The sequence below is a fragment of the Mobula hypostoma genome, chromosome 11 (genome assembly GCF_963921235.1).
Source record: "Mobula hypostoma chromosome 11, sMobHyp1.1, whole genome shotgun sequence".
Taxonomy (NCBI): domain Eukaryota; kingdom Metazoa; phylum Chordata; class Chondrichthyes; order Myliobatiformes; family Myliobatidae; genus Mobula; species Mobula hypostoma.
In genome coordinates, this window is record NC_086107.1 from 351,562 (window position 1) to 639,919 (window position 288,358).

At 45.6% G+C, this 288,358-nt stretch overlaps 5 protein-coding genes across 9 annotated transcripts; 2 read left to right on the forward strand and 3 right to left on the reverse strand.

Annotated features, from left to right (window-relative positions):
• The first annotated feature begins 303 nt into the window (after positions 1-303).
• Positions 304-41,898, forward strand: bet1l (Bet1 golgi vesicular membrane trafficking protein-like). The gene is made up of 4 exons (XM_063061540.1): positions 304-337; positions 25,668-25,756; positions 32,179-32,235; positions 41,126-41,898. The coding sequence occupies exons 1-4, from the start codon at positions 319-321 to the stop codon at positions 41,291-41,293; spliced, it is 333 nt and encodes a 110-aa protein (XP_062917610.1). The 5' UTR covers positions 304-318; the 3' UTR covers positions 41,294-41,898.
• On the reverse strand, positions 15,949-20,766 carry LOC134353530 (maestro heat-like repeat-containing protein family member 1). Its single transcript, XM_063061529.1, has one exon. It carries the CDS (start codon positions 20,764-20,766, stop codon positions 15,949-15,951), a length of 4,818 nt encoding a protein of 1,605 aa, XP_062917599.1.
• Positions 41,899-59,228: 17,330 nt separating the features above from the next.
• LOC134354209 (ciliary microtubule associated protein 1A-like) lies at positions 59,229-85,427 on the reverse strand. 2 transcript variants are annotated; one of them, XM_063063103.1, is made up of 7 exons: positions 84,981-85,427; positions 84,279-84,410; positions 81,534-81,737; positions 80,051-80,152; positions 79,023-79,144; positions 71,687-71,827; positions 59,264-59,938 (listed from the first exon to the last, which is right to left on the reverse strand). In XM_063063103.1, exons 2-7 carry the CDS (start codon positions 84,385-84,387, stop codon positions 59,849-59,851), a joined length of 768 nt encoding a protein of 255 aa, XP_062919173.1. In that variant the 5' UTR covers positions 84,388-84,410; positions 84,981-85,427; the 3' UTR covers positions 59,264-59,848. The 2 variants fall into 2 exon arrangements, with proteins under 2 accessions (XP_062919172.1, XP_062919173.1); XM_063063102.1 differs by lacking the exon at positions 84,981-85,427 and having other exon boundaries at positions 59,229-59,938; positions 84,279-84,650.
• Positions 85,428-94,049: 8,622 nt separating this feature from the next.
• On the forward strand, positions 94,050-207,471 carry LOC134353538 (deformed epidermal autoregulatory factor 1 homolog). Of its 2 annotated transcripts, XR_010019635.1 has the most exons (15): positions 94,050-94,292; positions 103,043-103,137; positions 127,205-127,334; positions 130,294-130,440; positions 142,781-142,920; positions 152,066-152,131; positions 158,993-159,119; positions 161,034-161,162; positions 181,294-181,446; positions 181,648-181,794; positions 184,053-184,306; positions 185,368-185,445; positions 200,252-200,341; positions 204,372-204,489; positions 204,869-204,908. XR_010019635.1 is itself a non-coding variant. In XM_063061541.1 (14 exons), the coding sequence occupies exons 1-14, from the start codon at positions 94,175-94,177 to the stop codon at positions 204,950-204,952; spliced, it is 1,758 nt and encodes a 585-aa protein (XP_062917611.1). In that variant the 5' UTR covers positions 94,050-94,174; the 3' UTR covers positions 204,953-207,471. The 2 variants fall into 2 exon arrangements, 1 of the variants encoding a protein (XP_062917611.1); XM_063061541.1 differs by lacking the exon at positions 204,372-204,489 and having other exon boundaries at positions 204,869-207,471.
• On the reverse strand, positions 171,230-239,949 carry LOC134353539 (D(4) dopamine receptor-like). 3 transcript variants are annotated; one of them, XM_063061544.1, is made up of 5 exons: positions 239,671-239,948; positions 234,335-234,581; positions 232,040-232,152; positions 222,437-222,981; positions 171,230-172,023 (listed from the first exon to the last, which is right to left on the reverse strand). In XM_063061544.1, exons 2-5 carry the CDS (start codon positions 234,572-234,574, stop codon positions 172,004-172,006), a joined length of 918 nt encoding a protein of 305 aa, XP_062917614.1. In that variant the 5' UTR covers positions 234,575-234,581; positions 239,671-239,948; the 3' UTR covers positions 171,230-172,003. The 3 variants fall into 3 exon arrangements, with proteins under 3 accessions (XP_062917614.1, XP_062917613.1, XP_062917612.1); XM_063061543.1 differs by lacking the exon at positions 171,230-172,023 and adding an exon at positions 214,619-214,893 and having other exon boundaries at positions 239,890-239,949; XM_063061542.1 differs by lacking the exon at positions 171,230-172,023 and adding an exon at positions 214,619-214,893.
• Between the last annotated feature and the right edge of the window lie 48,409 nt (positions 239,950-288,358).

Consider the following 288,358-nt stretch of genomic DNA (forward strand, 5'->3'; position numbering starts at 1 on the left):
TTTAAGGCAGAAGTTGATCATTTTCTGATCGGTCAGGGCGTCAAAGGTGAGAAGGCAGGTGTATGGGGTTGAGTGGGATCCGGGATCAGCCATGATGGAATGACGGAGCAGATTCAATGGGCTGAATGGCCTTATTCTGCTCCTATTTTTTGTATAATTGCGTTCCCCCCCCACCGCCCTCCGCTTTCAGCTTTGACTGACTGCTGCCTGACACGTCATTCTGATTGACAGATGTCCCGCCCCTCCCGCACTTTGATTGACAACTTCCCCGCCCCTGGCCTGCGCCGCATCTACTCTCCCAGAAGGCAGCGCGCAGCAATGGCGGAAAGGAACCGAGGTGAGGCGCCTGGGGAACTAATCCAGCCCCGGGATTGGGAGCAGCAGCAGGTCTCGACGGGAGGGACAGGGGGAGGGGAAGCGCCGTGCCACCACATTACTCCGGCCCGGGGAGGAAAATCGGCATCCTTCCTACTAAAGCCCGGAGATGGAGGGTGCCGCGGCGGACCTGGAACCGGACACCTCACTACGCTCCCCTGTCCATTCCCGGTACTGTCCTTCATCACCGGTCCGGGATGATCCTCAGTATCCCCGTACTACCTCTGCCTCCTGGCCTCCCCCGTGCGGTTCCCAGTTTCCCCACCCAGAGGAGGGAATGGGGGTATAGGTCCTAACTGTTGAGAATCCCCTGTGTGCTAGCACAGGTTCAGTGGGCCGAATCGTCGTACCCTGTGACATAATACTTATCTTGTAGCGTGATACGGATCCAGGGAGTGTTAACCTTCAGTCAGAGAGGGTTCCTAATCATCAACTTGATTCTCCCTCAGTATCGTCCCTTTTTTGTACAAAACTACAAAAGTTCATTTATACAAAAATACACAACATACAAACATCAAGATAGTGAGCAAATTCAAATTAAAATATGATCATTACTGTCTGTAAAACAATAATAGGGAACCCACCACTCCCAAAAATACACCCACTGTACCCATTGTGACCGCATGCTCTCTCTCCAAGGATACCAGGGCATGAACATATCCCCAGAAGAGAGACTGTCATTTGGCCCTGGCAGGGTCTTTGTCTGTTGCTGGACCTGTGAATGGCCATCTTGTGCGGTGGTAGGATCACCAGTAAATCCTCTGCTGACCCGTCCCCTTTCTGTACTGGCTACCCATATGTGAGGAGTGCGGGGCTGAAGTGGAAGCAGTACCTTGTTAAAGTCGAATCTGAATAAAACGCGGGAGACCAAATTCTTATTGTTACCACAGCTTATTGTGCACCTTCCTGCAGGAGTTTGAGACCCAATTGTCAAAGCGAAGGCACATAAGTACTGCCACCATCCGACAAGTGGACCTTCTCCCTCAGGTTACAGCCATATATTTATACATAGTAAGCCCCATACATTACTGTTGCAAGATGTTATTTGAACTGGTACGCCCACCAAGTCTGTTTGTGCAGAACTTAGTTACAGATAAGGGAGTCTGCTAAATCAAGGCTTAATTACAGATGGATGTGCTGTCCAGTCCTTATTGGTGAGCCCTGCCCCTACTCAAATGAGGGTACAATGTACAATGTTAGCAATCTCTCAAGGTCTCTCTGTAAGCCAAGGAGAACTGGTATGAGCCTGTCTTAGCTGACTGCTGAAGGCAGAGTTTACTTCAGTTCAAAAATCGCTATCCAATCCCAATTATTCTTTTAGCCAGAGGTTACATAGGTTCAAAATAATTTTTATATCCCAATTCCTCAACCTGAGGAGCAGCCCCTTCAGATATTCAAACGGGCTGCAATCTCTCACACTCGATATAAGTGTAATACACTGACTCCTGTCGTCCACAGAATGGACAGGTGGACGGGATGCCAGTGAACCTACTTAAAAGCTTGTTGCAGCTACTGCCTATGCAACACCTTCCAACCCAGGTCCCAGATGTACATGAGAATGACCCTTACATAAAGGGATTTCCCCTGGGGACCTCCCCCACCACCGGGTGGTGAAACAGATTGCCACAGTGTATGGTCATCAGACGAAGCAAAGGAAGTAAATTGTGTGCAGGAACCTCCGTGGTACATCATGGAAGAGTACATTAGGCATCCCTGCAAGACGGCTCACATGTAGGACCCTCTCCTGAGAGGTGTCTTGTCTTGGGCCAAGGGTCCAATCAGCAGTCCTGCTCCAGCATTTTGTGTTTGTTGTTCGGATTTCCAGCATCTGCAGGTTTTCTCTTATTTGTGAGCAATTCCAGCTGACCAGAGATTAGGACAGCTGGAACACCTCCACGCCCACAAGTCTCAATGAAACCCACCATGATGGCATGGGGACCAGTCCTCCTCACAGCCAGAGCACCACCTCTGGCCCTCTCTCAGTACCCCCCCCCCACCACAGTGTGACTGTCTCTTAGGACCTCCTCTCCCTCGGTACCTGCCCTTCCCACAGTTTGACTATCCCTCAGTACCACCCTTCCCACAGTGCGACACTCCCTTGTCACTGTCTGTCCTGTGGTTCAGCACTCCCTCGAAGTGGTCAACCTTGTTGGCAGCTCCTGATACTGCCCAATATTTATTGAACGAGAACATTGACCAGTTGAGGTGTCTAGTAGTTTATTTGAGCAAACACAGGAAACGTTTAACATGCTATAATCATGGACATTAGGTCAGAGTAATCAAGCCGGTTACCTGTCAGATTGACACTTCCACAATTTTTCCATTAAACACAATTGGCAACCCTTTACCCTAAACTGTTTAAATCTTTCACCATCTAATTATACAAGAGCACATTCACCCAACCTCCTGTCCTGACATGTAACCTCATTCCTATTTACCAGGTGTTGTGCAGTTAATTTTTTATGTATCTAATTGAATGAAACATGGTTCTGTATTGCCGACACACATAAAAGTTACTGGTGAATGCAGCAGGCCAGGCAGCATCTATAGGAAGAGGTACAGTTGACGTTTTGGGCCGAGACCCTTCGTCAGGACTAACTGAAAGAAGAGATAGTAAGAGATTTGAGAGGGGGAGGGGGAGATCCAAAATGATAGGAGAAGATAGGAGGGGAGGGATGGAGCCAAGAGCTGGACAGGTGATTGGCAAAGGGGATATGAGAGGATCATGGGACAGGAGGTCTAGGGAGAAAGAAAGGGGGAGGCCAGAGGATGGGCAAGGAGTATAGTGAGAGGGACAGAGGGAGAAAAAGGAGGGAGAGAGAAAAAAAATTAATGATAATTAATAATAAGGGACACTGCTTTCTCTAGCGGACAGAGCGTAGGTGTTTAGCGAAACAGTCTCCCAGGCTGCGTCGGGTCTCACCAATATATAGAAGGCCGCATCGGGAGCACCAGACGCAGTATATCACCCCAGCCGACTCACAGGTGAAGTGTCGCCTCACCTGGAAGGACTGTCTGGGGCCCTGAATGGTGGTAAGGGAGGAAGTGTAAGGGCATGTGTAGCACTTGTTCTGCTTATAAGGATAAGTGCCAGGGGGGAGATCAGTGGGGAGGGATCGGGGGGATGAATGGACAAGGGAGTCATGTAGTGTGCGATCCCATTGGAGGTGGTGGAAGTTATGGAGAATAATGTGTTGGACCCGGAGGCTGGTGGCGTGGTAGGTGAGGACAAGGGGAACCCTATTCCTAGTGGGGCGGCGGGAAGATGGGCTGAGAGCAAATGTGCAAGAAATGGGAGAGATCCCCCTCCCACTTTCAAATCTCATACTCCCCATCTGTTATTTATTTATTTATTATTATTTTTAATTTTTTCTCTCTCTCTCTCCTTTTTCTCCCTCTGTCCCTCTCACTATACCCCTTGCCCATCCTCTGGCCTTCGCCCCCCCCTCCCCCTTTCTCCCTAGGCCTCCTGTCCCATGATCCTCTCGTATCCCTTTTGCCAATCTACTGTCCAGCTCTTGGCTCCATCCCTTCTCCATTCTGTCTTCTCCTATCATTTCGGATCTCCCCCTCCCCCTCCCACTTCCAAATCTCTTACTATCTCTTCTTTCAGTTAGTCCTGACGAAGGGTCTCGGCCCGAAACGTCGACTGTACCTCTTCCTATAGATGCTGCCTGGCCTGCTGTGTTCACCAGCAATTTTTATGTGTATTGCTCGAAATTCCAGCATCTGCAGATTTCCTCGTGACTGTATTGCCAACGTTGGCTTTGTTTTTTTTAAGTGATTTATTTGAGGAAACATCTGTCTGACCTTGTTTACCATTCACCAGCAGACTCACAAAACAAGTACCCAGGCAAGAACTCATATTAGCTGTTATTCCACAGAGGGGAACAGAATTTCTGGTTCTTTGATATGAAGTTACTGCACAGCTGGGGTATCACACTGATCATAAGACATAGGAGCAAAATTAGGCTACTTGGCCCATCAAGTCTGTTCCACCATTCCATCATTATTCCCCTCAACTCCATTCTCCTGCCTTCTTTCTCCCTGTACTCTTTGATACACTAACTAATCAAGAAACCATCAACCTCCACTCTAAATATACTCAGTAACTTTGGCCTCCACAATCGTCAGTGGCAATAAATTCTACAGATTCACCACATGTGGCTGAAGAAATTCCTCTTCATCTCTGTTTTAAATGGATATCCCTCTATCCTGAGTGTGTACCTTCTGGTCCTGGACTCTCCCTCTATAGGAAACAGCCTCTCTACATCTGCTCTTCCTAGGCATTTCAATATTCAATGAGATCCCCCCCTCATTCTTCTGAACTCCAGGGAGTAACAGGCCCAGAGCCATCAAATGCTGTTCATATGACAGCACTTTCATTCATATAATCATTCTCTGACACGGGTTTTCCATTCTTGATTCTGGGGAGATTTGGCATGACATCGAAAACTTTGACAAACTTCTATAGATGTGAATTGGAGATTGTATAGACAGGCTGCTTATCAGCCTAGTATTGAAATACCAATGCCTTTGAATGGAAAATCCTACGAAAGGTAGTGGATTCGGTAAAACCCTCCCAACCATTGAGCACATCTACATGGAAAGCATGTAGAGCAGCATCCATCATCAGAGATCGTCACCACTCTTTTCTTGCTGCTGCCACAAGGTACAGGAGCTTCAGAACCTGGACCACCAGGTTCAAGAACAGTTACTACCTCAACCATCAGGCTCTTGCACAAGAGGGGATAACGACACTCACTTGCCCATCCATTGAGATGTTCCCACAACCAATGATCTCACTTTAAGGACTCTTTATCTTGTTATGTTCTTGTTATTTATTGCTATTTATTTATATTTGTATTTGCAGTTTGTTGTCTTCTGCAGTCTGGTTGAATTTTCCTTGATCCTGTTGTAGTTACTGTTCTATAGATTTGCTGAGTATGCCCACAGGAAAATTAATCTCAGGGTTTTATGTGATGACATATAATAAAATTTACTTTAAACTCTAATTCTGGCAACATACTGATAAATCTCCTCTGCACCCTCTCTAAAGTTTCCAAATCCTTCCTATGATGAGGAGATTAGAAATACTCCAGCTGTGATCTGACTAGACTTTTACAGAGCCACAGCATTACCTCGCGGCTCTTGAACTCAGTCTCCCAACTAATGAAGGCCAACACACCATATGCCTCTAAACAACCCTATCAACTTGCGCAGCAACTTTGAAGGATCAATGGACATTGATCCCGAGATCCTTCTGTTCCTCCACAGTGCTAAAAATCCTGTCATTAACTTTGTACTCTGCCTTTCCAAAATTAATCACTTCACTTCTTTCCAGGTTGAACTCCATCTGCCATTTCTCAGTTCAGCTCTACATCCTGTCAATGTCCCATTGGAACCTACAACAACCTTCTACACTATCCACAACACCACCAACCTTCTTGTCACTTGCAAACTTACTAACCCACATACAGTGGCATGCAGAAGTTTGGGCACCCCGGTCAAAATTTCTGTTACTGTGAATAGCTAAGTGAGTAAAAGATGACCTGATTTCCAAAAGGCATAAAGTTAAAGATGACACATTTCTTTAATATTTTAAGCAAGATTACTTTTTTTATTTGCATCTTTTACAGTTTCAAAATAACAAAAAAGGAAAAGGGCCCGAAGCAAAAGTTTGGGCACCCTGCGTGGTCAGTACTTAGTAACACCCCCTTTGGCAAGTATCATAGCTTGTAAACGCTTTCTGTAGCCAGCTAAGAGTCTTTTAATTTTGTTTGGGGGATTTTTGCCCATTCTTCCTTGCAAAAGGCTTCTAGTTCTGTGAGATTCTTGGGCTGTCTTGCATGCACTGCTCTTTTGAGGTCTATCTACAGATTCTCGATGATGTTTAGGTCGGGGGACTGTGAGGGCCATGGCAGAACCTTCAGCTTGCGCCTCTTGAGGTAGTCCATTGTGGATTTTGAGGTGTGTTTAGGATCATTATCCTGTTGTAGAAGCCATCCTCTTTTCATCGTCAGCTTTTTTACAGACGGTGTGATGTTTGCTTCCAGAATTTGCTGGTATTTAATTGAATTCATTCTTCCCTCTACCAGTGAAATGTTCCCTGTGCTACTCGCTGCAACACAAACCCAAAGCATAATCGATCCACCCCTATGCTTAACAGTTGGACAGGTGTTCTTTTCGTGAAATTCTGCACCCTTTTTTCTCCAAACATACCTTTGCTCATTGCGGCCAAAAAGTTCCATTTTAACTTCATCAGTCCATTGGGCTTGTTTCCAAAATGCATCAGGCTTGTTTAGATGTTCCTTTGCAAACTTCTGACGCTGAATTTTGTGGTGAGGATGCAGGAAAGGTTTCCTTCTGATGACTCTTCCATGAAGGTCATACTTGTGCAGGTGTTGCTGCCCAGTAGAACAGTGCACCACCACTCCAGAGTCTGCTAAATCTTCCTGAAGGTCTTTTGCAGTCAAACAGGGGTTTTGATTTGCCTTTCTAGCAATCCTACGAGCAGTTCTCTCGGAAAGTTTTCTTGATCTTCCAGACCTCAACTTGACTTCCACAGTTCCTGTTAACTGCCATTTCTTAATTACATTACCAACTGAGGAAACGGCTACCTGAAAGCGCTTTGCTATCTTCTTATAGCCTTCTCCTGCTTTGTGGGCATAATTTATTTTAATTTTCAGAGTGCTAGACAGCTGCTTAGAGGAGCCCATGGCTGCTGATTGTTGGGACAAGGTTTGAGGAGTCAGGGTATTTATAAAGCTTTGAAATTTGCATCACCTGGCCTTTCCTAACGCTGACTGTAAACAAGCCATAGCCCTAACAAGCTAATTAAGGTTTGAGACCTTGGTAAAGGTTATCTGAGAGCACAAATCTTTTGGGGTGCCCAAACTTTTGCATAGTGCTCCTTTTTTTTTCACTCTAAAATTGTAGAAAACAAAAATTATACACTAATCTTGCTTAAAATGTTGAAAAGAATGTTTCATCTTTAACTTTATGACTTTTGGAGATCAGTTCATCTTCTACTCACTTAATTATTCACAGTAACAGAAATTTTGACTGGGGCCCAAACTTTTGCATGCCACTGTATAATACTTCTTCATCTAAGTTATTTATAAAAATCACAAAGAGTAGAGATCTCTGTGGAAAACCACTGGTTACTGATTTCTAGGCAGAATTTGTTACATCTACCACCACTCTCTTCTGCCACGATGAGGCCACTCTCAGGATGGACGAACAACACCTCATATTTCATCTATGTAGCCTCCAACCTGATGGCATAAGCATTGGTTTCTCCAACTGGCTGATATACTTGTCAACCCTATTCCCCTGCCTTTTTCCCGTAAATTTGACACCCCAACTAACCTGATTAAAGGGGTGCCTTTGTATTCTGAAGCTGTGGCCTCTGGAATAGACTCTTAGATAGGCACATGAATGTAAAAGAAGAAGGTTGTGAGCTTGGGTGGGAAAAGTTAGATTAATTATGGAATAGGTTTATATGGGTCAACATGAGGTGATGGGCCGAAGGGCTCACACTGTGGTGTACTGTTCTGTGTAAATGTGATAGTATAGTGACTCCTTTATGAGCAGCTTTACTTCTCATCCGGTGCCTAGGAATACGTCCTGAGTGTAAAGTGAGCTGCCAGTGTACTGAATTCACCATGGGGATAGATGCAAAAATACCTCTGACATTCCCCACTGATATTAAAGATCCATTTTATTGTCAAAGTATGCATGTACAATACAACTCTGATACTTGTCTTCTCCAGATAGCCATGAAATACAAAAAGCCATGGGATTTATTGAAAGAAAAGACATCAACTCCCCACCCTGGCACGAAAAAGAAACAAAACACACAAGCCCCAAAACCTCCAACCTCCCTCTCACAAAACAATAACAGATAGCTTGCATGGAAAATGGCAGCTGGAACATCAGAAACACCAACCCCCCCTCCACCCCATCCTTCGCAAAAACAAAACATCAACGATAACATCAAGGCCCCAACCCCCTCCCTTGCAAAAAAACAGCTATGATAATATTAACCCCAACTCGTTCCTTGCAAAAAACACAGCAACTATAACATGAAGCCCCCACCTCCTTCCTCACAGAAAAAAGCAGCAACAATAGCATCAAATCCCCAACCTCCTCCCTCGCAAAATCAGTGACAGTAACATCAAATCCCCAATGCCCTTCCTCGCATAGCATAAGTTCTTATATCTCAGTCTTGAAAGGGGGACTTTTCTTTATTAACTCTCCTTTTTGCTTTATCTATTTTTATATTTCTTACTAGTCTATTATAAGACCATAAGATATAGGAGCAGAAGTAGGCTACTCAACCCATCGAGTCTGCTGCACCATTCATTCATGGGCTGATCCAATTCTTCCAGTCATCCCCACTCCCCTGCCTTCCCTTTGATGCCCTGGCTAATCAAGAACCTATCTGTCTCTGCCTTAAATGCACCCAATGACTTGGTCTCCACAGCCATTCGTGGCAACAAATTCCACAGATTTACCACCTTCTGACTAAAGTAATTCCTCCTCATCTCAGTTCTAAAAGGACGTCCTTCAATCCTGAAATCGTGCCATCTTGTCCTTGAATCTCCTACCATGTGAAATAACTTTGCCATATTTAATCTGTCCAGGCCTTTTAACATTCTGAATGTTTCTATGAGATTCCCCCTTCATTCTACTGAACTCCAGGGAATACAGCCCAAGAGCTGCCAGATGTTCCTCATACAGTAACCCTTTCATTCCTGGAATCATTCTCGTGAATCTTCTCTAAACCCTCTCCAATGTCAGTATGTCCTTTCTAAAATAAGGAGCCTAAAACTGCACACAACACTCCAAGCGTGGTCTCACGACCACGTCAACATCACATCCCTGCTCTTTTAACCTCTAGAAATGAATGCCAACATTGCATTTGCCTTATTCACCACTGACTCAACCTGGAGGTTAACCTTTAGGGTATCTTGCACAAGGACTCCCAAGTCCCTTTGCATCTCTGCATTTTGAATTCTCTCCTCTTCTAAATAATAGTCTGCCCATGTTTTTTTGGATAGGTACATGGAGCTTAGAAAAACAGAGGTCTATAGGTAACCCTAGTAATTTCTAAGGTAGGGACATGTTTGGCACAACTTTGTGGGCAGAAGGACCTGTAGGTTTTCTATGTTTCTAAAAGTGTGCCCATTTATTTCTTCCACCAAAGTGCATGACCATACACTTTCCAACATTGTATTTTATTTGCCCATTCCCCTAAACTATCCAAGTCTCTCTGCAGGCTCTCTGTTTCCTCAACACAGTTCCTTCACCTATCTTTGTATCTTCAGCAATTTAGCCAGAAAACCATTAATACCATAGTCCAAATCATTTACATTCATCGTAAAAAGCAGAGGTCCCAACACTGAACCCTGTGGAACTCCACTGGTAACCAGCAGTCAGCCAGAATAGGATCCCTTCCCACTCTCTGTTTTCTGTCGACCAGCCAATGCTCCACCCATGCTAGTAACTTCTCTGTTATTCCATGGACTCTTATCTTGCTAAGCAGCCTCATGTATGGCACCTTGTCAAAGGCCTTCTGAAAGTCCAAGTACACCACGTCTACTACATCTCCTTTGTCTACCCTGTTTGTAATTTCCTCAAAGAATTGCAGTAGGTTTGTCAGGCAAGATTTTCCTTTCAGGAAACCATGCTGGCTTTGGCCTATCTTGTCATGTGCCTCCAGGTACTCCATAATCTCATCCCTAACAATCGATTCCAACAACTTCCCAACCATTGATGTCAGGCTAACAGGTCTATAGTTTCCTTTCTGCTGCCTCCCACCCTTTAATAGCGACATAACTTTTGCAATTTTCCAGTCATCCGGTACAATGCCAGAATCTATCGATTACTGAAAGATCATCGTTAATGCCTCTGCGATCTCTCCAGCTACTTCCTTTAGAACCCGAGGGTGCGTTCCATCAGGTCCAGGAGATTTATCCACCCTCAGACCATTAAGCTTCCTGAGCACCTTCTCAGTCGTAATTTTCACTGCACAAACTTCACTTCCCTGACACTCTTGAATGTCCAGTATACTGGAAAATTCTTCCACTGCCATCTCTGCATCTCTCATTACAACATCTCCAGCATCATTTTGTATTGGTCCTATATCTACCTTCGACTCTGTTTTATCCTTTATATACTTAAAAAAGCTTTTAGTATTTTCTTTGATATTAGTCGCCAGCTTCCTCTCATAATTCATCTTTTCATTCTGAATGACTTCTGCAAGTTTTTAAAAACTCCCCAATCCTCTATCTTCCCACTAGCTCTGGCTTCCTTGTATGCCCTCTCTTTTGCTTTTACTTTGGCTCTGACTTCACTTGTCAGCCACGGTAATGTCCTTCTTCCCCTTGAAGATTTCTTCTTATTTGGAAAATATCTGTCTTGCACTTCCCTCATTTTTCACAGAAACCCCGTTGCTGCTCTGCTGGCTTTCCTGCAAATGCTCCTTTCCAGTCAACTTCGGCCAATTCCCCTCTCATGCCATTGTAATTTCCTTTATTCCACTGAAATACCGACACATTGGATTTTATTTTTTCCCTCTCAAATTTCAATGTGAACTCGATCATATTGTGATCACTGTTTCCTGAGGGTTCCTTAACGTTAAGCTCTCTTATCACCTCCGGATCATTGCACAACACACAATCCAGCACAGCCGTTCCCCTAGTGGGCTCAACAACAAGCTGTTCTAAAAAGCCATCCCTTAGACATTCCACAAATTCTCTCTCTTGAGGTCCAGTACTGACCTGGTTTTCCCAATCCACTTTCATGTTAAAATCCCTAATTATCATTGTTTATGACATTATCTCATTGTTTTCATTACAAACAAAATTTTTGGACATTAAAAAAAATCTTAATGCTCTTATTTCCCAGCGTATTCCCATAGTATCTAGTTAGGTGTTGTTTTAGTCTAGTACTAACCTCATTCCTCAGTAGAACAGAGGGGTCTGGAAATACATGTCCTTAATTCATTGAAAGTGGCATTACAGGTAGTTAGGGTAATAAAAAAGAAACTTTTGGCACTTAGGCCCTTATAAATCAAAACATTTAGTACAAGAGTTGGGATGTTATGTTGAAGTTGTGAAAGATGTTGGTGAAGCCTAATTTTGAGTATTGTGTGCACTTCTGGTCACCTAAGTACAGGAAAGATACTGATAAGCTTGAAAGAGTGCAGAGAAAATTTACAAGGATGTTACGGAGACTCGAGGACCCAGGTTATAAGGAAGGATTGAATAGCTTTGGACTTTATTTTTATTTATTTAGCGACATAGCACAGAATAGACTCTTCTGGCCCTTTGAGCCATGCCACTCCAGCAACCCCACAACCTTGAAAAACGAGACAATTTACAATGACCCAGTGCATCATTGAACTGTGGGAGGAAACCAGAGCACCCTTACAGAATGGCATCAGAATTAAATTTTGAATTCTGAACTCTGGAACCCCCTTAGCTGGTATACTACTGTGGCACTCTGGAGTGCAGGAGATTGAGGGGAGAATTGATACAAGTATACAAAATTATGAAGATTTTAGATAGGATAAATGTAAGACAGTTTTTTCCACTGATTTGGTGAATCTAGAACTGGAGGTTATGAGTTAAGGATGAAAGGTGATATATTTAAGAGGAACCTAAGGAGGAATTCCTTCATCAGAGAGTGGTGAGAGTGTGGAATGAGCTTCAAGTGGTGGATATGGTTCGATTGCAATGGAAGACTGGCCCCAAATCTAATACTTAATAAAAAAAATTGACGCATGCACATTTTGCATGCCACATTTCCCGAGGAGACATTAGAGTTTGTAAAGGGAGAGAAAGTTTAAAAGAAGCAAGTGGGTTAGTCAGCATATTTTGTGTGCCACAGTCCTGAGGAGACACTGGATTATGTAAAGAAAGAAAGAGCTTAAAAGAAGTGAGCAGGGGTAGTCAGTTTATTTTACATGCCACAGTTCCTGAGGAGGCATTGGATTACACATAATTAAGGACTTGGCAAAGACAAAAAAAGAAGAGAGCTTAAGTGGAGCGGCCATGGTGTGAGTGGGTCAATGTTAGAGTAGAGAGTTGAGGTTTCCATGAGGCATACGCCATAAGTAGAGTTTTTTGTTATTTAATTCTTTTTTCTTATTGTAGAATTAGAGCACTGGTGTACTTGGTAAGTGAGATGCCTTCAAAAGTGAAATTTTGAGAGTACAGAGTTTATATGTCCCTGTCAGAATGAAAGGCAAGGATAATAGTTTGAGGGAATCTTAGTTTTTGAGAGGTATTGAGGCCCTGGTTAAGCAAAAAAGAAGGTGGTGCATAGCATGTAAGAACAAATGAAGTATTTGAGGAGCACAGGAAATGCAAGAGAACACTTAAAAAGGAAATCAGGAGGGGTAAAAGAAAGCATGAGGTTGCTTTAGCAGACAAGGTGAAGGAGAAACCAAAGGACTTCTACAGATATATTAAGAGGAAAAGGACAAAACAAAGAAAAAGCAAAAGAGCAAAGGACAAAATTAACCTTCTGGAAGATCAGAATGGTATTCTATGCATGGAGCCAAAAAAGATAAGGGAGATCGTAAATGGATTTTTTGCACCTGTATTTACGTGGGAGATGGACACAGAGTCTACAGAAGTAAGGCAAAGCAGCAGCGAAGTCATGGTGCTTGTACAGATTGCAGAGGAGGAGGTGTGTGCTGTCTTGATTCAAATTAGCCACAGGGTGAGGTGGTAGAAAATTGGAGCTAAAGTTGTTCCATTATTTAAGAAAGGCTCTAAGAATAAGCCAGAAAATTATAAGTCGATAAGCTTGGTATCACTGGTGGGATAGTTATTAGAAGATATTCTAAGGAACATGGAATTTAGAAAAATAGATGGCTATGGGTAAATCTAGGTAATTTCTGAAGTAAATACATGTTCAGCTCAGCATCGTGGGCTGGAGGGCCTGTATTGTGCTATAGGTTTTCTATGTTTCTATGAACAGATATATAAGTATTTGGATAGACAGGGACTGATTAGGGATAGTTAACAGACTTTGTGTATAGTAGGTTGTGACTAGCCAATCTTGAAGAGTTTTTCGAGGAAGTTACCAGGAAAGGTGATAAAGGCGGTGTACTTGCTTTACACTTACGAATGTGGCTTAAGTACAGCTCCAGCACCACATACAATTTGCTGATGACACCACTGTTGTTGGCTGTAGCAAGGATGGTGATGAATTAGCATACAGGATTGTTGAATAACAACAACATCTCACTCAATGTCAGTAAGACCAAGGAACTGATTGTGGACTTCAGGAGAGGGAAACCAGAGGTCCATGAGCCAATAATCATCAGACGGTCAGAGGTGGAGAGAGTCAGTAATTTTAAATCCTGGGTGTCACTATCTTAGAGGATCTATTGTAAACAAAGCACGACAACACCTCTACTTCCCCAGGAATCTGTGGAGATTGGGCATGTCATCAAAAACCTTGGCAAACTTCTATAGATGTGTGGTGGAAGGTGTGCTGATTAGCTGCATTACAGCCTGGTATGGGAACACCAATGCCTTTGAGCAGAAAATCCTACAAAAGGTAGTGGATTCGGCCCAGTACCTCACGGGTAAAACCCTCCAACCATTGAACACATTTAAAAATGTTGCTGTAGAAAAGCTGCATTCATCATCAATGATCCTCACCAGCCAGGCCATGATCTTTTCTCGCTGCTGCCATCAGGTAGAAGGTACAGGAGCCTCAGGACTTGCACCAACAGGTTTAAGAACAGTTACTACCCCTCAACCATCAGGCTCTTGAACAAGAGGGGATAACTACATTCATTCTATTTCTGGTGTTCCCACAACCGATGATCTCACTTTAAGGACTCTTTATCTTGTTATTTCATATTTGTTATTTATTGCTATTTATTTACATTTGCATTTGCATAGTTTGTTGTTCATTGATCCTGTTTATAGTTACTGTTCTATAGATTTGCTAAATATGCCCACAGAAAAGGAATCTCAGGGTTGTATGTGGTGACATGTATGTACTCTGATACTAAATTTTTACTTTGAACTTTGGATGATGTCTACATAGACTTCAGCAAAGCCCTTAATATGGTCCCACATGGGAGATTAGGAAAATGGATTAGACATCGGCTTCACGAGCGAAGGCAGAATAGTAGTAGATAGTTGCCTTTCTGACTGGAAGCCTGTGACTAGTGGAGTGCTGTGGGATCAGTGCTGGGTCTTTCATTATTTGTCATCTATATCAACGATCTGGATGATAATGTGGTAAACAGGGTTGGCAAATTTGCGGATGACACCAAGTTTGGGGGTGTACTGGACAATGAGGAAGACTATCAGAGCTTGCAGTGGGATCTGGAGCAGCTGGAAAAATGGACTGAAAATTGACAGATAGAATTTAATGCAGACAAGTGTGAGGTGTTGCATTTTGGGAGGACTAACCAGGATAGGCCTTATGGTGAGCGGTGGGGCACTGAGGAGTGAGGTAGAACAGAGCGATCTGGTAATACAGATCCATTATTCTTTGAAAGTAGAGTAGATAGGGTCGCAAAGAAAGCTTTTAGCACATTGACCGTCATGAATCAATGTAATGAGTACAGAAGTTGGGATGTTATGCTAAAATTCTATAATACATTGGTGAGACCTAAAATAAACACAAGAAAGTCTGCAGATGCTGGAAATCCAAAGCAATGCACACAAAATGTTGAAGAAACTCAGCAGGTCTGGCGGCATCTTTGGAAATGAATAAATAGTTGATGTTTCAGGTTTAATTTGGAGTATTGTATGCAGTTTAGGTCACCCTCCTACAGGAAAGATGTAAATAAGATTAAAGGAGTACAGAAAAAATTTACAAGAATGTTGCTGACTCTTGAGGACACGAGTTACAGGGAAAAATTGAATAGGTTAGAACCCTTTTCCCTAGAACGTAAAAGATTAAGGGGAGATTTGATAGAGGTGTACAAAATGATGAGAGGTACAGAAAGGATAAATGCAAGCAGGGTTTTTTCACTGAGACCAGAACTAGAGGTCATGGGTTAAGGGTGAAAGGTGAAATGTTTATGGGAGCATGAGGGTGGTGAGTGTGTGGAAGGAGCTCCCAGCACCAGTGGTGGATACGGGTTTGAATTCAATATTTGAGAGAAATTTGGATAGGTACATGGCTGGGAAGAATGCAGAGGGCTACGGTCTGGGTGCAGGTTGATGGGACTAGTTAGATTAATGATTGAGCACAGACTAGGTGGGCCAAAATGCCTGTTTCTGTGCTGTAGTGTTCTATGATGGTATAGTTGCACAACCCTCACCAACACTTCTCAATGCTTCCTCCAAAATTCAGTTTCTTCACTCATAACTTTGTGCTAATTCCATGCTGCTACATTGAAAAGCCGTGCCTTTCTAAACCCTGAGCTCCGTCCTCCCTCAGAGCCTCCTCAACAACATATCCTGTAAGTAAGTAATGTAGCAGTGTTACAATGAAGTAATTTATTCAGAAATACTTGAATTATGTGAACAGGATGAATGAGGCTGATGTGCGTCTTGGAGGAGGGCAGAAGTAAAATTTGTTACATTAGGTAATTTTGCGGGCAGATTGGGTATGTTTTTCTGGGCGTTGGAAAAACAGTCCTGAAAGGGTTATGGCATTTGCTCGGAGTTGCTCCTCCGGCCTGTTGAAGAAGGATATGCAGTCTGTAATGTAAGAGTGGATCTTTTCAGGGAAGTCCTTCATCAGTTGCTGTGAAATAGCTCTGAGGAACTCAATGTAGTTCATTGTAGGCTCTCCCACATAGTTCTCAATCAGTGAGAATGCCTTGGCCGAGACCACAAGGGGTGCAACCAAATGTAGAGTCATGTTACACGAAGAGGAGAGCTCCTCACTCCTGGCATCCAGCTGCAGTAACAGACGGACCAAGTTCCCATGGATCTGTCGGCACAAGAAGGATTTTGGGTCCCTCGTTCCGCATTTGGCCAGGTTTCCAAACACGTTAAATGCTTCAGCCCGGACTCTCTCGTTTGAAGCGTCAAAGAATGTTTGGGTGGCGGTGAAAATTTTAATGATAGAGGGTTTAATAGCGCTTGCTTTCAGCAGGTTCAAGTGCTTCCCCAGGCAGGAAAGCACCTCAAACATTAGCACCTCATTGTCCCGCTGTTCGGATCCCATTAAGTAAATCATCGCACACAGCACTTGCTGAGAATATTTCTCAGTGTTTGGAGGGTCTCCGACTACGATGTTGCGCAGAGCCCTGACGCACACTGCTTGGAGAGCAGTGGAGGAGTTGGCCAGGCACTGAAGCAGCTTGCTCACCAGGGCGTCTGTAAGGTCCAGTCTGGCCATCAGTGGTGATTTTAATATCCCACCGAGGAAGGAAGCTGCGGTAACTTTCTGACATTCCTGAAGAGTGGGGATGAGTGCTATTACCTGTTCTACAATCCCACTCAAACTGGAACCTGCATACCTAGCCATTTCTTTGGCGAGGAGGGCAACCCCTGCTTGGGATTGGTAGAGATCAATCATCTGGCTCCAGCCACCATTCTCCTCCATACATTTTACCAGCTTCTGCTGGTTCGTTTGACCCATCAGGGCCTTTAAAGCCTGCACACAAGTCACACAGATATCCTTGCTCCGAAGTGTCAGAAGCTTCACTAAGAATTCCTTCTGCTTTGTTGGACAATTAGGAACAAAAACAGTGGGTGAAGAAATTTCGACAAAGGAGCTAAGGTGGACAAGGAGAACACTGAAGAGCTCCGGGAATAATTCTGTTACAGCCTCTGCTGACTCCGGTGTGCTGATCATCTTGTGCAGGGCACAGACGGTAGCCAGGCACTCGTGAGAGGGGTGTGGTGTTTTGTTCTCGTGAATGCTATGGATCTGTTTCTCCCAGTGTAGTAACTGCTGTTTCAGTGTGTCCACCAGTTCTTTCATTATGGTTGGGCTCCCCTGTGTGTACTCTGCCAGGGATTGCCACAGCTGGCTGGTGTAGCTGTCCAAGGGAGCAGGGTAGCTAAGGAGATGGTCCACTACTGCTGTTGGGTTGTACGAGGCTAGAATGGCAATACTGCGCAGAGCTGAGAGTTTCACCTCCACTCTTAGAGTGGCTGACTGGAGCTCAATCCTCAGGGCTTCAAGTATCTCAGAGACCTGACCTTTCAGTTCCCTGCCCTGTGTTGCAATGATGGTTCCAGTGAGCATGGCCGCTGCACTGGCACAGCTGGGCTGCTGGTCAGACAGCCCAGTGAACACCGCAAGGAGTAGCTTTCCCAGCTGGTCCTGAGGCAAACTCTTGGAGATGATCTCTGCAATCTGCCTGCAAGCTTGAAGAAGAAGTGAAGGGCTGGGATTCACCAGCTCCTCTCTGACTGCTTTCAGCACCTCAAGCTGTGCACTTTGCTGATCTAGATAGGTGTCCTGGTATGGCACCTGAATGGCCAGCATCACGTGCAACGAATCTACCGACATCTGTCGGACAACAAGTGATGGGTCAGCACATCGTGGCATCAAGCGTCCAATCACAGCACCCAGATCAGGCAACAGCATTACATCGTTGACAGGCACTTCTTCTAAGTAATACCTCAGCAACTCCAGCGTTGTGTCCATAGCTCTCTCTCGCTCATGCTCCTTGGCGGAGATAATCCACACTTCTACTTGTTTAAACATAGCCTGGAAACATTCTGGGGTGGGGTCCTGAATCAGTACCTGCTTCAGAAACTCTTTCAAGGCCTTCACAATTTCTGCATACAGTGTGTCTTCATTACCTCCAGTGTTGCCCCTGTGCATTTCTGCCGGCAGCAGGCCAAAAGTACTTGCCAAGCAAGTACGTATCACAGGCAGGATGTCAGAGTGGCTGGACTCGCTGCGCAGTTTAATGAGGTGTGTACAGGCGGTGATGGCCTGCTGTCGCACAGGGCTGTGCAGTAGCTGTGTCGGCTCTGCCTCCATAAAGTCCTGCATACAGTGCAGCAGCTCCCTCTTCCTGCTCAGCTGGACTCTCTGGCCGTTTCCTTCTAGGGATTTGGCTATCAGAGTGATGGTGTGTATGAGGCTGAGCTGCAATGAGCCGCTGCCATATTCCGCTGTCATTCCCTGCCTGTCTGGAATGAATTCGATAACAGCAGGTAGAATGTGGCTCTCTATTCTGGGCAGTACCTGCTCCTCAGGGGCATAGAGTGCCATGTTGCCGTAGCACAGAACAAGGGTGCTGTCCACATCAACCCTGTCCCCATGAACACTGGAGGAACATTTGCTATTCTTGCTTCTCTCAGCATGAGCAAACTCCTGCAGACAGTCGAGGGCATCATCAAAGTGACTCATAGAAGCAAGACCAAAAGCGACGGCCACACCTTCCCTTTCGACCCTCTCGCTGGGCTGTACACTCAGCAGCATTTGGAAAAGGTCCTCCTTTACATTGGTGCTGTGAAGCTGGCTGAGCACAACCCCGAGAGCTTTGTAGAGGAATGCCTTCTGTGCTGAATGACAGACAATCTCAATATGCCTGTAGATTTCCTCACTCAGTGGACGCATCCATTCCTCATCGTTAATGCTGGCCAGGGTTTTGGACAGCAGCAGTAATAATTTTTCTTCCCATTCCTCTTCGGGTAGAGTTTCCTTGGAATGCTCCTGTAATTGACCAACTAATGCCGACAGGTCCCTGTCCCACTCTGATGCAATTGCTGGGTGAAAACTGGAACCCAGGACTTGCAGTAATCTCAGGGCTGCTGCTCCCCGGCTTCCGCCCTCATATGGGCAGCAAGACAGCAGCAGGAGTCGAGCCAACAGTTCCTGGGCTTTTTGGGGACTACTATCCGTCTTGTACTTTAACATAAGCCTTCCCATGCCAGACTGCAGCTTCTTTTTCCCGAGGTGTGCTAAGCAATTGCAAATGGTTGTGAGAGCCTTGGTGTACTGGGTCATGGTGACGTAGTCCAGGAGGACAGCCCAGAGAACGTTCTCCATCTTTGCTGTATTTGTGATCATAAACATCACTGTCTCACACACTGTGACCAGGTCCTCATCTGTAACCTGTTCTAACTGATGGCTGGCTCCTGCTGGCGTGCCTGAATTGAGAGCGGCGGCACACTGTCGGACGAGAAACTCCACCATTACCTTTCCGTCCTCCGCCTGGATGTAACTGTGTTGGGCCATGGCACAGATGAGCTGAGCAGCCAGCTTCTTTTCCTGGTTGCTGCATTTATCCACAAGCACTGGCTTCATGGCGGCCACAATGGCAGCCTTCTTCTGGGCTAGGTGTGAGGAGGCTGAACTTATCAGATGCCTCAGGATACTAAGTGTTCCCAGTCTGGTTTGCTGCTCCACATTATCTAACCTGGGCAGGAGGAAGTCAACCAAAGTGTCTGCATAAACTGGGGCAAGAAGCGTAAAACAGCGCAAAATCTCACCGTGGTTCTTCCTGCCAAGGGAGTTCTTTGACCCTACAGAAAAGCAGATTTGCTGGTGGAGATTTTTAAGCAGATTGCCCATTTGTGTCTTCAGTTCTAAACTGTTTATTTTGATAGCAATGTCCAACACCTGGTACAGGCATCCTGTGACAGAAGAATGTGCAGGATGCTTCTTGTAGAGAGACACAATGGTTGGAATTAGCTTGGGGAGTTCCTTTTCTAGCCTCTCCCTTGGCAAGAGTGAAGTGACATAGCCCAGAGCTTCCACAATGGTTAGCGTCAGTTTAGGGGGCTCCTTTTCCAGCCACACCTTAAACAACAGACTATAAACGGTGTTAATCTCAGTGGAGAAAGTCTCTGCGGTTATTAGAGGGTCTGAGGTTTTCTCCACACTGGACAGATACATCAGGATGCTCTTGCTGAAATTTCCCAGTGCTGTGGCAAATGCAGCTTTCATCTCCTCCTGCTTAGTCCTAAAGAGGGTTGGAAACATAGCCCCTAAGATCTGCTTCAGAAATGGCACCATGTTGTAAGGGTTTTCTGTTGACATTTTGCTCAGGGTTTTCACAACATATACTTGAGGGTGGTGACCCTGTTTGAAACTCTCCATCAACAAGTGGATGACCTGATCAGTAAATCTGCTGCTCATGGTAACCAGCAGGTTACTTGCGGCTTGCTGACTCCCAGCATCTGGCCCTGTTGGCTTAGTCATCCACACTGCAGACAGAGAGAGAATTTTCTGGGCCAGTCTCTGACTAATCTGATCAAGGGTGTCCTTGATAATATTCCCCATGCTTACCAGTAACAAAGCCCCTTGTGAAGCTGTCAGTTTGGTGTGCTGGGCTAGATGATCATAATAGATCAGTAACACCCTTTCAGGGTGATGCAGACCCAACACATAGATAGTCTCCAGTATTTCGTCCAGAGAACCTTCCTCTTCCCCCATGGTCATTTTCACAAGTGCATCTGTGAATATTTCCACGTTGTGAGGCATTTTATGAATGGACTGAAATGTGAAGATAAAATTGATGTAAACTGTCTCAATAAAGATGCAAGGTTCTGAGGCTTTGAGCTGCGTGGTGTATTTATAAAACCAGTGTTGGTTTTACTTAACCACTGCTCTTCAACTTGACAAAGCGCTTAACTACAAACTTTGTGCCTAATTGTCAATTGGAGATTGTAATATAAACAGCAGATCTCAGCAGAGAAAGTCTAATATCTCTCTTGTTCCAAGGATGATACCTTCTTACTGATGATTAATGCTGGTCCTTGGCACAGCTTTGCCAATCCTACCTCCAGTGGTCTACATTAGGCTTGATTCGATGAACACATTTAATGTTAAGCTCTCACCTCATGGCCAGCATCTGCAAATACTTATTCTGTACTGCTTTGTGTGCATTGTTCACCAGTCTCTGTTGCCATGGTTTTCATTATGAAACCACGTGACAATAGTTCCCTCCCCCCCCCCCACCCCTGGTTATGACCTGGGTCTATGCAGTGCATCCATATTGTGGAGGTTTCAGGTGGGTGGGGCAAAGGTCTGGTTGGGGAAATACAGCATGGACACAGGTCCTTCGGCCCACTGATTGGCAACTATCAGCCACACTTTCACGGACCTTTCCGATAAGGCTGTGGTTTTCACTTATGTTCCCAGTATGGACCTGGCCTGCCAAACTTTACAGAGAGGTGGGAATATGAATTCAGGAAGGGTGTTGGTAATAAAATGGTCCAATTATAGATCTGACCCCAGCCTTTCAAAGTTAGGATGTCATTCCAGCTCTGGGTAACAATGTAGAACCAAATATCAGTGGTCAAATCAATGAGATATTGACCTTCTTAAACACAGCCATTAAGTATAAAAGCAAGGACTTTCTCCCAATCCTTTCTAAAGTTGTTTCAGTGTCTGGTGGCCTGTTGCACGTTAGGGAGAATGTGAATGACTTTGAGGGGATGCAGAGAAGGTTCTTCAGTGTCCCCATTCTCATTCAACCTGTTGGTCCCTCTTGTTCTGCCATGATGAGTCCAGTCTCAGGCTGGAGGAGAAACACCTCATATTCCATCTGTGTGCCTTCAACCTAATGGCATCAACATCTATTTTTCCTTACAATAATTTCTTCCCTCCCTTGGTGCCCCTCCTCCTTCCCTTTCTCCCATGTTCCACTCTCCTCTCCTCTTAGATTCCTTCTTCTCCAGCCCTTTGCCTTTCCCACATACCACCTCCCAGCTTCTCACATCTTCCCCCCCCCCACTCCATCTGCTGGCTTCACCTACAACCTTTTAGCTATCCTCATTCCCCTCCCTCTACCTTCTTAGTCTGGCATCTTCCCCTTCCTTTCTAGTCCTGATTAAGAATCTTGGCCCAAAATGTTATCTGTTTATTCCCCTCCATTGATGCTGCCTGACCTGCTAGGTTCCTCTGACATTTTGTGTGTGAGGTTTTTCACTTGTTCTTGTTGGAAGAAATTTTAGCTGTGCTGATCAGAGATTTGTTAGAGTGGGGAATGGGACTGACTGGCAGACCTACCCTGTCTTTGTTTTTTTGACTCGAGTAATTTGTGGTGAATTAACAGTGATTCAGTGTAATACAACAGTTTCTACCCCATGGAGTGGAGAACTCTAAAGGAAAGAGTTATCGGCTTTGCCCAATCAGAACACCTTAGAAGCTCAGATTTCTGAATGCGGTCACCCTCATTTCCGCTTGTCCGTGTGGGGCAGTTTATACACTGCGGACACCAATCCCATGAACCTTGGTTGCAGATGAGTAGTTTCTGAGATTTCGTGATCAAAGTCACTGAGATCACAATTCTTCCCCATTCTGATGTTTAGTCTAAAGAACAACTGAACTTCTTGACCATATCTGCTTGTTTTTAAGCATTAAGTTGCTGCCATGTTTGGCTGATTAGATATTTGCATTAATAAGCAGGTTTACCTAATAAAGTAGCCACAGAGTGTCCACATTCCTGGATGTGAGGAGTTCCTTGTGGCTGAGAAGATCATGATTCTAGGGGAAGGGTCGGGCCATTTGGACTGAGGTGGGGGCTGGTGACTCTGCAACTCCACCCTGAAATGTCAGGATTCAGTCACTGAGTCCATTCAAAACAGACATCTGCAGATTCTTCAATATAATGGTGGAAATGGGAAAAACTTGGGGTTTCAAAAGCAAGAGAGTGGGGGCTTGAGGTGAGAGGAAGAAATTTTAAAGAAGATCTGAGAAGGAAGCGTTTTTACACAGAGAGGCACTGTTATCTGGATCATGTTGCCAGAGTAGATGGTGGTATCAGATACAGTCACTGCATTGAAGAGATATAGTTAGACACTTGAAAAGATACATGAGTAGAATAGAATAGTACAGCACAGTACAGGCCCTTCGGCCCACAATGTTGTGCAGACCCTCAAACCCTGCCTCCCATATAACCCCCCACCTTAAATTCCTCCATGTACCTGTCTAGTAGTCTCTTAAACTTCACTAGTGTATCTGCCTCCACCACTGACTCAGGCAGTGCATTCCACGCACCAACCACTCTCTGAGTAAAAAATCTTCCTCTAATATCCCCCTTGAACTTCCCACCCCTTACCTTAAAGCCATGTCCTTTTGTATTGAGCAGTGGTGCCCTGGGGAAGAGGCGCTGGCTGTCCACTCTATCTATTCCTCTTAATATCTTGTACATCTCTATCATGTCTCCTTTCCTTGTCCTTCTCTCCAAAGAGTAAAGCCCTAGCTCCCTTAATCTCTGGTCATAATCTATACTCTCTAAACCAGGCGGCATCCTGGTAAATCTCCTCTGTACCCTTTCCAATGCTTCCACATCCTTCCTATAGTGAGGCGACCAGAACTGGACACAGAACTCCAAGTGTGGCCTAACCGGAGTTTTATAGAGCTGCATCATTACATCGCGACTCTTAAACTCTATCCCTCGACTTATGAAAGCTAACACCCCATAAGCTTTCTTAACTACCCTATCCACCTGTGAGGCAACTTTCAGGGATCTATGGACATGTACCCCCAGATCCCTCTGCTCCTCCACACTTCCAAGTATCCTGCCATTTACGGTCATAATATGAGCAAATGGGATAAATGGGATGAGGGTAGGTGGTTAAAGGTGTTAGGATGACATTGTGGGCCGAAGGGCTGTTCCTGTACAGCACGTCAACTTTATGACATGAACAGTTACTGAGACTGAAGATCGGTCCTGGTGGTGTAAGATGATGGACCGGGCCGGATGAGCTAATTCCTCCTGTTTCTCATGTTCTTTCCACAAGACCAAAGTTATACACAACAAACATCATTAAATGGCGGAATTCTGAAATAAAACTATACAAAACAATCTAATTGTGGAGTCTCTGAGGCCCTATCCAGTCCTGCCTTCTCTACTGTACCCCTTGCAATGAAATGCTTTCAATGCCAGAGTGGCACATTTACCTCCGATTTACTCCGCAGGTTTTTATTCTCCAATAACTGGTTTTCCCCTTACTTCTCTCTGCTAGGTCCACAAGACATAGATGCAAAATCAGGCCATTCAACCCATCGAGTCTGTTCCACATTCCATCATGACTAATTTATTATCCGTCTCAACCCCATTCTCTTGCCTTCCCTCTGTAACTTTTGATGTCCTGACTAATCAAGAACTATCAATCTCTGCTTTGAATATACCCAATGACGTGGCCTCCACGGCTGTCGGTGGCAATAAGTTCCACAGATTCACCACCGTCTGGCTGAAGAAATTCCTCCTCGTCTTTGTTCTAAATAGATGTCCCTCTATCCTGAGGCTGTGCCCTCTGGTCTTAGACTCCCCCACAATAGGAAACATCCTCTCCATACCCACTCCATCTGAGCCTTTCAATGTGTAATAGGTTTCAATGAGATCTCCCTTATTCCAAAGAGTTTAATTTGCGAGTTCATCCTGTAGAAAAATGATTGGGTTTGTGGGACACATTGAACCAGACTGAAATCACTAAACCACATTGACAATGACAAACCCTGTGACATCCTAAGGTTACATGCCTTTAATGATGAATTCCAGCATTTTGCAAACAATGCCAGGTCAACAAATAATTCTGACTAAATTTTAAATTTTGTCTCTTTTCTTTAAACAGCAGCATTACCCTTACTGGAGCTGATCCCAATCCATTTATTTATTCATTTATTGAGATGCAGCATGAAACAGGCCCCTCTGGCATTTCAAGTGTGCTACCCAGCAATCCTAAAACCATAAAACACAGGAGCAGAATTAGGCCATTCAATTCATCAAGTCTGTTCCGCTATTTCATCATGGCTGATCGCAGATCCCACTCAACCCCATTCACCTACCTTCTCGCCATATCCTTTGATACCCTGACTGAACAGGAAACGATCAACTTCTGCTTCAAGTATATCCACGGACTTGGCCTCCACCGCAGTCTGTGGCAAAGCATTCACCACTCTGGCTAAAATTTAACCCAAGCTTAATCACCGGACAATTTACAATGACTAATTAACCTGCCAACCAGTACATCTTTGGACTGTGAGAGGAAGCCGGATCATCTGAAGGAAATGCATGCGGTCACAGGGACAACATACAAATTCCTTACAGGCAGCAGCAGGAACGTAACCCAGTCACCTGTAAGTGCAAAGCATGCTAACCGTGCCACACCCAGTGTGAGGGGAAGGTAGAGGGGGCTTTTATCCAGCAAGTTTAGTTTATCATTTACCTTCTCCTCCTGAAGCCTCGGCTCTAGTGCAGTTGTTAACCATTTTCCTCCTCCTCATCATCATTACCCAGTGTTTAACAGTCAAACATCATTGTTGCCCAGTCTTGTCCCCGTGAAACATCATCGCTACACAGCCTTGTTCTGTTAAATTTCATGACATATGCCAATGGTGTTAATTCTGATTCTGATTCTAATTCTCCTCCTCAGGCGGCTCTAGTGCAGTGGACCAAATGCTCGATGCAGAAAACAAGCGGATGGCAGAGAACCTGTCCAGCAAAGTGTCCCGACTCAAAGCGGTTTGTCACATTTTAATTTTCAAGCCCTGTCCCACAGTAATTAGCAACGTTTCCTCTAATTTGTTTTTACAGCTGCCTAGACCAGCCAATGCTCTGAGCAGGAAATGTTATATTCTTGTCCTCTTGAAATAAACGCTAACATTGCATTTGCCTTCCTCAGCACAGACTCAACCTGCAAGTTAACCTTTAGAGAATCCTGCACAAGGACTCCCAAGTCCCTTCTGTCTCAGTTTTTTGTATATTCTTTCCATTTAGAAAATAGTCATTTCTTCTACCAAAGTGCATGACCATACACTTCCCGACACTTTATTCCATCTGTCACTTCTTTGTCCATTCTCTTAATCTGTCCTAGTCCTTCTGTAGCCTCTCTACTTCCTTAAATCTGCCTGCCCCTCCACTTAACTTCATGTCATCTGCAAACTTTGCAACAAAGCCAACAATTCCATCATCCAAATCATTGACATCTAACATAAGAAGAATCATTCCCAACACAGACCCCTGTGGAACACCACTAGTCACTGGCAGCCAACCATAAAAGACTCCCTTTATTCCCACTCTACCTCCTACTAGTCAGCCACTGCTTTATTGATGCTAGAATCTTCCCTGCAATACCATGGGCTCATAGCTTGTTAAGCAGTCTCATGTGTGGCACCTTGTCAAAGACCTTCTGAAAATCCAAATACATAATATCAACCAATTTTCCTTTGTCTATCCTGTTCGTTACTTCTTCCAAGAATTCCAACAGATCTGTCAGCCAAGATTTTCCCTTGAGGAAACCATGCTGACTATGGTATATTATATCATGTTCCTCCAAGTACCTGAGACCTCATCCTTAGTGATCGACACCAACATCTTCCCAGACAATAAGGTCAGACTAACTGGCTGATAATTTCCTTTCTTCTGCGTCTCTCCCTTCTTGAAGAGTGGAGTGACATTTGCAATTTTCTAGTCTTCCGGAACCATTCCAGAATCTAGTGCTTCTTGAGAGATCATTACTAACACCTGCACAATTTCTTCAGCTGCCTCTTTCAGAACCCTGGGCTGTACACTATTTGCTCCAGATGACATATCTACTTTCAGATCTTTCAGTTTCCCAAGAACCTTCTCACTAACAATGGTAACTTCACACATTTCATGAAGCCAGATACCTGGAACTTTTACTATACTGCTAGTGTCTTCTACAGTGAAGACTGATGCAAAATATTTATTCAGTTCCTCTGCCATTTCCTTGCCCCTATTACTATCTTTCCAGCAGTCCAATATCCACTGTCGCCTCTCTTTTACACTTTATCTATCTGAAGAAACTGTTGGTATCCTCTTTAATATTATTGGCTTAGTTTTGTATTCCCTCTTAATGACTTTGTATTACCTTCTTAATGACTTTTTAGTTGCCTTCCGTTTTTGAAAGCTTCCCAATCCTCTTAACTTCCTACTAATTTTTGCTCTATTATATGCCCTCTCTTTGGGTTTTATGTTGGCTTTGACTTTTTAGCCATGATTGTATCAACTTGCCTTGAGAATACTACTTCCTCTTTGGGATGTTTATATCCTGTGCCTTCTGAATTGCTTCTAGAAATTCCAGCCATTGCTGCCCTGCCATCATTCCTGCCAGTGTTCAATCGGTTCTGGCCAACTTCTCTCTCATTCCTCTGTAATTTTGTTTACTGCACTGTAATACTGATAGATCTGACTTTTGCTTCTCCTTCTCAAATTTCAGACATAATCACTTGATCTTAAGGATTATTTTACTTTAAGCTCTCAATTCTGGTTCATTGTACAATCCTCCAGTGGGCTCAACCACAAGCTAATCGAAAAAGCCATCTCATAGGCACTCCAGAAATTCCCCCTCCTGAAATCTAGCGCTAACCTGTTTTCTAATCTACTTGCATAATGAAGTCCCCCATGACTATTGTAACATTGCCCTTTTGGTATTCATTTTCTATCTCCCATTGTAATTTGTAGGCCACATCCTTACTACTACCATTTGGAGATCTGTATACAACACCTATCAAGGACTTTTTACCCTTGTAGTTCCTTTGCTTGATCCACAATGATTCAACACCTTCTGACCCTCTTCCACCTCTTTATATTGATTTCATTTCATTTTTTACCAATAGAGCAATGCCCCCCCCCCCCCGCCTGCCTGCCTGTCCTTTCGATTCAATGTGCATCCTTGGACCTTAAGCTCCCAGCTGTAATCTTCTTTCAGCCATGATTTAGTGATGCCTACAACATCATACGTGCCAGTCTATAAAAGTGCTACAATTTCATCTACCTTAATGTGTGTACCTCAATGCAAGAAGCATCAGGAACAAAGGTGATGAACTGAGAGCTTGGATACATACATGGAATTATGATGTAGTGGCCATTACAGGGACTTGACTGGCACCAGGGCAGGAATGGATTCTCAATATTCCTGGATTTCAGTGCTTTAAAAGGGATAGAGAAGGTGGAAAAAGGGGAGGAGGGGTGGCATTACTGGTCAGGGATACTATTACAGCTACAGAAAGGGTGGGTAATGTAGCAGGATCCTCTTTTGAGTCAATATGGGTGGAAGTCAGGAACAGAAAGGGAGCAGTTACGCTACTGGGGGTATTCTATAGGCCCCCTGGTAGCAGCAGAGATACAGAGGAGCAGATTGGGAGGCAGATTTTGGAAAGGTGCAAAAATAACAGGGTTGTTATCATGGGTGACTTTAACTTCCTTAATATTGATTGGCACCTGATTAGTTCCAAGGGTTTAGATGGGGCAGAAGTTGTTAAGTGTGTCCAGGATGGATTCCTGTCACAGTATGTGGACAGGCCAACCAGGGGGAATGCCATACTAGATCTAGTACTAGGTAATGAACCGAGTCAGGTCACAGATCTGTCAGTGGGTGAGCATCTGGGGGACAGTGACCACCGCTCCCTGGCCTTTATAATTGTCATGGAAAAGGATAGGATCAAAGAGGACAGGAAAATTTTTAATTGGGGAAAGGCAAATTATGAGGCTATAAGGCTAGAACTTGCGGGTGTGAATTGGGATGATGTTTTTGCAGGGAAATGTACTATGGACATGTGGTCGATGTTTAGAGATCTCTTGCGGGATGTAAGGGATAAATTTGTCCCGGTGAGGAAGATTAAGAATGGTAGGGTGAAGGAACCATGGGTGACAAGTGAGGTGGAAAATCTAGTCAGGAGGAAGAAGGCAGCATACATGAGGTTTAGGAAGCAAGGATCAGATGGGTCTATTGAGGAATATAGGGAAGCAAGAAAGGAGCTTAAGAAGGGGCTGAGAAGAGCAAGAAGGGAGCATGAGAAGGCCTTGGCGAGTAGGGTAAAGGAAAACCCCAAGGCATTCTTCAATTATGTGAAGAAAAAAAGGATGACAGGAGTGAAGGTAGGACTGATTAGAGATAAAGGTGGGAAGATGTGCCTGGAGGCTGTGGAAGTGAGCGAGGTCCTCAATGAATACTTCTCTTCGGTATTCACCAATGAGAAGGAACTTGATGATGGTGAGGACAATATGAGTGAGGTTGATGTTCTGGAGCATGCTGATATTAAGGGAGAGGAGGTGTTGGAGTTGTTAAAATACATTAGGACAGATAAGACCCCAGGGCCTGACGGAATATTCCCCAGGCTGCTCCACGAGGCGAGAAAAGAGATTGCTGAGCCTCTGGCTAGGATCTTTATGTCCTCGTTGTCCACGGGAATGGTACCGGAGGATTGGAGGGAGGCGAATGTTGTTCCCTTGTTCAAAAAAGGTAGTAGGGATAGTCCGGGTAATTATAGACCAGTGAGCCTTACATCTGTGGTGGGAGAGCTGTTGGAAAAGATTCTTAGAGCTAGGATCTAAGGGCATTTAGAGAATCATGGTCTGATCAGGGACAGTCAGCCTGACTTTGTGAAGGGCAGATCGTGTCTAACAAGCTTGATAGAGTTCTTTGAGGAGGTGACCAGGCATATAGATGAGGGTAGTGCAGTGGATGTGATCTATATGGATTTTAGTCAGGCATTTGACAAGGTTCCACACGGTAGGCTTATTTAGAAAGTTAGAAGGCATGGGATCCTGGGAAGTTTGGCCAGGTGGATTCAGAATTGGCTTGCCTGCAGAAGGCAGAGGGTCATGGTGGAGGGAGTACATTCAGATTGGAGGATTGTGACTAGTGGTGTCCCACAAGGATCTGTTCTGGGACCTCTACTTTTCATGATTTTTATTAACGACCTGGATGTGGGGGTAGAAGGGTGGGTTGGCAAGTTTGCAGACGACACAAAGGTTGGTGGTGTTGTAGATAGTGTGGAGGATTGTCAAAGATTGCAGAGAGACATTGATAAGATGCAGAAGTGGGCTGAGGAGTGGCAGATGGAGTTCAACCCGGAGAAGTGTGAGGTGGTACACTTTGGAAGGACAAACTCCAAGGCAGAGTACAAAGTAAATGGCAGGATACTTGGTGGTGTGGAGGAGCAGAGGGATCTCGGGGGACATGTCCACAGATCCCTGAAAGTTGCCTCACAGGTGGATAGGGTAGTTAAGAAAGCTTATGGGGTGTTAGCTTTCATAAGTCGAGGGATAGAGTTTAAGAGTCGCGATGTAATGATGCAGCTCTATAAAACTCTGGTTAGGCCACACTTGGAGTATTCTGTCCAGTTCTGGTCACCTCACTATAGGAAGGATGTGGAAGCATTGGAAAGGGTACAGAGGAGATTTACCAGGATGCTGCCTGGTTTAGAGAGTATGCATTATGATCAGAGATTAAGGGAGCTAGGGCTTTACTCTTTGGAGAGAAGGAGGATGAGAGGAGACATGATAGAGGTGTACAAGATAATAAGAGGAATAGATAGAATGGATAGCCAGCGCCTCTTCCCCAGGGCACCACTGCTCAATACAAGAGGACATGGCTTTAAGGTAAGGAGTGGGAAGTTCAAGGGGGATATTAGAGGACGGTTTTTTACTCGGAGAGTGGTTGGTGCGTGGAATGCACTGCCTGAGTCAGTGGTGGAGGCTGATACACTAGTGAAGTTTAAGAGACTACTAGACAGGTATATGGAGGAATCGAAGGTGGTGGCTTATATGGGAGGCAGGGTTTGAGGGTCGGCACAACATTGTGGGCCGAAGAGCCTGTACTGTGCTGTACTATTCTATGTTCTATGTTCTATTTACTACTACGCACATTCAATTATAATGCCTTCAGTTCTGTATGCTGGTGGGGTGGTAGGTGAGGACCAGGGGAACCTTATTCCTAGTGGGGTGGCGGGAGGATGGAGTGAGAGCAGATATGCGTAAAATGGGGGAGATGCGTTTGAGAGCAGTGTTGATTGTGGAGGAAGGGAAGCCCCTTTCTTTAAAAAAGGAGGACATCTCCCTCGTCCTGGAATGAAAAGCCTCATCCTGAGAGCAGATGCGGCAGAGACGGAGGAATTGCGAGAAGGGGATGGCATTTTTGCAAGAGACAGGGTGAGAAGAGGAATAGTCCAGATAGCTGTGAGAGTCATCAGTGGATAAGCTGTCTCCAGAGATAGAGACAGAAAGATCTAGAAAGGGGAGGGAGGTGTTGGAAATGGATCAGGTAAACTTGAGGGCAGGGTGAAAGTTGGATACAAAGTTAATGAAGTCAACGAGCTCAGCATGTGTGCAGGAAGCAGTGCCAGTGCAGTCGTTGATGAATTGAAAGACTCTTAGCTGGTTACAAAAAGCGTTTACAAACTGTGATACTTGCCAAAGGGGGTGTTACTAAGTACTGCCATGCAGGGTGCCCAAACTTTTGCTTCGGGCCCTTTTCCTTTTTTGTTATTTTGAAACTGTAAAAGATGGAAATAAAAAAAGTTTTCTTGCTTAAAATGTTAAAGGAATGCATCATCTTTAACTTTATACCTTTTGGAAATCAGTTCCATTTTTTACTCGCTTAGCTATTCACAGTAAAAGAATTTTTGACCAGGGTGCCCAAACTTTTGCATGCCACTGCATGTACTGTGATAATACAATTTTACTTCGAACTTCGAACCTTATTATTTGTTAATCTATTTGTGGTTATATCTCTTTGTGTCATGTGTGTGAGTTAAATGAACTGTGTTGTGCACCTTGGTTTGGAAGAACGTTGTTTTGTTTGGCGAGGCAGTATCTATGTGTACCTGTATACATGACAAATGGGTGACCATGGTAGCATAGCAGTCAGCTTGGGGCATTCCGGAGGCTGGAGTTCAGAGTTCAGTTCCAGCGCCATTCTATAAGGAGTCCCTGTATGTCCTTCCTGTGCACTTTGTGGGTGTTCCCTGGGTGACCAGTCCAAAGACGTACACTATAGGTTGATTAGTCATTGTAAGTTGTGCCGTGATAGGGTTAAGCGGGTTGTGGGTTGCTGGGGCAGCGCGGCAGGGAGGGCCTACTCCACGCAGTAGCACTAAATCAATAAATAAACTGACATTGAACTTGACTTGTTCATGCAGATTGCTCTGGACATTGACCAGGAGACAGCTGACCAGAACAGATACTTGGATGGCATGGTGAGTAGGTGGACTTCCTGGGTATTTTCACGGCACAAAATTTGTCTTGGATTTATTTAGTGTTACGTACCCCGTAACTGGGTTGCCAAACCAGCAGAAATGGATCAGTCAGTTGGAGTCTGGATTACTAGAACTAAGAAAGTTTTATTAAAGAAACAAGCAACACAGTACTCTAATCAAAAGGATAATAAATGCAGCAGTTCAGCAATGATAAACACACATGTACACAGAATTAAGATAACAGGATTAATCAAGCTCTATCGTTGTCTAGGGGTAAATGACCAGTTTCAAAGTGACTCAAAGTTCAGTTCAATTTAGTTCAGTTCAGTTCGCAGTTATTGCTGCCGTGGTGATGGACAGTGGGGGGAAGGAGAGAGAGAGCAAAACGAATGAATATTCAAGGCTTCCACACAGACCTTCGCAGTCAGCTTTCGGGCGAGTGAGTCCTTTGTGATGTCATCTGAGGTCACCGACCGTGACCCCTCCGTTTCCAGATACGATCGTTTCCCTGCGGTGAACCCGGCACCCAGGCAAGGGTGGACACACACCAGGTTCCCGCCGATCGTGCCTTTCCACCCTAAGCGTCTATGGCTTGATCCCGCGATCAGCCATCCAAGAACTTCCCACCGACTTGTGAGAGACGCACCGCTTCCAGGGTCTCGTTACCTCGGGTGTCGTGTGTGTGTTGCCTTAGCAAACCTGTCCCTTTTTATCCCCCTGCTGGGGTATCGCCTGTCCATCACTTCAAACAGTTCAGGGTTCAAAGGGGGAGCCAATCTTGACAGCTCTCCTTCCTTCATTAACATCTCCAAATGCTGTGCCATTGTTTTCCTTATCGCTCTCTCTCTTGAAGACAGGTGGCAGACCAACTGCTGATCCCACTGGTGCCAGCCCAGGACAGCTACATCTTAATCTATGTGTATTCTTGTCACACTTCCCCCCTTTAAGGATTTTTACCGGGGGGTAAAAATTACAAACATGAATACATTATTTGATACACACAAATATACATCTTTATCAGCTAACAACAGGAATTCTGCAGATGCTGGAAATTCAAACATCAAAGTTGCTGGTGAACGCAGCAGGCCAAGCAGCATCTATAGGAAGAGGCGCAGTCGACGTTTCAGGCCGAGACAGTCAGCCATCACATTTCCTGTTCCTTCTATATGTTATTACTAATCCCTTAGACCAGGCTCCAACTTAGCAAACTTCATAGTGGCCAAAAACACCGATGAATTGCGATCAATGTAACCTCTCATTTGGTTTCGTCCCGGACCACAATAACAAGGGTCGTCCCATTCCGACTTAGTTTTCTCTCGCAAGGGCTTGGTAGGAGGGGGAGGGGTAGTGACCGCAGAGTTATTGCAAAACTTCCTACAGTACCCCACCATCTCCAAGAGCCTTCTGAGGGCCCTCTTGTCTGTCGGGGTTGGGATGTCCGAGATAGCCCGCACTTTAGCTTGCATCGCTGCCAGCTGCCCCTGTGTCACCACAATTCCCAGGTAAGTGACCTTCGTGTGGCCGAACTCATTTTTTTCAAGGTTCACTATCAAGCTGGCTTCAGACAGCCGTATTACATCGCCAATACACACCCCTGTGTTCGTCAGCCCTTTAGTCACTGAATTACTCATAGGGATGATGCTTGCTAGGCTACCTAGTGTAAGAAAAACCACCCAACGTCCCAGTTCTTTGCATCGCCTCGGGACAATCAAACACACGTGTGCAAGTCGTTTAATTACTTCTCCTAAAGAGTCGCTTTGTTCGGGGATTAAGGGAGAGACCTTATCAGCAGAGCTGGCCAAAACAATAGCCTTCTCCCATCTGGTCGATACCATACTCATCTTTTCAAAATGGTTTTTTTCCTTATCGGGGGCCCCGAGCTTCATTGATTTCCGCGCTAACACCGACTAGGTTTGTTAGCATATCAAAAGCCTGTGACCGTCCCAGTTCGCGTCGGCCCTAATCAATAACATCCTTCCCCCGGGGCAGCCGGTAAACCTCTTTCATGATTCCACCAACTGTTTCCTCCAGCACTGCAAAATGTCCACCGGGGGGTACCTTGTGGGCCAGGTTAAAAATCTCATCCTCATAACTCTTTTGCACCACCCCCCATTCCTCATCTGCGGGTATGGTACTTGGTCTCCCTTTCTTCCTTAGCACTTCCTCCTCCACACAATAGCCTACTAGTTCCCTTGTTAATTCTGTGTCAGAGAGAGCTGTCTCTGCCAAAACCATCAGCCCCTCGTCTCGTTCCTGCGCCTGCACAAATTCCTTCCTGGTTAATGCTAAGTCTGTCTCAGCTCCCTCACTACCTCTTGTCTCACTACACTCCTTCTTTTCACTTTCTACCCCCTTCTCGTACAAGGCTGGCAGAAACGTCTCAGCTAAATTTACTACCGCAGTCCCGTGATGAACCTGTGAGTCCATGGGCGGGGCCTCAATGCTGGCAGGCTGACCTGTCAATCTCACGGCTGGGAACACGATTCCCCTGGCGAGGTCATTACCGAGCAAGACTTCCACGCCTTTCATCGGTAATTCGGGCCTCACCCCGATCGTGACTAGTCCAGAGACCAGCTTGCTTTGTAAGTGTATCTGGTGCAAAGGCACGGCTTCCGTCCCTTCCCCAATACCTTTGACCTTGACCTCCCCAGTCAAGGGTCTCTGAGCTAAACTCTAATACACTCTTCAGTATTAGTGACTGACACGCTCCCGTGTCTCTCCAGATCCGCACTGGAACTGGTTTTAACCCCTCCTTCACCGACACCAATCCGGCCGAGATAAACTTCTCGAGCCCTTCCTGAACTTTGGCAGACCTGTCCTATCCTAGCGGTTCGTTTACCAGCTCGATACAGCCAGTCAAAATCGCCGTTTTTCCTTTTCCCGTCTCCTTCTTTGGGGCAAAGCACCTGGACGCAAAGTGTCCGACTTTCCCGCAATTATAACAGACGACCCCAGGAGACTTCCTACCAGACTGCTCCCGGTCTACCTTATCCTTCTCGCTAGTCCCCGGCTTACTTTCTGACTTTTCTCGCGGACTCTCCCCGCCGTCCTGACTTGTAGCAACTTTTTCAAAATGGAGAAAGTACCGATCCACGTCGGTATCGTCAAATGGGGGAACCAGCCTAACCTCCTGGGTCGCCTGGAACCCTCCACCTTGGTTCGGCATGGGCCCCTGCTCTGCCCTTATCTTTAACTTCTCCAGCTCGAATTCCCTTTCCCTCTGTTTCTCCTTTCGCTCCAGCTGTCTCTCTCTCTCTCTCTCTCTCCTGCCTTTCTAACTGTCTCTCTTTCTCCCGCCTTTCTAACTCTCTCTCTTTCTCCTGCCTTTCTAACTCTCTCTTTTTCTCCCGCCTTTCTAACTGCTTCTCTTCGTGTTCTAACTGCCGTACCTGGAACTCGTGCTCGAGTCTCAGTTTTTCAAGCTGCACCTGTACTGCGTCTCCAGCAGGTTTTTCAATAGACACCAACCCCAGCTCGCCTTGGGGAAACACACCTTTAGATACATAGTGCTCTACGATAGCTCTGTGTATCTCCTCTCTCCTCATTGTCGACTTCCCGTTAACAAGATTCAACCGTTTGGCCACAGCTACCAATTCCGTTTCCCTGGCATCCTCTAATGCCTCCAAGGTCGGTGCCTTTATAATTTCCTCAGCCTCCATTTCTGCTGTTTGTCTTTTCTTTCTTTCGGGAATTTTGACCCAATCAATTTACTCCGTCCCAAATTCAGCGTTCAAAATCGCGGACGAGAACCCCACTTATGTTACGTACCCCGTAACTGGGTTGCCAAACCAGCAGAAATGGATCAGTTAGTTGGAGTCTGGATTACTAGAACTAAGAAAGTTTTATTAAAGAAACAAGCAACACAGTACTCTAATCAAAAGGATAATAAATGCAGCAGTTCTGCAATGATAAACACACATGTGCACAGAATTAAGATAACAGGATTAATCAAGCTCTATCGTTGTCTAGGGGTAAATGACCAGTTTCAAAGTGACTCAAAGTTCAGTTCAATTTAGTTCAGTTCGCAGTAATTGCTGCCGTGGTGATGGACAGTGGGGGGAAGGAGAGAGAGAGCAAAACGAATGAATATTCAAGGCTTCCACACAGACCTTCGCAGTCAGCTTTCGGGCGAGTCCTTTGTGATGTCATCTGAGGTCACCGACCGTGACCCCTCCGTTTCCAGATACGATCGTTTCCCTGCGGTGAACCCGGCACCCAGGCAAGGGTGGACACACACCAGGTTCCCGCCGATCGTGCCTTTCCACCCTAAGCGTCTATGGCTTGATCCCGCGATCAGCCATCCAAGAACTTCCCACCGACTTGTGAGAGACGCACCGTTTCCAGGGTCTCGTTACCTCGGGTGTCGTGTGTGTGTTGCCTTAGCAAACCTGTCCCTTTTTATCCCCCTTCTGGGGTATCGCCTGTCCATCACTTCAAACAGTTCAGGGTTCAAAGGGGGAGCCAATCTTGACAGCTCTCCTTCCTTCATTAACATCTCCAAATGCTGTGCCATTGTTTTCCTTATCGCTCTCTCTCTTGAAGACAGGTGGCAGACCAACTGCTGATCCCACTGGTGCCAGCCCAAGACAGCTACATCTTAATCTATGTGTATTCTTGTCACACTTCCCCCCTTTAAGGATTTTTACCGGGGGGTAAAAATTACAAACATGAATACATTATTTGATACACACAAATATACATCTTTATCAGCTAACAACAGGAATTCTGCAGATGCTGGAAATTCAAACATCAAAGTTGCTGGTGAACGCAGCAGGCCAAGCAGCATCTATAGGAAGAGGCGCAGTCGACGTTTCAGGCCGAGACAGTCAGCCATCACATTTCCTGTTCCTTCTATATGTTATTACTAATCCCTTAGACCAGGCTCCAACTTAGCAAACTTCATAGTGGCCAAAAACACCGATGAATTGCGATCAATGTAACCTCTCATTTGGTTTCGTCCCGGACCACAATAACAAGGGTCGTCCCATTCCGACTTAGTTTTCTCTCGCAAGGGCTTGGTAGGAGGGGGAGGGGTAGTGACCGCAGAGTTATTGCAAAACTTCCTACAGTACCCCACCATCTCCAAGAGCCTTCTGAGGGCCCTCTTGTCTGTCGGGGTTGGGATGTCCGAGATAGCCCGCACTTTAGCTTGCATCGCTGCCAGCTGCCCCTGTGTCACCACAATTCCCAGGTAAGTGACCTTCGTGTGGCCGAACTCATTTTTTTCAAGGTTCACTATCAAGCTGGCTTCAGACAGCCGTATTACATCGCCAATACACACCCCTGTGTTCGTCAGCCCTTTAGTCACTGAATTACTCATAGGGATGATGCTTGCTAGGCTACCTAGTGTAAGAAAAACCACCCAACGTCCCAGTTCTTTGCATCGCCTCGGGACAATCAAACACACGTGTGCAAGTCGTTTAATTACTTCTCCTAAAGAGTCGCTTTGTTCGGGGATTAAGGGAGAGACCTTATCAGCAGAGCTGGCCAAAACAATAGCCTTCTCCCATCTGGTCGATACCATACTCATCTTTTCAAAATGGTTTTTTTCCTTATCAGGGGGCCCCTAGCTTCATTGATTTCCGCGCTAACACCGACTAGGTTTGTTAGCATATCAAAAGCCTGTGACCGTCCCAGTTCGCGTCGGCCCTAATCAATAACATCCTTCCCCCGGGGCAGCCGGTAAACCTCTTTCATGATTCCACCAACTGTTTCCTCCAGCACTGCAAAATGTCCACCGGGGGGTACCTTGTGGGCCAGGTTAAAAATCTCATCCTCATAACTCTTTTGCACCACCCCCCATTCCTCATCTGCGGGTATGGTACTTGGTCTCCCTTTCTTCCTTAGCACTTCCTCCTCCACACAATAGCCTACTAGTTCCCTTGTTAATTCTGTGTCAGAGAGAGCTGTCTCTGCCAAAACCATCAGCCCCTCGTCTCGTTCCTGCGCCTGCACAAATTCCTTCCTGGTTAATGCTAAGTCTGTCTCAGCTCCCTCACTACCTCTTGTCTCACTACACTCCTTCTTTTCACTTTCTACCCCCTTCTCGTACAAGGCTGGCAGAAACGTCTCAGCTAAATTTACTACCGCAGTCCCGTGATGAACCTGTGAGTCCATGGGCGGGGCCTCAATGCTGGCAGGCTGACCTGTCAATCTCACGGCTGGGAACACGATTCCCCTGGCGAGGTCATTACCGAGCAAGACTTCCACGCCTTTCATCGGTAATTCGGGCCTCACCCCGATCGTGACTAGTCCAGAGACCAGCTTGCTTTGTAAGTGTATCTGGTGCAAAGGCACGGCTTCCGTCCCTTCCCCAATACCTTTGACCTTGACCTCCCCAGTCAAGGGTCTCTGAGCTAAACTCTAATACACTCTTCAGTATTAGTGACTGACACGCTCCCGTGTCTCTCCAGATCCGCACTGGAACTGGTTTTAACCCCTCCTTCACCGACACCAATCCGGCCGAGATAAACTTCTCGAGCCCTTCCTGAACTTTGGCAGACCTGTCCTATCCTAGCGGTTCGTTTACCAGCTCGATACAGCCAGTCAAAATCGCCGTTTTTCCTTTTCCCGTCTCCTTCTTTGGGGCAAAGCACCTGGACGCAAAGTGTCCGACTTTCCCGCAATTATAACAGACGACCCCAGGAGACTTCCTACCAGACTGCTCCCGGTCTACCTTATCCTTCTCGCTAGTCCCCGGCTTACTTTCTGACTTTTCTCGCGGACTCTCCCCGCCGTCCTGACTTGTAGCAACTTTTTCAAAATGGAGAAAGTACCGATCCACGTCGGTATCGTCAAATGGGGGAACCAGCCTAACCTCCTGGGTCGCCTGGAACCCTCCACCTTGGTTCGGCATGGGCCCCTGCTCTGCCCTTATCTTTAACTTCTCCAGCTCGAATTCCCTTTCCCTCTGTTTCTCCTTTCGCTCCAGCTGTCTCTCTCTCTCTCTCTCTCTCCTGCCTTTCTAACTGTCTCTCTTTCTCCCGCCTTTCTAACTCTCTCTCTTTCTCCTGCCTTTCTAACTCTCTCTTTTTCTCCCGCCTTTCTAACTGCTTCTCTTCGTGTTCTAACTGCCGTACCTGGAACTCGTGCTCGAGTCTCAGTTTTTCAAGCTGCACCTGTACTGCGTCTCCAGCAGGTTTTTCAATAGACACCAACCCCAGCTCGCCTTGGGGAAACACACCTTTAGATACATAGTGCTCTACGATAGCTCTGTGTATCTCCTCTCTCCTCATTGTCGACTTCCCGTTAACAAGATTCAACCGTTTGGCCACAGCTACCAATTCCGTTTCCCTGGCATCCTCTAATGCCTCCAAGGTCGGTGCCTTTATAATTTCCTCAGCCTCCATTTCTGCTGTTTGTCTTTTCTTTCTTTCGGGAATTTTGACCCAATCAATTTACTCCGTCCCAAATTCAGCGTTCAAAATCGCGGACGAGAACCCCACTTATGTTACGTACCCCGTAACTGGGTTGCCAAACCAGCAGAAATGGATCAGTTAGTTGGAGTCTGGATTACTAGAACTAAGAAAGTTTTATTAAAGAAACAAGCAACACAGTACTCTAATCAAAAGGATAATAAATGCAGCAGTTCTGCAATGATAAACACACATGTGCACAGAATTAAGATAACAGGATTAATCAAGCTCTATCGTTGTCTAGGGGTAAATGACCAGTTTCAAAGTGACTCAAAGTTCAGTTCAATTTAGTTCAGTTCGCAGTAATTGCTGCCGTGGTGATGGACAGTGGGGGGAAGGAGAGAGAGAGCAAAACGAATGAATATTCAAGGCTTCCACACAGACCTTCACAGTCAGCTTTCGGGCGAGTGAGTCCTTTGTGATGTCATCTGAGGTCACCGACCGTGACCCCTCCGTTTCCAGATACGATCGTTTCCCTGCGGTGAACCCGGCACCCAGGCAAGGGTGGACACACACCAGGTTCCCGCCGATCGTGCCTTTCCACCCTAAGCGTCTATGGCTTGATCCCGCGATCAGCCATCCAAGAACTTCCCACCAACTTGTGAGAGACGCACCGTTTCCAGGGTCTCGTTACCTCGGGTGTCGTGTGTGCGTTGCCTTAGCAAACCTGTCCCTTTTTATCCCCCTGCTGGGGTATCGCCTGTCCATCACTTCAAACAGTTCAGGGTTCAAAGGGGGAGCCAATCTTGACAGCTCTCCTTCCTTCATTAACATCTCCAAATGCTGTGCCATTGTTTTCCTTATCGCTCTCTCTCTTGAAGACAGGTGGCAGACCAACTGCTGATCCCACTGGTGCCAGCCCAGGACAGCTACATTTTAATCTATGTGTATTCTTGTCACATTAGAAATAAATAGATAAAGCATGAATTTAATAGTGCCTATCAGTGGGAAATCTTCTCAAAACATTAGTCAGGGACAGCATTAATGTCTGTTTAGTCGGGTGTTTATTGTTTAGAAAAACCCAGTGTGGATTGGCATGACAAACCATGTCTGACTAATGATGAGGCAGAGGGAACATGTCCACAGTATGTTACACTCCACCTCCATCAACCTGATTCTGTGTCGAGCTCCTGTGCAACATTCAGTCAATTCTTTGGAAGTGTAATTGTGCTAAATTTATATTTCCTCCTTTTCCATCTGTTCTTCACTTTCTACACCTACCCACTCACACACCCAGACAGGACAGTTATCACTAAGTCATCTTTCAGCCCTTGATCAATATCCTTCACTCCCTACTGTTGGAAGGTAAATGTCTCCCTCTCCCTCCACCCTCCCCCACCCCCCCACCGGTCACCCTCCTGTCCCCCCTCTCTCCCTCACAGTGGAAATGTGAAAACTGTGTCCAGAGTGGAACACAACTCTAACTGCAGAGTATTTTTCCAATCTAGACTTGATGTATTCTGTGTTTGGTTCAGGACTCTGATTTCTTGAGTGCCACTGGCCTTCTGACGGGGAGTGTAAAGCGGTTTTCCACGATGGTGAGATCAGGACGGGACAATAAGAAGTTGCTGTGCTACATGTCTGTCGGTCTGGTCCTCCTCTTCTTCATCCTGTACTTCCTGGTCACCAGGATGCAGACCTGAGCTGGTTATGAAGCACAATGTTATAACGAACAGATTTCCTATGGACACAGTTGAGAAGAGTGACTGCTCCTTCCTTTATCAGGGATTTTACGTGGACATCATTCTCATGATCAGCCTGGGAATCGGGAAGGTGCACTTTATGTCTGGTGAGGGATGTGATCTTTTACCCAACAATGATTGTACTATGCCCCCCACACACACTGTTGTATCGTGCAACCAGTGGACCAGTTGCAGTCTTCAGTGAGGATTGTGTTTTTACAAAAGCTGCTGTGCTTTTGAGCTCCAATCAAATCCCAGAACTATATAACAGGAGAACTGAAAACTTCCATACAGGGCAAGAACAGCACTTTTATAATGATGTAGTTAGTGATCATTTAATTTAATAATAATCATTCAATTAGTTATTTCATTCTAATATTTCATATATATGTACAGATAATTTTTCTACAGAAATTCTCTGATTTAACAATTCTCTTCACTTAATGGAATCTTTTCTGAAACTTACTGCCGCTGAGCTGCATTCAGCTGGACTTCGTTGGTGTGTGCTCTCTCTATATTTTCACTCTGAATAAATATTAATTGCCTAAACAACTGTCTATGTGAATTTTGCACATGGTTCATTTTCATTTTATCTTCCCTTTGTGCACACTGAACCTTCAAGTCCATTTTGCCAGAGTCAGGCTTATTATCAATGACGTATGTTGTGAAATTTGTCGTTTTGCAGCAGCAGTACAGTGAAATACAATAATAATATATATTGAAATAAATTAAATATATGGGGCAAAAAAAGTGAGGTACTGTTCATGGGTTCAATGCCCATTCAGAAATCTGATGGCAGAGGGGAAGAAGCTGTTCCTGAAATGTTCAGAGTGTGTCTTTAGGCTCCTGTAGTGATGGTAGCGATGAGAAGAGTGCATGTCCTAGGTGAAGAAGGTCCTTCGTGTTGGATGCCACCTCTTTGAGGCATCAACTGTTGAAGATGTCCTTGATGATGGGGAGCCTAGTGTTCCAGATTGAGCTGGCTAGTTTACAATCTGCTGCAGCTTTTTCTGATCCTGTGCATTGGTCCCTTCATACCAGATGGTGATGCAACCAGTTAGAAAACTCTCCACGGTACAGCTGTAGAAATTTGCCATTCAAGACCCTGGCTCATCCAATATTGGTTTCCTCCAATTCCCTGAACGCTCAAGGATTTCACTCTTCCGTATACTCTGCTGAGCATCACAGCCCTGGGAACTGGAGAATCCCAACACTTGCAAGTCTGTGTCGAACCCTCTTGCTGTAGACTCATAATGAGTTAGCTTTTACTGTGAATTCAACCTAACAGCAACATAACTCTACAATGCATGGGGAATAACAATGAAAATGCTATTACCAGGAAATGAACACGTCTACGGTAAGTATGATCTGGGTAAACACAACACATAAAAGTTTGAACGGGAATATGAGGTTACCACACGTATGTACACTGATATACCCATGCAAATTTACCATTCACCAGTATAAACTTAGATTAAAATTGTATTGACAGAATAATATATTTTGTAAAAAACACAATAAAGAAAAGGGCCCATTACATAATGTGCACATAATCACTGGAACTCATTGTTGTGTAGTCAGTTCGGTTTTGTTTCACTACGTTTACTCATGGTATCAAATAATTCTGCCTGAACACCCAGTATGAGTGAAACATAAATAAACACCTCATATACCGTCTAGGTAGTCTCCAGCCCCTTGGTATGAACATAGAATTCTCCAACTGCTGGTAACTCCCTTCCCCTATCCCAGTTTCACTCTGCCCCCTCCCCCAGCTGCCTAACACCTCCCTCCTGGTTCCGCCTCTTTCTACTACCCATTGTGTTTTCCCCTATTCTTTCTTCACCTTTCCTGCCTATCACCTCCCTGCTTCCCCTCCCCCACCCCTTTATCTTTCCCCTTACTGGTTTTTCACCTGGAACCTACCAGCCTTCTCCTTCCCACCCTCCCCCCACCTTCTTTATAGGGCCTCTGCCCATTCCCCCTACAGTCCTGACGAAGGGTTCCGGCCCGAAACGTCGACCGATCTTTTCCACGGATGCTGCCCGACCTGCTGAGTTCCTCCAGCGTGTTGTGAGTGTTGCTTTGACCCCAGCATCTGCAGAGTATTTTGTGTTAAACATAAATAAATATCCACACAACATCCGAAGACATGGTGTTGAACTTTCTCCAAAGTCATGTGCTATCTAGCTAACTAAAAGTTATGTTTACATTCTCCATGAAACCAAAGTTTGCATGAGGATTTTCTGACGGCGGTATCTGTCCCTCCAGATGGGTTCTATGGGTGTTTCAACATGTCCTTCTGTGATGTTCGTTGTCCATTTCCAGTTTTCTTCTTTCTCCTTCGAACCCTATGTGCTCTCTTGAAAATGGCTATCCCTCCCCTATTCCTCCTAGAATGTTCCGGGGCATCTTATTGACCAGAATGTTAGCAAGACAAATCCTATTGGCTAAGCCTAACTTAATCAACTGAATTATTATTTTAAACAGCAAAAAAAGTATTATCTGATTGTACAATGTAATTAAAGGAACACATTGCATTTTGAAAAAAATCTGCAGAAAATAAAATCCCCAACAGCATAACTGTATTCATAAAATAAAGCATGGTCATAAACCAGGGTGTAACATCTGTTTAAAGCAGTTTCTGCTCAGCTCAGTCCTAAATAGTAAGTTTTTCTTGAAGACAGTTGCCCCTGGGTGTAGACTATCCAATCAGGGGTAACTTCTCTCAATATCCATCTGATGCTATTAATCTCTCTCTCTCTCTCTCTCAGAACCTTATTTTTATCATTCTTCTATGACCAGCTTTACTCAGTGTTCCTTCCTCACCTCATCACCCCACCATGATGCCAGAAGTCAGTGTGGCCAAATGGAAGTGAACATCTCACTGACTCTGAGGCAAGTTGAGCAATCCAATTTGTGCTCTATACTTCAAGTAAGAACAAGAGAAGTAGGAGCAGGAGGAGACCATGCGGCCCGTCGAGTCTGCTCCACCATTCAATAAGATCATGGCTGATCTGACCATGGACTCATCTCTACCTACCTGCCTTTTCCCCGTAACCCTTAATTCCCCTACTTTGCAAAAACCTATCCAACCTTGTCTTAAATATATTTACTGAGGTAGCCTCCACTGCTTCACTGGGCAGAGAATTCCACAGATTCACCACTCTTGGAAAAGCAGTTCCTCCCCATCTCCATCTTAAATTTACTCCCCTGAATCTTGAGGCTAAGTCCCCTAGTTCTAGTCTCATCTACCAGTGAAAAAAACTTTCCTGCCTCTACCTTAACTATCCCTTTTATAATTTTATATGTTTCTATAAGATCTCCTCTCATTCTTCTGAATTCCAGCAAGTACAGTCCCAGGCGACTCAATCTCTCCTCGGAGTCCAGCTCCCTCATCTCTGGAATCAAGCTGGTGAACCTCCTTTGCACCGCCTCCAAAGCCAGTATATCCTTCCTAAAGTTAGGATACCTGAAATGCACGCAGTACTCCAGGTGCAGCCTCACCAGTACCCTGTACAGTTGCAGCATAACCTCCATCCTCTTAAATTCAATCCCTCTAGCAATGAAGGCCAGCATTCCATTTGCCTTCTTGACAGCCTGCTGCACCTGCAAACCAACCTGTTATTATTCATGCACAAGCACTCCCAGGTCCCTCTGCATAGCAGCATGCTGCATTTTTATACCATTTAAATAATAAACTGGTCTTCCATTTTTTTCTTCCAAAGTAGATGACCTCAATTTACCAACATCTGCCAGACCCTTGCCCACTCAGTTAACTTATCTATATCTCTGTGCAGACTCTCCATATCTTCTGTGAATTTCCCTTTCCACTCAATTTGGTGTCAAATTAATCTGAACTTTGTCACAATAAATCCCTGAGCACCACCTCCTTGCCTATCTTCTCATTTCAACCCCAACCATCTCTTTCACCTGCTCACATTAGAAAGAGAGATTGGGATGGCTGAATTATCATGTAGGTGGGTAATGGGTAAACTTGTGGAGGTTTATGGATGTATGAGAGCCATTTGTCAGATGGATCAAGCCTTCCCAGTGCAAATGAGTCTGGAACTAGAAGCGAGAAATCTGCAGGATAGTTTATTCTCACAGAGTGTGGTGGGTAGTTAGGATGAGCTACCTGTCAATTTGGTAGAGACTGATTCAATTACAGGGTTTAAAAGGCATTCGGATAGGTAGTGGGATAGGAAGGGCATAGACATTGTATGCGGGACAATGGGATTAGTTTAGGCATCATCGTCAGCATAAGACAGGGTGGGTCATTAGGGTTTGGTGAAATAGAGTCAAGTAACAGCCTGGATTCAGAGTCACCATCGTCATTGGCCCTTGCCTCACCACTACCCTCCCCATTGTACATCCCCATCTCCACTGTCTCGCCATCTCTACCATATACCCTTTTCCCTCCCCACTGTACACCCCCATCTCCAGTGTATACCCGACTCACCATCTCTACCATACACCCTTTCCCCTTCCACCCTCTCCACTGTACTTCTCCATCTCTACCATATACCTGACTCCCCTCCCTAACATATACCCTGTCCCCCTCCACCCTCCCCACTGTACATCCCCATCACCGTCCACCCATCTCTCTACCCCACCATATACACCTGTCTCCCTACCCCACCATATACCCTCTCCCCTTCCACCCTCCCTACTGTACATCCCATCTCTACCATATACCCTCTCCCCTCCCTACTGTACATCCCCATCTCCACCGTATACACCTGTCTCCCCTTCCCAACATATACCCTCCCTTCTCCATCCTCCCTACTGTACATCCCCACCACTCTGTCTACCCCTCCCTAACATATACCCCATCTCACTCCCCACTGCATATACTCTGTCCCTCCACCCTCCTTACTGTACATCCCCATCACCACCACATTACCCGCCTCCCCTCCCCAACATATACAGTGCCTATGAAAAGTATTCATTCCCTCTTGGAAGTTTTCATGGTTTATTGTTTTACAACACTGAATCTCAGTGGATTTAATTTGGCTTTTTTGACATTGATCAACAGAAAAACATTCTTTCATGTCAAAGTGAAAACAGATCTCTACAAAGTGATCTAAATTAATTACAAATATAAAATACAAACTCATTGATTGCACAAGTATCCCCCCCCCCTTAATATGACACACCAGATCATCACTAGTGCAGCCAATTGGTTTCAAAAGTCACATAATTAGTTTTTGGAGACCTGTGTGCAGTCAAGGTGTTTCAAATGATTGTTGCAAAAGTACACCTGTATCTGGAAGGTCCAACTGCTGGTAAATAAGAACATAAGAAATAGGAGCAGGAGTAGGCCATCTGGCCCATCGAGCCTGCCCCGCCATTCAATAAGATCATGGCTAATCTGACCATGGACTCCACCTACCTGCCTTTTCCCCATAGCCCTGAATTCCCCTACTATGCAAAAATCTATCCAACCTTGTCTTAAATGACAAATGACTTGGTGAGTCAGTGTCATGGCAAAACTACACCATGAAGGTATAAAAGAACACTCCAAGCAACTCTGTGAAAAAGTTATTGAAAAGCAGAAGTCAGGAGATGAATACAAGAACGAGAACATTTTCCAGTCACTGAATATCCCTTGGAGTACAGTTAAGTCAATCATCAAGAAATGGAAAGAATACGGCACAGCTGTAAACCTGCCCAAATGCAGGCCGTCCTCAAAAACTGAGTGACTGTGCAAGAAGGGGACTAGTGAGGAAGGCCACCAAGAGACCTATGACGACTCTGGAGGAGTTACAAGCTTCAGAGGCTAAGATGGGAGAGACTGTCCATACAACAACTGTTGCCCGGGTGTTTCACCAGTCACAGCTTTATGGGAGAGTGGCAAAGAGAAAGCCACTGTTGAAAACTACTCACGTGAATCTTGGCTGGAGTTTGTCAGAAGGCATGTGGGAGATTCTGAAATTAGCTGGAAGAAGGTTCTATGGTCTGATGAAACCAAAATTGAGCTTTTTGACCACCCAGGCCTGTACCAGAAAACCAAGTATGATTTGCAGAGGGCTATTTCAAGGGTGAAGAGACAATTTCGAATGAGGATGGAGGCGACATCGGATGCATGACAACTCTGGCAGGGTCTGCAAGACATTACTTCCTACAAAGCAAAACCCAATAGCATGAATGGCAGCGATGCTTCACTACCAGATAAATTCAATACCTTCTATGCCCACTTTGAAAGGGAGAACACAACTACAGCTGTGAAGATCCCTGCTGCACCTGGTGACTCTGTGATCTCTGTCTCAGAGGCTGATGTTAGACTGTCTGTAAAGAAAGGGAACACTTGCAAGGCGGATGGTCCCGATGGAATACCTGGCAAGGCTCTGAAAACCTGTGCCAACCAACTAGCAGAAGTATTCAAGGACATTTTCAACCTCTCACTGCTATGGGCTGATGTTCCCACTTGCTTCAAAAAGGCAACAATTATACCAGTGCCTAAGAAGAATAATGTGGGCTGCCTTAATGACCATCACCCGGTAGCACATCGACAGTGATGAAATGCTTTGAGAGGTTGGCCATGACTAGACTGAACTCCTGCCTCAGCAAGGACCTGGACCCACTGTGATTTGCCTATTGCTACAATAGGTCAATGGCAGACGCAATCTTAATGGCTCTCCATATGGCTTTAGACCACCTGGACAACACAAATACCTACGTCAGGATGCTGTGATTCAACTATAGCTCAGCAGTTAATACCATCATTCCCACAATCCTGATTGAGAAGTTACAGAACCTGGGCCTCTGTACTTCCCTCTCCAATTGGATCCTCGACTTCCTAACCGGAAGACCACAAATAGTGCAGATTGGTGATAACGTCTCCTACTCACTGACAATCAACACTGGCACACCTCAGGGATGTGTGCTTAGCCCACTGCTCTACTCTATATATACATGACTATGGCTAGGCATAGCACAAATCCATCTATAAATTTGCTGACGATACAACCATTGTTGGTGGAATCTCAGATGGTGACGAGCAGGCATACAGGAGTGAGAAATGCTAACTAGTGGAGTGGTGTCGCAGCAACTGGCACTTAACAGAAGAGCTGATTGTGGACATCAGGAAGGGAAGACGAAAGAACACATACCAATCCTCATAGAGTTATCAGAAGTGGAGAGAGTGAGCAGCTTCAAGTTCCTGGGTGTCAATATCTCTGAGGATCTAACCTGGTCCCAACATATCGATGCAGTTATAAAGAAGGCAAGACAGCGGCTATACTTTATTAGGAGTTTGAAGAGATTTGGCATGTCAACAGATACACTCAAAAACTTCTATAGTTGTACCATGGAGAGCATTCTGACAGGCTGCATCACTGTCTGGTATGGAGGGGCTACTGCACAGGACCGAAAGAAGCTGCAGAGGGTTGTAAATCTAGTCAGCTCCATCTTGGGTACTGGCCTACGAAGTACCCAGGATATCTTCAAGGAGTGGTGTCTCAGAAAGGCAGCGTCCATTATTGAGCACCCAGGGCATGCCCTTTTCTCACTGTTACCATCAGGTAGGAGGTACAGAACGCTGAAGGCACACACTCAGCGATTCAGGAACAGCTTCTTCCCCTCTGCCATCCGATTCCTAAATGAACATTGAATCTTTGGACACTACCTCACATTTTTCAATATACAGTATTTCTGTTTTTCAATAATATTCCTGAGAATATAAGTGGCGTTTGATGTTCCCTTGCCTTTGACAAAGCCGCACTGTTCTTCACTGATCTCTGGTTTAATTTTGTTTCTTATTCGAGCATGATGATTCTAAGTAGATTTTTTGTGAGGTGGCTCATTAAACTAATTGTTCTGTGTTGTCCACACTCTGTTGCACCTGGTTTCTTTGGCAGTGTAATAAATACTGTCTTTAAAAGATCTTCTGGTACTTTGCCACTGTTGTATATTCTATTCAATAAGATTGTTAATTTCTCTACACCAAAATCTTCTAGCGCTTCATACAGTTCAACTGGAATGTTATCTGGTCCTGATGATTTCTCCTTTCATATTTTCTTCATAGCATGTTCCACTTCTTCTTTCAGTATTGCTGGGCCCTCGTTCTTGCCAATATCAAAGTTGTCCTCTTGGTCTTTGTCGTCGTATAGGTCTTTGATTAATTCTGACCATCTTTGCATTATTTTTCCTTTTTCCATAATTGTAGAGCCGTCTTTTGCTTTTGCCTTTTGTCAAAGGCAAGGGAACATGAAACACCACTTATATTCTCAGGAATATTATCGAAAGATCAATGAAGTACAACAAGACCTATACTTCTGTTTTCATTGACTACACAAAAGCCTTTGACACAGTGAAACACCAAGTCATCATGAAAATGCTTAAAGGTATCAATATCGACGGAAAAGATAGAAGAATAATCAGGAATCTCTACTGGCAACAAAGTGCAGCCATATGGATAGACGAGATTAGTGAATATCAGCCAATAAAGTGAGGAGACAGACAGGGTTGTGTTCTATCACCAGACCTGTTCTCCCTGTACAGTGAAAACATCATGAGAACCATACAAGACCTACCTGGAATAAGTATAGGAGGATACAATATCAACAACCTCCGCTATGCGGATGATACAGTACTGATAGCAAACAATGAAGTAAATTTACAGAAACTAGTATCTACCATCAACACAGAGAGCGAAAGACTTGGCCTAACCGTAAACAAAAAGAAAACTGAAGTAATGGTAATATCAAAGAAACCTGATATCCCAAACTGTAGGATCGTATTGGGAAATGAAATCCTGAAACAAGTTCACAACTTCAAGTACCTTGGATCATGGGTAATATCTGATGGTAAATGCGAAACAGACATAAAAGCAAGAATAGCAGTGACAAGAACAGCATTCACAGAAATGAGAACCATCCTAACGAACAAGAGAATAGCAATTGACATCTGCCTTAGAACTCTCAGCTGCTACATTCTTCCTATATTGATGTACGGCTGCGAGTCATGGACCATCACAAATACAATGGGAAAACGAATCAATGCAGCAGAGATGTGGTTCTTCAGAAGAATGCTATGCAAATCATATATGGACAGGATAACCAATGAAGAAGTTCTACAGAGAACGAAAACAAAATGTACAGTTCTTAAAAAAATCAGAAAACAGCAATCAAAATTCTTTGGACACATCATGTGAAGAGAGGCATTAGAACATTTAGTTACAACTGGAAAGCTGGAAGGAAAAAGAAGCAGAGGGAGACAGAGTGAAAATGACAGATGGAATAACATCATGGGTAGAAACAGGGGAGGCAACAACTACAATTCAGAGGGTCAGGGACTGTTGAGGGATGGAGAGACATGATCGCCCACGCCAAACAGCAAGGCACCTAAATGATGATGATTTCTGTTTTTGCACATTTTAAAAAATCTGTTCAATCTACGTAATTGATTTACTTGTTTATTTATTATTACTTTAAATTTTATTTATTATTTTTCTCTCTGCTAGATTATGTATTGCATTGAACTGCTTCTGCTACGTTAACAAATTTCACGTCACATGCCGGTGATAATAAACCTGATTCTGATTCAGACTAAATGCTATATTTGTGTAAGCCAAACACGGCACATCATCAAAAACACACCATCCCTACCATGAAGTATGGTGGTGGCTGCATCATGCTGTGTGTAGCAGGCCCTAGAAGGCTTGTGAAGGTAGAGGGTAAAATGAATGCAGCAAAGTACAGGGAAATCCTGGAGGAAAACCTGATGCAGTATGCCAGAGAACTGCGACTTGGGAGAAGATTTGTTTTCCAGCAAGACAGTGACCCCAAGCATAAAGCCAAAGCCACACAGGAATGGCTTAAAGTCAACAAAGTTAACATCTTGGAGTGGCCAAATCAGAGTCCAGACCTCAAACCAATTGAAAATTTGTGGCTGGACTTGAAAAGGGCTGCTCACTCGTGATCCCTATGCAATCTGACAGAGCTTGAGAAGCATAAAGAAAAATGGGGAAAAATTGCAGTGTCCAGATGTGCAAAGCTGACAGAGATCTATCCACACAGACTCAAGGCTGTAATTGCTGCCCAGGGTGCATCTACTAAATACTGACTTGAAGGGGGTGAATACTTATACAATCAATTTTCTTATGTTTTATATTTATAATTAATTTTGATCACTTTGTAGAGATCTGTTTTCACTTTAACTTTTTCTGTCGATCAGTGTCAAAAAAGCCAAATTAAATCCACTGTGATTCAATGTTGTAAAACAATAAAACATGAAAACTTCAAAGGGTTTTAAATACTTTTAATAGGTACTGTACCCCGTCTCCCCTCCCCAATGTATACCCTATCCCCATCTGCACCCTCCCCCTCTGCTCTCCCCACTATATATCCCCATCACTGTATACCCATCTCCCTTCCCAACATATACCCATCTCCCTTCCCAACATATACCCGATTCCCATCCCCAGCACGTACACTCTCCCCCTCCACCCTCCCTATTGTACATTCCCATCTCCACCGTATACCCTTCACTCCTCCACATTGTATACCCCCATCTCCCCTCAACATATAACCCTATTTCCCATCCCCACCATATATCACCACCTCCCCTCCCCAACATGTGGCAGGTGGTAAGAGTGGGCTCCCTCATCTCTGCCCTTCAACACAGGTGCCCCTCAGGACTGTGTCCTAAGCCCCCTCCTTTATTCTCTGTATACCCATGACTGTGTTGCCACCCACAGCTCCAATCTGCTAATTAAATTTGCTGATTATACTACATTGATTGGTCTTTTCTCAAATAATAAGACAGGCTACAGAGAAAAGTCATCACCTTGACACAATGGAGTCAAGAAAACAACCTCTCCCTCAATGTCACAAAAACGAAGGAGTTGGTTGTGGACTACAGGAGGAATGGAGACAGGCTGACCCCTATATACATCAATGGATCTGGGTTTGAGAGGGTGAACAGCTTTAAGTTCCTCAGCATACACATCACCAAGGATCTCACGTAGTCTGTACACACCAGCTGTGTGGCGAAAAAGGCACAACAGCACCTCTTTCACCTCAGACGGTTGAAGACATTTGGTATGGGCCCCCAAATCCTAAGAACTTTCTACAGGGGCACAATTCAGAGCATCCTGACTGGCTGCATCACTGCCTGGTATGGAAACTGTACTTCCCTCAATCACAGGACTCAGCAGAGAGTGGTGCAGACAGCCTAGCCCATCTGTAGATGTGAACTTCCCACTATTCAGGACATTTACAAGAGAGGTGTGTAAAAAGGGCCTGAAGGCTCACTGGGGACCCGAGTCACCCCAACCACAAACTGTTCCAGCTGCTACCATCCGAGAAACAGTACCACAGCATAAAAAGCCAAGACCAACAGGCTCCAAGACAGCTTCTTCCACCGGGCCATCAGACTGATTAATTCATGCTGATACAATTGTATTTCTATGCTATATTGACTGTCTTGTTGTACATACTATTTAATACAAATTAATATAAATTACACATTTAGACAGAGAAGTAACATGAAGATTTTTACTTATGTATGTGAAGGATGTAAGAAATAAAGTCAATTCAATCCCCATCTCCCCTCCCCAGCATATACCCTCTCCTCCTCCACCCTCCCTACTGTACATCCCCTCCCCAATGTATACCCTCTCCCCACTGTGCATCCCCATCACTGTATACCCTCTCCCCTCCTCCCCCATCACTGTATACCCTCTCCCCTCCTCCCTCCCCATCACTGTATACCCTCCCCCTCCTCCCTCCCCATCACTGTATACCCCTCTCCCCTCATCACTGTATACCCTCTCCCCTCCTCCCTCCCATCACTGTATACCCCTCTCCCCTCCTATCAGTGTATACCCTCTCCCCTCCTCCCTCCCCATCACTGTATACCTCTCTCCCCTCCTCCCTCCCATCACTGTATACCCCTCTCCCCTCCTATCAGTGTATACCCTCTCCCCTCCTCCCTCCCCATCACTGTATAACCCCTCCCCTCCTCCCTCCCCATCACTGTATACCCCTCTCCCCTCCTCCCTCCCCATCACTGTATACCCTCTCCCCTCCTCTATACCCTCTCCCCACTGTGCATCCCCATCACTGTATACCCCTCTCCCCCCGAACTCCCCACTGTGCATCCCCATCACCACCCTGTCTCCCCTCTCCCATGTATACCCTTTCTCCCTTCACCTGCCCTTCTGTGCATCCTTATCGCCACCATACACCGTCTCCTCTTCCTGCCCATGTAGCCCCATTCCCCGTCTCCTCCCCACCCACAGTTCTGATGATGGTTTGACTCTAACCGGTGACAATTTCCTTCCCTCACAGATGCTACTCAACCGCTAGGTTCCTCTGGGAGATTGTATGTCATGAAATGTTTTTGTTTTGCAGTCGCAAAATAGTGCCAAGGCACAATTCCAATCTCATGCCAATCACTCCTCTGAATTCACCCGCTTTACCGCTGAGGTTGAGTTGCAATCTTTTAAATCCTTCACACCCACTTGGTAATTAATAAACAAGGGAATAAGATGGAAGATGGTTTAATGAACAGTTTGAGAAATTGCACTGACAATGTTCCCGCACAACTAATTGTTGAATTCCCAGTAACAGTGTTACTGGTGTGTGATCTACAACGGCAGGTTACCTGTGAACTTGAAGTTTACCAGAGTGCTGGATGCAATAGATGATAATTTTCAGGTACAGCTCAATATACCCTAGAGCTGACTGTGCTTGATAGCCTTTCCAATTCCACAGAATGTGCAGACTCTGGGGACAGATGCCGAGAAATGGTGCCTGGAGATGGACATTAGCATATGCAAAATTTGGACCCTGAGGAACCAATGCCAGGTGATAGACCTGGGAACAGTCATGGGGGAAAAGAAGATACAGACACTGAGGAACAGGAGGTGTAGAGCCTCAGAAAAAAAACCCTGCTTAGTGCATTGTGGGGAAAGGAGGGAGCAGACCCTGGGGAATGGAAGTTGCAGATCCTGGGGAATGTACCCTGAAGAATGGAAGGTAGAAACCCTGAGGAACTGACCATGGGGAATGGAAGGTGTAGACCCTGAGGAACTGACTATGGGGAATGGAAGGTAGAACCCCTGAGGAACTGACCATTGGGAATAGGGTGCAGACCCTGAGGAACTGACCATGGGGAATGGAAAGTGTAGACCCTGAGGAACTGACCATGGGGAATGGAAGGTGCAGACCCTGAGGAACTGACCATGGGGAATGGAAGGTGCAGACCATGGGGAATGGAAGGTAGAAACCCCGAGGAACTGACCATGGGGAATGGAAGGTAGAAACCCTGAGGAACTGACCATGGGGAATGGAAAGTGCAGACCCTGAGGATCTGACCATGGGGAATGGAAGGTGCAGACCCTGAGGAACTGACCATGGGGAATGGAAGGTGCAGACCCTGAGGAATTGACTATGGGGAATGGAAGGTAGAAACCCTGAGGAACTGACCATGGAGAATGGAAGGTAGAAACCCTGAGGAACTAACCATGGGTAATGGAGGGTGCAGACCCTGAGGAACTGACGATGGGGAATGGAAAGTGTAGACCCTGAGGAACTGACCATGGGGAATGGAAGGTGCAGACCCTGAGGAACTGACCATGGGGAATGGAAGGTAGAAACCCTGAGGAACTGACCATGGAGAATGGAAGGTGCAGACCCTGAGGAACTGACCATGGGGAATGGAAGGTAGAAACCCTGAGGAACTGACCATGGGAATGGAGGGTGCAGACCCTGAGGAACTGACGATGGGGAATGGAAGGTAGAAACCCTGAGGAACTGACCACGGGGAATGGAAGGTAGAAACCCTGAGGAACTGACCATGGGGAATGGAAAGTGCAGACCCTGAGGGACTGACCATGGGGAATGGAAGGTGCAGACCCTGAGGAACTGACCATGGGGAATGGAAGGTGCAGACCCTGAGGAACTGACGATGGGGGATGGAAGGTAGAAACCCTAAGGAACTGACCATGGGGAATGGAGGGTGCAGGCCCTGAGGAACTGACCATGGGGAATCGAAAGTGCAGACCCTGAGGATCTGACCATGGGTAATGGAAGGTGCAGACCCTGAGGAACTGACTATGGGGAATGGAAGGTGCAGACCCTGAGGAACTGACCATGGGGAATGCAAGGTGCAGACCCTGAGGAACTGACCATGGGGAATGCAAGGTGCAGACCCTGAGGAACTGACCATGGGGAATGCAAGGTACAGACCCTGAGGAACTGACCATGGGGAATGGAGGGTGCAGACCCTGAGGAACTGACGATGGGGAATGGAAGGTAGAAATCCTGAGGAACTGACGATGGGGAATGGAAGGTAGAACCCCTGAGGAACTGACCATGGGGAATGGAAGGTAGAAACCCTGAGGAACTGACCATGGGGAATGGAAGGTAGAAACCCTGAGGAACTGACTATGGGGAATGGAAGGTGGAACCCCTGAGGAACTGACCATGGGGAATGGAAGGTGCAGACCCTGAGGAACTGACCATGGGGAATGGAAGGTGCAGACCCTGAGGAATTGACTATGGGGAATGGAAGGTAGAAACCCTGAGGGACTGACCATGGAGAATGGAAGGTAGAAACCCTGAGGAACTAACCATGGGTAATGGAGGGTGCAGACCCTGAGGAACTGACGATGGGGAATGGAAAGTGTAGACCCTGAGGAACTGACCATGGGGAATGGAAGGCGCAGACCCTGAGGAACTGACCATGGGGAATGGAAGGTAGAAACCCTGAGGAACTGACCATGGGGAATGGAAGGTGCAGACCCTGAGGAACTGACCATGGGGAATGGAAGGTGCAGACCCTGAGGAACTGACCATGGGAATGGAGGGTGCAGACCCTGAGGAACTGACGATGGGGAATGGAAGGTAGAAACCCTGAGGAACTGACCACGGGGAATGGAAGGTAGAAACCCTGAGGAACTGACCATGGGGAATGGAAAGTGCAGACCCTGAGGGACTGACCATGGGGAATGGAGGGTGCAGACCCTGAGGAACTGACGATGGGGAATGGAAGGTAGAAACCCTGAGGAACTGACCACGGGGAATGGAAGGTAGAAACCCTGAGGAACTGACCATGGGGAATGGAAAGTGCAGACCCTGAGGGACTGACCATGGGGAATGGAAGGTGCAGACCCTGAGGAACTGACCATGGGGAATGGAAGGTGCAGACCCTGAGGAACTGACGATGGGGGATGGAAGGTAGAAACCCTAAGGAACTGACCATGGGGAATGGAGGGTGCAGGCCCTGAGGAACTGACCATGGGGAATGGAAGGTAGAAACCCCGAGGAACTGACCATGGGGAATCGAAAGTGCAGACCCTGAGGATCTGACCATGGGGAATGGAAGGTGCAGACCCTGAGGAACTGACTATGGGGAATGGAAGGTGCAGACCCTGAGGAACTGACCATGGGGAATGCAAGGTGCAGACCCTGAGGAACTGACCATGGGGAATGCAAGGTGCAGACCCTGAGGAACTGACCATGGGGAATGCAAGGTACAGACCCTGAGGAACTGACCATGGGGAATGGAGGGTGCAGACCCTGAGGAACTGACGATGGGGAATGGAAGGTAGAAATCCTGAGGAACTGACCATGGGGAATGGAAGGTAGAACCCCTGAGGAACTGACCATGGGGAATGGAAGGTAGAAACCCTGAGGAACTGACCATGGGGAATGGAAGGTAGAAACCCTGAGGAACTGACTATGGGGAATGGAAGGTGGAACCCCTGAGGAACTGACCATGGGGAATGGAAGGTGCAGACCCTGAGGAACTGACCATGGGGAATGGGAGGTAGAAACCCTGAGGAACTGACCATGGGGAATGGAAGATGCAGACCCTGAGGAACTGACCATGGGGAATGGGAGGTAGAAACTCTGAGGAACTGACCATGGGGAATGGAAGGTGCAGACCCTGAGGAACTGACCATGGGGAATGGTAGGTAGAATCCCTGAGGAACTGACCATGGGGAATGGAAGGTAGAAACCCTGGGAAACTGACCATGGGGAATGGAGGGTACAGACCCTGAGGATCTGACCATGGGGAATGGAAGGTAGAAACCCTGAGGAACTGACCATGGGGAATGGAAGGTGCAGACCCTGAGGAACTGACCATGGGGAATGGAAGGTAGAAACCCTGAAGAACTGACCATGGAGACTGGAAGGTAGAAACCCTGAGGAACTGACCATGGGGAATGGAAGGTAGAAACCCTGAGGAACTGACCATGGGGAATGGAGGGTGCAGACCCTGAGGAACTGACCATGGGGAATGGAAGGTGGAACCCTGAGGAACTGACCATGGGGAATGGAAGGTGCAGACTCTGAGGAACTGACCATGGGGAATGGAAGGTAGAACCCCTGAGGAACTGACCATGGGGAATGGAAGGTGCAGACCCTGAGGAACTGACCATGGGGAATGGAAGGTAGAAACCCTGAGGAACTGACCATGGGGAATGGAGGGTGCAGACCCTGAGGTTCTGACCATGGGGAATGGAAGGTAGAAACCCTGAGGAACTGACCATGGAGAATGGAAGGTAGAAACCCTGAGGAACTGACCATGGGGAATGGAAGGTGTAGACCCTGAGGAACTGACTATGGGGAATGGAAGGTAGAATCCCTGAGGAACTGACAATGGGGAATGGAAGTTGCAGACCCTGAGGAACTGACCATGGGTAATGGAAGGTGCAGACCCTGAGGAACTGACGATGGGGAATGGAAGGTAGAAACCCTGAGGAACTGACCATGGGGAATGGAAAGTGTAGACCCTGAGGAACTGACCATGGGGAATGGAAGGTGCAGACCCTGAGGAACTGACCATGGGGAATGGAAGGTAGAAACCCTGAGGAACTGACCATGGGGAATGGAAGGTGCAGACCCTGAGGAACTGACCATGGGGAATGGAAGGTAGAAACCCTGAGGAACTGACCATGGGAATGGAGGGTGCAGACCCTGAGGAACTGACGATGGGGAATGGAAGGAAGAAACCCTGAGGAACTGACCACGGGGAATGGAAGGTAGAAACCCTGAGGAACTGACCATGGGGAATGGAAAGTGCAGACCCTGAGGGACTGACCATGGGGAATGGAGGGTGCAGGCCCTGAGGAACTGACCATGGGGAATGGAAGGTAGAAACCCCGAGGAACTGACCATGGGGAATCGAAAGTGCAATCCCTGAGGATCTGACCATGGGGAATGGAAGGTGCAGACCCTGAGGAACTGACTATGGGGAATGGAAGGTGCAGACCCTGAGGAACTGACCATGGGGAATGCAAGGTGCAGACCCTGAGGAACTGACCATGGGGAATGCAAGGTGCAGACCCTGAGGAACTGACCATGGGGAATGCAAGGTACAGACCCTGAGGAACTGACCATGGGGAATGGAAGGTGCAGACCCTGAGGAACTGACGATGGGGAATGGAAGGTAGAAATCCTGAGGAACTGACCATGGGGAATGGAAGGTGGAACCCCTGAGGAACTGACCATGGGGAATGGAAGGTGCAGACCCTGAGGAACTGACCATGGGGAATGGGAGGTAGAAACCTTGAGGAACTGACCATGGGGAATGGAAGGTGCAGACCCTGAGGAACTGACGATGGGGAATGGAAGGTAGAAACCCTGAGGAACTGACCATGGGGAATGGAGGGTGCAGACCCTGAGGAACTGACCATGGGGAATGGAAGGTGCAGACCCTGAGGAACTGACCATGGGGAATGGAAGGTAGAAACCCTGAGGAACTGACCATGGGAATGGAGGGTGCAGACCCTGAGGAACTGACCATGGGGAATGGAGGGTGCAGACCCTGAGGAACTGACCATGGGGAATGGAAGTTCAGACCCTGAGGAACTGACCATGGGGAATGGAAGGTTCAGACCCTGAGGAACTGACCATGGGGAATGGAAGGTGCAGACCCTGAGGAACTGACTATGAGGAATGGAAGGTGCAGACCCTGAGGAACTGACCATGGGGAATGGAAGGTAGAAACCCTGAGGAACTGACCATGGGGAATGGAAGGTAGAAACCCTGAGGAACTGACTATGGGGAATGGAAGGTGCAGACCCTGAGGAACTGACGTAGAGACCCTGACCCAACATTGAATGTTGCCCTGAAACTGATTCTTATCCAAGAATGACCACCTACTGCAGTTGGAGTCTAGATTTTTTGAGATTAAGACTTCGAACATGCAAAGTGACCAGTACAAAATGTAAAGTATTGATGATTGCAGTATGTAAGGACTGGATAAAAAGAGATTTCTAATTGCTGTTCGTTTCACTCTTGCGACCTTTGTTTCTGAGCCAGTGATGTTTTGATGATGTTTATCCAAGCTGGACCTTAACTAAAACCATCAAAAATAGAGTGAAAGTTTTGATCTCTTCAGGAACTTGTACTGTGATTCATTCCCGTGCAATGCCTGACTGCTTTTTTGACCACCTGCCAGGCTTCACACATGCACTGATTTCAAAACTGATTCAGAGTATTTCCAAGGGAAGGAGTCCGGAGTAGCTGGAAGTGTTTCCTTCAATATGAGCTGGTGACATTACACACCATCAACGATTACTGGTGCCACATATTCTGAATGTTTGACACCAAAGGAGAAAGCAGGAGCTATGTTGCGGTTGACTACAACCTGTATGGAGACAGAAGGAGACCGTGATCAATTTAATTTCATCCAGGTAAATGTGACCAAACAGGAAAATTAGTTCAAAAAATAGCTTTCCTCTTCAATCCATCCTCACATTGAAGAGCAATTTCAGAATTAGAATTATGTTTAATATCTCGGCCTGAAACATCATCTATTAATTCCCCTCCATAGATACTGCCTGGCCTACCAAGTTCCTCCAGCACTTTGTGTTTCTGTGCTTTCAGAATCAGGTTTCATCTCACTGGCATATGTCGTGATCCTAATATTTCCTCCCAGAACAGTCACAGTGTCAGAATTGATCATCAGCCCAGCCGGACTGATGGGCCTGAGACACATGCAACAAAGTGTGCATGTTACAACACAGACCTCGCTCTCAGAGCACGCCGCCACACAGCAGCACATCAGAGCCAGTTCAGTAAGCGGGGTGGCTGAAGCAATGAGGTAACAGGGCACTGGGTGTAAGGATGTCCAGGAGAGCGGGAGTTCTGCTCCCATCACTCCAGGGCTTAATTTCTGGTTGATTTCATTTCTGCACGTGTCATTTCTCCCCTAGTTGTCCTCGGGTCCACACCTGAAACCTGAGATCAAGGAACCAAGACTCAACATTATTAACATCCTTAAGAGGTGGAAATGGCTGATACATAGTTCCTGCCTCTCAGTGATGTGCATTTTCCTTTTGACTGCTGTAGATTACAATGTTGGGCTCATGTTTTGATGAACTGACTTCGACCTTGCAGGGGCTGAGTGGTAGCTCTTTGACACCACCTTATACTAGGGCCCATCCCCAAATATCAGGTGACTGTCTCCAAAGAGTCTCTGACCTATCCCTCCAGTGCCATTATCTCTGACGTCACAGCTTGTATCTACCTCCTATTCCTCAAATCACTAGCCAGATGGTAGTCACGTCATTTCACACTGTTTGTCCAACAATTAACGTTCCTTCTACCTTCACCCAACAAACAGCCTCCACCACACTAACAATTTCTTCTTCTATGGTCCCGGCCGGCTGGTTTCACCATGAATTCCCAGTTCCTCCACTACACAGCAGGAAGGCTTGTGTCCCTTGAGGACATGACCCACCAGTCACCATCTAACTTGTTCCCACATTCACCAACTTCCCTCCGACTCAGAGGTGCGTTGATAAGAATGCCGGTAGACCCCACTTGGTTTTCTCAGCACCAATCTGATTGTACTGATGCTGCTTTCTGTACTGGAAAGGCTCCTTACCACTGCTGCCAACTCTCCTCTTCCTGTCACTAAAGCGTAGTTTACCTCTGTCTCCATCTCAGGAGAGATGTTAGTGCCTCCACCCGTCAAAAGATTACACATCCCACAGAGTCATAGATCATCACGGCACAGAAAAGGGCCATTCAGCCCATCTAGTCTGTGCCAAACTGTTTTTTTACCTAGTTCTATTGACTCAAGCTGGTCCATAGTCCAACATACCCCTCCCATGCGTGTACCTACCTAAACCTCTTAAATGTTGAAATCAAACCAGCATCCAGCACTTCCACTGGCAGTTCATTCCACACATCTGACTACAGCTCCTCTCACCCTGATTCATGAGGATCAGACTCTATTTCTTTGTTTCCCTGACTTGATGATGTCCTGTTAACAATACCTTCCACACAAATGCTTTCCAGATTTCTTCCTGCTTCCCCGGCTATGGATCCCTCTCCACTATAGTTGACAGGGATATCATCCCTGTGTGCTCAATTTCAGGCAGGTCTTCCCTTTCTCACACAGAACAACGATGTGCAAAAAGAGGGTCCCCTGGTCCTCACTTTCCACCCCACCAGTCCTTGCCCTCCTCTCCTATCAGTTTCACTGTTCTACCTCCAATACCGCTCATGGCAACACACGTGTCGTCGTCATATGCAGTGTTACACCAGTCCCTGCAGCTGCAGGAGATACACCTGCCCCTCTTATCTCTTCCCTTTTCATTGCTCATAGAGCAAAGGTTCCCCAGTAAAGCAGTGTTTTCCGGGCAGATGGGGTTCGTCAAATGTGGCTGGCAGCTCATCTTGGAGAAGGAAAACTCTGATCTCAAACCAACGCAGCTATACTCACTCATGGGGCAGGCTTCAGGAGTAAATCCCGAGGGAAAAATCCAGAGCTGGAATCCCTAAGGCAGTCCTACATTGAGTTCAATGCTGACTGGCAACTCCTGTGATGCTGCTGGAACCAAACTGTATTGGTCTCTGCCATTCCTTTGGATTATCAGCTGCATGGAGAGGGGAGGGCCTGCTGCATGGGCAACAACTTGTTCTCCTTATCGTTCTGCCTCGGCTTGCATATATGTAGACAGCTAGGACGTAACATCCATGGTCGACCTCAACCAACAAAGGCTTCAGAAAGCAGTGTTTACACCTCAGCCAGTTCTGTCTGCTGCTCTCTGTGCTCACAGTGTGGTCTCTTCTGCACTGCAAAACCCTAACACCAACCAGGTGACCTCTTTGCAGAACATTTCTGTTATGGCCAACGGTTATCTTCAGCTTCCAGTTGCGTCTCATCGTAATTCTCCATCCCAATCCCACACAAACCTTCTAGCCTCTGGCTCCCTGCACTTCTCCCACAAACCTTTTGGAGTTTGGCTTCCTACACTTGCCACCACCGTAAGAACATAAGAAATAGGAGCAGGAGTAGGCCATCCGGCCCATCGAGCCTGCCCCACCATTTAATAAGATCATGGCTGATCTGTCCCTAACTCAGCTCCATCTACCTGCCTTTACCCCATAACCCTTAATTCCCCTACTATGTAAAAACCTATCTAACTGTATCTTAAATATATTGAGTGAAGAAGCCTCACTAAATGCCAATACACTCCTCCAAATCCATGCATCCGTATCTTATTTATAAGTCTCTTGTGCGGCACCTTATCGAACGCCTTCTGGAAATCCAAGTATACGACATCCATCTGTTCCCCTCTATCCACTGCACTCATGTCCATAAGACCATAAGGCCATAAGACAAAGGAGCAGAATTAGGCCATTTGGCCCATTGAGTCTGCTCCGCCATTTTATCATGAGCTGATCCATTTTCTCCTATTTAGTCCCACTGCCCCACCTTCTCACCATAACCTTTGATGCCCTGGCTACTCAGATACCTATCAATCTCTGCCTTAAATACACCCAATGACTTGGCCTCCACTGCTGCCCGTGGCAACAAATTCCATAGATTCACCACCCTCTGACTAAAAAAATTTCTTCGCATTTCTGTTCTGAAAGGGCGCCCTTCAATCCTGAAGTCATGCCCTCTTGTACTAGACTCCCCCATCATGGGAAACAACTTTGCCACATCCACTCTGTCCATGCCTTTTAACATTCAAAATGTTTCTATGACGTCTCCCCTCATTCTTCTAAACTCCAAGGAATACAGTCCAAGAGCGGACAAACGTTCCTCATATGTTAACGCTCTCATTCCCGGAATCATTCTAGTGAATCTTCTCTGTACCCTCTCCAACGTCAGCACATCCTTTCTTAAATAAGGAGACCAAAACTGCCCACAGTACTCCAAGTGAGGTCTCACCAGCGCCTTATAGAGCCTCAACATCACATCCCTGCTCCTATACTCTATTCCTCTAGAAATGAATGCCAATATTGCATTCGCCTTCTTCACTACTGACTCAACCTGGAGGTTAACTTTAAGGGAATACTGTACGAGGACTCCCAAGTCCCGTTGCATCTCAGAACTTTGAATTCTTTCCCTATTTAAATAATAGTCTGCCCATTTATTTTTTCTGCCAAAGTGCATAACCATACACTTTCCAACATTGTACTTCATTTGCCACTTCTCTGCCCATTCTTCCAATCTATCCAAGTCTCTCTGCAGACTCTCCGTTTCTTCAGCACTACCGGCCCCTCCACCTATCTTCGTATCATCAGCAAACTTAGCCACAAAGCCATCTATTCCATAATCCAAATCGTTGATGTACAATGTAAAAAGAAGCGGCCCCAACACTGATCCCTGCGGAACACCACTGGTAACCGGCAGCCAACCAGAATAGGATCCCTTTATTCCCACTCTCTGTTTCCTGCCAATCAGCCAACGCTCTATCCACATATGTAACTCTCCCGTAATTCCATGGGCTCTTATCTTGTTAAGTAGCCTCATGTGTGGCACTATGTCAAAGGCCTTCTGAAAATCCAAATATACAACATCCACGGCATCTCCCTTGTCTAGCCTGCTGGTAATTTCCTCAAAAAATTGTAATAGGTTTGTCAGGCAGGATTTTCCTTTAAGGAACCCATGTTGAGTTCTGCCTATCTTGTCATATGCCTCCAGGTACTCTGTAACCTCATCCTTGACAATCGACTCCAACAACTTCCCAATCACCGACGTCAAGCTAACAGATCTGTAATTTCCTTTTTGCTTCCTTGCCCCCTTCTTAAATAGCGGAGTGACATTTGCAATCTTCCAGTCTTCCGGAACCATGCCAGAATCTATCGACTTTTGAAAGATCATTGCTAATGCCTCCGCAATCTCCACAGCTACTTCCTTCAGAACACGAGGGTGCATTCCATCTGGTCCAGGAGATTTATCGACCTTTAGCCTATTCAGCTTCCTGAGTACTTTCTCTGTCGTAATTGTGACTGTGCACACTTCTCTTCCCTGCCATCCTTGAGTGTCCGGTATCCTGCTGTCTTCCTCAGTGAAGACTGATGCAAAATACTTGTTCAGTTCCTCTGCCATCTCCTCATCTCCCATTACAATTTCTCCAGTATCATTTTCTATCAGTTCTATATCTACTCTCACCTGTCTTGTACTCTTTATATACTTGAAAAAGCTTTTAGTATCCTCTTTGATATTATTTGCTAGTTTCCTTTCATAGTTAATCTTTTCTCTCTTAATGACCTTCTTGGTTTCCTTTTGTAAGGTTTTAAAAACTTCCCAATCCTCTGTCTTCCCACTAATTTTTGCTTCCTTGTATGCCCTCTCCTTTGCTTTAACTTTGGCTTTGACTTCTCTTGTCAACCACGGTTGCATCCTTTTTCCACTCGAAAATTTCTTCTTTTTTGGAATATACCTGTCTTGCACATTCCTCATTTCTCGCATAAACTCCAGCCACTGCTGCTCTGCCGTCTTTCCCGCCAGTGTCTCTTTCCAGTCAACTTTGGCCAGTTCCTCTCTCATGCCACTGTAATTTCCTTTACTCCACTGAAATACCGACACATCAGATTTTGGCTTCTCTTTTTCTAATTTCACAGTGAACTCAATCATGTTATGATCACTGCCTCCTAAGGGTTCCTTCACCTCAATCTCTCCAATCACCTCCAGTTCATTACACAATACCCAATCCAGTACAGCCGATCCCCTAGTGGGCTCAACAACAAGCTGTTCTAAAAAGCCATCTCGCAGACATTCTACAAATTCTCTCTCTTGAGATCCAGTGCCGACCTGATTTTTCCAATCTACTCCCATGTTAAAATCCCCCACAATTATCATAACACTGCCCTTCTGACAAGCCTTTTCTATTTCCAGTTGTAATTTGTAGTCCACATCCCTGCAGCTGTTTGGAGGCCTATAAATAACTGCCATCAGGGTCCTTTTACCCCTGCTATTCCTTAGCTCAGCCCATAAAGATTCTGCACCTTCCGATCCTATATCACCTCTTTCTAATGATTTAATATCATTTCTTACCAATAAAGCCACGCCTCCCCCCTGCCTACCTTCCTATCCTTCCGATACACCGTGTATCCTTGGACGTTCAGCTCCCAGAGACATGCATCCTTTAGCCAGGTCTCAGTGATGGCCACAATATCATACCTGCCAATCTGTAGCTGTACAACAAGATCATCCACCTTATTCCTTATGCTGCGTGCATTTAAGTACAACACCTTAAGACCAGTATTTGATACTTTTTGCTTTGATTTCACTGCAACCTTATTGCACTGCAACTCATCCCAATGGCTACACATTTGCCCCATCACCTGCCTGTCTTTCCTGACATCTTTACTGCTCATAATCTTAGATTTATTTCTGTTTTCCCCTTCCTCTGCTCTATCATTCTGGTTCCCATCCCCCTGCCAAATTAGTTTAAACCCTCCCTAACAGCTCTATTAAACTTTCCTACCAGGATATTGGTCCCCTTCGGGTTCAGGTGTAAACTGTCCTTTTTGAACACGTCACACTTCCCCCAGAAGAAATCCCAATTATCCAAGAATCTGAAGCCCTGCCCCTTACACCAGTCTCTCAGTCCTCAAAGAACTCCAGGAAGTTTGTCAAACAGAACCTGCCCTTCTGAATTGATACTGCGTGAAACATTGTTATGGAACACTGAACTGAATACTCTCAGTTTGTATCACAATTGGAATTGATCCTGGAAGATAGAGAGGATGGCATAGTAATTCAGCAGTTACTGTAATGTGCTACAGTGCCATGATTGGAAAATCAAGATCCAATTGCTGCTAATGAAAGTCGTTTGTACATTTTCCCCGTGACCGGGTGCTCCAGTCTTCTCCCACATTCCAAAGACATACGGGTCAAGGCTAGTAAGTTGTGCGCATGTGATGTTGATGCCGTAAGTGTAGCAACACTTGCAGACTGCCCCCAGCAAATCCTTGGACTTTACTGGTCATTGATGCAAACACAGCATTTCACTGTATGTTTCAATGGACATGTGATAATTAAAACTAATCTTTAAGACCATAAGACAAATGAGCAGAATTAAGCCATTGCAGCCCATTGAGTCTGCTCCACCATTTAATCACGGCTGAGTCACTTCCCAATTATCCCCATTCTCCTGCCTTCTCCCCAGAACCTTTCACATCCTGACATCAAGAATCTATCAACCTCCACCTTAAATACACCCAATCACGTGGCCTCAACTGCCACCCGTAGCAACATATTCCACAGATTCATCACCCTCTGGCTAAATAAATCCTTTTTAACTCCGTTCTAACTGGATGTCTTCCTAATCTGAGGTTGTGCCCTCTGGCCCTAGTCTGCCCAACTATAGGAAGCATCTAGGCCTTTCAACATTTGATGGTTTCAATGAAATCCTCCTCAATATTCTTTTAAATTCCAGTGAGTACAAGCCCAGAGCCATCATACACTGCTTATATGATCAGCCTTTCCATCCTGGAATAATTTCCATGAACCTCCTTTGAAACCTCTCCAGTTTCAGCACATCCTTTTTAAGATAAGGGGCCCAAAACTGCTCACAACACTCCAAATGAAGCTTCACCAGTGCTTTATACCTCAATATTACATCCCTGCTTTTACATTCTAGTCCTGTTGTAATGAATGCTATCATTGCATTTGCCTTCCTCACCAGTGACTCAGCCTGAAAATTAACCTTCAGAAAATCCTGCATGAAGATTCCCAAGTCCCTTTGCACCTCAGATTTTTAAATTTTCTCTCCGTTTAGAAAATAGTCTGCACTTTTTTTTCCATCTACCAGAGTGCATGACCATACATTTCCCAACACTGTATTCCATTTGCTACTTCTTTGCCCATTCTCCTCATCTGTCCTAGTCCTCTCTGCTTCCTCAACATGACCTACCCCTCCACCGATCTTCATATCATCCACAAACTTGGCCACAAATCCATAAATTTTGTCATCCGCATCATTGACGTACAGCGTGAAAAAAAAGAGCCCAACACTGACCACTGCAGAACACCACTAGTTACTGGCAGACAATCACAAAAGGCTCTCTTTACTCTGACTCTTTGTCACCTGCCAATCAGCCAAAGCTTTATCCATGCTCGTATCTTTCCTGTAATACCACGGCTCTTATCACCCTCGTGTGTGACACCTTGTCAAAGGCCTTCTGAAAATCCAAGTACACAACATCCACTGATTCTCCTTTGTCTATCCTGCTTGTTACTTCTTCAAAGAATTTAAGAGATTTGTCAGGAAAGATTTTCCCTTAAAAAACCGTGCTGAAGTCATTTGACAAGGTGCCACAATGAGGCTGCTTACCAGGTTAAGAGCCCATGGTATTACAGGAAAGTTACTGACCTTGTAAGAGCCTTGGCTGGTTGGTAGGAGGCAGTGAGTGGGAATAAGAGGATCATTTTCTGTATGGCTATCAGTGACTAATGGTGTCCCGCAGGGTTGGTGTTAGGACCGCTTCTTTTTATGCTGTATATCAAAGATTTAGATGATGGAATAGATTGCTTTGTTGCCAAGTTTGCAGATGATACGAAGATTGGTGGAGGGGTAGGTAGTGTTGAGGAAACAGGCTGGCTGCAGAAAGACTTAGACAGATGAGGAGAATGGGCAAGAAAGTGGCAAATGAAATACCATGTTGGCAAATGCATGGTCATGCACTTTGGTAGAAATAAATGTGCAGGGTACTTTTTAAATGGGGAGAAAATCCAAAAATCTGAGATGCAAAGCCCTTGTGCAGGAAACCTAAAGGTTAACTTCCAGGTAGAGTCAGTGGTGAGGAAGGCAAACACAATGTTAGCATTCATTTCAAGAGGTCTAGAATACAAGAGCAGGGATGTGATGCTGAGGCTTTATAAGGCACTGGTGAGGCCTCACCTTGAGTATTGTGAACAGTTTTGGGCTCCTCATCTCAGAAAAGATGTGCTGGCTTTGGAGAGGGTCCAGAGGAGGTTCACAAGGATGATTCCAGGAATGAAAGGGTTATCATACGAGGAATATTTGATAGTTCTGGGTCTGTACTCACTGGAATTTAAAAGGATGAGGGGGGATCTCATTGAAACTTTTCAAATGTAAGCAGGCCTAGTCAGAGTAGATGTGGAAAGGATGTTTCCCATGGTGGAGGAGTCTAGGACAAGAGGGCACAGCCTCAGGATAGAGGGGTGTCCATTTAAAACAGAAATGCAGAGAAATTTTTTTAGCCAGAGGGTAGTGAATTTACGGAATTCATTACCATGGGCATCTGTGAAGACCAGGTCGTTGGATGTATTTAAGACAGAGCTTGATAGGTTTTTGATTGGGCATGGCATCAAAGATTTTGGGGCAAAAGCTGGGGAGTGGGACTGAGGCAGGGGGGGCGGTGGGGAAGGACCAGTCATGATTGAATGGTGGAACAGACTCAATGGCTCAAATGGCATAATTCAGCTCCAATGTCTTATGCTCTTATAGTCTTATATATCTATCCTCTGCCTTCCGCACAGATCCCAGAAACTCCAGCCATTGATGATCTGTTGTCATCCCTGCTAGTGTCCCCCTTTAATCAAATTTGGCCAGCTCCTCTCCCATGCCTCTGTAATTTCCTTTACAGATACATCCAAATTTGGCTTCTCCCTCTCAAATTGACAGGTGAATTCTTCGGATTCTGTATCATCCCTTTCTAAGGATTTGATTTCATTTTTTGCCAACAGAGCCATGCCATCCCCTCAGCCTACCTGCCTGTCCTTTCGATACAATGTGCACCCTTGGATGTTGAGCTCCCAACTCTAACCAATTTTCATCCATGACTCTGTGATGCCCACAACATCATATTGGGCTGTACTAGCGTGTGATGATCAGACTGCCGTGGGCTTGCTTTTGCCACCCTCATCCCATGCACCATAAACCTGCAGAATATTGACAATCAGAGACTTGAGCTATATTAATAACTCATTTTTGTGTGATTATATATTTACTCTATCTTATATATGTCTTGTGCTCTATGTGGTCATTGATGCTGTGATTTGCACCTTGGCTCCAGAGGAAAGTTGTTTCATTTAGACCATGAGATATAGGAGCATAATTAGGCCATTTGGCCCATCGAGTCTGCTCCACCATTTCATCATGGCTGATCCAACTTTCCTCTCAGCCCCAATTTCTTACTTTCTCCCCATATTCCTTCATGCCCTGACCAATCAAGAATCTATCAACCTCTGCCTTAAAGGTACATGGACTTGGCATCCACAGCTGCCTGTGGCAAAGAATTCCACAGATTCACCACCCCTGGCTAGAAAATAATTCTTCCTCATCTCTGTTCTAACATGATGCCCCTCTATTCTGAGGCTGTGTCCTCTGGTCTTAGACTCTGCCACCATAGGAAACATCCTCTCCACATCCACTCTACCGAGGTCTTTCACAATGCGATAGATTTCAATGAAATCACCCCTTATCTTTCCGAATTTTAGTGAAAAAATGCCCAAAGCCATCAGACGCTCTTCATATGACAATCCTGGAATTATTTTCATGAACCTCCTTTAAACCCTTTCCAATTTCAGCACATCCTATAGAAGAAAAGGGGCCCAAACCTGCTCACAATACTCCAAGTGAGGCCTCAGCAGTGCTTTATAGTTTCAACATTACATCCTTGCATTATATTCTCGTCCTCTTGAAATGAATGCTAATGTTGCATTTGCCTTCCTCACCACCAACTCAGCCTGCAAACTAACCTTTAGGGAATCCTGCACAATGACTCCCAAGTCCCTTTGCATCACATTTTTTTCTCTCCATTTAGAAAATAGTCAACTCTTTCATTCCTTCTACCAAAGTGCATGATCATAACACTTCACGTCACTGTATTCTATGTCACTTCTTTGCCCATTCTTCAAATCTGTCGAAGTCCTTCTGTAGTCTATCTACTTCCTCAAAACAACCTGTCCCTCCACCTGTCTTCATATTGTCTGAAAACTTTGCAACAAAGCCATCAATTCCATCATCCAAATCATTGACATATAACATAAAAAAGAATCGGTCCCAACATAGACCCCTGTGGAATACCACTAGTCACTGGCAACCAACCAGAATATGCTCCCTTTATTCTCACTCTTTGTCTCCTGCCAATCAGCCACTGCTTTATCCACGCTACAATCTTTCTTGTAATACCATGGGCTCATAGCTTGTTAAGCAGCCTCTTATGTGGCACCTTGTCAAAGGCCTTCTGAAAATCCAAGTACACAACATCAACCGGTTGTCCTTTGTCTATCCTGCTGGTTATTTCTTCAAAGAATTCCAATAGATTTGTCAGACAAGATTTTCCCTTGAGGAAACCACGTTGACTATGGCCAACTTTATCATATGCCTCCAAGTACCCCAAGACCTCATCCTTAATGATCGACTCCAACATCTTCCCAACCACTGAGGTCAGACTAACTGGCCTACAGTCTCCTTCCTCCTGCCACACAAGAGCATAAGAATATAAGAAATAGGAGCAGGAGTAGGCCATCTAGCCTGTCAAGCCAGCTTTATCATTCAATAAGATCGTGGCTGATCTGATCGTGGACTCATCTCCACCTTCCTGCCTTTTCCCTATAACCCTTAATTACCCACAATGAAAAAATCTATCAACCTTATCTTAAATATATTTACCGAGATAGCCTCCACTGCTTCATTGGGCAGAGTATTCCACAGATTCACTACTCTTTGGGAAAATCAATTCCTCCTCATCTCCATTCTAAATTTGAAATTTTCCAGTCTTCCAGAACCATTTCAGAATCTGGTGATTCTTGGAAGATCATTACTAATACCTCCACAATCTCTTCAGCATGTCCTTCAGGATTCTGGAGGGTACACCATCTGGTCCAGGTGACTAATCTACCTTCAGACCTTTCACTTTCCCAAGAGCCTTCTCTCCAGTTATGGTAACTACAAACACGTCATGCCCCCTGACATCTGGAACTGTGTTTGTCTGTATTCATGTATAGTTGAACGACAGCGAAATGTCAACTTGAGTCAAGAATATTGGCCAAGGGGAGATAGTTAGTGAGGGAGCATTGGAGCTGGAGGTGAACAGGACATGTAGTTTCTGATTTGGGTAGCATGGCACTGGTGAAGGTGCGAACACCACTCAGCTCCTGTGAGTTTTCCATTACCTTTTCCGGACTGTGACTGCCAGGTCCCGGTTTTCTTGTCGAATCACCGGGCAGCTGGTTCCGACCGAAGATACTGAACTGGGGAGGTTTCTGCTTGTACACACTGGTGTCCGTGACTCTGTATGCTCCTGGTCCTGGGGTCTGAGGGAACAAAACCACATGGTAATGCAAAAAGCTGCCGGCAGTCAAACTCCCAGCGTCAGCCCTGTTCAAACCCCTCCTGAGGGCTTGCCCATGACGACCTCCAACAAGAGACGCTCTCACTAGCTACCCTAAAGACTCAGTGGCACCTCGGTCACCTGCCTGGATCAGCACCCCTCCCCGTCCCCACACCGGCACACAGTGTACACTGCAATTACTTACCCAGCTTAGTCTCCCAGCACCTTCCAGACCCACTTCCTCAGCCATCAGGACAAGGCAGCGGAATCAGTGGTATATCCTTGGCACACTATCTCTCAGCAAGTGACAAATTCGTGAGTATATGCAGTTACATAATCCATAACACCACAGGACACAGGGGCAGAATTAGGCCATTCACACCATCGCGTCTGCTCCGCCATTCCATCATGGCTGATTTACTTCCATTCCCTTAGTGGGTCCCCGTAATCTTGACACCTTGACTGATCAAGAATCTATCAATCTCTACTTTAAATTTACCCAGTAACTTGGTCTCCACAGCGATGTGATAATAAATTCCACAGATTCACCAGTCTCTGGCTAAAGAAATTCCTCCTCATCCCTGTTCTAAATGGAAGCCCCTCTGCTCTGAGGCTGCATCCTCTGGTCCTAAACTCGCCCGCTATAGGAAACATCCTCTCCACATCCACCCTATTTAAGCCTTTCAATATTCAATAGGTTTCAATGAAATTCCCCCATCATTCTTCTAAACTCCAGTGAGTACAGGCATAGAGCCATCAAATGCTACTCATATGTTAACCCTTTCGTTCCCAGAATAATTCTTGTGAACCTCCTCTGGACCGTCTGATGGCTTAACGGCCTTGTGGCCAAGTTTGCAAATAATACAAAGATAGTTGGAGAGACAAGTAGTTTTGAGGAAGCAAAGAGGCTAAAGAAGGTCTTAGACAGATTAGGAGAATGGGCAAAGAGGTGGCAGATGGAATAGTGTCGGGAAGTGTATGGCCATGCACTTTGGTTTAAGGAATAAAAGCATAGACAATTTGCTAAATGAAGAAAATTCAAAAATCTGAGGTGCAAAGGGACTTGAGAGTCATGCAGGATTTGATAAAGGTTAATTTGCAGATTGAGTCGGTGGTGAGGAAGGCAAATGCAATATTAGCATTCTTTTCATAAGGATTAGAATATAATTACCAAAGAGAGGGCATATAATAGGGCAAAAATTAGTAGAAAGTTAGAGGATTGGTAAGCCTTTAAGAACGAACATAGGCAACTAAAAAAGTCATTAAGAAGGTAAAGATGGAATATGAATGTTCAAAGGTTCATTTCATTGTCAAAGTATGCATGTATAAATTAAATTAAATACAGAAAGACCCTGGGTGTTGATGAAAGAAAAGACATCACCACCCCCCCCCACTGGCATGTAAAAGAAAAGAAACAAAACTTGCAAACCCCAAACCACCCCCCCAGCAAAAAACAGCCCAAAAACAATCAACGATCCTCTACACATAACAATCCCAGGCCCCCTCACTCACAGAGAAGAACAGCACCAAATCCCCAACCACCCCCCCCACAACCCACCACACACACAAAAAATTAACAAATCACCCACCCTACCACACACAAAAAATTAACAAATCACCCACCCCCACCAAACAAAAAATTAACAAATCACCCACCCCCCACCACACACACACAAAATTAATAAATCACCCACCCCCACACACACAAAATTAACAAATCACCCACCCACCCACCACACGCACAAAAAATTAACAAAGCACCCACCCCCCACCACACACACAAAAAATTAACAAATCACCCACCCACCACACACAAAAAATTAACAAATCACCCACCCCCCACACACACAAAAAATTAACAAATCACCCACCCACCACACACACAAAAAATTAACAAATCACGCACCCCCCCACCACACACACAAAATTAACAAATCACCCACCCCCCCAACACACACAAAATTAACGAATCACCCACCCACCCACCAACCAACCACAAGAAAGAAAACACTGAAAACGGAGGGAAACCAATATAAATAATCACATAAATCTCAGAACAGGAGAAAAATCTTTTCACTGCCTATGAGGAGAGCAGCTACATAAACTCAGTCCTTCCAGAAAGAGTGACCGTCAACCCAGGGCCTAATGCCACCAATCCAGGGCCGAATGCCATAAATATTAAAGAGGATGCAAAAGTTTCTTCAGCTACGTAAAGTGTAAAAGAGAGGCAAGAGTGGATATTGGACCGTTGAAAAACGATGCTGCAAAGCTAGTAATGGGGTCAAGAAAATGGTGGATGAACTGAAATATTATTTTGCATCAGTCATCACTGTGGAAGACACTAGCAGCATGGTAGAAGTTCCAGGTGTTGGGGGGATGAAGTATGTGAAGTTGCCATTACCAGGAAAAAAGTTCTTGGGAAACTGAAAGGCCTGAAGGTAGATTAGTCACCTGGACCAGATGGTGTACATCCCAGGGCTCTGAAAGAGGTGGCTGAAGAGATTGTGGAGGCATTAGTAATGACTTTTCAAGAATGACTAGTTTCTGGAATGGTTCCAGAAGACTGGAAAATTGCAAATGTCACTCCACTCTTAAGGAAGGGAGAGAGGCAGAAGAAAGGAAACTATATGTAGGGTTCTCAGTAATATTAGACGGACTGTTAATTGTTAATCGCTTATTACCAAAATGGCTTCTCTGAAGTGTTATATTAAAATGGCTTCTTGTACTGTTAACTGCTGAGCAAGGGGTTCTCTGTAACGGCAATGTTTGGGTTATACTATGTGATAATGGAAATTGTATTCATTTTGCTAGCCAATGGAAGTCACGTTATGTTATCTTGTATATGTGCGCTGAGTTGAGGAGCACGGGCTTTTTCGGGAGGCGAGCAGAGAGGACGGACGTATGGAGAACGGACAGTGGTTCCAAGGCAGCAGATACCGGACTTCGGGGGTTCGGCGGGTGGCCGGAGTCTCGGAAAGACGTTGTGGATGGAACCGTAGGCGTCAGCTCCAATGTATTAAAATATTATGTGCACAAGACTGAGAAGTTACTTATGTGGCACCTTTTCTTTTGTTTGTTGCTTCTAACCCATCACCAAAATTTGCTATAAAGTATAATTCGTTACGTGCACTTGGTATATTGTTCGATATTTGTGTTGTGGCTGATCACTGGGTGCCTCACACCATGTCCGCACCAAAGCATTTGCACTGTTTGGCGGGGTCGACGGCTATTCACCCTAGGCAACGGGGGTTTTTTGGCAAAGGCCGTTACATATAGGCCAGTTAGTCTGACCTCAGTGGTTGGGAAGATGTTGGAATCAATTGTTAAGGATGTGGTTTCAGAGTACTTGAAGGCACATGATAAAATAGGCCATAGTCAGTATGGTTTCCTGAAGGGAAAATCTTGCCTGACAAATCTCTTGGAATTCTTTGAAGAAATAACAAGAAGGACAGACAAAAGAACAACAAACAGAAAATGCTGGAGGAACTCAGCAGGCCAGGCAGCATCGATGGAAAAGAGTACAGTCGATGTTTTTGGGCTGAGGCCCTTCTTCAGGACTGGAAAACAAGTCCTGAAGGCCTTTGACAAGGTGCCGGATGAGAGGCTGCTTAACAAGCTACGAGCCCATGGTATTACAAGAAAGATTCTGGCCTGGATAAAGCAGTGGCTGATTGGTAGGTGGCAAAGAGTGAGAATAAAGTGAACCTTTTCTGGTTGGCTGCTGGTGACTAGTGGTGTTGCACAGGGGTCTGTGTTGGGACCGATTCTTTTTTATGTTATATGTCAATGATTTGGATGATGGAATTGATGGCTTTGTTGCAAAGTTGGCAGGTGATATGAAGATAGGTGGAGGGGCAGGTAGTTTTGAGGAAGTACAGATGGATTTAAACAGATTAGGAGAATGCGTAAAGAAATGACAGATGGAATAAGTTTTGGGAAGTGTATGGTCACGTATTTTGGTAGAAGAAATGAAAGAGTTGACAATTTTTTAAATGGAGAGAAAATACAAAGAACTGAGGAGCAAAGGGACTTGGAAGTCCTTGTGCAGGATTCTCTAAAGGTTAATTTGCAGGTTGGGTCTGTGGTGAGGAAGCCAAATGCAACGTTAGCATCCATTTCAAGAAGACAAGAATATAAAAGCACAGATATAATGTTGAGACTTTATAAAGCACTGGTGAGGCCTCACTTGGAGTATTGTGAGAAGATTTAGGCCCCTTAGAAAGGATGTGCTGAAACTGTTCACAAAAATGGTTCCAGGATTGAATGGCTTGTCGTATGAAGAGCGTTTGATGGCTCTGGGCTTGTACTCATTGAAATTCAGATCCAAGTGACTTACCTACTTTAAGACCTTCCAGTTTCCCCAAGAACCTTCTCTCTAGTAATGGTAACTTCTTTATGACCCCTGACATCTGGAACTTCCACCATACTGCTAGTGTCTTCCATAGAAAAGGGGAGGAATTTCTTTAGCCAGAGAGTTGTGAATCTGTGGAATTCTTTGCCACGGGCATCTTTGGAGGCCGACTTTATGTATATTTAAGGCAGTGGATGATAGATTCTTCACTGGACACAGCATGAAGGGATATGGGGAGAAGGCAGGAGATTGGGCTAAGAGGAGAATTGGATCAGCCATGATGAAATGGTGGAGCAGACTCACTGGACCAAATGGCCTAGTTCTGCTCCTATATCTTACAGTCTTATAGTCTTATAAAAGCACGATATCATGCCAAGGCTTTATAAAGCACTGGTGAGGACTCGAAGTATTATTTAAGAAAGGATGTGCTGGCATTGGAGAGGGTTTGGAGGAGGTTCATGAGAGTGATTCCAGGATTTAAAGACTTATTGTATGAGGAGCAATTGATGGCTTGGGGCCTGTATACACTGGAGTTCAGAAGAATGAGGTGGGATCTCAGTGAAACTTATCGAATATTGAAATGCCTAGATAAAGTGGATATGGAGAAAATGTTTCTTGTGGTGGGGAAGTTTTGGGTCAGAGGGCACAGCCTCAGAATAGAGGGTCGTCCGTTTAGAACGGAGATGAGGAGGAACTTCTTTAGCTAACTGGTGGTGAATTTGTGGATTTCGTTGGAATATTTAAGGCAGAGGTGTCAAAGGTTACGAGGAGATGGCAGAAGAATGGGGTTGAGAGGGATAGTAAATCAGTCAAGATGGAAGGTGGTGCAGACTCGATGGATTGAACGGCTTAATTCTGCTCCTGTGTCTTACATAAATGGCCCAAAACTACTCACAATATTCCAAGTGTGGTCTGACCACACTTATAAATCCTCAGGTCTTTATAAGTCTCACTGGGTGAAAGCAGCTGAAGTCTCTCCGTGGATAACAGCATCTACCCTCTCCTCCTGCAGGCAATGCCAGTGTCCCCCAGCCCTAGCGTCCGTATGTTGTGGCTGAATTTATCCTGGTGCCCACACTCCTGCTAGAAATCACTGTCACAGGGCGGTGCAGTGAGTGGTGCTGCTCTCCCCAGCTCCTGCAACCTTTGCTGCTGTCTGTGACTGGCTTTCTGCTTGAGCATCAGGACACAGAACTACGAGCAAAGGTGGCCTACTCCACCACTCAATCGGCTGATCTGGCCGTGGACTCAGCTCTATCCACCCGCCTTTTCCCCACAACCCTTCATTCTTCTGTGATGCAAATATCTAACTAATTGTACTTTAATATATTTAATGAGGGAGCCTCTACTGCTTCCCTGGGCAGGGTATTCCACAGCAACACACATCAAAGTAGCTGGTGAACGCAGCAGGCCAGGCAGCATCTCTAGGAAGAGGTGCAGTCAACGTTTCAGGCCGAGACCCTTCGTCAGGACTAACTGAAGGAAGAGTTAGTAAGAGATTTGTAAGTGGGGTGGGGGGGGGGAGATCCGAAATGATAGGAGAAGACAGGAGTGGGAGGGATGGAGCCAAGAGCTGGACGGGTGATTGGCAAAAGGGATATGAGAAGATCATGGGACAGGAGGCCCAGGGAGAAAGAAAGGGGGAGGGGGGGGAAAACCCAGTGGATGGGCAAGGGGTATAGTCAGAGGGACAGAGGGAGAAAAAGGAGAGAGAGAAAAAGAAAATATAATAATAAATAAATAAATAAATAACGGATGGGGTACGGGGGGAGGTGGGGTGGTAGTGGAAGTTTGAGAAGTCAATGTTCATGCCATCAGGTTGGAGGCTATCCAGACGGAATATAAGGTGTTGTTCCTCCAACCTGAGTGTGGCTTCATCTTTACAGCAGAGGAGGCCGTGGATGGACATATCAGAATGGGAATGGGATGTGGAATTAAAATGTGTGGCCACTGGGAGATCCTGCTTTCTCTGGCGGACAGAGCGTAGGTGTTTAGCAAAACGATCTCCCAGTCTGCGTCGGGTCTCACATTAGGATCATTTTGGATCTCCCCCTCCCCGTCCCACTTTCAAATCTCTTACTAGCTCTTCCCTCAGTTAGTCCTGACGAAGGGTCTCGGCCCGAAACGTCAACTGTACCTCTTCCTAGAGATGCTGCCTGGCCTGCTGCGTTCACCAGCAACTTTTATGTGTGTTGCTTGAAATTCCAGCATCTGCAGATTTCTTCGTGTTAGGGTATTCCACAGATTCACTACTCTCTGGGAAATCAGTTTCTCCTCATCATCGTCCTGAATCTATTCCCCTAAATCTTGAGGCCATGCCCCCTAGTTCTAGACTCACCTACCAGTGCAAACACTGTTCCTGCCTCGATCTATCCCTTTCCTAAATTTCACATGTCTGTAAGAACCCGTCTCATTCTATTAAATTCCACTGAGTATAGTCCCAGGTGTCTCAATCTCTCCTGGTGAGCTAACTCTCTGGTCTCTGGAATCGACCATAGGATTTGGGGAATTGCTGGGAATGTGGGGAGAATCAGTGGTTAGCATAGGCTCAGTGGGCCGACTGGCCTATTTCCCCACTGCCCAACTTAATCCGTGGAGACAATTAACGAGGTGACCATAGGGGTCTGGAGCCAGACAGAGGGATCTGTGAACTGGGAAAGTGTCTACAGGGATCTGCACTGAAAAGCAGCTTGCTGGCTTTATAAATTATGTAAGATTAAATTCTCTAGCCATGTGGTGGGGTTGGAAGCCACGTCTCTGTACCAGTAACAATCACGACACTCCCAGCTGTTGGAACTGCTACCCAAGTGTGAGTGAGAGATGTTACCTTCTGTAAGTCTTCGTGGAAGCTGCCGGTCTTGTTTCGTCCACTCAGAGAAAAGTTGGCAGAAGAGGCTTTAGTGACAATGTGTGGGCCCAGCACAGAAGGCAGGAGGTAAGCTGCAGGGCCTGCAAGGAGCCCAAAGGACCATAAGAATAATAGCAGAATTAGGCCATTCAGCCCATCGAGTCTGCTTGCTATTCTCCAGCACCCCCCCCCCCAACCTCTGATGCCCTTTCTAACCACTGCACAGAATCGATTGAAGATAGTGGGAAACTCCCGGGAGTTAAAATGCAAAGTGAGAGAGAAGATTCCCCAGATTCTAGAGACCAGCCTTGTCATTGTTGGCAAGTGAGTGTGAAAGGATCAGGAGGATCTTACGAAGCGGAGAGATCGGATTGGAACATTGATCAAAGGATAAGTAGAATATGAGTGAGAGCAAGAAGGTTGCAAGAGGCAAATGTTGCATCTTCAAACCCTCGAACAGAGAACAGGATGAGGAAGTGGCAAAATGTTTGAACAAGCTCTTTGTACTTATGTTCACAGTAACAGCAAGAAGTAAACAAGGTGAAAGACAATGAGAAAATCTGTGAAAACCCCTGTCACAGAAGTAAAAAGTTCCAGAACCAATTAGACCACGACTGACAAGTCTCTGGCACCTACTGAATAAGGATTCAAAACCTGCGGCAATAACAGGCTGGTGGCCACGGAGGCAGCGTACACAGCGGCTGTTCCTTCAGACGGCTGAATAGAAAACCACAGGTGAAACGTCCCCATTCACGTTTGGGCTAATTAACGCAACCTGCGTTCCATTGTGTGTGCCGTCCGTCACCGGAGAAGTGGAACAGGACATTTAAACAATGTGGTCATGTTGAGTAAACATTGGTCCCTGACTAGGGAGCAGGTTCGACTAGTTCTTTAGTTTTTGACAAAGTACCAAGCCAGTGTGTGAATGGTGTCCAGGAGATGTATTTGGATTTTCAGAAGACATCTGAAAAGATTATTGCACAAGTGAAGAGGAAATGAGCACCTACCCGGTGACTGGTCAGTCCTGAAGCCTCTGGTTCTCCCGGCGATGGAGAATGCGGGGGCTGCAGAGTAGGCCAAACGCCCCGAGCTCTCGGGGGCATAGGCTCCTGCACAGGAACACACATGTGGGGTGAAGACGTGGTCAGAGCTGGGGGAATGGAGCGAGTGCGAGGTGAGGGGACTGTCTGTGAGGGTGAGCAGTTGTGTCCTGAACGTGGGTGAGTTTTGGGGAAACAAAGTGGGTAGTGGGGCTGACCCAGTGGTACCCAGTGACAGCCAGTAACCCCACTGACCCAGTGGTACCCAGTAACCCCACTGGTACCCAGTAACCCCACTGACCCAGTGACAGCCAGTAACCCCACTGACCCAGTGACACCCAGTAACCCTACTGGTACCCAGTGACACCCAGTAATCCCACTGGGACCCAGTGACACCCAGTGACCCCACTGGGATCCAGTGACACCCAGGAACCCCACTGGGACCCAGTGACACCCAGTAACCCTACTGGTACCCAGTGACACCCAGTAACCCCACTGGGATCCAGTGACACCCAGGAACCCCACTGGGACCCAGTGACACCCGGTAACCCCACTGACCCAGTGACACCCAGTAACCCCACTGGGACCCAGTGACACCCAGTAATCTCCACTGATCCAGTGACACCCAGTAACCCCCACTGACCCGGTGGTACCCAGTGAAACCCAGTAACCCCCACTGACCCGGTGGTACCCAGTAACCCCACTGGGACCCAATGACACCCAGTAACCCCCACTGACCCAGTGGTACCCAGTGAAACCCAGTAACCCCCACTGACCCAGTGACACCCAGTAACCCCACTGGGACCCAGTGACACCCAGAAACCCCCACTGACCCAGTGGTACCCAGTAACCCCCACTGACCCAGTGACACCCAGTAACCCCACTGGGACCCAGTGACACTCAGTAACCCCCACTGACTCAGTGACACCCAGTAACCCCCACTGACCCAGTGACACCCAGTAACCCCACTGGGACCCAGTGACACTCAGTAACCCCCACTGACTCAGTGACACCCAGTAACCCCCACTGACCCAGTGGTACCCAGTGACACCCAGTAACCCCACTGGGACCCAGTGACACCCAGTAACCCCCAGTGACCCAGTGAAACCCAGTAATCCCCACTGACCCTGTGGTACCCAGTGACACCCAGTAGCCCCCACTGACCCAGTGACACCTAGGGACAAAGTGACCCCTACTGATGCAACAGTACCCAATGACACTCTGTAATCCCCACTGGGACCCAGTGGTACCCAGTAAAACCCTGACCCGGGTGATAAAGTGACCCCCCCATTGACCCCATAGTACCCAGTGACACCAAGTGACCCTCACTGTCCCAGTGACACCCAGTGAACCCCCACTGACCCAGTGTCATCAGCTGACCAAGTGAATCCCAGTGGTACCAGTGACAGCCAGTAAGCCAGCGCTCCCCCTTTCCCTGCAGTCTGGTTACCTGGTCCCGGCGTCTGGAAGGAGCGGATCTCCTTGGGGCGGCTGTAGAGGGAGTAGGCGGGGGTGCCGTCCCTGCCCCTCCTGGTGAGCAAGGAGGGGATGAGGTACGCTGGCCCCGGGGAGCTGTCCTCCGTTAGGTGGGCATGAGGAACGCCAAAACTGTATGCTGGAGATCGGAACTTGGTCGTGTCGTGCTGTTCGAAACCTGGAACGTAACAGGAAGTCACACTGACTGTGGGGTTGGTGGGGGGCTTCCAGAACTGGAGAGTGCGGGAAGGGGAGAGAGGTGAGCAGGAGTGGAGGATAGAAGGAGGAGAAGGGAGAATCAGGAGCAATGGTGGGTAGAGAGAAGGGGAGTGGAGGAGAGGAGGGTAAGGATGGTGAAAGAAGGAGTGGGGGAGTGGGAGGGGAGGAGTCTACTTGATAGGTGTTGAGAAGGGAGCCACAGTCACAGACACAGGCCCTTCAGCCCATTGTGCTGTTTTTGCCCATCTATGTTCATCCCATCTGCCCGCATGCAGTTCAGGAGCATCTGCTACACCAAGTGATCTGTCCCAGCTCTCCTTCTGACTGGGAGTTCAAGGCATCCACCCTCTCCTTTCCCTCAACAAATATGAAGGGAAGCATTCATTCTTTCACGGAATGGAGGAAATTAGAGGGCTGTAGGCCAAACATGGACAAATGGGATCCTTCACTGTGTAACACAGTCACATGGAGATGGTGGTGTTGGGACTGTTTTCTGGGGATTCCTCACTGTGTAACACAGTCACATGGAGATGGTGGTGCTGGGACAGTTATCATGATTTTGCCTACTCAGCTACTATTCTTGCCAGCTCATTCCTACTATGCTCCATGCTTTATGTGAAAAAGCTGTCCCTGATCGTCCTTTTAAATCTCTCACCTTGGATCTTAAACATAAGCCCTCTTGTTTGTAGTTTTAGCAACCACCCTGGTAATCAGACTATGTGCTTTCACCCTGTCTATGCCTCTTCTGTCAAGCCTGCACAGGCAGGCTCCTCCCAGTCTCCACCAGCAACAAGATTCATCTACCACTCGTTTCCAACTCATCACCTGCAACCTATTTAAACCCAGTTCTCATCCACAATTCTTGCTCACTCATTAAACCTGCTGGCCTCAACCAGTTGTCCACACTGCATCCAATCTGCCACTTCTTTGCCCATTCTCCTAATATGTCAAAGTCCTTCTTAACCTCTTTGCCTCTGCAGAACTTCCTGCCCTTTCACCCCTTAGTATCATCTGCAAACTTGACCACAAAGCCACCAATTTCATCAAATTGTTGACATATAACATGAAAAGAAGTGGTTCCAATATTGACCCCTATGGAACACCACTAGTCACCAGCACCCAATCCAAAATGTCCTTTCCCCTTGTGGGGTCAATTACAAGCTGTTTTAAAAAGTCATCTCACAGGCATTCTACAAATTCACTCTCTTTAGATCTAGTACCAATCTGATTTTCTCAATCTGCCAGCATTTTGAAATTTCCCCCATGACTATCCTAACATTGCCCTTTTAACATGCCTTTTCTATCTCTTGTTATAATCTAGAAACATAGAAAACCTATAGCAGAATACAGGCCCTTCGGCCCACAATGCTGTGCTGAACATGTACTTACTTTAGAAATTACCTAGGGTTACCCATCGCCCTCTATTTTTCTAAGCTCCATATACCTGTCCAGGAGTCCCTTAAAAGACCCTATTGTATCCACCTCCAGCACCATCGCCCACATTCTGGCTACTGTTTGTTGGCCTACATATAACTCCCATCAGGGTCTTTTTACCCTTGCAGTTTCTTAATTCTACCCATAAGGACTAAACATTTTCAGATACTGTCACCCCTTTCCAAGGATTGGATTTCTTTTTTTTAATCAACAGACCCACCCCTCTGCCTACCTGCCTGTACTTTCCATACTAGGTGTATCCTTGGATGTTAAGCTCCCAACTATAATTTTCTTTCAGCAACGACTCAGTGATGCCTACGACATCATATCTGTCTCTAACTGCGTTAGAAAAACACCTGCCTTATTCGGTATTCAAATCTAACACTGTTTTCACTACCCTTTTCGATGTTACCCTTTTCGATGTTGCCCCTTTCCTGTAACCGGGTGACCAAATCTGTACACAGTGCTCCAAGGGCAGCTTCACCAACGTCTTATAAAACTAGAGCCTCACTTCCCCACTCCTGCACACAATGGCCTTACTGATGAAGGCCTGCGTGCCGAACGCTTCTCTAGCCGAGGCCCTCCGTTCGTCAGGGTCGACATGGGCGTTGCGTCCGAGCTGTCTATGTAACACACAAGCCGCGGCAGTACGACATGGAGAGCAAGCTGATGTCCACACAGCAGGCTCCCTCTTCAAACAGCTGATGAACAACAGACACCGATACAGTTTGGAACCAGCGGCATCACAGGAGTCGTCAGTCAGCTCTGAAGACACTGTAGGGCCGCCTTAGGGACTCCAGCTCCGGATTTTTCCTCAGGATTTACCCCCGAAGCCTTCCCCATGAGAAGGTATACCCGTAGCCGCAAGGCAGTGGAGGTTCGCCTTCGAGATGAGCTGCCAAACACAGCTGACAATCCCTACCTCCCCTGACCACCTCCACCCTGGCGTCTATCCATGTACCTGTCCAAGCGCCTTGCACACGCTCCCACACTGTCTCTGGGTCTCAGCTGAACACTCCGTGCCGAGCTCCCCAGCTCACCGAGCGCACTGACACTGCCCACGTACCCGTGGATCCCGGCAGCCTGTACTTGGGTCCGGGGCTGCTGTAATAGGCTGCGATCGGCCCTCTGGGTCGGTGCGGCCTCCAGGGTCCCACCCAGGTGCCTGTGCTCATGGCCGGAGCGTCGGCGTTCGGAGCTGTGGAGAAGCCACACAATTTGAACCGATTCGCCAACCGGACAGCGACAGCGGACACAGGACGTTCAAAAATACAGGGGATCACACACACGGGACCCCCACACTCACACCAGACCGCGCACAAACACAGGTCATCGCTCACACAGGACTGCGCAAAAACACATCGCGCAAAACAGGACCGCGCAGAAACATAGGTCATCGCTCACACGGGACTGTGCAACACTGGATCTCGCACACAGGTCATCGGTCACACGGGACTGTGCAACACTGGATCTCGCACACAGGTCATCGGTCACACGGGACTGTGCAACATAGGTTCTCGCACAAACACAGGTCATCGCTCACACGGGACTGTGCAACACTGGATCTCGCACACAGGTCATCGGTCACACGGGACTGTGCAACATAGGTTCTCGCACAAACACAGGTCATCGCTCACACGGGACTGTGCAAAACAGGACCGCGCACAAACAGGAGCCCCCCACACTCGCAGGCACCCGGATCCCCGCTTAAACAGGACTGTGCACACTCAGGGCCCCCACGGACTAACTGGTCAGGCACACGGTTCACCTGTGGACTGAACAACCCCCAGAGGAACAGGCTGGGGGACAGAGTGAGACAGACAGACGACAGCAGCCTGCCGGGTGGGACACACAGGTGGAGGGCAGCGGACGACGCAGGGAATCACAGGCCGGTGACGGAACAGACACGAAGCCGGTGTCCCGTCTGGAATCCAACACAAACTCTCAGCAGCCGCAACTTCGCGTCTCCATGGAGATTGTACACAGTCTTCGTCCAACTCCGCCCCCTCTGGGTCAGGGCAGATCCCCGGGAGTTACTCCGGATTCCAGATTCTCTCCGGATCTGCTTCGGTCATTCCGGATTTCCGCCGGTCTCAAGGGTTAAGTCAGCATCCACTCCGGCTACCCGGGAGTCTTTCCGGATGCCTGCCGGACCCCAAGAATTACTTCCAGTCCGCTCCGGATTTCCGCCGGTCAGGGAGTAACTTCGGATCCACCCCGGATCCCCGCCTTTCCCGGGAGTAGCCGGGAATTCAAAATAAAAACTGAAATTGCTGGAAATCCTCAGCTGGTCGGGCAACGTCAATGGAGGGAGACACAGGATCAACGTTTGGGTTAAAGGCCATGGGTCAGGCCACTGTTCACATGCGAACTAACCCAAATTCCCACCTCTCTGGTTAACGTTCCCTTTCATCTCTCCCTTGGAAAGGTCATAACAACAAGAAGACAATTAGGTTCTCAATTCTGTTCCGTCTTTCCATACAATCATTGCTGAACTATTCTGTTTTTTTTATATATCACCAGAGGGTGATGGGTATATGGAGAGAGCTACCAGAGAATTTGATGCATTAACATTTCACCTGGACAGGTACATAAAAAGGAAAGGTTTAGAACAAAGGTTTCCAACCTTCTTTATGCCTTGTAACCCTCCCATTAACCATAAGTCCATAAGACTATAAGACAAAGGAGCAGAAGTCGGCCATTCGGCCCATCGAGTCTGCTCTGCCATTTTATCACGAGCTGATCCATTTTCTCCCATTTAGTCCCACTCCCCCGCCTTCTCACCATAACCTTTGATGCCCTGGCTACTCAGATACCTATCAATCTCTGCCTTAAATACACCCAATGACTTGGCCTCCACTGCTGCCTGTGGCAACAAATTCCATAGATTCACCACCCTCTGGCTAAAAAAATTTGCCGTGGACACATCAGCTGTGTGAAGAGGGATGGACCCCATGCATCTTAATCTTCTGGATTAGCCTCCCATGAGGACTTAGATGAACGCCTTACTAAATTGAAGCAGGCAACATCCACTGCTCTATCTTCATCAATCTCTCGTCATTTTGTCAAAAAACTCAATTGAGGTGGTAAGACACTACCTGCCCCACACAAAGCTATGCTGACTCTCCCTAATTAGGCCATGGGTTTCCAAATGCTCATATATCCCATCCTGAAGAATGTTTTCCACAATTGACCTGAGACTCACTGGTTTATAGTCTCCAGGATGTTCCCTTCTCAAACAGAGGTACAATATTAGCCACTCGCCAGTCCGCCAGGACCTCGCCTGTGCCTAGAAAAGACATGAAAATACTGGTCAAGGCCCCAGCAACTTCATCTCTGTCTCCTTCAATAGTCTGGGGTAAATCACATTGGGCCCTAGGGACTTATACTCATTAGGAGGCCAAACACTTCCTCCTCCTCCCTGGACTTCTAAGTGTCTGTGTTGGGGGTCCTGAGGCTCCTGTACCTTCTTCCCTATGGCAGCAGTGAGAAGAGAGCATGGCCTGGGTGGTGGGCTCCCTGATGATGGATGCTGCTTTCCCGTGTCAGGACTCCGTGTAGCTGTGCTCAGTGGTGGGGGTTTAACGGCAATGGACTGGACCACATCCACTACTTTTTGTAGGATTTTCCATTCAAAGGTATTGGTGTTTCCATACCAGGCTGTTATGCAACCAGTTGATATACTCTCTACCACACAGCTACAGAAGTTTGTCAGGGTTTTGGATGTCATGTCAAATCTACACAAACTACCGAGGAAGTAGAGGCACTGTGGTGCTTTCTTTGTAATTGCAGATACACGCTGGGCCCAGGACAGGTCCACCAGAGAATTTAAAGTTTATGATCCCCTCCATATATAAGTAGTACAGAAAGAGAGAGAAAAATACTGAGGTCATTGTCCATTCAGAATTGTGATGGCAGAAGGAAAGAAGCTATTCCTAAAATGTTGAGTGTGCATCTTCAGAAGACACGGTGAATCCCCTCCGGACTGACTTCAGTAATACTCTATTCTTTAGGTAATGGGACACAGCTGTGAGCAGTATCCCAGACGTACAACTTCCCTGTTGTTAAACTTCCCTCCTTGAGTAATAAACACCAAAGTGGAATTTGCCTTCTCAACTCCCTGTATTTTATGTATTTCTTGGACTAGAACGTCAAGCGTAATCCTCACTGCTGTCAGATTCTGAACGACTTACCTCTGTAACACACCCTCCCCAGTAGTGCCACCACATTCTACAGAAGCACCATTAAGAAAATCCTGACCAGCATCTCTGACTGGTACGAAAATTGCAAGGCGTCTGACTGCAGGTGGCGAAATGGCCTAATTCTACTCCTACATTTTTGAAGGACTGAGAGAACTGCTGAGATCATCGGGGTTTCTCTTCCAGCCTTCAGAGATACCCATCAGGAGCGCTGGGTACGCAAGGCCCTTGGCATTGTTAATAATCCCGCCCATCCGTCCAACAATTTCTTTGACCCCCCCCCCCCCCACCATCAGTCAGGATGTACCGTAGCATTCAGACAAGAACTGTTAGGATGACAAACAACTTCTTCCCCCAGGCTGTGAGGCTGCTGAACTCCTGGCCACCACCCCGGTCTCATCACGTATGAAGCATCAGTACCATTTTACTGTTTACTATTGATCTTGTGTTGTAAATGCACCTTATTATTTGTTAATTTGTTTGTGGAAATATGACTTTGTGTGTTGTGTGTGTGAGTTATATTCTACTGTGTTGTGCACCTTGATCCAGAGGAACATTGTTTCATTTGACGATATACATGTATGCAGTTGAATGACAATAATCTGAACTTGAACTCTATCTCTCTCTGTTTTGTCTATAAGAAATCAGAGCAGAAGTAGGCCATTCAGCCCATCGAAACTGCTCTGCTATTTGTCAAAGCTGATTTATTTTTCCTTTCAATCCCATTCTCTTGCCTTCTCCCTATAACCTTTGTCTCTTCGGATTTCCTGTTAAATGACTTCAGACTGCACTACATTCTGCTGTTTTACACTGGTTGTTGTATTCACTACCACGTGTTGCGACCACACTGTCCGCAACACAAGCTGAATCAGAATCACTGACGTTGTGAAAATTGTCGTTCTGAAGCAGCAGTACAGCACAGAGACTTTAAATTACACAGATAAATAAACAGGGCAATGCTGGGCTATGTCCATGGGTTCACGAACCGTTCAAAACTCTGCTGGTACCGTTTCTTCCCCAGACGGCATTTTGGCCAGTCGGATCATTTGGTTGTACTCCTGCGACCTGCATACAGACAGCGCCTACAGAGCAAGGCTCCAGAGATCAAGACAACCAAGTGATGGTCGTAGGAGGCTGAGAACCGGTTACAGGATTGCCTTGAGTCAGTGGACTGGGCCGTGTTCAAGAACTCATCTGAGGACCTGAGTGACTACATCAGGGTTTTTACAGACTTTATTTAAACAGCTGTGGCTGAGTGTATCCCCACAAAATCCTTCAGGTCTTTCCCCAATCAGAAGCCCTGCATGAACAATGAAATCCAGCATCTGCTGAGAGCCAGATCAGAGGCATTCAAGTCTGGAGGTGCAGATATGATCTCCAGAAAGCCATCTCACGGGCGAAGTGGAGATTCTGCACAAGACTGGAATCAACGAGGGATGCTTGACAGCTATGGCAGGGTTTGAATGCCATAACCGCCTACAAAGCTAAATCTTGTGACTTAGGGAACAGAGAGCTTCACTTCCAGATGAGCTCAATGCCTTCTATGCTTGCTTTGACCACCAGGACAGGGAGGAACCATCGTGCACCCCCATGTTTCCTGATGATCCTTTGGTCTCAGTATCTGAAGTTGATGTGCAGGCTGCCTTCAAGAGTGAATCCAAGGAAAGCATTCGGTCCAGACGGAGTATCTGGCTGAGTACTGAAGACTTGTGCTGACCAACTGGAAGATGTGTTCACAGAAATCTTCAAAATTTTGCTCCAGCAGTGTATAGTAACCATCTGCTTCAAGCAGGCTTCAATCGTACCAGTGCCCAAGAAGAGCATGGTAACCTGTCTAAATGACTATCACCTAGTGGCACTTACATCCAGAGTGATGTGTTTTGAGAGGCTGGTGTTGAAGCCTATCAGCTCCTGTCTGAGCGGTGACTTGGATCCACTCCAATTCACCTCCCAAAGCAACAGAGCTACAGGAGGTGCTATCTCATTGGCTCTTCACACAACACTGGAACCTCAGGACAGCAAAGATGTATCATGATGCTCTTTATTGATTACAGCTCAGCATTTAACACCATCATCCCCTCAAAACTAATCAGTAAACTCCTAGACCTGGGCCTCAATACCCCTTTGTGCAATTGGCTCCTGGATTTCCTCACTTGTAGACCCCAGTCAGTTAGATTGGCAAAAACATCTCCTCCACAATCTTCATCAGCACAGGAGGACGGCAAGGATGTGGGCTAAGCCCCTGCTCTACTGGAATAGACTAAATAGATGACATTTCCAGCCAAGACCCTTCTTCAAGATGTGCCTGAAGAATTGAAAGAGAATGTTCAGGCTCCTGTATCATCCCTGATGGTAGTAATGAGAAGAGATTCTAGTGATTCTTTCTGATGACCGGTGGATGCAGTCATCTCTCTGAACTGAATCAAATTGAATTTATTTAAATCTTATACCAATCCCATGATGTGAGGGAGTAAAAATCTTTGCATTATAACTCTGTCACAATATACAGATGTGAGTTGTAGAAAGAAGCTGTCCCGTAGCCTGTTGGTCCTGGCTTTGATGCTGTGGTACTGTTTGCCAGACAGAAGCAGCTATAACAGTTTATGGTTGGGGTGACTGGTGTCCCTGCTGATCTTCCAGGCCTTCTTTCTGCACCTGCTGCTGTAAATGTCCTCAATGGAGGGAAGTTCACATCCACAGATGCACTGAGCTGTCCGTACCACTCTCTGCAGTGCCCAGCGATCAAGGTTGGTGCAGTTCCCGTACCAGGCAGTGATACAGCCAGTCAGGATGCTCTCAATGGTGCTCCTGGAGAAGGTCTTGAGCATCTGGGGGCCCATGCCGAAAATCTTCAGTCACCTAAGGTGGAAGAGACACTGTGGTGTTTTTCTTGCCACAAAGCCGGTGTGTACAGTCCAGGTGAGATCACTGGTGATGTGTGTCCTGAGGAACTTGAACCTACTCTCCCTCTCAACTGCAGTCCCGTTGATGTTGATCGGGCCGAGCCTGTCTCCATTCTTCCTGTGATTCACGATCAGCTCTTTTGTTTTTGGACATTGAGGGAGAGGTTGTTATCTTGGCAACACTGTGTCAGGGTGTTAACCTCTCCTCTGTGGGCTGTCTCATCACTGCTAGAAATAAGGCCGATGAAAGTCGTGTCATTTGTGAATTTGATCGGCAGATGGAGCTGTGTGTGGCAGCACAGTCGTGGGTGTAAAGGGAGTGGGGGGGGGGACTCAGGGCACAACCCTAGGGGCACCTGTGTTGAAGGTCAGAGGAGCAGAGGTGAGGGAGCCCATCCTTACCACCTGTCAGCGATCTGATAGGAAGTCTAGGATCCAGCTGCACAAGGTGGGGTGCAGGCCGAGGTCTCTGAGCTTCCTGGGAAGTCTGGAGGGAATTATGGTGTTGAATGCTGAACTGTAGTCCAGGGACAGCATTCTAACGTATGCATCCCTCGTCTCCAGGTGAGTGAGGACGGTGTATAGTGCTGTGGAAAACTGGTTCTGTTGGTAGGTGAATTGTAGGGGTCCAGTGTGGGTGGTAGCAAGCTGCAGATGTAATCTTTAACCAGCCTCTCGAAGCATCTGCTTATTATTGAGGTGAGTGCGACAGGGCGCCAGCCGTTCAGACATGTTACCTTGGTTTTCTTCGGTACAGGGACAATGATGGATGATTTGAAACAGGACGGCACTACACACAGAACATAGAAATCTACAGAGCATTACAGGCCCTTCAGCCCATAATGATGTGCCAACCATCATTACTCTAGAAACTGCCTAGAATTTCCCCACGGCATAGCCCTCTATTTTTCAAAGCTCCATGTACCTAAGAGTCTCTTAAAAGGCCCTATTGTATCTACCTCCACCACCGTCACTGGCAGTGCATTCCACATACCAACCATTCTCTGTGGAAAAAACTTACTCCTGACATCTCCTCTATACCTACTTCCAAGCACCTTAAAACTGTGCCCTCCCATTCTAGCCATTTCAGCCCTGGGAAAAAGCCTCTGACTATCCACATGATCAATGCCTCTCATCATCTTATACACCTCTACCAGGTCACCTCTCATCCTCCGTCGCTCCAAGGAGAAAAGGCCGAGTTCACTCAACCTATTCTCATAAGGCATGCTCCCCAATCCAGGCAACATCTTTGTAAATCTCCTCTGCACCCTTTCTATGGTTTCCACGTCCTTCCTATAGTGAGGCAACCAGAACTGAGCACAGTACTCCAAGTGGGGTCTGACCAGGGTCCTATATAGCTGCAACATTACCTCTCGACTCTTAAACTCAATCCCACGATTGATGAAGGCCAATACACCGTATGCTTTCCTAACCACAGAGTCAACCTGTGCAGCAGCTTTGAGTGTCCTATGGACTCGGACCCCAAGATCCCTCTGATCTTCCACACTGCCAAGAGTCTTACCATTAATACTATATTCTGCCATCATATTTGACCTACCAAAATGAACCACTTCACACTTATCTGGGTTGAACTCCATCTGTCACTTCTCAGCTCAGTTTTGCATCCTATCAATGTCCCGCTGTAACTTCTGACAGCCCTCCATACTATCCACAACACCTCCAATCTTTGTGTCATCAGCAAATTTACTAACCCATCCCTCCACTTCTTCATCCAGGTCATTTATAAATATCACAGAGAGAAAGGGTCCCAGAACAGATCCCTGAGACACACCACTGGTCACCGACCTCCATGCAGAATATGAACCTGCTACAACCACTCTTTGCCTTCTGTGAGCAAGCCAGTTCTGGATCCAAAAAGCAAGGTCTCCTTGGATCCCATGCCTCCTTACTTTCTGAATGAGCCTTACATGGGGAACCATATCAAATCCATATGTACTACATCCAGTGCTCTACCTTCTGTAATCTACGTGGGAGAGGGGGAGATTAAAAATGTCCGTAAACAGCTGAGGACTCTTCCTGGGATGCTGCCTGGAGGCTGTTGACACGTTGGAATGTATGTCAGCATCAGAGATGACCGAGGAGCAGGTCTGGTCCGTTGGCAAGGTATATTGTATCCTGGACACAATGCCACAGAGTAATACAACACAGAAACAGGCTCGTCAGCCCAGTGATCCATCCCAACCTATTTCCTTGCCCTGCTTGTCTGTATTTCACCCTTAACCTTTCCTATCCATGCACCTGTCTTTAATGGTGTGCTTTCAGGCTTCTGTATCTCCTCCCCGGTGGTAGTAATGAGAAGAGGGCACGTCAGTGTACATCAGCGACATTCTGTCCTGGGAGACTCCCTGTTTCACCCACTTTCAGATTCCTAATTTAGATAATCTCCACCTTTTGATTTCTCTTACTGAAACGTACCGTCACATATCTCCCACATTCACCGGGCTTTGCCCACTCAGCCTCTCTGTAGCTCATTACAGATTTACAGTTTCCTCACAACATGCCTTTCCATCTTATTTTCACCACTGATAGATAAATCTGGAAACCTTGCAAGACTCGTACAGCCAGATTTGGGTACAGCTTCTTTCCAACTGTGATAAGACTGGTGAACAGATCCTGACCCGGATCTGGGCCGTACCCTCCAAATATCCGGACCTGCCTCTCGGTTTTTATGCACTACCTTACTTCCCATTTTTCTATTTTCTATTTATGTTCATAATTTAAATTTTTAATATTTACTGTCGATTTGTAATTCAGGGAGTGGGAAGCGCAGAATCAAATATCGCTATGATGACTGTACATTCTAGTATCAATTGTTTGGCGACAATAAAGTATAAAGTACACCTGTTCCTTCCTCTCAGCAAATAGAGCACGGAAAGCGAAGCCAATCTGATCCAGCACGAGTTTCCTTCCTCCATTCTGGAGAATCAATCGATTCCTGCCTTTTGTGAGATGCTGGAGCAGAATCATTGTCTCCGTTTCTCCTTCCGCAGAGCTGAGTGTTTCTGTGCTCATCCTCAATCGGTTCCACGCAATGTACCCGCTGAATTTTTTTTAACACACCTGCGCGTAAAATTTCTTCTGAGCAGGAAATTTTTACATGGTCTGAAAACTGAGCAGCCCTTCCATAAAACATTTGTATAAAAGAGCATTCCCGCCGCGCGCGGAACTTTGGCTCCTGGGTGAAAGATTCCGTGTGTTGCTCTAAATAGCGGGCTCGCTGATCACAGGACCCATCAGGCGGGCGCTTTAAATGGCACGATTTCAAAGGAAATGCTGGTACTTCTGTCAGTAAATACCAAATGTGATTTTTTGCAACAACTGTTGACATAACATGGTGCAGTTTATCTAAAAAAACTAGGCGAATAAAATCCCACCGAAACACGAAGCCTCCCGATTGCTCCCAAATCACCCTGCGCCATGCACAAACCCCCCGTGATTGCTGAATCAAAGGTAATACAGTAGTTCTAAAAGTTGAACAAAAGTTTGCGGAACACGGGAATTAAGCTCCGCCCAGCGTTTTGTGTGTTTTGCTAGGATTTCATACATCTGCAGATTTTCTCTTCTTTGCCTTCGGCGCTGCTCGGGTCGGCCGGAGGACTCGGCAGCGCTCAGGTCGACGGGAGGACTGGACAATGCTCGGGTCGGTGGGAGGACTCGGCTGAATTCGGCAGCGCTCGGGTATGCGAGAGGACTCGGTAGTGTTCGGCTCGGCTGTGGGACTTGGCCGCGCTCGGGTGTGCGGGAGGATTCGCAGCACTCGAGTGAATTCGGTGGAGCTCGGGTCGGCGGGAGGATTCGGCAGCACTCGAGTGAATTCGGCGGCGCTCGCCGAAGGGACGATGGAAGCGAAGGGGCTCGGCATGGAGTCGCCTGAAGTGACGGAGGTTTCGGTGATGGGGGAAGAGCAGATCGACATGGCCGAGCAGCTGCCGAGCTCCGACGAGGCTGGCTTCGCAGGCGAGTGTGTCCGGGAGGTGTTGGGAGCAGTGCCAGAGGCTGCTTAAAATCACGCAGCGGCCGGGATGTTAGGCCCACGCCTCACAAAACAATAAATAAAAATATGTTGAGATTGTCCGGCGCCGCCAGCGGGAGCCGAGCCGAGCCGAGCCGGCCCGAAGCGCTTCGGCCGAAGCTCCCGGCACTCGGGCCGTTACTCGCCGAGCGATGGCGGGAGTCGGGTGGATGGCGGCCCGGTCGGCGAGGGAGGTGGTTGGCGATGAGACAGGGGGAGGGCGATTGGAAAATAGGACACCCCCTTCCTTTTCCTCCCCTACTTCCTTTATCATTAGCACACAACCCCCTTGCTCCCCGTTTCCCCACCTGATTCCAGTCTTCCATCTGCCTACCATCTGTCTCTGGTTCCACTCATAACCTAGTTATAGAGTTGTACTGCATGGAAACAGGCCTTTTGGCCCAACTCGTCAATGCTGACTACTTGAGCTAATCCCTTTTCCCCACATTTGTAAATATCCCTTTACCTTGCCAATCCATAAATGTGTAATTTGTGCCTGTCTCTACTGCTTTTTTTGACAACTTGTGCCATATGCCCACCACTCGCTGGATCTCATTTAAATCGTACCCCACTCACATTAGATTAATGAGTCAGAATTGGGTTTGTTATCACTGACTTAATGGTCATGAAATTTCTTTTACAGCCACAGTACAGTGTGAAAACATAAAATGATTTTCTTGAACCCTCTCCAGTTTCAGCACATCCTTTCTAAGATAAGGGGCCCAAAACTGCTCACAATATCCAAGTGAGGCATCTCTAGTGCTTTATAAAGTCTCACCATTACATCCTAGTTTTTATATTCTAGTCATCTTAGATAAACGCTAACGTTGCATTTACCTTCCTCACCACAGACCCAACCTGAAAATTAACCTTTAGAGAATCCTGTAAGAAGATTCCAGTTGCTTTGCACCTCAGATTTTTGAATTTACTCTTCATTCAGAAAGTAGTTTACCTTTTTATTTTTTCTACCAAAGTACGACTGTACACTTCCTGACACTATTCCACCTACCACTTCTTTGCCCATTCTCCCAATCTGTCTGAGTCCTTCAGGAGCCTCTCTATTTCCTTAAAATTACCTTAAAAAGAATCAGTCCCAACACAGACCCTTGTGGAACGCCACTCGTCACCAGCAGCCAATCAAGATAGGCTCCCTTGATTCCCACTCTTTGTTTCCTGCCAGTCAATCACTGCTTTATCCATGCTACACACATCAAATTTGCTGGTGAACGCAGCAGGCCAGGCAGCATCTCTACAGTGGACGTTTCGGGCTGAGACCCTTCGTCAGGACTCTCTATGCTAGTATCTTTCCTGTAATACCATGGGCTCTTAACTTGTTAAGCAGCCTCATGTGTGGCACCTTGTCAGATGCCTTCTGAAAATCCAAGTACACAACATCAACTAATTCTCCTTTATCTTTCTTGCTTGTTATTTCTTCAAAGAATTCCAACAGAATTGTCGTGCAAGAATTTCCCTTAAAGAATCTATGCTGACTATGGCCTACTTTATCTTGTGCCTCCAAGTACTATGAAAACACATCCTTAATAAGCAAATCCACTGTCGTCCCAATCACTGAGGTCAGACTAACTGGCCTATGGCTTCCTTCTTCTGCTCCTCTCCCTTGAAGACTGGAGTGGCATTTGCAATTTCCATTCCTCCAGAACAATGCCAGATTCAAATGATTCATGAACAATCATTACTAATGCTCCCACAATCTCTTGAGTCACCTCTTTCAGAACCCTGGGTTGTATATCGTCTTGTCCAGGTGATTTATCTACCTTCAGACCTTTCAGTTTCCCAAGAACCTTCTCTCAAGTAATGGCAAATTCACTCGCTGACACTCTTGATCTTCTGACATGCTGCTTGTGTCTTCCACAGTGAAGATTAATGCAAAATACTTATTCAGTTTGTTTGCCATTTCCTTGTCCCCCATTGCTACCTCTCCTGCATCATTTTCCAGTCATCCAATATTCACCCTCACCTCTCTTTTTACACTTCATGTATCTGAAGAAACCTTTGGTATCCTCTAATATTGTATTCATTACCTTTGTATTCCAACTTTTTGTTTTTAATGCCTTTTTAGTTGCCTTCTGTTTAAAAGCTTCCCGTTCCTCTAACTTCCCACTATTTTTTTCTCTTACTATATGCTCTTTCTTTGGTGTTTATTTTGGCTTTGACTTCTCTTGTTAGCCACAATTGTGTTATCTTGCCTTTAGAATACTTCCACTTTGGGATATATATATCCTGCGTCTTCCAAATTGCTTCCAGAAATTCCAGTCATTGTTGCTGTGTTGTCATCCCTGCCAGTGTTCTTTTACTTTTGGCCAGCTCTTCCGTAATTATCTTTATTTCACTAGAATAGTGATACATCTGACTTTAGCTTCTCCTTCTCAAATTTCAGGGCAAATTGTATCATATTATAACCATATAACAATTACAGCATGGAAACAGGCCAACTCAGCCCTTCTGGTCCGTGCCAAACGCTTACTCTCACCTAGAACCACCGACCTGCACTCAGTCCATAACCCTCCATTCCTTTCCTGTCCGTAGAGCTATCCAATTTAACCTTAAATGACAACATCGAACCTGCCTCATCCACTTCTGCTGGAAGCTCGTTCCACATAGCTACCACTCTCTGAGTAAAGAAGTTCCCCCTCATGTTACCCCTAAACTTTTGCCCTTTAACTCTCAACTCATGTCCTCTTCTTTGAATCTCCCCTACTCTCAATGGAAAAAGCTTATCCACGTCAACTCTATCTATCCCCCTCATAATTTTAAATACCTCTATCAAGTCCCCCCTCAACCTTCTACGTTCCAGAGAATAAAGACCCAACTTGTTCAACCTTTCTTTGTAACTTAGGTGATGAAACCCAGGTAACATTCTGGTAAATCTTCTCTGTACTCTCTCTATTTTGTTGACATCTTTCCTATGATTCGGTGACCAGAACTGTACACAATACTCCAAATTTGGCCTTATCAATGCCTTGTACAATTTCAATATTACATCCCAACTCGTATACTCAATGCTCTGATTTATAAAGGCCAGCATACCAAAAGCTTTCTTCACCACCCTATGCACATGAGATTCCACCTTCAGGGAACTATGCACCATTATTCCTAGATCCCTCTGTTCTACTGCATTCTTCAATGCCCTGCCATTTACCATGTATGTCCTATTTTGATTAGTCCTACCAAAATGTAGTACCTCACATTCATCAGCATTAAACTCCATCTGCCATCTTTCAGCCCACTCTTCTAACTGGCCTAAATCTCTCTGCAAACTTTGAAAACCTGCTTCATTGTCCACAAGGCCACCTATTTTAGTATCATCTGCATACTTTCTAATCCAATTTACCACCCTATCATCCAGATCATTAATGTATATGACAAACAGCATTGGACCCAGTATAGATCCCTGAGGCACACCACTAGTCACCGGCCTCCAATCTGACAAACATTTATCCACCTCTACTCTCTGGCGTCTCCCATCCAGCTACTGCTGAATCCATTTTACTACTTCAATATTAATACTTAATGATTGAACCTTCCTAACTAACCTAACGTGTGGAACCTTGTTAAAGGCCTTACTGAAGTCCATATAGACAACATCCACTGCTTTACCCTCGTCAACTTTTCTAGTAACCTCTTCAAAAAATTCAATAAAATTTGTCAAACATGACCTTCCACACTCAGATCCATGTTGACTGTTCCTAATCAGACCCTGTCTATCCAGATAATTATATATACCATCTCTAAGAATACTTTCTATCAATTTACCCACCACTGACGTCAAACTCACAAGCCAATAATTGCTAGGTTTACTCTTAGAACCCTTTTTAAACAATGGAACCACATGATCAATACGTCAACCCGACAGCACTATCCCCGTTTCTAATGACATTTGAAATATTTCTTTCAGAGCCTCTGCTATTTCTACACTAATTTCCCTCAAGGTCCCAGGGAATATCCTGTCAGGACCCAGATACTTATCCACTTTTATATTCCTTAAAAGCGCCAGTTCTTCCTCTTCTTTAATCATCATAGTTTCCATAACTTCCCTACCTGTTTCCCTTACCTTACACAATTCAATATCCTTCTCCTTAGTGAATACCGAAGAAAAGAAATTGTTCAAAATCTCCCCCATCTCTTTTGGCTCCACACATAGCTGGCCACTCTGATTCTCTAAGGGACCAATTTTATCCCTCACTATCCTTTTGCTATTAATATAACTGTAGAAACCCTTTGGATTTATTTTCACCTTACTTGCCAAAGCAACCTCATATCTTTCAGCTTTTCTAATTTCTTTTTACATTCTTTATATTCCTCAAGTACCTCATTTACTCCATGCTGCCTATATTTATTGCAGATATCTCTCTTTTTCCGAACCAAGTTTCCAATATCCCTTGAAAACCATAGCTCTCTCAAACTTTTAACATTTCCTTTCAACCTAACAGGAACATAAGATTCTGTACCCTCAAAATTTCACCTTTAAATGACCTCCATTTCTTTATTACATCCTTCCCATAAAACGAATTGTCCCAATCCACTCCTTCTAAATCCTTTCACTTCTCCTTAAAGTTAGCTTTTCTCCAGTAAAAAATCTCAAGCCTGGGTCCATACCTATCCTCCATAATTATATTGAAACTAATGGCATTGCGATCACTGGACCCAAAGTGCTCCCCAAAACATACCTCTGTCACCTGACCTATCTCATTCCCCAACAGGAGATCCAACGCTGCCCCTTCTCTAGTTGGTACCTCTATGTATTGCTGCAAAAAACTATCCTGCACACATTTTACAAACTCCAAACCATCCAGCCCTTTTATAGTATGGGCTTCCCAGTCTATGTGTGGAAAATTAAAATCTCCCACAATCACAACCTTGTGCTTACTACAAATATCTGCGATCTCCTTACAAATTTGCTCCTCCACTTCTCACTCCCCATTAGGTGGTCTATAATATGCCCCTATAAGTGTTACTACACCTTTCCCATTCCTCAATTCCACCCAAGTAGCCTCCCTAGACGAGCCCTCTAATCTATCCTGCCAGAGCACCAGTGTAATATTTTCTCTAACAAGCAATGCAACACCTCCCCCTCTTGTCCCTCCGATTCTATCACACCTGAAGCAATGAAATCCAGGAATATTTAGTTGCCAATCACACCCCTCCTGCAACCATGTTTCACAAATAGCTACCACATCATACTTCCAGGTTATCAATCCATGCTTTAAGCTCATCCACCTTTCTTATAATGCTTGTAGCATTAAAATAAATGCATTTAAGAAATTTTTCACCTCTTACTCTCTGTTTCTTACTAACGGTGCAAACAACTTTACTATTTTCTTTTTCTTCCTTCTCCCCTACATCTGTTCTTACACTCTGGTTCCCCTCCCTCCTTGTATCTAGTTTAAATCCACTAGAGCCTCTCTAGCAAACCTACCTGCAAGAATATTTGTCCCCTTCCAGTTCAGATGTAAACTGTCCCGCTGGAACAGGTCCCACCTTCTCTGGAAAACTGCCCAATTATCTATAAATCTGATGATATTAGGATAACTTTCCCATAAAGGTTCCTTTACCTTAATCAATTCTGGTTCATTGCACAACACTAAATCCAGAATGGCTGATCCCCCCACCACTGGGCTCAACCGCAAGCTGCTCTAAAAAGCCATCTCATAGATATTATAGAAACTCCCCCTCTTGGGATCCTGCACCAACCTGATTTTCCCAATCTACCTGCATACTGAACTACCCCATGACTATTGTAATGTTGCCCTTTTGGCATGCATTGTCTATCTCCCAGTGTAATTTGCAGATCTCATCCTTACTACTGTTTGGGGGTCTGTATATAACTCCCTTCAGAGTCTTTTTACCCTTGCAGTTCCTTAGCTCTACCCACAATGATTCAACATCTTCTAACCATACATTTTTTAACCCTCTTTTTAATGATTTAATTTTTTTTTAACAAAAGTGCTACTCCACCCCCTCTGCCTGCCTGTCTGTTCTTTTGATAGAATGTGTATCCTTGGACACTAAGCTCCCAGTTGTAAACTTCTTTCAGCAATGATTCAGTGATGTCCTCAACATCATACATGCCAATCTGTAACCGTGCTGTGCTAAGGCTACTTTATTCTGTATACTGTGTGTAATCAAATATTAGATTAGATTATGAGAACACTCAGTCCTCGTTTATTGTCATTTAGAAATGCATACATTAAAAATGATACAATGTTCCTCCAGAGTGATATCACAAGAAAACACAGGACAAACCAAGACTAAAACTGACAAAACCACATAATTATAACATATAGTTACAACAGTGCAAAGCAATACCGTAATTTGATAAAGAGCAGACCATGGGCACGGTAAAAAAAAGTCTCAAAGTCCCGATACCCATCATCTCATGCAGACGGTAGGAGGGAGAAACTCTCCCTGCCATGAACCTCTAAGCACCGCAAACTTGCCGATGCAGCACCATTGGAAGCACCTGACCGCAGCAGACTCTGAGTCCGTCCGAAAACTTCGAGCCTCCGACCAGCCCCCCCAATACAGCCTCTCCAAGCACCATCCTCTGCTCTGCGCTTCGACCCCGCCCCGGCCGCCCAGCAACAAGCAAAGCCTAGGACTCGGGGCCTTTCCCTCCAGAGATTCTGGACCACACAGTAGCAGTAGCAGCGAAGCAGGCATTTCAGAAGTTTCACCAGATGTTCCTCTGTGCTCTCACGTCTGTCTCCATCAAATCAGGATTGTGCACGGCACCCTACTTGACAGATGACAGATATCACCACCGGAGTGGCTGCTGTGAGCTGCATCGCGCCGCCATCTTCTCCTCCCTCTTATAACACCTTCAGTCCTGTATTCACCCTTTTTAATTTTGCCTGACTTTTACATTACAACTTATCCTGTTGACTGCAGTTTTGCCCTCTCATCAGCCTCACCTTGCTAGGAGTCTCACTGCACATTGCCTCTGTTTGTAAACCAGTTGCCTCAGCCTCAGCACTCTCTCTCTTCAGCTCTCATCCCCCTGCCAAGTTAGTTTAAACACTGTTGAACCGGCCCCAAGGATACTGGTCCCCTTTGGGCTCAGGTTATGCCTTTCTCTGAAGAGATCCCAATGATCCATAAAGTTCATACAGATCAGATCATCACGAGTGCATTGAGATTCTTGTTGTTCATCCATCATTGACGTCGATGAGGACCTCGACACCATTATGATGGTGTTGAGACTAGCATGTGATTTGGATTGAAGTGAGGGAGAGTTGCGCAGTGTCAGCCTCACTCTCTCTTCCCAATTCCCATCTGGATCCAGTGGCAAGACAGAGTTTAGACGGCTGGAGATGGGACTAGGCGCAGTGGATGACCAGGACGTCTTCTGTGTCTTGTCCTGCTCTACACGTTCCATGACGCTTGCAGAGACGGCCTTCTTGACCATTGGACCTTCCATTGGTCTCGTCCGCTCAATCCGCCGGAGTCTGTCTTCACATGCTGGGATAGACAACTCCCTATCTCACCGAGGGTTTGAGACCCATCGGCTACCCTCACCTGGTTTAGCCGACTTGTCGAAGCCATTGCCCGGGATGTGGCCGCTGTCGCATACGGGGAGCCACAGGTGAGAGCTGAGTGCCAGGTGGGGACCAAAGGTGGACTAACCGCCCTGAAAAGGACGCGACATGTTCCCCCACCAGAGGTGCTACCCCTCCCTGACACCCCATACAAGGTAAACCAATGACTAAGTGCAGAATAGAGTGTTACAGAGAGGGTGCAGTGCAGGCAGACCATATGGTGACAGGTCATAATGAGGTAGATTACGAGGCCAGAAGTCCATCTTATTGCACCAGGGGACCATGTAAGAGTCTGATAACAGTGGAGTAGAAGCTATTCTTGACCTTAGTGACACGTGGTATCAGGCTTTTGTATCGTCTGGCCAATGGGAGGGAGGAGAAGAGAGTATGTGGAGGGTCAGGGTTTGGATTATGTTGGCTACTCTACTGAGGTAGTAAGAAGTGTAGGCAGAGTCCATGGAGGGACTCTGTCCCCATCCACTTGGTCTCACCTATCACCTTCTAGTGTGTCCTCCTTCCCCTTCCTCCCCACCACCTTATTCTGGCCTCTTTCCCTTCCTTTCCAGTCCTGATGAAGGATCCTGGCCAGAAATGTTGATTGTATCACAAACAAGAGAAAATCTGCAGATGCTGACAATCTAAGCAACACACACAAAATGTTGGAGGAACCCAGCAGGCCAAGCAGCATCTATGGACAAGAGTACAGTCAACATTTTGGGCTGAGACGTCAACTGTACTTTTTTCTGTACATGTTGCCTGGCCTGCTGAGTTCCTCCAACATTGATTGTACACTTCTTTCCATGATATTGCCCGACCTGCTGAGTTCCTCCAGCATTTACTGTGTATTCATCAGGATTTCCAGTATCTGCAGAATCCCTTGTGCCCATAGAGGGTTTTCATGATGTGTTGAGGTGTGTCCACAACTCTCCGTAGTTGTAGACACAGTTCAGTAATTCAGCACAAGTTTCTTGCAGTCAAGTGCAGAGCAGTTCCTGTGTCATGCTGAGATGCATCTTTATAGATCATTTCTATAGAGTAATGAGAATAATTGATAAGAGTCAATGGAGACACCTGCACAGTCTGCTATGTTTAATCAAGCACATCTCTAGTTTTTGACACCCTTGGTTCCTGTGTTGCAGAGGTGACAACGGTGACAGTGGCGAGTATGACTGGAACTGCTGATAATGTTTTCACAACGTCTGTTGCAAATGCTTCCATATCAGAGCATGTACTGGTAAGTCAGTTCATTCAGCACAGTCCATACATCCCAGGTTCTTTGTCATTTTCTGCTTATAGGCTGTCCTCGGCCATGTGTGATATGTTCAGTTCTAGGCACATAATAATATTTGTGATACCATCAGTTTTGTTCTGTCCAGTGTGTTTCAGCAGGCAACATTCTCTTTTTGGACAATAGGTTTAGAGAAAGAAAGATTTGTCACATGAGCATTGAAATATCGAAGTATACAGTACAATGCATCATTTGCATCAAATAAAAGTGAGAATTGCGCTGAGTGCCTGCAGTTGTCGCCATGCTTCCAACACCAGTGTAGCATGTCCACAACTCACTAACCCTAATCCATACCTGCTACATCTTTGGAATGTGAGAGGCAATTGGAGCACCCCGAGGAAACCCATGAGATCACGGGGAGAACATACAAACCCCTTACAGACAGTGGTGAGAATCAAACCCCGCTCTTACAGCTGACACTGTAAAGAGTTGCTTTAGCGGCTGTGCTACTGTACTGCCCTTCTGATTTTGTGTTCAACTCTGGACATTATAGCCCCATACTCTAAAGCCGCCCGCTGTACTGGTGAAAGGGCTGAGTTCCAGGGGAGACAAAACGTATTCCTGTCTGCTCTGTCAGTTGGTGTGAAACATTGCAAGGGACAGTGTCTGGAGGCACAATATCTGGATCTTCAAAAGGCAGTTGTTAGACTGAAAAAGGATTCACAGAATACCCCGCAGGAACTGGCCCTTCAGCCCATGATTTTGTTCCAAATTAATTAAACTAGTAATTAAATGTTGAACTAAACTAATCTCTTCTGCCTACATTAGTTTACATTCACAGTAATAGCTAATTGATTAGAAGCCTATGGTGAGAGGGTTACAATTGCACAGGGAATGGATGTACATGAACATTTGGTAACTTAATTCTACAGTGCATTGGGAATAACAATGAGATGACTATTACCAATGAATAAACATGTCTAGGATGAATATGATTTGGGTGATCACAAAACATAAAAGTCTGAATGTTCCTTTAAGGAAAAGTAGGATTGTTGCTTGTGTGAATACTGATACACACATGCAAATTTACTGTTCGCCAGGAAGCAATAATTTAACTCACACCAGTATAAACTTAGATTAAAATTATATAGACAAAATATTTTAAACCATAACAAACAGAATTAAGAAAAAGGCCCATATACAATACACATTTTAGCCTATAGTCTGCACATAATCATTGGAACTCATTGTTGCATAATCAGTTTGCTTCACTTCATTTACCCACGGTACCAAACGATTCTGCCTGAAAACACAGTCTAGGCAAAACAAAAATAAATATCCACGTAACAACCAAGGACAAAGCATCAAACTGTCTCCAAGGTTGAACGGCTGATTTTCAGAGCCAAGGCAGTTTTTACTACTTGGGGTAAAAGAGAGGCAAGACTGTGCAAGCGCGTGACGTCAACTAGTAGAGCGCGAAAGGTTTAAAAAGAAGACTGCCATATCCAGTGGGCAGCGGAGTGAGAGGCAGCAGAATGATAGGGCTTTGGTTCAACGGGCTTAGGCGATAACGGGACGAGGTGAGGTAGGTTTACCGGTGTCACTTGCGGAAAGGAGGAAGTATGTGTGTGAGGCCAGTTTTCTGTGCACAGAGTACCCCTGTGGCTGTCCCCCTTGACAATAAGTACTCTTGTTTGGGTACTGTTGGGGGGAACAGCCTACCTGGGGTGGGCGACAGTGGCCGTGCCTCTGGCACAGAGTCTGGCTCTGTGGCTCAGAAGGGTAGGGATAGGAAGAGGAAGGCAGTAGTGATAGGGGATTCTATATTTAGGGGGTCAGACAGGCAATTCTGTGGATGCAGGAAAGAAACACAGCTGGTAGTTTACCTCCCAGGTGCCAGGGTCCAGGATGTTTCAGATCGCGTTCAAGATATCCTGCAGTGGGAGTGAGAACTTCCAGAGGTCGTGGTACATATTGGTACCAATGACATAGGTAGGAAAAGGGAAGAGGTCCTGAAAAAAGTGTACTGGGTGTTAGGAAGGAAGTTGAGAAGCAGGACCGCAAAGGTAGTAATCTCGGGATTACTGCCTGTGCCACATGACAGTGAGAATAGGAATAGAATGAGGTGGAGGATAAATGCGTGGCTGAGGAATTAGAGCAGGGGGCAGGGATTCAGATTTCTGGATCTTTGGGACCTCTTTTGGGGCAGGTGTGACCTGTACAAAAAGGACGGATTGCACTTGAATCCCAGGGGGACCAATATCCTGGCAGGGAGGTTTGCTAAGGCTATTGAGGAGAGTTTCAACTAGAATTTTTGGGGGAGTGGGAACCGAATTGAAGAGACTGGGGAAAAGGCCGTTGGCTCACAAATAGAGAAAGCTTGCAGACAGTGCGAAAGGGAGGATAGGCAGGTGATAGAGAAGGGACGCGCTCAGACTGAAGGTTTGAGATGCATCTATTTTAACGCAAGGAGTGTTGTGAACAAAGCGGATGAGTTTAGAGCGTGGATCAGCACTTGGAGATGTGATATGGTGCCATTACAGAGACTTGGATGGCTGAGGGACAGGAATGGTTACTCCAAGTGCCGGGTTTTAGATGTTTCAGAAAGGACAGGGAGGGAGGCAAAAGAGGTGGGGGCGTGGCACTGTTGATCAGAGATAGTGTCACGGCTGCAGGAAAGGTGGACGCTATAAAGGGATTGTCTACAGAGTGTCTGTGGGTGGAGGTTAGGAACAGGAAGGGGTCAATAACTTTACTGGGTGTTTTTTATAGGCCGCCCAATAGTAACAGGTATATCAAGGAACTGATAGGGAAACAGATCCTGGAAAGGTGTAATAATAACAGAGTTGTCATGATGGGAGATTTTAATTTCCCAAATATCGATTGGCATCTCCCTAGAGCAAGGAGTTTAGATGGGGTGGAGTTTATTAGGTGTGTTCAGGAAGATTTCCTGACACAATATGCAGATAAGCCTACAAGAGGAGAGGCTGTACTTCATCTGGTATTGGGAAATGAACCTGGTCAGGTGTCAGATCTCTCATTGGGAAAGCATTTTGGAGGTAGTGATAATAATTCTATCTCCTTTACAATAGCATTGGAGAGAGATAGGAACAGACAAGTTAGAAAGCATTTAATTGGAGTAAGGGGAAATATGAGGCTATCAGGCAGGAATTTGGAAGATTAAATTGGAGACAGATGTTCTCAGGGAAAAGTACGGAAGAAATGTGGCAAATGTTCAGGGGATATTTGTGTGGAGTTTTGCATAGGTACGTTCCAATGAGACAGGGAAGTTATGGCAGGGTACAGGAACCGTGGTGTACAAAGACTGTAATAAATCTAGAGAAGAAGAAAAGAAAAGCTTACAAAAAGTTCAGAGAGCTAGGTAATGTTAGAGATCTAGAAGATTATAAGGCTAATAGGAAGGAGCATAAGAAGGAAATTAGGAGAGTCAGAAGGGGCCATGAGAAGGCCTTGGTGAGCAGGATTAAGGAAAACCCCAAGGCATTCTATAAATATGTGAAGAGCAAGAGGATAAGATGTGAGAGAATAGAACTAATCAAGTGTGACAGTGGAAAAGTGTGTATGGTACTGGGGGAGAGAGCAGAGGTACTTAAATGAGTACTTTACGTCAGTATTCACTGTGGAAAAGGATCTTGGTGATTGTAGTGATGACTTGCAGCAGACTGAAAAGCTTGAGCATGTAGATATTAAGGAAGAGGATGTGCTGGGGTTTTTGGAAAGCACCAAGTTGGATAAGTCGCCGGGACCAGATGAGATGTACCCCAGGCTATTATGGGAGATAAGGGAGGAGATTGCTGAGCCTCTGGCGATGATCTTTGCATCATCAATGAGGACGGGAGAGGTTCCGGAGGATTGGAGGGTTGCAGATGTTGTTCCTTTATTCAAGAAAGGGAGTAGAGATAGCTCAGGAAATTATAGACCAGTGAGTCTTACCTCAGTGTTTGGTAAGTTGACGGAAAAGATCCTGAGAGGCAGGATTTATGAACATTTGTAGACGTATAATATCATTAGCAATAGTCAGCATGGCTTTGTCAAGGGCAGGTCATGTCTTATGAGCCTCATTGAATTTTTTGAGGATGTGACTAAACATATTGATGAAGGAAGAGCAGTAGATGTAGTGTATATGGATTTCAGCAAGGCATTTGATAAGGTACCCCATGCAAGGCTTAGTGAGAAAGTTAGGGGGCATGGGATCCATGGGAACATTGCTTTGTAGATTCAGATCTGGCTTGCCCACAGAAGGCAAAGAGTGGTTGCAGACGGGTCATATTCTGCATGGAGGTCGGTGACCAGTGGTGTGTCTCAGGGATCTGTTCTGGGACCCTTAATCTTTGTGATTTTTATAAATGACCTGAATGAGGAAGTGGAGGGATGGGTTAGTAAGTTTGCTGGTGACACAAAGGTTGGAGGTGTTGTGGATAGTGTGGAGGGCTGTCAGAGGTTATAGCGGGACATCGATAACATGCAAAACTGGGCTGAGAAGTGGCAGATGGAGTTCAACCCAGATAAGCGTGAGGTGGTTCATTTTGGTAGATCAAATATGATGGCAGAATATAGTATTAATGGTAAGACTCTTGGCAGTGTGGAGGATCTTGGGGTCACTCAAAGCAGCTGCGCAGGTTTACTCTGTGGTTAAGAAGGCATACGGTGTATTGGCCCTCATCAATCGTGGAACTGAACTTAGGAGCCGAGAAGTAATGTTGCAGCTATATAGGACCCTGGTCAGACCCCACTTGGAGTACTGTGCTCAGTTCTGGTCGCCTCACTACAGGAAGGACGTGGAAACCATAGAAAGGGTGCAGAGGAGATTTACAAGGATGTTGCTTGGATTGGGGAGCATGCCTTATGAGAATAGGTTGAGTGAACTTGGCCTATTCTCCTTGGAGCGATGGAGGATGAGAGATAACCTGATAGAGGTGTATAAGATGATGAGAGGCATTGATCGTGTGGATAGTCAGAGGTTTTTTCCCAGGGCTGAAATGGTTGCCACAAGAGGACACAGGTTTAGGGTGCTGGGAAGTAGGTACAGAGGAGATGTCAGGGGTAAGTTTTTTACTCAGAGAGTGGTGAGTGCGTGGAATGGGCTGCCGGCAATGGTGATGGAGGCAGATACGATAGGGTGTTTTAAGAGAGTTTTGGATAGGTATATGGAGCTTAGAAAAATAGAGGGCTATAGGTAAGCCTCGTAATTTCTAAGGTAGGGACATGTTCGGCACATCTTTGTGGGCCGAAGGGCCTGTATTGTGCTGTTAGTTTTCTATGTTTTTCTATGTTTCTAAGGTTGTGTTATAACGAGCTGATTAAAAGTTATTTGCACATTCTCTGTGAGACCATTGTCTGCATGAGGATTTTCCAACAGCAGTCTCTGTCCTTTTGCTATGCTTGTTTTCTGTGTCCGTGTCTATTTCCATTTCCGTTTCCATTCTTCCTCCAAAACTCCTGCACTCTCCCCAAAAAATGGCCACCGCCTGATCCCTCTGGAATATTCTGAGGCATTTTATGTTACAAAATATTAACAAGACAAATCCTATTGGCTATTATAACGTGCCTGACCTAATCAACGGAATTATTATTTTAAGCAGCAAAAAAAAGGAATACTCAGTTGTATAATGTAATTAATTTGAGAAAATCTGCGTAAAATAAAATACCCAACAGCAGAACTGTACTAAAACATTAAAGCAATGTCTTAAACCAGTGTACTACTACACATCCATGTGTCTATTTAAGAATCTCTTAATTATCTCTGTTGTATTAGCCTCCACCATCGTATACGTCAGTGTATTCCAGCCATCATTATTCTGTGTAAAAAAAAAGAACTCGCCTCACACATCTACTTTGAAAAATCAGAGATACAAAGGGACCTTGAGAGTCCTTGTACAGGATTCCGTAAAGTTTAACTTGCAGGTTAAGTCGGTGATAAAGAAGGCAAATAGAATGCTAGCGTTTATTTTGAGAGGACTAGAATATAAAGGGAATGATATAATACTGGGGCTTTATAAGGCAGTGGTTAGATTGCTCTTGGTGTATTGTGAGCAGTTTTGAGCCCTTTGTTTAAGAAAAGATGTACTGGTATTGGAGAGGGTCCACTGGAGGATCATGAGAATGATTCTGTGAATGAAAGGGTTAACATATGAGGAGCATTTGATGGTTCTGGGGCCATAATCGCTGGTGTTTAGAATGAGTGTGGATCTCATTGAAACCTATCAAATATTGAAAGGCCTAGATAGAGTGGATGTGGAATCTTTGTTTCCTATAATGGGTAAGTCTAGGACTAGAGGCCACAGTCTCAGAATAGAGGGATGTCCATCTAGAACTGAGATCAGAAGGAATTTCTTTAGCCAGAGGGTGATAAATTCTACTGTGGAGTTCAAGTGATTGGGTATATTTAATGTGCAGGTTAACAGGTTCTTGATTAATCAGGTTATCAGAGGTTGTGGAGAAGAGGCAGGAGAATGGGGTTGAAGGGGAAAATAAATCAGCCATGATGGAATGGCAGAGTAGATGGGCTCAACAGCCTATTTCTGCTTGTATGTCTTATAAAACTCTATCAGATGTCCCCCATTCTCTGCCACTCCAGAGAAAACAAGCCCAGTTTGTCCATCATCTCAATGTAGTTCATGCCCTCTAATCCAGTCAGCATCCTGGTGAATCTCTTCTGGATTGTGGGAGTGATTGTGCAGAGAAAGGTTTAGTTAAAGGATAGAGAACAAGAGCAGGGTAACTGGTTAATTTTCATGTTGTCAGCCTTTTGTTGATGGGGTGCCACAAGCATCAGTACTTGGCCTGCACCAATTCATGATTACAGTACTGAGGACTGGACATTCACGTGTGGGAATGCAGTAAGGTTTGTGAGCAAACAAGCTGAGCAAGTGATGTGCCGGGGGGGATAAGGAGGGTAAGTGAATGATTGGGAAGATGGGAACTGCTTTGTAATGTGAGAGAATGTTGAGGAAAATCACTTGATAGCAAGAAAAGGTTTATGGAGATGTTGCTAAGATTCAGGGGTCTGAGTTACAGGGAAATATTGGCCAGGCTGGACCACAGGAAATAGACTAAGTTGCTGGTGGTAGACCTGAGGAGAGCGAATGTACCGGTGACCCCTGTTTCCATCCAGGGGGTCAGTGTGGACATGGTGGAGGATTACAAATACCTGGGGATACGAATTGACAATAACCTGGACTGGTCTAAGAACACTGAGGCTGTCTACAAGAAGGGTCAGAGCCGTCTCTATTTCCTGAGGAGACTGAGGTCCTTTAACATCTGCCGGACGATGCTGAGGATGTTCTACGAGTCTGTGGTGGCCAGTGCTGTCATGTTTGCTGTTGTGTGCTGGGGCAGCAGGCTGAGGGTAGCAGACACCAACAGAATCAACAAACTCATTCGTAAGGCCAGTGATGTTGTGGGGATGGAACTGGACTCTCTCACGGTGGTGTCTGAAAAGAGGATGCTGTCTAAGTTGCATGCCATCTTAGTCAATGTTTCCCATCCACTACATAATGTACTGGGTGGGCACAGGAGCACATTCAGCCAGAGACTCATTCCACCGAGATGCAGCACAGAGCGTCATAGGAAGTCACTCCTGCCTGTGGCCATCAAACTTTACAACTCCTCCCTTGGAGGGTCAGACACCCTGAGCCAATAGGCTGGTCCTGGACTTATTTCATAATTTACTGGCATAATTTACATATTACTATTTAATTATTTATGGTGCAACGAAAACCAATTTCCCCCTGAATCGATAAAGTATGACTATGACTATGAATGAGGCGCGACTTCCTAATGAAGGGTCTGGGCCCAAAATGTCGACTCTTTATTAATCTCCATTGATGCTGCCTCACCCGCTGAGTTCCTGTAGCATTTTGTGTGTGCTTCTCTGGATTTCTAGCATCTACAGAACCTCCTGTGTTTATGACTTAGTAGAAGTGTGTACAATTATGAGATGCACAGATATGGTGGATGGCTTTTCCCCAGGGTAGGGGAGTCCAAGACTAGTGGACATAAATATGGTGAATGGTAACTGCCTTTTCTCCAGGGTAGGGGAGTCCAAGACTAGTGGAAATAGATATGTGGATGGTGCCAGCCCTTTCCCCAGGGTAGGGGAGTCCAAGACTAGTGGAAATAAGTTTAGGGTGAGGAGGAAAGATTTAAAAGGAACCTGAGAGAATAAGGAACAAGCTGCCAGAGGAATACTGTTCCTTCTAAGCTGCATGGGTTCACATCTGCACAGTGCCTGAAATACTCATACATCATAACCTTTGTTGAGCACAGCTGGTGTTTTCTTTTATAAGCTCATATAATTTTGAAATCTATGTTAATATGACTGTGAAGTACCCTGCAATTAATTATGTGTTAATGCATATAATCCATAAGTTTTCTAAATAGTAAACATACCACAACCTTTACTTTGAAACATTTTAGAACTTAAATGATTTTACATCAATAGTGTTTCAAGTTACAACAATGTTACAAATTGTAACAATAAACAGAATGGCATTCAGTAGCTCATTCTTAATAAACCTCCAGCCCGCTGAACACCAATGCCATCTAGTCAAAACATTTTACTTTTGCTGTTGTGCCTGTCTGTTATTTTGACTACCTGACATCATTTACTTGTGTTCGATGTGCATATTACAAAAAAATCATTCAAAGTACCGTGCAGTTTTCACGCTGTGTAATAATTTCTTGCTCAGCAATGGATGGTCCATGCAGTTGTAAAAACAATTGGAGGGAGTGTTGCAGAGGAAGTGGTTGAAGCAGGTACAACAGTAGCATTTAAGCAGCCCTTGGACGGGTACAGGGATGGGAGGGATATGAGCCAATGCAGGAAATTGGGACTAGCTGGGTGGGCACTGTGCTTGGCACGGACCAGTTGGGCCAAAGGGCCTGTCTGTATCTGAGTTTCTGTAACTCTAAGAGGTAAATGTGGTTTTAAAATAATGAGCAATGTGTAGTGTTGGTGTACGGAGGTATTTTAATGTTTTACATCTGCATGATTAGTAATTTATTAGGAAGGAATGTGACATGGTGGCCTTCACGACACTGGCAAGACCACACCTGGAGTACCATGTTCATATTTGATCTTATCCCTAAGGAGGGATTTATTGCCTTGGAGACAGTGAAACATAGTTACACGAGATTGATTGCTAGGTTAAGATATGACTTAAGCAAGAATAAGTAGGATTAACACATAAAATGCTGGAGGAACTCAGCAAGTCAGACAGCATCTATGGAAATGAATGAGCAGTTTGATATTTCAGCCCAAGACCTCTATTTGGGACTCAAACATTCAAAGCACAATTTATAATCAGAGTACATACATGCAAGCCTGAGACTCTTTTGCTGTGGGCATACATAGCAAATCTATAGAACAGTAACTGTAAATAGGATCAATGAACAACAAACTGTACAAATGCAGATAGAAATAAATAACAATAAATAACAAACATGAAATAACAAGATAAAGAGTCCTTAAAGTGAGACTCCGCTTCTTTTCGGATTCCAGACCTAATCAGTTCCCCTCTACCACCATTTTGCTCCGTCTAGCGGAATTAGTCCTTACTCTTAATAATTTCTCCTTTGGCTCCTCCCACTTTCTCCAAACTAAAGGTGTAGCCATGGGCATCAGTATGGGTCCCAGCTATGCCTGCCTTTTTGTTGGCTTTCTGGAACAATCCATGTTCCAAGCCTATACTGGTATCTATCCCTACTTTTCCTTCGCTACATCAACGACTGCGCTGGTGCTGCTTCCTGCACGCATGCTGAGCTCGTTGACTTCATTAACTTTGCCTCCAACTTTCACCCTGCCCTCAAGTTTACCTGGTCCATTTCTGACACTTCCCTTCCCTTTCTAGATCTTTCTGTCTCTATATCTGGAGACAGCTTATGTACTGATGTCTACTATAAGCCTACGGACTCTCACAGCTACCTGGACAATTCCTCTTCTCACCCTGTCTCTTGCAAAAATGCCATCCCCTTCTCGCAATTCTTCCGTCTCCACCGCATCAGCTCTCAGGATGAGGCTTTTCATTCCAGGACGAGGGAGATGTCCTCCTTTTTTAAAGAAAGAGGCTTCCCTTCCTCCACCATCAACTCTGCTCTCAAACGCACCTCTCCTATTTCACGCAAATCTGCTCTCACCCCATCCTCCCGCCACCCCACTAGGAATAGGGTTCCCCTTGTCCTCACCTACCACCCCACCAGCCTCCGGGTCCAACATATAATCCTCCGTAACTTCTGCCACCTCCAACCAGATCCCACCACTAAGCACATCTTTCCCTTCCCCCGCACCCCCGCTTTCCACAGGAATCACTTCCTACGCGACTCCCTTGTCCATTCGTTCCCCCCCCATCCCTTCCCACCGATCTCCCTCCCAGCACTTATCCTTGTAAGCAGAACAAGGGCTACACACCATTCTGCTTACCACTATTCCTCCCTCACCACCATTCAGGGCCCCAGACAGTCCTTCTAGGTGAGGTGACACTTCACCTGTGAGTCGGCTGGGGTGATATACTGCGTCCGGTGCTCCTGATGCGGCCTTCTATATATTGGCGAGACCCGTTGCAGACTGGGAGACCGTTTCGCTGAACACCTACGCTCTGTCCGCCAGAGGAAGCAGGATCTCCCAGTGGCCACACATTTTAATTCCACGTCTCATTCCCATTCTGATATGTCTATCCATGGCCTCCTCTACTGTCAAGATGAAGCCACACTCAGGTTGGAGGAACAACACCTTATATTCCGTCTGGGTAGCCTCCAACCTGATGGCATGAACATTGACTTCTCTAACTTCCGTTAATGCCCCACCTCCCCTTCGTACCCCATCTGTTATTTATTTATTTATTTATTATTAATTTTTTCTTTCTTTCTTTCTCTCTCTCCTTTTTCTCCCTCTGTCCCTCTCACTATACTCCTTGCCCATCCTCTGGGCTTCCCCCTCCCCCTTTCCTTCTCCCTGGGCCTCCTGTCCCATGATCCTCTCATATCCCTCTTGCCAATCATCTGTCCAGCTCTTGGCTCCATCCCTCCCCCTCCTGTCTTCTCCTATCATTTCGGATCTCCCCCCCCACCCCACTTTCAAATCTCTTACTTTCTCTTCCTTCAGTTAGTCCTGACGAAGGGTCTTGGCCCAAAACGTCAACTGTACCTCTTTCTATAGATGCTGCCTGGCCTGCTGCGTTCACAGGAGATTCTGTAGATGCTAGAAATCCAGAGAAGCACACATAAAATGCTAGAGGGACTCAGCGGGTGAGGCAGCATCAATGGAGATTAATAAAGAGTCGACGTTTTGGGCCCAGACCCTTCATTAGGAAGTCGCCCCTCATTCATAGTCATAGTCATAGTCATACTTTATTGATTCCGGGGGAAATTGGTTTTCGTTGCACCATAAATAATTAAATAGTAATATGTAAATTATGCCAGTAAATTATGAAATAAGTCCAGGACCAGCCTATTGGCTCAGGGTGTCTGACCCTCCAAGGGAGGAGTTGTAAAGTTTGATGGCCACAGGCAGGAATGACTTCCTATGACGCTCTGTGCTGCATCTCGGTGGAATGAGTCTCTGGCTGAATGTACTCCTGTGCCCACCCAGTACATTATGTAGTGGATGGGAGACATCGACCAAGATAGCATGCAACTTAGACAGCATCCTCTTTTCAGACACCACCGTGAGAGAGTCCAGTTCCATCACCACAACATCACTGGCCTTACGAATGAGTTTGTTGATTCTGTTGGTGTCTGCTACACTCAGCCTGCTGCCCCAGCACACAACAGCAAACATGATAGCACTGGCCACCACAGACTCATAGAACATCCTCAGCATCGTCCGGCAGATGTTAAGGGACCTCAGTCTCCTCAGGAAATAGAGACGGCTCTGATCCTTCTTGTAGACAGCCTCAGTGTTCTTAGACCAGTCCAGTTTATTGTCAATTCGTATCTCCAGGTATTTGTAATCCTCCACCATGTCCACACTGACCCCCTGGATGGAAACAGGGGTCACCGGTACATTCGCTCTCCTCAGGTCTACCACCAGCTCCTTAGTCTACTTCAAGGCCTTTCTCTCATGGGCCTCTTCCCATCCCTCCTCCTACGGCACAGTCAGCTCAACCAGAATTATTTTCCTGTCTTTGGCTGACCACAGTACAACGTCTGGGCGTAGGGTTGTGTACACCACATCCGGGAACTGCAACCTCCTTCCCACATCAACCCTCATTTCCCAGTACCTGGCCATTAGTAGCAGATTGGGCTTTGGTTGTTTGGTTACAAAAGACCTGGTTCCCTCTTTGATGAAGGTGATGGCCTTCCTCAAATCTGTGCCAGCCGTCCTCTTCTTGCATCTCTCCCGCTGTCGTGTGTCAGCAAGAGCCAGAAGCACCTTATCATGGCGCCACCTACACCGTCCTTGAGTTAGAGCTGTTTTACACCCGGACGGTATATAAGCCAGTGTCCCCTTTTGACCACAGAGCTTACAGTTCGAGTTCTCTCTCATCCTCCATGTGTACAGATGTAATGGTGAAGGAAGGGTGTCATACACAGATCGCAAGAGGAAGGAAATACGGAAGGGCTCCAGTCTCCATAACTCTGCCCATGAGATCTTGTGCTTAGGCAGATCCCATTTTGTCCAGGCACCCTGGGACCCTTGTTCCACTGCCTTTGAAATCCGCTTCTCTTCCTCACGGATCCGTACTTCTGCCTTTGTCATGTCTCGCCTGTTCCTTATGCTTGCGTTGCCCCACTTCTGAAAGTGAACTGAGCCGAGGCCTTGCCGCCCGACGCAGGGGTTGCCGATGATATCTCGGAGCTTCAGAGAACACACTGCCTCCTCCACAGCTGCGTTGGCTACCCACTTAGGCCCAGCTCTGGTTGTAATGTCTGCTTGCTCTACCAAAACGTCATTGGAATCTCTCAAGGTTAATAAGGTTCTGCATTTTGCCACCTTAAATTCCTCCACAACAGATGACAGGGGAAGCTGCAGTTGCCCAGAATGAATGTAGAGGCCCACTGAAGAGAAGCTTGGGGGAACTCCCAACCATCTCCACAGGTGCTTGTCGGTTTTCCTCTCGATGGCCTCTACGGCAGTCATGGGGAACTCAAAGTGTGAAGAGCCAGAGAAGCCTGGGCAGAATCCCATATTGGTACAGCCAGGTCTTGAATTTACCCGGAAGTCCGGATTTGTCGATCTTCTTCAGCCATTCGTCTGTCTGCTTCACAGCATTGGTGACATTGGCCCCATCTGTCAGTGACACATTAAACCACTTCCCCAAGCATTTTATCGGGTTATCTTCGATGGAAGGGATGACCTCTCCCTGAACCTGGAGGCTAAACTTGCTAGTAACTTTGCCCTTCCTGATCACCATGCACCTGGACCTCTTGGCCTTAAAGGACATCCTCGCCCAAGTGGCTACATTACCCAGGGTTTCCAATACCCATCTTGCTTGGACATGTGACACAGTTATTATAGTGATGTCGTCCATGAACCCTCGTAGAGCCGGCTGAACAATGCCTGACTCCAGCATTGGGCCACGGGTTACATCTTCTGCTGCTGATAATAGGAGGTTCATTCCCATAATAAATAGGATGGGGGAGATGGTGCACCCTGTTGGAATCCTCTTCTGGAGGTCCTGCCAACTAGTTGTGAAATGGGCTGGTGATCATGTCTCGAATAACCACTGGGATATAGAAGTGGTCAAGTCCTTCTGGGATAAGGTCATGTGGAATAGACCCATAGGCGTTCACGAGGTCTAACCAGACAACTGTTAGGTCACCTTTTTCCTGCTTCGCCTCACGGATCAAATGGCTAATCATTGAGGTGTGTTCCAGACACTCTGAAAAGCCTGGAATATCGCCTTTCTGGATGAATGTGTTGATATAGTGTCTCTGCGTCACGTAAGAAGTCAGCCTTCTTCCGAGCACAGAAAAGAGAATCTTACATTCCACATCCAGGAGAGAAATTGTCCTAAACTGGGCAATTGTGGAAGAAACCTCTTCCTTTGGAATAAAGCATCCCTCTGCCAATTTCCAACTTGATGGAATAGTACCTTTGGCCCAGATCTATTTCATGACCTTCCACAGCCTCTGAAGAAGTTGTGGGCATTTCTTATACACCTTATCAGGTATGCCGCTTGGGCCTGGGGCAGCTGATGCTTTAGCTTTCCGGATGATGTCCTGGATTTCCTGCCATGTAGGCTTCTTCACGTTCAGCTCAATTGATGGATTTTCCGGTCTACGCACAGCCCGATTGGTTCCTAGTCCCTGACCCCTCCGTGGGTCGCTGTGTGCCTCCTGCAGGAACTCCTCTACCTCTGGCTTCGAGCTGGAGAAGGCTCAGGAGCTTGAAGACTCGTATGGCCAGATTTGGGAACAGCTTCTTTCCAACTGTGATAAGGCTGGGTGAACAGATCCTGACCTGGATCTGGGCCGTACCCTCCAAATATCCGGACCTGCCTCTCTGGTTTTTTGCACTACCTTACTTTCCATTTTTCTATTTTCTGTTTATGATTTATAATTTAAATTTTTAATATTTACTGATTTTTACTATTTTTAATATTTAATATTTGTAATCCAGGGAGCGGGAAGCGCAGAATCAAAAATCGCTGTGATGATTGTACGTTCTAGTATCAATTGTTTGGCGACAATAAAATATTAAATATAAGTATACCAGATTTTTGTTGGCCGAGAAGAGTCCTGGTGAAGCTGACTGGATCTCTCACAACCTGCGCTCACCTTTTCTCTTTCTTCCTTCTTTGCTGTCGCAGATGTTCCACCCTCCGGAGTCTGCACAGCTTTTCCCACAGCATACTGGTTAAGTCCTTGATACCTTCTTTTTCAGCGGGTGAGCTGGTTTTAAACCTCTTGTTGAGCGCCTTTAATTCGCCTCTCAAGCGACGAATCTCTGTTTCCCTCCTATTTGGTTGCTGCGGTAACTCCGGCTGGCTTTTCTGCTCCATTGGGCCAAATTGTTCCTTAGCTAGTTTGTACGCTATGGCCGTGAGTGAGTTGATCTTTCTGTGTACTGGACCTGCTAAGGCAACTTCCAGGATGCCGCCTAGATCTTCATCGAACTGCATCCAGGCGAGGTTGTCTGACGATCTGGGCCATTTGATCCTGTCTTTCCTTGACGAATGGATTGGGGTAGCCGAAGAGGAACTCACTTGGTCTGTTGTTCGGTGCTGAGGCGACTCAAGTGTGGAGAGATCTTCAGCTCTGTGGGGTGATTCCTGGCCGGAATTCTCCTTCGTCTCACCAGGCACTAAGTCCGTGCACTGCACTTGGGTCACCATTGATCCACATCTAGACCTGCTCTGGTGTATCTTGAGCCCTCTGATGTTTTTGCAGACTTTCCCGCAATGACATCTTACCGTGCATTCCTCTCCGGTCAGTGTAGTTTGCTTTAGCTTCCTCGTAGTTGTGTTTCCTGTCCTGGCCGTTGCCGGTATGACCGTCCTGTTGAGTCTCTCATCCTCCCCCCCTCTTGGGAGACTCTGGGGGTATTGCTCAGTTTAGTGCCATCAGCAAATTTTGCTACGCTACACTCAATCCCCTCTTCCAAATCATCAATGTAAATGGTAAACAGCTGCGGGCCCAGCACCAACCCCTGCGGCACCCCACTCACCACTGACTGCCAACTGGAGAAACACCCTTTTGTACCAACTCTCTGCCTTCTATTGGTTAACTAATCCACTCTCCATGCCAATACACTTCCTCCGACTCCATGCATCTGTATCTTATTTATAAGTCTCTTGTGTGGCACGTTTTTTGGAAATCCAAGTATATGACATCCACCTGTTCCCCACTATCCACTGCACTTATTATGTCCTCAAAGAACTCCATTAAGTTTGTCAAACAGGACCTTCCCTTTCTGAATCCATGCTGCGTCTGTTTAATTGAACCACTCCTTTCTAAATGTTTCGCTATTTCTTCCTTAATGACAGCTTCAAGCATTTTCCTGACTACAGATGTTAAGGTAACTGGCCTTCAGTTGCCTGCCTTTTGCCAACATCCTTTTTTAAAAAATAGCGTGGCATTTGCTGTCTTCCAGTCCACCGGGACCTGCCCAGAGTCTAGAGAGTTTTGGTAAATGATTACCAATGCGTCTGCTATAACCTCTGCCAATTCCCCCAGCACCCTGGGATGCATCCCATCAGGACCAGGGAACTTATCTACCTTCAGGCCCTCTAGTTTGCTCATCGCTATCTCTTTAGTGACAGTGATTTTATCGAGGTCTTCACCTCCCATTTCGTCCATAACATCATTCTTTGGCATATTAGACATGTCCTCCACCGTGAAGACCGACACAAAATAGTCATTCAATGCCTCAGCCATTTCCTTATCACCCAGTATCAATTTCCCCTTCTTGTCTTCCAAGGGACCTACGTTGACTTTAGCCACCCTCTTCCGCTTTATATTTTTATAAAAACTTTTGCTATCTGTTTTTATATCTTGTGCTAACTTACTTTCATACTCTGTCTTCCTTTTCCTTATTTTTTGTTTAGTTGTTCTTTGTTGCTTTTTAAAGTTTTCCCAATCCTCCAGTCTCCCACTACTCTTTGCGACTTTGTACACGAGCTTTTAATTTGCTACTATATTTTATTTCCTTAGTTATTCAAGGCTGGCTCTCCCCACACTTACTGTCCTTACTTTTGACTGGAATATACTTTCGTTGAGCACTGTGAAAACTCTCTTTGAAAGTATTCCACTGTTCCTCAACTGTCCTACCAAATAGCCTGTGCTCCCAATCCACATTAGCCAACTCCTCCCTCATCCTGTTGTAATACACTAGTTTCAGATCTAACTATTTCATCCTCCCATCTGTGTATGAAATTCAATCATACTATGTCCACTCTTTCTAAGCGGATCCCTGACTACAAGATCGTTAATCTTACCTGCCTCATTGCACAGGACTAGATCTAAGATACCATTTTCCCTTGTAAGTTCACTAACATGCTGCTCAAGAAAGCCATCGTGGATGCATTCTATGAAATCCTCCTCAAGACTTCCTTGACCAACCAGATTCACCCAATCTATGTAGAAGTTAAAATCCCCCATGACAACTGTCGTTCTGTTCTTTCAGTTACTTCTTGGTTAATCGCCTCTGCCACTGCTATACTGTTAATAGATGGCCTATAGACAACTCCCACCAGTGACTTTTTAAAATTCTAAATCTCTACCCAGATGGACTCGACATTCTGGTCCGTAGATCTTATATCGTCTCTCACAATCACCTCTCACAATTGTCTCCTTCTAAGCTCCTCCTCCTGTCCCGTTTTGTGCAGGAGGAGGGATTTTTTGGGGAGGGGTGTTAATGATCGGGATGCCGTTTATTTTTGTACAGGTGTAGGGGTTAATGATCGGGATGCTGTTTATTTTTGTACAGGTGTAGGGGTTAATGATCGGAATGCTGTTTATTTTTGTACCGGTGTAGGGGTTAATGATCGGGATGCTGTTTATTTTTGTACAGGTGTACGAGTTAATGATCGGGATGCTGTTTGTTTTTGTACAGGTGTAGGGGTTAATGATCGGGATGCTGTTTGTTTTTGTACAGGTGTAGGGGTTAATGATCGGGATGCTGTTTATTTTTGTACCGGTGTAGGGGTTAATGATCGGGATGCCGTTTATTTTTGTACAGGTGTAGGGGTTAATGATTGGGATGCCGTTTATTTTTGTACTGGTGTAGGGGTTAATGATCGGGATGCTGTTTATTTTTGTACCAGTGTAGGGGTTAATGATCGGGATGCTGTTTATTTTTGTACAGGTGTAGGGGTTAATGATCGGGATGCTGTTTATTTTTGTACAGGTGTAGGGGTTAATGATTGGGATGCCGTTTATTTTTGTACAGGTGTAGGGGTTAATGATCGGGATGCTGTTTATTTTTGTACCGGTGTAGGGGTTAATGATCGGGATGCTGTTTATTTTTGTACAGGTGTAGGGGTTAATGATCGGGATGCTGTTTATTTTTGTACCAGTGTAGGGGTTAATGATCGGGATGCCGTTTATTTTTGTACAGGTGTAGGGGTTAATGATTGGGATGCCGTTTATTTTTGTACAGGTGTGGGGGTTAATGATCGGGATGCTGTTTATTTTTGTACCGGTGTAGGGGTTAATGATCGGGATGCCGTTTATTTTTGTACAGGTGTAGGGGTTAATGATTGGGATGCCGTTTATTTTTGTACAGGTGTAGGGGTTAATGATCGGGATGCTGTTTATTTTTGTACCGGTGTAGGGGTTAATGATCGGGATGCTGTTTATTTTTGTACAGGTGTAGGGGTTAATGATCGGGATGCTGTTTATTTTTGTACAGGTGTAGGGGTTAATGATCGGGATGCTGTTTATTTTTGTACAGGTGTAGGGGTTAATGATCGGGATGCTGTTTATTTTTGTACAGGTGTAGGGGTTAATGATCAGGATGCTGTTTATTTTTGTACAGGTGTAGGGGTTAATGATCGGGATGCCGATTATTTTTGTACAGGTGTAGGGGTTAATGATCGGGATGCTGTTTATTTTTGCACCGGTGTAGGGGTTAATGATCGGGATGCTGTTTATTTTTGTACAGGTGTAGGGGTTAATGATCGGGATGCTGTTTATTTTTGTACAGGTGTGGGGGTTAATGATCGGGATGCTGTTTATTTTTGTACAGGTGTGGGGGTTAATGATCGGGATGCTGTTTATTTTTGTACAGGTGTAGGGGTTAATGATCGGGATGCTGTTTATTTTTGTACCGGTGTAGGGGTTAATGATCGGGATGCTGTTTATTTTTGTACAGGTGTAGGGGTTAATGATCGGGATGCTGTTTATTTTTGCACCGGTGTAGAGGTTAATGATCGGGATGCTGTTTATTTTTGTACAGGTGTAGGGGTTAATGATCGGGATGCTGTTTATTTTTGCACAGGTGTAGGGGTTAATGATCGGGATGCTGTTTGTTTTTGTACAGGTGTAGGGGTTAATGATCGGGATGCTGTTTATTTTTGTACCGGTGTAGGGGTTAATGATCGGGATGCTGTTTATTTTTGTACAGGTGTAGAGGTTAATGATCGGGATGCTGTTTATTTTTGTACCGGTGTAGGGGTTAATGATCGGGATGCTGTTTATTTTTGTACAGGTGTAGGGGTTAATGATCGGGATGCTGTTTATTTTTGTACAGGTGTAGGGGTTAATGATCGGGATGCTGTTTATTTTTGTACAGGTGTAGGGGTTAATGATCGGGATGCTGTTTATTTTTGTACAGGTGTAGGGGTTAATGATCAGGATGCTGTTTATTTTTGTACAGGTGTAGGGGTTAATGATCGGGATGCCGATTATTTTTGTACAGGTGTAGGGGTTAATGATCGGGATGCTGTTTATTTTTGCACCGGTGTAGGGGTTAATGATCGGGATGCTGTTTATTTTTGTACAGGTGTAGGGGTTAATGATCGGGATGCTGTTTATTTTTGTACAGGTGTGGGGGTTAATGATCGGGATGCTGTTTATTTTTGTACAGGTGTGGGGGTTAATGATCGGGATGCTGTTTATTTTTGTACAGGTGTAGGGGTTAATGATCGGGATGCTGTTTATTTTTGTACCGGTGTAGGGGTTAATGATCGGGATGCTGTTTATTTTTGTACAGGTGTAGGGGTTAATGATCGGGATGCTGTTTATTTTTGCACCGGTGTAGAGGTTAATGATCGGGATGCTGTTTATTTTTGTACGGGTGTAGGGGTTAATGATCGGGATGCTGTTTATTTTTGCACAGGTGTAGGGGTTAATGATCGGGATGCTGTTTGTTTTTGTACAGGTGTAGGGGTTAATGATCGGGATGCTGTTTATTTTTGTACCGGTGTAGGGGTTAATGATCGGGATGCTGTTTATTTTTGTACAGGTGTAGCGGTTAATGATCGGGATGCTGTTTATTTTTGTACAGGTGTAGGGGTTAATGATCGGGATGCTGTTTCTTTTTGTACCGGTGTAGGGGTTAATGATCGGGATGCTGTTTATTTTTGCACCGGTGTAGGGGTTAATGATCGGGATGCTGTTTATTTTTGTACCGGTGTAGAGGTTAATGATCGGGATGCTGTTTATTTTTGTACAGGTGTAGGGGTTAATGATCGGGATGCTGTTTATTTTTGTACAGGTGTAGGGGTTAATGATCGGGATGCTGTTTATTTTTGTACCGGTGTAGGGGTTAATGATCGGGATGCTGTTTATTTTTGTACCGGTGTAGGGATTAATGATCGGGATGCTGTTTATTTTTGTACAGGTGTAGGGGTTAATGATCGGGATGCTGTTTATTTTTGTACAGGTGTAGGGGTTAATGATCGGGATGCTGTTTATTTTTGTACCGGTGTAGGGGTTAATGATCGGGATACTGTTTATTTTTGTACAGGTGTAGGGGTTAATGATCGGGATGCTGTTTATTTTTGTACCGGTGTAGGGGTTAATGATCGGGATGCTGTTTATTTTTGTACCGGTGTAGGGGTTAATGATCGGGATGCTGTTTATTTTTGTACAGGTGTAGGGGTTAATGATCGGGATGCTGTTTATTTTTGTACCAGTGTAGGGGTTAATGATCGGGATGCTGTTTATTTTTGTACAGGTGTAGGGGTTAATGATCGGGATGCTGTTTGTTTTTGTACAGGTGTAGAGGTTAATGATCGGGATGCCGTTTATTTTTGTATAGGTGTAGGGGTTAATGATCGGGATGCTGTTTATTTTTGTACAGGTGTAGGGGTTAATGATCGGGATGCTGTTTGTTTTTGTACAGGTGTAGGGGTTAATGATCGGGATGCTGTTTGTTTTTGTACAGGTGTAGCGGTTAATGATCGGGATGCTGTTTATTTTTGTACAGGTGTAGGGGTTAATGATCGGGATGCCGATTATTTTTGTACAGGTGTAGGGGTTAATGATCGGGATGCCGTTTATTTTTGTACAGGTGTAGGGGTTAATGATCGGGATGCTGTTTATTTTTGTATAGGTGTAGGGGTTAATGATCGGGATGCTGTTTATTTTTGTACAGGTGTAGGGGTTAATGATCGGGATGCCGTTTATTTTTGTACAGGTGTAGGGGTTAATGATCGGGATGCTGTTTATTTTTGTACAGGTGTAGGGGTTAATGATCGGGATGCTGTTTGTTTTTGTACAGGTGTAGGGGTTTGATGTTTCTCTCTGAACAACTTTCATATCCGTTCTTGTTTTCCTGGCTATCCAGGGAACACAAATTTCAGGTTGTATATGGATACATGCATTGATAGTAAATGGACCTTTGAACCTCCCACATGGCCTTCCAATTTTCCTTCATCCATGAATAGTTGTCAAGTGTGTCTTTCGTATACCAGTTGAGTTTAGAATCAGGACTACTCTCTCCAGATGAGTTTGACCAAATTACAAATGTAGAAACACAGAATCTCAGAGGAGAACTTTGTTCTACCTTGAGAGTGCCTGATGTTGCTGCTCGAGGCCAGAAATTAAATCAATTAATGCCTATTTTTCATGGGCAACTTGTGTTTAAGAATGAAGTTACCATGGTAGACCAGGCCAATGAGCTTCTCCTGAAGTTGGAGCTTTTCAGTGTGACCCTTGACTTCCATAGCTGGGAGGGGCTTTGAGGTTCTAACATTTAACTGTTATTCATTCTTTGGGGCACTCCTCTGTTTTTTGTGGATGGTTGTGAAGACAAAGTATTTCAGGATGTATATTGTATACAAATTTCTGACATTAAATGTACCTTTGAAACCTTTGACCCCAAAAACAACGCCTCCCCTCAGAAAAAATCTAACAGAACACAACAGAACATCAACCCCCAAGCCCTCTTCTCTGTTTTGAAGCAGGTGGGCACCTTACACTGGGAGAGGGCGAGATTAAACACACCAGCCAGTTGTGCCGCACATACTCTTGAGTACCCATCCTGGGATGCCATTCGGATGGCAGCCCTGTGGCTGTTCACTCAGTGGAAACACCTGAGTACTTCAGCCTCAGGGAGATTGGTGGGAAGGGGTGGAGGAGGGAGTGGACAAGGGAGTCGCGTAGGGAGCGATCATCTCCAACGGGATCCCACCACCATACACATCTTTCTCTCCCCCCCACTTTCTGCTTACTGCAGGAATCGCTCCCTACGCGACTCCCTTGTCCATTTGTCCCCCCCCCCACCCATCCCTTCCCACCGAGCTCCCTCCTAGCACTTATCCTTGTAAGCGGAACAAGTGCTACACCTGCCCTTACACTTCCTCCCTCACCACCATTCAGGGCCCCAGACTGTCCTTCCAGGTGAGGCAACACTTCACCTGTGAGTCTGCTGGGGTGATATATTGTGTCTGGTACTCACGGTGTGGCCATCTATATATTGGTGAGACCTGACGCAGATTGGGAGACCGCTTTGCTGAACACCTACGCTCTGTCCGCCAGAGAAAGCAGGATCTCCCAGTGGCCACACATTTTAATTCCACGTCCCATTCCCATTCCGAAATGTCAATCCATGGCCTCCTCTACTATCAAGATGAAGTCACACTTAGGTTCGAGGAACAACACCTTATATTCCGTCTGGCTAGCTTCCAACCTGATGGCATGAACATTGATTTCTCTAACTTCCATTAATGCCCCTCCTCCCCTTCTTACCCCATCCCTAATTTTTATTTTTATTATATATTTTTTTCTCTCTTTCCCTCTCACTATAACTCCTTGCCTGTTCTCCATCTTTCTCTGGTGCTCCCATCCCCCTTTCTTTCTTCCAAGGCCTCCCATCCCATGATCCTCCCCCTTCTCCAGCCTTGCATCCCTTTTGCCAATCACCTGTCCAGCTCTTAGCTTCATCCCTCCCCCTCCTGTCTTCTCCTATCATTCTGGGTCTCTCCCCTGCCCTTCCCACTTTCAAATCTCTTACTATCTCTTCTTTCAGTTAGTCGGGACGAAGGGTCTCGACCTGAAACGTCAACTGTACCACTTCCTAGAGATGCTGCCTGGCCTGCTGCGTTCACCAGCATTTTGTGTGTGTTGCCAGCCTATCTAATCCTTCTTCTTAATGTCCCCCAGTGAGGAGAGTTGTTAAATATACCAGAGTTTCACTTGTATTAAATCCATTGGGGTTTAGTGATATGGAGCAAAGACCCTAGAACTACAAAGGGGTTATATTTACAAAGTTAGAAATATTTTAGAGCTAAGGAGTAAGATAGGTCTACAGTCTGAAAATGATGTGGTTTATACTCTGGAAACCAGGTGACAGGGTGGCATTTCATAACTGTATGAAAGTTGTAAAAAGCTGGGGAAAGAATTTTCAACATAAAACCATCCAAACTTAGGAGCAGAATTAGGCCATTCAGCCAAGCAGGGTGGCTGATTTATTCTCTTGCCTTTTCCCTGTAATCTTTGACACGCTGACTAATCAAGAACCCATCAACCCCCACTTTAAATATACCCAGTGACATGGCCACCACTGCTGTCTGTGGGAATGAATTCCACAGATTCATTACTCTCTGGCTAGGAAACTCCTCCTCATCTTTGTAAGGTAAAGCCCTGTCAGTTCTGAGCAGGGAATACAACCGGTAAAGAGAGTGATGCACACGTTAAACCCAGTAAAGAAAGTGATCCATATTAACCCCGGTAAAGAGAGTGATCCACATTAACCCCGGTAAAGAGAGTGATCCACATTAAACCCGGTAAAGAGAGTGATCGATATTAACCCCGGTAAAGAGAGTGATCCACATTAACCCCGGTAAAGAGAGTGATACAGATTAACCCTGGTAAAGAGAGTGATCCACATTAACCCCGGTAACGAGAGTGATCCACATTAACCCTGGTAAAGAGAGTGATACAGATTAACCCCTGTGAAGGGAGTGATCCACACGTTAACCCTGGTAAAGAGAATGATGCACACGTTAACTCTGGTTAAGAAAGTGATCCACATATCACTGTCCACACATGGATAGCTGTACAGTGTAATTGACATTACTGTCCACGCAGTGATCAGTTTGTTGTGTATCCCAGCATTTTCTTTGTTTCCATCTGTGATTGTGTGTAGTTGAACTGTGTATTTTAGGTATTGCTGTTGCTGACTGCTTGATGCAGACAGTATTGAGGATCTCTTGGTCTTTTGTAGTCAGGAAGAACCACACTGCAGATCGGAGAAGGACTGCCCACGGACAAAGCCACACTGATAGTGGTTCACACCGACGGCAGTATTGTCGAAACAACAGGATTGAAGTCGTCTAGTACACCTATAACCCAAGGTACTGACCCATACTCAACCTGTGTTACAGGCTCCTCGTGGATCCTGTGACAAGACAGCTCTGTGATTGTGGTGGTGGTGTGGGACTGTGGGGAGAGGTTTGAGTCAGCTTTCGGTGGTGAGATTCAGTAGGTGAGGGATTGAGTGAATTGTACTCTGCTTTCTGTATTGTGAGATCGGGGGTGGGGGTGGGGTTGGTTGCTGTGTCAGTGACCATATCGTGCTCTCTGTACTGTGAAGTCAGGGGGTTGATTGACTGAGATTGGGAAGGGGGTGGTGAGTGAGTGACCACACTGTGCTCTCTCTGTCACTTTCTACTGTGGAGCTGGGTGAAAGTGCTGCCTGTCTTTGCATGAAGGTTCAGAATTCAATCTGTGTTTAGGAAACTCGGGCTTAAGATAGTGGCTTTTGTGGTGCAATGTGTTGCTGGTGAGATAAGTGGAAAACCAATAAGGACAATAATTTCTCTTTGGTGCTAAGAACGCAGAGGTATTATAGAGAAAGATAAAAATCTACAGCACACTACAGTCCCTTCGGCCCACAATGTTGTGCCGACCTTGTAACCTTCTCTAGAAACTGCCTAGAATTTCCCTACCGCATAGCCCTCTGTTTTTCTAAGCTCCATGTACCTATCTAAGAGTCTCTTAAAAGACTATTGCATCTGCCTCTACCACCTTTGCTGGCAGCCCATTCCACGCCCCCACCAGTCTCTGTGTGAAAAACTTAGCTTTGACATCCCCTCTGTACCTACTTCTAAGCACCTTAAAACTATGCCCCCTGGTGTTAGCCATTTTAGCCCTGGGATAAAGCCTCTGACTATCCACACGATCAATGTTTCTCATCATCTTGTACACCTCTATCAGGTCACCTCTGATCATCTGTCGCTCCAAGGAGAAAAGGCCAAGTTCACTCAACCTATTCTCATAAGACACACTCTACAATCCAGGCAACATCCTTGAAAATCTGCTCTGCACTCTCTCTGTAGAATCCACATGCTTCCTGTAGTGATGTGATCAGAACTGAACACAGTACTCCAAGTGGGGTCTAATTAATTACCTCCCGGCTCTTGAACTTATTACATAAGACAAAGAGTACATTGCTGCTGGGACAGAGTTCTGTAACTGCTTTATCACACGGGCTGCCATGTTTACCAGTGAAATTCCCCTCCTACAGTTAGAGAATCACACGACTACACAGCATGTGCACAGGTCCTTCGGCCCAACTCATCCATGCCAACCAAGTTTCTTATAGAGCAAGTTGTATTTGTCTGTATTTGGTTCATATCCGTCTCTAAACCTCTACCCCCTACATGCCTGTTTGAGTGCTGTCTACACCCATCCTTACCACTTCCTCCAGCAGTTCATTCCACATATCCACCAGCCTCTGTGTGAAAAATATGCCTGCATTAATACATGAAGCTATGATGCAGTAGCCATTACAGAGATTGAGAGAAGGGGAGAAGGGCAGTGTGGGCACCTCATCAGTCCAGGATTCAGATATGATTGACCCCAAAAGAGAGGAGTGTAAAGGGGGGGGGAGGGTTGCGCTACTGATCGGGGAGAGCATCACAGTGTTGATTGCTGAGAATAGGGCAGTGGGTTTTAGTGAAGCATTTGACATGATCCCTCACTGACTAATCTAAAAGATTAAGGCACATGGGATCCAAACTAACCTGGTAGATTGGATTCAAAATCAGCTTGGCCTTAGAAGATGGAGGGTACTCGTGGAGGAATGTTATTTTGCAGGGGGAGATAGTGGAAACAGATAAGATAGTGTATTTAAAAGGCATTTAAACCGATGCATGAACAGATGGGTCATGTTTAAAATGACATCATGATTGACACAGACATGGTCCCTATGCTGAAACTTTCTGAACACAGAACATAGAAAAGTACGGCCCTTTGACCCACAACGTTGTGCCAAATCAAATAAATTAGTAATTAAATGGTCAACAAAGAACTAATCCTCTCTGCCTACACAATTTCAATATCCTTCCATTTTTCTCACCTTCTCACGCCTATTTATACTCATCTGTAAAGCCCCTCATGTATCTGGCTCCTACCATCACCGCAGGTAGTGCATTCCCATTCCCATTCCGACTTGTCAGTCCATGGTCTCCTCTACTGTCACAATGAGGCCTCTCTCAGGATGGAGAGCAACACCTCGTATTCCATCTGGGTAGCCTCCAACCTGAAGGTGTGAACATCGATTTCTCGAACTTCCGGTAATGCCCACCCACCTTCACCATTTCCCATTCCCATTTCTCTCTCTCACCATATCTCACCTGCCTTTCACCTCCCTCTTTTCTTTCTTCGATGGCCTTCTGTCCTCTCCTGTCACACTCCCCCTTCTGACCTGTATCTCTTTCACCAATAAACCTCACAGCTCTCTACTTCACCCCTACCTCCCAGTTTCACCTCTCACCTTGTGTTTCTTCCTCCCCTCCCTCACCTTCTAACTCAGACACCTCATCTTTTTTCCTGCCCTGCTGAAGTGTCTTGGCCCGAAATGTTGACTATACTCTTTTCCATAGATGCTGCCTGACCTGCTGAGTTCCTCCAGCACCGTGTGTGTGTTGAGCACATTCCAGGCACCCATCACTCTCTGTGTAAAAAAAACTTGCCCCTCACGTCTCCTTTGAAATTACCCCTCTCACATTAAACGCTTGCCCTCTTGTATTAGACATTTTCACCCTGGGAAAAAGACAGTCTGTCTACTCTATCTCTGCCTCTTGTAATCTTATAAACCTCTATCAGATCTCCCTCTGCCGCTCCAAAGAAAACAACGGAAGTTTGTTCAACCTCTCATTATAGCACATGCCCTCTAATCCAGGGAGCATCCTAGTGAACCTCTCCAAATCCTCGATCCACGATAGCTGACCTACAAAGTTGCACCTTGTGTAAACTGGAGGAAAGAGTATACTTGTGATCTTAACATTCCTTCTCTTGGTTTGACACTAGGTCCACAGACTCCATCCACTCCTCTGGCATCAGGCCCTGAAAAAGATGGGACAAAATACAACTGGGATCCTTCTGTGTATGAGAATGAACTACCAGTCCGATGCCGAAATACAAGTGGCATTTTGTTCAAAAACAAGTTGGGTTCTGGTAAGTTGCATTTCTTCTTTCTGCTTCTCATCCAAGGCTTTTGCAGATGAGTTGAAATTGTTTTCTGTGATAGATAAATCACGACATAATAGGTGCAGCTTTCCGCTCTTGGGATGGTGTAGGTGAACTCAGGTGGCTTGGATGTTTCAGGTCCAGCATCTCCTTTGTTGTTTGGGATCCTGTCTGAGGCTCCTGATGATGTTGTGTGTTGTCCAAGGTGAAAGAAAGTGTGATGTTTCACATTGATGTAAGTCCTCATAGCATCTGCTACACCCCTACACCCACTATATTCTTCAGTAGTTCTCTGTTCCTTAAAGGTGTCATAGCTGGTAGGGTGTGGTGGTGGGGATGATGTCCCTCTGCCTATTAAGTGCTCCCAATGGTGCACATCCCAAATAGCCTCTGACAACCAAGTCCAGCCTTCATGAGTGGCTTAGCTGCTAAGCCTAGTGGAACCGTTTCTACTGACAGGAGAAGGGGCAAATTACTGCTGCCTTAAAACTATTCGCTTCGGGTGGATGGGGCTCATCAGCTGTGGTTGGCAGCTCATCGAAGAGAAGGAAAACTCTGATCTCAAACCTTCACTGCCGCGTGGTTATACCCCCTCATGGGCTTTGGGAGTAATCTCCAAGGAAAAAATCCGGAGCTGGAGACCCTAAGACCCTACGTTGAGTTCAGTGCTGGCTGGCAACTCCTGCTGCTGGTGCCCAACTGTATCGGTCACTGCCATTCCTTTGGATTCATCAGCTCCTTGGAGAGGGTAAGCCTGCTATATGGGCAACAACTTGCTCTGCATATTGTACTGTCCTTGGCTTGTGTATCATGTAGACAGCTAAGAGGCAACGTCCATGGTTGACCCCGACCAGCAGAGAGCCTCAGGACAACTTTCTTCACTGTCCACTATACAATTATTGTATCATTTATACACTTGCTAATCATGCCATCTGTTTTCTATTCCAAACTGTCAATAGAAACGACATAAACTAAAGGATCACACATCAAAGTTGCTGGTGAACGCAGCAGGCCAAGCAGCATCTATAGGAAGAGGCGCAGTCGACGTTTCAGGCCGAGACCCTTCGTTAGTCCTGACGAAGGGTCTCGGCCTGAAACATCGACTGCGCCTCTTCCTATAGATGCTGCTTGGCCTGCTGCGTTCACCAGCAACTTTGATGTATGTTGCTTGAATTTCCAGCATCTGCAGAATTCCTGTTGTTTACGTTTAAATAAACTAAAGGATTTTTTTTTATCGATCCCTGTAGCACACCACTGTGCACTGGCATCCAACCTGAAAACAATCCTCTCCTACCAGTCTCTGACTCCTTTCACCAAGACAACAGTGTATTTAATTTGCTGTCACACCTAGATCCCATGTATTCTGCCCTTCCAAATGGAAATAAATCCCTTCCGGTACCCTTCCACCACTGATGACGCCACAGTGTGCTGTAGTTTCTTGGCTTGTCCTTTTAAACATTTCATAAGACAAAGGAGCAAAATTAGAGCATTCGGCCTATCGAGTCTGCTCCACCATTCCATCATGGTTGATTTATTATCTCTCTTAACCCCATTCTCCATAACCTTTGATGCCCCAACTAGTCAAGAACCTATCAACCTCCACTGACTTGACATCCACAGCAGACCGTGGCAATGGATTCCACAGATTCACCACCCTCTGGCTAGTCCCTCCTCATCTCTGTTCTAAGTGGACGTCCCTCTATTCTGAGGCTATGCCCTCTGGTTCTAGATTCCCTCATGAAAGGAAACATCTTTTCCATATCCATTCTATCTAGTCCTTTCAGTATTCGACAAGTTTCAATGAGGTCTCCCCCTCATTCTTATAAACTCCAGCAAGTACAAGCCCAGAGCCATCAAACACTCGTATGTTAATCCTTTCATTTCTGGGATCATTTTTGTGAATTTCCTCTGGACCTTTCTTAAAAAAAAGCACATTAACCATGATTTTCAAAGAAATAAATCTCTCAGCCGGGGCTTCAGGAATATCCAACCTTGCTTCTTTTGTTGTCTTGGGGTACACCTGGTCAGGCCCCAGTATTTGTACACTTCTGGAAACTTCCACCAGGGGAATGAAAATTGCAAATATCGCTCAGCTCTTTAAAAATGGAGGGAGGCAGAAGAAACGAAAGTAAAGGTCAGTTAGCCTGAGTTCAGTGGTTGGGAATATGTTGGAGTCCCTTATCAAGGATGAGATTTTGGGGTACACGGAGGCACGTAGTAAAATAGGCTGTAGTCAGCATGGTTTCCTTAAGGGAAAATCTTGCCTGACAAATCTCTTGGAATTCTTTGAAGAAATAACAGGCAGGACAGACAAAGGAGAGTCAGTGGATGTTGTTTTCTTGAATTTTCAGAAGTCTCACAAGAGATTGCTTAACACAAAATACCCCATGGTATTATAGGAAAGATGGTAGCATGGATAGAAGACTTGCTGATTGGCAGGAGGCAAAAGAATAGGAATAAAGGGGGCCTTTTCTGGAGTTTAGAAGAATGAGGGTGAACTTCATTGAAACCTATCGAATATTGGAAGGCCTAGATAAAGTGGATGTGGAGAGGATGTTTCTAATAGTGAAGGTGTCTAGGACCAGATGGCAGAGGCTCAGAACGGCTGTGGAGGTCAAGACATTGAGTACATTTAAAGTGGAGGTTCTTGATTAGACAGGGTGTCAAAGGTTATGGAAGAATGGGGTTGAGAGGGTTAAAAAATCAACCAGGATGGAATGCCAGAGCAGACTTGATGGGCTACTGGCCTAATTCTGCTCCTATGTCTTATGGACTCTATGCACTTCATGAGCTCCCACACCTCTTTCTCCGTAATATTAATATATTTCAGGATATCGCTGTTCTCTGCCCTGAACTCACTCATTCCCAGGTGCTTCTCCACTATAAATACTAATGAGAAACCTGCTCATCTGCTGCGGCTCCACATATAGTTTCCACACTGATCCCTTAGGGGCTACCCTCTCCACCCTATTGGCCTTTTACTCTTTATGAACTTTCAGAATCTGTTAGCATTCTCCTTTGCTTCATCTGCCAGGCATATCTCATGTCTACTTGCTGTCCTGATTGCCTGCTCAATCATTATACTCCACAAGGGACTCATTTGATCCCAGGTGCCTTTACCCTACACGTGCTATCTTTCGGGTTCCTGATAACTTTGTCTTTCACTTGAACAGGAACATGAATTCTCCTTATCTCACATTTAACAGCCTCCCACTTGTCGGATGTTCAGTAGCCACTCCTCACCAACCTGTGTGGCTTCCTGTCTAATGCCATAAATATTAGCCTTGCCCAGTTTTAAAGTTCAGAAGTTCAAAGTAAATTTTATCATCAAAGTACATATATATCACCTTATATAACCCTGAGATTCATTTTCCAGCCCGTATACTCAGCAAACCTATAAAATAGTAACTACAACAGGATCAACAAACTGTGCAAATGCAAATATAAATGAATAACAATAAATAACAATAACATGAGATAACTTTATACTTTATACTTTATTGTCGCCAAACAATTGATACTAGAACGTACAATCATCACAGCGATATTTGATTCAGTGCTTCCCGCTCCCTGGATTACAAATCGATAGTAAATATTAAAAATTTAAATTATAAATCATAAATAGAAAATAGAAAAATGGAAAGTAAGGTAGTGCAAAAAAACTGAGAGGCAGGTCCGGATATTTGGAGGGTACGGCCCAGATCCGGGTCAGGATCCGTTCAGCTGTCTTATCACAGTTGGAAAGAAGCTGTTGCCAAATCTGTCCGCATGAGTCTTCAAGCTCCTGAGCCTTCTCCCGGAGGGAAGAGGGACGAAAAGTGTGTTGGCTGGGTGGGTCGTGTCCTAGATGATCCTGGCAGCACTGCTCCGACAGTGTGCGGTGTAAAGTGAGTCCACGGACGGAAGATTAGTTTGTGTGATGTGCTGCGCCGTGTTCACGATCTTCTGCAGCTTCTTTCGGTCTTGGACAGGACAACTTCCATACTGGGTTGTGATGCACCCTAGAAGAATGCTTTCTACGGTGCATCTATGAAAATTAGTGAGGGTTTTAGGGGAGAGGCCAAATTTCTTTAGTTTTCTCAGGAAGTAAAGGCGCTGGTGGGCCTTCTTGGCAGTGAACTCTGCTTGGTTGGACCAAGTCAGGTCATTTGTGATATTGACCCCGAGGAACTTAAAGCTTTTGACCTGTTCCACTTGCGCACCACCGATGTAAATTGGGTCGTGCGGTCCGCTACTCCTTCTGAAGTCAACAACCAGTTCCTTCGTCTTGCTGACGTTGAGGGATAGGTTATTGTCTTCGCACCATGCCATCAGGTTCTTAATTTCCTCTCTGTACTCAAACTCATCATTATCCGAGATACGGCCTACAATTGTTGTGTCATCAGCAAACTTATATATTGAGTTTGATGGAAACTTGGCTACACAATCATGGGTGTACAGTGAGTACAGCAGGGGGCTGAGTATACAGCCTTGTGGGGCACTGGTGCTCAGAGTGATTGTAGAGGAGAGCTTGTCCCTTATTTTTACAGCCTGAGTCCTGTCTGTGAGGAAGTTGAAGATCCAGCTCCAGATCTGTGTGCTAAGCCCAGGTTCCGGAGCTTAGGAATTAGTTTATTTGGAATGATGTTATTAAAGGATCCCTAAAGTGAGATCATTGGTTGTGGGAACATCTCAATGGATGGTCAAGTGAGTCTAGTTATCCCCTTTTATTCAAGAGCCTGATGGCAGTGGAGTAGGAGCTGTTCTTGAACCTGGTGGTGTGAGTCCTGAGGCTCTTGTACCTTCTACCTGAAGGCAGCAGTGAGAAAAGAGCATGGCCTGGGTAGAGGGGATCTCTAATGATGGATGCTGCTTTCCTATGACAGTACATTAGTATGTTGACAGTCCTATCTTCTTCCATGATTACAATGAAAATCAGAATCATTGGTCCTGGTCCCAAGTGCTCCTTCACTGACACTTTGCTTATTTGTCCAGCACTGGTTTTGAACAGGAAATTGACTTTTGTGCCCTCTCTAGTTGGGCCGTTTACATATGTTCCTATGTCTCTAAAACTTTCCTGGGTATGCTTAGCAAACTCTGGCCCACGTACTCCCTGAGCATTATGGCAGGCTCAGATGAAATCAGTGAAATGAAAATCACCGACTTATTATGGCTATATTTTCTGTTTTTGGATTCTGATGTTTTTTAACATAAGGTTCTTTCAGAAGTGAGGAAAGAGAAACAAACCTTGCTGCTTTGTAAGGATGCTTGTGATCATTTTGTTAAGTGTTGATAGAACAAAGAACATCTAATAAAGATAGTGATAGAGGTCTAGTAAGTGAAGAGAGAGAAGAGCAAAAAATGTGGCAGTGCTGTGTGCTCACAGAAAAGAAACAGCCCATTCAAATTTCCAGTTAAGAGTCAGCCAATCAGGAAGCTCCTATTCAAATACCATGTATCTGCAGTTGTTCAGTGTTTTCCATCAAAAGCTTCCAGAACTTTCCAGAATCATGCAAATGTAACAACTAGGGGGCGCACTGAACAACTGCATATACACAAAATGCTGGAGGAACTCAGAAGGCCAGGCAGCATCTATGGAAAAAAAGTACAGTTGACTTTTCGGGCTGAAACCCTTCGGCAGGACTGGAGAGAAAAAGATGAGGAGTAGATTTAAAAGGTTGGGGAGGGCAGGGAGAAACACCAGGTGATCGGTGAAACCGGGAGGGGGAGAGATGACATAAGTAGCTGGGAAGTTGATTGGTGAAAGAGATACAGGCTGGAGAAGGGTAGTTTGATAGGAGAGGACAGAAGGCCATGGAAGAAAGAAAAGGGGGGAGGAACACCATAGGGAGGCGATGGGCAGGTAAGGAAATAAGGTGCGAGAGGGGAAAGGGGATGGGCAATGGTGAAGGGTAGGGTGGGGCCATTACTGGAAGTTCAAGAAATTGATGTTCTGCCATCAGGTTGGAAGCTACCCAGACAGAATGTAAGGTTCTTCCAACCTGAGTGTAGCCTTATTGTGATAGTAGAGGAGGCCATGGATAGACATATCAGAATGGGAATGGGAAGTGGAATTAAAATGGGTGGCCACTGGGGCACCCCGCCTTTTCTGGCGGTCAGAGTGTAGGTGCTCAGTGAAGTGGTCTCCCAATCTATGTTAGGTCTCACCAATATACAGGAAGCCACACCGAGAGCACTGGACACAGTATATGACCCCCAACAGGCTCACAGGTGAAGTATCACCTCACCTGGAAGGACTGTTTAGGGCCCTGAATGGTAGTGAGGGAGTAGGTGTAGGGGAAGGTGTGGTACTTGTTATGCCTGCAAGGGTAAGTGCCAGAAGGGATATCAGTGGGGAGGGACAAATGGACAAGGGAGTTGCATAGGGAAAGATGTTTTTGATGGTGGGATCCCGTTGGAGATGGCAGAAGTTCTGGAGAATTATGTGCTGGATGTAGAGGCTGGTGGGTGGTAGGTGAGGGTAAGAGGCACCCTATCGCTGGAAATTATTAAGAGGAGATATTATGAAGAGTGAGGACGTTCCACTAGACAAAGAAGAGTGGTGGTGGTGGAGAGGAACTGGTTGGGTCTAGTGTCCTGCTGGGAGATGGAGATGTATAGGAATTAGATGTATAGGGATTAGAGTGGTGGTGGTGGAGAGGAACTGATTGGGTCTGGTGTCCTGCTGGGAGATGGAGATGTATAGGGATTAGACATTCATAGTGAGAATAAGACGATGGGCCAGGGAACTTGAAATCATTGAACAGATCCAGAGCGTGTGAGGTGTCACAGATGTAGGTAGGATGGGACTGAACTTGGGGGGGGGGATAAGACAGAGTCGAGGTTTGCAGATATGAGTTCAGTGGGGCAGGAACAAGCTGAAACAATGGATGAGAGGCAGTGATCGTGTGGATAGTCAGAGGCTTTTTCCCAGGGCTGAAATGGCTAGCACGAGAGGGCATAGTTTTAAGGTGCTTGGAAGGAGGTACAGAGGAGATGTCAGGGGTAAATTTTTTATGCAGAGAGTGGTGAGTGCATGGAATGGGCTGCCGGTGATGGTGGTGGAGGCAGATACAATAGGGTCTTTTAAGAGACTCCTGGATAGGTACATGGAGCTCAGAAAAATAGAGGGCTATGGGTATCCATAGGTAATTTCTAAAGTAAGGACATGTTTAGCACAGCTTTGTGGGCTGAGGGCCTGTATTGTGCTGTAGGTTTTCTATGTTTCTATGTCTTCCTGGAGAAGCAGGTTTGTGGGTCTTGCTTAGGAGGTAGAAAAGAGATGTACGGGGTGCGGGAACTATGAATTTGGTGGTAGTGGATGGGAGATACCCAGAGCTAATAAGGTCAATGATGGTGTGGGACACAATTGCCTGGTGCTCCTTACTGGGATTCTGTTTGAGGGATAAGTAAGAGGAGGTGTCTGAGAGGAACATTGATTTCTTGAATTACCAGTAATGGTCCCCTGCCCTCTCCTTTACCATTGCCCATCCCCTTTTCCCCTTCTCACCTTATCTCCTTGCCCACTGATCGCCTCCCTCTGCTGTTCTTCCCCCCTTTTCTTTCTTCTATGGTCTTCTATCCCGACCTATCAGACTCCCTCTTCTCCAGCCCTGTACCTCTTTCTCCAATCAACTTTCTAGCTATTAACTTCATCCCTCCCCCTCCCGGTTTCAGCTCCCCACCTCTACCGTTTAAATCTACTCATCTTTTTTTCTCCAGTCCTGCCGAAGGGTCTTGCCCTGAAATGGTGACTCTACTCTTTTCCATAGATGCTACCTGGCCTGCAGAGTTGCTCCTGCATTTTGTGTGTGCTGCTTGGATTTCCAGTATCTGCAGATTTTCTCTTGCTCATGATTTTATTGCATATACACACTGTGACCACTAGGGGACACACTGAACAATTGCATATACACACTGTGACCACTAGGGGACACACTGAACAATTGCATATACACACTGTCACCACTAGGGGACACACTGAACAATTGCATATACACACTGTCACCACTAGGGGACACACTGAACAATTGCATATACACACTGTGACCACTAGGGGACACACTGAACAATTGCATATACACACTGTCACCACTAGGGGACACACTGAACAATTGCATATACACACTGTCACCACTAGGGGACACACTGAACAATTGCATATACACACTGTGACCACTAGGGCACACACTGGACAATTGCATATACACACTGTCACCACTAGGGGACACACTGAACAATTGCATATACACACTGTGACCACTAGGGGACACACTGAACAATTGCATATACACACTGTCACCACTAGGGGACACACTGAACAATTGCATATACACACTGTCACCACTAGGGGACACACTGAACAATTGCATATACACACTGTCACCACTAGGGGACACACTGAACAATTGCATATACACACTGTCACCACTAGGGGACACACTGAACAATTGCATATACACACTGTCACCACTAGGGGACACACTGAACAATTGCATATACACACTGTGACCACTAGGGCACACACTGGACAATTGCATATACACACTGTCACCACTAGGGGACACACTGAACAATTGCATGTACACACTGTGACCACTAGGGGCACACTGAACAATTTCATATACACACTGTGACCACTAGGGGGCACACTGAACAATTTCATATACACACTGTGACCACTAGGGGACGCACTGAACAATTAAATATACACACTGTGACCACTAGGGGACACACTCATTCGTAAGGCCAGTGATATTGTGGGGATGGAACTGGACTCTCTCACGGTGGTGTCTGAAAAGAGGATGCTGTCTAAGTTGCATGCCATCTTGGACAGTGTCTCCCATCCACTACATAATGTACAGGGTGGATACAGGAGTACATTCAGCCAGAGACTCATTCCACCGAGATGCAGCACAGAGCGTCATAGGAAGTCATTCCTGCCTGTGGCCATCAAACTTTACAACTCCTCCCTTAGAGGGTCAGACACCCTGAGCCAATAGGCCGGTCCTGGACTTATTTCATAATTTACTGGCATAATTTACATATTACTATTTAACTATTTATGGTTTTATTACTATTTATTATTTATGGTGCAACTGTAACAAAAACCAATTTCCCCCAGGATCAATAAAGTATGACTATGACTATGACTACTATGAACAATTACATATACACAGTGTGACCACTAGGGGACACACTGAACAATTACATGTACACACTGTGACCACTAGGGGACACACTGAACAACTGCATATACACACTATGACCACTAGGGGACAGACTGAACAACTGCATATACAAGCAACACACATAAAAGTTGCTGGTGAACGCAGCAGGCCAGGCAGCATCTCTAGGAAGAGGTGCAGTCGACGTTTCAGGCCGAAACCCTTCGTCAGGACTAACTGAAGGAAGAGTGAGTAAGGGATTTGAAAGTTGGAGGGGGAGGGGGAGATCCAAAATGATAGGAGAAGACAGGAGGGGGAGGGATGGAGCCAAGAGCTGGACAGGTGATTGGCAAAAGGGATACGAGAGGATCATGGGACAGGAGGTCCGGGAAGAAAGACAAGTGGGGTGGGGGGGACCCAGAGGATGGGCAAGGGGTATATTCAGAGAGACAGAGGGAGAAAAAGGAGAGTGAGAGAAAGAATGTGTGTATAAAAATAAGTAACAGATGGGGTACGAGGGGGAGGTGGGGCATTAGCGGAAGTTAGAGAAGTCGATGTTCATGCCATCAGGTTGGAGGCTACCCAGACGGAATATAAGGTGTTGTTCCTCCAACCTGAGTGTGGCTTCATCTTTACAGCAGAGGAGGCCGTGGATAGACATGTCAGAATGGGAATGGGATGTGGAATTAAAATGTGTGGCCACTGGGAGATCCTGCTTTCTCTGGCGGACAGAGCGTAGGTGTTCAGCAAAGCGGTCTCCCAGTCTGCGTCGGGACTCGCCAATATATAAAAGGCCACATCGGGAGCACCGGACGCAGTATATCACCCCAGCCGACTCACAGGTGAAGTGTTGCCTCACCTGGAAGGACTGTTTGGGGCCCTGAATGGTGGTAAGGGAGGAAGTGTAAGGGCATGTGTAGCACTTGTTCCGCTTACACGGATAAGTGCCAGGAGGGAGATCAGTGGGGAGGGATGGGGGGGACAAATGGACAAGGGAGTCGCATAGGGAGCGATCCCTGCGGATCCAACTTTCACCCTGCCCTCAAGTTTACCTGGTCCATTTCCGACACCTCCCTCCCCTTTCTAGATCTTTTTGTCTCTGTCTCTGGAGACAGCTTATCCAGTGATGTCTACTATAAGCCTACTGACTCTCACAGCTATCTGGACTATTCCTCTTCTCACTCTGTCTCTTGCAAAAACACCATCCCCTTCTCGCGATTCCTCCGTCTCCGCCGCATCTGCTCTCAGGATGAGGCTTTTCATTCTAGGACGAGGGAGATGTCTTCCTTTTTTAAAGAAAGGGGCTTCCCTTCCTCCACTATCAACTCTGCTCTTAAACGCATCTCCCCCATTTCACGTACATCTGCTTTCACTCCATCCTCCCGCCACCCCACTAGGAATAGGGTTCCCCTGGTCCTCACCTACCACCCCACCAGTCTCTGGGTCCAACATATTATTCTCCGTAACTTCCACTACCTCCAACGGGATCCCACCACTAAGCACATCTTTCCCTCCCCCCCCCCGCATTCCGCAGTGATCGCTCCCTACGCGACTCCCTTGTCCATTCGTCCCCCCCATCCCTCCCCACTGATCTCCCTCCTGGCACTTATCCGTGTAAGCGGAACAAATGCTACACATGCCCTTACACTTCCTCCCTCACCACCATTCAGGGCCCCAAACAGTCCTTCCAGGTGAGGCAACACTTCACCTGTGAGTCGGCTGGGGTGATATACTGTGTCTGGTACTCTCGGTGTGGCCTTCTATATATTGGCGAGACCCGACGCAGAATGGGAGACCGCTTTGCTGAACACCTACGCTCTGTCTGCCAGAGAAAGCAGATCTCCCAGTGGCCACACATTTTAATTCCACATCCCATTCCCATCCTGACATGTCTATCCACGGCCTCCTCTACTGTAAAGATGAAGCCACACTCAGGAAGAACAACACCTTATATTCCGTCTGGGTAGCTTCCAACCTGATGGCATGAACATCGACTTCTCTAACTTCCGCTAATGCCCCACCTCCCCCTCGTACCCCACCTGTTACTTATTTTTATACACACATTCTTTCTCTCACTCTCCTTTTTCTCCCTTTGTCCCTCTGAATATACCTCTTGCCCATCCTCTGGGTCCCCCCACCCCTTGTCTTTCTTCCCGGACCTCCTGTCCCATGATCCTCTCGTATCCCCTTTTGCCAATCACCTGTCCAGCTCTTGATTCCATCCCTCCCCCTCCTGTCTTCTCCTATCATTTTGGATCTCCCCCTCCCCCTCCAACTTTCAAATCCCTTACTCACTCTTCCTTCAGTTAGTCCTGACGAAGGGTCTCAGCCTGAAACGTCGACTGCGCCTCTTCCTATAGATGCTGCCTGGCCTGCTGTGTTCACCAGCAACTTTGATGTGTGTTGCTTGAATTTCCAGCATCTGCAGAATTCCTGTCAACTGCATATACACACTGTCACCACTAGGGGACACACTGAACAACTGCATCACAAACAAGAGAAAATCTTCAGATGCTGGAAATCCAAGCAACACACTCAAAATTCTGGAGGAACTCAGCAGGCCAGGCAGCACCTATGGAAAAGAGTAACAGTCAATGTTTCAGGCTGACACCCTTTGATTGTTTTTAAACGCAAACAACAGGAATTCTGCAGATGCTGGAAATTCAAGCAACACACATAAAAGTTGCTGGTGAACGCAGCAGGCCAGGCAGCATCTCTAGGAAGAGGTGCAGTCGACGTTTCAGGTCGAGACCCTTCGTCAGGACTAACTGAAAGAAGAGTGAGTAAGGGACTTGACTGTTTACTGTTTTCCATAGCTGCTGCATGGCCTGCTGAGTCCCTCCTGCATTTTGTTTGAACAACTGTATATGTACATTGTGACCACTAGGAAACATACGTAACAGTTACATGTACATATGTACTTAAATAACAGACAATTAGTTGTTAAGATAACAATTAAACAGTCTAATCCAACAATGTACACCTATCATAGAACTTTTTATTGTGTTAAAGGTAGATAGCTGAATTAAGTGTTTCATCCTCGAGATCAAAGAGTGTTAATCAGTTTGGTTCAATATAAAGGAGTGTTGCTACTGAATAAATTTATGTCTTATGTATGATTCTTGTAAGACACATGCATGGAGTTAGAAGGAAACATGAGTGACCTGCAGACTTATTTTTAGGAGGCCGTGGGCGTTGCATTAAACATGGAGAGAACTGGTTCACTCCCACTGAATTTGAAGGGTTGGCGGGTCGCGCTAGCAGCAAAGACTGGAAAAGGAGCATCCGATATGCTGGTCGCTCCCTGCAGTGCCTGATACAGGTAGGAGACAGTCCTCATTGACAGATCAACTACCATGTGCACTTTTCTTCTGTCTAAATAAACAGCTTGGGGAGATCATAATATTCCAGATTATTCTCACTTTTGCTAACCATTCAGGGGAGGGAAGAATGTACAAACATAATGTAAGAGTTGAGAGGTTCAAACACACAGCTTCAGAATGACATCAGGGTGGCTTGTTTAGAATGCTTTTCCCTGGAAGCGAAGGATCTTAGAGCAGGGTTTGAGGCCATCTGGCCTGTAATACCACTGTGGGAGACTATAAGACATTGGAACAGAATTAAGCCATATGACCCGTGGAGTCTGCTCTGCTATTCCATCATGGCTGATTTATTATCTCTCTCAAAGCCATTCAGAAAAATTATAGCTGGGAGCTCAATGTCCAAGGATAGAAGCATCGAAAACCTACAGCACAATACAGGCCCTTCGGCCCACAAAGCTGTGCCGAACATGTCCTTACCTGAGAAATTAGCTAGGGTTACCCATAGCCCTCTACTTTTCTAAGCTCCATGTACCTATCCAGGAGTTTCTTAAAAGACCCTATCATATCCGCCTCCACCACCGTTGCCGGCAGCCCATTCCACACACTTACCACTCTCTGCGTAAAAAAACTTACCCCTGACATTTCCTCTGTACCTGCTTCCAAGCACTTTAAAACTGTGCCCTCTCGTGTTAGCCATTTCAGCCCTGGGAAAAAGCCTCTGACTATCCACATGATCAATGCCTCTCATCATCTTATACACCTCTATCAGGTCACCTCTCATCCTCCGTTGCTCCAAGGAGAAAAGGCCAAGTTCACTCAACCTATTCTCATAAGGCATGCTCCCCAATCCAGGTAACATCCTTGTAAGTCTCCTTTGCACCCTTTCTATGGTTTCCACATCCTTCCTGTAGTGAGGCGACCAGAACTGAGCACAGTACTCCAAGTGGGGTCTGACCAGAGTCCAATATTAGATTAGATTAGATTATGAGGACACGCAGTCCTCTTTTATTGTCATTTAGTAATGCATGCATTAAGAAATGATACAATATTCCTCTGGTGTGATATCACAGAAACACAGGACAGACCAAGACTGAAAAACTGACTAAAGCCACTTAATTATAACATATAGTTACAACAGTGCAAGGAGTACCATACCTTGATGAAGAACAGGCCGTGGGCATGGTAAAAAAAGTTCAAAGTCTTTTGAAAGTCCCACATCTCATGCAGACGGGAGAAGGAAGAAAACTCTCCCTGCCATGCCCAACCACAGTTTGACTCTGAGTCCGTCCGAAAACTTCGAGCCTCCAATCAGCCTTCCGACACCGAGCACCGAGCACCACCTCTGCTGAGCGCTTCGACCCCGGCTCCAGCCGCCGAGCAACAAGCAAAGCTGAGGACTCGGGGCCTTCCCCTCCGGAGATTCTCGATTGCACAGTAGCAGCGACAGCAAACCGGGCATTTCAGAAGTTTCTCCAGATGTTCCTCCGTGCTTCTCACATCCGTCTCTATCAAATCAGAATTGTGCACGGCATCCTACTTACAAATACGATATTATTTCACCGGAGAGCTGTGCGCGCTGCGTCGTGCCGCCATCTTCTCCTACATTACCTCTCAGATCCTAAACTCAATCCTACGATTGATGAAGGCCAATGCACCGTACGCCTTCTTAACCACAGAGTCAACCTGCGCAGCAGCTTTGAGTGTCCTATGGACTCGGACCCCAAGATCCCTCTGATCCTTCACACTGCCAAGAGTCTTACCATTAATACTATATTTGACCGACCAAAGTGAACCACCTCACACTTACCTGGGTTGAAGTCACTACTGCCTGTCTTCCCTATATTTCCACTGTTTCTGGAAGGATCGCCAAGATCCTGAAGAAATACCGGATTAATACCATCCACAAACTCGTAAGGAAGCTCGTCAAAGCTGACCTGGAACTTAGATCAGCTGGAATTGACTGGATTCCCTGTGAATGCAGAGCAGTGCAAATACTTATTTTCCTTTGTTAAATATGTTTTTTATGATTGCAAAAAAATGCTGGACTCCAAGATTTTGGATACTGCATTTCTACCCCATCAGTGAGCTGCTCATTGATCGGAGTTGCTAGGCTGGGTGTCGGTGGGTTTGGCTGGGGTGTCAAAGAAGCCGTTTGGGATGTTGCTCGTGTTTTGGTGGAACCAGGCAGCATGGTGGAGGTACACACATCAAAGTTGCTGGTGAACGCAGCAGGCCAGGCAGCATCTGTAGGAAGAGGTGCAGTTGACGTTTCAGGCCGAGACCCTTCGTCAGGACTTCATCGACTGCACCTCTTCCTAGAGATGCTGCCTGGCCTGCTGCGTTCACCAGCAACTTTGATGTGTGTTGCTTGAATTTCCAGCATCTGCAGAATTCCTGTTGTTAGCGTGGTGGAGGAGCTGGACTGGGTTTGGAGTAGTTGGTCAGAGCATGTTGCTGCCTGCTACTTGAAGGCATCAGAGTTGGTATGCAAAGGCGGTGATTGTCTTGGACGTTCCTCTTGCGATTGCAAGACCCTGTTGGATGTGATTATGTAAGATTCTGTTCCCTTGTTTGGTGGCATGACAGACGGTGGGGAAGCTGCGTAGGTTGTAGTGAGGACTAGGCCTCAAGCTGCGGGCTTGCCTGCTGCTGCATCTCAGGAGAGGAAACGTCACAGGTGGTGCAGTGTGGCATTTGTGCTCGGCTGGGGCTTGGCCTCTCCTGTCAGTGCTGCCCTCCAGTGTTCGATTGGTGGAATGACAGGCTGGATTTTGTGTCTCAGACAAAATTAGGAATCAAAGGTTGAGCATGGTATGACTAGTGTTCTGAGCTGCCTATATTTCAATGCAAGAAATAGCGCTGAAGATGAGTTAGCTGGTTTACAAACAGAGGCAATGTGCAGTGAGGAGAGGGCAAAATTGCAGTCAGAAGGATGAGTTGCAACGTAAATGGCATACAAAATTGAAAAGGGTGAACACAGGACTGAAGGTGTTGTATTTGAAGACATGCAGTATACGAAATAAGGTAGATGAACATGAAGCATAGTTGCAGGTTTACAGGTATGAGGTAGGCATCATTGAATGATGACTGAAAGATTATAGCTCAGAGCTTAATGTCCAAGGATACACATTTTATCAAAAGGATAGGCAGGAAGGCAGAGGGGGTGGTGTGGCTCCGTTGGTAAAAAATGAAATCAAGTCATTAGAAAGAGGTGACATAGGGTCGGAAGGTGTTGAATCATTGTGGATAGAGCTAAGGAACTGCAAGGGCAAAAAGACCCAGATGGGAGTTGTATACTGTCACGTACCCCGTGACGGGTTAAAGAACCAGCAGAAATGGGAGACACCTTTGGAGTCCAGTATTGCTATTAACTAATGGTATTTATTAGTAAGTATGCAATACAGTAATGTAATATTAGTTATATCAAACAGGTTAGCAATGATAATATATATATATATATATATGTGTGTGTGTGTATATATATGTGTGTGTATGTATATATATATATATGTGTGTGTGTGTGTGTGTGTATATATATATGTGCGGAAATAGAGAAACCAAGCTTCTTCAAGTCTAGGGGTAAATGGATACAGTCTCACGGAGATGAGTAAAGTTCAGTTCAGTTCATGGTATTGAGTTGAATAGTGACGGACAGAGAGAGGTGTTTAGTTCTTCAGGTGAGCTGATGCTGTCGATCTTCCCGTTGTCCTCCGAAACTTCCAAGTTAGCCAAACTTGACCATCTTAAGAGCACCGTCTTCGAGTGATAGTCTACCAACCCCGGCAAGGGTTAGACACACTAGTAGACTCTACAACATTGCTCTTTCACGCACTAATAATCACAGATCGATACTTGGTGATCGATCCACAGTCCCACACTCATAGGCACCTAAATAGGATAGTGGTAACTTCACCACACCCTTGTGCGTCTGCGTGTCCTGTGTCCTGTGAAACAGGCAATTGCGCTGATTTAAATACTGTTGTGCTGAACACCAGCTGTCCATCAAGTAGCTCCTCCCTTCTCTCTCTGTAGGAACTCAGAAGCTGCCGGTGTCCTTGCAGAAATTCCAAACTGTGAGCAGTCTTCACCTCTCTCTCTCTCTCTCTCTCTCTCTCTCTCTCTCTCTCTTTGTCCCTCTGTCTTTTAAAAGCATAGTTTATAGGGATAATTCAGGATCCCGTTCCAATACAGACCCCTAAATTGTAGTAAGGGTGTGGTCTACAAATTACAAAGGGAGATAGAAAATGCATGCCAAAAGGGTAATGTTATAATAGTCATGGGGGACCAATATGCAGGTAGATTGGGAAAATCAGGTTGGTGCTGGATTCCAGGAGGTGGAATTACTAGATTGCCTGCATATTGCTGGCTTTTATAGCAGCTTGTGGTTGAGCCCACTAAGATTGGATGTATGCAATGAACCGGAAATGATTAGAGAGCGTATGGTAAAAGAACTCTAAGGGAAAGTGATTATAATATGATCAAATTCACCCTGAAATCTGAGAAGGAGAAACTAAAGTCAGGTGTATCAGTATTACAGTGGAGAAAAGGGAATTTCAGAGGCATGAGAAAGGAGTACAGAATTGATTGGAAAAGAACACTGGTAGGGATGACAGCAAAGCAGCAATGGCTGGAATTTTTGGAAGCAATTTGGAAGATGCAGGATATACACATCCCCAAGAGGAAGAAGTAATCTAAAGGAAAGATGTTGCAACCATGGCAACTAAAATGTCATTAAAAAGGTAAAGTTGGAATACAAAGGTAAGCTAGCCAATAATATTAATGAAGTTTCTATACTAAAAGTTTCTCCAGATACATAAAGTGTAAAAGAGACGTGAGAGTGAATATTGGACTGCTGGAAAACAATGCTGGAGAGGCAGTAATAGGGGACAACAAAATGGTAGATGAACTGAAAATGTACTTTGCATCAGTCTTCACTGTGGAAGACACTAGCAGTATGGTGGAGGTTCCAGGTGTCTGGGGGCATGAAGTGTGTGAAGTTACCATGACTAGAGAGAAGGTTCTTGGGAAACTGAAAAATCTGAAGGTAGATAAGTCACCTGGACCAGATGGTGTGCACCCAAGAGTTCTGAATTAGTAATGATCTTTCAAGAATCACTACATTCTGGAATGGTTCCAGAAGACTGGAAAATTGCAAATGTAATTCCACTCTTCAAGAAGGGAGAGAAGCAGGGGAAAGGAAACTATAGGCTCAGTTAATCTGATCTCAGTGGTTGAGAAGATGTTGGAGTTGATTTGTTAAGGATGAGGTCTCAGGGTACTACTCGGAGGCACGTGATAAAATAGGCCATAGTCAGCGTGGTTTCCTCAGGGGAAAATCTTACCTGACAAATTTGTTGGAATTCTTTGAAGAGCGTTTGATGGCCCTGGGCCCGTATTTACTAGAATTCAGAAGAATGATGGGTGGGAGGGAGGGAACGTCGACTCAGACCATGAGAGGCCTGCGTTGGACATTTTCATGCCTTACAAGGCGCAGATTGGAAGTCTGTGTGGGGCGCCACTCCTCACACAGACACTGGAGCAATGTGTGATTAAGTGCCTTGCTCAAGGGCACAAACACTGCCACAACTGAGGCTCGAACTAGCGACCTTCAGATCACTAGGTGAACGTCTTAACTACTTGGCCACGTGCCCAACACATGAGGGGTGACTTCATCGAAATGTATTGAATGGAGAAAGGCCTTGATAGAGTGGATGTGGAGAGGATGTTTCCAATGGTGGGAGAGTCTAAGACCAAAGTTCACAGCTTCAGAAAAGTGGGCGTCCTTTCAGAACAGAGATGAGGAGGAATTTCTTTAGCCAGAGAGTTGTGAATCTGTGGAATTCTTTGCCATAGGCAGCTGGGGATGCCAAGTCTTTATGTCTGTTTAGGCAGAGGTTGATAGATTCTTGATTGGTCAGGGCATGAAGGGATATGGGGAGAAGGCAGGAGATTGGAGTTGAGAGGAAAATTGGATCAGCGACGATGAAATATTGGAGCAGACTCATTGGGCAAAATGTTAATTCTGCTCCTACATCTTATGGTCTTATTACAGAGGAGGAGGTGTTTGCTGTTCTGAGGCAAATTAGGGTAGATAAATCCCCAGAGCCCGACAAGGTGTTCCCTCGGACCCCACAGGAGGCAAGTGCAGAAATTGTCAGGGCCCTAGCAGAGATATTTAGAACATCCTTAGAGATAGGGCAGGGACCAGATATATAAGTATTTGGGTAGACACAGATTGTTTAAGGATAGTCAGTGTGGCTTCATGCATGGTAGATCATGTCCAACTAATCTTATGGCGTTTTCAAGGAATTTACCAGGAAAGTGGATAAAGGCAAGGCAGTGGATGTTGTCTGCATGGTGTTTAGCAAGGAATCTGACAAGGTCCCACATAGGAGGCTGGTCAAGAAGGTTCAGTCACTCAGCGTTTAAGATGAGATAGTAAATTAGATTAGACATTGGCTTTGTGGGAGAAGCCAGAGAGTGGTAGTAAATGGTGCCTCTCTGACTGGAGGCCTGTGACTAGTGGTGTGCCGCAGGGATCTGTGCTGGGTCCATTATTATTTGTCATCTATATCAGTGATCTGGATGATAATGTGGTTAACTGGATCAGCAAATTTGCAGATAACTCCAAGATCGGAGGTGTCATGTGCAGCGAGGAAGGCTGTCATGATTTGCAGAGGGATCTGGATCAGCTGGAAAATGAGCTGTAAAATGGCAGATGGAATTTAATGTAGACGGTTGTGAGATGTTGCACTTTGGTGGGACCATCCAGGGTAGGTCTAACACAGTGAACAGCAGGGCACTGAGGGGTGTGGTAGAACAAAGGGGTCTGGGAATATGTCTCCATAATTTGTGCAGAGGGACTTGGAGTCCTCGTGCAAGACTCCCAGAAGATTAATTTACAGGTTGAGTCTGTGGTAAAGAGGCCAAATGCAAGGTTGGCATTTCTTTCCTTTTTTTTGTAATTTATTTTTTTATTAAAGTTCATCAAACAGAGGAAGGAAAGAAGGGAATAGAATATAAAGACAAGGAGATAATGCTGAGCCTTTATAAGACACTAGTCAAGCTGCACTTGGAGTATTGTCAACAGTTTTGGGCCCCATTTCTCAGAAAGGATGTGTTGTTATTGGAGAGAGTCCAGAGGAGTTTCATGAGGATGATTTGGGAATGAAGGGATTAACATATGAGGAGCGTTTGGTAGCTTTGGGCCTGTACTCTCTGGAATTTAGATGAGTGCATGGGGATCTCATTGGAACCTACTGAATGTTGAAGGACTGGGTAGGGGGATCTGCAGAGGATGTTTCCTATGGTGGGCGTATCCAGAACTAGAGAACACAGCCTCAAAATTGAAGGGCGACCTTTTAGAGTGGAAATAAGGAAGAATTTTTTTTAGCCAGAGAGTGGTGAATCTGTGGAATGCTCAGCCACAGACTGCGGTGGAGGCGAAGTCCGTGGGTATACTTAAGGCTGAAGTTGAGAGTTTCCTGATGAGTCCTGGCATTAAAGGATGTGGTGAGATGGCAGGTGAATGGGGATGAGTGGGATCTGGGATCAGCCATGATGGAATGGCGGAGCAGACTTGATGTGCTGAATGGCCTAATTCTGCTCCTGTGTCTTACGGTCTTATTGGCGAGGCCTAATTTGGAGTATTATGTGTAGTTTTGGTCACCTACCTACAGCTAGGGTCGAAAGTGTACAGAGAAAATTTACAAGTATGTTACTGGGACTGGACCTGAGTTGTAAGGAACGATTGAATAGGTTAGAAGCAAGAAGATTGAGAGGGGATTTGATGGAGCTGTATAAAATATGAGAGGTATTGGTAGGGTAAATGCAAGCAGACTTTTTCCACTGAGGTTGGGTGGGGCTACAACCATGGCTTGAGGGTGAGAGATGAAAAGTTTAAGGGGAACATGAGGAGAAAGTTCTTCACTCTGAGGGTGATGAGAGTGTGGAATGAGCTGCCAGCACAAGAGCATGCAAGCTGCATTCCAGTGTTAGAGAGGTTTGGATATGTATATGGATGGTAGGGTAAGTTGATGGGCGTAGACAGATTAAATGGTTTTGGAATGGACTAGATCGGCCAAAGGTTCTGTTTCTAGTAGGTACAGAGGAGATGCCAGGGGTAAGTTTTTTACGCAGAGAGTGTTGAGTGCGTGGAATGGGCTGCCGGCGACGGTGGTGGAGGTGGATACCATAGGGTCTTTAAAGAGACTCCTAGACAGGTACATGGAGCTCAGAAAAATAGAGGGCTACGGGTAACCCTAGGTAATTTCTAAGGTAGGGACATGTTCAGCACAGCTTTGTGGGCCGAAGGGCCTGTATTGTGCTGTAGGTTTTCTATGTTTCTGTGCTGTAGTTTTCTATGACTCTACCTCAATGAAAGGTCATCGGGAACCATGGTAGCATAGCAACTCAGGGCGTTGATGTTCCGAGTTCAAATCTGGCATCCTCTTTAAGTAAGTTTGTACTTTCTTCCCGTGCGTGCATGAATTTCCTCCTGCAGACAAAAACGTACTGGTTAGTAGGTTAATTGTCATTGTAAATTGTCCTGTGATTAGGCCAGGAGTTAAATCAGTTTGTTGCTGGCTTGTTGGGCCAGAAGGGCCTGTTCTGTGCTGTATCTCTAATAAAATAACTAAATAAAAAGGTGTATGAACGATATACAAGATGTTTTTCACTGTATTTTCACACATGGATCAACAATAAACTAATTTACCGATGTTAGTTTCACATCAGAAAAATCTGAGCGTGTTTAACCAGAGTTTTAACAAAATAGAACACCAAGGCAGAAAAGCAAGAGTAATATAGTTTGATCAAAGTTTATTACAAAGAGGGTTGATGAGTTGTGGGCATACAACGTGTGCTCAGAGGTGCGGTGACTGTCCAGCCAGCACAATCCTCTGATTTGATTTAATACAAATGATGCATTTGGTTGTACATGTAATAAATAATCTAATCTTACATGACCTGGTAGTGAAATAGTGAGAAGGTCACAGCTGTTTGCTGACCTGTTGAGGATTCCCAGCTCTCTTTGTGTGATGGGTTAGATATTCCATTCAGTGATGAGATGGGTAGCCAGCTGCTGCTCTCTGCTGTGCTCAGAATCAGCTGTAACTCTGTGATTTCTCTGCTTCTGTTTTCCAGGATGGCATCCTAAATCCCCATGCAGCCTCTTGCACCTGCGCTGCCTGCTGTGATGATATGTCTCTGGTAAGATGCTGGTTGGGACGGTTTTAAAGTGGGGTGGGGTTCCCTCACTGGACAGCCTGGCACTCCTCTCCGCAGTTCCCACCCAGTCAGTCTGAGTAGATGCTTCCCAGTGAGACTCAAAAGTGTATAGAACCAGAATCAGGTTTATTATCACTGACATATGTTGTTTTGGGGCAGCAGTACAGTGCAAAGCATAAAATATATATGGCAGGGGGATGGGAACTGGAGTGATAGGGCTGAGGAAGGGGAAAACAGAAATAAATCAAAGATAGCGTGCAACAGAGATGATAGAAAAGACAGGCAGGAGATGAGGCATAATCACAGCCAGTGGGATGAATTACAGGGCAATAGAGAAATGGTGCAGTTAAAACAGAAAGCAACAAATACTGGACTGAAAGTGTTATATTTGAATGTACACAGCATAGAAATACAGATGATCTTGAAATTCAGCTACAGATTGGCAAGTATGACATTGTCTTGGTATGATAAAGTATGACAAACTTGGCTAAAGGATGGCTGCCATTGGGAGCTGAACGTTCAAGGACCTCAAGAGAGAGAATTTGTAGAATGTCTAAGGGATGGTTTTTTAGAACAGCTTGTTGTTGAGCCCACTAGAGGATTGGCTGTGCTGGATTGGGTGTTGGGCAATGATCCGGAGGTGATAAGAGAGCTTAAGGTTAAGGAACCCTCAGGGAACAGTGATCACAATATGATCGAGTTCACTTTGAAATTTGAGAGGGAGAAGCTAAGTTCCAATGTGTCGGTATTTCAGTGGAATAAAGGAAATTACAATGGCATGAGAGGGGAACTGACCAAGGTTGACTGGAAAGGGACACTAGCAGGAAGGACAACAGAGTAGAAATGGCTGGAGTTTCTGCGAGAAATGAGGGAAGTGCAAGACACATATATTCCAAATAAGAAGACATTTTCGAATGGAAGGACATTACCGTGGCTGGCAAATGAATTCAGAACCAACGTAAAAGCAAAAGAGCGGGCATACAAAGAAGCCAGAGCTAGTGGGAAGACAGGGGATTGGGAAGCTTTTAAAAACTTGCAGAAGAAAACTAGGGATCTCGTTAGGAAGGAAAAGATGAATTGTGAAAGGAAGCTGGCGACTAATATCAAAGAAGATACTCAAAGCTTTTTTAAGTATATAAGGGGTAAAAGAGAGTTGAGTGTAGATATAGGACCAATAGAAAATTACACTGGAGATATTGTAACGAGAGGCGCAGAGATGGCAGAGGAACTGAATGCTTATTTTGCATCAGTCTTCACAGTGGAGTATACCAGACTTTTAAGAGTGTCAGGGAAGTGAAGTTTGTGCAGTGAAAATTACAACTGAGAAGGTGCTCAGGAAGATTAATGGTCTGAGGGTGGATAAATCTCCTGGACCTGATGGAATGCATCCTCAGGTTCTGAAGGAAGTAGCTGGAGAGATTGCAGAGGCATTAACGATGACCTTTCAAGAATCGCTAGATTCTAGCATTGTACTGGATGATTGGAAAATCACAAATGTTACTCCTCTATTTAAGAAGGGTGGGTGGCAGCAGCAGAAAGGAAACTATAAACCTATTAGCCTGACGTCAGTGGTTGGAAAGTTGTTGGAATCGATAGTTAGGGATGAGATTACGGAGTACCTGGAGGCACATGACAAGATAGGCCAAAGCCAGCATGGTTTTCTTAAAGGAGAATTCTGCTTGACTAACCTACTGCAGTTTCAAGGAGATGCAGTAGACATGGTGTACTTGGATTTTCAGAAGGCCTTTGATAAGGTGCCGCACAGGAGGCTGCTTAGCAAGATAAGAGCCCAGGGAATTACAGGGAAGTTACTAGCATGGGTGGAGCATTGGTTGATCGGCAGAAAGCAGAGAGTGGGAATAAAAGTATCCTATTCTGGCTGGCTGCTGGTTACCAGTGGAGTTCCACAGGGGTTGGTGTTGGGACCGCTGCTTTTTACGATGCATGTCAATGATTTGGAATATGGGATTAATGGATTTGTGGCTAAATTTGCCAGTAATACAAAGATATACAATAGACAATAGGTGCAGGTGTAGGCCATTCGGCCCTTTGAGCCAGCACCGCCATTCACTGTGATCATGGCTGATCATCCACTATCAGTATCCAGTTCCTGCCTTATCCCCATAACCTCTGATTCCACTATCTTTAAGAGCTCTATCCATCTCTTTTTTGAAAGCATCCAGAGACTTGGCCTCCACAGCCTTCTGGGGCAGAGCATTCCATATATCCACCACTTTCTGGGTGAAAAAGGTTTTCCTCAACTCCGTTCTAAATGGCCTACCCCTAATTCTTAAACTGTGGCCTCTGGTTCTGGACTCACCCATCAGCGGGAACATGCTTCCTGCCTGCAGCGTGTCCAATCCCTTAATAATCTTATATGTTTCAATAAGATCCCCTCTCAGCCTTCTAAATTCCAGAGTATACAAGCCCAGTCGCTCCAATCTTTCGACATATGACAGTCCCACCATCCCGGGAATTAACCTTGTGAACCTACGCTGTACTCCCTCAATAGCAAGAATGTCCTTCCTCAAATTTGGAGACCAAAACTGCACACAGTACTCCAGGTGTGGTCTCACCAGGGCCCTGTACAGCTGCAGAAGGACCTCTTTGCTCTTATACTCAATTCCCCTTGTTATGAACACCAGCATGCCATTAGCTTTCTTCACTGCCTGCTGTACTTGCATCCTTGCTTTCAGTGACTGATGTACAAGGACACCTAGATCTCGTTGTGCTTCCCCTTTTCCTAACTTGACTCCATTTAGATAATAATCTGCCTTCCCATTCTTACCACCAAAGTGGATAACCTCACATTTATCCACATTAAACTGCATCTGCCCACTCACCCAGCCTGTCCAAGTCACCCTGCATTCTCATAACATCCTCCTCACATTTCACACTGCCAATGACACAGCTTTGTGTCATTGGCAAATTTGCTAATGTTACTTTTAATTCCCTCATCTAAATCATTAATATATATTGTAAACAGCTGCGGTCCCAGTACCGAACCCTGCGGTACCCCACTGGTCACTGCCTGCCATTCCGAAGGAACCCGTTAATCGCTACTCTTTGTTTTCTGTCAGCCAGCCAATTTTCAATCCATGTTAGTACTCTGCCCCCAATACCATGTGCCCTAATTTTGCCCACTAATCTCCTATGTGGGACTTTATCAAAGGCTTTCTGAAAGTCCAGGTACACTATATCCACTGGCTCTCCCTTGTCCATTTTCATAGTTACATCCTCAAAAAATTCCAGAAGATTAGTCAAGCACGATTTCCCCTTCATAAATCCATGCTGACTCGGACCAATCCTGTTACTACTATCCCCATGTGTCGTAATTTCATCTTTTATAATTGACTCCAGCATCTTTCTCACCACCGACATCAGGCTAACTGGTCTATAATTCCCTGTTTTCTCTCTTTCTCCCTTCTTGAAGAGAGGGACAACATTACCCACCCTCCAATCCACAGGAACTGATCCTGAATCTATAGAACATTGGAAAATGATTACCAATGCGTCCACGATTTCTAAAGCCACCTCCTTAAGTACCCTGGGATGCAGACCATCAGGTCCTGGGGACTTATCAGCCTTCAGACCCAACAGCCTATCCAACACCATTTCCTGCCTAATATAAATTTCCTTCAATTCATCCGTTACCCGAGGTCCTTTGGCCACTATTACATCTGGGAGATTGTTTGTGTCTTCCCTAGTGAAGACAGATCCAAAGTACCTGTTCAACTCGTCTGCCATTTCCTTGTTCCCCATAATAAATTCACCCGCTTCTGTCTTCAAGGGCCCAATTTTGGTCTTAACTATTTTTTTCTTTTTCACATACCTAAAGAAGCTTTTACTATCCTCCTTTATATTCTTGGCTAGTTTACCTTCGTACCTCATTTTTTCTCCACGTATTGCCTTTTTAGTTACCTTCTGTTGCTCTTTAAAAGTTTCCCAATCCTCCGGCTTCCCACTCGTCTTTGTTATGTTATACTTCTTCTCTTTTATTTTTATACTGTCGATTACTTCCCTTGTCAGCCACGGCCTCCCCTTACTCCCCTTAGTATCATACTTCATACTTACGGAGGAGCAGCTGGTGTTGAGGGAACAGAGAGCCCGCAGAGAGACTTGGATAGTTAAGGGTAATTGGCAAAGAAGTGACAAATGAAATACAATGTTGGAAAGTGTATGGTCATGCACTTTGCTGGAAGAAATAAACGGGTAGACTATTACAGGTTTCCCCCGCTATCCGAAGGTAGAGCGTTCCTATGAAAGGATTTGTAAGCCGGAATGTCATAAAGTGAATAAGCAATTACCATTTATTAATATGGGGAAATTTTTGAGCGTTCCCAGACCCAAAAAAATAACCTACAAAATCATGCCAAATAACACATAAAACCTAAAATAACAGTAACATGTAGTAAAAGCAGGAATGATATGTTAAATACACAGCCTATATAAAGTAGAAATACTTTTCTGCAGCACTGTCTAGCGCAGCGAAAATCCCACGGAAGCACTCTCAGCAAAAACACGGCGCAAGTGCTCACGGCAGAAACACTCTCTTCAGTAACCTTTAAGCTATGAAGCTGCCAAATCATACCAAATAACACATAAAAATACACAGCCTATATAAAGTAGAAATAATGTACGTGCAGTGTAGTTTCACTTACCGGAATTGGGAAGGCTCCAATACATTGCAGTTTTGTCACAGTTAAACACTTGCTTATACAAATAACCACCTGACGCAATCGGCAATCGCCTCTGATCTGGGCCGACATTTACAGGCCGGGCGGTACCTAATTAATTAGCTTGTTTATTTTGGCTTTTTTCATAAAGATGTGCTGGGTGCGTCCCGACTACCGCTGCACCACTGCGTCCTTCGTGGCCCGGTATCGGTTGGCGGCCTGGGGGTTGGGGACTACTGCTTAAACTATGAAGCTGCCCTCACCTCAGAAACCGATCAAACCACCCACGACTACCTTTAAATTCCACTTTCATCACCATAGTCCAGTGCTTTCTGTTTCAGCTTATCAAAAAGACTGATTGATTTTTCCTTAAGTATAAGAAAACTTAACGGAACACCACGCTTTTTACGCCTATCAATCCACTCAAGCAATAGACTTTCCATTTTATCCATTATTGGTTGCAGACTAAGAGAGACCACTTTGCTACGAGCAAAACCAACAGTAACATCGGCAGCTTTCAAAATTCTTTCTCTCTGCGTATGAATAGTTTGAATGGTGGACGCAGGCAAGTTCAACGTGTGGACAGTGTTCTTATTTCATTCACCACGATCGAAACACTTAATTATGTCTAGTTTTACGCTAAGTGTAACGCCCTTACGAGCTCTTTTAGGCTTTTCTGATACCTTAGAACTCACCTTGCTAACGGATGCACAAAATAAATCGAGATAAAGCACGTGTTTAAGCAATGCCGGCTAGAGTGCAGTTCCAGGGGAGGAGCTTGGCTGTTTGGACGCACGCTGCCTTTTATCGCGCGCTGCCTTTTATCGCGCGCTGCTTTTTTCACAAGCTGCCTTTTCTCGTAACAGTGAAAACACCTTCTGTTAGTGAAAATAGGTAACTAATGTAGGTTTTTCGTAACAGCGAGGTGTCGTAAAGCAAACGTTCGGAAAACGGGGGCCACCTGTATTTAGATGGGTAGAGAATTCAAAACACAGAGATGCAAAGGGACTTGGGACCTCCAGGCTGAGTCGGTTGTGAAGAAGGCAAATGCAATGTTGGCATTCATTTCTAGAGGTACAGAACATAAGAGCAGGAATGTGATGTTGAGGCTCTATAAGGCACTCGTGAGAATATACTTGGAGTATTGTGTGCAGTTTTGGGCTCCTTATTTTAGAAAGGACATACTGACATTGGAGAGCATTCAGAGAAGATTCACGAGAATGATTCCAGGAATGAAAGGGTTACTGTATGAGGACCGTCTGGCAGCTCTTGGGCTGTATTCCCTGGAGTTCAGGAGAATGAAGGGGGATCTCATAGAAACATTCGGAATGTTAAAAGGCCTGGACAGATTAGATATGGCAAAGTTATTTCGTATGGTAGGGGAGTCTAGGACAAGAGGGCACGACTTCGGGTTTGAAGGTTGTTCATTTAGAACTGAGATGCGGAGAAATTACTTTAGTCAGAGGGTAGTAAATCTGTGGAATTTGTTGCCACAAGTGGCTGTGGGGCCAAGTCATTGGGTGTATTTAAAGCAGAGATAGATAGGTTCTTGATTAGCCAGGGCATCAAAGGGTATGGGGTGAAAGAACGGGAGTGGAGATGACTGGAAGAATTGGATCAGTCCATGATTGAATGGTGGAGCAGACTCAATGGGCTGAATGGCCTACTTCTGCTCCTATACTTTATGGTCTTATGGTATTATACTCTATCAATTACATATATACCTGCTGAGTTCCTTCAGCATTTTGTGTGCGTTGCTCTGGATTTCCAACATCTGCAGAATCTCCAGATTATCATCATAATAAATAAATAAGGAATAAGTATCAAGAACATGGGATGAGGATTCCTTGAAAGTGAGTGTATATTGTGGGAACAGTTCAGTGTGGAGTAAGTGAAGTTATCTCCTCTGGTTCAGGAGTCTTATGGCTGAGGGGTAACCACTGTTCCTGAACCTGGTGGTGTGAGTTCCTGTACCTTCTTCCTGATGAGAGCATGGCCAGGATGATGGGGTTCCTTGTTGATGGGCAATGGTGTACATGACCACCCGACGATGATGGTGACCAGTTAATGCTTGTGGAAGGGGTGGAACTTGCTGTGCTATGAAGAGTATGTGTGGGTTATGCCAGAGAGGTGACTGGAGACAATAATTCTTGTTCCTTGCTCACAGACTGGCCCAGTCAGGCTGTTCGTTCCCTACAAAAGACGCAAAAAGGAAAATGAACCAACCACTGCCCCAGTTAAGAAGGAATCTTCCAAGAACATCACTTTACTGCCTGCAGCAACTGGGACAGCCTGTATGTATCTTCCTGTCACTCATTGGGTGAGGTGGTGAATGTGGGGTGTGTCTGACTAACTGATGAAGAAGAGACAGCTATAGCTTGACTCAATCCAAAACCACAAGCTATAGGTCATCGGGAGTGGGTACTGTAGGACATCCTACAGATAGTGCCACTTCACAAATCTCTACAGACCGTGGAGAGCATTCTGAAGAGTCTGGCAAGGCCATTGACTATGGTGCAATGCAGAGTGACCGTTGCAAGGAGAATCAGAATCATGTTTAATATCACTGACATAGATCGTGAAACTTGTTGTCTTTTGGTAGTAGTACATTGCAATATGTAATCATAAGAAACTAAAAATTACAATAAGAGATATATTTTAAAACCTTTAATTAAACAAGTAGTGCAAAAAGTGTGCAAAAAATATTGAGATACTGTACATGGATTCATTATACATTCAGAAATCTGATGGTGGAGGAGAAGAAGCTATTGTATGTGAGTCTTCAGGCTCCTGTACCTCTTCCCCGATGGTAGCAATGAGAAGAGGGCATGTCCTGGGTGGTGGGGGTCCCTAATGATGGATGCCACCTTTTGGAGACATTGCTCTTTGAAGATGTCTTGGATGCTGGGGGCGAGGGGGGGCATTGATGGAGCAGGCTGAGTTTAGAATTCTCTGCAGCTTTTTCTGATCCTGTGCAATGGCCTTGCCAGACTCTTCAGAATGCTCTCCATGGTCTGTAGAGATTTGTGAAGTGGCACTATCTGTAGGATGACCTACAGTACCCACTCCCGATGACCTATAGCTTGTGGTTTTGGATTGAGCTCGATTTATAGATAGTGATGTGAAATATTCTGTAGAGATAAAAAAAAACGTTTTTTCAGAACACATCGAAAAGCGTTTTACTGCAGTGCTCCTTTGTGCTCTCTGCTCTGTTTTCCAATGGTGTGGCCTGTGATGTGCATGTTCCTTGTAGCTCAGCTCCAGGTTCTGCTGAAAAAGCAGTGTTGTACCCTTTCCCAAGCTGTGCACACAATACCCCAGACAGTGCACATTCTAACATCGGCCCTCACTCACTGAGCCATGTGAATTCCCAATTGGTTAGTGGCCTGATCTCACACCCTGATGAGTGGACTGCATTAATCTTCCTATTTCCCAAATGTCTAACTGCGAAACAACCTCTCTGTAGACACTTTGCTGTTCCTCTCTTGGTACTGGGCCATCTCCTGTTTTAGCTAACCCTTAACCAAACAAAAAGGCATATTCGAGAGCTGTTGAGGTGTGCCAATTGATAGGATATGCCTTTGCCAGGAAGAATTGCTGAAGGGGGGGCGGAGTTTATACCAGCCGTTTGATTTGATGAGCCTTGCAAGGGTTGATAAGCACACCATGGTAGTGTAACAGTTAGCATGACGCTATTGCAGCTCGAGATGTTCTGGAATTTGGAGTTCAATTCTGGCACCTGTCTGTAAGGAGATTGCACATGCTCCCCATGACCTCCTGGTGTTCCGGTTTCCTCCTACAGTCCAAATACGTACCGGTTAGTAGGCTTATTGGTCATTGTAAATTGTCCTGTGATTAGGCTGGTGTTAAATACTATTAGATACTGTGGGTTGTTGGACAGTGTAGCTCATTGGGATGGAATGCCTGTTCTGCGCTATATCTTCAAATAAAAGTAAATAAAACAATCTGGAACAACACACACAAAATGCTGGAGGAACTCAGCAGATCAGGCAATATCTATGGGGGGGAATAAACAGTTGATGTTTCAGGCCAAGACTCTTCATCCGGACCTCTCAGCTTTTTACATCATTTTGAAAGAAATTAATAGATAAATAGGTACATAAATAAGATAGCCGAAATTGATGATGAAAGTAGTGAATGCCAGTGGTCTGCAGTGAAGGTTTAAACTAGTCGATGATTTATTTCAGTTACAATGACTCCAGCTGGTCAGATCACTCCATCTGGAACATTGGCCTTTGAGCGAACACCCACGGCGGATGCCACAGCCATTATATCAGATGGTACGACACAGGGAGATGTCTTCACCGGTAGCACAGGTAAATCACACCGCTGTTTCACACAGATGTGGTTTAGAGAGCAAAGGCGTGGTACCCTGACTTCCTTACCCACACCAGGCCTCCATCCTCACACTCAGCTGTTTGAGGCACAACTGTAACCTGAAGCCTCTTATGTATTCACACCCACAAAGTGCTGGAGGAACTCGCCAAGTCAGGCATCATCTATAGACAGGAATAAACTGTCAACGTTTCAGGTTTCAGCTCCCTTCCTTTCCTGATGAAGGGTCTTGGCCTGAAACACTGACTCTTTATTCCTGCCCATAGATGTTACCTGACCTGCTGATTTCCTCCAGCATTTTGGATGTGTCACTCATGAAACCCCCTCTCTGGGAATTCGGCTTGTTACCCTCTTGCCAACAGCCACTGGACTCCGTGGCAAGGAAACCACCTTTCTCAGGCTCCTTACATCTAGGGTGTCTAGGACTTTTGTTCCGCCAAATCTGTGAGGTTGGGATGTTTCGCCCTCCCAAACCCGGGTTTGTGTGATTTACTGCCCCCTGCAATTGCCCTCGGCAAGAAATAATAGATTGTACACTGCATACCGTTATAAAGAAATTATATTTAAGAATGTTAACTTAACCAAACAGTTATTAAAGAAAAGAAAGAAAAAAAACAAAAAGGCCCATTAAAATTAAACAGTCACATGTACACAGGTGGAGCTCAAATCTTCCAGAAGCCGTTGTTTTCGAAGTACTCACTGGACCAACTCCTATTCACTGCTCCCCAGTAGAAGTTCCAGTCTTGGACTCCATTAGACCACACATTCCCACCTGATCGAATCCTACATCTGATTCTCTTCAGTCCCTTCTCTCTCCATCTCCTGCTGAAAAAGACCTCGACCCACACCGGTGTCCTTCACAAAAACTGCTAACCCCCCCAGTGTTCTCTAAGTTCCACCCTCCTGACTGGATGTCACATATATTCCTAAGCACCCCTTATCTTTAACGGTAACCCAAACACTGCCAGCAGAACACACTACTTCTACACAAAACCCATTACATGGATACCCTAGCAGTAAAATCTTTACTAGGGTGTTACACTCAGAATTTCCAGCATCTGCAGAATTTCTTGTGTTTATACTTCCCATGTGTTCTGTGGGTATGGGTTACAATGGCAATGTAAAATACATCGCAGGGGCAGTGGGGTTGGTAAGGCCCAATATTTGCCATTTTTCTTGGGATCAGCAGATTGTTCATCACCTATTGCGTGGACGCTTGTGGGTGTTAATACCATATGTCTGTCCCGGTCTGCTTTGCTTTTTTTTCCTGTCTCACTAGCATGTTCTTGGTGATGGTCTCATTCACTAACTTGGTAGTGAAGTCACAGACTCATGTAGTGATCTGCCTGATAGAGATTGTCATCCCCATGTCATTTCCAACAGACTGGGTTCATTGACCAAAGGGAGTCCCCGTGTCATTTCCAGCAGACTGGGTACAGCAGACAAGGAAGGTTCATCCGAGCTGTAGCATACTGAATCAAGTTGTGACCTGCTGTGACACTCTTGACCTGAGCTGTAATGCAGGTCGAAAATTGTTCAAGGGAAAGCCAGGGCTGTTAGGATGGAGTTGGTGGTTAGCCACAACTATCCACGATCTGAACAAAGCCAGTCTTTGCAGGAGAGCTGCTTGATTTCTCCTGAAATGCTCAGTGGCCCTATATTGGAGTTATGTCAGTTCAGAGTAAGCTCACTCCCAGAAAAAGGCGTAGCTATGACAGACAGCTAGCTCATGCCCCAGTGTGACAGGGAGTACCCAAGAACAGAAACAGATAGACCCTGAAACATTCAAAACACTTCAACATTTAAATATACTCAAAATAATAATCACGATGAAATTATACTTTATATCTGCAAACACGAGGAAATGTGCAGATGCTGGAAATTCAAGCAACACACAAAAAATGCTGGTGAACACAGCAGGCTAGGCAGCATCTATAGGAAGAGGTACCGTTGACGTTTCGGGCCGAGACCCTTCGTCAGGACTAACTGAAAGAAGAGATAGAAAGAGATTTGAAAGTGGGAGTGGGAGGGGGAGATCTGAAATGATAGGAGAAGACAGGAGGGGGAGGGATGGAGCCAAGAGCTGGACAGGTGATTGGCAAAGGGGATATGAGAGGATCATGGGACAGGAGGCCCAGGGAGAAAGGAGAAGGGGAGGGGAGCCCAGAGGATGGAGAAGAGGCAAGGGGTTATAGTGAGAGGGACAGAGGGAGAAAAAAGAGAGAGAGAAAAAGGGGAGGGGGAAAGAGAGATAAATACATAAATAAATAACAGATGGAGTACAACGGGGAGGTGGGGCATTAGCGGAAATGAGAGAAGTCAATGTTCATGCCATCAGGTTGGAGACTACCCAGACGGAATAGAAGGTGTTGTTCCTCCAACCTGAGTGTGGCTTCATCTTTACAGTAGAGGAGGCCGTGGATAGACATGTCAGAATGGGAATGGGATGTGGAATTAAAATGTGTGGCCACTGGGAGATCCTGCTTTCTCTGGCGGACAGCATGTAGGTGTTCAGCGAAACGGTTTCCCAGCCTGCGTCGGGTCTCGCCAATACATAGAAGGCCGCACCGGGAGCACGGGATGCAGTATGTCACCCCAGCCGACTCACAGGTGAAGTGTCACCTCACCTGGAAGGACTGTCTAGGGCCCTGAATGGTCACCACCTATTCCCATTCTGATATGTCTATCCATGGCCTCCTCTACTGTCAAGATGAAGCCACACTCAGGTTGGAGGAACAACACCTTATATTCCATCTGGGTAGCCTCCAACCTGATGGCATGAACATTGATTTCTCTAACTTCCATTAATGCCCCTCCTCCCCTTCACACCCCATCCCTTATTTATTTATTTATCTCTCTCTCTCTCTCTCTCTGTCTCTCTCTCTCTCTTTCTCCCTTTTCTCTCTCTCTGTCCCTCTCACTATAACTCCTTGCCTGCTCTCCATCCTCTGTGCTTCGCTCCTCCTTTCTTTCTCCCTAGGCCTCCCGTCCCATGATCCTCTCCCTTCTTCAGCCTCGTATCCCTTTTGCTAATCAACTTTCCAGCTCTTGGCTCCATCCCTCCCCCTCCTGTCTTCTCCTATCTTTTCAGATCTCCCCTCCCCCTCCCACTTTCAAATCTCTTACTGTCTCTTCTTTCAGTTAGTCCTAACGAAGGGTCTTGGCCCGAAACGTCGACTGTACCTCTTCGTATGGATGCTGCCTGGCCTGCTGCGTTCACCAGCATTTTTTGTGTGTGATACTTTACATCTGTTGGATTGAAATAAGTGGCTATGTTTCCTGGACCGAGGAAGCTGCTGCTTACAATTGCTCATTACATGGTGAAGTTTCAGTTTATGGAACACAGCACTGTATGGACCTTTCAGCTTATGATGTCGTATTGACCAAATAAATCTTCTCTCCAATACCGTACATAACCCTCTATTTCTGTATCATCCATGTGCCTATCTAAGAGTCTCTTAAATCTCCGCATTATATCAGCCTCTATCTACCACCACCCTTGGTAGGGTGTTCCATGCACCCAGTGCTCTCAGTGTAAAAAACCTCCCTATACGTTCCTCCACTTACCTCAAAAGGATATACTCTGGAACTGGCCGTTCCACAATGGGAATATGGCACTGGCTGTAAACACTATGTATGTCTTTTATAATCTTATACACCTCTATCAAGTTGCTTCTCATTCTCGTTCACTCTAAAGAGAAAAGCTCTAAATCACTTTACTTTTCCTCATAAGACATGCTCTCTAATCCAGGCAACATCCTGTTAAGGCTCCTCACGACCCTCTCTAAAGCTTCCACGTCCTTACTTCACTGAAACGACTGGAGCTGAACTGAACTAATGGTCAATTTCACCATTGTTTCCTTGACAATCCTTGATCATTGACCTTGACTCTCCTTTCTGGTGAGAAATGAGATAATATCAGCAGTTACGCAGAGTTATAAAGAATATAATCTTTCCAGAAATCCTGCAAAATCTGTCCCTGAAGTAGTACACTGAATAAATCTAAACCATTTGCTAGCACCATCTGTGGTGTTAATTATTCTTATCGTTGCTAATGTTCTTTCTAAAGTTGGTAATTGGAAGAGCTGATGCTGCACATCTAGTTTTAGAAAGCAAATCACAATGTGTGAGTGGATAACGAGATAAGAGCCCGTGGTATTACAGGACAGACACTAGCATGGATAGAAGATAGCTGATTGGCAGCAAGCAGAGTGGAAATAAAGGAGCCTTTTCTGGTTGGCTGTGGGTGACTAGTGGTGTACTGCAGGAATCGGTGTTGGGACCAATTCTCTACATTATACAGACGTCCCACCCTGCAAAAACTCATTTCAGGGAGGTAGCATCCCCGCCCCCCACAATCCCATATCTCACCCACCCCCGTCGACCTCCAAGGGTGTATGTAATACTTTGTTTAGTGATTTTATCTAATCTGTAAACCAAGTTGGTTAATGCAGAAAATGTGACATTAAAATCTGTGCTTATATTATCATGTTTATTCTATTACAACTTCAAGCAAATCTACAGGGAGTTTGACCTTATCACTTAAGACATCAATAGCGTAGCTCCTTAGCAGCCAGCCAGCTAGTTTAAATAACGTTAGCTATGCTAATATAACTATATAACCATATAAAAATTACAGCACAGAAACAGGCCATCTCGGCCCTTCTAGTCTACATTATGGGGGTAAGTAAAAAGAATCAGGAAACAAGTTATTTAGTAGCTTTAAGACCAGTTCACGAGAGAATGTTTAAAAAACTGTGAAAATGTGGACAAACAGCACACAAATCTCCTGCTACATACCGAAATCTTGGTGGCTTAGTAGAAGAAGAGTTCTCAACAGGGTGTTTGAGATAGAAACATAGAAAATAGGTGCAGGAGTAGGCCATTCGGCCCTTCAAGCCTGCACCGCCATTTATTATGATCATGGCTGATCATCCAACTCAGAACCCCGCCCCAGCCTTCCCTCCATACCCCCTGACCCCCGTAGCCACAAGGGCCATATCTAACTCCCTCTTAAATATAGCCAATGAACTGGCCTCAACTGTTTCCTGTGGCAGAGAATTCCACAGATTCACCACTCTCTGTGTGAAGAAGTTTTTCCTAATCTCGGTCCTAAAAGGCTTCCCCTCTATCCTCAAACTGTGACCCCTTGTTCTGGACTTCCCCAACATCGGGAACAATCTTCCTGCATCTAGCCTGTCCAATCCCTTTAGGATCTTATACGTTTCAATCAGATCCCCCCTCAATCTTCTAAATTCCAACGAGTACAAGCCCAATTCATCCAGTCTTTCTTCATATGAAAGTCCTGCCATCCCAGGAATCAATCTGGTGAACCTTCTTCATACTCCCTCTATGGCAAAGATGTCTTTCCTCAGATTAGGGGACCAAAACTGCACACAATACTCCAGGTGTGGTCTCACCAAGGCCTTGTACAACTGCAGTAGTACCTCCCTGCTCCTGTACTCGAATCCTCTCGCTATAAGTGCCAGCATACCATTCGCCTTTTTCACCGCCTGCTGTACCTGCATGCCCACTTTCAATGACTGGTGTATAATGACACCCAGGTCTTGTTGCACCTCCCCTTTTCCTAATCGGCCACCATTCAGATAATAATCTGTTTTCCTATTTTTGCCACCAAAGTGGATAACTTCACATTTATCCACATTAAATTGCATCTGCCATGAGTTTGCCCACTCACCCAACCTATCCAAGTCACCCTGCATCCTCTTAGCATCCTCCTCACTGCTAACACTGCCACCCAGCTTCGTGTCATCCGCAAACTTGGAGATGCTGCATTTAATTCCCTCGTCTAAGTCATTAATATATATTGTAAACAACTGGGGTCCCAGCACTGAGCCTTGCTAGTCAGCCCACTAGTCACCGCCTGCCATTCGGAAAAGGTCCCGTTTATTCCCACTCTTTGCTTCCTGTCTGCTAACCAATTCTCCACCCACACCAATACCTTACCCCCAATATCGTGTGCTTTAAGTTTGCACACTAATCTCCTGTGTGGGACCTTGTCAAAAGCCTTTTGAAAATCCAAATATACCACATCCACTGGTTCTCCCCTATCCACTCTACTAGTTACATCCTCAAAAAATTCTATGAGATTCGTCAGACATGATTTTCCTTTCACAAATCCATGCTGACTTTGTCCAATCATTTCACCGCTTTCCAAATGTGCTGTTATCACATCCTTGATAACTGACTCCAGCAGTTTCCCCACCACCGACGTTAGGCTAACCGGTCTATAATTCCCCGGTTTCTCTCTCCCTCCTTTTTTAAAAAGTGGGGTTACATTAGCCACCCTCCAATCCTCAGGAACTAGTCCAGAATCTAACGAGTTTTGAAAAATTATCACTAATGCATCCACTATTTCTTGGGCTACTTCCTTAAGCACTCTAGGATGCAGACCATCTGGCCCTGGGGATTTATCTGCCTTCAATCCCTTCAATTTACCTAACACCACTTCCCTACTAACATGTATTTCGCTCAGTTCCTCCATCTCACTGGACCCTCTGTCCCTTACTATTTCTGGAAGATTATTTATGTCCTCCTTAGTGAAGACAGAGCCAAAGTAATTATTCAATTGGTCTGCCATATCCTTGCTCCCCATAATCAATTCACCTGTTTCTGTCTGCAGGGGACCTACATTTGTCTTTACCAGTCTTTTCCTTTTTACATATCTATAAAAGCTTTAACAGTCCGTTTTTATGTTCCCTGCCAGTTTTCTCTCATAATCTTTTTTCCCCTTCCTAATTAAGCCCTTTGTCCTCCTCTGCTGGACTCTGAATTTCTCCCAGTCCTCAGGTGAGCCACTTTCTCTGGCTAATTTGTATGCTTCTTCTTTGGAATTGATACTATCCCTAATTTCTCTTGTCAGCCACGGGTGCACTACCTTCCTTGATTTATTCTTTTGCCAAACTGGGATGAACAATTGTTGTAGTTCATCCATGCAACCTTTAAATGCTTGCCATTGCATATCCACCGTCAATCCTTTAAGTGTCATTTGCCAGTTTATCTTAGCTAATTCACGTCTCATACCTTCAAAGTTACCCCTCTTTAAGTTCAGAACCTTTGTTTCTGAATTAACTATGTCACTCTCCATCTTAATGAAGAATTCCACCATATTATGGTCACTCTTACCCAAGGGGCCTCTCACGACAAGATTGCTAATTAACCCTTCCTCATTGCTCAAAATTCAGTCCAGAATAGCCTGCTCTCTAGTTGGTTCCTCGACATGTTGGTTCAAAAAACCATCCCGCATACATTCCAAGAAATCCTCTTCCTCAGCACCCTTACCAATTTGATTCACCCAGTCTACATGTAGATTGAAGTCACCCATTATAACTGCTGTTCCTTTATTGCACACATTTCTAATTTCCTGTTTAATACCATCTCCAACCTCACTACTACTGTTAGGTGGCCTGTACACAACTCCCACCAGCGTCTTCTGCCCCTTAGTGTTACGCAGCTCTACCCATATCGATTCCACATCTTCCCGGCTTATGTCCTTCCTTTGTATTGCGTTAATCTCTTCTTTAACCAGCAACGCCACCCCACCTCCCCTTCCTTCATGTCTATCCCTCCTGAATATTGAATATCCCTGAACGTTGAGCTCCCATCCCTGGTCACCCTGGAGCCATGTCTCTGTGATCCCAACTATATCATAATCATTAATAACAATCTGCACTTTCAATTCATCCACCTTATTACGAATGCTCCTTGCATTGACACACAAAGCCTTCAGGCGCTCTTTTACAACTCTCTTAGCCCTTATACAATTATGTTGAAAAGTGGCCCTTTTTAATGCTTGCCCTGGATTTGTCGGCCTGCCACTTTTACTTTTCTCCTTTGTGAATAAAAGGTGAATTGCAGGAGTACTTTCAAGAAAATAGTAGGCCAGATTTTGTTGAGTGCTTTGAAGGTGAAGAAACTAGCCCACTCATCATTGTTGAACAAGTTTCTGCACGGCCCTGGAAAAAAATGTTTTGACTTCAAGTGAGAAGATTCTTGGATTTGAAAGGAAACTGAATGTTTGGAAAAAAATCATGTTGCAAAAGGAAATCTTGAAATGTTTTCACTGCTGTTTGGGCTTGAGAGTGAGGAAGGATATTAGAAAGTCTTGAATCTTTTTGAAAAGCCCCTGGAAGAACTGCAGAACAAAATTGAACAGTATTGTTGAATGCCTACAAGATGGTTTTTTAGAGCAGTTTGTCTTTGAGACTGCTAGGGGATCAGCTATACTGCATTGGGTGCTATGTAATGAACTGGAGGTAATTAGGGAGCTGAAAGTAAAAGAATACTGAGAAGGCAGTGATCACAGTATGATTGAGTTCAACTTGAAATTTGGTAGGGAGAAAGTAAAGTGTGATGTAGCAGTATTTCAGTGGAGTAAAGGAAATTACAGTGGTATGAGAGAGGAATTGGCCAAAGTAAATTGGAAGGAGATGCTGGCCGGGATGACAGCAGAGCAACAATGGGAAATATGAGGAAGGTGCAGGATAAGTGTATTCCAAAAGCAAAGAAATACTCAAATGGCAAAATAGTACAACCATGGCTGACAAGGGAAGTTAAAGCTAATGTAAAAGCAAAAGAACGGGCATACAACAAAGCAAAAATTAGTGGGAAGATAGAGGATTGGGAAGCTTTCAAAACCCTACAGAGACCAACTAAAAGAATCATTAGGAGGGAAAAAATGAAATATGAAAGTAGGCTAGCAAACAATATCGAGGTGGATAGTAAAAACTTTTTCAAGTATTTGAAAAATAAAAGAGAGATGAGAGTGGATATAGGACCGCTAGAAAATGAAGCCGGAGAAATAATAATGGGGGACAAGGAGATGGCAGATGAGCTAACCGAGTACTTTGTATCAGTCTTCACTGAGGAAGACACTAGCAGTGTACCAGATGTTGAAGGGTGTGAGTGCAGTTACTATTACAAGGGAGAAGGTGCTCCAAAGCTGAAAGACCTAAGTCACCCAGACCAAATGAACTGCACCCTAGGGTTCTGAAGGAGGCAGGGTTAGAGATTGTGGAGGCATTAGTAATGGTCTTTCAAAAATCATTGGACTCTGGCATGGTGCCAGAGAACTGGAAAATTGCAAATGTTGCTCGGCTCTTTAAGAAAGGAGGAAAGCAGCAGAAAGGAAATTATAGATCAGTTAGCCTGACCTGTGTGTTTGGGGAGATGTTGGAGTCAATTGTTAAAGAAGAGGTTACAGAGTACCAGGAGACACAGGCCAAGTTAGGACAAAATCAGCATGGTTTCCTTAAGGGAAAATCTTGCCTGCCGAACCTGTTGGAAGTCTTTGAGATCACATGTAGGACAGATAAAGTGGATACAGTGGATGTTGTATATTTGGACTTTCAGAAGGCCTTTGATAAGGTGACACACATGAGGCTGCTTACCTAGTTAAGAGACTATGGTGTTACAGAGAAGTTACTGGCATGGTTAGAGCATTGGCTGATTGGTAGGAGGCAGCGTGTGGCTATAAAAGGATCCCTTTCTGGTTGGCTGCCGGTGACTAGTGGTGTTCAGCAGGTGTCGGTGTTGGGGCTGCTTGTTTTTATGCTGTATGTCAATGATTTAGATGATGGAATAGATGGCTTTGTTGCCAAGTTTGCAGATGATACAAAGTTGGTGGAGGGGCAGGTAGTGTTGAGGAAACAGGTAGGCTGCAGAAGGGCAGACAGATTAAGAGAATGGGCATGAGACTAGCAAATGGAATACAATGTTGGAAAATGCAGTCATGCACTTTGGTAGAAGAAATAAATGTGCAGACTATTTTCTAAACGGGGAGAAAATGCAGAACACCTTGAAGATTAACCTGCAGGTTAAGTCAGCGGTGAGGAAGGCAAATGCAATGTTAGCATTCATTTCAAGAGGTCTAGAATACAAGAGTGGGGATGTGATGTTGAGACTTTATAAGGCACCAGTGAGGCCTCACCTTGAGTATTGTGAACAGTTTTGGGCCCCTCATCTTAGAAAAGATGTGCTGGCATTGGAGAGAGGGTCCAGAGGAGGGTCACAAGGATAATTCCAGGAATGAAAGGGTTATCATAAGAGGAATGTTTGATGGCTCTGGGTCTGCACTCACTGGAATTTAGAAGGATGGGGGGGGGGGAAATCCCACTGAAAATTTCCGAATGTTGAAAGGCCAAGACAGAGTAGATGTGGAAAGGATGTTTCCCATGGTAGGGGAGTCTAAGACAAGAGGGCATAGCCTCAGGATAGAGGGGCTTCCATTTTAGATTAGATCATGGGGACACTCAGTCCTCGTTTATTGTCATTTAGTAATGCATGCATTAAGAAATGATACAATGTTCCTCCAGTACGATATCACAGTAACACAGGACAGACCAAGACTAAAACTGACAAAAACCACATGATTATAACATATAGTTACAACAGTGCAAAGCAGTACTGTAATTTGATGACGAGCAGACCATGGGCATGGTAAAAAAAAGTCTCAAGTCCCGATAGCCCCATCATCTCACGCAGACGGTAGAAGGGAGAAACTCTCCCTGCCATGAACCTCCAGTCCCGCAAACTTGCCGATGCAGCACCCTGGAAGTACCCAACTACAGCCGACTCTGAGTCCGTCCGAAAACTTCGAGCCTCTGACCAGCCCTCTGACACCGAACACCATCTCTGCCAAGCGCTTCAACCCCGCCCCGGCCACCGAGCAACAAGCAAAGCCAAGGACTCGGGGCCTTCTCCTCCGGAGGTTCCAGATCACGCAGTAGCAGCAGCAGCGAAACAGGCGTTTCAGAAGTTTCACCAGATGTTCCTCCGAGCTCTTATGTCTGTCTCCATCAAATCAGGATTGTGCACGGCACCCTACTTGACAGATAACAGATATTCATCACCGGAGTGGCCGCTGCGAGCTGCGTCACACCGCCATCTTCTCACATCATTTACAACAGAGATGCGGAGAAATTTCTTTAGCCAGAGTGTAGTGAATTTGTGGAATTGATTACCACAGGCAGCTGTGGAGGCCAGGTTATTGGGTGTACTTAGGGCAGAGCTTGATAGGTTATTGACTGGACACAGCATCAAAGATTATGGGGAGGAGGGGAAAAAGGATCAGCCATGATTGAATGGTGGAGCAGACTCGATGGGCCAAATGGCCTAATTCTGCTCCTATGTCTTATGGTCTTATTGTCTTATTTTTCTTCCCTTTCAACACAAGTGTATGACTGAGTGAGGGAACCTTGCTCTGAATCTTTTGCTTAGCCTGATAACTTGACTTTGAGGGAAGAGGAAGAACTTTGTGAGCTGCACTCTGATTGATCATGCACTCAGGATGAGATTTACTGACCTGTGCCTGGACAAGTTCTGGATTTCTGTGAAAGAAGAGTATCCTGCCATTCATAAGAAAGCAATGAACATTTTGCTGCAGATTTCAACCTCTGACATGTGTGAGCAAGCTTTTCATTGTTTAACAAGCATCAAGAGCAATGATAAAACTCGTCCCATTTCAGTTGAAGGTGAAATCCTTGTGTGCTTATCTCAAGTTCAACCCAGAATTGAGAAATGTATTATGTTTGCCTTATGAGTTTTAAAAATTTTGAAAGAGAAAGAAAGAGATTAATTTCAAGAAAGGTAAGCTAAAAATTAATTCTGTATTCAAAAGAGCATTGACAATTATTTATGGATTGTTATATCTACAACTTACTGATCGCGCTAATGTAGCATGGGCTGTAGATATAATAATTTTTATGCAGCGGTTCTCTGAGACCTGAAGATTATTTCAAGGTTTCCTCCAGGGCAAAAAAGTTGAGAAAGGCTGTTCTAAACCTTTCCTACCCATGTATCCGTACAAACAATTTAAATGTAATTGAACCCATCTCCACCACTTCCAGTGGCAGCTTATTCTACATCACCCCCACACACTGTGTGAACAGCTCCCCTTTAAATATTCTTTCCCCTTTCAACTGAAACCCTCGAGCTTTAAACTCCACTGCCTATGTACCCCATGAGTTAATAAACCTCTATATGGTCTCCCCTCCCCTTAGCGTCCGTCACCCCAGGTAAAGCAGTTCCAGCTTATCCAATCTCTTTTTGTAATTCAAGTCCACAGGTCCTGACGACACCCTGGTGAATCTTTCCAGCAACTTTCTAACTCAGTCAAACCTTTCCTCCAGTGTAGTGTGCGACCACCCAGTCACACCCTTCCTCCAGTGCAGAGAGTGACCCCACTCAGTCACCATTCTCTCCTGGCTGATTTATTATCCCTCTCAACCCTATTTTTCTGCCTTCTCCTCATAACCTTAAATAGAACATTGAACATAGATAGTACAGCACATTACAGGCCCTTTGGCCCACAATGTTGTGCCGACCCTCAAACCCTGCCTCCCATATAACACCCCACCTTAAATTCCTCCATATACCTGTCTAGTAGTCTCTTAAACTTCACTAGTGTATCTGCCTTCACCACTGACTCAGGCAGTGCACTCCACACACCAACCACTCTCTGAGTTAAAAAAACCTTCCTCTAATATCCCCCTTGAACTTCCCACCCCTTACCTTAAAGCCATGTCCTCTTGTATTGAGCAGTGGTGCCCTGGAGAAGAGGCGCTGGCTATCCACTCTATCTATTCCTCTTAATATCTTGTACACCTCAATCACATCTCCTCTCATCCTCCTACTCTCCAAAGAGTAAAGCCCTAGCTCCCTTAATCTCTGATCATAATCCATACTCTCTAAACCAGGCAGCATCCTGGTAAATCTCCTCTGTACCCTTTCCAATGCTTCCACATCCTTCCTATACTGAGGCGACCAGAACTGGACACAGTACTCCCAAGTGTGGCCTAACCACAGTTTTATAGAGCTGTATCATTACATCGCGACTCTTAAACTCTATCCCTCGACTTACGAAAGCTAACCCCATAAGCTTTCTTAACTACCCTATCTACCTATGAGGCAACTTTCAGGGATCTGTGGGCATGTACCCCCAGATCCCTCTGCTCCTCCACACTACCAAGTATCCTGTCATTTACTTTGTACTCTGCCTTGGAGTTTGTCCTTCCAAAGTGTACCACCTCACACTTCTCCGGGTTGAACTCCATCTGCCACTTCTCAGCCCACTTCTGCATCCTATCAATGTCCGTCTGCAGTCTTCGACAATCCTCTACACTATCTACAACACCACCAACCTTTGTGTCATCTGCAAACTTGCTAACCCACCCTTCTACCCCGACATCCAGGTCGATAATAAAAATCACGAAAAGTAGAGGTCCCAGAACAGATCCTTGTGGGACACCACTAGTCACAACCCTCCAATCTGAATGTACTCCCTCCACCACCACCCTCTGCCTTCTGCAGGCAAGCCAATTCTGAATCCAGCTGGTCAAACTTCCCTGGATCCCAAGCCTTCTGACTTTCTGAATAAGCCTACCGTGTGGAACCTTGTCAAATGCCTTACTAAAATCCATGTAGATCACATCCACTGCACTACCCTCATCTATATGCCTGGTCACCTCTTGAAAGAACTCTATCAGGCTTGAAAGATACGATCTGCCCTTCACAAAGCCATGCTGACTGTCCCTGATCAGACCATGATTCTCTAAATGCCCATAGATCCTATCTCAAAGAATCTTTTCCAACAGCTTTCCCACCACAGACGTAAGGCTCACTGGTCTATAATTACCTGGACTATCCCTACTACCTTTTTTGAACAAGGGGACAACATTCGCCTCCCTCCAGTCCTCCGGTACCATTCCAGTGGATAACGGGGACATAAAGATCCTAGCCAGAGGCTCAGCAATCTCTTCCCTCGCTCGTGGAGCAGCCTGGGGAATATTCCATCAGGCCCCGGGGACTTATCTGTCCTAATGTATTTTAACAATTCCAACACCTCCTCTCCCTTAATATCAACATGCTCCAGAACATCAACCTCACTCATATTGTCCTCACAGTCATCAAGTTCCCTCTCATTGGTGAATACTGAAGAAAAGTATTCATTGAGGACCTCACTCACTTCCACAGCCTCCAGGCACATCTTCCCACCTTTATCTCTAATCGGTCCTACCTTCACTCCTGTCATCCTTTTGTTCTTCACGTAATTGAAGAATGCCTTGGGGTTTTCCTTTACCTTACTCACCAAGGCCTTCTCATGCCCCCTTCTTGCTCTTCTCAGCCCCTTCTTAAGCTCCCTTCTTGCTTCCCTGTATTCCTCAATAGACCCATCTGATCCTTGCTTCCTAAACCTCATGTATGCTGCCTTCTTCCACCTGACTAGATTTTCCACCTCACTTGTCACCCATGGTTCCTTCCCCCTACCATTCTTTATCTTCCTCACCGGGACAAATTTATTCCTAACATCCTGCAAGAGATCTCTAAACATCAACCACATGTCCATAGTATATTTTCCTGCAAAGACATCATCCCAAATTTACACCCGCAAGTTCTAGCCTTATAGCCTCATAATTTGCCCTTCCCCAATTAAAAATTTTCCTGTCCTCTCTGATTCTATCCTTTTCCATGATAATGCTAAAGGCCAGGGAGCGGTTGTCACTGTCCCCCAGATGCTCACCCACTGAGAGATCTGTGACCTGACCCGGTTCATTACCTAGTACTAGATCTAGTATGGCATTCCCCCTAGTCGGCCTGTCAACATACTGTGACAGGAATCCATCCTGGACACACTTAACAAACTCTGCCCCATCTAAACCTTTGGAACTAATCAGGTGCCATCAATATTAGGGAAGTTAAAATCACCCATGATAACAACCCTGTTATTTTTGCACCTTTCCAAAATCTGCCTCCCAATCTGCTCCTCTGTATCTCTGCTGCTACCAGGGGGCCTATAGAATACCCTCAGTAGAGTAACTGCTCCCTTCCTGTTCCTGACTTCCACCCATACTGACTCAGAAGAGGATCCTGCTACATTACCCACCCTTTCTGCAGCTTTATTAGTATCCCTGACCAGTAATGCCACCCCCCTCCCCTTTTCCCCCCTCTCTATCCCTTTTAAAGCACTGAAATCCAGGAATATTGAGAATCCATTCCTGCCCTGGTGCCAGCCAAGTCTCTGTAATGGCCACTACATCATAATTCCATGTATGTATCCAAGCTCTCAGTTCATCACCTTTGTTCTTGATGCTTCCTGCATTGAGGTACACACATTTCAGCCCTTCTACCTTACTGTCTTTACACCGTTTATTCTGCTTCTCTTTCCTCAAAGCCTCTCTATATGTTAGATCTGGCTTTACTCCATGCACTTCTTCCACTGCTCTATTGCTCCGGGTCCCATCCCCCTTGCAAATTAGTTTAAACCCTCCCAAACCACGCTAGCAAACCTACCTGCAAGGATATTGCTCCCCCTCGAGTTCAGGTGCAACCCATCCAATCAAATTAAATGCCCTGAGTAATCAAGAAACTTTAAATTTCTGAATTAAATATATTGAAATAGGTTTCACTGAGATTCCCCCTCATTCTTATAAACTCCAGAGTGATCAAATGCTCCTCATATGTTAACCTTTTCATTTCCAGAATCACTCTTGTGAACCTTCTTTGGAGCATCTCTGATGCCAGTACATCTTTTCTTCGATAAGAGGCCCAATATTGCTTAAGCAGGGGTCCCCAACCTTTTTTGCACCGCGGACCGGTTTATTATTGACAATATTCTTGCGGGCTGGCCAACCCGGGGGGCGGGGGGGGGGGGTGTAGGGTTGCCAACAGACAAGAGTAGCAGTCAAATATGTTGTGTTTACCACAAGAAAGACTACAATGACCATGAAGCGTTGCGCATGCATATATGTGCCGATTTTTTACTACAAATCGTTTTTGGCGATTCCTTTCGGCGGGGTGGGGGTGTGTTTATCACGACCGGAATATCGGTGATAAGTGGTTAATACGCTCAATTTCGTTTCCAAAAGGGTTTATCTAACAAATTTAATATTAAACACACAGCGCATATTTTCCTCGCATGAATATAGTGACAAGTCAATTACCAGGGGAGCTTGAAGTAAGTGTTGAACGAACTTCCAGCTGAAGTGGTAGAGGCAGGTTCGATATTACCATTTAAAGAAAAATTGGATAGCTATATGGACAGGAAAGAAATGGTGGGTTATGGGCTGAGTGTAGGTCGGTGGGACGAGGTGAGAGTAGCGTTCGGCATGGACTAGAAGGGCAGAGATGGCCTGTTTCTGTGCTGTAATTGTTATATGGTTATATAAGTCAATAGCATCATAACATTTTAAGTAACATTTGGATATTAAACACACAGCACATATTTTCCCCGTATGAACAAATAAAATCATTGCAACAGACCAATATCACTGAATCAGTGGGAGCCCTGGGCTTGTTTCCCTGCAACGAGACGGTCCTATCGAGGGGTGATGGGAGGCAGCGATACTCGAAGGGCGTTCCTTATGTCCAGTCTATTCTCCGCAATTTAGTTTTCTGCATTCATTGCAGAGATATGTTGGAAATGGAAGCAATGTTTTCAGTGCTTTCGTGGCTATCTCAGGATATTCAGCCTTGACTTTGATCCAGAATGCTGGCAGAGATGTTATGTCAAACATACTTTTCAGCCCGCCGTCATTTGCAAGCTCGAGGAGTTGATCTTCTTCTCGCGCTGACATGGATGACGCATGTGTAATGACCTCGCATGCGTTCAAGCTCAACAGTGCGTGACAGGGAATGAGGAAAGGTGCAGCTGACTCATATCGCCAAATCATATCGTTTCCTTGCGGCCCGGTAGCACATGCTTTGTGGCCTGGTGGTTGGGGACTGCTGGCTTATAGTACTCCAACTGCGGACTGACCAATGCCTTATAAAGCCTATACATTTCATCCTTGCTTTTATATTCTGGTCCTCTTGAAATTAATGCTAGCATTGTATTTGCCTTCCCACCACAAACTCGACCTGCAAGTTAAGCTTTAGGGAATTCTGCACAAGAACTCCCAAGTCCCTTTGCACCTCAGATTTTATTATTTTCTCTACATGTAGAAAGTAGAAATGTCAGTTAATGGGCAGCAGTAAAGTAGCTGAATGATATAATTGGAGAGAGGTTGAAGAGATTGGGGGCAGAGGGGTATAGGAGGGGTGACAGCAGTATTAATCGTGTAAATTTATCTGGAAATACTGTTCACCATGTATGCAGCCGTTACTGGTTTAAAATAAATAACTCCAAGTGTCAAGAGAGAAACTCCATCTAGTACAAACATTGTAAATGAACTCACTTATGTTAGGTAAAGACAGAGCTGTGTGTTTTAGCTTGTACTCTCCTTCAGCTCTCTGAAACGTAGCTTACATTCAGGGCCACTAAAACACACCCTTTCACACATCTACAAATCCAAAAGGGAAGAAGATACTTTCTCAACAGAGGAAGCTTTGGAAATGATAATGGTGAGTTAGATTAGGAATAGGTTATCGAGGATCACGTTATAGCTGAGGTATCTGTGTAAGATCTCAGAGGGTCCAAAGCACATCGTCGCTGAGAACATAAATTTGAGAACAAACAGTTCCTTCACATGCTTCCATCAACTTGATAGCAACAAAACTCAATGTGTTTCCAGATCTAGTTGATCTATAAATAAACCAGTGAAGAGTCTTTGCAGTGTGTAAACTCGCTTGTGTTGTCTGTCACACTGTGCTAAGTCTGTGGGAGCCCAAATGCTAAATTCTCCAATACTCTGCCAGTTCCCCAGTACCATAAGACATAGGTGCCGAATCAGGCCATTCAGCCCATCAGGTATGTTCCACCTTTGTATCATAGCTGATTTACTAGCCCTCTCAACCCCATTCTCCTGCCTCCTCCCCATTACCTTTATGCCCTGACTAATCAATTCCACTTTAAATATACCCAATGACTTAGCCTCCGCAGCAGGCTGTGGCAATGAATTCCACAGATTCACTACCCTCTGGCTAAAGGAATTTCTTCTCGTCTGTATTCTAAATGGATGTCTCTCTGTTCTGAGGCTGTGCCCTCTGGACTTAGACTCCCCCACTATAGGAAATATCCTCTCTACATCCACTCTGTATAGGCCTTTCATTATTCGATAGGTTTCAATCAGATTCCCCATCATTCTTCTAAACTTCAGCAAGTACAGGTCCAGAGCCATCCAACTTTTCTCATACGTTACCCTTCCTGTCCTCTGGTACCCTGCCCATTCTCCAGTACAGACTTATTCACTGCTGGTTTATTTAGATAACTTGGGTCTAAACCCCAGTTAGTCTTTTACCTGCCTCAACTACTTCCTGTAGCAGCCCATCCCATATACTCACCACCCTTTGGATGAAAAAGTTGCCCCTCAGGTTCCTTTTAAATCTCTCATCTCTCACTCAAATCTGTGCCCTCTAGTTCTTGCTTTCCTAATCCTGGGAAAACGAGTGAGTGCATCAACCCTCCAGCTATCATACACCTCTGATAACTCACCCCTCATTCTTCCTACACTCCAGATATCATACACCTCTGATATCTTGCCCCTCCTTCTCCTGCACTCCAGATATCACACACCTCTGATATCTCAGCCCTCATTCTTCCTACACTCCAAATATCATACACCTCTGATATCTTGCCCCTCCTTCTCCTGCACTCCAGATATCACACACCTCTGATATCTCACCCCTCATTCTTCCTACACTCCAGATATCGTACACCTCTGATATCTTGCCCCTCCTTCTCCTGCACTCCAGATATCACACACCTCTGATAACTCACCCCTCATTCTTCCTACACTCCAGATATCATACACCTCTGATATCTTGCCCCTCCTTCTCCTGCACTCCAGATATCATACACCTCTGATAACTCACCCCTCATTCTTCCTACACTCCAGATATCATACACCTCTGATATCTTGCCCCTCCTTCTCCTGCACTCCAGATATCATACACCTCTGATAACTCACCCCTCATTCTTCCTACACTCCAGATATCATACACCTCTGATATCTCACCCCTCATTCTTCCTACACTCCAGATATCATACACCTCTAATATCTCACCCCTCATTCTTCCTACACTCCAGTTATCATACGCCTCTGATAACTCACCCCTCATTCTCCTGCACTCCCTGCCACCCTGCTACCTGTCCTGTCTATGGACCTTACTATCATTGAATTCTGTTGCAATTTCCAGCCTCCCATCTGCTCAATGATGCTTTGGATCCAACGCTGCCAATCTCAAAGTTCAAAGTAAATTTATTATCGAAGTACATATATGTCACCATATGCAATCTTGAGATTTATTTTCTTGTGGACACACAGTAAATACAAAGAAACAAAAACATTAACAAGCAAAATAATAATAATAATAAGTATGCAATAAGTATAGAGAAGATGAGATGACCCAGACGGTCTGGGGGGGCGCCTCTCTCTGCAATGCTGAGACTCTGAGACTGCCCCCAGCTGCTGTGTGTGGTGTCTGCAAACTTTGCAGCAATTTGCCTGACTAATATGAACCGAATGTCGAGGCTTTGGGCCTACTCTGGGAATTTGGATTTAAGGACTCAATTTGGTTCGGGGTGGTGTTATTCCTGGCTTCCATTGTTCACGTGATTTGTTTTGCGTTTTTTGTTTTTCCTCTATGGGCACTGGGGGTTAGACAGCCAGAGACTTTTACCCAGCACAGAAATGGCTAATACAAGCGGCATAATTTTAAGGTGAGTGGGGGGTGTCTGGGGTAAGTTCTTTACACGGAGAGTGGTGGGAGTGTGGAACACATTGCCAGGGGTGGTAGTAGAGGCAGGTACATTAAGGGCATTTAAGAAAATCTTAGATAGGCATATGGATGATAGAAGTATGTAGAGTACAAGGGTTAGATTGATCTTAGGGAGGGTCAAAAGTTGGCACAGAATCATGGGCTGAAAGGCCTGTACTTTGCTGTAATGTTCCGGGTTTTGAGCTAGTAAGTCAATGCTGACTAAACTGCTAATTGTTGCCATTGGGTTTCTAGCCTCTGTAGAATTTTGTACTTTCAGGAGTGGCGACCCTTTTGACCGCCAGCTGAGAAGGAGCAGAAATCTGGATCCAGGAGTTCCTCCAGTTTTACCAGTTGGGGGTGAGGGTTGAGGGGTGAGGGGTGAGGGGTGGGTGGCACTGTGTTCATGCTGAGCTTACTCAGAAAACACACTCATTTTTCTCATGCTCTTTCCCGCAGAGGATGGCATCCACCAGGGTCAGACCTGTCGCGACTGGTGGTGGGATACAGCAAATAAAACCCCGTACCCTCTACAGGGGCATGAGGGTCACAGGCAAGGCAGCCGCGCAGGCCTCGGGGTTCCTCATGTCTGTGGAGATGATGCCACTCAGGGTAAGTACAGGGATTATTGGTGTACTCATTGGCTTTGGACCAACACAAAATCACAGTTATATGCACCCACAGACATAGTGTGACCACTGTCTGTGTTGATATGTTCAAAGTATACATCAGTCTGGGTGTGCTGCTGTTTTACGCGCTCAGTGGCAAGGCTAATGTAACGAACATGCTCAAAACTGTGCCTTTTGTTGACAGGACGGCCGCAGGACCAGGTGGAAGGTGTCACATCAGCTCCCTCCCGCTCACCTCCACACTCTGCTTCGCCAGCGTCACTGGGAGCCGGTGCCAGTCCCGACACACACACGTCGAAGAGTATCAGTGAGTTTGAGGAGGGAACACAGGGTGAGTCAGGGCGAGAGAGGGGCAGAGGCGATGGGTGAAGGAATGAGGTTCTCAGTACTACGGTGAATGGGGCTTTCCATTTCCACTGCTCTGACCAACTGACCAACTGGACCACATGGCATTGTGGCCTGTAGCTCTGGTTAGACTGTGGACAGTGTGTCATTGTGGGCTGTAGCTCTGGTTAGACCGTGGACAGTGTGTCATTGTGGGCTGTAGCTCTGGTTAGACCGTGGACAGTGTGTCATTGTGGGCTGTAGCTCTGGTTAGACTGTGGACCATGTGGCTTTGTGGGCTGTAGCCCTGGTTTGACCGTGGACAATGTACACCATATGGCATTGCAGCTCTAGGTGTATGGAGTAATCCCTTGTTTGCGTTGGTCTCAGCCAGGGCAGTCAGTGGTCATTTTTGTTCAGGGATACATCACAATAACCAACACGCCAGTGCCACCTAGTTTCTTCTCATGTGACCTACTAATCTACTGATCCATATGTCTTTGGAATGTGGGAGGAAACCAAAGAGCAAGAGGAAACCCAGGCAGTCATGGGGAGAACGCACAAACTCCTTACCGACAATGGCGGAATTGAACCTGGGTCGTTGGCGCAGTACTGGTGTTACACTAACCTCCATTCTACCATGCTGCCCCGATCTTGCAAGCAATCTGATGGTTCTCAGTGACTCCAGGACAAAACCATGATGTCAGGCCCCAGGTCCCAGGTCCCAGGGTCATTCTCACCCTGGCACCTTGGTCATTGTGACCTGTAACTCTGGTTACTCAGTGGACCACGCGGACGATATTTCATTGTGGGCTGTAGATCTAACTACACCAGACCTATTGAGGGCCATTGCTAGTCGCTGCCAGGGTGTACCTCACCATTTATACACTTGGCTCAATGCCTTGACTTCTCTCCATAAGTTTGCCTAATATGGAGTTCATCAATAGGGTGTATTGAGACTAATTGCATGGATAGATTGATACTTTATTGATCCCAAAAAAAATAACAGTGTCACAGTATCATTACAAATGCACAGATGTAAATATTAGAAGAGAAATAGAAAGAATATAAAGTAAGTTACCTCAAACAGTCTAACAGGAGGGGGTCATCACTTCCCCTGCTATAAGTTGGTTCATTATAAAGTCTAATGGCTGAGGGTAAGAATTACCTTGTATAGCGTCTTTTTGGAGCAGCGTCGTTGTCTTAGTCTATTACTCAAAGTGCTCCTCTGTTCAGCCAAGGTGGCATGCAGAGGGTGAGAAATATTGTCCAGAATTGCTAGAATTTTCTGTGGGGTCCTTTGTTCTACTACAGCCTCCAGTGTGTCCAGTTTGACTCCTATAACAGAGCCTGCCTTTCTAATCAGTTTATTAAGCCTGTTAACACCACCTGTATTGATGTCATTGTCCCAGGACACCCCTGCATAGAAAATTGTACTGGAAACAACAGACTAGCAGAACATGTGAAGGAGAGGCCTGCATATTGCAAAGGACCTCAGTTTCCTCAGGAATTAGAGGCGACTCTGGCCCTTCTTGTACACAGCCTCTACGTTGGTGCTCCACTCAAGTCTGTCATCCAAGTGCACCCCAGGTACTTGTAGGATCTCACCACATCCACATCCTCACCATCAGAGGTAACAGTGAGCAGTGCAGGCTTAGTCTGCCTAAAGTGCATCACCATCTCCTTTGCCTTACTGATGTTGAGCTGCGGATGATTCAGCTTGCACCATTTGGCAAAGTTCTCCACTAGGACCCTGTATTCATCCTCCTGTCCTCTCTTTACACACCCAACTATTGCTGAGTCATCAGAGAATTTCTGCAGATGACATGACTCAGTGTTGTATCTAAAGTCCGAGGTATACAGGGTAAACAGGAAGGGAACCGATACAGTCCCCTGTGGGGCCCCAGTGCTGCTTATAGCCATGTCAGACACACGGCTCTGAAGCCACACATACTGTGGTCTGCCAGTCAGGCAGTCCATTATTAAGGACAAAATGGAAGTGCCAACCTGCATTGAACGGAGATTTTCCCCCAGCAATGAGGGCTGTATCAACGATGGAGCGTATCCCAGAACAACCTGCAATTCTGGGACAAGTAAGGAGGGAATTGAGCCAAAACCTCTTCAAATATGATGAATTTCAGTGATTACCAATTTGAAGCTGCAATGTGGCATTCACAATGTAACTCTCCTTGAGAGAGTATTTCTACATAACAGTGTCTGTGAGCAGTTTGTTGTAGCCACCTCCATCTTCGTTTCTTTCCATAGTATTGGCCTCGCTCCCTGCGCTCGCTGTACCGACTCCTCCCACGCCGAGCAAAGTGATCTCGCCCACTGCCCTGAACGGCCTGGAGGTTGCTGAGCAGCGTAGCTGGCTCTACTTGGAGGAGATGGTCAATTCGCTGCTGGCTACAGCTCAGCAGCTGAAGACGCTAATTGAGCAGGCAAAACAAGCCAGCATCGCTTCGAAGGACGGTGCCATTGCTCAGGCCAAGCTGCAGGCAGACACTGAGAGGAAAGGGGTGAGTGGAACTCAGACCAGGTACACTTTGGATTGTTAATCTCAGTGAACGCTGATTGTAGTGTTAATTTGTGTGAATGATGAACCTAGGAAAGAGGAGGCCTGGATCTCAACTTGATCCAGCAAATCCCAATCCATCTCCAAGCCCAGCCAAAGCATTGACCCAGCTTGTGCTGTAACCCAAGCTGAGTTAAAACCTTCCACAGGCATATCTCTGACTGCCTTTCTCTCTGGCTGGCTGACTACAAGGGATAAGGCTGAGATTAGTGAAGGTGCAATTGAAATGGAGGATGTGTGCTTATGTGTTGATCAGTGAAAAGCTTGTCTTGCATACTGTCACACAGATCAGGCCATTACATAGTGTATTGAGGTAGAGCAAGGGAAAACAATGACAGAATACAGAATAAAGTGCTACAATTACAGATAAAGTGCAGTGCAGATAAATGATAAAGTGCAAGATCATAACGAAATCATAAACACAAGAGATTCTGCAGATGCTGGAAATCCAGAGCAACACACACACAAAATGCTGGAGGAACTTAGCATGTCAGTCTGCATCTACGGAAATGAACAATTTAAGTTTCGGGCCAAGACCCTTTATCAGCACCGGAAAGGAGGGGGAAGAAGCCACAATAAGAAGGTTGGGGAGGGGAAGGAAGACATGCTAGAAGGTGATAGGTGTAGCCAGGTTGGTGGGGAAGGGTGATGAAGCAATAAACTGGGAGGTGGTCGAGGGAAAAGGCAAAGGGCTGGAGAAGATGGAATCTGATGGAGAAGAGTGGACCATGGGAGATCAAAATAAGATGGGTTGTGAGCTCAAGAGTTAATCTCATTGTTCAAGGGGTCCATTCATGAGTCCCATAACAGTGGGATAGAAGCTGTCCTTGAGCCTGGTGGTAATGAGGATTGTACTGTCACAAGGAGTGTGCATGTCACGTAATCCTCAAGACCACATATAAACAATGAGGCAAAAGTTGTGTTTGCTTTAATCATTTCACAGGAATAGAATGAGAGTTGAGGAAGCTGAATGTTTCCTTTTTTTTTGTTTCTTGTGTACTGTAGACCCTGACGCAGTACCAGAACCAGATACCATTCCACTCAGCTGACGACGTGGATGGGAAAGCTGAGCTGATCATCAAGGTGAGTGAGCGGAAGCTAACTAATGTGACACATAACTCCAAACAGAACAAGTGTGATTCTGCATAGGTGTTGGCATCAATCCCGAGGCCAGTATCCCTTGAGAAGGTCCTGCAGACCGGTGTAGTTTGCGTCAAGGCGCTCACACAGTGCTGCTGAAGAGGGAGGTCCAGGATTCAGAATCAACCACAATAACAGACCAAAATATATGTCCAGGCGACTTGGAGGGGAGTCTGCAGGAGGTGGTGATGTCCTGTGCCTGGTGGTCATGACATCTGTGGTTGCAGAGGCCGTGGTACATAAAACTGAGGGATATAATTTTAGGGTCAACTGCAGAAAACTTTTACCCATATCAGAGATACAGTAGATGAAACAGGAGGACACAGATTTAGGGTAAGATTTAGAGGAACGTCTTCCTCAGAGAGTACTGAATCAGTGAAACACACTGCCTGAGGGAGTGGTACAGGCAGAGTCAGTGACAGCAGGCTGGAAGTGCCTGGACAAACGCTTAAATCACTGAGGTGAAGAAGGTTATAGACCAAGATTAGGGAGATGGAATTAATATGGATAGGTGGGCATGGACCAGCTGGGCCGAATGACCTTTATGTGGTTCTAACATCAGTATATTTCCTATCAAGGATTGTGACGTTATTGTTAGACTGCCTTTGGAGTATTATGAGCAGTTTTGGGCCCCTTTTCTAAGAAAATGGTGTGCTGGTTTTGGAGAGGGTCCAGAGAATGTTCCCAAGAACTTAAGAGTTAATATTTGAGGAGTGTTTGATGGCTCTGGGCCTGTACTCACTGAGGTTCAGAAGAATGAAGGGGGGTCTCACTGAAACCTGGTGAAAGCCCTTGAGTGGATGTAGAGAGGTTGTTTCCAATAGTAGGGGAGTTTAGGACCAGAGGGCACAACTTCAGAATAGAGGGACTCCATATAGAACAGAGATGAGAAGGAATTTATTTAGCCAGAAGTTGGTGAATCTATGGAATTCATTACCTCAGATGGTTGTGGAGGCCATGTTTAAAGTAGAGGTTGATAAGTTCTTGATTAGTCAGGGCGTCAAAGGTTACATGGAGAAGGCAGAAGAATGGGAAAATAAATCAGCCATGTTGGAATGACTTAGCAGACCTTTTGGGCTGAATGGCCTAATTGTGCTGCTATATGGTCTGATGTGAACATGTTACTTTATCAGTGACACAGTAACTATGAAATTATCTGAATCTATTACATGACAATGATAGAGTTAAGTCCAATTTGCTGTAAGTGTCTGGGACAGCAGTTTGATCAAGTGTTGAGCCTCCATCGGCTGTTTGGAACTGGAACCCTCTGACTGTCTATTATCCTGTTTGCTGCCAACCGCCCTGTTCCCCTCATTCACTGGTGTACCTTGAAACCAGAATTAAAATTGGTCACAAACAGTAATCTGGCTCATGCCCACTGTCAACACGCAAAGGCTGGTATTTATTTCTGAACTTATCCATTAGGCAGAAAGCAAAAATGTATGTTTTTACAGAGTTTCACTTACCCCAGCTGTTCCCAGATGGTTTCACAGCTAATCTCTGTTGAAATATGTGAGACACAGATGTGATGAGTTCAATGATAAAATAATCTTTGCTTACATCCGTGTAGTTGGATAAAACTGAGGAGAACTATCCATTCTCCTGCAAATCACTAATGCCGAACCTAGGCTGAAGGCATCTTTCTGTGAGTCCAGTGACTTGCAAAGAACATGGAACACAGAAAAGCACAGCACAGGCATGGGTCCTTTGGCTCACAATGTTGTGCTGAACCAATTAAATTAGTAACCAAATGACCAAATCAAAGTAATCAAAGGTTGGTACTTTGACCTGTGTGAGCCCCTAACCATGCCCAATGTGTAAAAATCTCAAACTGACTGGTTCGTCATTTTCAAGAGGCTGTGCTGTCCTTTGTGTTTGCCACCTGACCATTACAACTGCGAGAAGTGCATCCAGCTGCAGCTTCTAACAAACCAGGTTATGGGAGCTGGACCTGGATGAACCCCGCAGGGGGTGACAGATAGGACATACAGAGGGGTAGTTACACCAGGGTGCAGGATACAGGAAACTGGGTGACAGTCAAGAAGGGGAAAGGGGTTAGGGAGCCAGTGCAGAGTACCTGAGGCCATCCCCCTCAACAACAGGTATATCACTTTGGAGAATGTTTATTTTTAACAAAACTATAAAAGTTTATTTACACAACAAATACACATAGAAACATAGAAAGTAGGTGCAGGAGTAGGCCATTCGGCCCTTTGAGCCTGCACCGCCATTCAGTATGATCATGGCTGATCATCCAACTCAGAACCCTGTACCAGCCTTCCCTCCATACCCGCTGATCCCTTTAGCCACAAGGGCCATATCTAACTCCCTCTTAAATATAGCCAATGAACTGGCCTCAACTGTTTCCTGTGGCAGAGAATTCCACAGATTCACCACTCTCTGTGTGAAGAAGTTTTTCATCATCTCGGTCCTAAAAGGCTTCCCCTTTATCCTTAAACTATGACCCCTCATTCTGGACTTCCCCAACATTGGGAGCAATCTTCCTGCATCTACCCTGTCCAATCCCTTTAGGATTTTATACGTTTCAATAAGATCCCCCCTCAATCTTCTAAATTCCAATGAGTATAAGCCTAGTCGATCGAGTCTTTCATTATATGAAAGTCCTGCCATCCCAGGAATCAATCTGGTGAACCTTCTCTGTACTCCCTCTATGGCAAGAATGTCTTTCCTCAGAGTAGGGGACCAAAACTGCACACAATACTCCAGGTGTGGTCTCACCAGGGCCTTGTATGACTGAAGTAGTACTTCCCTGCTCCTGTACTCGAATCCTCTTGCTATGAATGCCAGCATACCATTCGCGTTTTTCACCGCCTGCTGTACCTGCATGCCCACTTTCAATGACTGGTGTACAGTGACACCCAGGTCTCATTGCACCTCCCCTTTTCCTAATTGGCCACCATTCAGATAATAATCTGTTTTCCTGTTTTTGCCACCAAAGTGGATAACCTCACATTTATCCACATTAAATTGCATCTGCCATGTATTTGCCCACTCACCTAACCTATCCAAGTCACACTGCATCCTCTTAGCATCCTCCTCACAGCTAACACTGTCGCCCAGCTTCGTGTCATCCGCAAACTTGGAGATGCTGCATTTAATTCCCTCATCTAAGTCATTAATATATATTGTAAACAACTGGGGTACCAGCACTGAGCCTTGCGGTACCCCACTAGTCACTGCCTGCCACTCTGAAAAGGTCCTGTTTATTCCCACTCTTTGCTTCCTGTCTGCCAACCAATTCTTTATCCACATCAATACCATACCCCAGTACCGTGTGCTTTAAGTTTGCAAACTAATCTCCTGTGTGGGACCTTGTCAAAAGCCTTTTGAAAATCCAAATATACCACATCCACTGGTTCTCCCCTATCCACTCTACTAGTTACATCCTCAAAAAATTCTGTGAGATTCGTCAGACATGATTTTCCTTTCACAAATCCATGCTGACTTTGTCCGATAATTTCACCGCTTTCCAAATGTGCTGTTATCACATCTTTATAACTGACTCTAGCATTTTCCCCACCACCAACGTTAGGCTAACCGATCTATAATTCCCCCGTTTCTCTGTCCCTCCTTTTTTAAAAAGCAGGGTCACATTAGCCACCCTCCAATCCTCAGGAACTAATCCAGAATCTAAAGAGTTTTGAAAAATTATCACTAATGCATCCTCTATTTCTTGGGCTACTTCCTTAAGCACTCTGGGATGCAGACCATCTGGCCCTGGGGATTTAACTGCCTTTAATCCCTTTAATTTACCTAACACCACTTCCCTACTAATATGTATTTCCCTCAGTTCCTCCATCTCACTAGACCCTCTGTCCCCTACTATTTCCGGAAGATTATTTATGTCCTCCTTAGTGAAGACAGAACCAAAGTAGTTATTCAATCGGTCTGCCATGTCCTTGTTCCCCATGATCAATTCACCTGTTTCTGACTGTAAGGGACCTACATTTGTCTTAACCAATCTTTTTCTTTCCACATATCTGTAAAAATTTTTACAGTCAGTTTTTATGTTCCCTGCCAGCTTTCTCTCATAATCTTTTTTCCCTTTCCTAATTAAGCCCTTTGTCCTCCTCTGCTGGACTCTGAATTTCTCCCAGTCCTCAGGTGTGCTGCTTTTTCTGGCTAATTTGTATGCTTCTTCTTTGGAATTGATACCATCCCTAATTTCCCTTGTCAGCCACGGGTGCACTACCTTCCCTGGTTTATTCTTTTGCCAAACTGGGATGAACAATTGTTGTAGTTCATCCATGCGATCTTTAAATGCTTGCCATTGCATATCCACCATCAACCCTTTAAGTGTCATTTGCCAGTCTATCTTAGCTAATTCACGTCTCATACCTTCAAAGTTACCCTTCTTTAAGTTCAGAACCTTTGTTTCTGAATTAACTATGTCACTCTCCATCTTAATGAAGAATTTCAACATATTATGGTCACTCTTACCCAAGGGGCCTCGCATGACAAGATTGCTAACTAACCCTTCCTCATCGTTCAATACCCAGTCTAGAATGGCCTGCTCTCCAGTTGGTTCCTCGACATGTTGATTCAGAAAATCATCCCACATACATTCCAAGAAATCCTCTTCCTGCACAAAGTACAAACATATAGTATTTACAAGACAGTGAATAAATTCAAATTAAAATATGATTACTACAGTCTATAAAGCCTCGGTGAGACCACAGCTGGAGTATTGTGTGCGGTTTTGGTCCCCTAATCTGAGGAAAGACATCCTTGCCATAGAGGGAGTACAAAGAAGGTTCACCAGGTTGATTCCTGGGATGGCAGGACTTTCATATGATGAAAGACTGGATCGACTAGGCTTATACTCGTTGGAATTTAGAAGATTGAGGGGGGATCTTATTGAAACGTATAAAATCCTAAAGGGATTGGACAGGCTAGATGCAGGAAGATTGTCCCCGATGTTGGGGAAGTCCAGAACAAGGGGTCACAGTTTAAGGATAAAGAGGAAGCCTTTTAGGACCGAGATTAGGAAAAACTTCTTCACACAGAGAGTGGTGAATCTGTGGAATTCTCTGCCACAGGAAACAGTTGAGTCCAGTTCATTGGCTATATTTAAGAGGGAGTTAGATATGGCCCTTGTGGCTAAAGGGATCGGGGGGTATGGAGGGAAGGCTGGTACAGGGTTCTGAGTTGGATGATCAGCCATGATCATACTGAATGGCAGTGCAGGCTCGAAGGGCCGAATGGCCTACTCCTGCACCTATTTTCTATGTTTCTATAAGACAATCAATTCCCTGGGGGGGCCCACCGCTCCCAGAAATCTTGGGAGGAGTTACAGTGGTCAGGTCCCTGGCACTGAGTCTGCCGCTGTGACTCGGAAGGGAAAGGAAGAGAAGGAGCATGCTGTGGTGATAGGGGATTCATTAGTTAGGGGAACGGACAGGAAGTTCTGTGGGTGAGAATGAGATTCCTGCATGTTGCCTCGTGGGTGCCAGAGTCCGGGATATCTCAGATAGAGTCTTCAGCATTCTTAGGTGGGAGGGTGAACAGCCAGAAGTCTAAGCGTATCCCTTCTCTATCACCTGCCTTTCCTCTGTCTCTTCAGTTTGCTTCCGCGCCCCCCCCCCCAGCAATCCTAGTTTAAACTCTCCCCAACCTTCCCGCCAGGATATTGGTCCTTTTGGGATTCAAGTGCAACCCGTCCTTTTTGTATAGGTCACTTCTGCCCCAAAAGAGGTCCCAATGATCCAGAAATCTAAATCCCTGACCCCTGCTCCAATCCCTCAGCCACGTATTTATCCTCCACCTCATTCTATTCCTAGACTCACTGTCACGTGGCACAGGCAGTAATCCCAAGGTGACTACCTTTGTGGTCCTGCTTCTCAACTTCCTTCCTAACTCCCTGTAGTCTGCTTTCAGGACCTCCTCCCTTTTCCTCCCTATGTTGTTGGTACCAATATGTACCACGACCTCTGGCTGTTCTGCTTCCCACTTCAGGATATTGTGGACACGATCAAAAACATCCCGGACCCTGGCACCTGGAAGGCAAACTACCATCCGTGCTTCTTTCCTGTGTCCACAGAATCGCCTGTCTGACCCCCCTAACTCTAGAGTCCCCTATTACTGCTGCCATCCTCTTCCTATCCCTACCCTTCTGAGCCACAGGGCCAGACTCTGTGCTGGAGGCACGGCCACTGTTGCTTCCCCCAGGTAGGCCATTTCCCCCCCCCCCCCAACAGTACTCAGTCAGGAGTACTTATTGTTGAGGGGGACAGCCACAGGGGTACTCTGTAGTATCTGACTCCTGCCCTTCCCGCTCCTGACTGTTACCCACTTCTCTGTCTCCCCAGGCCCCGGTGTGTCTACTTGCCTGTAGCTCTTATCCGTTACCTCCTCACTTTCCCTGACTAGATGAAGGTCATCGAGCTGCATCTCCAGTTCCCTAAAGTGCTCCCTAGAGAGCTGCAGCTGGATGCACCTGGCGCAGATGTGGCTGTCTGGGAGGCTGGGAGTCTCCCAGACGTCCCACATCTGACACTGAGCACAGAACACTGGCCTCACATGCATTCTTCTTGTGTGTATTCCACGTAAGCAACGTACCTTTCGTCGACCCGTTATTGCTAAAGCCCCATTGAGCCAAAGCCTTCCTACTCTGTCGCCTGCTCCTCCGACGCCCGCTCTCATTGTATTGAAAGGACAAGGAGGAAGGCAGACGGGACCGGGTTTCTCTGTAGGTAAAATATGAAATCAAATCATCAGAAAGAGGTGACATAGGGTTGGAAGAGGTTGAGTCATTGTGGATAGAGCTAAGGAACTACAAGGGTAAAGAGACCTTGATGGTAGTAGTGTACAGACCCTCAAACAGTAGTAAGGATGTGGCCTACAAATTGCAACAGGAGATAGAAAATGCATGACAAAAGTGCATGTTACAGCAGTCATGGGGGACTTCAATATGCAGGTAGATGGGAAAATTGGGTTGGTGCTGGATTAAAGGAGGGGGAAATTCTAGATTGCCTACAAGATAGCTTTTTAGAGCAGCTCGTGGTTGAGCCCACTAGAGGATCAGCTATTCTGGATTGGGTGTTGTGCAATGAACCAGAACTGATTAGAGAGTTTAAGGTAAAAGAACCCTGAGGGGAAAGTGATTATAAAATGGTCAAATTCACCCTGAAATTTGAGAAGGAGAAGCTAAAGTCAGAGTAAAGGGAATTACAGAGACATGAGAGAAAAGTTGGCCAGAATTGATCAGAAAATAACACTGGCAGAGATGATGGTAGAGTAGCAATCGCTAGAATTTCTGGAGGCAATTCCGAAGGCACAGGATACTTACAGTGCATGCAAAGGTTTGAGCACCCTGGTCAAAATGTCTGTTACTGTGCATAGTTAAGTGAGTAGAAGATGAAATGATCTACAAAAGTTATAAAGTTAAAGATGAAACATTCTTTTCAACATTTTTAAGCAAGGTTAGTGTATTATTTTTGTTTTGTACAATTTTACAGTGAAAAAAAGGAAAGGAGCACCATGGAAAAGTTTGGGCACCCGAAGAGATTTGAGCTCTCAGATAACTTGGTAAAGTCTCAGACCTTAATTGGCTTGTTAGGGCTATGGCTTGTTCACAGTCATCATTAGGAAAGGCCAGGTGATGCAAATTTCAAAGCTTTATAAATACCCTGACTCCTCAAACATTGTTCCAACAATCAGCAGTCATGGGCTCCTCTAAGCAGCTGCCTAGCACTCTGAAAATTAAAATAATTGATGCCCACAAAGCAGGAGAAGGCTGTAAGAAGATAGCAAAGCGTTTTCAGGTAGCCGTTTCCTCAGTTGGTAATGTAATTAGAGAAGATGGCGGCACAACGCAGCTCATGCGGCCACGCCGGTGAAGGATATCTGTAATCTGTCAAGTAGGGTGCTGTGCACAATTCTGATTTGACTGAGACAGACATGAGAGAACGGAGGAACATCTGGAGAAACTTCTGAAATGCCTTTTACGCTGCCCCTGTTACTGTGTGATCCTGCAGGCCCCGAATCCTCGACTTCGCTTGTTGCTCGGTGGCTGGGATGGGGTCGAAGCGCTCGGCAGAGATAGTGCTCGGTGCTCGGTGTCGAAGGGCTGGTCGGAGGCTCGACCCGGACAGATGGACTCAGAGTCGGCTGGGGTTGGGTGCTTCCAATGCATTGACAGTTGTTGGTGCCTGGAGGTTTATGGCAGAGAGAGTTTCTCCCTTCTGCCGCTTGCTATCGGGGACTATCGGGAGTCAATCGGAACTTTGAGACTTCTTTTTAACCGTTCCCATGGTCTGTTCTTTATCAAATTATGGTATTGCTTTGCACTGCTGTAACTATATGTTATAATTATATGGTCTTGTCAGTGTTAGTCTTTGGTTTGTCCTTTTTTTTTGTGATATCACTCTGGAGGAACATTGTATCATTTCTTAATGCATGCATGCATTTCTAAATGACAATAAACGAGGACTGAGTGTCCTCATAATCTAAAAATTATGAAATGGCAGTTAACAGGAACGGTGGAGGTCAAGTTGAGGTCTAGAAGACTAAGAAAACTTTCCAAGAGAACTGCTCATAGGATTGCTAGAAAGGCAAATCAAGATCCCTGTTTGACTGCAAAAGACCTTCAGGAAGATTTAGCAGACTCTGGAGTGGTGGTGCACTGTTCTACTGTGCAGCGACACCCGCACAAATATGACCTTCATGGAAGAGTCATCAGAAGGAAACCTTTCCTGCATCCTCACCACAAAATTCAGCGTCAGAAGTTTGCAAAGGAACATCTAAACAAGCCTGATGCATTTTGGAAACAAGTCCTGTGGACTGATGAAGTTAAAATAGAACTTTTTGATCGCAATAAGCAAAGGTCTGTTTGGAGAAAAAAGGATGCAGAATTTCATGAAAAGAACCCCTCTCCAACTGTTAAACACAAGGGTGGATCGACCATGCTTTGGGCTTGTGTTGCAGCCAGCGGCACGGGGAACATTTCACTGGTAGAGGGAAGAATGAATTCAATTAAATACCAGCAAATTCTGGAAGCAGACATCACACCGTCTGTAAAAAAGCCGAAGATGAAAAGAAGATGGCTTCTACAACAGGATAATGATCCTAAACACACCTCAAAACACACAATGGACTACCTCATGAGGCACAAGCTGAAGGTTTTACCATGGCCCTCACAGTCCCCTGACATAAACATCATCGAAAATCTGTGGATAGACCTCAAAAGAGCAGTGCATGCAAGATGGCCCAAGAATCTCACAGAACTAGAAGCCTTTTGCAAGGAAGAATGGGTGAAAATCCTCCAAACAAGAATTGACAGACTCTTAGCTGGCTACAGAAAGCGTTTACAAGCTGTGATACTTGCCAAAGGGGGTGTTACTAAGTACTGCCATGCAGGGTGCCCAAAATTTTGCTTCAGGCCCTTTTCCTTGTTTGTTATTTTGAAACTGTAAAAGATGGAAATATAAAAGTAATCTTGCTTAAAATATTAAAGAAATGTGTCATCTTTAACTTTATGCCTTTTGGAAATCAGGTCATCTTTTATTTGCTTAGCTATTCACAGTAACAGAAATTTTGACCAGGGGTGCCCAAACTTTTGCATGCCACTGTATATCCCAAAGAGGAAGAAGTATTCTAAAGGAAAGATGACACAACTGTTGCTAACAAGAGAAGTCAGAGCCAACATAAAAGCCAAAGAAAGGGCATATAATAGAGCAGAGATTAGTGGGAATTTAGAGGATTGGGAAGCTTTTAAAAGCCAACAGAAGGCAACCAGAAACGTCATTAAGAAAGTAAAGATGGCATATGAAAGTAAGCTAGCCAATAATATTAAAGAGGATACTAAAAGGATTCCGATGACCCAATTGGTGGGAGCAGGCCACAGCAATGACGTTTCTCGCAGGTCAGTGATGCTTGTTTAAAAGTACAGGAGGGAGAGGCAGGGCAGCCATTGTAGGGAGTAGGCCAGTGGTGAGAGTAGAGTGTTAGACTTTGGCTCAAAGGGGGCATTGGCTCTGGGTAGGCTTCTGTTAAGGTTCTTTTTTTTTCTGTTAACGTACGTAATGCAGTAAATGGCAGTTGTGTGTTCTTCATGCTGGAGGTTGAAGTGCTGGGAGACCCAGGGAACTACATCTGCATGAAGTGCATCCGGCTGCAACTCCATGAAAACCATGTTAGGGATCTGGAGAGTGAGGAGGTAATTGATCAGAGTTACAGCAAAGTAGTCACCCTGAAGTTGCAGGAGACGAGTAGCTGGGTGGCTGTCAGGAGAAATGGAAATGTGAATAGGCGGTTAGCGCAGAGCACCCCTGTGGCCATTCCCCTCAAAAATTAGTATACCGTTTTGGATACTGCTGTGGGGGAATGATCTCCCAGGGAATACCACGGAGACCGGTGTACTGGCACTGAGCATGGGTCCGTGATGCAGAAGGGAAAGAGGGAGAAGAGGGGAGTGGTAGTGATAGGGGCTTAATAGTCAGAGGAACAGACAGGAGATTCTGTGGATGCCAACAGGACACCCGAATGGTATGTTGCTTCCCAGGGTCATGGACGTCTCAGATCACATCCACAACATTTTGGAGAGGGAGAGAGAGCAGCCAGATGTCTTGGTACATATTGGTACAAATTACATAGGAAGGAAAAGCAATGAGATCCTGAAAGGAGAATTTAGAGAGCTGGGTAGAAAGCTGAGAAGCAGGACCTCCTGGTCAGTAATTTCTGGATTGCTGCCAGCGCCATGTGCCAGTGAGGGTAGAAACAGGATGATTTGGCAGATAAATGTGTGGCTGAGAAGCTGGTGCAGGGGGCAGGGCTTCAGGTTCTTGGATCATTGGGATCTCTTCTGGGGGAGGTATGACCTGTTCAAAAGTGACGGGTTGAACCTGAACCCGAAGGGGACCAATATTCTCACAGGCAGGTTTGTTAGAGCTGTTGGAGAGTGTTTAAGCTAATTTGGTAGTGGGGTGGGAAACAGAGTGAAGGGAGAGGATAGACAGATAGTGGAAAAACAAAGATAGCATACAGTCAGACTGTCAGGAAGGGCAGGCAGATGATAGGACATCATTGCAGCCAGCAGGGTGAGTGCATTAGGGATGCAGAATCAAAAAGGGTAGCAAATACAGTACTCAAAGAGTCATGTCTCAATGCACGGAGCATAAGAAATAAGGTGGATGATCTTGTTGCACTATTACAGATTGCCAGGTATGATGTTGTAGCCATCACTGAATTGTGGCTGCAGGATGGTTGTGATTGGGAGCAATATGTCTAGGGTTACACATTCTATCGGAGGGACAGGACAGTAGGCAGAGGGGGTGGTGTAGCTCTGCTGGTAAAGAATGGAATCAAATCAATAGATAGATGTGACATAGGATCAGAAGATGTTGAATCCTTGTCGGTTGAATTAAAAAATTGCAAGGGTAAAAGGACCCTGATGGCAGTAATATACAGGTCTCCAAACAGTAGTTGGGATGTGGACTACAGATTACAAGAGAAAATAGAAAAGGCATGTCAAAAGAGCAATGTTATGATAGTCATGGGAGATTTCAACATGCAGGTTGACTGGAAAAATGAGGCTGGAAATGGATCTCAAGAAAGTGAGTTTGTTGAATGCCTAAGAGGTTGCTTCTTAGAGCAGTTTGTCATTGTGCTTTCTAGGGCATGAGCTATACTGGATTGGGTGTTATATAATGAACCGGAGGTGATTTGGGAGCTTAAGGTAAGAGAACCCTTAGGAGCCAGTGATCACAATATGATTGAGTTCAACTTGAAATTTGATAGGGAGAAAGTAAAGTTTGATGTAGCAGTATTTCAGTGGAGTAAAGGAAATTACAATGGTATGAGAGAGGAGTTGGCCGAAGTATATTGGAAGGAGCTGCTGGCAGGGATGTCAGCAGAGCAGCAATGGTGTGATTTTCTGGGAAAAATGAGGAAAGTGCAGGATAAAAGTAATCCAAAAATGAAGAAATACTCAAATGCCAAAATAGCACAACCGCGGCCGTTAAGCGAAGTCAAACCTAATGTAAAAGCAAAAGAGAGGGCATATAACAAAGCAAAAATTAGTGGGAAGATAGAGGACTGGGAAGGTTTTAAAACCCTATAGAGAGCAACTAAAAGAATCATTAGGAGGGAAAAGAAGAAATATGAAAGTAAGCTAGCAAACAATATCAAAGTGGGTAATAAAGCTTTTTCAAGTATGTAAAAAATAAAAGAGAGATGAGAGTGAATATAGGAATGCGAGAAAATACCAGAGAAATAATTACACGGGCCAAGGAGATGGCAGATGAGCTAAATGAGTATTTTGCATCAGTTTTCACTGTGAAAGACACTAGCAGTGTGCCAGATGTTGAAGGGTGTGAGGGAAGAGAAGTGAGTGCAGTTACTATGACAAGGGAGAAGGTGCTCAAAAGCTGAAAGACCTAAGGGTACATAAGTCACTCAGACCAGATGAACTGCACCTAGGGTTCTGAAAGAGGTAGCAGTAGAGTAATGAACTTTCAAGAATCATTGGACTCTGGCATGGTGTCAGAGGACTGGGAAATTGCAAATGTCGCTCCACTCTTTAAGAAAGGAGGGAGGCAGCAGAAATTATAGACCAGTTAGCCTGACCTCAGTGGTTGGGGAGATGTTGGGAATCAGTTGTTAAGGATGAGATTATTGAGTACTTGGAGACACAGGACAAGATAGGACAAAGTCGGCATGGTTTCAATCTGGGAAAATCCTGCCTGACGAACCTGTTGGAATTCTTTGAAGAGATTACAAGTAGGATAGACGAAGGGGCTGCAGTGGATGTTGTATGTTTGAACTTTCAGAAGGCCTTTGACAAGGTGCCACACATGAGGCTGCTTACCAAGTTAAGAGTCCATGGTATTGCAAGAAAGTTACTGGCATTGTTAGAGCATTGGCTGATTGGTAGGAGGCAGCGAGTGGGAATATAAGGATCCTTTTCTGGTTGGCAGGCAGTGACTAGTGGTGTTCCACAGGGGTCGGTGTTAGTACCGCTTCTTTTTATGTTGTATATCAATGATTTAGATGATGGAATAGATGGCTTTGTTGCCAAGTTTGCAGATGATACGAAGATTGGTGGAGGGGCAGGTAGTGTTGAGGAAACAGGTAGGTTGCAAAAAGACTTAGATTCGGAGAATGGGCAAGAAAATGGCAAATGAAATATAATGTTGGAGAATACATAATTATGCATTTTAGTAGTATAAATAAATGTACAGACTCTTTTCTAAACAGGGAGAAATTCTTCAAGACGGGAGAAAAGCAGAAGAAGGGAAACTATAGGCCAGTTAGTCTGACCTGAGTAATTGGGCGGATATTGGAGTCGGTTATTAAAGGTGAGGTGTCAGGGTACTTGGAGACACATGATAAGACAGACTGTATTCAGCGTAGTTACCTGACAAATCTGCTGGAATTCTTTGAAGAAATAACAAGCAGGATAGAGAAAGGAGAATCGGTTGATGTTGTATATTTGGATTTTTGGAAGGCCTTTGACAAGGTGCCACACATAAGGCTGGCTGCTTAACAAGCTGCAAGCTCATGTTATTACAGGAAAGATTGTAGTGTGGATAAAGCTGTGGCTGATTGGCAGGAGGCAAAGAGCGAGAGTAAAGCGAGCCATTTTTCTCTGGCTGCCAGTGACTAGTGGTGTTCCACAGGGGTCTGTGTTGAGACTGATTTATTTTACATTATATCTCAATGATTTGGATGATGGAATTGATGGCTTTGTTACAAAGTTTGCAAACAATATGAAGATCAGTGGAGGGGCAGGTCGTTTTGAGGAAGTAGAGAGGCTACAGAAGAACTTAGACTGATTAGGAGAATTGGCAAAGAAATGACAGATGGAATACAGTGTATGGTCATGCACTTTGGTAGAAAAAATGAAAGGGTTGACTATTTTCTAAATAGGGAGAAAATACAATAAACTGTGGTACAAAGGGACTTGGGAGTCCTTGTGCAGATTCCCTAAAGAATAATTTGCAGCTTGAATCTTTGGTGAGGAAAGCAAATTCAATGTTAGCATTCATTTCAAGAGGACTAGAATATAAAAGTAAGGATGGAATGTTGAAAATTTATAAAGCACAGGTGAGGCCTCACTTGGAGTATTGTGAGCAGGTTTGGCCCCTTATCTTAGAAAGGATGTACTGAAACTAAAGAGGATTCAAAGGACGTTCACGAAAATGATTCCAGGATTGAATGGCTTGTCATATGAAGCGTATCTGATGGCTCTGGGCCTATGTTCACTAGAATTTAGAAGAATGAGGGGTGACCTAATTGAAACCTGTTTAATGTTGAAAGACCTTGATCGAGTGGCTGTGGAAAGGATGTTTCCAATAGTAGGAGAGTCTAAGACCAGAGTTTGCAGCCTCAGAGGTCCATTTAGAACAGAGGTGAGGAGGAAATTCTTCAGCCGGGGGTGGTGAATCTGTGAAATTCTTTGCCACAGGCAGCTGTGGAGGCCAAGTCTTTATGTATATTCAGTATAGAAGTTGACAGGTTCTTGATTGGTCAGGACATGCAGGGACATGGGGAGAAGGCAGGAGATTGGGGTTAAGAGGAAAATTTGATCAGCCATGATGAAATGGCGGAGTAAACTCAGTGGGCCAGACGGCCTAATTCTACTCCTGTATCTTATGGTCTTACTCTCTGCCTATTTATATCCTTGCTAACATAAATAGTTTTGAAATATATCAATTTGGACCAAACGTGGAAAGCAGAAGTTTCCCAGGAGTGTGTGTAACCTGTCATTTTCCCTGTGGGTTATTTACAGCGAACATGTGTGAACTGTGGCCGTGAAGCAATGAATGAATGTACCGGATGTCACAAGGTCCATTACTGCTCAACGTTCTGCCAGCGAAAGGTGAGCCAGAAGACTCCAGAGCCTCTCCCTGCCATAGCCGTTCAAAGAGGGAATGCTTTGCATTGTTCTGGGGAAAGGGCCGGGGAATGGGAATGATGGCACTGAGCTCAGGGAACAGACACAGGCTCCGGATCTGATGTAACAAAAAAACCTGGCAAAAGATAAAGAATGCAATAATAATAATAATAATAATAATAATAATAATAATACAAATACATAAGATGGCTTATATACATAGATTGATTGTGTGTCCATAAAGTGACACTGGGCTGTACATAAGGTGACTGACGGGAAATAATAAAGTAGTGAGGTGACACTTCACCTGTGAGTCTGTTGGGGCCATATACTGTGTTCGGTGCTCCCAGTGTGGCCTCCTGTATATCGGTGAAACGCGAAGTAGATTGCGAGACCACTTCGCTGAACATCTACGCTCCATCCGCCAGAACAAGCTGGATCTCCCAGTGGTCACCCATTTTAATTCCACTTCCCATTCCCATTCCAATATGTTCATCCATGGCCTCCTCCACTGTTGGGATAAGGCCACACTTAGGTTGGAAGAACAACACCTTATATTCCGTTTGGGTAACCTCCAACCTGATGGCACGAACATCGATTTCTCAAACTTCCGATAATGCCTCCACCCTCCTTCACCATTTCCCATCGCCTTGTCTCTCTGTCATGTTATCTCCTTGCCAGCCCATCACCTCCCTCTGGCGCTTCTCCACCTCCCCCCGCCCGCTCCCCCATGGCCTTCTTTTACCAATCAACTTCCCAGTTCTTTGCTTCATCCATCCCCCTCCAAGTTTCACCTATCGCCTGGTGTCTCTCTCTCTCCTCTCCCCTCCCCCCACCTTTCAAATCTTCTCCTCAGCTTTTTTTCACCAGTCCTGCTGAAGGGTTTCAGCTTGAAACGTTGACTGTGCTTTTTTACCACAGATGCTGACTGGCCTGTTGAGTTCCTCCAGCATTTTGTGTGTGTTGCTAGTGGTGAAGTTAATGGGTGGAGGTATTGATCAGCCTTACTGCGTGGGGAAAGGAACTATTTTAGAGTCTGGTGGTCCTGGTGTGGTGCTAAGTGGCTTTCTCCCTGATGGGAGTGGGACAAACAGTCCACGAGCAGAGTGGGTGGAATCCTTCATGATGTTACTGGCCCTTTTCTGGCACCTTTCTGCATATATGTCCTTGATGGTAGGTAGGCTGGTGCCAGTGATGCTTTGGGCAGTTTTGACTACCCGTTGTAGAGCCTGTCTGCCGCAATGCAGTTTCCGTACCATGCAGTGATGTGGCGTGTTGGGATGCTCTGTACTGTACATCTGTAGAATGACACGAGTACAGATGTACAAAGCCTAGCTCTCTTCAGCCTCCTCAGAAAGTAGAGGCATTGGTGAGCTTTTTTAACTGTGTAGGATATGCCTGGGACCATGAGAGCTTGTGTGTGACCATGAGAATTTGTGTGTGAGTTTGAAACTGCTCACAGTTCACCAGAATTACCAACAGTTTCCTCAGGTGTTTCAGTTTCCCACTGCTGTGCCTGACAAGAAATCACTCCTCTGAGGGTGTAGCACCCTGCCCAGTGTGGACCAGTGTTGACCATTGGAAACCATTCCCTGTCTGAGGGTGTAGTTCCGTGCCCAGTGTGGACCAACACCAACATTGACCACTGAAAACTGCTCCCCCTCTGAGGGTGTAGCACCCTGCCCAGTGTGGACCAACACCAACATCGACCACTGGATACTGCTCCCCCTCTGAGGGTGTAGCACCCTGCCCAGTGAGGGCCAATATTGACCATTGGGAACGACTCCCCCTCTGAGGGTGTAGCACCCACCCATTGTGGACCAACGCCAACAATAACCATTGGAAACTGCACCCCCTTTGAGGGTGTAACACCCACCCAATGAGGGCCAATGCCAATGTTAACCATTGTGGTTTGGCAAACTCAATCTGAATATCTGCTCAGGCATTTCCTGGTGCTTCGTTCTGAACCTTACACCTGGCTGTTATCTTGGACATTTTTTGGGGAAATCTTCCCTCCACAGACGCCCATTCTCATGGATGGGCAACCCGAGACAGCCTAGTTCTACCTCCTCCCCTGATCCACAGGCTGGCAGACCCACTGAGCCTCCTGTCGGCCTGTCCGTTTCCACTGACATACTTGGTACCTTTGACTTGCTCTGAAAGTTTCTTCGCCCCATCATTTACTCCGGATGTCCAGTTTTTGTAGCTCTATCCACATTCGTAATCCGGGAGCCCCACAGATTGGAGGAACAACAGCTCATATTCTGTCTAGGTAGCCTCCACCCTGATGGCATAAACATTGCTTCTCCAACTTCTAGTAATTCTCCCCCACCCCCTTCCATATACAATTACCCACGCTGGCAACCCCCTTAGCTCTTCTCCTAGCACCTCCAGTGGCCTGCACCTTCCTGTACTCCCATGGTCCACTCTCCCCTCCTATCAGATTCTTTCTTCTCTAGCCCTTTACATTTTCACTTATCCTCCCAGCCTCTTACTTCACCCCCCCCTGACCCCACCCACACACACCTGGCTTCACCCACCCCCTCCTAGCTTCTGCTCTTCCATTCCCCTCCCAGCTTTTTGTTCTGGCATCTTCACCATTCCTTTCCAGTCCTGATGAAGAGTCTTGGCCCGAAGCATTGACTGTTTATTCATTTCCATAGATGCTGCCTGACCTGCTGAGTTCCTCCTGCATTTTGTATGTGTTGTTCTGGATTTCTGTCATCGGCAGAATCTCTTGTACTTATGATCTGGAAGCTTATCTCCTCTGTCTTGAACAGGCCAGAGCGTCTCTCTCCTGCCTGGGTTCAGCTTGTCCTTACATTGAACAACTTGCCTTCAGCTATACTCCGTACCACTCAGTCTGGTGACTTCATATCACACATGGACCCACGTTCTGCCTACCCCCTTCAATGGATGTGTGGAGCATTCCCTGTTTCACTCCTATTCATGACTCTCCCTTCTGTCTCCTTTACTTTAGGGCAGCATTATTGCTGCTTCCTGCAATCACCCAGAACTCTCACTTTGTTACCCCCTTACACCCTGCTCTCACTTACACATGGTAACTATTTGCCTTTCTGCTTTCTTGGCATCTCTGCCTCCATTTCAGTGACTGAAGCCCATTATAAGATCATTGACTCCCCTCCCATAGTTATTGTGATTACACTTCCTGTTATACTGCTTCCTGTAAAAAAAAAGTTCCATTTCTCTGCATCTCAGTCTCCACAATATCTGCTGTGATGAAGAAATTTTCCACAGATTGCCTTTAAGATGCCTTCCTTTTTCCTAACTGTGGCTTCTCCTCCACATAGACTCAATTTTCTAATCACAAGCGGAACAAGGTTTTCCCCTTCCCTTCTCCTTTACTTGAACACCCTTCTCCTTCAACAGATCTTCCTCCATAATTTCCACTTCCTTTAGGATATCCCTTCCCTCTCAGTGTTCCTGTGTAGACTGTTCACTCTATGATCCGCAGGTCCATTCTTTAACATCTACTCCCCTTCTCGTGGCACCATCCCTTGCAATGTGAGAGACTCCACTTTCCTCTTACATCTTCACTCTCCATTGTCCAGCAAGCCATACAGGCCTTCCCGGGCAGTAGCAATTGCCTGGCACTGCCTCATTCAGTGGTCATGACCTGAGTTCCTCTGCATTACAGAAACTAAATGCAGATTGAGTAACTGCTTTGCACAGCTCCCGAATTCAATCCACAATACAACCTGGAACCTCCATTCACTTCAACTCTCCTCTCCACTCCCACTCTGCCCTTGCTACATTGCTTCAGTGATGGTCAACTTAAGTTTAAGGCACAGCATCTCATCTTCCTTCTGTGTAAAAAAAAACTCTGATATCCCCTGTATACTTTTGTCCAATCCCTTAAAATTCATTGTAGTCATCAAGGTTTCTCTTCTACCTATCGGAGATATTTATCGGGAGCGCTGTGTTTGCAGGGCCTTTGGCATCGTCAATGATCCCTCCCATCCATCCAACAATCTCTTTGAACCCCTACCATTAGGACAATGGCTGCTAGGATGGGAAACAACTCCTTTCCTCAGGCCGTGAGACTACTGAACTCCCTGCCACCACCCAGGTGTTATCCCATATGAAGCGTCAGTAGCATTATACTGTTTAAGGTAACTTATCTTTACTTAAGATAACTTAAATTTACTTTTTAACTTGTGTCAAAAATGCATCTTAATATTTGTTAATGTATTTGTGGCAATATTACTTTGTGTTTTGTGTATGAGTTATATGTACAGTGTTGTGCATCTTGGTCTGGAAGAATGTTGTTTCTTTTGGCAGTATACATGTGTACGGTTGAATGACAATAAAGTGAACTTGAACTTGATGACGCCCTCTTGTATCAGCCATTTCTGCCCTAGGAAAAAAGTTCCTGACTGTCCACTTGATCAGAGGCATTTATTTCCATTTGAATATGACTGAATTACATGATTTTCAAGCTTCTGCTGGTTAGAGATTGGTTTGTATCTGATTAAATGATTCTTGTTTCAGGATTGGAAGGACCACCAGCATGTGTGTGGGCAGGCAGAAGATGTGCAGGTGGCGGAAGTGGATGTGGACAAGGTGAAAGTTTGAGCATCCGCAAGTTTATCCGTTGGTGAAGTTGATCCAGGGTGCTTGGACCAAGCTCTGGAATCGAAAAACGTCTGTGAACTATGTGGTGCAGATTAGCTTCAACGTCGGAAAAACACACTTAAAAGGCAGAAAATGCTCTGGGAGAGATGTGAGCCCGGAGCCCTGTTTCCCTATCTTAATCCAGGCCCTGGGTCTTGAAAAGGACATGTTACTGCTCACTAATAGACACCAGCATGTGTGTGCTCCACATGGAGCCTGCATTGACTTACAGCTGCACACATTAACCTTGGATAGATGGTGAGGAGGGTGTGTTTGTGCAAAGGACAGGGTCTGTTCTGATCACTGGTATTGGGGTGAGGGGATTGTTGGTGGGTGGGAGCTATGGAGAGGAGGCAAGAGGCACAGTTAGACCACGTTGTTGTGTGTGTTTTGTGATTGAGCTCAAAAATTACGTGGAGTGAAGCAGGTTCTGTGTCCGATATGGTGAGCAGACTCATGCAGGTGAGAGCACACTGCCAGCAGGTACATGGTGTCTTCCAGACTAGCTGAGTGTCCAAGTCCAAAGTCAAGCTGAAGAGCTGTGATTTTCAAACGCATTATAATCTAAATTCTCCATTTTTGTATTTATTGGAAGAAATTGAATCCTGTAGCAAATTACATTTAAATTCAAAAAGCTGCTTCTGGAAAACAAATCAGGAGCGGAGGAACGCAGTGTTTCTGAATGGGTCGAAACACTATCAGGAGCAGAGGAACGCAGTGTTTCTGAATGGGTCGAGACTCACTGCCAGGAGCGGAGGAACGCAGTGTTTCTGAATGGGTCGAGACTCACTGTCAGGAGCGGAGGAACGCAGTGTTTCTGAATGGGTTGAGACTCACTGCCAGGAACGGAGGAACGCAGTGTTTCTGAAGTGTTGAGACTTGCTCTGTCAGGAGCGGAGGAACGCAGTGTTTCTGAATGGGTCGAACCACTATCAGGAGCAGAGGAACGCAGTGTTTCTGAATGGGTCGAGACTCACTGCCAGGAGCGGAGGAACGCAGTGTTTCTGAATGGGTCGAACCACTATCAGGGGCAGAGGAACGCAGTGTTTCTGAATGGGTCGAGACTCACTGTCAGGAGCGGAGGAACGCAGTGTTTCTGAATGGGTTGAGACTCACTGCCAGGAACGGAGGAACGCAGTGTTTCTGAATGGGTTGAGACTCACTGCCAGGAACAGAGGAACGCAGTGTTTCTGGATGGGTTGAGACTCACTGCCAGGAACAGAGGAACGCAGTGTTTCTGAATGGGTCGAGAGTCACTGTCAGGAGCGGAGGAACGCAGTGTTTCTGAATGGGTCGAGATTCACTCTATCAGGAGCGGAGGAACGCAGTGTTTCTGAATGGGTCGAACCACTATCAGGGGCAGAGGAACGCAGTGTTTCTGAATGGGTCGAGACTCACTGCCAGGAACGGAGGAACGCAGTGTTTCTGAATGGGTTGAGACTTGCTCTGCCAGGAGCGGAGGAACGCAGTGTTTCTGAATGGGTCGAACCACTATCAGGAGCAGAGGAACGCAGTGTTTCTGAATGGGTCGAGACTCACTGCCAGGAGCGGAGGAACGCAGTGTTTCTGAACGGGTCGAACCACTATCAGGGGCAGAGGAACGCAGTGTTTCTGAATGGGTTGAGACTTGCTCTGCCAGGAGCGGAGGAACGCAGTGTTTCTGAATGGGTCGAGACTCACTGTCAGGAGCGGAGGAACGCAGTGTTTCTGAACGGGTCGAGACTCACTGTCAGGAGCGGAGGAACGCAGTGTTTCTGAATGGGTCGAGATTCACTCTGTCAGGAGCGGAGGAACGCAGTGTTTCTGAATGGGTCGAGATTCACTCTATCAGGAGCGGAGGAACGCAGTGTTTCTGAATGGGTCGAAACACTATCAGGAGCGGAGGAACGCAGTGTTTCTGAATGGGTTGAGACCCACTGCCAGGAACGGAGGAACGCAGTGTTTCTGGATGGGTTGAGACTCACTGCCAAGAACAGAGGAACGCAGTGTTTCTGAATGGGTCGAGACTCACTGTCAGGAGCGGAGGAACGCAGTGTTTCTGAATGGGTCGAGATTCACTCTGTCAGGAGCGGAGGAATGTAGTGTTTCTGAACGGGTCGAACCACTATCAGGGGCAGAGGAACGCAGTGTTTCTGAATGGGTTGAGACTTGCTCTGCCAGGAGTGGAGGAACGCAGTGTTTCTGAATGGGTTGAGACCCACTGCCAGGAACGGAGGAACGCAGTGTTTCTGGATGGGTTGAGACTCACTGCCAAGAACAGAGGAACGCAGTGTTTCTGAATGGGTCGAGACTCACTGTCAGGAGCGGAGGAACGCAGTGTTTCTGAATGGGTCGAGATTCACTCTGTCAGGAGCGGAGGAACGCAGTGTTTCTGAATGGGTCGAGACTCACTGTCAGGAGCGGAGGAACGCAGTGTTTCTGAATGGGTCGAGATTCACTCTGTCAGGAGCGGAGGAACGCAGTGTTTCTGAATGGGTCGAGACTCACTCTATCAGGAGCGGAGGAACGCAGTGTTTCTGAATGGGTCGAGACTCACTGTCAGGAGCGGAGGAACGCAGTGTTTCTGAATGGGTCGAGACACTGTCAGGAGCGGAGGAACGTAGTGTTTCGGAATGGGTTGAGATTCGCTCTGTCAGGAGCGGAGGAACGTAGTGTTTCTGAATGGGTCGAGACTCACTGTCAGGAGCGGAGGAACGCAGTGTTTCTGAATGGGTCGAGACTCACTGTCAGGAGCGGAGGAACGCAGTGTTTCTGAATGGGTCGAGATTCACTCTGTCAGGAGCGGAGGAATGCAGTGTTTCTGAATGGGTCGAGACACTGTCAGGAGCGGAGGAACGCAGTGTTTCTGAATGGGTCGAGACTCACTGTCAGGAGCGGAGGAACGCAGTGTTTCTGAATGGGTCGAGATTCACTCTGTCAGGAGCGGAGGAACGCAGTGTTTCTGAATGGGTCGAGACTCAACTCTATCAGGAGCGGAGGAACGCAGTGTTTCTGAATGGGTCGAGACTCACTGTCAGGAGCGGAGGAACGCAGTGTTTCTGAATGGGTCGAGACACTGTCAGGAGCGGAGGAACGTAGTGTTTCGGAATGGGTTGAGATTCGCTCTGTCAGGAGCGGAGGAACGCAGTGTTTCTGAATGGGTCGAGACTCACTGTCAGGAGCGGAGGAACGCAGTGTTTCTGAATGGGTCGAGACACTGTCAGGAGCGGAGGAACGCAGTGTTTCTGAATGGGTCGAGACTCACTGTCAGGAGCGGAGGAACGCAGTGTTTCTGAATGGGTCGAGACACTGTCAGGAGCGGAGGAACGCAGTGTTTCTGAATGGGTCGAGACACTGTCAGGAGCGGAGGAACGTAGTGTTTCGGAATGGGTCGAGATTCACTCTATCAGGAGCGGAGGAACGCAGTGTTTCTGAATGGGTCGAAACTCACTCTGTCAGGAGCGGATTTAGGGGAATATGCTCACTACCGATTAAATCTTTATGCTTAGCAGGATTAGTTTGAATTGATTTTTTTTTAAACTAAGATTTTCTAATGCTTCGTGTGAGGAGCTGAGAACTTCACTTCGAGTAGCGCATCTCTGAGAGATTGAACAAAATTCCTCCTTTGCTGGAGACCAGAGCTGTTTTTCTCAGTACCTGTACTTGTAAATAAGGGTGACTTTTGGTGGGATGGGGGTGAATCCTGAATTAAACCCAGCCTGTGGTAATGTCCCCTCCCATCACTGTTACTTTTGATAAGAATGGGGTTCTTGAGGAGCTTTTTACAGTTCCTTGTACTGTTATCAAAATATTCTTGAATTTAAGTTATCTGTGTTTTCTTCTTGCAGAGCTGATCAGCAAATGAAGTTGTTCTGTAGAAGCCTTTTTGATAACCTATCAGTCTAACAAGGATTGAGTTGCCATTCATACAGGGGGAGGTTCATTGGGTGTTTAACATGATTTTGGGGAGAAGAGGCCGTTTCCTCTGCTTGCAAAGAAACAAAAACAAGAGGGGCATCAGTTTAAAATTTGACCATCAGCACATCCCCACACAGCAGTGGGAATCTGGTGAAACAAATAATCTGTTGGAAAAACTCAGCTGGTCAAGCAGTTTCTGCGAGGGAAAAGGAAGTGTTAAGGTTTTGGTTCAAAACCTTGTATTCTGACTGCTTCCAGACGGTTGTTCGAGCTGAGGTAAGAAGGAAGATCGATGGATTTTTGTCTAAAGGTTTTAGCATTATAGAGCCAGGGCAGGAGGGTGGAGCTGGAGCACAGACTAGCAGTGGTCTAACAAATTGAGTTACCAAATGATCTTGCTCCTACACCCCAGGTGTGAATCTTTCACAAGACTACTGGAGAGAGAAGCCACCTGTACAACCAGCTGGAGAAGGTCACAAAGTGACTGAGGAGAACGGAGGGAATGTGGAACTTGCTGAGGTTTAGTGTATTCGACATGTTTTTATCTGAGGACATGAGCATGAAAACCATAGCACAAGCTGCTGGTGGGGTGATACAGAGGGGACAAACCAAGTCTTACTCAGTGAGCAGTAGGATCTAGGAATACAGAACCATAATTCCTTGAAAGTAGTGTCACAGGTAGATAAGGTCATAGAGAAAGCTTTTGGCATATCTGCCTTTATAAATCAAAGTATTGAGTATAGGAGTTGGAATGTTATGTTGAAGCTGTACAAGACATTAGTGAGGCCCAGTATGGAGTATCGTGTGCAGTTTTGATCACCTACCTACAGGAAAAATGTAAGATTGAAAGAGTGCAGAGAAAATTTACAAGGATGTTGCTGGGACTTGAAGACCTGAGTTATGGGGAATTGTTGAATAGGTTCAGACTTCATTCCCTGGAGCGCAGGAGAATGAGGGGAGATTTGACAGAGGTGTACAGAATTATGAGGGTTAATGCAAGCAGCCTTTTTTCCACTGAGGTTGGGTGAGACTATGCCTAGAGGTCATGGGTTTAGGGTGAAAGGTGGAATGTTTAAGGGGACCACGAGGGGGATAGTCATCGTTCAGCAGGTGTGGGAGTGTGGAAAAAGCTGCCTGCAGATTTCAACATTTAAGAGAAATTTTGATAGGTACATGAATGAGACGGGTATGGAGAGCTCTGGTCTGAGTGCGGGTCAATAGGACTAAGCAGTTTATTAATTTGCTGTAGAGCATGTCATCTACAGAAATTCTCTAATGACTCAGTAATAGTTGGGTTTATAAAGGGAGGATGGTAGGATGAATACAGGATCTTGGTGACTTTGCCAAATGGTGCAAGCTGAATCATCTGCAGCTCAACATCAGTCAGACAAAGGAGATGGTGATGGACTTTAGAAAGACTAAGCCTGCACTGCTCCCTGTTACTATTGATGGTGAGGATGTGGATGTGATGAGGTCCTGCAAGTACTTGAGGATGCACCTGGATGACAGACTTGAGTGAGCACCAACACAGAGGCTGTGTACAAGAAGGGCCAGAGTCACCTCTACTTCCTGAGGAGACTGAGGTCCTTTGGAGTATGTAGGCCTCCCCCTCACACGTTCTGCCAGTCTGTTGTTTCCAGTACAGTCTTCGATGCGGTGGTGTGCTGGGACAATGACATCAACACGGGTGATGCCAACAGGCTCAGTAAACTGATTAGAAAGGCTGGCTCTGTTATTGGAGTCAAAATGGACACACTGGAGGCTGTGGTAGAACAAAGGACACCACAGAAAATCCTGGCAGTTCTGGACAACGTTTCTCACCCTCTGCATGGCACCTTGTCTGAACAGAGGAGCATTTTCAGTAGTAGACTAGGACAACTGCGCTGCTCCAAAGACCACGAAATGAGGTCATTCTTACCCTCGGCCATTAGGCTCTAGAATGAGTCAATCTACAGCTGGGGAAGTGATGACCCCCTCCTGTTAGACTGTTTGAGGTACAGTAACTTATTTTTCACTCTTTCTACTTCTCTTCTAATATTTATATCTGTGCACTTGGAATGCTACTTGACACTGTAATTTCCTTTGGGATCAATAAAGTATCTATCTACCTATCTGTTAGATGGGTTGTAGGGCCTGTGTCTGTGCTCTGGCACTCTATAACTCTGTGATTCTGTTTAGGAATGGAGCATGACCACTGTCATGTTTTTGCCCTGACATGATGCACAGGGTCTCACATGACCTAGTGGTCTCATGTCCCATTGATGTAGACTCATTGTGTGTCTAGAGAAGACTAGATAGGGTGGATATGGAAAGTATGTTTCCTTTGGTGGGGGTATCCAGAATTAGATGGCACAGCCACAAAATTGAGCATGGGTCCCAGAACAGATTCTCGCAGAACACCACTGGTCACTGACCTCCAGGGAGAACACACTCCATCTACAACCATCCTCTTCCCTTCTATGGGTAAGCTAATTCTGTTTCCACACAGACAAACTTCCCTGGATCCCTTGCCTCCTGACTTTCTGAATGAGCCTACTATGGGGAACCTTGTCTAATGCCTTACTAAAATCCTGAAACACCACATTCATTGAAATTCCCATACACCACATTCACTGCTCTTCCTTCGTTGAGCTCTATAGTTTTCACCAGTTAATCTTACTTAAATGGATGTGAAGTCTACAAGTTTTACTCAAGATTCAAGTTTAATTTTTTGTCCTATAACCTGGGAAGTTGGTATATTGGTGAATGGAGGGAGATCAGTTTTTCTAGACTGTGAATGGGGTGGTCGGTTACATATTCTACAGGTCCAGAGAGGTCAGTTATATTAGCAACCCGGGAGAGATCAGTTTTACTAGACTGTGAATGGGGTGGTCAGTTACACATTCTGCAGGTCCACCTTTGTCCAGAGAGGTTGGTTATATTGACGAGGGAAGAGAGATGATTTTTATTGGACTGCGAATGAAGTGGTTAGTTACACATTCTGTGGGTCCACCCTCATCCAAGAAACTCAATACTGGATCAAGGAATTGGCAAAGATTATTTCTTCCAAAATCAGTGACTAATAGAAAACATGAACTCTCGTAAGCAAGGGTAGCTGCAGAGTGACCCATTATTGGGGTGGCATGGTAGCGTAGTTGTTGGCACAACACTTTGCAGTACCAGTGAGCCTGGTTTAATTCTCAATGCTGTTCATAGAAATTTGTACCTTCTCCCTGTGATTGCAGGTGCTTCGGTTTTCTCCCAAAGTCCAGTGGTGTACTAGTTTGTAGGTTAGTTGGTCATTGTAAATTGTCCAGTGATTATGCTAGGATTAAATCGGGGGGTTGCTGGTAGCATGGCTCGAAGGTCTGGAAGGGCTTGTTCTGCGCTGTATAAAATAAAATTATCAACTCTGCTGAACGTCTACCATAATGACTGCCTGTGGTGAGATTCGGCCTCTTTAACTGTGAGCATTTGACCAATGTGCTGAACAGAGATCCAGCAGCTAATTGGCCACATGCTCAGTGCTCTTGGACTGAAAGTCTCACAATGACATAAGACCATTAGACACAGGAGCAGGATGAGGCTCTGTCATTCCATCATGGCTGATTTATTATTCCTCTCAATCCCATTTTCCTGCCTTCTCCCCATGACCTTAGACACACTTACTAATCAAGAACCTATTAACTTCCACTTTAAATATACCCAATGACTTGGCCTCCATAGCTGTAAGTGACAATGAATTCCACCATCTGGCTGAAGAAGTTCCTCCTCACCTCTGTTCTAAAAGGAAATTCTTGTTTTCTGAGGCTAAGCCTTCTGGTGCTTGACTCCCCCACTATAGGGAACATCCTCTCCACCTCCATTCTACCAAGGCCTTTCAATGAGCTCCCCCCCCCCCGTCCAAACTCCAGTGCGTATAGACCCAGGCCATCAAGCACTCATCAGAACATCAAATGCCTAAAAGCAAGACCAATTTCTGTAGGTACCCGAAAGCTGAGATCCAACGGGAAAGCCTTTGAGCAGATGGGGTGTAGGGTGCAATGCTAATACAGCTTTGGGCATCGGAGTTCAGATTTCAATCCTGGTGTCCGCTGTAAGGAGTCTTTGTACATCTTTCCCATGGAATGTGTAAGTGTTCCCTGCATGCTCCAGTTTCCTCCCACAGTCCAAAAACATAACAGGGAGGTTAATTGTAAATTGTCTTGTGATTAGGTTAGGGTTAAATCAGGCTGGTGTGGCTTGAAGGGCCTCTAGATCTCTAAATAAATAAATAAGAACAGCGGAGTATCACTGACTTGCTGATGAATGCAGTGTACAGACTGAACAGTGTTGTTGAGGCTGAGATAAACACCATGGTCCCACTCCGCTGAGGACCAAGGGTGAAGGAGAAATGGCATCCATTGTAAGGGACAGTTTGAAGAGCTCTTATCTTCGACACCCACCCTCTTCTTTTTTAGAGCGCTACCATAAAAGACTCTTAACTATCTATCCTATTTCTGCCTGTCATAATTTTTATAAGATCATAAACCCTCTGTCAGGTGTCCCCTCAGTCCTCTTTGCTCCAGAGAGAACAAGCCTAACCTGTTCAATCGCTCCTTGTAATTGAAATCCACCAATCCAAGGAACATGGCGGTGAATCTCTGCTGCACTCTCTCCAGTACAACCACAGCAGCACACAAGTGCCAGGTGAGGGCCATAAACTGTAAAAGAATATGAATGCACTGAGAGACTTTGGGGACTGAAGTCTGGGGTCCCCTGAAAGTGACAACACTGGGTGGTGAAGAAGGCATGTGACATGTTTATCTTCCTAAGTGAGAGCATAAAATATCGGTTGGAATTGTAGAGCCACAGAGTACTAAGGTGCAGCAGCAGGCCCTTCAGCCCATCTAATGCACTGTAACCTGGTCTGGGCGCAGGTAGGTGTGACCTGGCAGATGGATTCAGCATTGGCTAGATGGCCAAAGGGCCCGTTTCTGTGCTGTAGTACTCAGTGACTCTTCCATGGCCCCTCCTTTGTCACCTCCTTGAATAACTCAATCAAGTTTGTAAGACATGAGCTTCCCTGCACAATCAGTAACTTCCCTACTACCAATGTGAGCCTCACCACTCTATCATTCCCAGGATTATCCCTATTCCTTCTTGAAAAAAAGAACAATATTAGCTACTTGCTGGTCCTCCAGGACCTCACTTGGAGTGCAGAAAGTGCCAGAGGAATTAGTAGAGACAGGTACACTTGCAGCATTTGAAAGACATTTGGACAGGTACACCGAGGATTTGGGCCAAATGCGGGTAAATAGGACCAGCTCAGGAAGCCACCTTGGCTGACACGGACAAGTTGGCCAAAGGGCCTGTGTCCATGATTTATACTGTTGTAACAGGCTAGAAGGGCCAAATGACCCATTTCTGCCCACATGACCATGTTTTGGTAGATGGCCCCTGCTCTGAAATACCGCAGGTACCCACAGTCTGGCGGTAGATTGTAATGGCTAATTGACCTGTTTGGGCTGATTCACTTGCCCTATTAATCCCCAAGGGGGTCAAAGCCCCATCCTTTACCATGTAGAGTCACATAGATGTATAACAGAGAAATGGTCATCCACATCCATGCCAACTGTGATCTCTATCTACACCAATTCAGCTGGCCTGTATTGGAACCATATCCCTCTCTGCCTATACAAGTGCCTGTCTAGATGTCTCATAAACGTGTGGTTGTATCTGACTGCACCTTTCTCCAAGGTCAGGGAGTCACACACGAAGCAACTTGAATTTTCTGTTCAAAATGGAATCAGATTTATTGTTTCAATTCTGGCCACTTTCTGCTCAGCAGCAAGGGTGCAAGATCCTTCGAAAGAAGTTCCGAAATTCCTCATTGAAGATGGTGTAGATGATGGGATTGAGTGCACTATTCACATATCCGAGCCACGTCACTATACTGATCAGTTGAGGAGAGATGTTGCAGGTCTCACAGCTCGCTCTCATTACATGGACCACGAAAAATGGTGTCCAGCAAAAGAGAAAAGCACCTGGAATGGAAAAGACGGTCTTCAATGGGAAGGATGGCCATCAATGAGAAGGGCAGTCATCAATGAGAATTCTGTCATCAATGGGAATTCAGCCGTCAATGGGAATTCCGTCGTCAATGGGAAGGACGGTCGTCAATGGGAATTCCTTCATCAATGGGATGGATGGCCATCAATAGGAATTCAGCCATCAATGGGAATTCAGTCATCAATGGGAAGGACAACCATTAATGGGTGTCATTGACAATGTGTCTGTTCTGAGTCACTGCACACTCAGGATGTGGATCCACAGATGACACAACACTTAGGTTGCAGGGGGAACACCGGTTGATACTTTGCAGGTAATGGGGCTGTTCACAAGGATGAGCAAATCTTTCATTGTCCTCCCATTTCTCCATCAACAACCCCTTTCAACACACTCCCAGGTGAGTTCTGTACAGTCAATGTCAAAGTAAATTTATCAAAGAACGTATGTTTCACCATATACAACACTGATTCATCACTGAGTCCAGTATTTTGTGAGGCTCCCATTTCCCAACCATACTCCCCTCTCTATGATCTGTAATCCCAAACACTCAGGAGAACACTTACATCAGGTATTTAAAAACAAAACAAGGTCAAAGATTTTAGTATTAAACCAATTAACTACACAAAACTGGAAGAACTCAGCTTTGGGCATAGTGTTTTTTTCCATATTCCAGTCCCTCTGTCTTCAACTAGTACAAAGCACCAGAATGTGAACACAGGAATTGAACACTTGTTGAGATATCACTGATGTTAACATGATTAGCATCTATGGCAAAGAATTCCACAGATCCACCACTCTCCGGCTAAAGAATTTCCTCCCTATCATTCTAAAAGGATGTCTCTATTCTGAGGCTATGTCCTCTGGTCCTAGACTCTCCCACCATAGGAAACATCCTCTCAACATCCACTCGATCAAGGCCTATCACCAATTGATAGGTTTCAATGAGGTCACCCTCCTTCTTCTGAATTCTAGTGAATACAGGCCCAGAACCATCAAACACTTTTCATATGACAAGCCATTCATAATTGGAATAATTTTTGTGAACCTCCTTTGAATCCTCTCCAGTTTCAGCACATCCTTTTTAAGATAAGAGGTCCAAACCTGCTCACAATTCTCCAAGTGAGGCCTGACTAGTGCTTTATAAAGTTTCAACATTACATCCTTGCTTCATATTCTAGTCCTCTTGAAATGAATGCTAACATTGCATTTGCCTTCCTCACCACAGACTCGACCTGCAAATTAACCTTTAGGGAATCCTGCACAAGAACTTCCAAGTCCCTTTGCACTTCAGACCTTTGTACTTTCCCTCCATTTAGAAAATAGTCAACCCTTTCATTTCTTCTACCAACACTGTCTACCATTTCTTTGCCCATTCTTCTAAACTATCTAAGTCCTTCTGTAGCCTCTCTACTTCCTCAAAACTATCTGCCCCTCCACCTGTCTTCATATCGTCTGCAAACTTTGAAACAAAGCCATCAATTCCATCATCCAAATGGTTGACATATAACGTAAAAAGAATCAGTCCCAACACAGACCCCTGTGAAACACCACTAGTCATCAGCAGTCAACCAGAAAAAGGCGCTCTTATTTCCCACCCTTTGCCTCCTGCCAATCAGCTACTGCTTTATTGATGCTAGAATCTTTCCTGCAAAACCATGGGCTCATAGCTTGTTTATTCTTCCTTCCCTTCTTTATATCTGCTCAGCCAGGACAGCTAGGCTTCATGTGTGGCACCTTGTCAAAGGCCTTCTGAAAATCCAAGTACACAACATCAACCGATTCTCCTTTGTCTATCCTGCTTGTTACTTCTTCCAAGAATTTCAACAGATTTGTCACTGTCAGGCAAGATTTTCCCTTGAGGAAACCATGCTAACTACGGCCTATTTTATCATGTGCATTCTGAGATCTCATCCTTAATAATTGACTCCAACATCTTCCCATCCACTGAGGTCAGACTAACTGGCCGATAATTTCTTTTCTTAGAGTGGAGTGACCTGTCCTTCAGCCTTGTGAACGCTCCAGCAGTTTCTCAGTGCCAGAGATCTGACCACTGTGACTTTCCTTTAAGTTAAACCGCTCCCCCCACCACCACCACCACCACCAAAGATATCCAAAGTAATATACTTGTTGTTGAGGGAGATGGCTACAGGGGTACTCTGCACTGGCTCCTTAACCCCTTTCCCCTTCCTGACTGTCACCCAGTTTCCTGTGTCCTGCACCTTGGGTGTAACTATATGTCCTATCTATCACCCCTTCAGCTTCCCGAATGATCCAGAGTTCATCCAACTCCTTAACATAGTTTGTTAGAAGCTGCAGCTGGATGCACTTCTTGCAGTTATTGTAGTCAGGGACACCGGAGATCTCCCTGCCATCCTACATCCCGCAAGAGGAGCATTTCACTGTCCTGCCTGTCATCCCTACTGAGCAGATATAAAGAAGGGAAGGAAGAATAAACAAGCTTTTCCTTCCTTTGCTTTCTCTGACTGAAGCCTGTCTTCGTGGGAGCCTCGAAGAGCTAAAACTTCAAGATCACCACCCTGACTCTGTCCACTCAGACGATGGCCACTGTGCTTGCCCCTGCCTTCCTATAATTTGCTGTTGCAGATTAACCCCAAACACAGATTGGTGGCTGGTCAAAGCTCTCTTTGCTGCAGGAACCCATTGCTACCTTTATGCCCGGGCAGTGGGCCTGAAGTCCCTCCTCTCAAGACTTCCAATATCCCAATTGGCCACTGGTCAAAACTCTTTTTAACCAGAATGTACACGTCTCGTGTGGATCACAATTCCCCATCCTTCATGTTACACTCAGCATTCAAAGAAGATTAGCTGGGCTTTGATCCTAATTGTGTGTTACAGTATTACAGGATTACAGTGGCTATCCTTACAAAATACATCAAACTAAATTGGACTATTCTGGAGCACCATGTTCATTAATGGCTAAGGGCATGTAACAGTATTACAAGATAACGATGGTTATCCTTACTGAATATATTCACAATAAAGTGGCCTATTCTCCGGCACCATGTTCGTTAGCGAGACAGGATTTTGGTTTCTGATGTCACCACTGCTTTCCCTGAATAAATGTCCTGCAGATTGACGTGTTTATCATCTGCCACCTTCGATGACCAGCATTCCAAGTTACAAAGCTGTTTAATAGCATTAGATTAGCCCAGTTTAGGCTAACGCTGCCTGGTATTTTGAGAAGGATTACCTCATGTGAAGGAGCATGATGTGCTTCATTCAACCCTCCCCCCACTGATTCACCCTCCAGCAACATCTCACCCAGGGGGTGGGCTCCCCTCATCCTGTCACCCCTGCACCCATCATACTGCTGCCTGTCCAGTGGGACATGGAGCAGTTAGCCCCCGTAGGTGCAGGCCCAGGGCATAGAACCAAAGTCTGTCCAGTGAGATGTGGATCCCTCAGGCCCAGGGCATAGAACCAAAAAGTGTCTGGGAGAGATGGTCACCTCACACTTCTCTCTACTAAGATCCATTTGCCACTCTTTAGGCCACTTCTCTAATTGATGAAGATTCCCCTGTTAATCTACAATAACATTCTTCACTATCAATAATACCTAGTGTTAAAGAGTCATAGAAATGTACAGCACAGAAACAGGTCCTTCGGCCCATCTAGTCCATGCCAAACCATTTGAACTGCCTACTCTCATTCTAACTGCACTAGGACTTTAGCCATTCGTAGCTCTACCATCCATGTACCTATCCAAACTTCTCTTAAACATTGAAATTGAGCTGGCATACTGGCAGCTCATTCCATACTCTCACCACCCTATGAGTCACCTTTCACCTTTAACCCATGACCTCTAGTTGAAGTCCAATCCAGCCTCAGAGGAAAAAGCCTGCTTGTATTTACCCTTTCTATATCCATCATAATTTTGTATACCTCTTTCAAATGTCCCCTCAACCTTCTATGTTCTAAAGAATACAGTCCTTACAGATTCAATCTTTCCTTGTAACTCAGGTCCTCCAGACCTGGCAACATCCTTGTAAATTTTCTCTCTACTCCTTCAACCTTATTTACATTGTTCCTATAAGATCATAAGATATAGGAGCAGAAGTATGCCATTCAGCCCATCGGGTCTCCTCTGTCATTCAATCATGGCTGATCCAATTCTTCCAATCATCCCCACTCCCCTGCTCTCTCCCCATACCCTTCGATGCCCTGGCTAATCAAGAACCTATCTATCTCTGCCTTAAATGCACCCAATGACTTGGCCTCCACAGCCATTCATGGCAACAAATTCCACAGATTTACCATCGTCTGACTAAGTAATTTCTTCGCATATCTGTTCTAAATTGAGGTCCTTCAATCCTGAAGTCATGCCCTCTTGTTCCAGACTCCCCTACCATGGGAAATAACTTTGCCATATCTAATCTGTTCAGGCCTTTTAACATTCAGATTGTTTCTATGAGATCCCCTCTCATTCTCCTGAACTCCAGGGAATACAGCCCAAGAGCTGCCATACAGTAACCCTTTCATTCCTGGAATCATTCTCGTGAAGCTTCTCTGAACCCTCTCCAATGTCAGTATATCCTTTCTAAAATATGGAGTCCAAAACTGCACACAATACTCCAAGTATAGTCTCACAAGTGCCTTGTAAGCCTCAACATCACATTCCTGCTCTTATATTCTATACCTCTAGAAATGAATGCCAACATTGCATTTGCCTTCTTCACCACTGACTCAACCTGGAGGTTAACCTTTAGGGTATCCTGCACAAGGACTCCCAAGTCCCTTTGCATCTCTGCATTTTGAATTCTCTCCCCATCTAAATAATAGTCTGCCCGTTTATTTCTTCCACCAAAGTGCATGACCATTAACTTTCCAACATTATATTTCATTTGCCACTTCTTTGCCTATTCCCTTAAAACTATTTAAGTCTCTCTGCGGGCTCTCTGTTTCCTCCACCCTACCTGCTCCTCTGCCTATCTTTGTATCATCAGCAAATTTAGCCACAAATCCATTAATCTCATAGTCCAAATCATTGACATACATCTTAAAAAGCAGCGGTCCCAACACCGACCCCTGTGGAACTCCACTGGTAACCGGCAGCCAGCCAGAATAGGATTCCTTTATTCCTACTCTCTGCTTTCTGCCAATCAACCAATGCTCCACCCTGCAGGGTAGGTGACAAAAACTGCACAAAATACTCCAAATTAGGCCTCATCAATGTCTTATACAACTTCAACATAACATCCCATCTTCTGTACTCGATACTTTGATTTATGAAGGCCAATGTGTCAAAAGCTTTCTTTACAACCCTATCTACACTTTCGGAATGTTTCTATGAGATCCCCTCTCATTCTCATCATTTTCAATGAATTATGGAGCTCATTTCCAGATCCCTTTGTTCCACCACACTGCCCAGTGCCCTACCGTTCACTGTGTAAGACCTACCCTGGTTGGTCCTATTGAAGTGCAATACCTCGCACTTGTCTGCATTAAATTCCATCTGCCATTTTTCAGTCCATGTTTCCAGCTGATTCAGATCCCACTACAAACTCTGATAGGTTTCTCTGCTGTCCACTACACCCCCAATCTTGGAGTCATTGCAAATTTGCTGATCGAGTTAACCACATTATCAGCCAGGTCACTGATATAGATGAGAAACAACAATGGACCCAGCACTGATCACTGGGTGCACTCCACTAGTCGCAGGTCAGTAGTCAGAGAGATAAGAATCTACTACTGCTCTCTGGCTTCTCCCACAAAGCCAATGACCAATCAATTTGCTGCCACATCTTGAATGCCAAGTGATTGAACTTCCTTGACCAATCTCCCATATGGGTCCTTGTCAAATGCCTTGCTATAGTCCATTTAGACAACATCCACTGCCTTGCCATCATCAACTTTCCTGGTAACTTCCTCGAAAAGCTCTTTAAGATTGGTTAGACATAACCTATCACACATTAATTTTGTGTTATCTGCAAACTTTCAGATCAAACCTTGTGCATTTGAATCCTGCGGCACACAACTCATCATTGGCTTCCATTCTGAGAAACAACTTTCAACCACCACACTTTACTTCCTCCGCGAGCCAATTTTGAATCCACAGAACTACCACTAGCTCACTCTGGATTCCACAGGACCTAACATTCCAGATCAGGCTACCATGCCAGATGTCGCCGGAGGTCTTGCTAAAGTCCAGATACACAACTTCCACTGCACTACCTTCATCTACCCCTTTGGTTATCTCTTCAAAAATTTCTACACGATTTGGCAAGCACACAAAAAGCCATGCTGAACCATAGCCTGACCCTCAGAACCCCCTCCAGTCAGAACAGTAATCTGCTTCTGGACACTTGATATCACACTGCTGAAGCCTCCCACTCACCACTCATAGCTTTCCCTTCAGGCTCACCCAATCGATCAGGACCCAAACCTATCCTTTGCTTAGGCCCAATAAAATTATGGTCACAGGAGCCAAAGTGTTCCCCAAGTGCCACTTCAGTTACTTGCCTTGCCAGGCTCTCAGAGAGAAAGCCCAGTATTACACTCCGCCAAGCAGGACCCTCTGCATATTGACTAAGGGAACTTTCTTGGGCACTTTTGACCATAATACCTTCAGCTATAGCAGTATTAGGCCATTTGGCCTATCAAGTCTGCTCTGCATTTGATGTGGCTTATTTATTATCCCTCCACTCCATTCTCACCATAAACACCATGACTAATCGCGAAACATTCCACCTATGCTTTAGATGTAGTCAAAGACTTGGCCTATACAGCCATCTGTGGCAATGAATTCTACAGATTCACTCCCCTAAGGCAAAAAAATTCCTCCTCATTTCTGTTCTAAAGGGACATCCTTATATTCTGAGGCCTCTGGTCCTAGACTTCCCCACTATAGGAAACATTCTCTGCAGGTCCACTCACATCCCAAAACTATATTCCATTTGACACTTTGCCCATTCTCCAAGTCCTTCTGGAGACTCCCTGCTCCCAGCACTACCTGCCTCTCCACCTTTCTTCAAATCATCTGCAAACTTGGCCACAAGGAAGTGGACAGGAGGTGTAAAACGAGGGATGAGGAGGCCAGAAGGGAGGGACGGGGAGACCGGAGGGGAGGGAGGGATCGAGAAGTAGGAAGGGAGGGATGGGGAAATTGGGAGTGATGGGGAGGTGGGAAGAGAGGGATAGGGAAGTTGGGAGGGACGGGGAGGTGGGAAGGGAGGGGCCGGGGGTGGGAAGAAAGTTCCAAAACTCAGCTCTTGGGCTCCTGGCCATAAATGGGGGAGGGTCTTAAATTGGGACAGTCGGTGTCCTCAAGGTTGGGGGAGGAGATGGGGTTCCCAGATGAAGAAGAGGGAACAGGGCGAAATACACCAAACAAGTCAGCTGGGAGTGGGAGAAGGGTTGATAGAGAAGGATGTTGATGGACCAAATGGTAGCCAAGGAACTCTGCATGACATTTGACCCTCTGCTGGCCACGGATGAGGGCAAAACAAACCTGGGACTGGGAGGTCAACCAGGGTGCTGAGAAGGTTAGCAGAGACTCACCTACGACGATCAGCAGCACCTTTATGGCCTTGTGCTCTCTACCATTGATCCTGGCCCGCTTCCTCCTGCCGGGACGCGGCTGTGCATACTTCAGTTGAGAGGAGGTCAGGGTGGGCTTGGGCCCCTCTGTCGGTTCAGAAGCTGGGTCCGGGAACAGGTGCAGCTCCACATGAGGACTCTGCGTCAATGCGGGCGGACTGTGGGGCTCCGAGGGGCTCCCATTCATCTTCCTGAAGCCGTGCATGTGGCGCCGGAGCCTGTGGCTTCGGCCTCGCTCCCACCTCCTGAGGCCACGCAGCATCCCGCAGTACAGGAGCAGCATGGCGGGGCAGGGCAGGAGGAACGAGCAGACTGACGACCAGATGATGTAGCTGCTGCCTTCCAGCTGACACACACTGACGTTGCGATCTGGGATGTGGTTCAGACCAAACGCAATGGGAGAGGCCACGGCAAAAGCCAGGATCCAGGTCATGGAGATGAGGACCACCTGACGTACATCAACGCGTTTCCTGTTGTAGTTCAGGGGAATCGAAATGGCGATAAACCTGGGCAATACAGAACACACGGGTCCTCATTACTGACCAGGATCTTGGACACAAACTTGGTCAGGACATTGCTACAGCCTACCCACAGTGGCAATGAGCTGACACCATTCAAGGGAAAGTGCATCTCCTGGACTTGATCCCTTTGCAGGTACTTGGAAGAGGGAGGATCAGAGGTTGAGGTGAGCTCCACCCCACATGGGCTTCCTGCAGACTCACATACCCAGCAACTCCCACACCCCACCCCACCCCCTGTGATTCCGGTTCATCTATCACATTCCACCGCCAGAATGTCGAGGGAGTGGTTTTGAGGAAGTGCCACAGAGTAGGAGGGGCAGTACTCGGAGTGAGAGTATGTATATAAACACTAGTGACCAAGGACCAGGGTGAAGAAGTGTGTGAACTGCCCGTTCAGAGGTTGTTAGTCAAGTGCAGAAGATGGGAATAATATGGTTGGATCCCCATTGGTCAGAATGGATACTATGGGCCGAATGTCCTGTTACCAATACTTTATGATTCTAAAGTTCTTCATCTGGGTATCATGGCATGGGATCTTCTGATGCCAACTCTCGCTTAATGAACACACAGTTAGTAAGATTGCTGATGAAACATAGGTGGGGATGTAGAGGGTGAAGGTTCATAAGCCCATCTTCCCTATTGGGGCATAGGCAGCCAATGGCAGATCACCAAAGTTCCCTGTCCTAAGCTAGTTCTTCATGTTATCCCCAAGTGTTGCCATCTCCTTGGTTTCAGCTCCTTTTTCTCCCCGGGATGAGGTCTTTAGAGCATCTGTTGGCATTTCCATAGCTCTGGGCTTTTATGGGATGGGATCGCTACCCCATGTTTAACCCTCTTCTTTTTGCAGCTGGGCTTGGGACAGTCCATGGCAGAGTTACAGGGTGAAGACAGTTATTCAGATTTATGAGGGATCTTGGTCAGCAGGGAAAGTGGGCCAAGCATCACAAATGGAGTTTAATCAGGTGAAATGTTGCATTTTAGGAAAACGAACCAGGGTAGGACTTTCTGAGTGAAAGGTATGGCCTTTGGAAGTGTTGAACAGATGGAATCAGGAGCACAGGTTCCGAGTACAGAAGCTGGCTCGATGGGCCGCATGGCCCAAGTCTGCTCCTATGGTCTTATGCAACACACATCAAAGTTGCTGGTGAACGCAGCAGGCCAGGCAGCATCTCTAGGAAGAGGTGCAGTCGACGTTTCAGGCTGAGACCCTTCGTCAGGACTAACTGAAGGAAGAGTGAGTAAGAGATTTGATCTGCTTACACGGATAAGTGCCAGGAGGGAGATCAGTGGGGAGGGATGGGGGGACGAATGGACAAAGGAGTCGCGTAGGGAGCGATCCCTTCAGAAAGCAGAGGGTGGTGGAGGGAAAGATGTGCTTAGTGGTGGGATCCCGTTGGAGATGGCGGAAGTTACGGAGAATAATATGTTGGACCCGGAGGCTGGTGGGGTGGTAGGTGAGGACCAGGGGAACCCTATTCCTAGTGGGGTGGTGGGAGGATGGAGTGAGAGCAGATGTACATTGAATGGGGGAGATGCATTTAAGAGCAGAGTTGATAGTGGAGGAAGGGAAGCCCCTTCCTTTAAAAAAGGACATCTCCCTCGTCCTAGAATGAAAAGCCTCATCCTGAGAGCAGATGCGGCAGAGACAGAGGAATTGCGAGAAGGGGATGGCGTTTTTTCTAGAGACAGGGTGAGAAGAGGAATAGTCCAGATAGCTGTGAGAGTCAGTAGGCTTATAGTAGACATCAGTGGATAAGCTGTCTCCAGAGACAGAAAGATCTAGAAAAAGGAGGGAGGTGTCAGAAATGGACCAGGTAAACTTGAGGACAGGGTGAAAATTGGAGGCAAAGTTGATAAAGTCAACGAGCTCTGCATGCGTGCAGGAAGCAGCGCCAATGCAGTCGTCGATGTAGCGAAGGAAAAGTGGGGGACAGATACCAGAATAGGCACGGAACATAGATTGTTCCACAAACCCAACAAAAAGGCAGGCATAGCTAGGACCCATATGGGTGCCCATCGCTACACCGTTAGTTTGGAGGAAGTGGGAGGAGCCAAAGGAGAAATTATTAAGAGTAAGGACTAATTCCGCTAGATGGAGCAGAGTGGTGGTAGAGGTGAACTGATTAGGTCTGGAATCCAAAAAGAAGGGTAGAGGGGAACTGATTAGGTCTGGAATCCAAAAAGAAGTGGTCTTATGGTCTGTTTTGCTGTAGTTGTACAAGGAGTTGGTGAGACCACACTTGGAGACTTCCTACCCTGCTGACATTAAACTGGACAGGGTGCAGAGGAGATTTATGAGGATGCTGTTGGGACTCATGGGACTGTGTTATGGAGAAAGGTTAAGCAGGTTTGGACTTTTCTTGTTGGAACATTGGTAATGAGTAATATCTTATGAAGGTGTATTAAATCATGAGGGGTATATATAGCATGAATGCACACAGTCTTATGGCATTAAGAGCTAGCAGACAGAGGTGTAAGATGAAAAGGGAGAAATTTAGTAGGGATGAGGGGCAACTTTTTTACCTTGAGGGATGGGTATATGAATGAGCTGCCAGGGGAAGTGATTGAGGTAGGTACAAGAGAAAATCTGCAGATGCTGGAAGTCCAAGCAACACAAAAAATGCTGGAGGAACTCAGCAGGGTAGACAGCATATTGCTGAGTTTCTCCAGCAATTTGTGTGTGAGGCAGGTACATTGATGACATTTAATAGCAGATACCTGGGGACACCAGCACTAGGAAATCCCCCTCCAAGTCATTCACCATCCTGATCTGACTGGGAAACATATCGCCGTTCCTGGGTCAAAATAATGGAATGATTTTCCTGTCTGATAGCTTCATATTTCCCCTTACTTCCAATCCCCTTACAACTTGAGCTGTCTCTCCTCGACAACCACAATCCCATTCAGGGATGCAAGTAGGAGGTACCTGTGTGGGCTACTGCTCCACACCCTCTACTTCCTAGCCCTTGTCCACCATCCTGACATGCCATGGCGAGCTGACTTTCCACCTGGAGGTGAGGGAGGTCCCCAATGGAAGTCCCTTTACAAGGGAGTTCTTCCCATGCAGCTGGGGAATCTGAGGTGGAGGCTGCTGCATAGAGCGGTGGCCTGCAATAAGTTCTTTAGTTTGTACACGAATCTCCCAGCCGCATGTCACTTCTGCGGGCTGGAGGAGACCGTGTACCCCGTGTACGTGAATGTGTGAGGCTGCAGCCCCTCTTTGCATATCTGCGTGGGCTGCTTCTCGCCTTCCAGTTTATTTTAGCCCCACCCTATTTATATACAATCATCCAGTAAGGAGGGGGGCATGGATGGATGAGGATGTCCTTGTCAACTGAAATGGTTGCCACAAGAGGACACAGGTTTAGGGTGCTGGGGAGTAGGTACAGAGGAGATGTCAGGGGTAAGTTTTTTCTCAGAGAGTGGTCAGTGCGTGGAATGGGCTGCCGGCAACGGTGGTGGAGGTGGATACGATAGGGTCTTTTAAGAGACTTTTCGATAGGTACATGGAGCTCAGAAATATAGAGGGCTATGGGTAAGCCTAGTAATTTCTAAGGTAGAGACATGTTCAGCACAGCTTTGTGGGCCGAAGGGCCTGTATTGTGCCGTAGGTTTTCGATGTCTCTAACTTGCTCCTGGAGCTGGTGAAATCGGCCATCCGTGGGTCCTGGAAACGGGTGGCAGGAAGATCTGCCCGGGCAGACTGCCTTGCAATGTTTAGGGGGTATGTTCATGCCTGGGTAAATATTGCGAAGGAACACGCGCAGTCCACGGCGACCATAGAGGCGTTCTAGGACCGTTGAGCTCTGCAGGAGGTTAGTGCCGTCATTGACAGAGATGGAAACATTTTAGTTTAATGTGTGTTGTCTATCTGTAGTGTCGTAATTGTGTTAGTCACTGGTTTGTATAGTAGCACTGAATTTGTAATAAAGATATTTTGTATATAAAAGAAATCTGCTACTGACGCCCACCTCATACCAATATTCTCCTGTTACCTCTGGGGTAGTAATCTCTGGATTGCTGCCTGTGCCATATCCCAGCGAGGGTCAGAATAGGATGATCTGGCAGGTGAATGTGTGGCTGAGGAACTGGTGCAGGGGGCAGGGTTCAGACTTCTGGATCATTCTGGGGGTGGTACAACCTGCTCAAAGGGGTGGGTTACATCTGAACCGGGGGGTGGGGGGTCCATATCCTTGTGGAAAAGTTGGCTACAGTTGTTTGGGTGGGTTTAAACTGATTTGGCAGGGGGATTGCAAACCAGAGTGATAGTGTTGAAGATGAGGTAGTTTGTTTACAGACAGTGGTTGTGTGTAGTGAGACTCCGAGCAAGGAGAGGCTGATGATAGGGCAGAATTACAGTCAACAGGATGAGTTGCAATGTAAAAGGCAGACAAAATTCAAAAGGGTGAATACAGGAGTGAAGGTGTTATGCTTTTGAATGTGCACAGTATACGGAATAAGGTCAACGAATTCATAGTACAGTTACAGATTGGCACATATGATATTGTAGGCATCACTGAATCAAGACTGAAAGAAGATGATGGCTGGGAGCTTAATGTCCAAGGATACACATTGTATTGAAAGGACGGGCAGGAAGGCAGAGGGGGTGGTGTGGCTCTGTTTGTAAAAAATGAAATCAAATCATCAGAAAGAGGGTCGGAAGGTGTTGAATCATTGTGGTTAGAGCTAAGGAATTGCAAGGGTTAAAAAACACTGATCAGAGTTATATACAGACACTCAAACAGTAGTAAGGATGTGGTCTACAACTTACAATGGGAGATAGAAAATAAATGCCAGAACGGCATGTTACAATAGTCACAGAGGATGTCTATATGCAGGTAGATTGGGAAAATCTTGTTAGAAACATAGAAAACCTACAGCACAATACAGGGCTTTGGCTGTACTGAACATGTCCTTACCTTAGAAATTACCTAGGGTTACCCATACCCCTCTATTTTTCTAAGCTCCATGTACCTGTTCAGGAGTCTCTTAAAAGATCCTATCGTATCCGTCTCCACCACTGTCGCCGGCAGCCCATTCCACGCACTCACCACTCCTCGTAAAAAACTTACCCGACATCTCCTCTGTACCTATTTACAAGTACCTTAAAACTGTGCCCTCTTGTGTCAGCCATTTCAGCCCTGGGGAAAAGCCTCTGACTATCCACATGATCAATGCCTCTCATCATCTTATACATCTCTATCAGTTCACCTCTTATCCTACGCCATTACAAGGAGATAAGGCCGAGTTCACTCAACCTATTCTCATAAGGCATGCTCCCCAATCCAGGCAACATCCTTGTAAATCTCCTCTGCACCCTTTCTATGGTTTCCACATCCTTCCTGTAGTGAGGCGACCAGAACTGAGCACAGTACTCCAAGTGGAGTCTGACCAGGGTCCTATATAGCTGCAACATTACCTCTCAGTTGCTGCAGGATTCCAAAAGGGGAAATTTCTAGAATACCTATGAGATGGCTTTTTAGAGCAGCTCATGGTTGAGCCTACTAGAGAATCCGCTATTCTGGATTGGGTGTTGTGCAATTAATCAGAACTGATTAGAAAACTTAAGGTAAAAGGACACTTGGAGGTAAGTGATCATAATATGATTGATTTCACACTGGAATTTGAAAAGGAGCTAAAGTCAGATGTATCAGTATTACAGTGTTACAAATTACAGAGGCATGAGATTTGATTTCTCAAGCTTCCATTACTGCCCCTTTGTGGAAGAAGCCAGAGTGATAGTAGATAGTTGCCTCTCTGACTGGAGTACCACGGGATCAGGACTGGCTCCATTGTTGTTTGTCATCTATATCAGTGACCTGTATGATAATGTGTTAACTGAATCAGCAGATTTGCCGATGACACCAAGATTCGGGGTATGGTGGACAGTGAGGAAGGCTATGATGGCTTGCAGTGGAATCTGGACCAGCTGGAAGAATGGGCTGAGAAATGGACAATGGAATTTAATGCAGACAAGGGTGAGGTGTTGCACTTCAGAGGTATCAGCCAGGGTAGGTCTTACACAGTGAATGTTAGGGCACTGAAGAATACGGTAGAACAAAGGGATCTTGGAACACAGGTCCATAATTCATTGAAAGTGGTGTCACAAGTAGATAGGGTCATAAAAAAAAGCTCTTGGCACATTGGCCTTATTAGATACTTCCAAGAACCCCAAAACCATATCCTTAACAAAGGACTCCAACATCTTCCCAGCCATTGAGCTCAGGCTAACTAGCCGATAATTTCCTTTTATGTTGGCTTTGACTTCCCTTGTTAGCCATGGTTGTGTCATCTTGCCTTTAGAAACATAGAAACATAGAAAATAGGTGCAGGAGTAGGCCATTCGGCCCTTCGAGCCTGCACCGCCATTTATTATGATCATGGCTGATCATCCAACTCAGAACCCAGCCTTCCCTCCATACCCCCTGACCCCTGTAGCCACAAGGGCCATATCTAACTTCCTTTTAAACATAGCTAATGAACTGGCCTCAACAGTTTGCTGTGGCAGAGAATTCCACAGATTCACCACTCTCTGTGTGAAGAAGTTTTTCCTAACCTCGGTCCTAAAAGGCTTCCCCTCTATCCTCAAACTGTGACCCCTCGTTCTAGACCTCCCCAACATCGGGAACAATCTTCCCGCATCTAGCCTGTCCAATCCCTTTAGGATCTTATACGTTTCAATCAGATCCCCCCTCAATCTTCTAAATTCCAACGAGTACAAGCCCAGTTCATCCAGTCTTTCTTCATATGAAAGACCTGCCATCCCAGGAATCAATCTGGTGAACCTTCTTTGTACTCCCTCTATGGCAAAGATGTCTTTCCTCAGATTAGGGGACCAAAACTGCACACAATACTCCAGGTGTGGTCTCACCAAGGCCCTGTACAACTGCAGTAGTACCTCCCTGCTCCTGTACTCGAATCCTCTCGCTATAAATGCCAGCATACCATTCGCCTTTTTCACCGCCTGCTGTACCTGCATGCCCACTTTCAATGACTGGTGTATAATGACACCCAGGTCTCGTTGCACCTCCCCTTTTCCTAATCGGCCACCATTCAGATAATAATCTGTTTTCCTATTTTTGCCACCAAAGTGGATAACTTCACATTTATCCACATTAAATTGCATCTGCCATGAGTTTGCCCACTCACCCAACCTATCCAAGTCACCCTGCATCCTCTTAGCATCCTCCTCACTGCTAACACTGCCACCTAGCTTCGTGTCATCCGCAAACTTGGAGATGGTCTACAACTTACAATGAGCTGAATGGCCTAATTCTTATCCTATGTCTTATGGTCTTAATGCCACTAATTACAAATTTGCCACTCTAAATCCCACAGACTGTTGGGTGGCCAATAATCTCATTAATGTGGTCCTACCTTCCTTATTCCTCAGTTCTCCCCACAGAGCCTCAGGAGACTAGCTCTGCAGCCTGATCTGACTGAGCACTGCCGGAACATTTTCCCTGGCAGGTAACACCATGCCTCTTCCTTTAATCCATCCTGCTCTATCACATCCAAAGGTACAGAAACCCAGAACACAGAGCTGCCAGTCCTGCCACTGCTGCAACCAAACAGCACTAAGGGCTACAATGTCATCATTCTGTGTGCTGATCCATGCCCTAACTTCATCCGCCTTTCCTACAATACTCCTTGCACTGAAAGATACGCAGCTCAGAACATTAGTCTCACTATGCTCAACCCTTTGATTCCTGACTTTGTATGTCGGTTTAACAAAATCTTTCCCTACTGTCTGTTGTGGTAATCTGGTTTCCATCCCAGTGCATCTCTACTTTAAACAGCATCCACCTGCTCCCCCCGCTAGAAACACTTACTTGTTACCAGCACTCACCTCATGCCGACGCTCACCCGATGCCGACACTCACCCGATACGGACACTCACCCGATACGGACGCTCACCCGATACGGACGCTCACCCGATGCCGACGCTCACCCGATGCCGACGCTCACCCGATGCCGACGCTCACCCGATGCCGACGCTCACCCGATACGGACACTCACCCGATACGGACACTCACCCGATACGGACACTCACCCGATACGGACACTCACCCGATACGGACACTCACCCGATGCGGACACTCACCCGATACGGACACTCACCCGATACGGACACTCACCCGATGCCGACACTCACCCGATGCCGACACTCACCCGATACGGACACTCACCCGATGCCGACACTCACCCGATGCCGACACTCACCCGATACGGACACTCACCCGATGCTGACACTCACCCGATACGGACACTCACCCGATACGGACACTCACCCGATGCTGACACTCACCCGATACGGACGCTCACCCGATACGGACGCTCACCCGATACGGACGCTCACCCGATGCGGACACTCACCCGATGCGGACACTCACCCGATGCGGACACTCACCCGATACGGACACTCACCCGATGCGGACACTCACCCGATGCGGACACTCACCCGATGCCGACACTCACCCGATGCCGACACTCACCCGATACGGACACTCACCCGATACGGACACTCACCTTCTACTAACACTCAAATACACCAACACTCACTTGATACCAACATAGATTCATAGAACACTACAGCACAGAAATTGGTCCTTCGGCCCATCTACTCTGTGCCAAACCATTGATCTGCCTCATCCCATCAACCTTCAGCTGGACCATAGCCACTCACCTGTTACCAGTACTCACCTTTTCACAATCACTCACCTGTCCACACCGTTACCAGTACTCACCTTTTCACACTCACCTGTCCACACCATTACCAGTACTCACCTTTTCACAGTTACTCACCTGTCCACACTGTTACCTGTACTCACCTTTACCAGTCACTCACCTGTCCACACTGTTACGTTCTCACCTTTTCACAGTCACTCACCTGTCCACACTGTTACCTGTACTCACCTTTTCACAGTCACTCACCTGTCCACACTGTTACCTGTACTCACCTTTACCAGTCACTCACCTGTCCACACTGTTACCAGTACTCACTTTTTCACACTCACCTGTCCACACCATTACCAGTACTCACCTGTCCACACTGATGGCACATAGGTTGAAAATGGAGGCGGTGCACAACATGACATCCATGGTCATGAGGTAATCACAGAGACCAGGCCCAAGGGTCCAAACTCCACCCTGGAACTAAACAGAGTGATCAATTGGTCCATTACACCAGCACGACTGTCTCACCTCACTCCCCACTCCAACAAACATGACTGTTGACCAACATAGCACACATCAGTTCAGATACAGTCACAGATTTCCCATCACCGAACAGCGTGTGCTGCAGGAAGAGCTGGGGGAGCTGGATGTGGCTAGCAAAATGGCTGCTACCCATTAAATCAACAGCATGTTTATTCACTGATAACTACGGCCATTCCACACATAGACTGGGACCATTCCTGGACCCCAGTACATCCATCAGTCTCCCTGTGATAGATCACCTCTATGTCCCATTATAGATCTCCCCTGTATCATTATAGATCACCACCCGTGTCCCGTTATAGATCACCCCTGTCCCATTATGGATCACCCCTGTATCGTATTATAGATCACCCCGTGTCCAGTTATCGATCTCCCCTGTATCGCATTATAGATCACCGTGACCCATTATAGATCTCCCCTGTATCATTATAGATCACCACCCGTGTCCCGTTATAGATCACCCCTGTCCCATTATGGATCACCCCTGTATCGTATTATAGATCACCCCGTGTCCAGTTATCGATCTCCCCTGTATCGCATTATAGATCACCGTGACCCATTATAGATCTCCCCTGTATCACGTTATAGATCACCCTGTGACCCATTATAGATCACCCATGTCCCGTCATAGATCACCCGTCCTGTCATAGATCACCCATGTCTCATTATAGATCACCCGTGTTCCGTTATAGATTGCTACCATGTCCCGTTATAGATCACTACCGTGTCCTGTTATGGATCATGGGTTCTAGTGATTGAGCTGGGGAGGGGTAGGTGAGATTGTGCGGGGGGTTTGAGTACTGGGCAATGGGGTGACAGAGAGTGAAGGTGAGGTTTGGTGTGGGGGTGAGTACTGGGGGATGCGGTGAGTGAGAGTCGATGGGTGGGAGTGTTGATGTAGGGGGGCAGATGAGGTTGGGTTGGGGTTGTGTACTGGGAGCTGGGGTGAGTGAGAGTGTTGATGAGGGAGGGGTGGATGAGGTTGGGTTGGGGGTTGTGTACTGGGGGCTGGGGTGAGTGAGAGTGTTGATGAGGGAGGGGTGGATGAGGTTGGGTTGGGGGTTGTGTACTGGGGGCTGGGGTGAGTGAGAGTGTTGATGAGGGAGGGGTGGATGAGGTTGGGTTGGGGTTGTGTACTGGGGCTGGGTGAGTGAGAGTGTTGATGAGGGAGGGGTGGATGAGGTTGGGTTGGGGGTTGTGTACTGGGGGCTGGGGTGAGTGAGAGTGTTGATGAGGGAGGGGCGGATGAGGTTGGGTTGGGGGTTGTGTACTGGGGGCTGGCGTGAGTGAGAGTGTTGATGAGGGAGGGGTGGATGAGTTTGGGTTGGGGGTTGTGTACTGGGGACTGGGGTGAGTGAGAGTGTTGATGAGGGAGGGGTGGATGAGGTTGGGTTGGGGGTTGTGTACTGGGGGCTGGGGTGAGTGAGAGTGTTGATGAGGGAGGGGTGGATGAGTTTGGGTTGGGGGTTGTGTACTGCGGGCTGGGGTGAGTGAGAGTGTTGATGAGGGAGGGGTGGATGAGTTTGGGTTGGGGGTTTTGTACTGGGGACTGGGGTGAGTGAGAGTGTTGATGGGGGGGTGGATGAGTTTAGGTTGGGGGTTGAGTACTGTGGGCTGGGGTGAGTGAGAGTGTTGATGAGGGAGGGGTAGATGAGTTTGGGTTGGGGGTTTTGTACTGGGGGCTGGGGTGAGTGAGAGTGTTGATGGGGGGGTGGATGAGTTTGGGTTGGGGGTTGAGTACTGTGGGCTGGGGTGAGTGAGAGTGTTGATGAGGGAGGGGTAGATGAGGTTGGGTTGGGGGTTGTGTACTGGAGGCTGGGGTGAGTGAGAGTGTTGATGAGGGAGGGGCGGATGAGGTTGGGTGAGATTACGTAGGATGAGTTTCTGGATTTTGGGTCAGGGGTGAGATGCGGGTGGATTTTAAAGGGCGTTTTGGTGGGTTGAGGTGGTGACTGAAGGTTGGTGGGGAAGTCTCGATATTAGGTGGAATCAGGCCGGATGGGGGCTGATGTGAAGGTGGTGGAGAGGTTAGGGATTAAGTGGGGTGAGAGGTTGAGGTGAAGTTGTGTGGTTGGGTGGGGAGGCAGGGAAGGGGGTTATTATGGGCGAAAGGACTCACCTCCTGGAAAACATAGAGCGGGAGGACGAGGAGTGCGAGAAGCAGGTCGGAGACGGCGAGGCTAGCGATGAAGATGTTGGTGGCTGTCCGGAGCGGTGGCTCGGTGCACACGCTCAGGCAGACGAGCAGATTCCCGGCCAGGATCAACAGGATGAGCAGCGTCCCGAAGAGCAGCGCTGGGATGTGGTGACCTGGCAGAGGCGGTTCGGACGCCGTCTCCCCGCTGCTCAAGTTGTTCATAGTCCGCCTGTGGGACCCGGGAAACCCGAGATCAGTCTCAGATCCTAGGAAATAATCTCCAGGTCCCGGATCAATCTTCAGTTCTCGGGATCTCAAAGTCAGTCCTAAATCCTCAGGTGCAGCTGCATCAAGCCCGGAGCATCCCAGATTCCTGGGAATCACCGCGGGTTCAATCGCAGATTTCCGGGAGTTGCTCGGGATCCTGAGATCAGTCCCGGAACCCCGGGATACCAGATATTTTCGAGGATCTGCGGGGGATAACTCGGAAATGTGGAAAGGGATCTGGGACGCCGGTACTGGTCCCTCGGTCCGCTGTCCAGACCGCACTGCGCGCTGTCCGAACGCATCTGAGCTCCCGGGAGTTGCACCGGCGGATCCGCTCAACCTTCGTGGGATCGTTCCAGCACGGAACCTCATTGGTCCCGACAGCGGAGATCCGCCCGCCCATCCCGGGACGGACCGAGGAACTCCTCCAAGCTAAGGGCTGCTGCTCCAGCCGCCCGACATTCGGCCAGACACTGGGGGTGTGGGAGTTACGGGCTGCCGGTTCCAGGCAGAGTGCCACTGAACCCCAGAGCGGGGTAAATCACAGAGCAGGGGTAAACACCGTGCCCTTCCCATCGTGTCTATTGAAACACAGAACACAGACTGTACAGCACAGGAAGTTCCTTCGGCCCACAACGTTGTGCTGATCCAATTAAATGGCCAACTAATCCCTTCTGCCTACACAATGTCCATATCCTTCCATTCCCAGACTCTCAGGGAGCTGAACGTCGAAGGAGATACGCTGTGTCAGAAAGATAGGTTAGTAAGCAGAGGGGGTGGTGTGGCTCTGTGTACAAGAAATAATATTAAATCATTAAAAAGAGATGACGTAGGATTGGAAGGTGTAGAATATCTATGTGTTGAGTTAAGAAATGGCAAGGGTAAAAGGACCCTAATGGCAGTTGTATACAGGTCTCCAAACAGCAGACGGGATGTGGATTACAAATTACAGCAGGCGATAGAAAACACGTGTCAGAAGGACAATGTCATGATAATCGTTGGGGATTTTAACATGAAAGTGGATTGGGAAAACCAGGCCAGTACTGGACCTCAATAGAGAGAATTTGTAGAATGTCTAAGGGATGGCTTTTTAGAACAGCTTGTTGTTGAGCCCACTAAGGGATCGGTTGTGCTGGATTGGGTGTTGTGCAATGATCCGGAGCTGATGAGAGAACTTAAGGTTAAGGAACCCTTAGGGAACAGTGATCACAATATGATCGAGTTCACATTGAAATTTAAGAAGGAGAAACTAAATTCCAATGTGTCAGTATTTCAGTGGAATAAAGGAAATTGCAATGGCATGAGAGGAGAACTGGCTAAGATTGACTGGAAAGGGACACTAGCGGGAAGGACAGCAGAGTTTCTGCAAAAAATGAGGGAAGTGCAAGACAGATATATTCCAAATAAGAAGAAATTTTCAAAGGGAAAAAGGACACTACTGTGGCTGACAAGTGAATTCAGAGCCGAAGTAAAAGCAAAGGAGAGCGCTTACAAGGAAGCCAGAGGTAGTGGGAAGATAGAGGATTGGAGAGCTTTTAAAAACTTGCAGAAGGAAACTAAGTAGGTCATTCAGAATGAAAAGATGAATTATGAGAGGAAGCTAGCGACTAATATCAAAGTAGATACTAAAAGCTTTTTTAAGTACATGAAGGGTAAAAGAGAGTTGAGGGTAGATATAGGACCAATAGAAAATGATACTGGAGATATTGTAATAAGAGATGCAGAGATGGCAGAGGAACTGAATGCATATTTTGCATCAGTCTTCACAGTGGAAGACGTCTGTAGTATACCGGCCATTCAAGAGTGTCAGGGAAGTGAAGTATGTGCAGTGAAAATTATGACTGAGAAGGTGCTCAGGAAGCTTAATGATCTGATGGTGGGTAAATTTCCTGGACCTGATGGAATGCACCCTTGGGTTCTGAAGGAAGTAGCTGGAGAGCTTGCGGAGGCATTAACAATGATCTTTCAAGAATCGCTAGATTCTAGCATTGTACCGGATGACTGGAAAATTGCAAATTTTACTCCACTATTTAAGAAGGGTGGGAGGCAGCAGAAAGGAAACTATAGACCTGTTAGCCTGACATCAGTGGTTGGGAAGTTGTTGGAATCGATTGTTAGGGATGAGATTATGGTGTACCTGGAGTCACATGACAAGACAGGCCAAAGCCAGCATGGTTTCCTGAAAGGAAAATCCTGCCTTACAAATCTGCTACAATCCTTTGAGGAAATTACAAGCAGAAAAGACAAAGGAGATGAGGTAAACTTGGTGTACTTGGATTTTCAGAAGGCCTTTGACAAGGTGCCAGACATGAGGCTACTTAGCAAGATAAGAGCCCATGGAATTACAGGGAAGTTACTAGCAATGATTGGTTGGCAGAAAACAGAGAGTGGGAATAAAGGGATCCTATTCTGGCTGGCTGCTGGTTACCAGTGGAGTTCCACAGGGGTCAGTGTTGGGACCACTACCTTTTATGATATATGTCAATGATTTGGACTTCGATATTAATGGATTTGTGGCTAAATTTGCTGATGATGCAAAGTAAGGTGGAGGAGCAGGTAGTGTTGAGGAAACAGAGAGACCACACTTGGAGTATTGTGTGCAGTTTTGGGCTCCATATTTTAAAAAGGATATACTGTCATTGGAGAGGGTTCAAAGAAGATTCACGAGAATGATTCAAGGAATGAAAGGATTAGCGTATGAGGAAAGTCTGGCAGCTCTTGGGCTGTATTCCTTGGAGTTCAGGAGAATGAGGGGGGATCTCATAGAAACATTCCAAATGTTAAGCGGCCTGAACAGATTAGATATGCAAAGTTATTTCCCATGGTAGGGGATTCTAGGACAAGAGGGCACAACTTCAGGATTGAAGGACATCCATTTAGAACTGAGATGCAGAGAAATTCTTGAAATGAATGCTAACATAGCATTTATCTTCCTCACCACCAACTCTACCTGCAAATTAACCTTTAGGGTCTTCTGCACAAGGACTCCCAAGTCCCCTTGCACCTCATATTTTTGGATTTTTTCCCCATTGAGAAAATAGTCTATTATCAAATAGTTTATTTCTATTACCAAAGTGCATGACCATAAATTTTCCAACATTGTATTTCATTTGCTTTTCTTTGCTTTCCTTGTGAAAAGGAAAAGGACCTTGGCAATTGTGGGGATGACTTTCAGTGGACAAATGCTTGAGTGTACAGACATTAAGAAAGAGGATGTGCCATAGATCTTGAAAGGTATTAAGTTAGATAAGTTGCTGGGACCGGATGAGATACACCCCAGGCTGCTGTGGGAAACAGGGGAGGAGATTGCCGAGTCTCTGGTGATGATCTTTGCATCATCAGTGGGGACGGGAGAAGTACCAGAGGATTGGGAGTTTGCAAACGTTGTTCCCTTGTTCAAGAAAAGGAGTAGCGATAACCCAGGAAATTATAGACCAGTGAATCTTACTTCACTGGTGAGCAAGTTGTTGGAGAAGATCCTGAGAGGCAGGATTTATGAGCATTTGGAGAGATATAATCTGATTAGGGCAGTTCATGCCTTATGAACCTGATTGAATTCTTTGAGGATGTAACAAAACACATTGCTGAAGGTAGAGCAGTGGATGTAGTGTATATTGATTTTGGTAAGGTTTTGATAAAGTTTCCCATGCAAGGCTCATTCAGAAAGTAATGAGGCCTGGGATCCAAGGAGACCTTGCTTTGTGGATCCAGAATTGGCTTTACACAGAAGGCAAAGTGTGGTTGTAAGTGGTTCATATTCTGCATGGAGGTCGGTGACCAGTGGTGTGCCTCAGGGATCTGTTCTGGGACCCCTCCTCTTTGTGATTTTTATAAATGACCTGGATGAAGTAGTAGAGGGGGGGGGGGTTAGTAAATTTGCTGATGACACAAAAGTTGGGGGTGTTGTGGATAGTCTGGAGGGTTGTCAGAGTTTACAGCAGGACTTTGATAGGATACAGAACTGGGCTGAGACGTGTGAAGTGGTTTATTTCAGTAGGCTGAATTTGAAGAAGGAATATAACATTAATGGCAAGACTCTTGGCAGTGCGGAGGATCAGTGAGATCTTAGGGTCCGTGTCCATAGGACACTCAAAACTGCTCCACAGATTGACAGTGTTGTTAAAAAGGCATATGGTGTGTTGGCCTTCATCGACCATGGGATTGAGTTCAAGAGCTGTGAGGTAATGTTACAACTATATAAGACCTTAGTTAGACCCCACTTGGAGTACTGTGCTCAGTTCTGGTCACCTCACTACAGGAAGGATGTGGATACTATAGAGACAGTGCAGAGGAGATTTACAAGGATGTTACCTGGATTGGGGAGCATGCCTTATGAGAATAGGGTGAGTGAACTCGGCCTTTTCTCCTTGGAGCGACGGGGGATGAGAGGTGACTTGATAGAGGTGTATAAGATAATGAGAGGCATTGATCGTGTGGATAGCCGGAGTCTTCTTCCCCGGCTGAATTGGCTAAAATGAGAGGGCACAGTTTTAAGGTTCTTGGAAGTGGGTACAGAGGGGATGCCAGGGTTAAGTTTTACACAGAGTGGCGGGTGTGTGGAATTCACTGCTGGCGAAGGTGGTGGAGATGAATACAATAGGGTGTTTTAAGAGACTCTTAGATAGGTACATGGAGCTTAGAAAAATAGAGGACTATGTGGTAAGGAAATTCTAGGCAGCTTCTAGAGTAGGTTACATGGGTCAGCAGAACATTGTGGGCCGAAGGGCTTGAAATGTGCTGTAGATTTTGTGTTCTATGTTCTATATTTGCCTCTTTCTTGCCCATTCTCCTAATTTGTCTAAGTCCTTCTGCAGCCTCCCTGTTCCTCACTACCTGCCCCTCCATCAGTCTTTATTTCATCTGAAAATTTGGCAACAAAGACATCTATTGCATCATCTAAATCATTTATATACAGCATAAAAAGAAGCGGTTGCAACCTGACCCCTGCGGAAAACCACTAGTCACTGGCAGCCATCCAGAACAGGATCCTTTTATTCCCACTCACTGCCTCCTACCAGTCAGCCAATGCCCTAACCATGTTAGTAACTTACCTGTGATAGTTAACTAGGTAAGCAGCCTCGTGTATGGCACCTTGTCAAAGGCCTTCTGAAAGTCCAAATATACAGCATCCACCTTGAAATCTCCTTAAAGAATTCCAACAAGTTTGTCAGACAAGGTTTTTCTTTTAGTTCACGGAAGGGTTCACAAGCTTCATCCAGAAGTGAATCAAGGAAGTCATCCCCCAAAAATCAGTCAGGGTCTATCCAAACCTGAAAGACTGGATCAACAGTTCCGTGCGAGCAGCTCTAACTGCGCGATCAGAGCTTGCGTTGCTGATAATCAGCAGGAGCTCAAGAAATGCGGCTACAATCTGCGCAAGGTCATCAAGGCAGCGAAACAATACAGGAACAAGATCCAGACACAACTTTCCACCAACAACACACACAAGGTCTGCACACTATCGCGGATTTCAAAGCTAAACTGTCTCTCTCCCAGATGAGCTAAATCTTTCTCACGCTCGGTTCGATGTCACCAACACTGAGCCCCTGAGGAGAGCCGCCAAAATGACCGGCACCTTGATCATCTCTGAGGCTGAAGTAAGCAGGTGTTTCCAACGGGTGGGCAGTCCCAAGGCAGCAGGACCAGACGGCATATCAGGGCGAGTACTCAGGATGTGCACAGCACAACTGGCAGGTTGTTTGCAGACATTTTTAATCTCTCCCTCTCCAGTGTAGAGGGCCATCCTGCTTCAAAACATCCACCATTGTTCTTGTACCTAAAAAGGCCAAGGTAACATGTCTGAATGACTGGATCCTGTCGCACTCACATCAATAATAAGAAAATGCTTTGAGATGCTGGTCAAGGACTACATCTGCAGCATACTACCACCCTCACTGGACCCTTTACAATTTGCCTACTGATGTAACTGATCAACAAGTGACACATTAGCCACAGCTCTACACACCGTCCTTACTCATCTGGATAAGAAGGATGCTTATGTGAGAATGTTGTTCTTAGACTACAGTTCAGCATTCAACACAATAATTCCCTCCAGGCTCGACAAGAAGCTCAGAGACCTCGGTCTTCACCCTGCCTTGTGTAGCTGGTTCCTGGACTTCCTGTCAGATCACCGGCAGGTGATAAGAGTGGGCTCCCTCACCTCTGCCCCTCTGACGCTCAACACAGGAACCTGCCAGGGCTGTGTTCTAAGTCCCTCCTTTACTCTCTGTACACTCATGACTGTGGTGCCACCCACAGCTCCAATCTGTTAATTAAATTTGCTGACAACATTACACTGATTGGCCTAATCTCAAATAATAATGAGGCAGCCTACAGAGAAGAAGTCATCACCCTGATACAGTGGTGCCAAGGAAACAATCTCTCCCTCAATGTCGCAAAAACAAAGGAGCTGGTTGTGGACTACAGGAGGAATGGAGACGGTCCAGCCCCTATTGACATGAATGGATCTGGGGTTGAGAGGATGAACAGCTTTAAGTTCCTCAGCATACACATCACCAAGGATCTCACGTAGTCTGTACACACCAGCTGTGTGGCGAAAAAGGCACAACAGCACCTCTTTCACCTCAGACGGTTGAAGAAGTTTGGTATGGGTCCCCAAATCCTAAGAACTTTCTACAGGGGCACAATTGAGAGCATCCTGACTGGCTGCATCACTGCCTGGTATGGGAACTGTACCTCCCTCAATCACAGGACTCAGCAGAGAGTGGTGTGGACAGCCTAGCGCATCTGTAGTTGTGAACTTCCCACTATTCAGGTCATTTACAAAGATACTCACGCCTCCATCCTCGATCGGGTGACACTCACGCCTCTAATCTCAATTGGGTGTTGTGCAATGGACTAGAATTGATCAGAGAGCTTAAGGTAAAAGAAGAACTGGGGGAAGTTATCATGATATGATCCAATTCACCCTGAAATTTGAGAAGGAGCAGCTAAAGTAAGATGTATCAGTATTTAATATAGAAACATAGAAAACCTACAGCACAATACAGGCCCTTCAACCCACAAAGCTGTGCTGAACATGTCCTTAAATTAGAAATTACCTAGCGTTACCCATAGCCCCTCATTTTTCTCAGTTCCATGTACCTGTTCAGGAGTCTCTTAAAAGAGGGGGAACGTCGACTCAGACCATGAGAGGCCTGCGTTGGGCATTTTCATGCCTTGCAAGGTGCAGATTGGAAGTCTGTGTGGGGCGCCACTCCTCACACAGACACTGGAGCAATGTGTGGTTAAGTGCCTTGCTCAAGGACACAAAGACGCTGCCACAGCTGAGGCTCGAACTACCAACCTTGAGATCACTAGATGAACGCCTTAACCACTTGGCCATGTGCCCGACACAAAAGACCCTATTGTATCCGCTTCCACCACCGTCGCCGGCAGCCCATTCCACGCACTCATCACTCTCGGCGTAAAAAACTTACCCCTGACATCTCCTCTGTACCTACTTCCAAGCACCTTAAAACTGTGCACTTTCATGTTAGCCATTTCAGCCCTGGGAAAAAGCCTCTGACTATCCACATGATCAATGCCTCTCATCATCTTATACACCTCTATCAGGTCACCTCTCACCTCCATTGCTCTGAGGAAAAAAGCCCGAGTTCACTCAACCTATTCTCATAAGACATGCTGACCAATCCAGGCAACATCCTTGTAAATCTCCTCTGCACCCTTTCTATGGTTTCCACATCCTTCTTGTAGTGAGGCGACCAGAACTGAGCACAGTACTCCAAGTGGGGTCTGACCAGGGTCCTATATAGCTGCAACATTACCTCTCGGCTCTTAAACTCAATCCCATGATTGATGAAGGCCAATGCACCGTATGCCTTCTTAACCACAGAGTCAACCTACGCAGCAGCTTTGAGTATCCTGTCCATTCGGATCCCAAGATCCCTCCGATCCTCCACACTGCCAAGAGTCTTACCATTAATACTATATTCTGTCATCATATATGACCTACCAAAACGAACCATTTCACACTTATCTGTGTTGAACTCCATCTGCCACTTCTCAGCCCAGTTTTGCATCCTATCAATGTCCCATTGTAACCTCTGATAGCCCTTCACACTATCTACAACATCCCCAACCTTTGTGTCATCAGCAAATTTACTAACCCATCCCTCTACTTCCTCATCCAAATCATTTATAAAAGTCATGGAGAAGGGGTCCCAGAACAAATCCCTGAGGCACACCACTAGTCACCAACCTCCATGCAGAATATGATCTGTCTACGATCAGTGTTTGCCTTGTGTGGGCAAGCCAGTTCTGGATCGACAAAGCAATGTCCCCTTGGATCCATGCCCCCTTACATTCTCAATAAGCCTTGCATGGGGTACCTTATCAAATGCCTTGCTGAAATCCATATACACTACATCTACTGCTCTACCTTCATCAATGTGTTTAGTCACATCCTCAAAAAATTCAATCAGGCTCGTAAGGCACGAGCTGCCTTTGACAAAGCCACGCTGACTATTCCTAATCATATTATGCTTTTCCAAATTTCATAAATTCTGCCTCTCAGGATCTTTTCCATCACGTTACCAACTACTGAAGTAAGATTCACTGATCTATAATTTCCCAGGCTATCTTTACTCTCTTCCTTGAATAAGGGAACAACATCTGCAACCCTCTAATCCTCTGGAACCTCTCCTATCCCCATTGATGATGCAAAGATCATCGCCAGAGGCTCAGCAATCTCCTCTATCACCTCCCACAGTAGTCTGGGGTACATCTCGTCCGATCCCGGAGACTTATCCAACTTGATCCTTTCCCAAAGCTCCAGCACATCCTTTTTCTTAATGTCTATATGCTTAAAGTTTTCAATCCACTGTAAATCATCTCTACAATTGCCAAGATCCTTTTCCATAGTGAATACTTTATTACTTTATTGTCGCCAAACAATTTATACTAAAGCGTATAATCATCACAGCGATATTTGATTCTGTGCTTCCCGCTCCCTGGAGTACAAATCGATAGTAAGTATAATAAAAATTTAAATTATAAATCATAACTAGAAAATAGAAAAGGGAAAGTAAGGTAGTGCATAAAAACCGAGAGGCAGGTCCGGATATTTGGAGGGTACGGCCCAGATCCGGGTCAGGATCCATTCAGCAGGCTTATCACAGTTGAAAGGAAGCTGTTCCCAAATCTGGCCATATGAGTCTTCAAGCTCCCGAACCTTCTCCCGGAGGGAAGAGGGATGAACAGTGTGTTGGCTGGGTGGGTCGTGTCCTTGATTATCCTGGCAGCAGTGCTCCGACAGAATACTGAAGCAAAGTACTTATTAAGTACCTCTGCTATCTCCTTCGGTTCCATACACACATTTCCACTGTCACACTTGATTGGTCCTACTCTCTCATGTCTTATCCTCTTACTCTTCACATATTTGTAGACTGTCTTAGGGGTTTCTTTAATCCTGCTCGCCAAGGCTTTCTCATGACCCCTTCTAATTTCATTAGGTAATTAGGGCTCTCCTAATTTCATTCTTAAGCTCCTACTTGCTAGCCTTATAATCTTCTAGATCTCTATCATTACCAAGTTTTTTGAACTTTTCGTAAGCTTTTCTTCTTGTCTAGATTTTCAACAGCCTTTGTACATCACAGTTCCTATACCCTACCATCCTTTCCCTGTCTTATTGGAATGTACCTATGCAGAACACCATGCAAATATCCCCTGAACATTTGCCATATTTTTGCCATACATTTCCCTGAGAACATCTGTTCCCAATTTATGATTAAACAGGAGGAAGTACTGGCGCTTTTAAGAAATATTAAAGTGGATAAGTCTCCAGGTCCTGACGGAATATTCCCTAGGACCTTGAGCGAAGTTAGTGTGGAAATTGCAGGGGCTTTGACAGAAATATTTCAAATGTCATTAGAAACGGGGATGGTGCCGGAGGATTGGCATATTGTTCATGTTGTTCCATTGTTTAAAAAGGGTTCTAAGAGTAAACCTAGCAATTATCAGCCTGTGGGTTTGATGTCAGTGGTGGATAAATTGATGTAAAGTATTCTTAGAGATGGTATATATAATCATCTGGATAGACAGGGTCTGATTAGAAACAGTCAACATGGATTTGTGTGTGGAAAGTCATATTTGACAAATTTTTTTGAATTTTTTGAAGAGGTTACTAGGAAAGTTGACGAGGGTGAAGTGGTGGATGTTGTCTATATGGACTTCAGTAAGGCCTTTGACAAGGTTCCACACGTTAGGTTAGTTAGGAAGGTTCAATCGTTAGGTATTAATATTGAAGTAGTAAAATAGATTCAACAGTGGCTGGATGGGAGATGCCAGAGAGTGGTGGTGGATAACTGTTTGTCATATTGGAGGCTGGTGACTAGTGGTGTGCCTCAGGGATCTGTACTGGGTCCAATATTGTTTGTCATATATATTAATGATCTGGATGATGGGGTGGTAAATTGGATTAGTAAGTATGCAGATGACACTAAGATAGGTGGCATTGTGGATAATGAAGTAGGTTTTCAAAGCTTGCAGAGAGATTTAGGCCAGTTAGAAGAGTGGGCTGAAAGATGGCAGATGGAGTTTAATGCTGATAAATGTGAGATACTACGTTTTGGTAGGACTAATCAAAATAGGACATACATGGTAAATGGTAGAGCATTGAAGAATGCAGTAGAACAGAGGGATCTAGGAATAATGGTGCATAGTTCCCTGAAGGTGGAATCTCATGTGGATAGGGTGGTGAAGAAAGCTTCTGGTATGCTGGCCTTTATAAATCAGCGCATCTCAACTCCTATACTCAATGCTATGTTGAAATTGTACAAGGCATTGTTAAGGCCAAATTTGGAGTATTGTGTACAGTTCTGGTCACCAAATTATAGGAAAGTTGTCAACAAAATTGAGGGAGTATAGAGGAGATTTACTTGAATGTTGCCTGGGTTTCATCTCCTAAGTTACAGAGAAAGGTTGAACAAGTTAGGTCTTTATTCTTTGGAGCTTAGAGGGTTGAGGGGGGAACTTGAAAGAGGTATTTAAAATTATGAGGGGGATAGATAGAGTTGACGTGGATAGGCTTTTTCCATTGAGAGTGGGGGAGATTCAAACAAGGGGACACGAGTTGAGAGTTAAAGGGCAAAAGTTTAGGGGTAACATGAGGGGGAACTTCTTTACTCAGAGAGTGGTAGCTGTGTGGAACGAGCTTCCAGCAGAAGTGGTTGAGGCAGGTTTGATATTGTCATTTAAAGTTAAATTGGATCGCTATATGGACAGGAATGGTATGGTGGGTTATGGGCTGAGTGCAGGTCGGTGGGACTTGGTGAGAGTTCAGCACAGACGAGAAGGGCCGAGGTGGTCTGTTTCCGTGCTGTAATGGTTATATTTCCAAGTTCTTGCCTGATAGCATCATATTTTCCCTTACTCCAATTAAACACTTTCCTAACTTGTCTGTTCCTATCTCTCTCCAATGCTATGGTAAAGGAGATAGAATTATGATCACTATTTCCAAAATGCTCTTCCACTGAGAGACCTGACACCTGACCAGGTTCACTTCCCAATACCAGATCAAGTACAGCCTCTCCTCTTGTAGGCTTATCTACATATTGTGTCAGAAAACCTTCCTGAACACACCTAACAAACTCCACCCCATCTAATCCCCTTGCTCCAGGGAGATGCCAATCAATATTTGGAAAATTAAAATCTCCCAGCAAAACAACCCTGTTAGTGAGTGAGGTCGGAGATGGTATTAAACAGGAAATTAGAAATGTGTGCAATAAAGGAACAGCAGTTATAATGGGTGACTTCAATCTACATGTAGACTGGGTGAACCAAATTGGTAAAGGTGCTGAGGAAGAGGATTTCTTGGAATGTATGCGGGATGGTTTTTTGAACCAACATGTCGAGGAACCAACTAGAGAGCAGGCTATTCTGGACTGGGTTTTGAGCAATGAGGAAGGGTTAATTAGCAATCTTGTCGTGAGAGGCCCCTTGGGTAAGAGTGACCATAATATGGTGGAATTCTTCATTAAGATGGAGAGTGACATAATTAATTCAGAAACAAAGGTTCTGAACTTGAAGAGGGGTAACTTTGAAGGTATGAGATGTGAATTAGCTAAGATAGACTGGCAAATGACACTTAAAGGATTGACGGTGGATATGCAATGGCAAGCATTTAAAGGTTGCATGGATGAACTACAACAATTGTTCATCCCAGTTTGGCAAAAGAATAAATCAAGGAAGGTAGTGCACCCGTGGCTGACAAGAGAAATTAGGGATAGTATCAATTCCAAAGAAGAAGCATACAAATTAGCCAGAGAAAGTAGCTCACCTGAGGACTGGGAGAAATTCAGAGTTTGGCAGAGGAGGACAAAGGGCTTAATTAGGAAGGGGAAAAAAGATTATGAGAGAAAACTGGCAGGGAACATAAAAACGGACTGTAAAAGCTTTTATAGATATGTAAAAAGGAAAAGACTGGTAAAGACAAATGTAGGTCCCCTGCAGACAGAAACAGGTGAATTGATTATGGGGAGCAAGGACATGGCAGACCAATTGAATGTAAACAACAGGAATTCTGCAGATGCTGGAAATTCAAGCAACATACATCAAAGTTGCTGGTGAACGCAGCAGGCCAAGCAGCATCTATAGGAAGAGGCGCAGTCGACGTTTCAGGCCGAGACCCCTCGTCAGGACTAACTGAAGGAAGAGTGAGTAAGGGATTTGAAAGCTGGAGGGGGAGGGGGAGATGCAAAATGATAGAAGAAGACAGGAGGGGGAGGGATAGAGCCGAGAGCTGGACAGGTGATAGGCAAAAGGGGATACGAGAGGATCATGGGACAGGAGGCCTAGGGAGAAAGACGGGGGGGGGGTGACCCAGAGGATGGGCAAGAGGTATATTCAGAGGGACAGAGGGAGAAAAAGGAGAGTGAGAGAAAGAATGTGTGCATAAAAAGGAGTAACAGCTGGGGTACGAGGGGGAGGTGGGGCCTAGCGGAAGTTAGAGAAGTCAATGTTCATGCAAATTATTCTCCGTAACTTCCGCCACCTCCAACGGGATCCCACCACTAAGCACATCTTTCCCTCCCCCCCTCTCTCTGCATTCCGCAGGGATCGCTCCCTACACAACTCCCTTGTCCATTCGTCCCCCCCATCCCTCCCCACTGATCTCCCTCCTGGCACTTATCCGTGTAAGCGGAACAAGTGCTACACATGCCCTTACACTTCCTCCCTTACCACCATTCAGGGCCCCAAACAGTCCTTCCAGGTGAGGCATCACTTCACCTGTGAGTCGACTGGGGTGATATACTGCGTCCGGTGCTCCCGATGTGGCCTTTTATATATTGGCGAGACCCGACGCAGACTGGGAGACCGCTTTGCTGAACATCTACGCTCTGTCCGCCAGAGAAAGCAGGATCTCCCAGTGGCCACACATTTTAATTCCACATCCCATTCCCATTCTGACATGTCTATCCACGGCCTCCTCTACTGTAAAGATGAAGCCACACTCAGGTTGGAGGAACAACACCTTATATTCCGTCTGGGTAGCCTCCAACCTGATGGCATGAACATTGACTTCTCTAACTTCCGCTAGGCCCCACCTCCCCCTCGTACCCCAGCTGTTACTCCTTTTTATGCACACATTCTTTCTCTCACTCTCCTTTTTCTCCCTCTGTCCCTCTGAATATACCTCTTGCCCATCCTCTGGGTCACCCCCCCCCCGTCTTTCTCCCTAGGCCTCCTGTCCCATGATCCTCTCGTATCCCCTTTTGCCTATCACCTGTCCAGCTCTCGGCTCTATCCCTCCCCCTCCTGTCTTCTCCTATCATTTTGCATCTCCCCCTCCCCCTCCAGCTTTCAAATCCCTTACTCACTCTTCCTTCAGTTAGTCCTGACGAAGGGTCTCGGCCTGAAACGTCGACTGCGCCTCTTCCTATAGATGCTGCTTGGCCTGCTGCGTTCACCAGCAACTTTGATGTATGTTGCTAGACCAATTGAATAATTACTTTGGTTCTGTCTTCACTAAGGAGGACATAAATAATCTTCCAGAAATAGTAAGGGACAGAGGGTCCAGTGAGATGGAGGAACTGAGCGAAATACATGTTAGTAGGGAAGTGGTGTTAGGTAAATTGAAGGGATTGAAGGCAGATAAATCCCCAGGGCCAGATGGTCTGCATCCTAGAGTGCTTAAGGAAGTAGCCCAAGAAATAGTGGATGCATTAGTGATAATTTTTCAAAACTCGTTAGATTCTGGACTAGTTCCTGAGGATTGGAGGGTGGCTAATGTAACCCCACTTTTTAAAAAAGGGAGAGAGAAACCGGGGAACTATAGACCGGTTAGCCTAACGTCGGTGGTGGGGAAACTGCTGGAGTCAGTTATCAAGGATGTGATAACAGCACATTTGGAAAGCGGTGAAATGATCGGACAAAGTCAGCATGGATTTGTGAAAGGAAAATCATGTCTGACGAATCTCATAGAATTTTTTGAGGATGTAACTAGTAGAGTGGATAGGGGAGAACCAGTGGATGTGGTATATTTGGATTTTCAAAAGGCTTTTGACAAGGTCCCACACAGGAGATTAGTGTGCAAACTTAAAGCACACGGTATTGGGGGTAAGGTATTGGTGTGGGTGGAGAATTGGTTAGCAGACAGGAAGCAAAGAGTGGGAATAAACGGGACCTTTTCAGAATGGCAGGCGGTGACTAGTGGGCTGACTAGCAAGGCTCAGTGCTGGGACCCTAGTTGTTTACAATATATATTAATGACTTGGATGAGGGAATTAAATGCAGCATCTCCAAGTTTGCGGATGACACGAAGCTAGGTGGCAGTGTTAGCAGTGAGGAGGATGCTAAGAGGATGCAGGGTGACTTGGATAGGTTGGGTGAGTGGGCAAACTCATGGCAGATGCAATTTAATGTGGATAAATGTGAAGTTATCCACTTTGGTGGCAAAAATAGGAAAACAGATTATTATCTGAATGGTGGCCGATTAGGAAAAGGGGAGGTGCAACGAGACCTGGGTGTCATTATACACCAGTCATTGAAAGTGGGCATGCAGGTACAGCAGGTGGTGAAAAAGGCGAATGGTATGCTGGCATTTATAGCGAGAGGATTCGAGTACAGGAGCAGGGAGGTACTACTGCAGTTGTACAAGGCCTTGGTGAGACCACACCTGGAGTATTGTGTGCAGTTTTGGTCCCCTAATCTGAGGAAAGACATCTTTGCCATAGAGGGAGTACAAAGAAGGTTCACCAGATTGATTCCTGGGATGGCAGGACTTTCATATGAAGAAAGACTGGATGAATTGGGCTTGTACTCGTTGGAATTTAGAAGATTGAGGGGGGATCTGATTGAAACGTATAAGATCCTAAAGGGATTGGACAGGCTAGATGCAGGAAGATTGTTCCCGATGTTGGGGAAGTCCAGAACGAGGGGTCACAGTTTGAGGATAGAGGGGAAGCCTTTTAGGACCGAGATTAGGAAAAACTTCTTCACACAGAGAGTGGTGAATCTGTGGAATTCTCTGCCACAGGAAACAGTTGAGGCCAGTTCATTGGCTATATTTAAGAGGGAATTAGATATGGCCCTTGTGGCTATGGGGGTCAGGGGGTATGGAGGGAAGGCTGGGGCGGGGTTCTGAGTTGGATGATCAGCCATGATCATAATAAATGGCGGTGCAGGTCGAAGGGCTGACTGGCCTACTCCTGCACCTATTTTCTATGTTTCTATGTTTCTATTATTGCACCTTACCAGAATCTGCTCCTCGATGTCCCTGTTACTATTGGGTGGTCTATAAAAAACACCCAGCAGAGTTATTGACCCTTTATTGTTTCTAACGTACACCCACAGAGAGTCAGTAGACAATTCCTCCATGACTTCCTCCTTTTTTGCAGCTGTGACACTATCTCTGATCAGTATCTCATCACCCCCATCTGTTTTGCTTCCCTCCCTGTCCTTTCTGAAACATCTCAAGCTTGGCACTCTAAGTAACCATTCCTGCCCCTAAGCTCCAAGTCTCTGTAATGGCCACAACATCATAGCTCCAAGTACTGATCCACGCTCTAAGCTCATCCGCTTTATGCATAATACTCCTCACATTAAAATAGACACATCTCAAACCATCGGTCTGAGCGTGTCCCTTCTCTATCACCTGCCTATCCTCCCTCTCGCACTGTCTCCAAGCTTTCTCTATTTGTGAGCCAACCTTCCTTTCCTCTGTCACTCCAGTTTGGTTCCCACCCCCCAGCAATTCTAGTTTAAACTCTCTCCGATAACCTTAACAAATCTCCCCACCAGGATATTGGACCCCTGGGATTCAAGTGCAACCTGTCCTTTTTGTACAGGTCATGCCTGCCCCAAAAGAGGACCCAATGATCCAGAAATCTGAATCCCTGCCCCTTGCTCCAATCCCTCAGCCACGCAATCATCCTCCACCTCATTCTATTCCTATTCTCACTGTCACATGGCACAGGCAGTAATCCCGAGATTACTACCTTTGAGGTCCTGCTTCTCAACTTCCTTCCTAACTCCCTGTAGTCAGTTTTCAGCACCTCTTCCCTTTTCCTACCTATGTCATTGGTATCAATATGTACCACGACCTCTGGCTGTTCACCTTCCCACTTCAGGATATCGTGGACGTGATCAGAAACATCCCGGACCCTGGCACCTGGGAGGCAAACTACCATCCGTGTTTCTTTCCTGAGTCCACAGAATCACCTGTCTGACCCCCTAACTCTAGAGTCCCCTATTACTGCTGCCTTCCTCTTCCTATCTCTACCTTTCTGAGCCACAGGGCCAGACTCTGTGCCAGAGGCACAGCCACTGTTGCTTCCCCCAGGTAGGCCGTCTCCCCCAACAGTACTCAAACACAGTACTCAAACAGGAGTACTTATTGTTAAGGGGGACAGCCACTGGGGTGCTCTCTAGTACCTGACTCCTGCCCTTCCCTCTCTTGACTGTGACCCACTTCTCTGTCTCCCGTGGCCCCGGAGTGACCACCTGCCTATAGCTCCTATCTTTCACCTCCTCACTCTCCCTGACCAGACGAAGGTCATCGAGCTGCATCTCCGGTTCCCTAACTCGGTCCCTCAGGAGCTGCAGCTCGACGCACCGGGTGCAGATGTGGCCGTCCGGGAGGCTGGGAGTCTCCCAGACATCCCACATCCGACACCGAGCACAGAACACCGGCCTCACACACATACTTCCTGTTTCTAATCCTCACAGGTAACTTACCTCGCCTCGATCCGTTATCACCGACGTCCAAATGGGCCAAAGCCCTCCCACTCTACCTCAGATCACTCCGTCGATGACCACTCCTTTGATGGCCGCTCCGCTAGGCAGTGTCTCCCTTTAATGCCTGAACCTTCCCTGCTATCTAACTCATGATTGATGCTCTGGTTACAGCCACTGATAGACCAAGTACAATGGACAAACGCTCTCGAAGCTCCCTTTTTAAATAACTGCCGCCCACCTGCGAGAAATCCCTTTTGGTAAAGCTTTGTTTACGCCGCTGATAGGCCACGTACACCCTGAAATTTGAGTAGCAGCAGCTAAGGTCAGATGTATTAGTATTGAAGTGGAGTAAATGGAATTACAGAGGCATGAGAGTGGAGTTGGCTAGAATTGATTGGAAAGAACACTGGTAGGATGACAGCAGTGCAGCAATGCCTGAAATATTTGGAAGGCACATATAATAGAGCAAAAATTAATAGGAAGTTAGAGTACTGGGAAGCTTTTAAAAACCAACAAAAGACAAAAATTAAGGTAAAGCTGGAATACAAAAGTAAGCTAACTAATAACATTAAAGAAGATACCATAAGTCTCTTCAGCTACATGAAGTGTAACAGAGAGGTGAGAGTGAACATCAGACTGCAGGAAAATGTCAGATGAACTAAATAAGTATTTTGCATCGGTCTTCACTATGGAAGACACTAGCAGTATGGTGGAAGTTCCAGGTGTCAGGGGCCATGAAGTGTGTGAAGTTACCATAACTAGAGAGAAGTTTTTTGGGAAACTGAAAGGTCTGTAGGTAGATAAGTCACTGAACCAGATGGTGTACACCCCAGAATCCTGAAGGAGGTAGCTGAAGTTGTGAAGGGATTAGTATTGCTCTTTCAAGAATCACTAGATTCTGGAATGGTTCTGGAAGACTGGAAAATTGCAAATGTCGTTCGACTCTTCAAGAAGGGAGAGAAGCAGAAGAAAGGAAACTAGGCCAGTTATTCTGACCTCAGTGGTTGGGATGAGATTGGAGTCGTTTATGAAGGATGAGGTCTCAGGGTACTTGGAGGCACATGATAAAATAGGCCACAGTCAGCATGGTTTCCTCAAGGGAAAATCTTGCCTGGCATATCTGCTGAAATTCTTTGAAAAAAGAACAAGCAAGAAAATCAAGGACCAGTTGGCACAGGCTTAAGGAGGGACATTTAATAGGAACTCGAGGGGCAACTTTCTCACTCTGCAGGTGATCCATATATGGAACGAGTTGTCAGAGGAAGTGGTCGAGTGAGCACTTTAACAATTAAAATGCAGGTACATAGATAGGAAAGATTTAGAGGATATGGGTCAAACATGGTTGACAAGAATCTTAGTATGGACCAGTTAGGGTGAAGGGCCTGATTCTAATTGTTTTGTACAGCTAATTTAACGTCCCTGATTACCTGACATTGCCACACTAATCTGTGAAATCTTTCTGTGCGTACTTCCTGCATTGCCGCAGTGAGAAGTTGTCGGTCCTGCATGCTTGGGTGCCTTGCAGCTGAGTGTACTGCGATATAAAGTCCCGTCTCCAGGACAAGGTGATGCTCTAAATGCGTCACTGGATTAACCTAATCTGGAGTGAGTACAGGTCAAGGATTCAGAGGTGTGTCATTGGGAGTCTCTGCAACCCAGTTCTATCAGGGACCCTGCAGTGTGATCATCCTGTAGTTCAGAATTAGGCTCAGGTTTAACATCACCAACATGTGTCATGAAATCTGTTGTTTTGTGGCAGAAGTGCATTGCAATTTATAATCATTTTTAAAACTCCAAATTACAGTAAGAAATATATATATAAAATTATGTTCAATAGGTAGTGCAGAAAGAGAGCCATAAATAGTGACGTAGTATACATGGGTTCAGTGTTCATTCAGAAATCTGATGGCGGAGGGGAAGAAACTGTTCCTGAAATGTTGAGTGTGAGTCTTCAGGCTCCTGTAACTCCCCCCTGATGGAGCAAGTGAGAAGGGGGCATGTCCCCCTCCAGTTTCAGCACATCCTTACGAAGATAAGGGGCCCAAAACTGCTCACAATACTCCAAGTGAAGCCTCACCTGCGCTTTATAAAATCTAAACATTACACCTTTGCTTTTCTATTCTCGTCCTCTTGAAATGAATCAGAATCAGGTTCATTATCACCGGCATGTGATGTGAAATTTGTTAACTTAGCAGCAGCAGTTCAATGCAATACATAATCTAGCAGAGAAAACAAAATAATACATCAATCAATGACCATATACATATATGGAATAGATTAAAAATTGCACAAAAACAGAGATAATATATATTAAAAAAGTGAGGTAGTGTTCAAGGGTTCAATGTCCATTTAGGGATTGGATGGCAGAGGGGAAGAAGCTGTTCCTGAATCGCTGAGTGTGTGTCTTCAGGCTTCTGTACCTCCTACCTGATGGTAACAGTGAGAGAAGGGCATGCCCTGGGTGCAGGAGGTCCTTAATAATGGATGCTGCCTTTCTGAGACACCGCTTCCTGAAGACGTCCTGGGTACTTTGTAGGCTAGTGCCCAATGTGGAGCTGACTAGATTTACAACCCTCTGCAGCTTCTTTCGGTCCTGTGCAGTAGCCCCCCCATCCATACCAGACAGTGATGCAGCCTGTCAGAATGCTCTCCACAGTACAACTATAGAAGTTTTTCAGTGTAATTGTTGACATACCAAATCTCTTCAAACTCCAAATGTAGTATAGACACTGTCTTACCTTCTTTATAACTGCATCAATATGTTGGGGCCAGGTTAGATCCTCAGAGACCTTGACACCCAGGATCTTGAACCTGCTCACTCTCTCCACTTCTGATCCCTCTATGAGGATTGGTATGTGTTCCTTCGTCTTACCCTTCCTGAAGTCCACAATCAGCTCTTTCATCTTACTAACATAGAAACATAGAAAACCTACAGCACAATACAGGCCCTTTGGCCCACGATGCTGTGACGAACACGTCCTTCCTTTAGAAATTACCCAGGGTTAACCATATCCCTCTATTTTTGCTAAGTTCCATGTACCTATCCAGGAGTCTCTTAAAAGACCCTATTGTAACTGCCTCCACCACCGTAGCCGGCAGCCCATTCCATGCACTCACCACTCTGCGCAAAAAAACTTACTCTGACATTTCCTCTGTACCTACTTACAAGTACCTTAAAACTGTGCCCTCTCGTGTTAGCCATTTCAGCCCTGGGAAAAAGCCTCTGACTATCCACATGAATAGTGCCTCACATCATCTTATACACCTCTATCAGGTCACCTCTCATCCTCCGTCACTCCAAGGAGAAAGGGCCAAGTTCACTCAACCTATTCTCATAGCGCATGCTCCCCAATCCAGGCAACATCCTTGTAAATCTCCTCTGCACCCTTTCTATAGTTTTCCACATCCTTCCTGTAGTGAGGTGACCAGAGCTGAGCACAGTACTCCAAGTGGGGTCTCACTGGGGTCCTATATAGCTGTAACATTACCTCTTGGCTTTTAAACTCAATCCCACGATTGATGAAGGCTAATGGATCGTATGCCTTCTTTACCACAAAGTCAACCTGCGCAGCTGTGTTGAGTGTCCTATGGACACAGACCCCAAGATTCCTCTGATCCTCCACACTACCAAGAGTCTTACCATTAATACTATATTCTGCCATCATATTTGACCTACCAAAATGAACCACCTGATGCTTATCTGGGTCGAACTCCATCTGCCACTTCTCAGCCCAGTTTTGCATCCTATCAATGTCCCACTGTAACGTCTGACAGCCCTCCACACTATCCACAACACCCCCAACCTTTGTGTCATCAGCAAATTTACTAACCCATTCTTTCACTTCCTCGTCCAGGTCATTTATAAAAATCACGAAGAGAAGGGGTTCCAGAACAGATCCCTGAGACACACCACTGGTGACCGACCTCCATGCAGAATATGACCCATCTACAACCACTCTTTGCCTTCTGTGGGCAAGCCAGTTCTGGATCCACAAAGTAATGTCCCCTTGGATCCCATGGCTCCTTACTTTCTCATTAAGCCTTGCGTGGGGTACCTTGTCAAATGCCTTGCTGAAATCCATATACAGTACATTTACAGCTCTATCTTCATCAAAGTGCTTAGTCACATCCTCAAAAAATTCAATCAGGCTTGTAAGGCATGACCTGCCTTTGACAAAGCTATGCTGACTATTCCTAATCATATTATGCCTCTCCAAATGTTCATAAATCCTGCCTCTCAGGATCTTTTCCATCAAATTACCAAATACTGAAGTATGACTCACACTGGTCTATAATTTCCAGGGCTACCTCTACTCCCTTTCTTGAATAAGGGAACAACATCTGCAACCCTCCAATCCTCCAGAACCTCTCCTGTCCCCATTACTATAGAACCATAGAAACTACAGCACAGAAACAGACCCTTTGGCCCTTCTTGGCTGTGCCGAACCATTTTCTGCCTAGTCCCACTGACCTGCACACGGACCATATCCCTCCATACACCTCCCATCCATGTATCTGTCCAATTTATTCTCAAATGTTAAAAAAGAACCCGCATTTACCACCTCGTCTGGCAGCTCATTCCATACTCCCACCACTCTCTATGTGAAGAAGCCCCCCTTAACGTTCCCTTTAAACTTTTCCACCCTCACCCTTAACCCATGTCCTCTGGTTTTTTTTCTCCCCTTGCCTCAGTGGAAAAAGCCTGCTTGCATTCACTCTATCTATACCCATCATAATTTTATATACCTCTATCAAATCTCCCCTCATTCTTTTACGCTCCAGGGAATAAAGTCCTAACCTATTCAACCTTTCTCTGTAACTGAGTTTCTCAAGTCCCGGCAACATCCTTGTAAACCTTCTCTGCACTCTTTCAACCTTATTTATATCCTTCCCGTAATTTGGTGACCAAAACTGAACACAATACTCCAGATTCGGCCTCACCAATGCCTTATACAACCTCATCATAACATTCCAGCTCTTATACTCAATACTTCGATTAATGTACCAAAAGCTCTCTTTACGACCCTATCTACCTGTGACGACACTTTTAGGGAATTTTGTATCTGTATTCCCAGATCCCTCTGTTCCACTGCACTCCTCAGTGCCTTACCATTAACCCTGTATGTTCTACGTTGCTTTGTCCTTCCAACGTGCAATACCTCACACTTGTCAGTATTAAACTCCATCTGCCATTTTTCAGCCCATTTTTCCAGCTGGTCCAAGTCCCTCTGCAGGCTCTGAAAACCTTCCTCACTGTCCACTACACCTCCAATCTTTGTATCATCAGCAAACTTGCTGATCCAATTTACCACATTATCATCCAGATCATTGATATAGATGACAAATAACAATGGACCCAGCACTGATCCCTGTGGCACACCACTAGTAACAGGCCTCCACTCAGAGAAGCAATTTTCTACCACCACTCTCTGGCTTCTTCCATCGAGCCAATGTCCAATCCTATTTACCACCTATCCATGTATACCTAGCGACTGAATTTTCCTAACTAACCTCCCATGCGGGACCTTGTCAAAGGCCTTACTGAAGTCCATGTAGACAATATCCACTGCCTTCCCTTCATTCACTTTCCTGGTAACCTCCTCGAAAAACTCCAACAGATTGGTCAAACATGACCTACCAAGCACAAAGCCATGTTGACTCTCCCTAATAAGCCCCTGTCTATCCAAATGCTTGTAGATTCTGTCTCTTAGTACTCCCTCCAATAACTTACCTACTACTGACGTTAAACTTACTGGCCTATAATTTCTCGGATTACTTTTCGAACCTTTTTTAAACAACGGAACAACATGAGCCACTCTCCAATCCCCCTGCACTTCACCCGTAGACAGCGACATTTTAAATATTTCTGCCAGGGCCCCCGCAATTTCAACACTAGTCTTCTTCGAGGTCCGAGGGAACACCCTGTCAGGTCCCGGGGATTTATCCACTTTAATTTTTCTCAAGACAGCAAGCACCTCCTCCTTTTCAATCTGTACAGTTGCCATGGTCTCACTACTTGATTCCCTCAATTCCATAGATTTCATGCCAGCTTCCTTAGTAAATACAGACGCAAAGAACCTATTTAAGATCTCCCCCGTTTCCTTTGGTTCCGCACAAAGCCAACCACTCTGATCTTCAAGAGGACCAATTTTATCCCTTACAATCCTTTTGCTCCTAATACACTTGTAAAAGCTGTTTGGATTATCCCTCACTTTGACTGCCAAGGCAACCTCATGTCTTCTTTTTGCCCTCCTGATTTCTTTCTTAAGTATTTTCTTGTACTTCTTATACTCCTCAAGCACCTGATTTACCCCCTGTTTCCTATACATTTCATACAACTCCCTCTTCTTCTTTATCAGAGTTGCAATATCCCTTGAGAACCAAGGTTCCTTATTCCTATTCAATTTGCCTTTAATCCTGACAGGAACATACAAACTCTGCACTCTCAAAATTTCCCCTTTGAAGGCTTCCCACCTACCAATCACATCTTTGCCAGAGAACAACCTGTCCCGATCCACACTTTTTAGATCCTTTCTCATTTCTTCAAATTTGGCCTTCTTCCAGTTCAGAACCTCAACCCTAGGACCAGATCTATCCTTGTCCATGATAAAATTGAAACTAATGGCATTATGATCACTGGAACCAAAGTGCTCCCCTACACAGACTTCCGTCACTTGCCCTAATTCGTTTCCTAACAGGAGATCCAATATTGCATCCCCTCTAGTTGGTCCCTCTATATACTGATTTAGAAAACTTTCCTGAACACATTTTACAAACTCTAAACCATCTAGACCCCTAACAGTATGGGAGTCCCAATCAATGTATGGAAAATTAAAATCCCCTACCACCACAACTTTATGTTTCCTGCAGTTGCCTGCTATCTCTCTGCAGATTTGCTCTTCCAAGTCTCGTTGACTATTGGGTGGTCTGTAATACAATTCCACTAATGTGGCCATACCTTTCCTGTTTCTCAGCTCCACCCATAAGGACTCAGTAGACAAGCCCTCTAATCTGTCCTGCCTGAGCACTGCTGTAACATTTTCCCTGACAAGCAATGCTACTCCCCCACCTTCCATTCCTCTGCCTCTATCACATCTGAAACATCGGAACCCTGGAATATTAAGCTGCCAGTCCTGCCCCTCCTGTAGCCAAGTTTCACTAATTGCTATAACGTCATAATTCCACGTGTCAATCCATGCTCTCAACTCATCCATTGATGATACAAAGATCATTGCCAGAGGCTCTACAATCTCTTTACTCAGAGAGTGGTAGCTGTGTGGAACAAGCTTCCAGCAGAAGTGGTAGAGGCAGGTTTGATATTGTCATTTAAAGTAAAATTGGATAGCTATATAGACAGGAAAGGAATGGAGGGTTATGGGCTGCGTGCAGGTCGGTGGGACTAGGTGAGAGTAAGCGTTTGGTACGGACTAGAAGGGCTGAGATGGCCTGTTTCCGTGCTGTAATTGTTATATGGTTAAGTCTTGGCACATCTTGGCACCAGTGACAAAGGTAGACAAGGTGAGGAGGTTCTGAGGAGAGATTTTCAGGAGCTAGGTAGAAAGCTGAAAAACAGGACCTTTGGGGTAGTAATCTCTGTATTGCTGCCTGTGCCACGTGCCAGTGAGGGTAAGAATAGGATGATTTGGCAGATGAACGTGTGGCTGAGGAACTGGTACAGGGGGCAGGGGCTCAGATTTATTGATCATTAGGATCTCTTCTGGGGGTGGTACAACCTATAGAAAAGGGATGGGTTACACATGAACCAGAGGAGTCCAATATCCTTTTGGGCGGGTTTGCTAGAGTTGTTGGGTAAGATTTAAACTAATTTGGCAGGGGGATGGAAACTGGAGCGATAGGCTGAGAATGGAGCAGATGGTATACAAGCCGACGCAGTGTGTAATGAGACAATGAGGAACAGCAGGCAGACGATAGGGCAAAAGTACAGTCCATGGCATGACATGGGGCAAACTTGAAATGTGTAAATACAAGACTGAAGGTGTTGTATTTAAATGCATGCTGTATACAGAATAAATTAGATGATCTTGTACTGTAGTTAGAGATTAGCAGATAGGACTTTGTAGACATCACTGAATCATGGCTGAAAGAAGATTATAGCTGGGAGCTTAATGTCCAAGGATTCACACTACACCAAAAAGACAGGAAGGAAGGCAGGAGGAATGCTGTGGCTCCATTGGTAAAAAATGAAATCAAATCCTTAGAAAGAGGTGACATAGGATTGGAAAATATTGAATCCTTGTGGGTAGAGCTAAGAAATTGCAAGGGTAAAAGGGTAAATTACTATAAATTGCACATTTAGACAGAGACATTATGTAAAGATTTTTACTCTTCATGTATATGAAGGATGGAAATAATAAAGTCAATTCAATTCATGATAGGAATTATATACAGCCATCCAAAGAGTAGCCAAGATGTGAGCTACAAATTACAACAAGAGATAGAAAATGTATGTCAACAGGACAATATTATGATAGTCATCATGGGGGATTTCAATATGTAGGTAAATTGGGAAAATCAAGTTGGTGCTAGATCCTAAGTGAGAGAATTTGTAGAATGTCTACAAGATGGCTTTTTAGAGCAGCTTGTGGTTGAGCCCACAAGAGAAAAGGCAAATCTGGATTGGGCATTATGTAATGAACTAGATTTGATTAAGGAGCTAAAGGTAAAGGAATCTTTAGGAGACAGTGATAATAATATAATAGAATCCACCCTCCAGTTTGAGAGGGAGAAGATAAAAGTGTATCAGTATTACAGTGGAGTAAAGGGAATTACAGGGAAAGAGAGAGGAGCTGGCCCAAGTTGATTGGAAGGGGACACTAGCAAGGATGATGGTGGAGCAGCAATGGCTGGAGTTTCTGGGGCAAATTGGAAGATGCACAATAGATACATCCCAAAGATAAAGTAGTATTCTAAAGGAGGATGGAGCAATCTTGGTTGACAAGGGAAGTCAAAGACAGCATAAAAGCAAAAGAGAAGGCATATAATATAGCAAACATAGGTGGGAAGTTATAGGATTGAGAAGCTTTTAAAATCCAAGAGAAGGAAACTAAAAAGTCATAAGGAGAGAAAAGATTAAATATAAAGGAAAGCTAGCCAATAATATAAATAAAGATACCAAAGGTTTCTTCAGATATGTAAAGAGGAAAAGAGTGGATATTAGATCACTGGAAAATGATACTGGAGAGATAGTCATAAGGGTCAAAGAAATGGTGGACAAACTTAGTAAGTATTTTGCATCAGTCTTCACTATGGAAGATACTAGCAGTATGCCAGAATTCTAAGAGTGTCAAGGGCAGAAGTGAGTGTTCTTGCTATTAAAAAGGTGGTTGGGAAACTGAAAGGTCTGAAGGTAGATAAGTCACCTGGACCTGTGTTGTTTCATGTAGCACCAGGGTCCTGGAGGAACGTTGTTTCATTTTTACTGTGTACTGTACCAGCAGCTTATGGTTGAAATGACAATAAACTTGACTTAATTTAACTTGACCAGATGGACTGCACACCAGGGTTCTGAAAGAGGTTTCTGGGGAGATTGTTGAGGCATTAGTAATGATTTTTTAGGAATCACTAGATTCTGGAATGGTTCCTGATGACTGGAAAATTGCAAATGTCACTCCACTCTTTAAGTGAAGGACACAGAAGAAAGGAAACTATAGGCCAGTTAGACTGACTTCAGTGGTTGGGAAGATGTTGGAGTTGATTATCAAGGATGTGGTTTCAGGGTACTTGGAGGCACATGATAAAATAGGCCGTAGTCAGCATGGTTTCCTCAAGGGAAAGTCTTGCCTGACATATCTATTGGAATTCTTTGAGGAACTAACTAGCAAGATAGACAAAGGAGAATCGGTGGATGTTGGGTATTTGGATTTCAGAAGGCCTTTGAAAAAGTGCTGAACATGAGGCTGCTTAGCAAGATAAGAGCCTATGTATTACAGGAACTACACTAGCATGGATAAAGCAGCTGATTGACAGGAGGCAAAGAGGGGGAATAAAGGGGGCTTTTTCTGATTGGCTTCCCATGACTAGTGGTGTTCTACAGAGGTTGGGATTGGGATTCTTTTCATATTGTACGTTAGTGATTTGGATGACAGAATTAATGAGTTTGTGGCCAAGTCTGCAGATGATACAAAGATAGGTGGAAGGGCAGGTAGTGTTGAGGAAGCAGGGAGTCTGCAGAAAGACATACAGATTGGGAGAATGAGCAGGGAAGTGGCAGATAGAAAACAGTGTTAGCCAGTGCATAGTCATGCACTTTGGTAGAAGGAATACAATGACATGCAAAAGTTTGGGCACCCCGGTCAAAATTTCTGTTACTGTGAATAGCTAAGCGAGTAAAAGATGAACTGATTTCCAAAAGGCATAAAGTTAAAGATGACACATTTCTTTAATATTTTAAGCAAGATTACTTCTTTTATTTCCATTTTTTACAGTTTCAAAATAACAAGAAAGGAAAAGGGCCCAAAGCAAAAGTTTGGGCACTCTGCATGGTCAGCACTTAGTAACACCCCCCTTGGCAAGTATCACAGCTTGTAAACGCTTTCTGTAGCCAGCTAAGAGTCTTTCAATTCTTGTTTGGGGGATTTTTGCCCATTCTTCCTTGCAAAAGGCTTCTAGTTCTGTGAGATTCTTGGGCTGTCTTGCATGCACTGCTCTTTTGAGGTCTATGCACAGATTTTTGATGATGTTTAGGTCGGGAGACTGTGAGGGCCATGGTAAAACCTTCAGCTTGCACCTCTTGAGGTAGTCCATTCTGGATTTTGAGGTGTGTTTAGGTTCATTATCCTGTTGTAGAAGCCATCCTCTTCTCATCTTCGGCTTGCTTTTTTTTTCAGACAAAGTTCTATTTTAACTTCATCAGTCCACAGGACTTGTTTCCAAAATGCATCAGGCTTGTTTAGATGTTCCTTTGAACCTTTTGAATCGAACTGTTTGGCCGCAATGAGCAAAGGTATGTTTGGAGAAAAGAGGGTGCAGAATTTCATGAAAAGAGCCCCTCTTCAACTGTTAGGCACGGGGGTGGATCGATAATGCTTTGGGCTTGTGTTACAGCCAGTGGTACGGGGAACATTTCACTGGTAGAGGGAAGAATGAATTCAATTAGATACCAGCAAATTCTGGAAGCAAACATCACACCGTCTGTAAAAAAACTGAAGATGAAAAGTGGATGGCTTCTACAACAGGATAATGATCCTAAACACACCTCAAAATCCACAATGGACTACCTCAAGAGGCACAAGCTGACAGTTTTGCCATGGCCCTCACAGTCCCCCGACCTAAACATCATCGAGAATCTGTGGATAGACCTCAAAAGAGCAGTGCATGCAAGACAGCCCAAGAATCTCACAGAACTAGAAGCCTTTTGCAAGGAAGAATGGGCAAAAATCCTCCAAACAAGAATTGAAAGACTCTTAGCTGGCTACAGAAAGCGTTTACAAGCTGTGATACTTGCCAAAGGGGGTGTTACTAAGTACTGCCATGCAGGGTGCCCAAACTTTTGCTTCAAACACTTTTCCTGTTTTGTTGTTATTTTGAAACTGTAAAAGATGGAAATAAAAAAGTAATCTTGCTTAAAGTATTAAAGAAATGTGTCGTCTTTAACTTTATGCCTTTTGGAAATCAGTTCATCTTTTACTCGCTTAGCTATTCACAGTAACAGAAATTTTGACCGGGGTGCCCAGACTTTTGCCTGCCACTCTAAATGCATAGATTATTTTTTAAATGAGGAGCAACCCGGTGACCAATCTTAACTCCAAGTTGAGACACATACATCCCAAATCCTGCCCTACTGCTCTCTGGGTCCACTGAGCCATCAGTAAAAATCCTCAGATAAGATCCCCATTTATTATTTAAATATTCATTTGTGATCAACGCTGATGAAATTGCACTGCTTCCTTGAAGCTGAAAAAGGAGGAACAGGTCTACTTCTGGTTCTGGCAAGAGCCAAAAAGGGATGGGCGGCAAGCAAATTTGGTCAACTATGTCTTCCTCAGTCAGTTTCAATTTCACAGCCCAATTATTAACCAAATCTAAAAATGGGTATCTTTTAATTTTACTTTAGTGCTCCGACTTCCCCTGCAAAGGGACACTTCGGTGGACAGCTGTGATTGAGTCCATTTAGTTTTACCCAATACTGCAGGCCCAACTGAATTAGTCTTAAATACAGAGGCACTTCTCCCATCTCCACACAATACAACATAGAGCATAGAATAGTACAGCACAGTACACAATGTTGTGCCGACCCTCAAACCCTGCCTCCCATATAAGCCCCCACCTTAGATTCCTCCATATACCTGTCTAGTAGTCTCTTAAATTTCACGAGTGTATCTGCCTCCACCAGTGACTCAGGCAGTGCATTCCACGCACCAACCACTCTCTGAGTAAAAAACCTTCCTCTAATATCCCCCTTGAACTTCCCACCCCTTACCTCAAAGCCATGTCCTCTTGTATTGAGCAGTGGTGCCCTGGGGAAGAGGCGCTGGCTATCCACTCTATCTATTCCTCTTATTATCTTGTACACCTCTATCATGTCTCCTCTCATCCTCCTTCTCTCCAAAGAGTAAAGCCCTAGCTCCCTTAATCTCTGATCATAATGCATACTTTCTAAACCAGGCAGCATCCTGGTAAATCTCCTCTGTACCCTTTCCAATGCTTCCACATTCTTCCTATAGTGAGGTGACCAGAAATGGACACGGTACTCCAACTGTGGCCTAACCAGAGTTCTATAGAGCTGCATCATTACATTGCGACTCTTAAACTCTATCCCTCTACTTATGAAAGCTACACCCCATAAGCTTTCTTAACTACCCTATCTACCTGTGAGGCAACTTTCAGGGATCTGTGGACATGTACCCCGAGATCCCTCTGCTCCTCCACACTTCCAAGTATCCTGCCATTTACTTTGTACTCTGCCTTGGAGTTTGTCCTTCCAAAGTGTACCACCTCACACTTCTCCGGGTTGAACTCCATCTGCCACTTCTCAGCCCACTCCTGCATCCTATCAATGTCTCTCTGCAATCTTTGACAATCCTCCACACTATCTACAACACCACCAACCTTTGTGTCGTCTGCAAACTTGTCAACCCACCCTTCCACCCCGACATCCAGGTCGTTAATAAAAATCACGAAAAGTAGAGGTCCCAGAACAGATCCTTGTGGGACACCACTAGTCACAATCTTCCAATCTGAATGTACTCCCTCCACCACCACCCTCTGCCTTCTGCAGGCAATCCAATTCTGAATCCACCTGGCCAAACTTCCCTGGATCCCATGCCTTCTAACTTTCTGAATAAGCCTACCGTGTGGAACCTTGTCAAATGCGTTACTAAATTCCATATAGATCACATCCACTGCACTACCCTCATCTATATGCCTGGTCACCTCCTCAAAGAATTCTATCAGGCTTGTTAGACACGATCTGCCCTTCACAAAACCATGCTGACTGTCCCTGATCAGACCATGATTCTCTAAATGCCTATAGATCCTATCTCTAAGAATCTTTTCCAACAGCTTTCCCACCACAGACGCAAGGCTCACTGGTCTATAATTACCCGGACTATCCCTACTACCTTTTTTGAACAAGGGAACAACATTCGCCTCCCTTCAATCCTCTGGTACCATTCCCGTGGACAACGAGGACATAAAGATCCTAGCCAGAGGCTCAGCAATCTCTTCCCTCGCCTTGTGGAGCAGCCTGGGGAATATTCCATCAGGCCCCGGGGACTTATCTGTCCTAATGTATTTTAACAACTCCAACACGGTGGTGAAAAAGGCGAACGGTATGCTGGCATTTATAGCGAGAGGATTCGAGTACAGGAGCAGGGAGGTACTACTGCAGTTGTACAAGGCCTTGGTGAGACCACACCTGGAGTATTGTGTGCAGTTTTGGTCCCCTAATCTGAGGAAAGACATCTTTGCCATAGAGGGAGTACAAAGAAGGTTCACCAGATTGATTCCTGGGATGGCAGGTCTTTCATATGAAGAAAGACTGGATGAACTGGGCTTGTACTCGTTGGAATTTAGAAGATTGAGGGGGGATCTGATTGAAACGTATAAGATCCTAAAGGGATTGGACAGGCTAGATGCAGGAAGATTGTTCCCGATGTTGGGGAGGTCTAGAACGAGGGGTCACAGTTTGAGGATAGAGGGGAAGCCTTTTAGGACCGAGGTTAGGAAAAACTTCTTCACACAGAGAGTGGTGAATCTGTGGAATTCTCTGCCACAGCAAACTGTTGAGGCCAGTTCATTAGCTATGTTTAAAAGGAAGTTAGATATGGCCCTTGTGGCTACAGGGGTCAGGGGGTATGGAGGGAAGGCTGGGTTCTGAGTTGGATGATCAGCCATGATCATAATAAATGGCGGTGCAGGCTCGAAGGGCCGAATGGCCTACTCCTGCACCTATTTTCTATGTTTCTATGTTTCTATGTAACACCTCCTCTCCCTTAATATCTACATTCTCCAGAACATCAACCTCACTCATATTGTCCTCACCATCATCAAGTTCCCTCTCATTGGTGAATACCGAAGAGAAGTATTCATTGAGGACCTCACTCACTTCCACAGCCTCCAGGCACATCTTCCCACCTTTATCTCTAATCGGTCCTACCTTCAGTCCTGTCATCCTTTTGTTCTTCACATAATTGAAGAATGCCTTGGGGTTTTCCTTTACCCTACTCGCCAAGGCCTTCTCATGCCCCTTTCTTGCTCTTCTCAGCCCCTTCTTAAGCTCCTTTCTTGCTTCCCTATATTCCTCAATAGACCCATCTGATCCTTGCTTCCTAAACCTCATGTATGCTGCCTTCTTCCTCCTGACTAGATTTTCCACCTCACTTGTCACCCATGGTTCCTTCACCCTACCATTCTTCATCTTCCTCACCGGGACAAATTTATCCCTTACATCCCGCAAGAGATCTCTAAACATCGACCACATGTCCATAGTACATTTCCCTGCAAAAACATCATCCTAATTCACACCCGCAAATTCTAGCCTTATAGCCTCATAATTTGCCTTTCCCCAATTAAAAATTTTCCTGTCCTCTTTGATTCTATCCTTTTCCATGATAATTATAAAGGCCAGGGAGCGGTGGTCACTGTCCCCCAGATGCTCACCCACTGAGAGAGCAGTGACCTGACCCGGTTCATTACCTAGTACGAGATCTAGTATGGCATTCCCCCTAGTCGGCCTGTCCACATACTGTGACAGGAATCCATCCTGGACACACTTAACAAATTCTGCCCCATCTAAACCCTTGGAACTAATCAGGTGCCAATCAATATTAGGGAAGTTAAAGTCACCCATGATAACAACCCTGTTATTTTAGCACCTTTCCAAAATCTGCCTCCCAATCTGCTCCTCTGTATCTCTGCTGCTACCAGGGGGCCTATAGAATACCCCCAGCAGAGTAACTGCTCCCTTCCTGTTCCTGACTTCCACCCATATTGACTCAAAAGAGGATCCTGCTACATTATCCACCCTTTCTGTAGCTGTAATGGTATCCCTGACCAGTAATGCCACCACTCCTCCCCTTTTTCCACCCTCTCTATCCCTTTTAAAGCACTGAAATCCAGGAATATTGAGAATCCATTCCTGCCCTGGTGCCAGCCAAGTCTCTGTAATGGCCACTACATCATAATTCCATGTATGTATCCAAGCTGTGAGTTCATCACCTTTGTTCCTGATGCTTCTTGCATTGAGGTACACACATTTCAGCCCTTCTACCTTACTGTCTTTACACCGTTTATTCTGCTTCTCTTTCCTCAAAGCCTCTCTGTATGTTAGATCTGGCTTTACTCCATGCACTTCTTTCACTGCTCTATTGCTCTGGGTCCCATCCCCCTTGAAAATTAGTTTAAACCCTCCCAAACCACGCTAGCAAACCTACCTGCAAGGATATTGCTCCCCCTCGAGTTCAGGTGCAACCCATCCAATCTGTACAGGTCCCACCTTCCCCAGAAGAGATCCCAATGATCTAAAAATCTAAAACCCTGCTCCCTGCACCAACTCCTCAGCCACACATTCAACTGCCATCTCCCCTAATTCTTACCATCACTGTCACGTAGCACTGGCAGCAATCCTGAGAACGTCACCCTTGAGATCCTGTTCTTCAGCCTTCTGCCTAATTCCCAAAACTCACACTTCAGGACCTCATCCCTCTTCCTGCCTATGTCGTTGGTCCCAACATGTATCACAACTTCTGGTTACTTTCCCTCTCATACCAGGATGTCGTGCACCCGGTCAGAGACATCCCGGACCCTGGCACCCGGGAGGCAACAAACCATGCGGGTGTCCTTCTCACATCCACAAAATCTCCTATCTGCTCCCCTGACTATAGAGTCTCCACTGACGACAGCTCTCCTCTTTTCCATCCCACCCTTCTGCACCACAGGGTTAGACTCAGTGCCGGAGGCCCTGCCACCGTGGCTCACACCTGTTTGGTCGTCCCCGCCAACAGTATCCAGGATGGTAAACTTATTATTCAGGGGAATGGCTACAGGGGTGCTCTGCACTACCTGTCTGCTCACCTTCGCTTTCCCCCCTCTGACTGTCACCAAACGACCTGCTTCCGACAGCCTAGGTGTGACTACCTCGCTGTAGCTCTCATCCATGACTGCCTCATTCTCCCTTATGAGTCGAAGGTCATCCAGCTGCTGCTCCAGATTCCTTACACGGTCTTCCAGATCACCCAGCCATATGCACTTCTGGCAGATGTGACTCTGCGGGAGAGGGCGTTCCCCCAAGACTGCCACGTCTCACATGAGAGGCACATCACCATCTCAGGGGACATTGTAAAAACTAACTGCGAGCTAGCTTGTCCTCCGCCTCTTCTCGTTGAAGCCTCTCGAGTCAAAGCCTCAAAGCTCCACTCCTTCACTGGCCCACTCACGCTCTGGCTGCTTTCCAGGACTGATGTTGTTCTAAAAGCTCCACAACAGAGTTGAAGTGCTTTGGACTGCACAGTGTCTAGTTTTCCAAGCACTGCCGTAGCAGCGGAACCATAAGCAATACAACCATAATCTATAACTGATCTAATCATAGCTAGGTATATTAAGTACAGTACAGTTTCCCACCCTGCTCCCCAGTGGCATCCAGCAATACTTCTCATAACATTTTAAACTTTCTCACACTTTCCAATTATTTTATCTATATGAACCCTCCAAGTTCGTCTTTCATCAAACCAGACAACTGAAAACTTGGATACATTGACTTTTTCTGGTGGAGAATCATAGAATTCACAATCAGGAATCTTTCTTCTAAAGCCAAAAATCATATTTGGACTTAGAAGCGGAAATCCTGAAACCCCATTTATTAGCCCAGCTTTCAACTGATCTTAAAGCCTTTTGTACCTGCCTTAATATATACTTGATGTTTCTTCCTCTTTTCCAGATTGCACCATCGTCTGCAAACAATGATTTGCCAAATCCTGTCCCTAACTGATCAAAGATATCATTTATCATGACATTAAAAAGAACTGGACTAATGACACTTCCCTGAGTGGTACCATTACCCATTTTAACTGACTTGGAGCTTGTTCCGCCTATTCTTACTTGAATTGTCCTTTCCTTAAGGAAATCTTTGATCCAATTAAACATTCTACCTCTAATTCCCGCATCATAGAGTTTAATTCATAAGCCATCTTTCCATAGTGAGTCATATGGTCTTTTAATATCTAGAAATACACTTACCATTACTTCTCTATTTTGAAACTCTTTTTTAATATCATGATCTAAAAGGGCAACAGATTCCATTGTTGATCTTCCAGTTCTAAAACCATTTTGATAGGCAGCAAAATGTCCCTTATTTTCCAAAATATAAACAAGTCTGTTGGTGACCACTTATTCCATAGTTTTACAAAGCACTAACTTTAAAGCTATAGGCCAATACGAACTAGGACTAGACGCGTCCTTACCTGGCTTTAAAACTGGAACTACCACCGTATGCTTCCATTCTACTGGTAATTTTCCTTCTTTCCGCACTGAATTAAGCAATGCTAGGATTTCTATTAATACAGAGTCATCTAAATGCTTAAGCAATTCATAACACAGTCCATCCCTACCAGAAGTGCTTGACCTTGATTGGACAACTTCCTGCAATTCCTGAAGGGAGAAAAACAAATTTATGGAGCTGTTATCATCCAAACTCTTGTCCAATTTCCAACTTTCCATTAACATAATTTCCTTTCTCAAATCACCTAACTCTCCAGAACTGTGTAACGCTTGGAACACCTCTACAAACATATCAGCCTTTTCCTTATTGGTTACAGCTTCAACATTCCCTTCCAGCAAAGCTGGTGTAGATGGTTTCCTATATATCCCTGACATTCTGTGAATGATCGTCCATAGCTGCTTTATAGGTGTCTCAGGGCCCAGTGTTCCACAAAATCTTCTCCAATTATCGCTCTTTGCAGTTTTAATAACTCTCCTTGCTACTGCTCTTTCCTTTTTATACTCCATAACATTATCTAACACTGGGTACTTTCTTAATTTCCTGTAAGTTCTATTTCTGTTTCTTACTGCTATATCACAATTTTTATTCCACCACGGAACTAGTGCTCGAGCCTTAGGAACATTCCGTAGTGGAATAGTCAACTGAGCAACTTTATGAATTATAGAACAGAGGGATTCATTCCAATCGTCCATGGAGCCCTCGCTATTAATCTCTTCAACTATATCTACAGCTTTCTCCTGGTACTCATCCCAATGGGCCAAGGAAAAATTATATCTAGCAGACCTCTTCTCAACTTCTACTATCAAATTTCTACTAAATCTACATAATATAGGATAGTGATCACTTCCTAGTGTATATCTGTCCATAACATCCCATTCCCCAACCCTAGCTAAATTAGAGGAAGTGATAGATAAGTCTAAGTGACTACAAGTATTCTTTACAAAATTAAATCTTGTAGGCCTTCCATCATTTAGCAGTACCATGTTGTATTTATCTAGAAACTCCTCTACTACCACTCCATTACTATCTTTACTTTCACTACCCCATATAGGATTATGGGCATTGAAATCTCCAACCCAGATTACTGGGGATCTTACCTTATCCATGATTTCATCTAAATCTGATAACATCATACTACCTGGATTATAAAAGTTAGTCCAAATACTAATTATTGGCCTCTTCATCCACATAAAGCTCCTCTGTACTCTCTGATCCCGACAACTGGGAAGTATTCAGTGATTGTTTGTCTGTCATATACTCATGTAATTTTTCCAGTGAAATCTGTTTTATATCAAGGAATCTCTCTGCAGCTCCAACAACTACTTTTATCATATCCGACCTCTTGGCTGTTGTTTTAGCCCCAACCAGCACATCAACAACAAATGCCAAAAAAGACTCTTTAGTCATCAACAACATGCCTGAAGGAACCATAGTTGGAGAACTCGGAATGTGCTGACTCCCCATCGTTCTGATCTTTTCTTTACTTATCCCTTGCTCTCTCTCAACTTTCTTTACTGCTTCAGCATATGATATTTTTTATTGGATACTAACATCCTGAATCTGATTTGCCTTACTAAAATACTCACATCCTCTGAACACCGCTATATGGTCCCCTCCACAGTTACTGTATTTAGGCACCGCTGCCTTACATGCTTTAATATCATGGTCCTCTCCACATTTCATACATCATCTTTTACCTCGACATGAACCAGCAACATGTCCAAATTTCTGGCAGTTATAACAGTGTAAGGGAGGCCTAATGTATTCTCTAACTTGATAAGACATGCACCCAAGATAGACTCCAGTTGGAAGAACATCACCTGCAAAAACCAGAAGAACAGGGGAATCCCAATCACCTCCTTCTTTCGATTTTAATTATTTGGCTTCAATCACTCAACCACCTTTAATATTGTCCAAAATTTCCTTTTCAGTCATGCCAGACCAAATACCATACACTACCCTGCTAACTCCCTTCCTTTCTTTCAGAGTAATACACTCCACTTTTACAACCAATTTTCCCACCATTTTAGTACTGTTATATTAGTCAATATCTTTGCAACAAATTTTCAGCAATCCATTAGACAAAATCTTGGCCTGGAATCCTTTACCTATTTGGTTCTCTAATGCTGCTGCCACTTCCAAAGGATTAAGGGCTTTAAATCCTCCTTCCCCTGTTTTATACAGAACTACAAATTCCTCCAATTCACCCATTTTCCTCAATTTGTTGTCCCCCATTACTTCAGGTGTTTCACTTGATGCACCCCTTTTTTGGCTATCCTTACTTCTGGAGTATTCCACAGTCTCCCGCCCTCCCCCTTCAATCTCAACACCCCCACCCCACCTCACCCCACCTTTTGCAGCCATAGGCTACAAACTAACCCTTTCCAAACTACTAGGTTCCTCCACACCAGAGCAATCAATCAATCACCCCAACTGCCAGTCTGGCCCACCCCCAACTCAGCCAGCATTTCAACTCTCCCAGCATCAACCAGTCAGCCCACACCCACCCAGAAGCGCCACCCTGAAGGTATTTATGAAGCCACCCCAAACAAGAATCAGCTGCCCCAGCAGAAACTGGGGAAACCGGAAAACCTGGAATAAGGAGCATGGACTGGACCATGAACCAGAATGCGGATTTCACGGACTGGACGATGACAGTATCAGCTACTTTATGTACGTTTGTATTTATCATTATTGTGCTTTTTTTTATTATTGTGTTCATTATCTTATTGTGTTTCTTATGTTGCATCAGGTGTAAAAATTATTTCATTCTCCTTTACTTGTTTACTGGAAATGACATTAAATAATCTTGACTCTTAAGCAACACACAAAATGCCGGAGGAACTCAGCAGGTCAGGCAGTATCTGTCAAACGAATGAACAGTCGATGTGTTGAGCCGAGACCCTTCATCAAGACTACTGAATCTTGAATGTTGAAGTGATTATACTGGAACTGTAGTTCAGAGCAGTGTGTATATGGTTCTGGTAACCAGTGTACAGGAGGGATATGGTTGCACTGAAGCAGGCATTTACAGGGAATTTGCTGGAAGACTGTGGCTGTGAGGGGAGATTGGAGAGGTGCGTCTGTTTACTTTGGAGCAGAAAGGCTGGTCAGATAATGTGTAGCCCAGACAGGATAACCAGAGTGGGCCCATCTTCTCCAACAGAGGATTTAAGTGGCAGGAGCCTTTGGTCAAACACTTGGTAGAAAAACTCAGAGGAGAAAAAAGGGAATAGACTTTTCCTCAGAGTGTGAGGGGTCTGGACCTCACAGCAGTCAGCGGAGGGGCAGAGACCATCCCATATTTGCACCGTATCTGGGTGTCGACTGCAGGGGTTGTCCTCAGGGAAAAATCCTTCTCTGGCATGGACGTAGACGGAGAGAAGGGAAAGTGCTGCATTCTTTAAGGAAGTTGGGGTGTTTGGAGAGGGCTGTAGAGAGTGACTGTGACTAGGACAGGGAGATCAGATTTGACAAATCTGAGATCGTTTGAGGTTCTCATAAGCGGAGCAGAGATGACCAGTGTGTGAGTTCTTCACCGAAATACCTTATGGTGCCAGTAGAGGTCACTCTCTGACAAGAAGAACCAGGGTGAGGTGTTGCATTCTGGGAGCTGGAATGTAAGAATCAACATTCACTGAATTCTACCAAGTGAGATTTGTGGTGCATGGAAGTGCCAAGGCAAAATGAGGGTAATTATAAAATTATACTAAATAGTGCAAAAACAGAAGGAATAATAAGGTAGTAAGCATTCAGCACAGACTAGAAGGGCCGAGATGGCCTGTTTCCGTGCTGTAATTGTTATATGGTGTTTACAATTCATGGACCGCTCAGAAACTGTTCCTGAAAGTTTGCGTGTCTTCTGGCTCCTGTACCTCCTCATGGAAGGTAGAAATGAGAAGAGGGCAGGTCCTGGTGGTTGGGGTTCTCAAGAAGGTAGCATCCATCCCTCACGACCTTCGCCATCTGGGACATGACCTCTTCTCATTGCTATCCGACGGGGAGGGTTGTGCCATGATGGAGCTGGCTAAGTCTCTAATCTTCTCAACCACTTGCAATCCTAAATGGCAGGAATAACGGCAGAGCAGAGGTGGCTGAAATTTCTGGGAATAGCTCACAAAACACAGGATAGATATGTCCCACAGAGGAAGGAATTCTCAAGTGGCAGGGATAGGCAACTGTGGCTGACAAGGGAAGTTAAGGACTGCATAAAAGCCAAGGAAAGGGCATATAGGGTTGCAAAAGTGAGTGGGAAGGTGGATGATTGGGAAGCTTTTAAAATCTAACAAAAAGCAAGTAAAAAAACTGTGAGAAGGGAATAGATGAAGTATAAGGGCAGACTTGCCGATAATATAAAGCAGGATACTAAATGTTTTTCAGTATATAAAGCGTAAAAAGGAGGTGAGTGTTGATATTGGACGAATAGAAAATGATGCTGGTGAAGGGACAAAGAAATGGCAGATGAACTTAATGGGTACTTTGCATCAATCTTCACTGTGGAAGACACTAAGCAGTGTGCCAGAGATCCATGAGTGTCAGGGAACAGGACTGAGTGTCATTGCTATTACAAAGGAAAAAGTGCCAGGTAATCTGAATGGTCTTAAGGTGCAGAGGTCACCACGGCCAGAAAACTACATCCCAGAGTCCTGAGAGAGGCTGCTGAAGAGATAACAGATGCATTGGCCATTATCTTCCAAGAATCACTTGATTCTGGCATGGTCCTGGAGGTGTGGATGATTGCAAATGTCACTCCACTCTTTAATAAGGGAGGAAGGCAAAAGAAAGGAAATTGTAGGCCAGTTAATCTAACCTCAGTGGCTGGGAAAGTGTTGGAGTCTATTACTAAGGATGAGATTTCGAGATACTTGGAGACTAATGATAAAATAAATTAAAGTCAGCATGGTTTCTGTAAAGGGAAATCTTGCTGACAAATCTGTTGGAGTTCTTCGAGGAAGTAACAAGCAGGGTTGACAAAGGAGAGACAATGGATGTCACTCACTTGGATTTTCAGAAGGCATTTGATAAGGTGTCCACACACGAGGCTGCTTAACAAGATAAAATCCTGTGGCATTACAGGAAAGGTACTGGCATGGATAGAGGAATGGCTGACAGGCAGGAGGCAGTGAGTGGGAATAAAAGAGGCTTTTTCTGGTTGGCTGCCAGTGACTAGCGCTGTTTCTCAGGGGTCAGTATTGGGACCCCTTTTCACATTGTTTGTCTATAACTTAGATAATGGAATTGATGGCTTTGTGGCAAAGTTTTTGGATAATAGGAAGAAAGGTGGAGGGGTAGGTCATACTGAAGTAACAATGCGGTTGCAGAAGGACTTGGACAAAATGGAAAAATGGGCAAAATAGTGGCAGATGGAATACAGTGCTGGGAAATGTATAATAATGCATTTTGGTAAAAGGGACAATAGTGCAGACAGTTATATACATCGGCAGAAGGTTCAAACATCAAATGTGCAGAGGGACTTAGGATCCTCATGTAAAACTCACAGAAGATTAACTTACAGGTTGAGTCTGTGGCAAAGAAGGCAAATGCAATGTTGGCATTTATTTCAAGGGGAATTGAATATAAAAGCAAGGAGATAATGCTGAGCCTTTATAAGACACTAGTCAGGCTGCACTTGGAGTATTGTTAACAGTTTTGGGCTCAATATCTCAGAAAGGATGTGTTGTCATTGAAAAGAGTTCAGAGGAGGTTCATGAGGATGATTCTGGGAATGAAAGCGTTAACATATGAGGAGTGTTTGGCAGCTTTGGGCCTGTACTCACTGGAATTTAGAGAAATGTGGGAGGATCTCATTGAAACCTACCAAATGTTGAAAAGACCAGATAGGGTGGTTGTAGAGAGGATGTCTCCTCTGGTGAGGGTATCCAGAACTAGAGGGCACAGCCTCAAAACTGAGGGGCAACCCTTTAGAACAAAGATAAGGAGGAACTTTTTTTTAGCCACAGAGTAGTGAATGCTCTGCTGCAGACTGTGGTGGAGAGGCCAAGTCTGTGGATTTATTTAAGATGGGAGTTGATGGTTTCCTGATCGGTCAGGGCATCAAAGGACATGGTGAGATGGCAGGTGAATGGGGATGAATGGGATCAGGGATCAGCCATGATGGAATGGCGAAGCAGACTTGATGGGCTGAATGGCCTAATTCTGCTCCTATGTCTTATGGTTTTATGGTCACATCCCCACCGCTGATACAGCCCACAGCAGTGGTGTCATCAGCAAACCTGTATATGGAGCTGTACTTGGTCACACAGTCACAGGTGTAAAGGGAGTAGAGCAGGGGCTAAGCACACAGTCCTGAGCTGATGGAGATTGTAGAGGAGATGGTTTTGCCAATCTGAACTGACTGGGGCCTCCAAGTGAGGAAATCCAGGATCCAATTCACAAAGGGGTATGAGGCCCAGGTCACCTTTACCCATCACCATCACCCTTAACCATAATACTCTTAGCATTAAAACTATCTGACCCATCATACCTGCTTTTCTCAATTTTCCCTTTCAATACTTTCCCTGACCTCTACCTTCTGGTCCGATCCTTCCCTCACTGACCTGAGACTCTGGTTCCCAGTGCCCCGCAAAGCTACTTTAAACCCTCCTCAATAATATCAACAATCCTCCCGGCCAGGATATCGGTTCCCCTCCAGTTCAGGTGCAACTTCTCCCTCTTGTACAAGTCACCCCTTCCCCAGAAAAGGTTGCAATGATCCAAAACCATGAAACTCTGTCCCCTGCACCAGCTCCTCAGCCACTCATTCATACGTGCTATCACCCAGTTCCTATCTACACTAGCCTGTCGCACTCATAGTGATCTATATACTCAACCCCTATATACTCACTGCATAGGCCCTCTTCCCCTTTTCTGCCCATGTCACTGGTGCCAATATACACCACGACCTCTGGCTGTTCAGATTCCCCCCTTGAGAATATCCAACAGCCACTCTGATACATCCTGGACTCGAGCATCCGGGAGGCAACACGTCATCCTGGTGTCTCTTTTGTGGCCACAGAATCTTCTGTCTGTCCCCTAACAATCGAGTCCCTATAAGTCCACATTGCCTGACTTTACCACTCTGTGTCGAGCCTCAGAGCTGGCCACGGTTCCATTAGCCTGGCTGCTGAGGCCGTGCCCTGATGGGTCATCCCCCCCCACCTCCCAGCAGTGTACAGTGGGGGATACTTGCTGCTGAGGGGAAACCCTGCACTGACTTCCTATTCTCCTTACTCTCCTGGCGGTCAGTCATCTACTGTCTGAAATCTGTACTCTGGCTGTGACCACCTCTTCAACAGTCTCATCAATAATCTCTTCAGGTTCTCAAATGATCGTTAGTACACCCAACTCCAGCTCCAACTCCTTGACCTGGCCAGTCAGGAGCTGAGGTTGGGTGCACTTCCCGCAGATGTGGTCATCAGGGAAACCGTCAGATATCCTCAATTGCCACACCTGACAGGAGGAGGAGCATTCCATCCTGGCTACTCTGTACTAAAAAAAAAGCTTACTTCTTTGTATCTGTGCCTCTGCGTGTTCTCACAAAGCCTTGCCACTCTATCACTGGCACACTTGAACAACGGCCGCACCACTTGATCCTACTTTCCTTTTCATTGCTGTTGAGTTTAGGCCTCTGACACTGACACGTACTGCGCCTGTACAAGCTGAAAAAGACCAGCCTTACCCAAAGCTGCTCCCTTCTCACCTTCGGTAGGGCCCTAACACCGACACTTACTGCATGAGCCACCGAGAAATAAAAAAGTCTGCTCAGCACAGGTTTCTTGTGCACCAAAGGACCGTTCGTAGATTTTAAAAAAGTACCAGCTTGTAGATGGGATAGACTTTGGGTCGTTACCCTGTACCCCTAGTAAGTTCCCCATGACGACTCTGTCTAGTGCATGCACCGTCACATGTGAATTCACTCGTCTGCTGAGCGAAATCCCAGACCCCGCCAAGCCCACATTTTCCACTACAGTCACAAAGCATGGGGTCAGACACCACATTTCCACAATTGGCTCACCGGTTCACTCCTGTGCCCATAGATTGACCAGAGCAAAGGCTGAGTCTGCTAACGTGAAAATGCTTGGCATGGTACACCGGTCAAACAGCCCCCGGACCTCACCCCTCCACGTGGTGCTGAAGCACAGGGGCGATTGCCAGCCATGTGGCAATTACTGCCACCTTAACGAGACAGCCGCCCTCATTTGTTACCCAGTCCCACATAGTCAACACTTCTTGGCACATTTAGCTGGAAAGATAAATTTTTCTAAAGTGGACTTGGTCAGGGGCTACCATCAGGTGCCTGTGTGTGCTGAGGACATTCCCAAAACTATGGTATAACCCTATCTGAATTTTTACTTGTGCCACTTGGGCACTGGATTGCTCTACAACGGACGGTCAGAACTGCCCAGTGCATTGCTGACATTAGCCTATTTGCCATCAAGGACATATACACAGAAAGGTGCCAGAATAGGGCCAGTAACAACATGAAGGGTCCCACCCACCCTGCTCATGGACTGTTCGTCCCACTGCCATCAGGGAGGAGGTCCACGAGGGTCACTTTCACCAAGCGGTACCCACTAACCCATCACCATTTCCTGTCAGTTACCTATGTACAGACACTTCTGTGCCTAGCGTCACTTTACGGACATACAGTTAATCTATGTATGTAAGCTATCTTACATATTTATATTGTCTTTTATTATTGTTGTGTTCTTTACACAATTTTTCACACAGAGAGTGGTGAGTGTGTGGAGTGCCTGGGCCAGTGACAGGATAGAGGTAGATACAATAGGGTCTTTTAAGAGATACTTAGATAGGTACATGGAGCTTAGAAAAACAGAGGCCTATGTGGTAGGAAATTCTAGGCGGTTTCTAGAGTAGGTTACAAGGTCGGCACAACATTGTGGGCCGAAGGGCCTGTAATGAGGTGTAAATTTCTATGTTCTATGTTTATCTTATTGTGTGTTTTTTGTGTTGCATCGGATCTGAAGTCACAATTATTCCATTCTCCTCTAGATTTGTGTACTGGAAATGACATTAAACAGTCGAAAAACTTGAATCTTGAATATTGTGATTGATCCAGAGGTCCTTTGGAAATGAATGCAGATCTTATAATTATTGATGGTTTAATAGGTGTTCATAACAATGAAAAAATTTTTAGATTATGAAGACACGCAGTCCTCTTTTTTTGTCATTTAGTAATGCATGCATTAAGAAATGATACAATATTTCCTCCGGTTTGATATCACAAAACACAGGACAGACCAAGACTGAAAAGAACTAACAAAACCACATAATTATAACATATAGTTACAACAGTGCAACAATACGATAACTTGATGAAGAAGTCCACGAGCACAGTAAAAGTTCAAAGTCTCTCAAATGTCCCACATCTCACGCAGACGGGAGAAGGAAGAAAACTCTCCCTGCCATGCCCGACCACGGTCCAACTCTGAGTCGTCCAAAAACTTCGAGCCTCCGATCAGCCCTCCGACACCGAGCACCGAGCACCATCTCCGTCCGACCTCAATTTCGGTCGCCAGCAGCAGGCAAAGCCGGGGATTTTGGGGCATTCCCTCCGGAAGATTTCCCGACCGCGCAGTAACAGCAGCAGCAAACTGGCATTTCAGAAATTTCTCCAGATGTTCCTCTGTGCTTTTTCGTCTGTCTCCATCAAATCAGAATTGTCCATGGCCCCTATTTAATGGGTATGATATCATTTTCATTGGAGGGCTGCGTGCACACGGCGTGCTGCTATCTCCTCCTCTTGCTGTTCCAGAGGTCCTAACTTGCTTCATTTTGAGGGAGAAAGAGAAAGCGAAGGAGAAGAACGAAGAAAAGGACAAACCAACCCAAAGGAGCTGTGGCTATTTCCTAGAGTGAGGCAGCTCACTGGAAAGACAACACACATCCGAATGAGAACAATTAACCCATGAATAAGTCAGCTTCAAATACTGTGACACCTGCTGCTCAATAGCTAAGAAGCTTCTAGAAAAATACAGAAGCAGCTACGCCACAATTACTGAAAATTTACTGAACAATTCGACACATGTAGATGATTATATAAAAATACTAAGTTAAACCACAAGAAAAACAACAATGTTACACTCTAATCCACAGGGTGCAGGTAGCTGGGGCTCAGCAGAAGATCAGGTTGGCATGGAGCTGATGGGCTGAAGGGTCTGCTCTGTGCTCTGTGACTGCAGGAAATTAGGGGCCGGGTGTGAGAGGATGTGAACAATGCTGCCCCTAACAGTTAGCAATGAATCACAATCACTGGCATATGTCATGAAATTTGTACTTTTACGACAGCAGTGCAGTGTAATGCATAATACTGAAAGAACTATAAATAACGGTAACATATTACATAATATTACATTTAATTAGTTCAAAAAAAAGGAAAAAAGGAAAAGAAGTAGTGATGTAGTGTATATGGGTTGATTGTCCATTCAGAAATTGGGTGGTCGAGAGGAAGAAGCCGTTCCTAAAACGTTGAGTGTGTGTCTTCAGGCTCCTGGACCTCCTCCCCGATGGTAGCAATGAGAAGAGGGCATGTTCTGGGTGACAGTGTTCAGTCTCATGGAGAACATATGATCAGGGAAGTCTTGGTGCAATGGTATATACATCATTGTTATCCATGGCTAGAGTGCCATGTACAGTTGTGGACGTTACATTTTTGGAAGGAAGTGACCGCACTGGAGAGGGTGTAGAGCAGTTTCCTCATGAACAAAAATACTCTGCAGATGCTGGGGTCAAAGCAACACGCACAGTACGCTGGAGGAACTCAGCAGGTCGGGCAGCATCCGTGGAAACGATCAGTCAACGTTTCGGGCCGAGACCCTTCAGGTGTCTGAAATGGCTGCCAGGGGTGTTAAAGACGGGCACGATAGAGCTGTTTGTAGTCTTTAGCTAGACATGAGCAAGCAGGGAATAGACAGATGTGGATCACGTGGAGATAGTTAGGTTTAGTTTAATGTGGCATCTTGGTTGACACAGATATTGTGGGCTAAATGGCCTGTTCCTGTGCTGTACTCAGCCAGGACTGACCAAATTTCAGAGAGCAACACAAAAGATGCTGGAGGAACTGAGAAGGTCGGGTAGCATCTGTGGAGGGAAGTTGACAGTTGTTGTTTCAGTTCATCACCTTTCCTCTGTGTCTCCAAACAGTCCGTGATTTACTATTCCAACTGGCATTTCATGGACACAGGTCTGGCCCTTGACTTTCAGATCCTATTCACAATGTCTCGTTTCTTGTTCCTTGATACTGGGTTTTGTCTGTTGGTTTGACACTGAGCTGTAATCATATCAGCCAAGTGCAGACTGGATTATTGACACACAGATTCCGGTGAACCACAGTGATAGTCTTTAATTACCCTCTGTTCATATCCTCATGGCTCAGTGTGTGATAAACAAGTTGATTATTTGTCTTTGCTATCCGAATCAACAGATTCTACAGATGGAAGTGAAAGCTCAAGGCCTGGTGCCAGGAAACAACCTCTTCCTCAATGTCAACAAGACAAAGGAGATGGTTATCAATTTCAGGAGAACCCGCACCACTCACACCCCTCTTTACATCAGCAGCACAGCAGTGGGAAGTGCGGGCAGTTTCCAACTCCTGTGAGTGCACACCTCACACAACGTCTCCTGGCTCCAGAACACATCCTACATAATCAGGAAAGCTCGCCAGCACCTCGACTTTCCGAGGAGATTGAAGTGAAATAGAGTATGTCCATCTATATTCAGTTATTCAGCTCCTTGAAGACCGTGTTAGGGACCTGGAGCAGCAACTAGATGACCTTCGGCTTGTACAGGAGAGCAAGGACATAACTGATCAAAGTTACAGGGAAGTAATCACACTGAACTTGCAGGAAACAAGTAGCTGGATGACTGTCAGGAGAAATGGGAAGAGTTAGTTAGAGCAGAGCACCCTCTCAAAAGAGAGTATACCGCTTTGGAAACTTTTGTGGGGGAAGACTTGCCGGGACAATGCCACGGCGACCGGGTTACAAGCATTGACCGTGGGTGCAGAGGGGAAAGAGGGAGAAGAGGGGAGTGGTAGTGATAGGGGCTCAACAGTGAGGGGAGCAGACAGGAGATTCTGTGGATGTGAACGGGACACCCGGATGGTATGTTGCCTCCCAGGTGCCAAGGTCAGGGATGTCTCAGATGGCGTCCACAACATTTTGGAGAGGGGGAGCAGCCGGATGTCGTAGTACATATTGGTACCAATGATGTAGGAAGGAAAAGCGATGAGGTCCTGAAAAGAGAATTTAGAGACCTAGGTAGAAAGCTGAGAAGCAGGATCTCCTGGGTAATAATTTCTGGATTGCTGCCTGTGCCACGTGCCAGTGAGGACAGAAACACAATGATTCTGATAAATGTGTGGCTGAGAAGCTGGTGCACGGGGGAGGGTTTCAGGTTCCTGGATCATTGGAATCTCTTCTGGGGGAGGTATGACCCATTCAAAAGTGACGGGTTGAACCTGAACCTAAGGGGGACCAATACTCTCATGGGCAGGTTTGTTACAGCTGTTGGGAGAGTTTAAACTAACTTGGCGGGGGGGGGGTGGGAACTGGAGTGAAGGGACTCAGGATAGGATGGATGATAAAAAAGTAAAGATAGCGTGCAGTCAGACTGTCAGGAAGGGCAGGCAGGTGATGGGACTTGGTTGCAGCCAACAGGCTGAGTATCAAATCATTAGGGATGCAGTCAGAAAGGACAGCAAATACAGTACTCAAGGTGTTATATCTAAATATGCGTAGTATAACAAATAAGGTGGATGATCTTGTAGCACGATTACGGATTGTCAGGTATGATGTTGTGGCCATCACTGAATCGTGGCTGAAGGATGGTTGTAGTTGGGAGATCAATGTCCAAGGTTGCACGTTGTATCAGAGGGACAGGAAGGTAGGCAGAGGGGGAGGTGTAGCACTACTGGTAAAGAATGGCATCAAATCAGTAGAAAGATGTGACATAGGATCGGAAGATGTTGAATCCTTGTGGGTTAAATTAAGAAACTGGAAAGGTAAAAAGACGTTGATGGCAGTTATATACAGGCCTCCCAACAGTGGCTGAAAGGTGGCCCAGAGGTTACAACAGGAAATAGAAAAGGTGAGTCAAAAGGGCAATGTTATGGTAGTCATGGGAGATTTTAACATGCAGGTCGATTGGGAAAATCAGGTTGGCAAAGATCTCAAGAGAGTGAGATTGTTGAATGTCTAAGAGATGGCTTTTTAAGCAGTTTGTCATTGAGCCTACTTGGGGATCAGCTATACTAGATTGGGTGTTATGTAATGAACTGGAGGCACTTAGGGAGCTTAAGGTAAAAGCCTAATTCAACGTGAAATTTGATAGGGAGAAAGTAGAGTCTGATGCAGCAGTATTTCAGTGGAGTAAGGGAAATTACAGTGGTATGAGAGAGGAGTTGGCCAAAGTAAATTGGAAGGAGCTGCTGGCAGGGATGTCAGCAGAGCAGCAATGGCGTGCGTTTCCAGGAAAAATGAGGAAGGTGCAGGACATGTGTATTCCAAAAATGAGGAAATACTCAAATAGTAAAGTAGTATAACCGTGGCTGACAAGGGAAGTCAAAGCTAATGTAAAAGCAAAAGAGAGGGCATAGAACAAAGCAAAAATTAGTGGGAAAATAGAGGAATGGGAAACTTTTAAAAACCTACGGAGAGCAACTAAAATCATTAGAAGGGAAAAGATGAAATATGAAAGCCAGCTGGCAATTAATATAAAAGTAGATAGAAAAAGTTTTATCAGGTATGTTAAAAATAAAAGAGAAATGAGAGTGGATATAGGACCACTAGAAAATGAGGCTGAAGAAATAATAACGGGGGACAAGGAGATGGCTGCTGAACTGAATGAATATTTTGCATCAGTTTTCACTGTGGAAGACACTAGCAGAATGCCTGATGTTGTAGTGGGTGAAGGAAGAGAAGGGGATGCTATTACTATTACAAGAGAGAAGGTGCTCAAAAAGCTGAAAGACCTGAAGGTCCATAAGTCACCTGGACGAGAGGAACTGCACCCTAGGGTTCTGAAAGAGCAACACACATCAAAGTTGCTGGTGAACGCAGCAGGCCAGGCAGCATCTCTAGGAAGAGGTACAGTCGACGTTTCAGGCCGAGACCCTTCGTCAGGACTAACTGAAGGAAGAGTGAGTAAGAGATTTGAAAGTTGGAGGGGGAGGGGGAGATGCAAAATGATAGGAGAAGACAGGAGGGGGAGGGATGGAGCCAAGAGCTGGACAGGTGATTGGCAAAAGGGATACGAGAGGATCATGGGAAGGAGGCCCAGGGAGAAAGACGGCGGGGGGGGGGACCCAGAGGATGGGCAAGGGGTATATTCAGAGGGACAGAGGGAGTGAAAGAGGTAGTGTTAGAGATTGTGGTGGCATTAAATGTCACTCCACTCTTTAAGAAAGGAGGAAGGCAGCAGAAAGGAAATTATAGACCAGTTAGCCTGACCTCAATGGTTGGTAAAATGTTAGAATCAATTGTTAAGGATGAGGTGATGGAGTACTTGGTGACACAGGACAAGATAGGACAAAGTCAGCATGGTTTCCCTCGGGAAAAATCCTCCCTGATGAACCTGTTGGAATTCTTTGAGGAGATTACAAGTAGGATAGATAAAGGGAATGTAGTGGATCTTGTATATTTGGACTTTCAGAAGGCCTTTGACAAGGTGCCACACATGAGGCTGCTTACCAAGTTAAGAGCCCATTGTATTACAGGAAAGTTACTAACGTGGTTAGATCAAGCAACACGCATAAAAGTTGCTGGTGAACGCTGATGAAAAGTTACGTTCACCAGCAACTTTTATGTGTGTTGCTTGAATTTCCAGCATCTGCAGATTTCCTGATGTTTGCGTTTTTAACATGGTTAGATTATTGGCTGATTGGTAGGAGGCAGCGAGTGGGAATAAAAGGATCCTTTTCTGGCTGGCTGCCAGTGACTCGTGGTGTTCCACAGGGGTCGGTGTTGGGGCCACTTCTTTTTATGCTGTATATAAATGATTTAGATGATGGAATTGATGGCTTTGTTGCCAAGTTTGCAGATGATATAAAGATTGGTGGCAGGTAGTGTTGAGGAATCAGGTAGGATGCAGAAGGATTTAGACAGATTAGCAGAATGGGTAAGAAAGTAGCAAATGATATAGAATGTTGGAAAATGCATGGTCATGCACTTTGGTAGTAGAAATAAATGTGCAGATTATTTTCTAAATGGGGAGAAAATCCAGGAATTAGAGATGCAAAGGGACTTGGGAGTCCTTGTGCAGAACACCTTGAAGATTAACTTACTGGTTGAGTCGGTGGTGAGGAAGGCAAATGCCATGTTAGCATTCATTTCAAGAGGTCTAGAATACAAGAGAGGCTTTATAAGGCACTGGTGAGGCCTCACCTTGAGATTTGTGACTCGTTTTGGGCAAGTCATCTTAGAGAAGATGTGCTGGCATTGGAGAGAGTCCAAAGGAGGTTCACAAGGATGATTCTAGAAATGAAAGGGTTATCATACAAGGAAAGATTGATGACTCTGGGTCTGTACTCGCTGGAATTCAGAAGGATGAGGGTGGATCGCATTGAAACCTTTTGAATGTTGAAAGGCCTAGACAGAGTAGATGTGGAAAGGATTTCTCCCATGGTGGGAGAGTCTAGGACAAGAGGGCACATCCTCAGGATAGAGGGGTAGCCTTTCAAAACAGAGATGCGGAGAAATTTCTTTATCTAGAGAGTGGTGAACTTGTGGAATTTGTTACCACAGGCAGCTGTGGAGGCCAGGTCGTTGGGTGTATTTAAGGCAGAGATTGACAGGTTCCTGATTGGACACAACATCAGAGGTTACGGGGAGAACTGGGATTGAGGAGGAGATAGAAAAAAAAGATCAGCCATGAGGAAAAAATGGAGCAGATTTGATGGGCCAGATGGCCTAATTCTGCTCCTAGGTCTCATGGTCTTATTCTACAGATGTGCACTAGACAGCATCCCAACATGCTGCATCACTGCATGAGACAGAACCTGCACTGTGGTGGACAAGATGACACTACAGTGTGTAGCCAAACAGCTCAGTGCATCACCGGCCCCAGACTACCCTCCAACATGGGCATATCTACAGAAATTCACTGTAAAATTGCCAGTAACATCCCACCCACCCTGCTCATGGAATGTTTGTCCCACTCCCATCAAGGAGGAGGCTACACGGCATCTATGTTGGTCAGATTAGGTCAGTGTAGGACATCGGGGCCAGTGTGGCTTAGTGAGGGACATTGGGGTCAGTGTAGGTTAACGTAGGACATTATAGTCAGTCTGGGTCAGCGTGAGACATTGGGGTCAAAGTGGGTGAGTGTAAGACACTGGGGTCAGTGTGGTCAGTAACATATAAACATATAAAACCTACAGCACAATACAGGCCCTTCAGCCCACAAAGTTGTGCCAAACATGTCCCTACCTTAGAAATTACTAGGCTTACCTAAAGCCCTCTAATTTTCTAAGCTCCATGTACCTATCCAAAAGTCTATCGCATCTGCCTTCACGACTGTTGCCGGCATCCCATTCCACGCACTCACCACTCTCTGAGTAAAAAATTTACCTGACATCTCCTCTGTACCTACTCCCCAGCACCTTAAACCTGTACCCTCTTCTGGCAACCATTTCAGCCCTGGGAAAAAGCCTCTGACTATCCACATGATCAATGCCTCTCATCATCTTATACACCTCTATCAGGTCACCTCTCATCGTCCGTCGCTCCAAGCAGAAAAGGCCGAGTTCACTCAACCTATTCTCATAATGCATGCTCCCCAATTCAGGCAACGTCCTTGTAAATCTCCTCTGCACCCTTTCTATGGCTTCCACATCCTTCCTGTAAACGACCAGAACTGAGCACAGTACTCCAAGTGGGGTCTGACCAGGCCTATATAGCTGCAACATTACCTCTCGGCTCCTAAATTCAATTCCACGATTAATGAAGGCCAGTACACTGTATGCCTTCTTAACCACAGAGTCAACCTGCACAGCATCTTTGAGTGTCCAATGGACTCGGACCACAAGATCTCTCTGATCCTCCACACTGCCTAGAATCTCACCATTAATACTATATTCTGCCATCATATTTGACCTACCAAAATGAACCACTTCACACTTATCTGGGTAGAACTCCATCTGCCACTTCTCAGCTCAGTTTTGCATCCTATCAATGTCCCGTTGTAACCTCTGACAGCCCTCCACACTACCCACAACACCCTCAACCTTTGTGTCATCCACAAATTTACTAACCCATCCCTCCACTTCCTCATCCAGGTCATTTATAAAAATCACAAAGAGTAAGGGTCCCATATCCCTGAGACAATCCACTGGTGACCGACATCCATGCAGAATATGACCCATCTACAACCACTCTTTGCCTTCTGTGGGCAAGCCAGTTCTGGATCCACAATGCAATGTCCCCTTGGATCCCATGCCTCCTTACTTTCTCAATAAGCCTTGTATGGGGTACCTTAACAAATGCCTTGCTGAAATCCATAGACACGACATCTGCAGCTCTTCCTTCATCAAAGTGTTTAGTCACATCCTCAAAAATTCAATCAGGCTCGTAAGGCATGACTTGCCCTTGACAAAGCCATGCTGACTATTCCTAATCATATTATGCCTCTCCAAATGTTTATAAATCCTGCCTCTCAAGATCCTCTCCATCAACTTACCATCCATGAAGTAGGACTCACTGGTCTATAATTTCCTGGATGATTGGCAGGAGGTAAAGTGTGAGAATAAAGTGAGCCTTTTCTGACTGGTTGCCAGTGACTAGTGGTGTTCTACAGGGGTCTGTGTTGGGACTGATTCTTCTTATGCTATATGTCAGTGATTTGGATGACAGAATTGATGGCTTTGTTGCAAAGTTTGCAAACAATATGAAGATCAGTGGAGGGGCAGGTAGTTCTGAGGAAGTAGAGAGGCTACAGAAGGACTTGGACAGATTAGGAGAATGGGCAAAGAAATGACAGATGGAATACAGTGTCTGGAAGTGAATGATCATGCAATTTGGTTTAAGGAATGAAAGGGTTGACTATTTTTAAATGAAAATGTCACGTATCCCCAATTTTGTTTTCCTGGGAGTCCACTGTTTCATTTACTGTGGGCGTCGCGTGTCCCCAGTTTTGTTTTACTTTGAGTCCACAGTTTCCTTTCTGTGAGCATTACCTTATGACGTATGCCGACGGTATAAAAGAAATGTGGGCATAGTGCTGAGAAGGAGTCGAAGGAAAGAGAGAGAGAGAGTGAAGATCACAGGCTTTGAGCTATCCGGGAACAGCTCATGATCAAGAAGGGTAAAGTCTAATGCTTCCCCAGACCCAAAGGATTGGGTTAATCAGTGGCACACTGTGCATTGTGGAGACGTGTCTGTCCTTCGTGTGATCCATGGGTGTGGATTTCGTGACAGTCATTTTGTGAAATCACTCTTCGTGGACTTCGGAACAGTATTCCTCGGCTGGAATCTTCGGTAACTGTTTCTTCACTCGCTAAACGTGGAATCTTTGGAATTTGTCGTGATCGCCTCGTCGCTGCACTGTGAATCCACAAGTGTCTCCTCTCACCT

Bases quoted from the DNA above. Each gene is read 5' to 3' on its own strand.
- bet1l (XM_063061540.1), top strand. The intron at 25,757-32,178 runs GTTTGTCACATT...TTGTTCATGCAG, and splicing joins AAGTGTCCCGACTCAAAGCG to ATTGCTCTGGACATTGACCA. The intron at 32,236-41,125 runs GTGAGTAGGTGG...TGTTTGGTTCAG, and splicing joins ACAGATACTTGGATGGCATG to GACTCTGATTTCTTGAGTGC.
- LOC134353530 (XM_063061529.1), bottom strand. From the start codon at position 20,766: ATGCCTCACAACGTGGAAATATTCACAGATGCACTTGTGAAAATGACC.
- LOC134354209 (XM_063063102.1), bottom strand. From the start codon at position 84,609: ATGACCTATGTTTCTGCGCGGTCCTGTTTTGCGCGATGTGTTTTTGCG. The intron at 81,738-84,278 runs GTACGTGGGCAG...GTTACGTTCCAG, and splicing joins CAGGCTGCCGGGATCCACGG to GTTTCGAACAGCACGACACG. The intron at 59,939-71,686 runs GTAATGGAAAAC...GTCTCCATACAG, and splicing joins GCAGTCACAGTCCGGAAAAG to GTTGTAGTCAACCGCAACAT.
- LOC134353538 (XM_063061541.1), top strand. From the start codon at position 94,175: ATGGAAGCGAAGGGGCTCGGCATGGAGTCGCCTGAAGTGACGGAGGTT. The intron at 103,138-127,204 runs GTAAGTCAGTTC...GGTCTTTTGTAG, and splicing joins CCATATCAGAGCATGTACTG to TCAGGAAGAACCACACTGCA. The intron at 200,342-204,868 runs GTGAGCCAGAAG...TTCTTGTTTCAG, and splicing joins CAACGTTCTGCCAGCGAAAG to GATTGGAAGGACCACCAGCA.
- LOC134353539 (XM_063061543.1), bottom strand. From the start codon at position 234,574: ATGAACAACTTGAGCAGCGGGGAGACGGCGTCCGAACCGCCTCTGCCA. The intron at 232,153-234,334 runs GTGAGTCCTTTC...CACTCTGTTTAG, and splicing joins CGCTCTATGTTTTCCAGGAG to TTCCAGGGTGGAGTTTGGAC. The intron at 214,894-222,436 runs GTGAGTCTCTGC...TTTCCATTCCAG, and splicing joins GGTGCTGCTGATCGTCGTAG to GTGCTTTTCTCTTTTGCTGG.